The following is a 288,358-nucleotide window of genomic DNA, read 5'->3' as shown; positions in this document are numbered from 1 at the left end:
TATTTATCCAGCAACAATTATCACTTGAAGTATTTTCCAATTATTTGTCACCTTATTTTTCACCTATTTTAATGCACGCATCCTAACTACTGTTGATTCACGAATGCCTAATTCATTTTTAATGAGAATTCTACTACTTAAAAAGTTCAGAGTTATAAGAAACAAAAATTATAAACTTTCTTTGTAAATTATTAACCTAAAATGTAAATCAAGTATGCAAACACAAAGTATTTATACAGTATATTTTTAACCTTAGAGAGTTTCACAAGGTGTCATATACAAGCTTGCAATTTATTCTTAAAATCCTGAGTCAAGTTATCAATTATATTCATCTTATATTTGAGTTAACTCTAATTTAGAATATTATTTTTGTTATTTTAAAATCAACTGTGCATTTGCACGAAAAAGTCTATTTAATGCTCCATAATTTAGAATAAAAATGAAAACTCACAGATGCATGTGGTTTAATAAATGTGGTGCACATACAATTCTGGATTAAGGTATATCCTGAGGTTCACACTAACAATAATGGTTTAAACTGCAGGTTTTAATCCAGAAGTTCTCATAGACTTCTCAGACTTTGATGCTTAATTTCCCCCCTCCTCCTTCCATAAGGTAGGTTTAATATGTATGAACAATTCATTTTTATATTTTTAATTTTCACTTTTTATTACTTACTTTGATAATCTACTCAATTTAGTGATTTACTCTTTCCTCTTAAAATACAAAATATGTACAACCAAACCAGTTAAATACAACACTTAACAGTGTTCACTTAACTAAAAGCAAAACGAATAAAAAAACCAGCTAAGTTATCACTACTATGTAGTCTTTAAATCACATTAACTTTGAACATTACATTTCAAAAATAAGTCTATTTTCATAATCAACAATGTGAAAGCACTTTAACTTCTTCTAGAGGATATCTTTACTTCTTTAAAGTATCTAGGATTACTTTCACCAAATAGAAGAATTATTCACTGTGTGTGTCTAGCTGTACCTTTACTTGATCAATACTAACAAAATCTACCTCCGGCTACACATAACTTAGTTTTAACATACACATATATGTGAAATACACTTTATATGTTTTACATAAATATATATATTTAATTAAATTAGGAATGGTATCCATTGTAAAAACTATATTGATTTGAATAATTTATATCCTTCTGTAACTGTAAATATTTGTGCTTACAATCACGTGATAAATTGTATCACTTGTTGACCTAGTGCTGTTAATATTTCGTCCCTCCATTCATAAAGGACGTTTCACTACAATATATGACCATCTCATTGGTTGTTTGAAACATATGGAACTACTCATTACACAATGCATCATGTATAGCTACATTATTAACATTTTGAAAAGGTCTTGGGGTCTTTGTTTACTTCAAATACTTGGGAAAAAAACAGAAATAACAGTGATAAAAATGATACTTTTTCTAAAGGTAAAAGCTGCTCCAGGTGCCTTTAAATCACAACCACAATGGTTAAAGGAAATAAGCTTCATATTCTTTATTTAGCTTAAATAAAGGTAAACGTCAAGATTAGGAGAGAAACTTGTTGATAGAAGAAGGTAGGGAAAACAATATCTTCATAATCACTATTTCACAGAAACTTTAAAATTTTCTTTTAAAAACTGTATAGCAACGTTTGAAATAGTATGTGCTAAGCTAAAAATACTATACAGCTTTTCATCTGTTTTTTAAATTATTTTAGTGACTACAAATTATCTATAACTTGAATCCAGCATTTGCTAGGTTCAAACTTGAAGTGGCATATATTTATAAAGGCATCAATTAAACAACAGAAAGCAAAAATACTACATGGGTCCTTTTGTACATTTGGAAAATAGATAAAATCATGATTCCACTATTTACTAAGTAAAACCTCACTGAAAATTTTGGTAGGAAAACTTTCAACCTTTCTTTTGAAATTTTTGATGAAAAAATATTTTCTAAGTGAGAAATTATTTATTTTGGTGGATTAAGAATATACTCAAATTTTCCTAAAGCTATCATATTTATTTGGTTATCCTAATTTAAAGAAGAAAGTGTATTTAACTAAATTTGTTCTTTCCCTGGGATCCTCAAATAGTAAATTTACTCACAGAATGTATTGATTCAAATACTACAACAAAAAGGGGCATTCAAACCACTTAGCTACTTCTCTACTACAGAAAAAAAATAAATGAATAATGACTAATAGCTATTATAGAATCGTGACTATTTATTGAGCCCTCATTATGTACTAGGAAATACTTGGCATAAACTATTTCAATTCTCACAAATAACATATGAACGTCTATCACCATTTTATAAATGAAGAGAAATGTTCCTAGCGGTTAATTTATTTGCCAAAGGTCTAAAAATCTATTAAGTGGCAGAGCCAGGATTTGAACCCCTAACTACCTGATTGTGAAGCCCGGAGGCATACATTAACCCATGGCCCACCCCAAATCCCAGGATTTAGCTCCATGGACTATTTAGAAATCATTTTAATCCTCTCCATAACAGAAAAAGTATCATTAACATCTTTATCTACACTAAGACCACCAACTCCAGTACCAACTGTACCTCAATTTTACAAACAAAGAATCAAGATTAAGGAAGTCCAGAGACTTTTTCAAAGTCACCCAGCTAGTAAATGATCAAGTTAATGTAAGCTTAATCTGAACTAAACCTAATGGCGCAAAATGAGCACTTCTTCTAAGAATGAAGGCTAGCTATAATCTTTCGCTCAGTCATGTCTGACTCCTTCCAAGCCCATGGACTATAGTCCATGGAATGGTCTAGGCCAGAATACTGGAGTGGGTAGCCTTTCCCTTCTCAAGGGGATCTTCCTAACCCTGGGATCGAACCCAAGTCTCCAGCATTGAAGGCAAATTCTTTACCAGCTGAGCCACAGGAGAAGTCCATAATCTTTCTAGAAAATGTGTATAACTTAACAAAAAATATTTTATTCACCAAAAATAATTATTTTAAAGATGCTTTGGTTTTAATAAATTAGAAACACATTAGAATCTAATGTTGATAGATACTTGCTTGGTTCTTAAACTCAAGGACAAAATTATGTCAGTCTCTTTTGGTGTGCTTGATATATAGTCTGCATCAAGAAATGTTTGCAGAATTTGTAATATCTACTTTGCAATCTGTCTAGAAAGCAGGAGATTTTGTCTGGATCATTTGTATAACCTCTGTGCCTAAAACAAGATCGAGCATATATCTGTTTGATAAAATGCAAAACTATAAAATGATAAAACTCTGGATGAAAATGCATTAAGCTGAAAGGGGTCTGCAAAATCTTTCTAGTCTATTCCTTTCAAAGAGGAAAAGTTAGCTGCTTAAGACCACAGAGCTGGTTGAGAGCAGAGATTCAGAAACCATCTGTTTTATAAAAAATAGACTAATTTTGTTTTATAATGTACTCCTGAAAACTGAAGTAGAACGAAACTTTTTTCACGTCTATTCGGTGTATATATAATCTGCTTAATCCTGTGATGATACACGCGTGAGTAAGAACTGAATCATCTTTTAAATACTTTACATCCTAAATGGTGTGGCAGGCATTTTTACACAATCCACCACAAGGTCGGTGAGAAAGTGAAGGCATTGACTGAGGGAAAATTGAGAGGCTTCCTGGTTTAGGTGAGGGAAAGGGAATTCAAGATAGAGGGAAACAGATTTAGCACAAGCAATGACTCTTTTCTAAAATATCATGTAATGGAGAACATCAAATAATTTAATTCAGCTACACTGTATTGACAAATGGAAACTAACACTGTGACCCAAAACAGAGCTTTAAAAAAATAACACTGTGATTTTCACTACATCAAAATATACGACCTTTAGTTACTACTGACATCACAGTACTCACTTTTTTGTTTGCTTTCAAACATGAGCAAGTTTTAAAAAAAGAGTATCTTAGTCCGAAGAAGTATCTACATTTTTTTTTAATTTTTTTAATTTTTTTATTATTATTATTATTATTTTTTTTTTGTCATACATTGACATGAATCGGCCATAGATTTACACGTATTCCCCATCCCGATCCCCCCTCCCACCTCCCTCTCCACCCGATTCCTCTGGGTCTTCCCAGTGCACCAAGCCCGAGCACTTGTCTCATGCATCCCACCTGGGCTGGTGATCTGTTTCACCATAGATAGTATACATGCTGTTCTTTTGAAACATCCCACCCTCACCTTCTCCCACAGAGTTCAAAAGTCTGTTCTGTATTTCTGTGTCTCTTTTTCTGTTTTGCATATAGGGTTATCATTACCATCTTTCTAAATTCCATATATATGTGTTAGTATGCTGTAATGTATCTACATTTTTAAAATGTTTTATTATTTAGGCATTTTTTCCTTTCCAAAGTAAGGCGATGTTTCAGCGTCAAAATTGAACTATTTCAATACTCAGTGTTGGTTTAAGGAGAAAATGCTGCATAAGAAGCCCGGGACTCCTGAACTCAAAACACTTGGGCTCCAATTCAATGAGTTAATTGCTATAAGGAGGGAAGACTGGCTTAAAACAAGCCCTCAACTGGTAGTTACTATTTTTACTGTTACAGCTGTTGTTGCTAGTGTAATGAAGACCAGTGAAAACAAAGTATTTAGAACATTTTAGAAAGTATTAATTACTATTCATAAATAAACATTGTATGTTATATATAGATACTTTATGCTAGGTAAGATTATGATACAAAGGCTTACTATTATAAGCAGGCTGAAGGAGAACATTTTCTAAACCATTTCTGGTTTTGATGTATTTCTGTGTATGCTTTTGCTTCCCTGCCAAATTGCTAATTCTTTATTTCTGTCCTGCAGCCAACTTTTTCTAGTTCCAGCTTTTTTGTAATTAATAATTTTTTTCTGTAATTAGTAACAGTAACCACATTCAATGTCTTATTGCACTGAGTTGGTTAGACTCTTTCAATTCCTATTTTTCCCATTATAAACTATTTTCAAGCCACATGATTTTTTTTTTTTTTTTTTTTTCTTTTTAAAAGAAGTTTCCTTAGGCTGAGTCTTGAGAGACATGACTTTGGCATAGCTATTTTTTCAAACAAACTAAAATAAAGTCAACCACATATTTTTAAATGAAACAGACTTTCCCCCTGACTTTCTTCAATACCTAGAGTGGGGAGTGGTAGACACTTGATTTTAGAATTTTTGGTAACCAAACATTAAATGACTTAGCAATACAGAAAAGTACTGTGGATTTGACAGCACTGATTTTTATCAATGTTAATGAACTGCATTGTCAAAAAAACTCCAACATATGATGTCTGTGTTCCCATATTTAAATTATGAGGTGGTATAACCAAATATACATAAAAATTATGGAGAACCCACAAAGAGAAATTAGTGCAAAATTCTATTATCTCTGAGGGGAATTTTTTTAACTAATCTTTTGTTGGCCTGAAAAAGACCATCAAATGTATAATTTGACCGTACCATTTCCTTTCCTGCTTGAGCTACTACGTGACCTCACTCTGCTAATTGCTAATATCGAAAGCTATGAGGCACAATAACATAATGGCAAGATAATTTTAGGAGGTGACTAAAATTAAGGGTGACTAGAGTGTATTGTTATATTAAGCTTTTATATAGAGCTTAATTGGTGCAAGGCCCTATTCTACACATTTTACGATATTCTAAAGAAGAAAGGGGGCTAGCAACAAGACATCTAAGAGCAAGGAGCAGAAAAGTGGAAAATAGAAATAGAACAATGAAAGGAATGAAGACTGAAATAATAAGGTGAAAAGAAGTACGCTGCAGTCAAGTGTTGTGAGATAGACTTAGCAGTAAGACTGCTTAGGGTCTATTTGAAAAGAGCTCATAATTTGTGACTTTATTGTTTCTAAAGTCATCACAATCAAGTAGTTTAAAAGTATGTAAAGTATATGCCATCTCTGTTATCGTTCTATTGTTTTTCACTGGTTGGCTGTGAACATTTTCTGCTCCCTTGAACTAAACTGCAGATCTGAATAATGCGACTTAAGTCTTATGTTACGCTCTTTTGCTATTAATCATTTAATCATACTACTTACCCTTAAGAGCCACATTGCCTCTGCTTAAATCTGAGCTTTACTACACTAGTAAAAGTGAAAAGACATCTCACTTTTATTAGAGGCAGTAAATACCTCACCCCTCTGTGCCTCAGTTTCCACATATAAAAAATGGGAACAAGTAATATCACCTACTGTGTAAGGTTATTGCAAGGATTAAATGAGTTAATAAATGTACACTGCTTAGAAGAGTGACTGACAGTGAAGGCTATAGTCTTGCTAACAACTAGGAAAACTGCAATCCTGCTCCCATGGAACTTACCACCTAGAGGAGAAACATCCTTGCAGCATTTTGCTTAGAACTCAACTAGGACACTCAAAGCGTGTTGATGTTAAGTAACCAGGAGGATACACATATTTTTAAAACAGGAGAAAATATAAAGGAACTACTTTAAGATAAACTTTTTGAAATAAGGGAAATAAGATTCTTCTTAAGGTATGGACCTTTATTCAAAAGGTACCCATATCACTGGTCTTTAAGAAAACTGCAGTGGCAAGGCTTAGCTGGAGTAGCCCTTTATAGACTGCCCTATAAGGAACCACTCGTGTGATCATGGACCAATTTTTTTTCTTAACTCATCTGGCTCTGGTTTCCTGACTTTTAAAACAAAGGAACTAGGTGATCTCTAAGGCTCTTATATTCACATATAATATTACATTAGTAAATTTCATGAATTAAAAAAAAAAAATCTCATGAATTTACCTGGAGGAGTGAAAGTCTCAAGATAGGTTTTTTAAAAATCATGAAAGGTACAAGAACACAAAGACAGCATGAAATTAAAGGACGGAATTCATGCTCACAGGGTATGAATTTACAGTTGAAGAAAATGAATATCCTTAAGTTTGGAGCTATGATGATTTGTTTACTGGACTATCAAAATATTTCATCAGTATATGTGTTACATATTCATTTTCAAAGTAGTCTCTTACAACACACATCATTAAACAATAAGGAATTAAATAACAGATGGCTTGTTTCTTATAATACACATATTTTTTATGTCGCAAATACAATTTTCAATATTATAATTCAGTAGCAGGAAAAATTAATATCTAATTACAAAGACAAAATATATTTTATTTATGTGCATTACAAAGTATGCAAAAACAACCCTCTCTAAATTAAAAGAAAAAATTAGAGGAAAAAAATTTCTAAATACTCTTAATGTGATACAATTTAAAAATTAGGTCCAGAACTAATTCTATACATGTTTTAAGTCACAAAGGGATAAATGTTTCCTTGAAACAATAAGCAGTTTCAAAGCTGAAAAGACAACATAGGAGAAAAAATAGTTTTAAGTGAACTGAAGGTTTCATCAGCCACATTTAACAGCAGGTTATGGTACAGCTCATAAAAAAAGAGCCACAGAGCCTAGCAATGTTTTATGTATTTAACAAAGGGAGTGAGTCTGAATTATTAAAATGCAGAGTAATTAAGAGACAGATTATTGAATGATGCTACTTAAGTTGTTGCAATGTATACCAAAGAAAAAACCTTGAAATATTTTAAAATAAATAAAAATAAATATTTTAGCAAAATAAAAATCTAACAAACATGGAAACAATTTTTGGAGATTAAAATTTTCATTCTTGACTATTATATTAGACGTGATAAAGTTTACACTAGCCCTTTGAAGAATATACAAACCACACTTGTGTATCTCAGTGTTCTGTGCAGTTTACCATACCTGTGGATAGCTGTCAGTTCTTGGCAAAACTGATATGTCATAGCTGGCAGCAAAATGGCTCTTAGCTTGTTGGATCTGGCCGTAACGTTCTCTTTTTCTCCACTTGGCCCTTCGATTTTGAAACCAAACCTAGTTTTTTTAAAACAGTAGAATTTCAGCTAAGGAATAGCTGGTAATGCAAATATGATGGTCAAAGACTTAAAATCAGAAAGGTAAACCAGGTCAAGAAAATTACAAAAGCAGAAATGTTTTTATATTAGAAAGGGATCCACAAGTTTTACTTTCTATTTTATTTTACCCCGATATGATAAATGCCATGTCTACTAGGCAATATAATTTAATAGAATGAGACAAGATGTTTTCAAAACTTTATTTAATAAGTCTGAGCCTCTATTTTTTTTACTTATGGAAAATAAAAAAGAATTAGATTATACGACCTTGAAGGTTCCTTATATCTCCAAATTATCATAGATAATAATCCTCTCTCAGAAAATGCAAGTCTGAAAGACACTCTTAACTTTTTAATTAATAATTATGTATAGAACACGAACTCAGCCAATCTATAACCAAATTAATATCTAAGTCTGTCAAAACAATTATCTTTAAAACATGTCACAAAGTGAAAGCTCTTCTGGGCTGTACCCAGACTTACAAAAACTTAGAAAAATGTAAACAAACACATTACATCTAAAACATATGGCACCAGCAGAAATACAATGATTATTTAGAAGCAAACTAGTAGGATTACATGTTATATTGAGTATGATAAAGATTATGGACAAAATGGTATCATCTGAAGCTGAACTATGGTTTTAAAATATACAAACTGTTTAGACATAAATTGTATCATTTATAAGATTTTCTCTTATAGAAAATGTTCATAAAATCTTAAAGATAATTTCTCCAATTTAAAATACTTATGGATAATATAAATTTTAAAATAGGACAGATATAATCAAGTGTCAAGAAAGACTGTGTATTAGTATGGCCTCCACACAGTTACTAAACTGTTTTCCAAATTTCTCTAATTAATTATATAGTAGAAACATCTATTCTATCATCTATCTCCCTCAGAGGGTTAAATATTAACCAGTTCACACTTGTAAGATCTCCAGAATCTTCATTTTAATATTTTAGGTATTAAAAGGTTATACAAAAAATTAAATTCAACATGTATAACTTGATATATAATTTACATGAGCAGCTTTCAGAAAACTGTTTAGTCTTCAGAGAACTAGCTTCAGAATACAAAATATTTAGGAAAAAAGCTGAAAATGAATTATAAAAATGCACATTGTAAAAAAGCATTTCACTAAAATTTATTTGAACTTTTTATTCTTTTTTGTATTCAATTCTACTCTCTTATCTCTTTTCCTTCACACTTATGGAGACATGTTAATATTCAGCCTGGTGTGTAAGCAAGTATTGCAAATTCAAGATGGCAGTTTGGAGAGTTCTCAGCAATCAGAAGAAGGCAGGGAGCTACCTGTTCAGATGGTTTCTCAGAGCCCTGCTGGTGAGTGTGTATTACCCACTACATTCAGGGCTTAAGACAACAGTAACAATTTAGTAATGAGGGCTTTTTCCTTTAGAAGAAAACCTTGACAATCACCTTAAAATAGGTGCCAATTACCACTCTTATGCAAAAAGCAAGGAAACTACCTGAGTAAATTAGGTTCAGGCTGACTCTCTGGGCGTATTCTTAGACCAAACTTAACCAGGACTTGGTGAAATGTTTAAGGGGAAAACAGACTTTGTGCACAGCTGATCATCTATGTGTAAACATGTTTTTCTATGGTTGTGAGTATAACTAATTTAAACACATGAACACAAGACCAAAAAACACACAGGAGGGGTTTGTGTTAAGGCTTGACAATTCTCAAATTCTTTCTTACGACTGACTTTCTCCATATTTACTTCCTGAACTAAGATAAAATAACCATTTGTCTCTATAAACTAAAGCAAAAATCTGCTGCTTGTTATTCGTGCACCACCAGATGTTGTCTTTAACAATGTATAAGAGACTTACAATGGCTTAGTCTTCAGAAGGAATACTATTACTCTACTCAGAACAAAAATTTATTTCTTTATTCTAGTGGTTTATGGAAATTGCAAAATTCAGTATTATTTTTTTTAAGAGTCATAAAAACACACGAAACGGTCATTCTCCTGAATTACTCTTACTTGGGAACTAATGAAATAGTTTAAAAATATGAAGGCTAGGAAAAATAAAATACGCTTAAGAATTTTACCCAGTATTTTTAATTTTGTTTTTTCAAATTATTAAAAAATGTAGTATACTGAATCATCTAATTTGATAATTTGAACACAATTTTAGATATAACTTAACTGAATTTATACTTTTAAAAGTTACTTTTAAGACTATTATTCCTACTGCTTCTGAAAAAATCATGTAAGTTATCCAGATTTTACAAATTACAATGGAAAGGCATGTATTGACAATTGCTGGGACTAGAAAATTGTAGATGTGTTTATACAACTTTTCTTTAATTATGTATAGTGAAAATAGTTTACGGTATACCTAACAATTGAGAGTTTGTGAGACTGTCATTTTTTTCCTTTGTTTTATTATAACTCCAACCTTGGTAAAATTATAGATGCTTATGGGCCACTATACAAATAACTTACAAATCTAAGGTATATAACCCCAAAAAGAGCTTCGACAGCTGATACAATAGAAAAATAAAATACATGAATTACTAAATTGGAGAGCTATGGTTCTGGGTTTTTGTCCTTTAAAGATCACTTTTTGAAATCAGATATTTGTTATCATATTCTGTTCTTCTAAAATAAGCATTAGCTTTTATGCCTAAGTAATAAGTCAAGTTCTTTTCTCTTAGGCTTGCGTGTGAGTTGTTAAATCGTTTCCAAGTAAAAAGTAATTTTAGTAGACTTACATGCCTCTGCTGCGTTGTTCTCTATCTTCAGCAGGAGAATTAGTTTCTGTCTTTGTGGTAAAACTTTGGAGTAAACTTTGTGGTAAAACTCTGTGGCAACCCTGGAATCGTTCTAACACTACCCCCCAACCGCCTCCCCGCTCCAAACACACACAGCCTCCAGCCTTCATTGGCTCCTACCTGGACCCTGGCCTCAGTCAGCTCTGTCCTCAGAGCAAGCTGCTCTCTGACATACACGTCCGGGTAATGGGTCTTCTGGAAGACCTTTTCCAGCTCCTCCAGCTGCAGGCTGGTAAAGGTGGTTCGGTGTCTCCGCTTCTTGCTGCTGGACACGTTGCTGTCACATTTGTCCCCAAGTTCGTCCAGTTCCCCCTTCTCTGGAATCCCTTTCACGGGAGACAACCGGAGACTGGTACAGCTGTCCATAGCTCTGTTTAGTTCAGTGTGAAGAGGCTGTCCTTCTGCTTTAGTGATCCCATAGTCCACTGCACCCAGAGGGGGGAGAAACAGTTCTCAGGATTGCAAAACACCTTGATGAATTAAGTTGAAGTGATACAGAGCATCAGGCAGGGAGTCTGTTACGATTTATCGTGCCGGCACTGATTTGATCATCATATTATCTACTATTGGGCTTCCCTGGTAGCTCAGCTGGGAAAGCATCTGCCTGCAATGTGGGAAACCTGGGTTCGATCCCTGGGTTGGGAAGATTCCCCTGGAGATGAGAACGACTACCCACTCCAGTATTCTTGCCAGGAGAATTCCACAGGCTGCATAGTCCATGCGGTCCAAAAGAGTCAAACAGGACTGAGTGACTTTCACTTTATCTACTATTACTAATTCACTTTGGGCAGGTTTAAAATCATCTAAAAATGTGTACATGGAACTTATATAATTTGCCAGCATCACATATAGCTCTGTTTTTCAGGATTAATGTAATATTTATCCACATAATTTATAATCAAATTAGTCATATTAAAAGATTCTCTGGTTTAAAAAAAAAACTAAATGACCATAATTTTTAAAAAGTGAGCTGAATTTCATATGTCTTATTTATTCACAGCAGACAAAAGTAAGCTACTAACAGGGCTCAAAAAGGACATTTCAATTTTAAATACTGTCTGTAAACCAAAATCCATACTCTTCTCAAAGTTATGTTTCTCCGTCACACAAAACCTATGGACTAGAGATTTAAGAAATGGCATTGTTTCTACTATATTTCCAATATTTCAACCCATATCATGTCCACATTTAACATTTTAATTTCAAAAAGTGACCTACTATGTTAAAAAAAGAATTTTTCATCAGTTTCTAAAAGTGTTTTTACAGAAAAGGGTAAGATTTAAGTAGACTTCTTTAGTTGCAGTTATCTAAATATGTCAAATTTATGCTTAACTCTTTTAAAACATGAAACTGTCTTAAGATAGAAAGCTTTACTCTTCCTTTCAATAAAGCACAAAAATTAAAACATCTATTAGAAGATTACAAAGGGTATCATCCTGCATTCTGTTTAGGGGTGTTTTAATTTCAGTGATTTCCTCCAGATTCGATTGTGCCCCACACACAAATGTAATGGATACACATAACGAAATAGGAAACATTTTTTTAAGTCGTCTCAGCCATAACAACGATTTCCAATGAACTGTTACACTTTTTTCGTTTTTGTCTATTTTTAAATTTTCTTACAATGTATTTTTAGAACTGCTTTACTTTAGTCATTATACAAATGTATTGAACTCTAGTACCTAGGTAAATCAAATACCCAATAGCCTTTAGGCAAAAAAAGTTGTGATGTAAAACTAAATATAAAGGAGAGCCTTGACTGATTAACAAACAATACAGTTTTGTCTCCGTGGGCAGAGTTAACGGGGAACTGCGGTAATTAGCGATGGGGGAGGGGAAACAGGCGTGAGGGTAAGGGCATCTCAGGAAAAAGGCAGGAACTTGCCTAAATTTAGCGGACTGCTTGTTGCCTACAGTCACCTTACTTAAAACTTTCCTATCAAAATCCATCCTAACAGTGTGATGCTCTTTTAAAACTTTATAAAGTATCAAAAATCACCTATTTCTCTTATTTTTGGAATCCCGACAATTTAAATAAAATATTATGATTCTTATTCAGCAGTCAACAGAGGACATTTCAGAACCATTTAAAAACAAATCCTGTCCATGTAAATAACTTTATGGATACACTTTAAAATTCCAAAATATAAATCCTGCAATCTGAAATATAGACAGAAAGTCAAAACTTTAGTATATTAAAATAAAATTATTTTTTCGCGTCTTTCTAAATAAATGAGACTTAACGGATTTTTCTGTTTGTTCCTTTATTTTTTATTTAACCGTGCAAGTCAAAAGTAACTTGCAACGTTGAACAAAATGAGGCCTTTTTAAAAAAAAAAGGCTATTGCATACTAAGTATTTAGAAGAGGAACTACTATGAGCCAGTGGCTCGCCAGATTGTGAACCTCCATTAAAATAGGGGGCGGGAGGCTTGTTGTAAATATTTCACACTTAATTCGTTTGTTATTTTAAAGCAACCCGCTCCTTACAGCTTAACTGTGGAATATATACAATGATAAGGAAAAGTCCTCTTGGAATTGTAAACGTGCTTTAGCTGTCGCTATCTGAAAAAAATACGTTTGTATTGGGTTACAAGATAGAAAAGATAGATGGTTTGTTTTGATAACATTTTGACTTTGAGATACTTGGCCATCCAAAGTTGAAGATTTCACCCAGAAGCATTCCGAAAGGCTTCTTAGAGGCAACTTCTACCGTGGAGTCAGAAAAATCAGACAATGCGGAATTCGCGAGTGAGTGATTATATTCGGGATTCTTTGCCCGAAGCTACGTAAAGTGATTTGGCGTTGAACAAACATTTATGCTGTTGTATAGCAAACCCAAAGAAGCAAAAATCACAAATCCACAGAAACTCATCTAGTAAGCTTCTAACTTCACAAAGATATCGTTCCGTCTTGAAAAATTAAAAAAAAAAAACCAAAACAAAAGGTTTTTCACCTAAGTTTTCTTGTTCGTGACGGCAGTGACGTCCTCTAACGAGCTGTGATGGATTTCAGCTCCCCCGGCCCGGGGCAGTGCGGCGGGCTCGCAGAGGAAGCGCGCTGTCTCGACTCAATTACGCTCTGCTTAGCGCCCTATCAGTTTACGCCCGGGTCCTGGGTAGCGGGACTCCACGGCCCGTCAGGGACGCGACTCGGCAGCAAAAGAAGAACCGCGAGGATGCACCCCGGGGGCGCGGGCCCCTTCCTTGGCTCCCCGCTCACCCCTTCCCCGAAAGTCTGCAGCAGCCCCAACTCCGCTTCCTAAAACCAGCACTGTTCCACCGCCTTCCTCCGCCCGCCAGCTCTCCCGCTCCCCCTTCCTTTCCTTCCTTCTTTCCTTCCTGTTTTCCTTCCTTCCCTCCCGGTCCCGACCGGTCCCCGCCCTCGGATCTGCGGGTGGGCTTCCGCGACCCCCCTGGAGCCGGGGACTCACCGCTGCTGTCCAGACTGGGCGAGGTCCTGTCGAGGCGCACGTGATGCTCGGCGCGGGGCAGGGGCCCGAAGGCCTGCACGCATTTGCCCGCCGACGCTTTGCTATAAAAGGACTCATTGTCCAGCGTCTCCATAACGTGCTCCAACGCGCCTCCTGCGCCCATGTAAAAATCACTGTTTTTACTCGGTGGGCTCTTGAGGGCAAACTTCTCGCTCAGAAACTCCATAATCCTGGAAGGCTGTCGCAGAGCTCCCCGGAGCTCGGGGGGCTGGAGCGCGCTGGGGGAGGGAGCGAGTGGGCGGGAGGAGGGAGGGCCGGAGAGGAGGGAAGGGGAAGCGAGCGCTGCGGCGACTGGCGCTTCCCGGCTCCGAGCCTTTTAAGACGTCTCGGCTGGAAAGGGGGCACCCGAAGTTGCTTTTATATCTTGAAACTCAGCTGGGCTCCTCGGGCAACCTCCCAGTTCTAATGAATATGAAAATAGGCAGGCGACTAAACTCCACCCCGGGCCCCCCTCCGCCCCCCACCCCACCCCCGTCTTCCCCCCACTTACCCGGGCAGGGCGCGTCCAGGCCTAGGTTAGACAGACAGCTCCATTTCAGACAAATGCCAGCAGGGACGAGGCCACGACACTCAGAAACATTGTCGCCGCGACAGTTGGACTGGCATTTCGGAAGAGCTTGGTGAGATCGCGAGGCAGTTAACCTTCCACTCCCCGCGCTCTGCGCCCTCCGGGGCCACCCGCCCGGCACCGGGTCCCCACCCCGCCCCCACGCCGGCCACTCACTACCAGAAAGATTTAGAGGCGTCTTAAGAACTTGAAAGGAAGTAATGCTCTAAGGGGCTTTTATTTCATCCGTAAATCGTTTATGTGGAAGATCCACATTAATCCGAAGCCCAAGAAGCCGGATACGTGGGCAGCTATTAACTGGGCTGGCCGTGGTCGAGGGGCCGCTGCTTCTTCCAATCCCGAGGAGTTCGGCGTCCGGGCGCTCTCGGCGCTTACGAACCCGTGGCCTTTCCTTTCTTTCTGGAATGCGGCGGCGTGTGGATGTGGTGGCGATGGGAGAGGGAAGCCGAGCAAGGCATTGAAACCATTATACCAATATCAACCTCATTTCTCCACCCTCTCCCACCCTCCCCTTAGTCCACGATTTTATCATTAGATCCAGATTATTTTAAGAAACCTCGATAGGAAAAGTGCCTCCTAAAGGTCCTTACTATAGTCCAGAGGGGTTACACAAAGGGGTTTATGAAAGAGGAAGGCCTTCATCGTGGTTTTTAAAAGATGATTACTTTACTTTTAAAGAGTCGTAGTGGAGTTTGGAAAAGCGCGTACGGGGAGCGACGGGCGCGCGCGGAGCTGGGCGCACTGGCGAGGCGGCGTCCCGGCGCGGGCTGGGCCGGGGCTTCGGCTCCCGCCCGAGGGGATGGGAGGAGGTCGGGGAGCTGGCGGCTCTCTGAGGGCAGAGCAGCGCTACCGGGTGGAAAGCCCCTCTGTGAGGCTTTAGAACTGCCTTTGGTATCGGAGGATCCCGCCGCGTCGGAGGGAAAAGCGTTCAGTGCCTTGGGCAAGAAAAGGCCGCCATTAGCAACAGGCCTCTTAAACTGGCAAATTTGGTGAAAACGCCCACAAGTTGGGCATTAAGGGTTGCGCCCTCCACGAGAGGCCTCCGCCCGACAGCCTTTTTCGTACAGGCCCTACCCGCGCCGATGGCGTCTCCCCAGCCCAGCAGAGCAGTAGCCCCGCAGCCTTGGGCACGCCGGGCACCCCCAACCCTGGCGTGGCGAGGCCAAGCCCAATTCTGGCGAGCCTCCGGAGGGGCTCGGGAATCTCCATGTTCTTCAAGGTCTGGGCTGACCTAGGACTCACTGGAGACCCTCTTCGAGGCCACAATGTGCCGCCGCCGGGCAAGAACAATGATGGAGCGCTCCGCATCTCAAACTTGCGCCTCAACACTGCTCTAGAAGCGCGGCGGGTGTTCAACCGAGATCGGGACGAGTGGAACCTCAGCAGGCGGCCCGGAGCCGCAGCCTCGCTCTCTCGGGACACTTCTCCGGAGCAGGGGCACGAGATCGGTTAGTTCACGTGGCGCCGCGCCCGGCCTGGCCTTGAGCGCGCACTCGGGTTCCTGCGAGTTGACACTATTCCTGAATGATATTACTTTTCCTGTATTATTATTACTATCTTCAAAGCCAGGCAGGCGGCACCAACCACTAATTGTTAATCTCCAAGGGGCGCAGTCAAAGAAAAGCTTTCAGGGACTGCGGTGAGGGAGAATACCAGATTGTACCAAGGCGCACGAACTCCTAGCCTGGCATCCAGGGATGGGAGGAGGAGAAGAATGTGGCGGGGGGGGGGGGGGGGGGGGGGAGGGGCGGGAGGGCAATGCCAGGGAAAAGCTAGCGAGAAGGTACCCTGGAACATCCTGTCCATGCTTAAGGCGGAGAAGCAGGCTATGCGCTTCCTGAGCTCCTGCGAGCGGATCCTGGACCGCCCCTGTAGGAACGTTGGATATTATCTACTCAGTCTTATGCGGGTTGAGGATTTTTTTAATTCTCTCCTAGCCCCTTCTGTACCTTACCTTCAGATGTTCTTAAAGTACTTTCTCTAATAGACACGGGGAGGGTAAGAGAAATGGTTGTCTAATAGGTTTTTCAGAAATTCACAGCAGCAAGAACAACGCCTTGCTGATTTGAGGAAATATACAAACAACTCCTAGCTATAAACTTAGTTACATTGTAGAGCTCTGTCAGCTTGTTTATAAATATGCGTCTTAAGAGCCCTAAATTCCCTGAAAAACATTCGGTGTCTCTTAAATGAAAGACATATGATGCAAGCTCTAGAGTACTTGTAAAGCAATAAAGGTCCAGCTCGCAGAGTAAACTGCAGGAGAGTCAGGGTCGACAGCTGCATAGGAGAGCTGTTTCCACCCCACACCTCAATCAACCCCACTTTTGATGGTAGTGGTAGGCGGGATGGGTGCAAGGTGTCACCAACCCCACTTAATATCCCTGAAGCCTCTTGGAAATACAAATCTATTATACAGAATCCCGTATGTTTGGGGACATGTAACCACATGTGCCCAAAACAGAGGGAACAGCTAATGACAAACTCCCATAACGAATGCTTAATCTGCAGTTTTTGGCAAGAAGCTGGGTCTCTGGTTGCCAAGAGCTGGGTTAAATGGATTCTGAGAGGTTGAGATGCAGTTTATGGTCATGTCACAGCTCTAACCATTGGAGATTAGATAATAAAATTTAAATATACTAATTAAAACAGCAATAATTAAATGATTTATGGAAATCATAAGAAGGGAGAAAAAACTGGAGGCTGATTGGGTTGGAGTCTGCCTCATCCCCCCTTAGATCTACCTGGTGCTTTGAAGATAACCTTAGAAATTGACCATAGCACTTTGATGAATACTTGGCACTACTCTATTCAGAGCAGACATTGAGCTTTCCTCTTCAACAGTCTTTAAAAACCTGCTTCTAATCCACATTCCTTATCCCAGCCCTCCCCAATTCCAACTAGTCAGCATGACTAGGGCTCCAGGGGCCAGTACTTAAGGAACCATGGCTGGCAAGAGAGACTCGGTTTATTAAACCACATTCTCACTGGGATTTTATCTCAGTACACTCAGTCATCATTCTCAGGCTACCATTCCCTTCTTTCCTCCACCTTTCTATTTTGCCTTGTGGAGAACTGTTCATCATTTTCCATACCTGGAACCTGGGTTCCAAATCCAGGATTCAGCTCCCTATCTTTCATATTAGTCAAGAAATCTACCTGGCTGAAAGCATTTGCAGGAGGTGGTGGGAATGGGGTAAAAGTGGAGTAGGAGAGGGGATGTAGGAGCAGGAGACAGAGGTGGGGAGACATCAATTGCTTTTAAATCCTAACAAAATTTATGACATTGTAGGATGCCAGGGCTTTCAGATCCCTGGATATAGCTACTGATGCTGCTGCTTCACATCTCTTTGATGAGACTGAGGCACAGTGAGTCAGGATGCAATGTGCAGAGTCTGGAAAGGAAAAGGATGAGGTTAGCATGACCTACTGCAGGTTCCATCTTTGCAACACTGTTTTCTTCTTCCTCTGGCACCAAGGATGCTAACACAGTGGGAAGGCTATTTTGTGAAGTGACTCTGATGTTCTGATTTGAAGTTACATTTAACATTTTTGCAACCAGCTTGCGGTTGTTGCTGCTGTTGTTAGGTGCCAGCTCCCCAAACACAGTGATTTGGGGTGTGTTTAAAGTCTTCTTTATTTAGCTCCTTTTAGAGCCTAAAGTAACTGAGTAAACTCAAACTAGTTAAAAAGTCTATTGAAATGACTGACCCCATCCCCCATTGCCCCACACACAAAGGTAATTCAGCTAAGTCAAGTTCAGATAAGGGATTGGCTGCCAGTTTGACTTATTACATTTTAAAAAATTCTCACGGTCTGAAAGCTTCTTTTGATGCTCCCCTCTCCCATGAGAATGTATTTTGGGAAATGAAAAATATTTTGAGTACATGCATCAAAGCAGCAGTTGAAGCAATGTGTATACCACTATGGTTCCTTTCTCAACTTCTTGAGAGAAATATCACACTTATATAGTAATAGTGGCAATGTCAAGCTAGGGTTGTAAGAATTCTCATCTTAGCCCTTTCTTTCTTCGGCAAGAGTTTGAGGCATATTCGTAAGTAAAGCTAGAAAAAATGCGTGCTGAATTAGATGAACTATGACAAATGTAGAAAAGCAGAGGGGAGGGGAAGCTGGGTAGAGGGAAAACTCTCATGAAAAAGTACAAAAATAATTGAATGTCATGTATGATGGCAAGAAGCCAGGTGGCCTCATGTTTTGTGTGTGCTCTGCTGCTTTCCTTCCCTGGCTTCATCTTCATCCTTCCCACAGCTCTACAGACATAACAGATACAGAAATGTATTTTGCATTGAAGCAGTTCAAGAAGTGTTCATCAAAATAATGTATATATACTAACCCAAAGAAACATTTAAGCTTTTCTTTAAAATATATGTTCTGATCCAGCATCAGCTACTCTGGAAAGCACTCCTACAGATTAATGTATAACTTTGTCATATTTTTGAAGCCTCTGTATTTTAATTAAAAAAAAAAAAAAACAGTGGCCTGAATTTTAATGATTCCTATCATAGTCTTTCAAGTGTGCTCTTAATGAAGCTCTCAAATAGGTTAAATTTACCTGTGATTTCAATCATAGTAAATATTTTGGCATTTTAGAAATCCATATGCCTTTTCAAAGACCTATGCTTGTTTCTGAATTTCAACTTGTTTCAGTAATAGTTACTTACAAAGTTGCCCTTTTCTTAAAGAAAGAAATGGACTTAATTTCTGCTCGCCTAAAGGATCTAATTTAAATGTGAAAGTCTAAGATGACTATTTTCCCCACTTGCAAATATTTGACTTATCTAACATGTCATCGCTTACATTTACTATAGAAATGTATTTTATTACAAATATTAAAAAATCATCATTCAACTGCGATAATCTATACTCATTATGACTTTCCTCATTGCTCCAGGAAGTTCTGAATATAATAAAATAAAAAGACAGTTAAACTTAAATCTCTGTGACAGATGTACTTTCGTATAGTGTATAATTAAACTAAACTGTATTCAATTCCTAAATCCAGATTTCATTAGCCTATTATTAATCGCTTACCTATAGCATATCTTCCACCGTTTTGAGATGTGAATTATTTAAACTTCTGTCCAATGTGTTTTCAATACATTTTTCCTGTTGATTTATTAGATATGTCCTAAAGACAACTTATTTTCAAGAAGATGCTGTGCACTTTTACGCGTTTAGTTTTCCAGTCTCTGGGAGAGACTTCTTAACAGTGCAGTATAGGTAGAAGCAAAATGACAGGACGAATGTTTCTCCTTTGGACTGGAATTATACATAAGTCCATGGTCATTAAACATATCTGGCCAGGGTAGGGCCCAAAGACATAATCAAGGCAGATCCAAACTGAGAGAAGCAGATTCTCCTTCCGTTAGACCCCTCCAGCCACTGAGCCCCTCCCTCGCCCTCGAAAACCTTTTGCCTCGCGTCAAGAAAACAGTGTGGGTGCAGAGGAGGTGCGGTTAGAACGCACCTCATCATAAGCAGCCCAAAGCCATGCGTAATCTAGTTTAACCTCTTTGCCGCTGTGCTTTATAAATTCAACAGAAAGAAGAAAAACGCGTTTATTACAACAAGGATTAGCCGGGGAGTGGGGAGGAGGTATGGGGGAGAGCGCCAACACCTTCATTCGAAAAATCATCAAAGAACTTAAGAGGAAGCTCAAGATTAATATTTATTCACTTCTTTGCAACCTCTCCTGCCCACCTCCAACAATTCTGCTGTTAATTTTTATAAGAGAGCTTTAACTTGTAAAGTGCCCTAAGCAGAGATGCGGAATGAAAATGTCTCTGTGGCTCGCGTTCGGAGAGCCGAGCTGCTGGGACACCCCTCACCGGGACGCAGGCTGGACACGCGGCTGCGGGCGGCGCCCGGCGGCGCGAACCCGCATCCGAGAGCCGGCACGCCGGTTCCGCCGCAGGCGCGGTCGACCCCACGCCGGCGCTCTCCAGTCGGGAACCGGAGAGGGCTGCGAGCCGAGCAAGCTTCCGAGGGCCGGCCGCCGCGATCCCTGGCCCCCGTGGGTCGCCACCTGGAGCGCGCCTTGGGTGGGGTGGGGGGGTAGGACCACCCTGTCGGCTCCCTGCCGGGGGAGCCGCAGGGCACCGCCCGAGCGCGCCTCTGGGGTGAAGGATGGGTCTCCAAACGCCGCCTGAGCTGACCTCAAAGCGGTATGCGAAGTCACCTACCAGGCGAGAACGACGCTGTGGTCGAGAGAGCATATGTGGAGGAATCTCTATTCTGAGCAAAGAGAATGAAGTTTCGCTTCTCCTGAAACCTTGAAAGAGCCTCCACGACTACAGACAGAAGTTCGTGGTTAACCGATTTGCTGCTAATATTTCATCAGTGGTGCTCTCCCTCCTTTAATGGCTAATGCTTGGGAAAACGACATATTTTGAGCATTCCATCCAAATATTGATATTGGCAAATAGATCATCCAACCGTCCCCTGGTCAGGACAGGGCACTTTTTGTTTCACAAGTTGGCAATCGGAATTAATCCATATCACAAACTGCTGCTGATTTGGGGGATGAAGCAGAAGACGTTTCATTCTCTTGAACAGTAACGTATGCTCGTGAGTGTGTGAAGTGGCGCGCACACTCACTCTTCTCCCTGCCTTCCACGGGGTATGAGCCCCTCTGCCATGGGGGAAAGCCAGGTTTCGTCCTGATGGCAAGAGGTTCCTAGTGGGTGCGTTCAATGCCAGGCAATGGTCTGGTCTTCTCTTAAGATCTTGCTTTGCAGTAAACATTTCTTAACCTTTACTGGATTAAAAAAAAAAAAAAAAAAAATGTCCTTTTTGTTAAACTGACTCACTACCTCTAGCAGGGTGGCGCCCGCCGCCTGGGAAGATGCCTACTAAGAAGGAATCCCCTGGACCTTAGCGGATTACGTCATTTCTTAGCTCCCCATGGCAGACGCCCCCAAGGACGTTTGCTGTAGTCAGATCTTTCCTAGGTTCCAAGTTTGCTCTTACAAAACGTCATGAACGCACAATTTATTAATGACGTTCAAATATAAGAAGCAATTAAAGTATTTACTGCTGTTCTACCAAATCCTTCGGGCGACTCTTTTTCAAGTTCCCCAAAAGAAAGGGGGGAAAATGGCTGTATTCATTTATATTAGAGTCTTTGTCAGATTTCAACCACTTGTGCAATACCAAATATATCTGTGTGTACGTATATATATACATATATATACACATATGTATATGTATATAAGCTGAGTTCTGGAGGACTTTTAGTTTTAGAAAGAACTAATGTGAGGGGAAATCTCTTTAATGCAGTCACTTACAGGGAACCCCCATATTTCCAATAAATTCAGGTTAACATTAATGAAATTATTTGTTTTACTCTGTATTTGATTCACATGTCCCACTTTTGGGGAGACGGAGATGCAGTCATTCCTTTGCTACAGTAAGAATTGCTCAATAATTCAATTGAATTAAAGAAAATCTAAGTAACTGATTATTCTGTGTTTAGTAAGAATGCCCTTTAATCTTGTATCCTTTTTCATGTTAATACAACTCTGGATGTTGTCTTAGAGTTTAAAAAGAAGTATAAACTTCGGCAAAATAAAGGAAAAATGCTTTATTAATGTAATTTTTATTTTTCATGAAATAAAATAGATCTATGGGCAATGTTTTATTTGAGTTACATGAGCTACTTAGGGCATCTTTAAATGCTGGATCACCATGGAGGCAAACCACATAGGATGTAAGAGCCTCTCTGAAGTGTCTCATGCAGCTTTTTGGCTCTAGAAGTGAACCCTGAAGAATCTTTTAAAGCATTTTTAAAAAACTGCCTTCAAGTATTATCTATTCAAGGTGGGCATTAATTCTATTCAATGTTTTCATCAACACATATATTTATTTCACTTACAAAATTTTATGAAGTATAGTTTCTTAGGAGGGCTAGTTAAAGTCTTAGACTACAAGAAAAATTGGGAGGCAGATATGTTTGAAGAAGGTAGAATAGTGAAATTAAACCAATGAAGATCAATATAAAGTTCCAAATTAAGATTTAAAAAATATATATATACAGGAGAAGGGCAGCAAAGCTTTATTACAAGGGGCCCATGGATGAAAGATCTGAAGACACTTTGAGACAACAGTGTGAGTTAGTTGCTAAGGTAGCAGCCACAAACTTAGCTTATGTTGCGTTAATAAAAGTGAAGCAGTCACATAGGAAGAAAGATCAGGTCCTCACTACACATTGTATTATGCAGAAATCTAGGGAACAGAGCATTGCTCTGGAGACTATTTTTGCTGAGAGAAAAGAACAATTTTGAGCTTTGCTACTGTACAGGGGGTGAGTCAAAGAGGATTTGGAAACCATATTATGGAAAGAATTGCTAAAGGAGTTAGTGATTTTTTAGCTAAGACCTACAAAAGAGTAATTAAATTTATTCAGTTTAGCCCCAGTGTGGAACTAAGTGGATCAAGGTCAGTTAGAAAACAGTTTTTTGTTTTGTTTTGTTTTGTTTTTATGTAAGAAGCAAACTTTTTTTCTTAAACAATGATAGTTCTCTGTGACTAAAGCAGGCTGATGGTCAAAGTTGCATGCTGATGGACAAGATATGTTACAGAAATCTGTCTTATCTAAGTATCTCCCAAATCAAAGCTTCCAAATCATGTTCTTAATGCCTACACTAGCATCACTTCACAACAGATTCCTGTACTACCAAGTTCCAAATTAGGATTACTCTTTTCAGTAAAAAAAATAACTTTGTATCATATTTTACCTTAATTATGAGCTAAAATTAAAGACTACACTTAGAAAGCAGGTGTTTTCTGTCAAATAACAATAGTATTCTTTTGGTCTGCTTGTATTTTTCTTACCTAGATAATGTTATCAACCTCTAGCATAATGTATATATAGACATATCTATTTATAACATCAAAAATTCTGCAAAGTACAAACTAGACTCACCCAAGATTTGGGTCCAGCTGTGTCCAACACCTGCTGACAGTGTGATCCTGAGAAAGGTATGTACCCATTTAAGATTCAGTATCATCTTCTGTAACATGAATTGGGTCAGAGGAGGGGAGTAAATATAGAAGGAGTTAATGTATATAAAGTATTTAGTGACACTGTCTGGCCATATTATAGGCACTGAATGTTTAATATTATTATGATTTTTAAAATTCAGAATGGGGAAGCATCTTTAATGTTTTTTTAAAAAAATATTTACAAAATTTTTATTTTATTTTTTATTATTAATAAACATTTTTAAATTAATTTTTTTATTTTTAAGCATTTTTAATAAAAATGTGTTGTTGCTTAGCTGCTCAGTTGGGTCTGACTCTTTGCCGCCCTGTGGACTGCAGCCCACCAGGCTCCTCTGTCCAGGGAAGAATCCTGGAGTGGGTTGCCATTTCCTTCTCCAGGAGATCTTCCTGACCCAGGGATCGAACCTGTGTCTCCTGCACTGGTAGACAGGTTCTTTACTACTGAGCCACCAGGGACACCAAATAAATCTTATGGACATAGGTAAAAAATAAATTAATGGTGCTAAGAAATAAAAAGTAGCTTTTAAAACAGAAAATTCAATTATTTAAATTAAGAAAATGAAATATATAATTATCATTATTTAAGAGCTAGAAAGAGGAAAAAGGGTCACATATCAGAAACAAATCTCCATGAAGATTCTATGTCCTGAGGTGTTTGTACTAGTGCAATGTAAATGTGCTTGCCGAAGACAAATATTCATTTAAGCTGTAAGCACAGATATTGCCTCTAACAAATTTTCCAAGATTTTTGTGATTTGGAAGACTTGGATCCTCCTCCCAGCTCTGTTATTAACCATCAATTTGTATAACCTAGAAGAAATAAAATTACCTGTTAAGGTCTCAACTTGTCTTGTTAAGATATTCCCATTGTAAATCATGTTTTGAAGAAAAAAAAAAGACTATATTGAAGTTGTTAGAAATATAATTCTTGTCAATTAAACTATATGGTCTCTAGGGGGCTGATATGGTCTGAACCTTTGTGTCCTCCCCAAATTCATAATGTTGAGACATTAATCCCCAATATGATGCATTTGGAGGTGGGGCCTTTGGTAGATAATTAGAGTTCTATTTGGTTATGAGAGGGACGCCTTCATGATGAGATTAATGCTCTCTTTTGAAGGGACGAAGAGCCATGGGTCTCTCTCCTGCCATAGTGTAAGCCAGGAAGAGGGCCCTCCTTTAAAGGGCAGAGAGAACAGATCTCTGAATTCAAGATTTCAGAACTGTGAGAAATATTTGTTGTTTAAGCCACCCAGTCTATGGTATTCTGTTAGAACAACTCAAGCAGACTAGGACAGACTCAGCTATACAGTCTAATATACTCCACGTAAATATTAGAAATTCTAGCTTTTTCCAGCCATTGCTAGGATTAGAGGACTCAGAATGGTGCTCCCGAGAGCCTCATGGACTCATTCCCTGGGGTAGAGCAGCTTGTTCAGGATGTCACGGAATGCAGCAGTATCCTTGTGAGGAAAATATTTACCAAGAGTTCTGCCAGTGTCTATGCTTGAAAGCAGCTTCTCTCAGATTTAAGAAGTATCAGCATATGTGAAGTCAAATCTCAACAGACTCTGAAAGACTAATACCTCTTAGTCATTCAGTTTTCTCCCACTTAACATGAATTTAAAAAATGAAAAAAAATCAGTGTACTCATAAATCAGAGACTTTGTGATAGGCAACCATGCTCTTATCATTTCGTATTTGAATAAGATTAGTATTTTGCCTGTGCTCAGTCATGTCTGACCCTTTGCAACCCTATGGACTGTAGCCCTCAGGGTCCTCTGTCCATGGGATTCTCCAGCAAGAATACTGGAGTGGGTTGCCATTTCCTTCTCCAGGGATCTTCCCGACCCAGTGATCAAACCTGCGTCTCTTACATATCCTGAGTTGGCAGATGGGTTCTTTACCACTAGCTCTACCTGGGAAGGATTTGCCTAATAATGTTTATTATTACTTTGAAATTAGCCAGTAATTTTTGGTAATAACATTATCTGACAATACCAACACCTTCCTATTTTTGAAAACTATCACATAGCAATTTTCCACCTAGAGACCACACATGAAACCTAAAATCTCTAGACTGGACAGGTCTCAAGGTACTTTATCCAAAGCTACTTTCCAATCCTTTTCTCCACTAATTCCCTGTCTCTCCCACCAGGCTCTTTCAGTTCTGTCCAGTCCCTGAATTCTTCTACTCTCCATTCCCTGTACATGTTGCTGCTGTCTCCAGGTACTTATTCAGACTGTATCCTAAAATGCTTTCCTCAAGATCAATTAATCTTTCAAGGTCAGTTAAGTAAACAGCCTTTCCCTGTCCATTCTCACTTGAGAGTTCCATGCCCCAAATATTTTTTAATCCCCTTTAGGATACAAAAGTGAAAGTTTCTTGTAGAGTTGTTTATTGGTATACTCATCTTTTAAAATTATTTTATATTTGTGAAGATAATAAAAGATACAAGTTTTTGTTCTCAATTTTAAAAATGGAATAATTAGGAAGAAATTAAATCAAGGGATGGATATCTTTTTTCTTTGTCTCCCTAAAGAGATAATGAGCCAATATTTTCCTTGGAAGAGAAGGCATAGGAAGTAGAGAATTGGGAGGAGAGGAAACTGTGAGCCAATCTAGCCAGTTACCTGGCATTCTCTTTGGGACCTGGTAGTGGAAATATTTTCTGGGTCTATTTTGGAGTATAGAGAGTTGCCTACAGAGTTGTGTGCTAACATTTCCACCTGTTTTCTAGAAATATATTTTTTATTTGTCCATGTGAATAAATAAGCTAACATGCTATTAGCAATATATGCCTTTTACATTTCCAGTGTTCTGCACGCTTTCTATGGAGGAGGCCTGATATGTATGTATGTATTTGAAGCACTAAATTCCACTTCTATTTCAAGGCAAACATTGAAAAGTTGGTTTTCAAGATCTTTTAAAAATATTTGTCATTTCATGGAAATATTTCCTAAATAAAGTATGCAGAATTGATCCAATTTGGGGTTTAACTTTGGAAGATTGGTTTGGAAAGCTTTTCTGTGTCAAGTCACCATTTCTTGAATGCTTGTGATGCCCAAGGGATTGAGCCAGGGGCTTCTGATCTACTTTGTCACTTGATCTCACTGTACCCTATGAGGTGTAGTTTTAATTTACTAGTAAGCAGACAGACTCAAGAGTCTGCTGCTTGTCCAAGGTAATGTATCAGAGTGTGGGTTAGAACACACGACAGTTGGATTACCCAAAAAACGTGTTCTCACTTTCATCCATATATGTCATATCAAAATATGTACTGAGCAGAACAAAATTGATGCACTGATTTCCTACTTTGTACTATTTGAAGTTAATAGAACCTCCACGGTTAGACCAAATCTGAATGATGCAGAGAGAGATGAAAAACAGACCCATCCTTTCTTGTAATTTTCTGTTGATACATGAATTTTGGGAGAGAAATCTTGAATAACTGTGGGAGGAAATCTCAAATCCATGTCAACAAACGAAACAGTAAAGTTAACACTTATTTATTTGACTTGGAATGTATACAGTTGAATATTACTAATTGTTATAGATATCTAATCAGGAATCATCTTGTTTTTAATACTTCTTAACTTTTTTTTATTTTTTATTTATTTATTTTTTTTCATTCATCTCTACTAGTTGGAGGCTAATCAATACTTCTTAAATTTTTTCTCCAAGATAAGAAATTTTAGAGACTGGTAGAGTCGAAGTTTTCTCTTGTAAGATAATGTTCTTATGTTCTTACAGTTCCATTTAATTTTAAAAATGTATTGCATATGAGTTAAATAAAATATATTAATTTTACCAATTTCTGTTTACATTTGTAATGTGGTTACTAGAAACATTAAAATTACATATGTGGCTCACATTATATCTGTATTGTACAATGCTGATCTAGACCAATTCTGTGAAAATTATAAAACAAGTTTGAAAGTTTCTATTATGGCCTTTGTAGGAGAAAATAACCTTTTAGAAATTCCCAAAAAATTTTTTGGAATTAAAAATTTTTTATTAAATTCTTAAATTATTATTAAAAATTATTATTATTAAATCAATTTTTACATGTACTCACCTGGTTACCACTGGTAGGTGTATTCAGGCCTTTATAAGGGAAGCATGGATTTGAAGTGGTTTCTCCCTGTTGCTCTTGTGATATAAAAGTGGCTATAACAAGACCTCCTAAAATGTAGGGATGCTATGCAAGTTACACTCATAGTAAAAACAAACTTTTGTAATGTTAATTCAGTTGGTTTGCTTTTCTCTAAAGCTTCATAGAAAGGACTTGTCTTTCTGCAGCGCCTTGGTTAGTTAGCTATTGTCCAAAAGCAAGGATGACAAACAGCAGAGAAGCCCTCGCTCTGACCTCTCAGAGCTAAAGGAGATGTATATAGGGTTATCATTACCATCTTTCTAAATTCCATATATATGTGTTAGTATGCTGTAATGATCTTTAAGTAATTAGCCTCCAACTAATAAAAATAATTGAAAAAAAAAAAAATAAAGGAGATGTAGTCAGCGCTGGCAGTCCTCCCTGCCCTTCCTGCTCCCTTCCTCACTGAGCTCCAAAGAGTCCTCGTGACCCCTTCCTGCTAGGAGCCGTTCCAGACCTACTGCAGAGGACTCTTGCCCTTAAGTGCTGGCAGGGACACAAGTTATAAATGAAAAGTCACATGAAACCTTTCACCTTGGTAAATTTTTGTCTTCGGTAAAATTCTGCATCCTAGACACAGTACATGAATTGCATGATATTTGGAGTGAAAGAAGATTGGTGGTCAGACTGTACTGCGTAAAGCATGCATTATAAACACACTACATTTGTTCTTTTCAAATCCATTCTATTCATTTATACAACCTTTATGTTTTAGGTCTTAAAACTGGACTTATAATACAATGCCAGATATAATACGGCTCCCATTAAGAGATCCCATCTCTGTCACATTTCAAATCATACCATTTGAAAAATTAACAGCTATACAGTCCTGGGTGTTCACTGGATGGACTGATGTTGAAGCTGAAACTTCCAATACTTTGGCCACCTGATGCGAAGAGCTGACTCATTTGAGAAGACCCTGATGCTGGGAAAGATTGAGGGCAGGAGGAGAAGGGGACAACAGAAGATGAGATGGTTGGATGGCATCGCAGACTCAATGGACATGAGTTTGGGTAAACTCTGGGAGTTGGTGATGGACAGGGAGGCCTGGCGTGCTGCAGTTGCTGGGGTCGCGAAGAGTCAGACACAACTGAGTGACTGAACTGAACTGAGTACATAGGAAAGCCTGATACAACATAGACTACAATGTGGACGCAAATTCTATTTCTTACCACCAGTAACATAAGACTTCAACCTGACTTTATAAGATCATCCCTTATTAAAATCAAATTAAAATAAACATACATACATACCAAATGAGAGTTAAATTAAATAAAGCAGAGCTAAATGCAATGATGCCATCTTAAAGTCTAGAACTGCAATGGAGGATTCTTCTTTTTTATTTAATAATATTCACTATGTTTAGCAGAATCAAAGTTTCCTTTTCTTATAAACTAGGATTTTTTTTTTTACTACAGTGTCCTGTAGATACTGTCTTTTATCTATTATCTTATCAATTATTTTCTGCAACAATACATTGTACCTAAGTTATCTCACAGAGGGATTTCCTGGTGGCTCCTATGGTAAAGAATCTGCCTGCATTGCAGGAGACTCTAGTTCGACCCCTGAGTCGGGAAGATCCCCTGGAGAAGGGAATGGTTACCCACTCCAGTATTTTTGCCTGGAGAATTCCATGGACAGAAGAATCTGGTGGTCTACAGTCAGTGGAGTTGCAAAGAGTCTGACACAACTGAGCAACTCACTTATCTCACAGGATAGCCTCTAGGTCAGTGGTAACTTATAGAAATGCAATGTTAAATATACATGTAACTTAACATTTTTAGTACTCCCTTTAACAGTTTTTAAAACCAAGTGATATTATTTTAATAATACATATTTAATCCAAAATACTGTTGTTTTAACATAGTCAATAGAAAATTATAGGGCAACTGTGCATTCTCTTTTCATTTTGTTTGAAATCTGTGTATTTTATATCTCAGTTTAGACTAACCATATTAAGAGGACTCTGTAGCTACATGTGGCTTAATGGCTAACATTTTGGACAGCATAGATTTGAATTATAGTTCTTTATCTGCTGGAAAGATAAAGAGGCTTTCTCTGAATCTCACAAGCTAATGTAAAAACAGCTCCATCTGGGTAGGCAAAAATATCATGATAGGTAATGGATTTCATCCTATACTATAATAGTAAGATTACACCTCCTATTACTGATTAGTTAAAACTTAGCTTTGACAGACAATATTCTACAGAAAGTTTAAGGATCTTCTTCCCCTAAATTAAAGCATACATGGCAGATAACTCACTTGCCCCCAGTATAGTCATGAGAATCATAAATCTTGATGGCGAAAATTTTTCTTGCCTCTGAAGATTACGGAAACTGCACTTGGTAGGAATGAGTGCCGTAACACTAACTAATGCATGAGCACAATAAGAAATTAGGATTTGGATTGCTTCCCACAGCACCTTGTAAGATCCATAAACCAATATCATTAACTCTCCTGTTAAGACATTCTGGAATCTCCGAACATCCTATCAGCCTTTTTGTGATGAGATTTGCTTTGTCGTTCTTATTAGAAGTGATTGGTGATGATTGTGATAGCAGTGAGGAAGGCAGCTAGGTAGGAAGGTGAGAACGGAGAATTGGGGCTGGGCATGAAACAGAGGCGTCAGCAAAGAACACAATGCCATTCTGAGACTTTCATTTGAATAGTAGCATTTCCTAAGTCCATTACTGTCAATTCAAAATTCAGTCAACTAAGTGACAATGTAAGCTTATAGTTCTACCTTCCCAAATCTTAAAGACAGATATTTGTCTTAATATCTCATCAAGAAAACAGGAGAAAGTGTATCTCTTCTTTTGATTTATTTTGAGGTTTTATTAAATTTTTTAAATTAGAAAAAATTTAATTAAAATTTATTGTTTTAAAATTTACCTTTTCTATTATCATAAGCACAAATGAATTAGTGTTAAAAAGATAATTTTTAACTTTGCAAGATTTTTCAATAACCATTTTAGGGCTGGACACAATAAATGATGCTGCAAAGAACTTCCAGTATAACTCCACAATTAGGAAACTAGTTTATTGATAAATAAATCAGTCATAACCTACAAATTTAAGGAGCATCAACACCCATCATCTTCCTCAAAATTAATATTATGAAACAATTACACAGATCACAGAATAAGGAAACTAGAGATCAAATTATTTTAGGCTCTAAAGCAGTTTAATCATAAACATCTCACTTTTCATACCAGCCTTTCCACTTTATTGATTGCACATCTGAACCATAAAACGCCATCAGTATCAGCTTTAATGTGGTTTTTCTCTTGAAGGGCTCACATTAAGCTGAGATAAAATATTTTCCATCATTACATTATGTTGGTTTGTGGATGCTATTAGTAAAAATATGACATAACATCGTTCACAAAACAACTACACATGGAGCTTACTTCCAAAGCCTCAATTTCTAGGCCACAACATATGAATTTATGTTTTCTTTATCAATTGACAGCTCAAGGCTCATTAACATTTCCATCTCAATCAAGTTAAAAGATATTTACAGGCTTGAGATGCAAAAAAGCTCCAAAAGTAGATGAGGGATGCAAACTAAATGAATGAATCTCTAAATCTGCTAATCATTTCAAAATGAAGTATTTCAATAAAGAATAAGGAAAGCAGCAAAACAAGCCAAAAGTTCACTGGATCCTATTACACAGCAACAGGCTGAAAAGTCACTGGAGAATTTAGCTTTGTGAAAAAAGCCCCAAACTCAGGAGAGTTAAGATCCTAAGGGGTATGAAAGGTAAATGCAGCATTTTGCATATTCTACTTGCTAAGATATCACAGAATATTAACCACACAATAGTAATAGTTTAATAAAACTCATCTGCAGTTTTAGAAAATATATTAACCTTTTAAAATTATAAGACCAGGGTTTAAAAAATTGGAAAGATTTTTTAACAATAATTATTTTAAGGCACTTAAAAAATTATGAAGTACTTTTGAATCAGAAGAATATTATTAGTGAACTTGAATGAGCATTTGCCCTTAATAAATGATAAGAATGAAACATTACAGATAAAATATCCAATTCATTAAATTGATATTTAAATCTATGTCATCTAAGTTTAAATGGAACATATATATTTTTACCTTAACTCTAATCTGTTTAAGATTACAAAGTAAAACAAAAAAGCTATTTTCATTTTCTATTCTGAATTATTTTATGTAACAATTTATGTTTGAAATATCCAATTATAATAGTCAAATAAAATTTATTAATGTATTAATAACCCATTAATACTATAAATGGCCAATAAAATATAGCTATATTTTCTTATGATATATTTATGGTATTACAAATTTATTATTGGTAACAACAATCATCTCTAGTACATGTGTTATAAACATTTTAAATAAAAAAGAAATTGGATATGCAAATTCCATTACAATATTTCAAGAATTCACTTCTGGAAGTCATCCCACATGAACACAGGAACAACAGCAAAACTGTGTTTTACATATGGAAAATAAGAGAAGTCCATCAAGAAATAGAATTGTGAAATATGTATATTAATAAAAATTAAATACAGTACTCTAAAACATTGTATCCGGTAGGTAACATGACCAGATAGCCACAGATCTCTTGCAGCAATGTGCCATATGTTTTGGATGCTGAGGCTTGAAGGATTAGTTTGAAGTTTTCATCTTCTTTTTGCCACTTCCCCATCCACCACTGAGCTGTACAGGATTGTCACGGAATGATATACGTTCTTTCTTAGAAGATCTTGCATTTGTTATCATTGGTGCAAGGATTCCCTTAATTGAACAACCTAGACAGTGATATTAAATGTACACATTCACTTAACTTGATCCAAGTAAGATTATATTTAAAACTAAGAAATATATTTGCCAGTCACATTCATTTTAGAACTACGTGATCTTTGAGTTAAAGAAAGTATAATGTTTCAAATCAAAATTTAGTATAAATTATATTTAGGTTAAATGAAAGAAAATGATTTTAAAAGTTAAATAGATATAACAATTCCTTCTATCTATAATCCAAATATCCCTGGTATTTCAACACTATGAGATTTATCTTCTAAGTTTCTAGTATATTTGCTTATGTTTTCATAATTTAAAATTTTATAACTTTATTTTTGTAAATAATGAGTATGTTAAAAATTACTTTTAGAAGTGGTCCTGTTGAATTAAGAACTTTTTCAGAAAAAAAATAGTGCTTGGCAAATTTTTGGGGAAAGTATATTAGATGTAGACTCTAAAGATATTCATGGGTTCTAGTCTGGCTGCATAAAACACAGTTTTGTGATTGGACAGGTCACAGCCTTTCTGAGTCTTGGTTTTGTAAATGAGGAAATTATTATGCATTACAGGGCTGTTATGAAGATGAACTTTCTGATTATACTGAGGTGGTTAGACCTGGGAGAATGCTTTGTAAACAGGTGCTATAAAAGTGGAAGAAATGACGATTTACACTCAACAAGTTAGAACTTATCCAGAGAAAAGTAACAAAAAATTGTGAGAGGTGCAAAGCACATAGTTGTTATAAGCATGGGATAGCATTTTATAAATGTTTTACTCAGCAAGAACCCGAGATACCCTATCAAGAATACTAGTAAAGAATTATGATCATCTGCTTCACGTCTCCTGAGGATTAAGCAAGTGCACAAGGCTGTCTCTGGGGGGAAATGGCCTGAAAAGCCCAGAGTGAGGCATTCCAGAGCTCCCTCAGTCCTGGTTTGGGGCGAAGGTTCAAACCACATGATTCTTCTTCATTATGATGCTTTTGTTTTTAAATAAGTTTAGAGTGGAATATATCAATTTTTTTTCAATATTAGTTCTCCAACTTAAATTTAAAATATTTAAAAATATATGTCCAAACAGATTTGAAAACATTAGACCATTTGTGGAATTTGGCCTGTGATTTCAGATTTGGTACAGCATGAGGGGTAAAATTGATTATAAAAGTCCACCTTATACTTAAAAAAAAACTTTTTAAAAACAGAGTATTGCTTTTTTATTTTTAATCTTAGAATTGTGACAAGGAAAACAAACTCAAAAGTGTTAATGAGCCTCTGTAAAAGGAGCAAATTTTATTGGTCCACAAAGAAAATCTTACTAAAAGGCAAGGGAAAAAAAGTTAAAAGCTATTGTCTTAGGAAACGATATTCTAGAAATGGAAAGGCTGATGCTTATGCCTATAGGCAGAAGTCTGTGATGGAGTTAGAAAGGACTGCAGTTTAAGAGGCCTTCACAGCTGCCCCTTGTGAAGACAACCTCAGCAGAGAGACAAAGGAGAAATGCCAAGTGAAGTTGGCCTCTATGTGCCGGCCAGGGTTTAGCCTGCGTTAAACTACCCCTGGTAAGTTAGTTAGTCAGGATCCTTTGTGAAGCTGCAAGAACTCTTTCAAGCAACAGGATGTTACTGCTGCACAAAAGCAAGAATTTCCTAATGATAAAATAGTGACCTAAAAAGTTAAGAAAGCATCCTCAAAGCTTGTCCTGTATTTGCTAGCTCCAAATTGGAAATATATGTATATATATTTTAACCAAATAACAGAATGGAACCTTCACTTTGGTTTATTTAAAACAGCAGCAGTAATGATAAGAGCAAATGACTTGCCCTAGCAGTGAAATTTCTTTGATGAATAAACTATTGGTTGAATAACAAGTATCTATTTATGAGAGCACATTAGGAAGGGAGAATGCTGGGGCTTGATGGAAGGTGTAGCATGCAGGATTGAGAAATGGGACATATTTAGAATTCAAGTATATTTATTTAAGATAAAAAATTGAGCTTGATAAAAGAGTAAGCATATTTCCACAAATGGCTTAATACAAATGTTTTGTTCCAATAGAGAAAGCTAAATAAAGTTCCTTGCCAGCTTTACTCAAGCTAATAAGTAGAAATAAGTATATATTTTAAAATACAAATTGATAACATAGGTCATTATTGGTTAAATATTTTTGACGAAAGTATCTTAATAGTATATAGATGTATTATTTAATGCCTTTATTCTTAACATAAGCTTTTCATCAAAGATGGCAGATAATGTGGAAGAATGGTGACACTTGCTTTATAAAGTATTGAAATATTTAAAAATAATTTCATATACTTCTAAAAAAACTATTTCAAAATTAAATAAAATGAATTGCATTACAATATGGCTTTTCTGTAGACCAAATCCTGATTCTGAACAGTGTTTCTTAATTCTAAAAAATTTTTCTATTGACTAAAAATTTATGTATGGTACTTTTTTTCCTAATAGTGTTCTGTTGTCTTTAGTATTTTGAAGCTGTTGATAAATCTTCAAGCCTTTTTGTACTTGTCCACAGTGTAACCCTAAATTACAAGGCAGCTTGTAATTTTTCATTGTTTAGTATAATTCCTTCAGCAATAATTATAATTTAAAAACATATTGTGTGATATTACAAAACAGATTTATAACAATTTTGAATTACATTTTCTTCAAATAGAATGGTATGAAAATTTTATAGGAAATTAGTCTTTAAAATTACATAAACACTATGTGAATATATATATTTAAAAAAATATTTTAGATGTGATTAAGCTTGCATTTCATTATTTTGCTATGTGTAAATAAGCAATTTGAGCAGTAATCAATATAGCTTATTCTCTCATTGCATTTAGTGAGACTTTTTGTTATCATATAAATTCTTGAGCCACCAGAAATACAGAAATAAATTGAGGAGAAAAGCAAGACATCTACGAAGGAATCATATACTGGCATTCATTGTAAAGCTATTACTTTGTCCTATGATTACTCTAGAAATGAAAAAAGAAAATAAAAAAGCAATTTAATAAGTCAATGTATAATCATTCTGAAATTACATACTCACATGAAAATACAATAGTTAGAGATTTTACCTCAAAAAAAATGGATATTAGAACTAGACTACTGATGGGTTCCTGGAATAAAAAAATTATAACTAAAGGATCTTTGCCAGTTTTTCTCTTTCCTGCACATCATTGTTACAAATTTCACCTTTTTTTCAACAACAGTCTGCTGCATATTTGCAGGTGACCATATAAATCAACCAACCAGTCTCTTACATATATGCTGAAAGTATGTCTTGATAAGTACGATCTATCTTCCAGTAAGTCGCTTCTTTGCCACATAATCTGTGTTCTGCTAAAGATTTGTTCTGGTCCTTTAAAAATGTTTTTGGGTTAAATCCTTGGTTCTTTAACAAATGTCAAGGTGTATATACGCTGTGTTTTGATAAGTAATTTAATATGTAAAATGCTTTGAATGACGCTCCTGGTATGTATAAGAAAAACTTCCTTAAACAGGTTAAAGTAGAAATTTCATGATGTATAGTAATACGTCATTGGATTTTCGTTGAAACACTATGTGTCTGGACATAAAAATCATTTCAAAGTCCTTCTCATATTGTACTGCTTAACAGCAGAAACAGCAGAAGGAAAGCATGAAGGGAAAAAAAATCAACATTTTAATGAAAGTGACCAGAACAAATTTTTAGCAGCAAAGCATTTACATCAATTTAAATGCTGTGAGTGAGTTACACTGGGTAAGTTTGAGGTTGAGGTAGATATTACAGTGTTCAAGTAACAGTTGCTTTTAAGGGCTATTGCTATGTCCAACCTTGAATTGTAATGATCATTTACAGGTAGTTTAAAGTCCAACACTAAGAATGAAAATAAAACAAATAAAGGGGTTGTTTATATCATATTTAGATTGCCTCCATATAACATGGTGATTTTGCTTGTTTTGAAATTGTTTTCAAGGTTTTTCAGTGAATAAAATTTTTCTCTATAACATAAAAATACTAATAACATTTTCCTGTTTCTTGAAATCCCAACTGGACAATGACATTTACAGTTATCCTTCTTACCCAATATTTAAGACACATATAAAAAAGAAAACCAGTTAGGTTTGGTACATTTGATAGCCACAGACTACCCACGGTATTTGTTATTGTTGCTAAAAATCATGATGCCTGATGTTTCTTTTTAAATCAACATGACACATATAATTTGCTTTGTCTATGTACATTTATTTTGAAAAGGCAATTCCTAATGTGCATAAAATCTAATACATATCATAGAGGGTGGGGGATCCTGATACATAGCATAGATTTTTACTTTTGTATTTTGTGCATTTCTTGATCTTTTATAATAACTACCATTCATATCTGATCTAGAATCTTTGAGGCCTCCCTATAGTATGCACTGTTGCTGGGTTTTATTATTTTTAACACACTGCTGTGTTGATTTCTTCTTAGAGATGTGTTTGCACAGACAAGGATGGCTAGAATATGGTGCTAAAATTTCTATCTAGTTTCTTTAAATTCTGTTTCTTGTACTTATATTGTTTAACGTTGTTCTCATTTTTTTTTTCATGGGAAATTTTTTTCAGTGATTTTTGGTTATAAAATCTAAATAGGTTTTATGATTTTTTTTTGAGAATTAGATTAGCTTTCTGTCATGTGACCATTAAATAACTCTTCTTTCCTGGTGTTTCTGGCTTCCCACCAAACTAGTAGATGCTTATTGAGTATTTGAACTCCTAGTAATAAATTGACTAGGTAATAAGTATAACTTAATAAGGAATTAAGAATGAAATTTAACAATCTATAAATTATCTAGGCATCTGTTTCCTTCTATACACAGTTGGTTCTAAAAATCAGGTCATAGGTCCATTATTCTCATCAATTCAGAAAAAGTCTGTTCCTAGATTCTCTAATTGTTCTAAAAATATTCTCTTCGCTACTCTGTTTATTATACTTATAACTAAGTGTCCATAAGTATTTGTATTTAAAGAGTAATGGCATGACTTATGCTAATAATTGAGAGTATTTTTTACACTTAACTGATATGCATATTCTTTTGAAACAACCCAGTTCTTTGTCTTACCCCTCTTTTTCCCATGTTAATTAATTTTGCCAAAAGTAAACATTTAGCAAAAAAATATGCATTTTAAGTCAATTCCCAAATGTTTCATCACTGCACAGTTATCCTTTGGCATTTAAATATTTAAAACCTAAATTAGATTTTCAAGATCACTTGGAATCTTTGAAAGCTTGAGCTCAAACTCTTCCCTTTATTTACACATTCATTCAATATGTATTTATTTAGTGCCTATTATGTAGCAGGCCCTGTTCTATTCTGCCTTTCAATGAAGCTCCCCTGTCAATATGCTTCCATGTGCCAAGTAATATTAGTAACCATCATCTCACAGTTGCTTTCCATTTCACTCTATTCTCATAATTTCATCTTTACAATCCTCATATGGAACTTGTATAAAACAAATACTTATTTCCACATTCCCAGATAGTGAAGACTTGTGGATAGGTTTCCCAAAAACTTTTCATGGAAACTTTCATTATCCCTTTTCATGCTTATTAGTTCTTAGCAGGGAGACATTTGGCAACAATAAACATGACTCGCCTGAGAATTTATTATATTATTGTACTTAGTTTCATTCATTTGACAAATGCATTTCACATTTGACCATACCCATTTATTTTTGCACATTAAACTAGTGTAAGAAATTGGTTTGAAAGTGACAACAATAACCAAAAAAAAAAAAAAGAAAGAGTTTATTTATGAAGGAAAGGGGTAAAAACTAAAATACTACAGTTAGAAACATGATGCTTTAATATATTATCAATAGAGCATACATAGATCCTGTCCTCAAAAATGTTGAAATGTGTGTAAGTTGTTTTTTTATTACAGAGAATAAATGTAGTTGACATATGTATAACTAGCTTGCTCACAAAAGTACAGTTGAAATTTGTCTTTCTCTGGATAATATCAACTGCTGGTGAAACCACTGTTTTAGATCTGTAAATGTTATTCTGTGGTTACTAATAACTGTTATATTTAACTGTGTCTGGAATCGTTGTTGACTGTTTCATTAGACTGTCTCAGATTCTGGAAACAGGCTGTATCAGGCTGTTAAAGGACATTAAATTAATAGCTATTTATTATGTGCCTACTCTGTGCTAGACTTTTAATATATGTCTATTAGATGTTTCAGCAACCATGTAAACATGAGCGTGGTATAATAGTGATTAATTTTGACTATCCAGTTCTGGTTATGGGAATATTTTTAGGGTTGAAGTGTTAATGTTAAAGTGTTTGTTTATTCAGGGACACAATATTAAGACCTAACAAATCTGTGTTCTTAAAGGTCCTGCCAAAAAAATTGAGATTCAGAAAAATCAGGGTTAATGGTTTAAGCAATATTAAAATAAAAGCCTTAAAATAAAATTTTTATATTGTCAGAGACCAGCTCTTGCTGAACAAACTTTTTTAAAAATAATAATTCTATGATATAGCTCTAAGCTTCTTTATTGACATGTTTCTGTAAATCAAACATTTCCGATAAGAAACAAGAGGATAAACAAATCCAGATTTTATTATACATAGAAGAAAAAAGTTTAACTTGGCCACAGTTGTTTATAAAAATCTTATTTACCTTGTTTTTAATCTGTGGAAAAAATATAACATCAATGTCAGGATTAAAGTTTGAATATTTTAATTAGGAATATGACATCAATGTCAGGATTAAAGTTTGAATTTTTTTTTTAAAGTTTGAATATTTTAATTAAGAAGTTTGAGAGTTTTTACCTCTGCAATGGATTTTGATAATGGTGTTGTGGAATTATTTTATTAGAAGAATTTGTAGACAGAATGCCATCATTTACAACTATGCCAGTTAATTAAAAGTATTACTTACTAGAGTGCACATTTTAAACAATATCTTTATTATGCATTCAGCATCAACAAAAGTTTGCCCTGTACAAAATTACTCAACTTTTTTACTATCAAGTCTATTAAAAGACTATTATGTGCCATTGTCCACATTTTCTCATCACACATTTATCTTCAATTCTGCCAAAATTAGTTTACTCATGACCTGAAAATGTCATCTCTTGAACGAGTAGCAGGGATCTAGGAGTTCCTTATGTTCCAGGCCCTGGCATGGCACTTTATATTCACCATCTCATTTAATCCACAATATAGCTGTGCACAATGCATTATCACCCTCATTTTAAAAATAAGGAAACTGAGGCAATGAAATTAAAATTTTTGCCCAAAAGTAAGTGACAGTAACATATTTGAAACTTGACTTTATATGACTAAGTGTATTAAAAAGAAGACAGTATAATTTTTAATTTTAAGAAATAAAGAATACTGCTAATATAATAGTACCATAAAGAAAATCATTAGGCAGCAGATGTGAGATGCATATCTTTTTTTGCATTCCAATGGAAAAACCTGTCCATTACAAAACAATATCATCCTTAATTTCTGTAAGTTGAGGAAACACAAGAGAAAGATATTTCTTTATCTGTATCCGTATCTATATTTTGTGCTATGCAGTGCTTAGTTGCTCAGTCATGTCTGACTCTTTGAGACCCCATGAACCATACCCACCAGGCTCCTCTGTCGATGGGGATTCTCCAGGCAAGAATACTGGAGTGGGTAGCTATCCCTTCTCCAGGGATCTTCCTGACCCAGGAATCAAACCAGGGTCTCCTGCACTGTAGGCAGATTCTTTACTGGCTGATTTACCTGGGAAGCCCGTCTATATATTACCTGTATCTATATATGATATAACCCTTAACATGATTTTTCAATTTAAGAATTACTTTATCAAAATATTTTTTTCAGACAATTGTATTCTTCAGTTATGTCACTGCCTTTCTGTTTACCCATCAAGACCTTCTAGGTACTACCAGAATTTCTGAAGTTGTTCAAAGAATACTCCCATATTTCAATGATTTTGACTGAATTACATAAGCACATACAGTAATAAAACATTAATAAGTATCTTCTTTGAACTTTACAAAAATAGACATGGAATACTAGAGACTACATATTTTTTCCTTTAAGAAAATATCTGAAGAAGGACTTCCCTAGTTGTACAGTCGATGGAATCTGCCTGCCAATCTGGGGAACACGGGTTTGATTCCTGATCCGGGAAGATTCTACATGCCAAGGAGCAACTAAAGCCCATGAGCCACAGCTACTGAGTCTGCACACATAGAGCTTGTGTTCTGGAATAAGATAAGCCACCGCAAAGAGAAACCTGCACATTGCAATGAAGAGTAGTCCCTGCTTACTGCAAGCAGAGAAAGCCCAGGAAGCAACAAAGCTTCAAAGACCGAGTGCAACCAACAAATAAATAAATAAATAAAATATCTGAGGAAAATGCATTAGAATTAAAAACTATCTAGAGTTTATAAAGGCTAGGTACAAGTAAAACCAATATGCTATTTAGTGGACAGTTGAACCAAAACTCAATTTATTTCTTTATTATATATTTCAGTCTATACTGAAAAATATGCAAGGAGGGACATAAATGGGGCTTCCCAGGTGGCGCTAGTGGTAAAGAACCTGTCTGCCAACGCAGGAGACGTAAGAGGCACGGGTTCGATCTGTAGGTCGGGAAGATCCCTTAAAGGAGGGCATGGCAACCTACTCCAGATTCTCACCTGGAGAATCCCCATGGACAGAGGAGCCTGGTGGGCTACAGTCCGTGGGATCACACAGAGTTGGACATGACTGAAGCAATGCAGCAAGCACAGGGACATAATTCAGCATGACTTTCACTCATCTTTTGACCACTCTACGTGACAGAAAATTAAGTTAAAGGTAAAACATTTCTAAGCTTCCAGTGAGGAAATAATTGACTTGTAAATTTAAGTTATGGAATGCAGGGAATTAGTTGGAAGTAGCAGAGCTGCCAAAAGGGTCAAAATGCTAGTTAGAGATTGTGGATCCTTGAAAAGGGACATTTCAAAGGAGATACAGGTTAGGAGTAGGGTGGCAGAAGGGTTGGAGAGCAACAAGATGACAAAATGGGGAGGTGAATTCACCAGTGAAGCACCACTGACCAGTATTATATTCATAAAATAAAGTCATTTATATTTACAACTATATTCACCCAATCAAGTTTCCTTACTGTGGAAGTGGAGAGAGATGGCTGATGTGGGTCAGCCACATTAAAATGATGTGCGTCTTGCCACATTAAAAATTAACACTGCAATTCACTAACAAATCTTTGCATTGGATAGAACTCATTATTAATACATTCAGAGAGAAAAATCAAAGCTCCTTCACATGAGATATACTGTTCATGTTTTTCAAATACCAAAATAATTTCGAAATACCAAAATAATAAAATTTTTTATTTTTGAAAATAAATTTAAGCTGTATTTTCAAAAATATTTGTAATATTTGCTATATTATATATAATTATAAGGTACAGAAGTACTAAAAAGTTTAGAATTTTGACATTTAATTGAATTAGATATCATCTCTATTACAGACTCAGCCTAATATATAACACATATTTGTATATATGTTTACATATATATATATATATGGAAAAAATGGAGAAGCTCTGTACAGTCAGCAAAAATAAAACCTGGAGCTGACTGTGGCTCATCAGGAGCTCCTTATTGAAAAATTCAGACTTAAATTGAAGAAAATGGGGAAAATCACTAGGCAATTCAGGTATGAACTAAATAAAATCCCTTATAATTAATTATACAGTGGAGATGACAAATAGATTCAAGTGATTAGATCTGCTAGACCGAGTGCCTGAAAAATACGGACGGAGGTTCATGACACTATACAGGAGGTGGTGACCAAAACAGCCCCAAAGAAAAAGAAATGCAAGAAGGCAAAGTGGTTGTCTAAGGAGACTTTACAAAGAGTTGAGAGAAGAGAAGCAAAAGGCAAGGGAGAAAAGGAAAAATATGGTAAAGATCTAACAGAAGCAGAAGAGATTAAGAAGAAGTGGCAAGAATACACAGAACTGTACAAAAAGGTCTTAAGACCTAGAAAACGATGCTGTGGTCACTCATCTAGAGCCAGACATCCTGGAGTGTGAAGTCAAGTGGGTCATCACTATGACCAAAGTTAGTGGAGGTGATGGAATTCCAGCTGAGTTATTTCATATTGCAAAAGATTATAATGTTAAAGTGTTGCACTCAATATACCAGCGAATTTGGAAAACTCAGCAGTGGCCACAGGACAGGAAAAGGTCAGTTTTCATTCCAATCTCAAAGAAGGGCAATGCCAAAATGTTCAAACTACCAGACAACTGTACTTATTTCATATGCTAGCAAGGTAATGCTCAAAATCCTTCAAGCTAGGCCTCAGCAGCACGTGAACCAAGAACTTCCAGATGTACAAGCTGGATTTAGAAAAGGCAGAGGAACCAGAGATCAAATTGCCAACATCTGCTGGATCATAGAAAAAGAAAAAGCAAGAGAATTCCAGAAAAACATCTACCTCTGCTTCATTGACTATGATAAAACCTTTGACTGTGTGGATCTCAACAAATTGTGGAAAATTCTTAAAGAGACAGGAATATTAGATCACCTTACCTGTCTCCTGAGAAACCTGTATGCAGGTCAAGAAGCAACAGTTCAGTTCAGTCGCTCACTTGTATTCGACTCTTTGCAACCCCATGGATTGCAGCACACCAGGCCTCCCTGTCCATCACCAACTCCTGGAGCTTGCTCAATCTCATGTTCATTGAGGCGGTGATGCAATCCAACCATCTCATCCTCTGTCATCCCCTTCTCCTCCTGCCTTCAGTCTTTCCCAGCATCAGGGTCTTTTCCAATGAGTCAGTTCTTCACATCAGGTGGCCAAAGTATTGGAGTTTCAGCTTCAGCATCAGTCCTTCCAGTGAATATTCAGGACTGATTTCCTTTAGGATGGACTGGTTGGATCTCCTTGCAGTCCAAGGGACTCTCAAGAGTCTTCTCCAACACCACAGTTCAAAAGAATCAATTCTTCGGCACTCATCTTTCTTTATAGTCCAACTCTCACAACTATACATGACTACTGGAAAAACCAGAACTTTGACTAGATAGACTTTTGTCAGCAAGGTGATGTCTCGCTTTTTAATATGCTGTCTAGGTTGATCATAGCTTTTCTTCCGAGGAACAAGCGTCTTTTAATATGATGGCTGCAATCATCATCTTCAGTGCTTTCTAAGCAACAGTTAGAACTGGACATTCAACTATGGACTGGTTCCAAATTAGGAAAGAAGTACGTCACAGCTGTATTTTGTCACCCTGCTAATTTAAGTTATATGCAGAATCCATCATGCAAAATGCTGGGCTGGATGAATCACAAGCTGGAGTCAAGACTGCTGAGAGAAATATTAACAGCCATAGATATATAGATGATACCACTCTAATAGCAGAAAGTAAAAAGAAACTAAAAAGCCTCTTGATGAGGGTGAAAGAGTGTGAAAAAGCTGGCCTTGAAACTCAACATCCAAAAACTAAGATCATTGCATACGGTGTCATCAATTCCTGGCAAACTGGGAAAAAGGTGGAAGCAGTGACAGATTTTATTGTCTTAGGCTCCAAAATGACTGCAGATGTTGACTGCAGGCACGAAATTAAAAGACGCTTGCTCCTTGGAAGGAAACCTATGACAAACTTAGGAAGTATATTTAAAAGCAGAGATATAACTTTGTTGACAAAGGTCTGTGTAGTAAAGCTATAGTTTTTTCCAGTAGTCATGGAGGGATGTGAAAGTTGGACCATAAAGAAGGCTGAGCGCCAAAGAATTGATGCTTTCAAACTGTGGTTCTGGAGAAGACTCTTGAGAGAGTCCCTCGGAGAGCAAGGAGATCAGTCAATACTAAAGAAAATCAACCCTAAATATTCATTGGTAGGACAGAAGCTGAAGCTGAAGCTCCAATACTCTGGCCACCTGATGTGAAATGCTGACTCATTGGAAAAGACCTTGGTGCTGAGAAAGATTGAAGGCAGGAGAAGAAGGGAGTGACAGAGGATGAGATGGTTGGATAACATCATCAACTCAATGTACATGAGTTTGAACAAACTCTGGGAGATAGTAAAGGACAGGGAAGCCTGGTGTGCTGTAGTCCATGGGGTTCAAAGAGCTGGACATGACTGAGTGACTAAAGAGCAGCAATAACTAGGATAAATCTCATACCAACAATTTAGAGAGAAGGCCATAAAATGCTAATGGAAATGGTTTCCCTTGTTCTGGAGAAGATAATATCCACTTAAAACTAAGGTTATATGAATATATGATATAGGAGAAAAGCAACAATGGTTGAAAAATTCATTTGTTCTCTGAAGTGCTAATCATATACAGTCATTTTTGTACTTTTCAAAAACTAAATTATAATTCATGATAGTGTCTGTAATGTTCCATCTGTACACTAAGATAGACAGAAGCAAAACATTTATGATGTCAAGAAGCTGGATGGGAAGCAATTGATATCCTTACACTAGGAATCACAAGACCCAGATTTGAGTCTCAGCCCTACAACTTTCAGCCTCCTTAGCTCTGGGCAATTTATTTATAAAATTAAAAGCTAAATCCCACCTGTTCTGAAGTTAATCTCAGGCAATAGGTGGTGAGGAACAGCCTTCTGAGCTTCTTATTTTTTTCCATTTCTTTTTTTCCCATTCACTTTTTATTAAGACTATTTTTCTAAAAGAGTAATTTCCATTCACAGAAAAATTGAGAGGAGGGTACACAGATTTCCTATATATCTTCTGTCCCACATATGCATAGTCTCCTTCATTATCAACATCCCCATCAGTAAGGTACCTTTGTTACAAATGATGAAATTAAATTGACAATATATAATCACCCAAATTACAAAGCTTACATTATAGTTCATTCTCAGGCTTTGCTTTTGTACATTGTATAGGTCTGGGAAAATGTATAATGAATGGCAGTATGCATATAGTATCATATAGATTATTTCCACTGTCCTAGAGTACATCATGAGAAACACTGGCCTGGAAGAAGCACAAGCTGGAATCAAGATTGCCCAGAGAAATATCAATCACCTCAGATATACAGATGACACCACCCTTATGGCAGAAAGTGAAGAGGAACTAAAAAGCCTCTTGATGAAAGTGAAAGAGGAGAATGAAAAAGTTGGCTTAAAGCTCCACATTCAGAAAATTAAGATCATGGCATCTGGTCCCATCACCTCATGGGAAATAGATGGGGAGACAGTGGAAACAGTGTCAGAGTTTACTTTTGGGGGCTCCAAAATCACTGCAGGTGGGGACTGCAACCATGAAATTAAAAGACGCTTACTCCTTGGAAGGAAAGTTATGACCAACCTAGACAGCATATTAAAAAGCAGAGACATTACTTTGCCAACTAAGGTCCGTTTAGTCAAGGCTATGGTTTTTCCAGTGGTCATGTATGGATGTGAGAGTTGGACTGTGAAGAAAGCTGAGCACTGAAAAATTGATGCTTTTGAACTGTGGTGTTGGAGAAGACTCTTGAGAGTCCCTTGGACTGCAAGGAGATCCAACCAGTCCATCCTGAAGGAGATCAGTCCTGGGTGTTCATTGGAAGGACTGATGCTGAAGCTGAAGCTCCAATACTTTGGCCACCTCATGTGAAGAGTTGACTCATTGGAAAAGACCCTGATGCTGGGAGGGATTGGGGGCAGGAGGAGAAGGGGGCGACAGAGGATGAGATGGCTGGATGGCATCACTGACTCGATGGACATGAGTTTGAGTAAACTCTGGGAGTTGGTAATGGACAGGGAGGCCTGGCGTGCTGTGATTTATGAGGTCGCAAAGAGTCAGACACGTCTGAGTGACTGAACTGAACTGAACTGAAAAAATCCCCCATGCTCAACCTATTCATCTTCCATCCAACCCCCTACTACCTTTGATGTTTTTACTGTTTCCATAATTTTACCTTTTTAAGAATGTTACATAGTTGAAATCATATAGTATGTAGTCTTTTCAGGTTGACTTTTTTCACTTATTAATATGCATTTAAGTTTCCATCATGTCTTTTCAAGGGCTAGTAGCTCCTTTTTTTTTTTTTTTTTTAATCACTGAGCAATATTTCATTATCTGGATGTACCACAGTTTATATAGCCATTCACCCACTAAAGGACATCTTGGTTGCTTCCAAATTTTGGCAATTATGAATAATGCTGCCATAAACATCCATGCACAGGCTTTTGTTTGGTTGTAAGTTTTCAACTTCTTTGAATAAATACCAAGAAGCATAACTGCTGGATCATATGGTGAGGGTATGCTTACTTTTGTAAGAAAGTGTCAAACTGTATTCCTAAGTGGTTGTACCATTTTGCATTTCCACCAGCAAAGAATGAGATCCTGTTGCTACACATTTTTGCTGGCAGTTGGTTTTGCCAGTGTTCTAGATTTTGGCAATTCTATTGATAATAGGTGTACAGTGGTATCTCATTTTAATTTGCTTTTCCCATGGATGTTTTGGTCTTCCAACTTTGTTCTTCAACACTGTGTTGGCTATTCTAAGTCTTGTACCTATCCATCTTTGTACTTGCTTAATGATTCTGTACCTTGCTTTACCTATTGCAGGCATGCGACTGCTTGCACTCACCATGTTGCAGTTCATTTGCTAAATCATGTCCAACTCTTGCGACCCCCATGGACTGCAGCACACCAGGCTTCCCTGTCCTTCACTGTTTCCTGGAGTTTGCCCAAACTCATGTCCATTGAGTCGGTGATGCCATCCAACCATCTCATCCTCTGTCGTCCCCTTCTCCTCCCACCTTCAATCTTTCCCAGCATCAGGGTCTTTTCCCATGAGTTGGTTCTTCACCTCAGGTGGCCAAAGTATTGGGGTTTCAGCTTCAGCATCAGTCCTTCCAATGAATATTCAGGATTGATTTCCTTTAGGATTGGCTGGTTTAATCTCCTTGCTGTCCAAGGGACTCTCAAGAGTCTTCTCTAGCACCACAATTCAAAGGCATCAATTCTTTGGCATGTGCCCATGATGAGGTTTATATAATGACCCACAGATATATGCAATACTATTTAAATCTTAAGTTTACTCAGTGAGGGATTAAAAATGCATATTATATGTATATACTACAGCTATGTACAAATTATATATATATATATATATATATATATATATATATATACACACACACACAGAAATACATGAATATATAACATGTTAATAATTCTTTTCTTGCAAACTTTAAATTATGTTAATGGAATGTACTTAGTAAATTTGAAATAAATGTTAATGGTCCTCTTTGAAATTTTTTACTTTAGCTACCACCTTTACTCTTTCAATCCCCATATTGGGCACTGTCATCTAGTAAACCATGTATTTCACTTTGTACTTTTGATAGTCAGATTAATCTGTTTAGATAAGAGCTGTAAAATTATTTTGTCAATATACTGGAGGCATTGTAAAATGTTATGATTGACTCAGAATGTCTTTCTTCAACTGATTTTAGGCTTTCTAATATAATAGGGTATTTTCAGAAATATTTGTTAGTTTCTCATTAGCAGTAGAAAAGCCCCATTCCTCCATTATATTTTCAAACTTATTTTGAAACTAGGCTTCATTTTTAATGCAACTTTATTTTATATCACTTCAGTGTGTGGGACCTCTGGTCCAGACAGGCTTCTCAGCGTTTCACAAAAACATATTCATATTTTACCATTTGCCTTTGTTTAGATGGTTTATTTCCACTTTGTTCCCCCTTACTTAAATCCCAAATGTCAGTCTAGGTACAGATCAAGTATACTGCCTCCAAGAAGCCTTCTTCATTTCAACAACATTAGCAACTTTACTTTTGAAAAATATTTTTTTCCATATTCAGTAAATTCAGTACCATATTATAAGGGCTTACATTTCATGAGAGTTTAGACATGCTCAGAGAAGAAGCTGATATGGGGTTGATTATACACTATTACAGAGTAATTTTGGATTCTCAGTATCTGGCTAACTTTGAAAATGGAATATGTCCGGGAAAGTGCAGAGATAATATGAAGAAGGCAACTGGTAACCAAAATTAGGTGTATAGCGAGCAATGATCCATCAATAAATGGCTCCAGAAAGAATGAATGGATAAGAGGAACTATATTCTTACTAAGCTACATGTTTTAGCCCAAGGAAGAACAGAAGACAGTATAGCACTGAGTTTGGAATGAGAAAAGATGGATTCAAGTTGTTGCTTTCCTTTGCTAAGTTTTTGGTGCCAACGTTCAAATAAATAAACACTCTAAGTCTCATTTATATTATCTATCAAAGAAAAATAATCATATAAGTCAGAAAAGACAATTAAAAGAAATTGGATAAACTCTAAATTGCTAGAGCAATAGAGTTATTGTTATTGTAATGCATCCTTTATTTTAAGTATTAAGTGGGAAATGAATTGAGAAAACCAAAATCATTTAAGGATATCAAATATTTTTAACTAAATATAGTTTAAATCAGGAATTTTTTTGCCTAGTCATTTCATAATGGCACATTTAAAAATATGAATGTGACCTATTTCATCTATTTTCAAATCATAATATAGATTAGAAAACTTGGTAGCAGATTTCGTTGGCCTCATGTAAGAGGGCAGGAAGACCTAAAAGGAAAAGAACAAAAACCTTAGGAAATTCTCTAAGACATTGTTACTTTATATGGATGGCATAGTTCTGCTATTATTTGATACACAGAAAAGGAAGACAACTCTACTTTGAAATTGTTTAAAAATAATACAATAGTAACATAACACATACAACAATAACCAACAATATAAACAACAAGAACAATACTTTAAGTCTTTACTTATTACTAGGCAATGCATCACCATACTTTACGTATATTTTTACTTATTTATTCCTTACTAAAATTCCATGAGATAGACATTATACTTCCATTTTATAGAGAGTAAACTCATTCTTAGAGGTTAAATAATTTACCCAAGGTCACACAACTTATCTGTGATAGTGGAGTGGGAATTTTAAACCTGAATGTATCTATTTCTAAAGAATATGTGTTCCAAATATTATAGCAGTATTGAAAGAGAAATAACTAGAAAAGTTCAAAGGCTGAAAAAGTTTTATAGCTGTAACCCATAAACTACTCTCTAGATTTGGCTTGCGAAGCTGAAAGAAATATTTTAGTTTTAATAAGGTGACAAGATTTTGAGAGAGAAAGCTGGAGGAAAAGAGCTTTCAAAATACTGAGACTTTAAGTGGTTGGCCCAGTGCCATGGGGGCCTAGGACACAAAGACTCTGACAGTTAAAAGATTTCTATGTATAATAAGCTATGCCATTTTTTTTTCCTGTTAAAGAACTATTAAGACATTTCTTTTAAGCCAAGCTAGTTAGCCATGTGACTAGATACTACAGACTTCAATATCTTACCTCAACTGATTTTTCTTTTTTACAACAATTACAAAGAACATTTACTAAGCACTTATTTTGAGACAGATACCATTCTGAATGCTCTCTCAGTTCAGTTCAGTTCAGTTGCTCAGTCGTGTCCGACTCTTTGCGCCCCCATTGACTGCAGCATGCCAGGTCTCCCTGTCCATCATCAACACCCGGAGCTTGCGCAAACTCATGTCCATCGAGTAGGTGAGGCCACCATCTCATCCTCTGTCATCCCCTTCTCCTCCTGCCTTCAATTTTTCCCAGCATCAGGGTCTTTTCCAATGAGTCAGTTCTTCGCGTCAGGTGGCCAAAGTATTGGAGTTTCAGCTTCAGCATCAGTCCTTCCAATGAATATTTAGGGTTGATTTCCTTTAGTATTGACTGGTTTGATCTCCTTGCTCTCCAAGGAACTCTCAAGAGTCTTCTCCAACACCAAAGTTCAAAAGCATCAATTCTTTGGTGCTCAGCTTTCTTTATAGTCCAACTTTCACATCCATACATGACTACTAGAAGTGAATGCACTATTTTTGATCCTAAAATAATTCTATAAGGTAGGTATCATTCCTATTTTAAGGATGAGAAAATTAACTTATGATACAAATCTAGGCAAACTGGTGTCAGAGGTCATATCCTTCACCATTATATTACATAGATGTTACAGTAAACTTGTATGACAAGAATTTGGCAAATAGTATTTATTCATATTCATTCTGTTATTTAATAAAAAATATTTTCTAAAGTGGCTTGTCTTAAATTGTCACCTAATGAACACTTAGTCATTAGTAGTGTTTGCAATAATGTCACTTATTGACGACTAATGGAAACTACAGTGTGAATGGCCTTATTACAGTTTCTGAGAGAAAGTGTTAAGAAATGAACTCTCAATAAAGATCTTATATACTCTATAATCTATAACTCAGTTTTATGTAAGTGAAAGATGAAGCTTGTGCATTTCAGGATAGTTGCTGACTTACTGAGTTATTTATGTTTTAACATTCATATAGTACATTTCAAACAGAAGCTTTGATATTATGTAAAGTGAAAAGGTAATTTGTGTAAAAATTTTATTAGGTTTGTTTATTTTTACCCACACTACTTCAAAACAGTATCATATGAGTTTGTAATATACAATGCTTAGAATGGATATGGCATTATTCACTATTACATGTAGCACAGGTTGATTCCTTATGAAATGTTTTATATATGTATATAAAACATCTGATGTTATTACCACATTTTGTTGCTGTAGAAAATTTGTATTAAAAGAATAATTTTACATAGGTGAATTAACCTAAAATGTTTCTCAACCATATTGACCAGAGCAACCTTTCATGACCAGATTCTGGGAAATATTTGTAAGTTAGATATATTAAAATTATTTAAAAACAAAATTAAAATTCATTAAAATAAATTTACACATATAAATGGATTTAAATGACTGGAATCTAATAATGCCAAGCATCTGGAGGAAAAGTCAGAGAATCATTTTGAAGTTTTCATTTATCTGAAGCGCACTATCTGGATTGTTGAATTGTTCATATTCAAATAAATATTGACTTTGTGTGTATATAATCATAAAATCAATGAGTAATAAATCTTTTTATAGAATAACTATTACTTAAAATGAAGTGTAAGTTAATATGTGGTCTTCTGAGGTTTACTATACTTTGGCAAAATTAACAAAATATGATATTAAATAAACCATCTTTTGTGTTAATATACCATAATACTCTAGAAAATGTTTTGCTATCTTTACAGTGTAAGTTAAATGAAGAGTTTGAAAAACTTAGGCTTTCTTACTCTCAAATACCCTAAGATACAGATAATTTTTAAATGTTTACATTCTTTTCAGAGTTAAGAATTGCTTTGTAATTCTTGTTGAAACCATGATATATATATATAGTTATATTACCAAATTAATAAATGGGTGACAAGTTTTCAAATGTAGAAAGTCATCATTAGTAAATACAAACTGTCATCTATTCAGTGGAAATAGCTTTTAAGTGCATGGCTTTGACAGTATAAGGTTATTATCTAAAGTCTGCTATTTAAAAAAAATTTCCTTCAAAACAAACTTTACTTACAATATATATTAAATTAATGAAAAAAGGCCAAAACACATAACTTTGATATATAAATCCAACTTTTTACAATTAACCTAAACAAATTCTTTTAGAACTAAATGATCAAAGAATTCAATATGATCCATGGGGGGTAGAGGAGTAAATCACTGAGTCACAGAATAGAATTAAAATAAAAACTGATGCTGTTAATTTTAGAAATAATTTAATTCTGTTTATATCAAAAGAAGACATTCAGAGAAGGAAAAAATTCAAATGGATAGTTTTGGGCAGTTCTGGTTGCTGGCATCCTACCCCTTATCTGTAAAAGAATGCTTGCTGGCATTAGTTTCCATCAATTCATTTGTGATTTTGAAATTAATTCTGAAGGAAACCACAACTTACTTGAAGATCCTGCTGAGTGTCTGTGTGCCTGAATTTTTTTTTCTGTCTTCACAGACAAAGCACTTCCACTGGTCATGGAAAAAAGGTCTAAATCCGTGTCTTCTCTGCTTACAAGTCTTGCCTGGGAGCAATGGGAGAGAATGTATACAATCATGAAACAAAATATGGCATTTTCTGAATGCAGCTCACATTACCCCAAATAAACAAACAGGCTCTGTCAAACAACCTTCTTCAAAATGATACCACAATCCTTTATTGCTGCCCAGGCAGAACAAATGCACTATGTCAAAGCATTTTTTGCAAATAAGAGCCGATTTTAAAATTGAGGTTTGCTATTTGAGTCTGTACAACAAAAGAAAACATTTCAGCACAGTAATTTTGATGAAAATCAATCTGAAAGGCAACTGATGAAACTTTAAATAGCTTAACATCACTTATTTACCAAGGATATTATTTAATTTTTAATTGAATGTTAGAAATGTCACATTGGATTATTTTCTGCCATATTCATGTTTTACCACTTATAAAATTCCCTGAAATGCCTTTCATCCCATATTTGTATACTACAAAGCCACGAAAGATCTCTACTTTCTCACTACAGTCATTATTAATGTAAAATACTATATGTTCAGTTTAATTTGGGAGTAAGGGTAGACATATAGAAATTTCAAGATATTTTAAGGACATATATATTAAGTAATTTATTTCATCTCAAATTGCTCTCTGAAGTTTTATTACTATCTTGGATTGAACTGAAGAGTTAAAAGAATCACCTCTTGGCTATAAATATTGTTTTACATAATGTCTAATATCATTAAGTAAGGATTTATCAGGATTCGGCCCCTAAATGGGAGAAAATGTCATGATAGAAAGCAAAGTGGCCTCAGAGTAGCTGGAACTTTACCCAAACCACAGGATGCTTGAAATCCTGTGAGAAAGCATTGTCCTTAATATCTGATGTGAGAAAAATTTAGAGTAAAATAAAACCATCAAACCGTCACTGTGGTTACAAAGCTATCCCTATATGATGCGCTACAAAAACTCATGAAACCAGAACCTAAAGATCATCTTCCTTCAAATTCAGATGTCTGCATCCCCCCCCCTTCCACCTTCTCTCATTGTTAAATAAGCAAGTTTGCTATTGGTGAACTCAGAGAAGAAGCCATTCTAGGGCATTAGTCACTTTTTAAAATGCACCTGGCTAAGTGATACCATTGTTTTGTCAAAAAAACCTCCGTAGAAAACTGTTTCAAGTGAAATGACAACTGGCTCACAATTTATACTTACAATTTTTATGATGAAAAATGTTATACATTCTTTCTGGATTTTATTTCATTAGTGCACAAGGGTATGTATTTAATGGTCCCATTACTATAGCTCCATCAATTCTGAGACATCACAAGAACCAATCAGGAATAAGGGGGGACTATCAAAGCAATACCAAGATTTTGGTGACATCAGTTACAAAATAAGGAAAAACATGCTAACCACATAAGGGACCCTCCTGCTGACTAAAGAGGCTTTAACTATAAGCCTTGGGAATTTTAAAATCAGGTTTTATTTGCTTCAATTTAAGGATAATTTCACTATGCCTACTTAAAAAGCAGAAATCTCACCCTCCTCCAGACAAGATGATACCTACATGTCAAGAAAATATTTGTGAACATGTCTTCCAAAAATCGTTATCATCTAAGCCATTAACATCCAAAAGATTGTTTATTCCAAAACAGAAAACAGTATCAGTTATTAACTAAACCAGATTATAACAGAATCAAATTTAGAAGTGAAATTTAACAATAACACACACTTTCACAATGGTGCCACCTCACAGCTTAAATGCAAACCTAGAAATTTCATAGAGGCTAGTTACATGTCTAGGAGCATATTTGACTCAGCAACATATGTATTTATGTTCAAATTCTATCTGTGAAAACACTGGTTTCAAATTGAACATCATCCTTCCTCTTACTGTTAAGGAGTAGAGAAATCATAAAGAAAATATATCTTTTCTCCTATGTCATGTAAAATGGATATACTATACATGCAAAATAGAATAAAATTGACCTTGCTTTTAATACTTATTCTACAAAACTGTATGTTTAATCCCAAAACATTGTAATATTAAACATTCTTCACAGTTATAACATGATAAACAGTTTTTAGTTTGTGTCAGATCAGGATTTTCTTATGTGCAATGCAATAGCAAATATTTAAATAGTGACTTTGCAAAACTCTTGGTCTTTGTCTTCTGATCAGGTCATGTTTGTAGCCTCATCTACAAAGTTTGTAATATTCTTTTTTCCCATATTTGCACAATGAAATGAGTGGTATGAATTCTGGAACATGACTTCTAAGCAAGTGGATCCTGCTTCACCTCCAAACCAAGAGACTTAATTTAAAGTAGAGAATCTCTTCCATTTAATAAAGAACAGTCAGTTCTTTCTTATGATTTTTTCACAAACAGGATTTTATTAAACATTTATTTTAAAATTTTGTATTTTTAGAAGACAAGCAGCACACATAAAATAAATACCTATTTACTTATTATGCAGATTTTTTTAAAAAGAGAAATAAAATATTATAAGGTGAAATTCACTTGTAAGCTACTTTTCAGTATTTCTACATATGTTTTGAATAAGCATATTCAAAAGTTTTTAGAATGTTATTTCAAAATTAACCTAACTTCTTTTTGCATTTTGCTTCTTTCACTGTACATTACATCTGTGAAATACAGATCTAGTTCATTTAACTGTTTGAATAATATGCTAATTATTGCAAAATTACTGTAGATGCTATGAACATACCACATCATTGTACTATTTCTAGACGTAATACAAGTGCTTTAAAAATATCTTTCTCTTTGATTGCAGAAAGCTGAAGTATGCATACCCCTCCATTCATAATACATTGTCATCATTGTGCAAACCCCTCTCTTATATAATAAGACAGAGGCCTTGTTGTGTAACATATGTGGGCATGGAAGGCACTTTACATGCTTTATAGAGCTATAATTTACATGTAATAAAATGCACAGAACTTGAACATGAAGTTCAATCATTTTCAAAAATTTTCTTTTTGATTTACAACTCCCATAGAAGCTGCAAAATTGGTACTAAGAGTTACTTATATAGCCTCCACACAGCTTGTCCAAATGATATCTTGTATAATTCAAGTTCAATTAATAAAAACAGGAAATTGACATTGGTGCCATACTATTACTAAACCATAGACCTCATTCACCAGTTTTCACACGCACTATTTGTTGTTGGTTTATTTATACTTCTATGACATTTTATCACATGTATGAATTCATGTAACTACCACCACAATTAGAATAGACAATTATTCCATCTCTCCAAACAACCTCTTTGTTTTCCCTTTAGAGTAATACCTGCCCCTAATCTAATAACTGGCAACCACTAATATATTCCCCATCACTATAATTACATAGTTTTGATAATGTTATGTAAATGAAATCATACAGTATACAACATTTTGAAATTGTCTTCTTTCACTTAGCAAAATGCTCTTGAGATCCATGAACATCTTTGTGTATACCATGAGTTTATTCTTGTTTGTTGTTTTGTGTTCCATTTTGTGTATCTGTTGTATGTATGTACTACCATTTGTTTACCATTCACCCAGTGAATGAGATTTGGGTCATTTCCAATCTTTTCAGCTATCACAAATAAAACTATTATGAACATTTATGTATAAGTTTTTGATTGAACATAAGTTCATCTCTCTAGAAAAAGTGCTTAGGAGCACAACTGCTGAGTCAAATAAGTATATATTTAACTTTATGAGAAATTGACCCCCTTTTATTTTATTTTATTTTATTTTTTTACAGTGGCTGTACTCTTCTTTAGGACTTCTCTCTGGCTCAGTGGTAAAGAATCTGCCCATCAATGCATGATATCGGGTTCAATCTCTGGGTTGGGAAAATGCCTGGAGTAGGAAGTGGCAACCCACTCAAGGATCTTGCCTGAAGAATTCTATGGACAGAGAAGCCTGGTGGACTACAGTGCATGGGATCACAAAGAACTGAACATAATTTATTGACTAAAAAATAACAATTCATGCATATGGTATATGTCTTTGAATTTTTATAAGCACTGTTTGATAGGTTATAATTGTAAGGGCCTTGCACATGTTAATGTTAACATCTGTGATTTAACTCTACTACAGTACACCTTCTCCTTCTGTTTAATCCTGTTTTTTTCTTCTCTCACAGGAATTGTTCCTGAGAGCTTTCCCCAATAAACACCCTACATTCAAATATCAGAATCCCAGAGTATATTTTCTGGAGAAATTGAACTATGAGTGTCTCCTGCAGGAAAATGCTAGCATTTTGGGAGGATAAGTTTAATAAGCAATGCAATTGTCTTATCTATGACATAGATCTATCTACATCTATGACATGCCTTCTGATATATATTTGGAAGTATTGTTTGCCTTTTTTCTCATTCTTGTCTATCATACAATAACTTTAATCTTATTTGGAAGACAGAGATATTATTTATTAGCTTCCTCAAAACCCAGCATTTGAATGTTTGACTATGTCTAATTCTGTCCTCACTTTTGAAGCTCAGTGACAAAGTATTCTAGATGAGATTTATATTTATCCCTATATTAAGAAATAACTCCATCTCTTGGTATGCCTTGTTCTGATATGATGTTAACTGTCAATCTATTGTTCCTTTGTAGATAAACTTTCCCTAATTCTTTTATGCTGTCTAATCCAGGGTTCATTTCAAAGATATTATTTTTTATTTTCAGAATGCATAATAGCCTCATTTGCATATCCATCTCCAATTAAAATTTGATCATTTTTTTGTTTGATTATTTTCTGTCATTTTATTATGCATGGTATTTTTATGTCTTTGAGTATCTTATAGTAGCAGCTGTTGCAGCCTTTTAACATTTCAAGATTTTCCTTAGTTATGGCCTGGTCCCAGTTGTACAATTATCTGCACAAGTTTCCTACAAGTAGGGTGTTTTCATTCCCCAACACCTTGCAAGATTTCCACACAACGTGGCCTTCAATTAGCCCAGGATCCTTTTAGCATAAATCCTTGATCCATTCCCCTGTCTTGACTAAAAAAAAAAAGTCTGTTCTACTACTACCACTTACCTTGTTTTGTGTTCAGCTGTTCTTCAATATATTTTTTTAAAGTATTTATCATTGCTATATAGTCATCATACATTTGTGGGTAGTGTGATATAATGGGATATGTAGGAAGATTAATGTCAAAGGGTTAATCTCATAGAACCACTTTGATTAGTAATCTACCCAATCAGTTTTCTTTCATTTTTAGAAGTATAATAATTAAATGTAATATCCCTTCCTTTATTGTGGCATTCCTTGGCACTTTATATTCCTGATTTTTGCTCCAAAGTGGCTACTCAAAAATCTGTGTGAGAGTGTTAGTCAATAATATGTAGGGTGCTAATAGCCTGAGGTACCACTTTTCCTAGGGTAATCTCTATGTCATTCTGCCAGAGGGATTTCTATTAAAATGCCAGAAAATATTTGCTTAGTGATTATTTCAAATATGTGCATCCTTCTGTAAATATTTCCATAAGCACATTAATTTTAACTATTGTCCTAATTTTTCTCCTCTTTTATGAAAACTCCTTGAATGAGTTATTCATGAGAATGATGAATATAACTGCTCTGGATATGATAATATTATTTCCCATTAGAGAATACATTATTTTTTTTATACTAAATTCTACATCGTAAGTTAACTTATAATCAGTTTTCTCAGTGAATGTAAAGTTTGAGCAAGGAATATTCACTGGTTGATATAAATGGAAGGTGTCATAAAGTGAGGGTTATTTGATGCCCTTCATTTTCACATGCCAAGGAGGCCACACACTTCCGTCATTGGTCAGGGTACCCTCTTTTCTGGAAATTTCTGTAAACACTAACATTTCTTGTTTGGGGACTCTATTTCTCCAGATTCCATATTGGCCATTCTCCTTCTGTTAACATAGGCTTACTCTGATAGCATACATTTCAGCTGATGCTTGAAATGCACATGAGTTATACTGTCAAGAGTATACACACACTCTGGTCACCATGTTAGAATTTGGTTGCTCCTAACACTCCAACCATTTACACTTTACTACTTAGAATGGTTGAATACACAACTACTTTTTAATTTTTATCTGGTTTGATTTTTTGAGTCATGAGGGTGCTTTGCTGTTTCCCTCAAGTATCCTCCTTTTAAAATAGTCTAGACAATAATATTGTTATATAATTTCTTGCCCAGAGTATCTTTTTTTTTATTTACATTAGTTGGAGGCTAATTACTTTACAATATTGTAGTGGTTTTTGCCATACATTGACATGAATCAGCCATGGATTTACATGTGTTCCCATCCTGAACCCCCCTCCCACCTCCCTCCCCATCCCATCCCTCTGGGTCATCCCAGTGCACCAGCCCCTAGCACTTGTCTCATGCATCCAACCTGGACAAAGAGTAGCATCTTGTTATTTTAAAATCTACCAGATAAACTATGTATTTTAAGGTGACATCATATTTTAAAGTCATATTATAAGCCAAGAAAACATGGTACTATTTTAATATTTAATATTTTGAGACTATCCCCAAAAGACACAGCTGTGTGGTATTTTCATAATTTGTACTACTTATTGACACATCTTAAAGTCCCATCTGTTGAATGCTGTTGTCCACAACATTTTTTCTGAACTTTAAACACATTTCTTACCACAAGCTGGACTCTTCCACCATTAAGTACGTCTGGATCTAACTCAGGCAAGAAGTGATTGCTGCATAGTGACAGAAACAGAAATCATATTATTATCCCAATGTAGAGGAAGACTATGAAAAACATGCCCAGTGAAAAGTCTGGGAAAAATCAATAATACACAAAATGGAAATAATTGTTTTCTTAAATTAGGTGAATGCAAAGATATACACAAATTTATGTCTTTTCATAGTTACTTTAAAATTCAATTTGACATAAATTTTAAATTTGCCAAACATAAACACATACACAGAGAAAAAATCTGAAAGTACCAATAGTCTTAGCTAATAAATTATAGAAAGGATAAGTATTGTACCACATCTACTTATATATCTTACTTAGAAAGGCAAAACTTCTTATTTTTAAAATAGCTCTGGTATGTTTAATGTATTATACTAATGCTCACAATTAACTTCTGTTTAAGGCTAGAGCATTGGTATTTGGCTTTTCAAGAACTTCTGTTTTTGAAAAAAAATTTTCTTAAAATATTATTACTTATATATTCCTTTATATGTTATGTTTTCAAAAGAGAAAGTCCATCAATAATCACCTGTTGCATTATATGTTTAAATATAACTAATTAAGGAGTAACTGGTGTTGTTAAATGTTTAAGTATCTTAAAAATACATCCTGAAATGTTTTGTTTGTATTTTTCACATTATCTGCACAGATGTTTTTAAATCTCTAAAGAAGACCTCTTTCATCTGGTTAATATAGATGGTAAGCTATGAGTTATGCTACATTTGGTTATAGTCCTAAAAATATCTTGTTATCAATTATGCTAAATCAATTAATACCAGCATAAAGCAAACTGTACTTGCATCAATAGGAACACTTAGCAAAATTAAAAAAAAACCTCAACTATTGATTGCTTTATTCCTACTTTCTTTACTCACAATGAAATAGGATATAACCACCCAGGTTTTGAAACGTTTTAATTTCACTTTTATTTTTCACTTTTCCCCATATTATTGAAGAAATTATATGGATAGAATTGACTACATATGAAGGTTTTTTCATTTGTATATATTATAAAAACGGTTTAATTTTTATACCTTATAACATTCTGCTATATTAAGTGTTAGACCTCATAACTGTAGGATTTCTTTCTTTGTTACTCATTTAAATAGTTAATACCCACAACTCCTGGAAATGTTTCCAAAGTGTCATGTATATTTAGATTCATATTGGTTTATCTATTTGAAAATGCTTAAATAGCACTTTTAAAAATTGTTTTGTGGATATATGTAGCTACAGTGAAAGTCATAAAAATTTATGACAACTGTATAGTATGGGAAACTAAATAAAACTCAGTGTTCTGTAATAACCTATAAAAGAAAAGGGTTTCCCAGGTGGTTCAGTAGGTAAAGAATCTGCCTTCAGTGCAGGAGACCCAAGAGACCTGGGTTTGATCCCTGGGTTGGGAAGAGGTGATCTCTGGGTGAGGGCATGGCAACCCACTCCAGTATTCTTGTCTGGAGAATCCCAGGGGCAGAGGAGCCTGGCAGGCTACAGTCCATGGGGTCACAAAGAGTCAGCCACGACTGAAGCGATTGAGCACATAAGTGAAAAGAATGTGAAAAAGAATATATATGTGTTCTACACCTGAAGCTAACATGACATTGTAAATCAACTGTACTTTAATTAAACAAAATATATTTCAAAAATATTATCTCCAGACTTTTATTCCTTTAAAATTTTGGTTTAGTAGTTACGTACATAAGTGTTTTATGTTTTGTTTGGACTGAATCTTGTTCCCTCAAAATTTATATGTTCAAATCTTGTTCCCTCAAAATTTATATGTTCAAATTCTAATCTGTAATACCTCAGAAAATTACTCTATGAAGACAAGGCCTTGAAAGAGACAATTAAAGTAAAATGAGTTCAAAGATGTAAGCCCTAATCCCATATAACTGGTGCCCTTGTTCAAAGAGGAGATTAGGACACAGGTAACACAGGTGGAAGGATGGTCATGTGAGGAGCCAGTGAGAAGAGAGCCATCTGCAAGCCAAGGAGAGAGACCTCCAAAAAAGCAAACTTGCTGACTCCTTGATCTTGGACTTTCAGCTTCCAACACCGTGAAAAATAGATCTCTGCTCTTTAAGCCATGCAATCTAGTATTTTGTTACGGTAGCCCTAGAAAACTAATACATACATTAATATAACAAAAATTAATTGACTACTTATTAGGTTAAAGGCACCTTTTTTTGCTGCTAAGGGACATCAACATTTGATAACCTCAATTTGAGAGCTCACCTCGCTCTTGTGAGAAAGAGCGATATCATCTCACTATAAAGAGGAGGGAACTGAAATATTGAGACATCACTGAAAATCAGTTACATGACTGGTAAAGTGGCAGGATCAGGGTTGAGTTTAATATTAACTGCCAAACATAAATGATAATAAAAATAACACAAAATAAAATACTACAATCATCAATACAGATGATATTTATAAACAGTTAATAGACACCATGCTTTTTACTTTATAAAGTAGAATCATTTGTGTGGTTCATCATCACCATCAAACATTTGTGTTGATTTTTAAGCATTACAGAAACTAAGTTCTTGAATATTTTATTGTGAAAAACATAGTGATCAAATCTATTCTATATAAGAGGCCATTTATAGTCTGGTAATGTAGTATATTGGCCTTTGGCTATATAAAGTCATGTTTGTTTTAGCATAATTAACCTAGGTTTCACTTTTCAAGATGTGTTTGCAATACAAAAATCTAATTTAAGGGAGATGACCTCACCATTTCATATTTCTGGAACCAGTCGTTTCAAGAACCCCAACCTGTGTATGAAGCCACTGGTATGTATATTCTTTACTCCTTTCTAATTTTTCATTTGCAGTGGTATCCTTATATATAATGTCTTCTTCCTTATCTAGGGAAAAATGTGAAAATATTATTTGTTTTTTAAAGAAATCAAATTTTGGCCACACAGTTTAATCTAGGCTAACAATTTTATCACAAGATAGAGAAAAACAAGACAGGTCATGGGAGCTAAATCATCTGCAAGAAAAATACGGTCAGTCACTTATAGATTAAGTACTTTTCCTGTTTGAGTTTCAAACCCACCTATTTTGAAAAGCAGAGTTGTTTTAATGAAACCAACACTCTAGAGGGCTTTTTAGTGTTTTAGTTAGAAAATAGAAATAATTATTTTTGTTAGGCAGAATTTAAAATCTGACTGTTCTCATACAATCTTATCCATATGAAGAATTTATAATTTATATTGAGGATACTCAAAACAGATTTGTAATTTTGTATAAAACAAAACTTGGTTTATATAAGCTAGTACAACATGTAAGTTAGGAAAATCATTTATATTAGGTTTAGGAAACCTGTGCTAATGCCATTGCAATGATTTCAAAGATGGAGAGGGGAAAGGGTAACAATGAAGACAAGTATGGAAACTATGCAAAACAAGATATTACGCCAGGTGAGAATACAAGGTAACAAATATAAAGGAAAATAGAGTAGTTAGAAAAATAAAAAGAAAAATCCAACCCTTATAGCTACACTTAAATATAGTATATGTATTCATATTATTAAAAAAAAAAAAAGGATCTGCAGACATTGCTGCCACATCAATGCCACACACTTGAGTTACAATGAAGACCTGTTGTTCTAGAGCACTTCTCCATAGACTTGATTTTTTAGATGACTTCTTTTTTGGTGCCATCACAATTTTTAGGGACATGTTAGTTTTGTAGGGTTCACTGACAGTACACCAGAGAGGGGGTACCTACTGAAACTAACTCATGGTAATTAAACTCACAAGAACTCTACAATTTAAAATCTGGTATTTAAAATGTCAGTTTATTAATTTGAACTATTCTTTCAATTGGCTTCACCTAGCTTAAAACTCAACATTCAGAAAACCAAGATCATGGCATTCAGTCCCATCACTTCATGGCAAATAGATGGGGGAAAAGTGGAAACAGTGACAGATTTTATTTTCTTGGGCTCCAAAAGCATTGCAGATGGTGACTGCAGCCATAAAATTAAAAGACGCTGACTCCTTGAAAGGAAAGCTATGACAAACCTAGACAGCATATTAAAAAGCAGAGACATCACTTTGCTGACAAAGGTCTGTATTTAAAACTATGGTTTTTCCAGTAGTCATGTATGGATGTGAACACTGGACCATAAAGAAGGCTGAGCACCAAAATATTGATGTTTTCAAATTGTGGTGCTGGCGAAGACGCTTGAGAGTCCCTTGACAGCAAGAAGATCAAACCAGTCAATCATAAAGGAAATCAACCCTGAATATTCATTGGAAGGACTGATGGTGAAGCTCCAACACTTTAGCCACCTGATAAGAAGAGCCGACTCATTGGAAAAGACTCCTGATTCTGGGAAAGACTGAGGGCAGGAGGGCAAGGGGATGACAGAGGATGAGATGGTTGGATGGCATCACTGAATCGATGAACATGAGTCTGACTAAACTCTGAGAGACAGTCACGGACAGGGAAGCCTGGCGTGCAGCCGTCCATGGGGTTGCAAAGAGTCAGGCACGTCTTAACAGATGAACGATTCTTTCACTATAGATATTCAAACATAGAAAGTCATCTTTTATCTGCAGGTTGTTTGGAGGACAAATGAGGCATGCTGTGAAGCTTATTTTGAATGCTAGGTACATGGGCAGTGACACATTCACACATGTATACACACTCAGCATCTATTGTTTTGACTATGTTAAGGCGATACATTTATCATGTCTTTTTTTTTCCCTTAAGATTTGCTGTGGTACTAGTGAAATGACTAGTTTTCAGTCCAAAGAGATACAAGGTCCAGTTCTCAGAAAAGCTACAAGTCAAGATGTTTATTTCTCTAAATTACATTACTTAACTTCCTGTTAACTTCTCATGACATCTTGCCTTTCTAAAATGGTCATATCCCTTGTTTCCTGTGTGCATGCTAAGTTCCTTCGGTTATGTCCAACTCTTTGTGACCTTATGGACTGCAGCCAGGCTCCTTTGTCCATGGCCTAATCCAGGCGTGCATACTGGAGCGGGTTGCCATTTCCTCCTCCAGGGGATCTTCCCGACCCAGGGATCAAACCGTGTACCTGTTGGCAGATTCTTTAGCACGAGCACCACCGGGGCTTCCTGAATTTAAGCCACTGCCTCCATAGTTGCAGGGCTTCCCCGACAGTTCAGTTGGTAAAGAATCCGCCTGCAAGGCAGGGGGCCCCGGTTCAATTCCTGGGTTGGGAAGATTCGCTGGAGAAGAAGGGACAGGCTACCCACTCCAGTATTCTTGGGCTTCCCTTGTGGCTCAGCTGGTAAAGAATCCATCTGCAACGCGGGAGACCTGGGTTCGATCCCTGGCTTGGGATGATCCCCTGGAGAAGGGAAAGGCTACCCACTTCAGTATTCTGGCCTGGAGAATTCCATGGACTATACAGTCCATGGGGTCGCAGAGTCTGACACGACTGAGTGACTTTCATTTTCACTTTCTCCATAGTTGCTGTACTGAAGGAACAATTACTCTGCATTCAAAGGCTGACCACTGAATTCATGAGCAGAAACCATTTTAATAAATGGCCTTCTTTATACAGAAACTAAAAAAGAGACTCAAACAAAGGGAAGATTTGGGCTTGCCACCCCAATTACTGCATTAAGTACTTTTCTTTTCCATCAGAGTCCCAGTGTTTTATCTGCCTTTCTTGGTTGATCAGACCAAATGGTAAACCCATGAGTGCAATGACAGAAAGGAATGACAGAGAGGAATCAGTGACCCTGATAATCAACTGAACCCACAATTGGAACTTTACCTACTCTTGATATGTAGCAAGTGTACTTTTAGCTAAAAATAATCTTTGCGTCTTTCTGCTTTTGAAAATAGAGACATATACTTGCTATAGCCCCTTTTTAAAGTGCTCATTCTGAAAAGTTTTCCTTAATTCTGCAATAACACTCCATAAACCCTAAGTGGTTTTACATCAGACTCAGTCCAGTTTCTCAACAACCATCCCCGAGTAAAGATTACAGATTTCACTGTAAGAGTCCAACTCATATTCTTTTAACCTGAAAGCATGGATTGGTAGATTGGCATGAATTCAGTGTAAAAAGAGAACTAGCATAGTGGTGACATTGGCTGGATAGATCCAATCATACTGCCATTCAAATGCTGCAGGAAATGATTCTGCAAATGACTTTTGCTATACCATTTCAGGATTACCCCTGTCACTGAGGAGAAAGTAGGATTTACTTCTTGAAACTTGATTTTAGCATTTTATTTAGGAAGAATAATGGTGACCAGGTTTACTTACAGACCTTTATCATTTTCTAGTTCAGTTCAGTTGCTCAGTCGTGTCTGACTCTTTACAACCCCATGGACTGCAGCACGCCAGGCTTTCCTGTCCATCACCAACTCCCAGAGCTTGCTCAAACTCATGTCCATCAAGTCAGTGATACCATCCAACCATCTTATCCTCTGTTGTCTCCTTCTCCTCCCACCTTCAATCTTTCCCAGCATCAGGGTCTTTTCAAATGAGTCAGTTTGAGTTGGAGTACTGGAGTTTCAACTTTAGCAATCAGTCCCTTCCAATGAGTATTTAGGACTGATTTCCTTTAGGATGGACTGGTTGGATCTCCTTGCAGTCCAAGGGACTCTCAAGAATCTTCTCCAACACCACAGTTCAAAAGCATAAATTCTTCAGCGCTCAGCTTCCTTTATAGTTCAACTCTCACACCCATACATGACTACTGGAAAAACCATAGCTTTGACTGGATGAACCTTTGTTGGCAAAATAATGTCTCTGCTTTTTAATATACTATCTAGGTTGGTCATAGCTTTTCTTCCAAGGAGCAAGTGTCTTTTAATTTCATGGCTACAGCCACTATCTGCAGTGATTTTCAAGCCCCCCAAAAATAAAGTGTCACTGTTTCCACTGTTTCCCTATCTATCTGCCATGAAGTGATGGGACCAGATGCCATGATCTTAGTTTTCTGAATGTTGAGTTTTAAGCCAACTTTTTCACTCTCCTCTTTCACTTTCACCAAGAGGCTCTTTAGTTCTTCACTTACTGCCATAAGGGTGGTGTCATCTGCATATCTGAGGTTATTGATATATCTCCTGGCAATCTTGATTCCAGCTTGTGCTTCATGCAGCCTGGCATTTCTCATGATGTACTCTGTATATAACTTAAATAAGCAGGGTGACAATATACAGCCTTGATCTATTCCTTTCCTGATTTGGAACCAGTCTGCTCCTCCATATCCGGTTCTAACTGTTGCTTCTTGTCCTGCATACCTCCTGAGGTTTCTCAGGAGGCAGGTCAGGTGGTCTGGTATTCCCATCTCTTTAAGAATTGTCCACAGTTTGTTGACAAACTATGACTATGTTGGCATAGTCAGTAAAGCAGAAGTAGATGTTTTTATGGAATTTTTCTGGTTAGACTTCACAATAAATCCTTTTGATTTTAGAAGAAACACCTTTCTGCCTTCAAAATGCAATCTACTACCTACCTACTGTTCTTTCCTATTTTTCTAGGTCTTTGTCAATTTCTTGTACCATCCTCCTAAGACAAAAGTTCTCTTTTTGATCCATGTTCTCCCCTAGTTACTACAGTCTATATATGCTGTTTTTACTTCAGGACACACATTCTATTAATTTTATTTAAAATTGTTAAACTTTTTATTTATAAATTGTTAAACTCTTTTACTATATAAATAACACATTTTCACAACAGTTAACCTTAAAAATACTGAAAAGTAAAAAGTCAAAGAAAAGAAAATCTACAAAAAGCCCACTATTCAAAGCTAACCACTGAATAACATTTTTAAGGCATTTCTTTGTAGTTCATTTTTTCATAGATTTGTTTTATAGCATTTTTTCCATTAGTACTATAACAAATGAATTCTATGTAATGGAAATTAAACCTGAAAGTGCTTTTAGGGGTTATACCCTATGATGTACCAATTTGTTACATGAAGGTTTTTAATTATTCTATTTAATCCATTTTTAAGGTGGAATTAAAGATAACATGTCTGAATTTATGAATATTTTGAGGAACGTGGTATAATCTATATTGTCAAATAGTTTACAAAACCTTTACCAATTTACCACAAGCTATATAAGCACCAAAGAATTGATACTTTTGAACTGTGGTGTTGGAGAAGACTCTTGAGAGTCCCTTAGACTGCAAGCAGATCCAACCAGTCCATCCTAAAGGAGATCAGTCCTGGGTGTTCATTGGATGGACTGATGTTGCAGCTGAAACTCCAATACTTTGGCCACCTCATGCGAAGAGCTGACTCATCTGAGAAGACCCTGATGCTGGGAAAGATTGAGGGCAGGGGGAGAAGGGGACGACAGAGGATAAGATGGCTGGATGGCATCACCGACTCGATGGACATGGGTTTGGGTGGACTCTGGTATTTGGTGATGGACAGGGAGGCCTGGCGTGCTGTGCTTCATGGGGTCTCAAAGAGTCAGACTCAACTGAGCGACTGAACTGAACTGAACTGATATGAGGTTAATCATTTCACTAAGTACCTAGTCAGCATTGGGATATTAAGTATTTTAAAGCTGTTGATACTTTGAGAAAAATATTGTCTAATACAGTCTTAATTTATCTATTTCTACTGCTAGCAAAATTTAAAGTGGTTCCATATGATTTCTTATCAATAATATATAAAGTATAAAGTATCTCTCTTGTTCTTCCCAATTATCTGCTGGATTCTAGTATTTCCATTTTTGCTTTCAACTGACCATTCAAATTCCTTTATCTGTTACCACTGGTGCAAATATTTTCTCCTGCCCATTGTTTGATTTTAATTTCTACTCTATTTTCAAAAGGGGCAAATTTTTCTCTAGGCATACAAATTTATCTACTTGCTAAATATCTTCTAAACTATGAACTTTTTTCCTCTCATAATTTATAGGTTGTATCTTCCAATTTGATAAATATAAAATGATAACTAAGATTTCAGGGACAAATTCTACACTCTTCTAATATTTTGTCTTTCACACTAAAATACATTGGTTAACAAAATTCCATTAAGAGAACTCTAACTCTCTCAGTCTGCTTTGTCTTCCCTTTTCATTCCCTCCTTAATTTACTGCAATCCAATTTAGTCAAATTGAGATTATCCTTACAATGAGGACCTTAAACCATCTTATCTACCAAGCACATTTATTCCTTATCTTCATTGGCCCTTCTGAATTCAACTACACAGAACACTTTGCCTTAAAACTCTCTTCTCTGTGAGACTTTGGAACATCAGACTTCAAGGGTTTCCTTTCTGGCTCCTTTACATATACTTCCTCAGATGTTGATGCTTGTCATTCTATAGAATTTAGGAGCACCCCACCCTCACCACCTCATTCCATGCCTAATGTTGTGCTGGCCTTTGATGCCAGTCAACTGGATAACTAGATGGTATGGTGATGGTTTAGATGCTAAGTCAAGTCTGACTCTTGCCACCCCATGGACTGTAGCCTGCCAAGCTCCTCTGTCCATGATATTCTCCAGGCAAGAATATTGGAGTGGGTTGCCATTCCCTTCTCCAGAGGATATTCCTGACCCAGGGATCGAACCCAGGTCTCCTGAATTGGAGGCAGATTCTTTATCAACTGAGCTACAAGGGAAGCCCAGATAACTAGATACACAGTGTTTACTGCTTCAAGGGGGTGGCAGCTTAGAGGACTGGATATCACCAACCTCTATTTTATTCCTGTTCTCAGATCCAGCTGAACTTCAGAATCACAGCATGTTTTTATCATCATCCTAGTGAGTCTGCTTTTTATTCTGACTCCCCAGGTCATTCAGACCAGATATTCTGGAGTTTTCCTTGGCTGCTCACTCCTTATGTAATGACATCTAATCCAGAACTAGGTCTAGTCTCCCTGCCAGTTATCTCACTAATACCCGGCTCCTTCCCTCTCTCCACTGCTCCATTTTGACAAGGAGTGAGTCTCTGCTGACTGACTGACGTGTGTGCCTCAGCTCACTGCAATATGTCTTCCTACCTATACCATTTCAGTGACACTGTTCACGCCAAGATCATTAATACAACACTGCTAAATCTTTTGCACTTTTTGAAATTCTTACTGACTCCTCTAATATTATACATTGTCCACTTCTTCCTTCTCAGAAGGCTTATTTCCTCTGACTCTTGCTTGGTCACACTTGTCCTGTTTCTCTCTGCCCTACCGTCTAAACCTCAGTTTCCTTCAAGGGTTCCTCTTCCCCTGGCATCTCTTCTAGTTTCAGCATTCTTCTCTGGCGCAGCGTCCCAGCCCCATCTTGTTCTTTGGTTATAAGTTTCCTGTCAGAGGATATTCCTTCAAGTTCTTCTCTCATGTTCTGAAATGTATTTATCCAAAGCCTCTCTACTAGGTATCCTACAGACAATTTAAACAGATTACATAAAAAGCTAAACTCAAGTTTTAGCCCACCTTTTCCAAGTTCCTATAATTCTACCATCATTGTCAGTGTAAAACTCAGAAACGTGAGTGTTGTACTGAACCAGTATTCTTCCTCACACTTTAACTGCAGATTTTACCGCCTAAATTCTCTTCATTCTGTCAAATCTCTGGTGTTTGCATTGTCACTATTGTAATTTGGCCCACTATCATCTCTTCTCAGTTACTGTAACAGCATTCTCACTGGTCTTTTTGCTTTTGACCTTGTTCCCACTTACATAGCTCCATACTGCAAATGGTCTTTCTAAAGTACCCATTTAATTTGCACTTTCATAGGTTGAATTCTTGATTCTCTACTGTGTCTGGGTAATGTTCAAAACATTTTGCATGGCATTCCTTATCCCTTCAGACACATGTAATAAGTTCCTCTCTCAACCACCCAGATGTATTATAATTACTAAAAATGATCTTGTTTGCCTATAGACATTGTGTTTGGGATTATATACTTCACCAATGGTGTTCTAACTTCAGGTCTTACTTTGGAGTTTACATTCTTCAGAGTAAGCTCCTGATCTTCCAACACTTCATTCCTTATTCAAACTAGGTTAGAGATGTCCTCCATGGATAATATAGAGACCTCACGATAGCATTTATTACATCACACTTTACTCTTCTATTCACGTGTCAGTTTTAGCTACTAGAATACACATTTTATAAGTGATACATAGTAGGATGATGTTCAATAAATATTGGTAAGATTAAGGAATGATTGTCATAGTTGATTAATGTTCTCTGAGAAATGGAATTTAGATTTTTAGCATGCAGACAAACCTGTGTATTGTGGAGAATAACACATGTCTAAATGTGATTAACTTTATTATTATAATAGAAACTTTAGCTCTGAAAGTTGCAATTAGATTGGGATAAAACTGACAATCAAGGTAGCAAAGTAAAAACAATGTGTGTGTGTATATATATATATATATGTATATATATATATATATATATTTATTTATTTATAAATGGCTACTTTATAAAATGTTGACAATGTATACAATCCTAGAGAAAAGCAGTTCAGCTTTAAAAAGTTCTCCAAAAGAAATTTGTTTTTTTTTTTAATTAATGAAAATATTTTTTCTTCATGAAAAGCAGAATAAGTGTTCATTAAACTCATATGCCTCAAATTAACCAGTTTCCTAAATTTTCAATATAGCATAGTATCCTATACAGAGGAAGATTAGGATTCAATTATCATTTGGGACACACAAAAAGAAGCTAATGATTTATATTTTTAATACCTATGGCAACTTTCCCGTGACTATTTTCTTTTCTTTTAATAGCCTTTCTCGGTAATATAATAATAAAATACTATTGGTTTCATGGGTGGAGATGAGTTCATTTCTTTACCAAAAGCTTTCGGAGGACATGGTGGCATGCTGGCATGCTGAGCAAAATGTTTCATATGACAGAAATATTTTTGGTAACTTTGATAAATGGCTGATTCTATGTATCTTATGTTAGGAAGAGTAAAAAATATGATTTACATTATAAAGTATAAGTGGTCTGCATGTGTTTGTTAAGAGCAGTTATTGCATCATACCTCACAAATAAAGGGCGAATAAAATTGGAGTTTGGCATAAACAATTTTAAATTCATTAACATCTGTATAAATACTTGTTGATAGACTGTTTATGGCTTCCTCCTTAACCAATCCAGTCTGTTGTTGGAAAGTTGACAGCACTGGCATGAAACCAATAATTCTCTAAGAGCCATTTGTGTATGACAAGCAACATTTCTATTCTTTTAAAATATATTTAAATATATATGTAATTGATCACTAAGGAAAAATGATTGTATGAACAAAGAGGAGGACTGTTAGTCTGAGAGCTTAAAAACAGAAATCTTGGGAACAGAGCCAAACTATATGTAAGGGTCAAAGGCTAATTGCAGCACTAACCACTCCTTTACATATTTCACTATATTTTATGGCAGAGAAGGCAAAAACATACTAGGATAAAAAAATACTTGCTAGTTTCTGACATTTGAATTAATTTTCAAAATTCATCTGTTTGGGAGTGTTGAATTTATAAAAGCAAAGAAAAATAAGAGTTACTAAATTATACAGTTTAAAATACATGGATTTTGTAAGATATAATTTTAATACTATGTCGCTGCTAGCTTTAAGTAAATCCCTCTAGGATAACAGAATCACTCTTCTACAAAGTGGATATAGTTGTGCTTATTAAACAATTATGCATTCTGTACTCAATTTATAGGATATGTTTTCCCATTTGTGTTGTTCAGTTGAGCTGTACCTCCTCATTAATGTCTTTATAGTAGAGTACCAAATACTATATGAAGAGTGGTTCTTTGGTTTCTTCTGTGAGAGCCACATAACTCAAGAAAATAGCAGGTTTGTTAACATATAATGTGTCTCCATGTTCGCTGTTAACCAGGGCTGAGGCTAGGATAAGGCAAGTGAGGCAAATGAGACACTTGCCTTAGGCACAAAATTTAAGGGAGTGCCGAAAAATCAGTAATCAAGATAAATAATATTTTAAAAGCAAAATTAGCACAAAAACCCATGATGAACAAAATATCACAATTTTAAATGCCAGAATCTGTTAACAGTGCTGTGCCAAGCTCTATTGGAGCCTGAGGAGAAAGGGTAAATCAGTAGTACTGATCCTTCTCTGCCACGGCATTGGCAGATGTACCCACATCTAAGTGATACTAACAAAAGTATCACAGGATATTGTTTTTAGAACGACCCCACAGCCATTGTCTAAGATTCCTTTCTACTGTTTCTCATGAATCAGGCACACCACTGATTTTTCCACTAGATGAGACCCTGGATCTACCATATATAAGAAAATAATTACAAAGTACTCCAGTTCCTAAAGCAAAGCTACACATTACCCACCTTTCCATCTACCTAACAACTAATTTGCACATAGTCAGCTGACCTTTCACTTACTATGTGTCATGTTGGGCAAATTATTTATGCTGTCTCTGCCTCAGTGTTCTCCTCTTAAAATGGATATAATAACAATATAAAATAAGAAAATATATATAAGGTCACACATTTAGTACAGATTTAATAACTGTAGCCATTTTTCTTTAAGTGAAATCAGCTCTGTTATGCACAGTTTTGATGTTCTCTCAACTGTCACAAGCTAAGACTGACCTACCCTGCAGGTGGGACTATCCGTACAAATTTCTAAATCCAGGCTAAGATCAAGGTTCCAGGGGATGGCTGTCAGGGGGGAAGATTCCAGGATTAACCACAGAACTAGACTGAACAATTTTCTGGGACAGTCTAGGAAGTCCCTCTTTCCAGAAGTCTAAGTCTGCAACAAATGTTTTTAAAATGCATTTTATGTCATAATAAATGAGGCTCTTAGTGTATCTTTAATGCAGAAGAATTAATTTCCAAAAGATAAGAAGGGTACACAGTCCTAATTGATTTGAAGTTATTTCAAATAACTTCAGCAATTGCTCAGTAATAACCATGAAGGAGGTTCCATTGACATGATTCTCTCCTGTTTCACTCTCTCAATTTAATTATCCTTGGAAAATATTCCTCTATCCAACCTAGACTCCCTCAGGGAGTGTTAATATAGTAGGTCATCCAAACCAGGGCCCACCCAATAGAATAATGATGAAACTGATGATGTAAGTAGGTTGGCTTTCAAAATAACATGGTTATAATGGCTACATAAATATTCGTGCCTACTTTTTTTTTGTTTTTTGATATAATTTAGACTTCAGTTCCCTGCTATATCTAAAAGTTCCTACTCTTTGGTAAAAAGACATCTCTAATTCATGTATATTGATTAACTGAGGGCCAAGTAGATGGTTAATTTTCTTTGTAATCATTGTTTTTGAATAGCTATAAAACGGAAGTACTCTAATGCATATGTCCTTTCCATCATAAGGGACTGGAATACAAAAGCAGGAAGTCAAGAGATAACCGGAATAACAGGCAAGCTTGGCCTTGGAGAACAAAATGAAGCAGGGCATAGGCCAACAGAGTTTTGCCAAGAGAGCACACTGCTCATAGTAAAGCCCCTCTACCAACAATACAAGAGATGATTCTACACATGGACATCACCAGACGGTCAACACTGAAATCAGATTGATTATATTCTTTGCAGGCAAAGATGGAGAAGCTGTATGCAGTGAGCAAAAGCAAGACCTGCAGCAGATTGTGACTCAGATCACTAACTCCTTATTGCAAAATTTAGGCTCAAATTGAAGAAAGTAAGGAAAACCACTAGGGCATTCAAGTATGATCTAAATCAAATCCTTTATGATGGTACATTGGAGGTGATGAATAGATTCAAGGGACTAGATCTGGTAGACAAGAGTGCCTGAAGAACTATGGACATAAGTTCGTAACATTGTACAGGAGGTGATGACCAAAACCATCCCCAAGAAAAAGAAATGCAAGAAGGCGAAGTGGTTGACTGAGGAGGCCTTACAAATAGCTGAGAATAAAAAAGAAGAGAAAGGCAAAGATAAGAATGTAGACTTCCAGAGAATAGCAAGGAGAGATAAGAAAGCCTTCTTAAGTGACCAATGCAAAGAAACAGAGGAAAACAATAGAATGGGAAAGACTAGAGATTTCTTTAAGAAAATTGGAGATACCAACAGAACATTTCATACAAAGATAGGCACAATAAAGGACAAAAACAGCAAAGACCTAACAGAAGCAGAAGAGATTAAGAAAAGGTGGCAAGAATACACATAGTAACTGAACAAAAAAGCTCTTAATGACCCTATTAACCACGATGATGTGGTCATTCATCTAGAGCCAGACATACTGGAGTGTGAAGTCAAGTAGGCCTTAGAAAGCATTACTACAAACAAAGCTAGTGGAGGTGATGGAATTCCAGTTGAGTTATTTCAAATCTTAAAAGATGATGCTGTGAAAGTGCTGCACTCAATATGCCACCAAATTTGGAAAACTCAGCAGTTGCCACAGGACTAGAAAATGTCAGTTTTCATTTCAATCTCAAAGAAAGGCAATGCCAAGGAATGTTCAAATTACCGTACAATTGCACTCATTTCATATGCCAACAAGATTATGCCCCAAATCCCTCAAGACAGGCTTCCACAGTAGATAAGCCAAAAACTTCCAGATGTACAAGCTGGATTTAGAAAAGACAGACAAATCAGAGATCAAACTGCCAACATCCGCTGGGTCATGGAAAAAGCAAGGGAATTCCAAAGAACATCTACCTCTGCTTTATTGACTATGCTAATGCCTCTTACAACAAACTGTGGAAAATTCTTAAAGAGATGGGAATACCAGACCACCTTACCTGCCTCCTGAGAAACCTGTATGCAGGACAAGAAGCAACAGTTAGAACCGGACAAGGAATAATGAACTGGTTCAAAATTGGAAAAGGAGTACGTCAAGGCTGTATATTGTCACTCTGCATATTTAACTTATATATAGAGAGCACATCATGAGAAATGCAGGGCTGGATGAATCATAAGCTGGAATCAAGACTGCCAGGAGAAATATCAACAACCTCAGATATACAGAGGATACCACTTTAACAGCAGAAAGTGAAGAAGACCTAAAGAGCCTTTTGATGAAGGTGAAAGAGGAGAGTGAAAAACCTGACTTAAAACTCAGCATTTAAAAAATGAAGATCATGACATCCGGTCCCATCAATTCCTGGCAAATAGATCGGAAAACAATGGAAACAGTGACAGACTTTATTTTCTTGGGCTCCCAAATCACTGCAGATGGTGACTGTAACCATGAAATTAAGACACGCTTGCTCCTTGGAAGAAAGCCATGACAAACCTAGAGAGTGTATTAAAAAGCAGAGAAATCACTTTGCCAACAGTGGTCCACGTAGTTAAAGCTATGGCTTCTCCAGTAGTCATGTATGGATTAAGAGTTGGACCATAAAGAAGGCTGAGCACCAAAGAATGGATGCCTTCAAACTGTGGTGTTGGAGAAGACTCTTGAGAATCCCTTGGACCGCAAGGAGATCAAACCAGTCAATCCTAAAGGAAATCAGTGCTGAATATTCATTGGAAGGACGGATGCTAAAGCTGAGGCTCCAATAGTTTGGCCAGCTGATGTGAAGAGCTGACTCACTGGAAAAGATCCTTGTGGTGGGAAAAATTGAGGGCAGAAGGAAAAGGGGGCAAGAGAGGATGAAATGGTTGTATGGCATCACTGACTCAATGGACATGAGTTTGAGCAAACTCAGGGAGATAGTGATGAACAGAGAAGTCTGGTGTGCTGCAATTCATGGGGTTGCAAATTGTCAGACACGGCTTAGTGGTTGAACAACAATAACAATACATTCCGATATGTTTCTCATTGATTAATCATTTTCTGCATCTGATGATTTCAATATTTCCCAAACTTAAGAATACAGATATACTTCTGTTAGAGGTAGAGATAACATCATATGAAATACTGAATATGTGTTAAAAAGTATTGCTTGCATTATAGAACAAATTTATAAGTAAAAATAACTTTCTTTTCCAATTTCATTGACAACATATAAAAGACTAACAAACCTGGACCCAGACTTATTGTTTTCCACTAATAATAACTTAAGCAGGTATCCCATTGCCTGGCGAAGATTTAAGAATTTTCTAAATGGATACTCATTAGTGAAAGATTTTTTTCTTTATTATATTATCCTAGAAAGACAAAACTGATTTTACGTAGCAGAACTGCATTTGTAAATGAATCACGGCCTCCATTCATGGAAAGCTTGCTGATGTACTCCTGGCATAGTGGAGATAGAAGTCAAGGTAGAGATTACAGGCCTTCCGTATAAAATTAACTTTAACTTTAAACTATTTATATACTTATTGATCTGTGGAGCTTCATGAGTTATATGAATTTTTATTATATATACATGTACTATATATACATTATATATATTAATATATATACATCAATATATATGTATATTATATATACATGTATTATATATATTATTGTATATATAATATATTAATATGTTAATATATTATGTTATATATTATATATATTTAATATATATGTTATATAATATGTTAATATATTAATATATGTATTATATATGTATTATATATATAATTTTTATTAGAATGAAATAAAAATGTTAAAAAATTAGAAAAAATACAAAAAGAAAATTTGTAAGTGTAGCAAGTGACGGCATAGGAGTTATCTCTCCAGGGTAAGGGGGGAAAGAGCTCTTTAGTAACTGGCTAAAGCAGTCAAAAATCTTTCTGAGTTGGACAGGTTAAACTCACACCTCTAAAAATTTCCCATTAATTTGGATCTAAAGAACACAAACTAATTATAACAAAAGTCATTAAACACCTTGGAAATAGTGAGAATCAGAAAAAACAGAACCACAGAATCAGTCCATTGCATTATGAAGGCAGTAGATTATCAGATACAGCATAAAAATAAACATCCTTAATTTGATAAAACACACAAAATATTATGTGTCCATATACATAAAATAGTTCAGAAAAGGCAATAAAGCAGTAAGAGGTGAGTAAAATTAGGAAGCTCTGAAAACCTGGTAGCATTCTAGAAATGAAATATGATTGATAAAATCATAACTATAATTGACATTACACACTTCACAGATGGATTAACATAAAATTAGATTGACTGAAAACACTTTGTGAACCTGGTTTACTGTCATTAAGCATTGCTTATAAAATTAGCTATTAAATTCCAGAGACAATAGACACTATTTTTGATTGTTACCTAGTGTTATAAATCTGAGATTTACTCAGAATTCACATGATCCAAAGTACTGACATTTTTCTGTAGAGACTTAAGAAATTCTTTTGTCGTCTGACTCTATAATTCAAAATAATATATTAGTGGGCATTCTTAACCCCTATGAACGTGGAAAGCACTCAACCGTGGTCTCAAACAACTCTAAACTCATCAGTTGCCTTAGCAATATAGTGGACAGGGCACAAGAATAGACTTGGCAGAAGGGTCTTGAGTGTCATTAGCTAGCTATTGCATCCTCAGAAAATCACTTAACTTTTCTGAATTTCAGTTTTCTTCCTCAAAAAATAATGTGTTTCCTTTTTCTTATGAAAGAAATACATTTTCATTTGTGAATTTATCTCTGAATGTAGTTAGAGTAAAATCATAAAGACTAATTCCCTATCCTTAGGCTAGTAAAAAATACGATAAAGAGTTCTAGTAAATGTCTATACTAAGAAATCGATATCTAAGATCTATTCTTAACATTACGCGGTAGCTGCCTAAGGAGAAAAGAGGGCAGAACGTAGTTTGTTGAGCAACCAGAGTACCCCCTAGGGACTTCGTGTATCTCATTGTGTCTTCACAACATCCTGGGAAGAAAACTATAATTATCTCCCCCCTCACTTTTCCTGGAGAATAAAACTAAAGTTTTGAGCTTATGTAAGAGTCATATAAATTTGAACCCACATTTGGCTGACTCCAAAGCCCACAGTGTTTCCACTTCATCAAGAAGCCATATTTTCCCATGAAATTTCCCTTAATGTCAGATTTCTGAATATGGAAATAAGTGACATTTAAAATGGTCTTAATATACCAGCTGTAATAAATAACACAGAATTTCTTTTTCTCCTGTGGATAGCTTTTGGAAAATAAGGAATAATTTTGAAATAAAATTTTCCATATTTTGTCTCTGAGGAATTTGTAAATTTATTCTAAACCTATTCAAATGTTAAATTACGGGGAAAAGAAGAACAATAGGCATTCTAGCCATAGGAAATTACGTATGAGTTGGCCAAAAAACACAGTAATCTATAATGCTATACTTTTCCTATCATAAATGCTTTATGAAGAATAGTTTTTTCACACACTTGAAGAAGAAATAAATTTGTGATTATTTAAAGCATAGTTTTTGTCTACACTCTCTGAAAAACTAATTTTTAGCTTCATGTGTTTCTGTGCTACAAAAGAATTATAAAACAACATATTTTGACCTAAAGGTACTGGAACTTATTGATGCCTCCTTTTTTGTCTTCTCTTTTTAAACTTAAATGTGAATAGTTTAGCTTAGTGTTTGAATTTGTTTTTCAATTAAGAAAACAATTTTGTGAAGAGAAAACATTTACAAATTGAACACTCAAAATCATAGTAACAGGACACAATATTTGGTTAGACTGACCATGTCTCTAGGGTGGCTTTAGTCTGAATTCTAGTATAAGGAAAGGAGAAGTAAATCATTGGTTTCACATTTAAAACTGACCAGGTGGTACTGTTGTGAGACAGTTCTCCACTTCTGAACATCCCTGAAGTCTGACACTAACTAATTAGCCTTTTGTTCCAGACTATTTGAAGCTGAAGTTCCAATACTTTGGTCACCTGATGCGAAGAGCCAACTTATTGAAAAAGACTCTGAGCTGGAAAAGATTGAGGGCAAGAGCAGAACAGGGTGGCAGAGGATGATATGGTTAGATAGCATCACTGACTCAAAGGACATGAATTTGGGAGATAGTGGAGGGCAGAGAATTTGGGAGACAGTGGAGGGCAAGAGACTGGCTTGCTGCAATCTGTGAGATCACAGACTCGGACATGACTTAGTGACCGAACAACCACAGCAATATTTTTTCAAAAACATTTGTATACCCAACAGCCTTAGAAGACAGTGACAGTGTCTCCTCTGAAGCAGAGGGTAGATTTGCTGGGTGTCCAGTATAAGATAATGTTTTCTCATCAGTACAAAAGGCAAGTTAATTTGCAAATCATTATAAAGTATTTGATCTTCCTAAACTTTCTCAGTTGCAACCTAAACCTAAACTGAGTTTCTCAGTTGTGACCTAAACCTACCTTGAACTCAGTATCCATCTGGACTCCTTCATTTTAGTCCCATGGAAATTGAGGGGCAAAGGGAACGAACACAAATAGTCTAGTGCTCCGGCTGCTTCTTGTGAATAATAAAGTCCTTTGCCCCTGACCTAGGAATCTTGTATCTTCCGCCAGCATTCACAAAATGATGTCAGGCTAACTTTCTGCTTGAAAGTAGGATCAAATCTCAAACTCTGAGCTACTGACATAGAGAAATTTTAATTTCACAATCTAAAAGGAATTACCAATAATGGGTATATATAACTATATAATGAACCATTGCTCCTTTATGAAATGTTGCTTAAGCTTGTGTGTACTTTTATCCCATTCTTTTGATTGACTCTTTTAGTGGAAATGCAGTTAGTAATCACAAGTGTATAGTTACTGCTTTTTAGCTGTACAGGAGTTTTAAGGAATACTTAACTTACAATACTCTAGAACTAATAATGTGTCAAGTTCACCTGGCTGAGGCTATGATTTTAAGACAACTGTTATGTGAATTAGCACAAAAAAACCTTAGGCCAAGAAGCATTTTCTAAAGCAGAGAGAGAAACAAAAAGTCTTGAAATCATGGAGACCTTGGCTCAAATGTCAAAATTGTCATTTCAAAGGTTTGTATCCACCAGAAACAAGAAATGGTAGTAATCTTTTTTATTTATAGTACTCAAAGGATTTCATAATTTAGCTTCACAGATTGGCAAGAAATATATCATTCCCATTTTATAACTGATAAGACTGAGATTTTAAAGTGCTAATGACCAAAATTTCTGCTTCTTAATTCAATTCTTGCCTTACCACACTAAGCTATATTAAATTTGAATCATTCAGAAATGATAGGCAATGTATTAGCAGTGTATTTTCCAACATAGTAAAATACATTGAAAGCCAACTCTGGTAACTATTTCTTTTCCATATATTGAAAATCTTTCAGTTGTATAAGATCCCTTGACTTTAGGAAAGATGCTTATAGTGAGTACCTAGAAGGAAAACAAAAGGTAAAATTGGTGAAACAAAGTACAGAAATAGTTCTGGGCAAAAAAAGAGCTATTGAGTTTTATATTTTTACAAGAAAATTTCAAATCAAAGATCCATGTTGCAAGAAAAAAAAATTCATAAATATGAAGTATGTTGATAAAATCAAACATAAATTGACAGTATAAAGAGCACAATAACATCTTGTAAAATTAAATTATGTCACAAGTAAAATAGAGAAATGTTAATATATAATTTAGAATTGAGCTAAGTTAAAATGTCCTATGATTTTTATATTCCCTAGAAAGACAAAAAGATGATGTTAACTTAATATGTTAAAATTTCCAGAGTAAAAACTAAAATGAATATATATGGATAATATTATTTTCACATTAGTAAAAATAAGATAATAGAAATAAAAGGAGTACTTAGTCCAAAATGAAACAAATAAAGTAAAGAAAGAGAATGCAGGGTATTCAGGCTAATAGAAAGCAGAAGATAAAATACTCCTTCAAATATATCAGTAATTACACATAAATGGTTAAATAACTCAGTTAGCATATAACAATTGTTTCTAAATTAAAACAAAATAAAATCCAAGAGCCAAACGTAAATTACAAAGGTGCAATAAGGGTGAAAGTGAAAGGATATCACACACACACACAAAACTAACCAAAAGAAAGCTAGTGTTGTCATAGTAACAAAAGACAAAATAGACTTTTGGGCAAAAACAAACAAACAAAAAAACCCTAAATTTGCTAATATTTACTGTGCTCAGTTGCTAAGTTGTGTCTGACTTTTAAACATCATTAAACATTAGTGTTGTTTCAAAATGATAAAAAGTTCATTTGACCAAGAAGATAAAATATGTTTAATTTTAAGAGTATAATATAACCTCAAAAATAATATAAGGTGTCTTCTTAGACCTCAGTGGAAATATATTAGAAATCAATACTGGAAAGATAACTGGAAAGTCCCCAAATACATGGAGATTAAACAACACTGCTAATCATACGTAGGTCAAAGAAATAATCTCAAGAGAAATTCAAAAATATTTTGAACTAAATGAAACTCTGAACTAAATGAAAATGAAATGAAAACTTATCAAATTTGTCAAGTGCAGGAAAAGAAGTACTTATAGGGAAATTCACAGTAATGAATGCATTTCTTAGGAAAGCATGCTAAGTCACTTCAGTCGTATTCGACTCTTTGCAACCCTATGGACTGTAGCCTGCCAGGCTCCTCTGTCCATGGGATTCTCCAGGCAAGAATATTGGAGTGGGCTGCCGTGTCCTTCTACAGATTTTAGGAAAGAAGAAAGATCTAAAATCAATAATCTAAGTTTCTACTTTAGGAAATGAGAAAAAATGAGAAAATTAAATTCAAAGTAAACAGAAGAAAAGAAATAGTAAGAATTAGAGAAGAAATCAGTGAAGTTGATAACAAAGAATTAATGGAGAATAGCACTGAAACCAAAAGTTAGCCCTTTGAAAAAGTCAATAAAATCAACAATAGCTAGGAAATCTAAGAAAACAAAGAAACAAAGAACACATATTACCAATGTCAGAAATATAAGAGTGGACATCACTACAAATCCCATGGACATTAAAAGAATAATAAAAATATGCCATGAGCAACTCTTCCACAAATTTGATAACCTGGAAGCAATGGACCCATTTCTGAAAGACACAAATTACCATAGCTCACACAAGAATAAATAGACAGTCTGAATAGGCCTATTTCTATCTGAAAAAATGAATCAATACAGACTGAATCATCATCTATACAGAAAATCTAAAATAACTAACAAAAAACCTTCTGAAGCTAAAGTGATTTATAGCAAGGTTGCAGGATCTAAAGTAATATATAGAAGTCAATCACTTGCCCATTCACCAGCAACAAATAAGTAGAATTTGAAGTTGAAAACCAATACCACTTATGTTGATATCCTCAAAATTAAAGGTTTTAGGGATAAATTTAACAAGATATATAAAAGATCTAGATGAGGAAAAACTACAGAACTCTTATGAAATAAAGAACTAAATAAATGGATAAAAATTCCATATTCATGGATTTGAAGATTCAACACTGGCAAGATTTCAGTTTTTCCTAACTTGATCTATAGATTCAACAAAATCCCAGCAAGTCATTTTGTGGATGTTGGCAAACGGACTCTAAAGCTTATATGGAGAGGCAAAAGATGTAGAACAGACAACACAATACTGAAGGGAGAACAAAGCTGACTGACACTACTACAAGAGTTGCTATAAATCTATAAACAAAGACAGTGTGTTATTGGCAAAAGAATAGCCAAAGAGATCAATGAAACAGAGTAAACAGTCTGGAAATAGACCCACAAGAATATGGTCAACTGATCTTTGACAAAGGAGAAAAGGCAATACAATGGAGCAAAGATAGTTTTTTCAACAAATGGTGATAGAACAAGTAGACATCCACATACAAAAAAATAAATCTAGACACGGATATTATACCATTCACTAACATTAACTTAAAATGGATTACAAACCTAAATGTAGAATGCAAAACTCTTAAAAGTCCTAGAAGATAACACAGAAGAAAACCTATGTGACCTAGGATGTGGCCAAGACTTTTTAGATTCAACACTAGAGGCAGGATGTATGAAAGAAATACTTGATAAGTTGGAATTCAATAAAATTAAAAGTTTCTGTTCTGCTAAAGATAATGTCAACAGAAAACAGACTGGGAGAAAATATTTGTAAAACACATCCAATAAAGGGCTGCTATCCAAAATATACAGAGGACTCTTAAATCTCAATAGGAAAAAAATAACCTGATTAAAAAATGAGCCAAAGACCTTAACACATACTTCACCAAGTAAAATATACAGATGGCAAATAAGCATATCAAAAGATGCTTCACATTCTATGTCATCAAGGAAATGCAAATTATAACAACAGTGAAATACCACTATACACACCTATCAGAATGCTCGAGGTCCAGAACTGTCAACGCCAGATGCTGACGAGGATGCAAAACAACAAAACTCCCATTCATTGTCTGTGGGAATGCAAAATGGTACAATCACTCTGGAAGAGGGTTTAGTTTCTTACAAAACGAAATATACTCTTAGCAAATAATCCAGGAATCATATGCTTTGGTATTTACCCAAATGCGTTGCAAATTCATGTCCACACAAAAACCTATACAAAAAGTTTATAGCAGCATTATTTATAAATGCAAAAATTTGAAAGCAACCAAGATATTCTTCAGTAGGTAAATGGATAAACTGTGGCACATCCAGACAACAGAATATTATTTGGTGAAAACAAATGGAAAAATAACCAAAAAAGAGATCAGCTATCAAGCCATAAAAGGGTATGAAGGAACTTTCAATGCATATTACTAAGTGAAAGCGGCCAATCTGATCAGATTACCTACTACATGATTCCAACTATGTGACTTTCTGGAAAAGAGAAAATTATTGATACAGTTAAAAAAACAAACAAACAAAAAATCAGAGTTTGCCAGGGTTTAAAGCAGAGGGAGGGATGAAGAGGTGGAGAACAGGATTTTTAGAGCAGTGAAACTATCCTGCATAATACCATAGTGATGTTTATGTGCCACTAAACATTTTCCCAAACCTATATAATGTACAGCACCAAGAATAAACCCTAGCAAACTATGGACTTTGGGTGATGATGTGTCAATGTAGGCCACTGATTGTTACAAACATACCACTCTGGTGGAGGATGGTTATAAGGGGGAGGCCATGCAGGTGTGAGGTGTATGGAAATCTTCTGCACTTTCTGCTCAATTTTGCCTTAAGCTTAAACTACTTTAAAATATTTATTTAAAATACTTAAAACATTGTTTTAAAATTAGTATCTTAGTTGCCTGTGTGTTCAGTCATGTCCCACTCTTTGCAACCGCATGGATTATAGCCCAGCAGACTCTTCTGTTCATGGAATTTTCCAGGCAAGAATAGTGGAAGGGGTTGCCATTTCCTCCTCCAGGGGATCTTCCCAACCCAGGGATCATACCCATGTGTCCTGCATCTCCTGCATTGGCAGGTGGATTATTTACCACTGAGCCACCTGGGAAGTCCCATCTTGGGTGAGCTGTACACAAAAGTTTTAGTTCACCACACTGCCTGAAATAGAAATCTCTCAACAATTACCATGGGAGCAGAAGCTCAACAGCCCAAGACTAATAGGTGATAAACTGTAGTGAGAAAGTACATTTCTGATATAGCTGGAGGGATATTTGGAGGTAGAGATAAGATTTTAGCAGTAGAAACAGTTATAGTTTTCTACCAAGGACTTACATGCCCAGCACAGGTCACACACTTCCAGTACATTATCTCACATTGGGCCTTCCCTGGTGGCTCAGATGGTGAAGAATCTGCCTGCAACGCGGGAGACCCAGGTTCGATTCCTGGATGGGGAAGATCCCCTGAGGAAGGGAATGGCAACCCATTTCAGTATTATTGTCTAGAGAATCCCATGGACAGAGGAGTCTGGCAGGCTACAGTCCATGGGGTTGCAAAGAATTGGACACAACTGAGTGACTAACACTATAGCACACACATATCTCACATTATCCCAGAAGTCTACAGCATTATTGCCATCTTAAAGGTAAGAATGTTTCAGCCCAGAGAGGTTACAATACACAGTAAGTGGTACAGCTAGAAAATTTAAATTAATCTGAAGTTTCTACCAGAATATTTTTTAACTAATATAATCATAATTTTTTTACATCCCCGCCAGGGAATGACAATACACAGTAAGTGGTACAGCTAGGAAATTTAAATTAATCTGAAGTTTCTACCAGAATATTTTTTGACTAATATAATCATAATTTTTTTACATCCCCGCCAGGGAATGACAATACACAGTAAGTGGTACAGCTAGGAAATTTAAATTAATCTGAAGTTTCTACCAGAATATTTTTTAACTAGTATAATCATAATTTTTTTACATCCCCACCAGGGAAAGAAAGTCCAGGTCTCAATTTTATCTACCTTCATATGTAGAATTTGGGAGTCATGAATGACTTTAAATTTCTATCAAAAACTAATTTTTGATAAAGTCACTATACATGTATTCTTTCCCTACATTTCATAGTGTCTTTCTGAAGCTAGATAGTGTTGGGAGGACACACTTCTACGTTTCTTCTTAATTTGATATCATAACCCATATATTTCTGTTGCTCTGCTTTTCAATATGTTTCTTAATTATTCAATTACTTTATACTTTGACTTTACTCATCTTCTGTTTTTCCCTACATCATTTACACTTTCCCTTCCATTCTTTTCTTGGTGCTCATATTATGGCAAGAATACAGACAACATTTTTGACAACAGTGAAAGAAGATGAAAACCAGTCTATAAAGGCACCTCTTGGAGGGATCGTGCCATTCATAGAGTAATGGCAGGGCTGGTGAGAGATTGCTGATACTCAGCGTATCTTCTGACTATGGAATCTAACCATTTGCTTTCCCATCTGTAGGCTCCAGGCTTGCCAGTTTGGACATGAGCTACTTCACTAACAGGAAGCTTACCCTGGCTTTCCCTGGCTGAGGGAATGTCTTTGAAATAGTTATGTTTATCTTTTACTTAGATTTTGCTAATTTTAGCTCAATATTTCAAACCCACAAATTTTGTGCCTGTACTTGCTTGGGATTTGAGATTCTCCACCTTGTTCTGTCTCTATGACTTAAAGCATCAGTTCAGAATGAGGTTTGCAGAAATGGAAAGGTAATGTTGCCTTGCTGAGCCTTATTTCTTCACCTGTAAAATGAAGGGATCACAATTCTTTTGCCTTACTATCTGAGTTAAATCACATTTAAAAAAATTGTCGTATACTAGTGGTAATAGAAGAAACGTTTTAAGCTTTATGACATGGGTATTCATCAATCAGAGGGACCTAGTGATGGAATTCCAGTTGAGCTATTTCAAATCCTGAAATATGATGCTGTTAAAGTGCTGCACTCAATATGCCAGCACATTTGGAAAACTCAGCAGTGGCCACAGGACTGGAAAAGGTCAGTTTTCATTCCAATCCCTAAGAAAGGCAATCCCAAACAATGCTCAAACTACTGGCACAATTGCACTCATCTCACACACTAGTAAATTAATGCTCAAAATTCTCCAAGCCAGGCTTCAGCAATATGTGAACTGAGAACTTCCAGATGTTCATGCTGGTTTTAGAAAAGGCAGAGGAACCAGAGATCAAATTGCCAATATCTGCTGGATCATCGAAAAAGCAAGAGAGTTCCAGAAAAACATCTATTTCTGCTTTATTGACTATGCCAAAGCCTTAGACTGTGTGGATCACAATAAACTGTAGAAAATTCTGAAAGAGATGGGCATACCAGACCACCTGACCTGGCTCTTGAGAAACCTGTATGCAGGTCAGGAAGCAACAGTTAGAACTGGACATGGAACAACAGACTGGTTGCAAATAGGAAAAGGAGTACGTCAAGGCTGTATATTGTCACCCTGCTTATTTAACTTATATGCAGATCACATCATGAGAAACGCTGGGCTGGTTGAAGCACAAGCTGGAATCAAGATTGCCGGGAGAAATATCAATAACCTCAGATATGCAGATGACACCACCCTTATGGCCGAAAGTGAAGAGGAACTAAAACGCCTCTTGATGAAAGTGAAAGAGGAGAGTGAAAAAGGTGGCTTAAAGCTCAACATTCAGAAAACTAAGATCATGGCATGTGGTCCCATCACTTCATGGGAAATAGATGGGGAGACAGTGGAACCAGTGTCAGACTTTATTTTTGGGGGCTCCAAAATCACTGCGGATGGTGACTGCAGCCATGAAATTAAAAGACGCTTACTCCTTGGAAGGAAAGTTATGACCAACCTAGATAGCATATTAAAAAGCAGAGATTACTTTGCCAACAAAGGTCTGTCTGGTCAAGGCTATGGTTTTCCGAGTGGTTATGTATGGATGTGAGAGTTGGACTGTGAAGAAAGCTGAGCACCGAGGAATTGATGCTTTTGAACTGCGGTGTTGGAGAAGACTCTTGAGAGTCCCTTGGACTGCAAGGAGATCCAACCAGTCCATCCTAAAGGAGATCAGTCCTGGGTGTTCATTGGAAAGACTAATGCTGAAGCTGAAGCTCCAATACTTTGGCCACCTGATGCGAAGAGCTGACTCATTGGAAAAGACCCTGATGCTGGGAGGGATTGGTGGCAGGAGGAGAAGGGGACGACAGAGGATGAGATGGCTGGATGGCATCACTGACTCGATGGCCATGAGTTTGAGTAAACTCCGGGAGTTTGTGATGGACAGAGAGGCCTGGCATGCTGCGATTCATGGGGTCGCAAAGAGTCGGACACGACTGAGCGACTGAACTGAACTGAACTGAACTGAGCTTTAAACTGGGACAGAGCTCTGGAGGGCCTCGACTGTTTAGGAATTCTTTAGTTACTGAAATCAGCAACTTGGAAGAGGATTCCCAGAGGAGCAGCTAAAGCGGCCACAGTGCCTGGAATGGCAGTAGTGAGAAGACACTCAAGGAGTAGCTATTTAAAATAAGGATGCGTTTCAGCATGTTAACTAGCTGTTCCAGCCATTTTGAATATGCCAGTCTTATACCAGCTCTATTTAAGTCCTCTCTGAAGTTTAGAGCATTATGCTACTTCATAGTGTCTATGAGGCTTTGATCTTGATCTCGCTGGAAAATGACCATTGGAGGTTTTCACATACTAGGTCAACTACCACCTGCGTGCAGGCTCTGCGTGCTAAGTCGCTTCAGTTTTGTCAGACTGTGTGACTCTATGGACTCTAGCCTTCCAGGTTCCTCTGAATATGGCATTCTCCGGGCAAGAATACTGGAGTGGGTTGCCATGTCCTTCTCTTGGGGGAATCTTCCTGACTCAGGGGTCAGACTTGGGTCTCTTACATCTCCTGCAGTGGTAGGCGGGTTACTTACCACCAGTACCACCTGGCAAGGCTATCTTCTAAGCTTCCATCTATTGCCAAAAGCATTCTGAGTTCAGAGAAGATAAAATGTAAAAAAAAGGCATATTTTGGCATCAGCAAAATAAGATGAACAAATTATTACTATTTTTATTAGCATACTATATTTCTATAATATGAAATGCAATTATCCTTAATGGTAAATCTTGGATCATTAAACTAGCCTACCCAGAACAAGAATTATGCCACATGATATTTGATTGTTACTCTGATATAAATCTGATATATTTTGCACAGCTTGCCTCATTTTTTAATTGAGTGCTGACTATCGCCAGTTATTATTATAATTGGTGAGGATCTAGTAGTGAACTGATAGAATACTGATCTTCAGCATCATACAGAATAAAGAAACATTTTAGTTATAGCTATGAAACACATACCTCTCCATGTGATAAGTACTAAAAGCAAGTAAGTCTGTCCTGGGTTCAGTGGGAATATATAAGAGGGGAATTATTCTTTGGTAAAGTCTAACCAAACTACTATTAGGTACACTATTTTTATGTTGTGCTTTGAGGAGGCCTAGGAGGCTTTGCAAATGCATCTCAGTGGCTGCTATCGGAAGTAGCCAAGAGATCAGACCCACTTCCTAAACCAGAGCAGATGTACTCAGCTATTTTACACACTATATTGCATTTGGGGTAATATTTCACTTGAAGAAAGAGGTTTTTTGCTAAAACAAAGTTTGAAAACCACTGATCTGGTGGACAAAGCATGAATTTCAGCATGAAAATGTTTAAATTAAATTTCCAACTCTACTGCCCATTTATAATTTGACTTCAAATAACCCAAACCACGTCTAAACACACGACTGACAAACAAATGATTTCAAGTGATTCTGATCCTAGCTTTCAGTTGAACTGTGAAGAAAGCTATGCAAATCATTCTAGTTGGGCTGCTGTGCCTGGAACAGCCTTCATTGCATGCTGCGATTACAAGAATTCTGGAACTCTCCTGTATCCATTATGTGTCAGAATATTCACTATCTTCCTTCTTTGTAAGGTATATAAAAAAAAGCATATCACCATAATAATAAAGATAGCAATATGTGCTAGGAGTTTTGACATGCCCTTCACATTACATTAATTTTTATTTAATTCTTACAAAAACACAGGGGTGCTCCCTATCTTTAAAGTGAGGAGGGTTCAAAGAATTAAGTAATTTTTCATGGTGATAGTGGTGAAGCTTGATTTAAAGTCAGTGGTATTCTCTAGTACTTATCTTCAGTCACGCCACCTCTCTACATCAACTTTCTATAACCTAGATATGGTTACATGAGAAAGATGGGCGTGGGAAGCTATGCACTTCTCTGAGGTAGGCAAAGGGATGTATGAAAGAAATAGCGACACGTATCACTTTAAAAATGCACTAAAACAATAAACCTGCTTGAAAACATATGAGCATTTGTTCTAAAAATTAATAGATCACAAAAACGTCTTATTTCAAAAAATTTGCATATGTCACTAGTTGTGAAATGCTACCATTAAAGTACTCAGAGAGATGCATATACACAGAATTAACATAGTTTTATACTATGACAGGATAGATAGCATATGTAGCTCAGACTAAGAGGGCTGACAAATCTATGTAGGCAGACTAACCTTCCTGGCTAAGAACCAGGAGTTACGCTTGTTACATAGAACTCTCAAGGGTACCACGCAATCAGAGGTCACAATCGAGGCAACAGAAGCAATGTCACCATATCAGAGAATGGGCCAATTCAGATCTGGTCCCTGACAGTCACTGAGGTCAAGGCTTGCGGCTAATAATTGTATTAAACAGGAATATTCCCTGCACACTTTTAGAATTGTCATCTGAACAAACAAGTCCAGGTCATCTGTGGGTTAAATCTAAGTTCTTTTTCCTAGTACTTAGAACTTACTTTCTAGTCTTAATCCCTTATAATTTTTAAACTTACAACTGTAATTTTCTTTTGATCAAGTAAATGCTTAATAATTTTATTTTTGTTTTCTGATCTTAACAACAGCAAACTTTCATTTAAATGAATGCATTTGTCACTTAACTCCATTTTATTATTTGCTGCCAAATGTAATTTTAAAACTCTGACTATATGACAACAATCACAATTTAAACTTCATATTTTAGTGTATATAGTGCATTATAATTAAAATAATAAGAATAATCTTATACTCAAATTTATGAAATCAAATTTTAATACCATTTATGTATCATTGCATATATCATTTATATAAAAGCAACTAAATTCCAAATAGCAATTTTATATAAAAGGTGTGAAATTTACAAATAGTAATTAAAATGTAACAAAAGGTATATTTATAAATAAGTAGCTGAATCATGTATTTAAATCAAATAGGGAAAATAAAATATATATGAATAGGGTCGCATTTAGGTTTATATGAGATATATGACGTGCACTATTAGTTCACATTTTCCTCAATGTAATTTGGAATTTATGAATTATACTGAAATCACACATGAATATTTATTTTTAATTTTGATCTATGTTTTCAATTTTATGATAAATGTTTAAAACATCTTTAGTTGCCCTACTCTTTTAGTTATGGTTTAATTTAAATAAAAATCCTTGAGAGTTTATTATTTTTTCTATAAAATTTTACTGCTTTGTATATATTTCACAAATCACACTTGGAAGACCATATATTCTAGAGCTCTCTTTTGTTCATTAAATTCTAAGATGTAAGAAAATCAAGAGTTTGATTCCTGGTTTTATTTTATGTTATATTTCAGTTTGAAAATGCTTATATTTAATGTTTAAATTGTACACAAATATATACACACACCACACAACCTCACAGTATAGTTCCAAGTGAAATACTCAATAAACGAAATATAAGGCTTTAAGATTAAAACTGGCAATAGTTCAATATTCAACTGCATAAGATTGAAAGTCTATTTTTTCACAGCTGCATAATTAGTATATTATCAATAGAAAATTATGGTCCTATGAGTAATAGGACACACCACATTCTAAAATAGCTTCTAAGATCATACTCTTCTCACTGTTTAATTAACTCTATAGCTTTTAGTTGCTTATTTTACAATGATTCTTAAGAATGTGTGAGATCAAAACTGAGAATGTGTAGCTTGATAAACTGCATATCCCTGTGAGAAGTGTAAATCTCAGCTTAGTTTAAACAGCTCAGATTAAGTGTCAATTTCAGAGATTTCTTTCCATATTTACTCTTTTAAAAGTATATTTTAAGTTTAGCTCTAATATATTTTTAATACATAAGTTTATTAACTGTACAAGGAGAAGAAGTATCAAACATATGTTAAACATTAAAACTGTTATTTTAAGGAAACAGTTCTTGACCTCATTAAAATAATTAACGTTTCATAACATTATATTTCACGTCCAAGTTATGAAAAAGGAAAAAAAAATTATCAAAACAAACTACAGTCAATTACATTTTCAGATCAGTAAGATGCACTTGTAAGGGTCTTTCTTCTCCTAATCCAATTGCCAAAGGCACTTTAGCAGCTCAAATAGGTGGTTAGAAACATTTCTGCCATGATTTCTGAAATATACAGGGTTTTGTTGTTGTTGTCATTTTTTTTATGATTTCCCCTTTCTATAGCTACAAATACTAATAGAGACAGAAGATTACTCATAATTATTCACACGCACATGGGCATATATAATTGGAATTAATTTTAACATCCCTATTTTCAAACTATTCTGGTGAGTCACTGAAACACTATTAGTTTTGATTATTTACTTATTTATTTTATACTCTGAATCACCCTAAAAGAGTAGAACTGAGGAACTGTACTACAGCTAATCTTTTTTTAGAGACACCTGGTGATTTTCCATCCTAATAGGCAATAAAATCAATAATTTTGATTGCTTTAAACATGATGAACAATAAGATAGCACATTTCATTTTGATTCGTTCATATTTAAGATACATGATTTCACTTTAAAAGGAAAAACTTTAGTTAAACCGTCTTCTACTTTTTAAAATCCTATGGCATTTGACTTGTTTCTAAAATTATCTGGGTTTCGCACTCTAAGACCTGGGTCACAACCTTATTTAGGGACAGGAAATAGTTATCAGGTCACTGAGTGGTCAAACGAAAAGGATTTGAAATGCTTCAGCACTTGGGACTCCACTCATCGAAATGATTGACTTCTATGTTGTTTAAAGGTTGAAGTTTCTTTACTGGAACTAGTCAGATTATGCCTATGTGATCACAGCAATTTTAAGAAAAATCTACAGGGTACAAACATACATAAGAGTATAAATGAACAGCTTTATACATTTACAAAAAAGGACCAATCTTTAGGATATGCACAGATATTTTAATTAACAATATATCTGAGTCCAAGGCTAATATAAGTTCCTTGGCATTTGAGTGCAATAAAACGGGATAAAAGCAAAGGGAACATAAATGTTATCTCTCGATGCTGTTTTTCTTCTAGAATAGACTAAAAACATGCCACACTGTTTAGTAGCACACTTTACTATCATACAGGATAAAATCATATAATTATCTCTGTATGATAATGATTAACCTAAGCCTATATTTATATTCACCTGATGTTACTTCAAGTGAATACAGTCTATCTCTGATGATGGAAATCGGCAAAATAGGGAGAAATTGGGGCAAAATGAGTATATACTTGATATGTCATTTAGCACTGGATCAGTTTCCCTAGCGTTCAGGACTATTTTTAGAAATCAAAATGATCATTTTGCACAGTTTCCAAGGCAAGCAATGTCAGGGATTTTATGTAAAAAGAAGTTTGTGGCTGGAAAAAAAGAAGTTTAATGTACGAAAGGTGATGGAAGAGAATTAAGCCGCAGTATTGCCTGCATAACTCATTTTCTAATGTTTGAAAGAATAAGAAAAGGACATTATGAAAACTGTACCAAATTGAGGTATTCCATATTTACATAACTTTTCCATATGATCACTAAAACTTCAAGAAATAGATGTTTTATTCCACAAATGTTAAAGGAAGCAATCCTATCACTGATGGACAGAAAGTTGGAAAATTAGGCACAGATTTTATTTTTAAGTTTTATTTTATAATAAGAAACTGGGCCATTAAAACTATGTAACCAAAGCTGGAGTGCGTGCACTGGAAGGCCCCTGCAGTCTTTTACAACGTTTCAGAGGCCTCGGTTGTGAACTGGGTTTGCACTCTGCCAGCAGAGCAGTTCTGACCCATGGAGAGCACTCCTTCAGATCAACACTGCCTCAGGCCTTTCTGCTTTCTCCAAGAAGTCTAACATTTCAGGCATCAAGTTGAATTTCTTCTGGAGATGATTAACCCAAACCCATGACAGATTTTTTCCAAGATATCCAACCCCTTATGTTTATTTTATCCTGGCTCTTTTTTGGATGTACTGGACACAAGTAACTTACTCATTTTACATGTTAAAGTATTGGTGGAGAGCCATTAATTCCTTTAAAAAAGGAGAAAATATGTCAGTATGCTGGGCTCTATTGTGTAAGTTCATATTAACTGTATGATTTAAAATTTTAAGAAAGATGTTTCTCCTCTGGTATAGAAGTTTTTAAAGCATTTCAACACATCTCAAGATAGGGATCTTCTACTTTTTGGGAAATGCATTCTTGTGGTGTATTAAAAAACACAATGTTAGAAGGATCAGTTACTGTTTCCATAAGCCCAGTTTGTAGGGGGTTTCAACTAACCTAAATCTTGGCATACACAGTTTAGTTAATAGTCAAATAAAAATATATAGAAGAGACTATTCTCCTTATATGCCAATCCCTGTCATTGTTTCTATATCAGTGGCATTTTCTTCTTATCATAGGGGAGATGAGCTGTAGGAAAATAATTCAGGTGTTTTTATATATTTCTCTAAGTAAAATATTTTAAACTAAGAGGTGACTGGATGACTTCTTTAGAGATGACTACTAATACTTTTTTTTTTAAAGACATTTTTTTCTTTGAAGAAACAGTGCAAAAAGGTCAAATTTTCATAGTTTTTTAATAGATTTTTTTTCTGTTAGGATGATGTAAGGTTCCAAATGAAACAGGATTTTCATTATGAACATTTGAGTTACTTTAAAAATATTAAAGAAATATTTTAAATATTAAGACACTCAAATATATAAATTAAGCATAGGAATAGAAACATTTACTAAATAACATATTTGAACATTTATTCTTCTAAAATTAATAAAAAAGTATCAAAGGAAAAAGACATAAAGTTAAATTTAGGGGACACTTAAAATGTAAAGCCTTGGTTTCAATACACTGTCTGATAATACAAGTAGTTTAAGGAAAAAATGTATAAATTCGAATGTAACATCTCATTCCAAGAATAAGAACTCATTTCATGAGACAGAAATTTGTACAGAGGTATACGTGCAATTACATGAGAATGGACACAAGCACAGCATGAGGTTGGAAAGCAGCTTCAAAGTATTAGAGCACCACAAACACAAATTCCATTTCAACATAAGCGTGTCATTCATAAGCAGCAATTCTGGGAGCTAGCTTTGAGTTTTATCTAAACTTCGAGTTTAGCATCTGGCTGATGACAAAATGTTGACTTTATGGCAAATAAGTTTTAATTTCTCAGGATTAAATCCAAATATTACTTCTGATAGTAATTCAGAAAACTAATCTACAAATAGTAATTGATATCATCTTTTAAAAAAATCTCTTATATAATTTAAGGTTACTGGTGCAAAGAACCATAGGACACATTTTAGAAAACTTCAAGGGATAATTTTACTTCTAACAAGGACAAAACACTGCAAAACTGTCAAAATGACAAATCTTAGAATCACAAGAATTAAATTCAGGCTCCATATTAGTCTTTTTATTCTTCTTGAATAAAGTTGCAAAATAAACTTTATCTTTACAAAATATATATCAATATCTGAGAATATTTTCTCTCTAAGTGGAGGATAAAACTAAGTTAATTTTTATAATTAGATTATTATTGGAATGTTTAAAGATATCAGTTTCTTCTTTAATTCATGCTTCAATGGGCTACCCAAGTTCAAGACCTTCTACAGAATGAAGAAAAGAAATGACAAGGGATAGCATATACATTGGGGGTGGTAGGTTAATGCCAGAAGTGTGACTGATTGATTGACTGACATGACTTTAAAAAGTCTGGATTAAAGCTGCCTATCAAATTTGCCCAGCTAAAATTTAGAGTAGAATGGATTACTGACCAGAATCTGTGTCTTGTCTATTCAGGTATATGCATTTACCTTCACCTGAAAAATCCCTTTCCATGGAAAAATGATCAGCTAAATAGAAAAATAAACTTCCCCAATATGCATACACCATATTTTAAAATATAATGTTTCAAAGTGTATGGAGTTACTATAATTAAATTCCAATTTGTACAGATTTCATTATAAATGACTACTGTTCCTGATAATAGCAATAGCTAACGTGTATTGAACTTACTATTCATTAGGTATTACTCCCAACATTTTATATGTACTGATTTATTTACTCAACTCTGTGAACTCTGCATTATTTACCTTATTATACCAATTTCGTAAATGAGGAAACAGACACTGAAAGACAGAGGGTGTGATAGAGCAAGACCTGTAGCAAGGGGCAGAGTTGGAATTTAAACCTAGATAGTCTGGCTCCATAGCCCATTCTCTTAACTGTTAGGTTGAGTATTGTTTTTTAACTAAAATAATGATTTGAAAAAGTCTTATGGAAGATAATGAAGCTTTGGGGAAAACACATGGGATCCCACAGTTTTATTAAGCTGCTATAAAATATCAATGGAATATAGAAATCATTTAGTTTTCTTTAAACACAAAAATAAATAGTGACTTTATTACCCATCTCTTCTAGAAAATGTTTCAAAAACTATGAAACCATAAAATGAAAGGATGCTATTTATAACGAGGATATTTTCAAAATCCAAAACTTCACAGCTGGTGGAGTTTAAGTAGGAAATGATTAAATGAATTCCGAAGTGTGCTAAGTAGATCTACAGGGTGGCTGAGACAGTGGGACCTAAAGCTTGGATGTGAACACTAAATGAGTTGTAAGTTTAACTTGGGAATAGGCCAATATGTGACTTTGAGTAATAGCAATTGGCAGGAAGAGTGTTTCTGAGACTCCAAAGATATTTCTTTTTTAGAGTCAGAACTGCTTATTAATTCAACAAATACTTATTGAATGCCTAGTATAGATGGATCTAATAATGTTGCTAGGTTCTGGAGATGAGAGGAAACAGAAATATGACTAAAACTTGATCCCTGACTTTAAAAAGATTTATAGTCAGTTCAGGAAATAGACAAAAACATATAGTTATAGGATAGTAGTAAGCAGACATGACAGAGGCCTATGGGAAGCTTGGTGTTATTAGGAGAGCCTTACAGATGAAATGACATTTATTTATCTGAGTCATGAAGGATAAGTAAAAGTCTGAAACTAGAAAGGTGAGGAAAAGCATTAAGGATAAAGAAAGCAGCATGAAAATATGAAGAGCAGGGCATTTTTTGGAAAGAACAAGCTCTTTATTATAGTTGGGGATATACTGAAGTAGTTCAATATGGTTATAGAGTATCTGGGGGAGAAATGATACAAGGTGGTAGTGGAAAGGTATGCTGGGAACAGCATGTGAAGGGTATTGTATGTTTAAGACCTTGGAATTTGTACCAGAGGAAACAGAAAGGCATTGTGAATTTTAAACAGGAGTGTGCTGTGTGAAGAATAGCAGTTTAGAAAGTCATCGCTATGCAAGTATAGAAGATAGCATTTATAACATTAAGAGATGTGTGAATATTATAAGGTGACCATGACAATATTTCAGGGCAAGAGACACTGCAGGCAATGGCTGATGCAGGGGTAGGGCCTACACTTAAATGAAAAAGTGAACAGAATTAAGAATGATTCTCATTTATCTAGGTTAAGTGAGTGAATGACTGCTGATGCTCCTAACAGAGACAGCAAAAAGGATCAAACAGGTGGGTGGAGTGGAATGTACATACACACTTCATATTAGACATACTGGGTTTCAAGTGCCTAGGAAAAAATCAAAGGGTGAAGGGTGGAGGTGGACATTTAGTTGTCACTGCCTGTAAACATAAGCTATATGAGAGAATTAGGTGTTATATTCTTGATCTTTTCATCACCCCTTGGGAATAGGTCTGATTTGTACTTCCATGATGTTTTCTTTTGCCTATTTATATGTCTCATCAACTGGACTCGAGGGTAGCTTTTTAAAGGCAAAATTATGTCTTACTCATTTTTGTATCCCTTCACCTACTATAATGTCTGTCAAAGCAAACATCTGTTGTACTTGTAAATAAATATGTGGATTGAATATAGAATAACGTCACACACACACAAAAACTCTAAGGGATACTTCTCTTTTAGGAACAGAAGTAGGCATAGAAGACAAATAAAGAGGACTGGTAAGATAGCTAGGAGAACCGGGAGAGAACTGGAATGAGGGTGTAATGGGAGAAAAATTCTAGGGAGAGAAAGTCCCAAAGAAATGGCAAGTAGAAAGAGGGCGGAAACGAGGTTCCTGAGTGCAGCAATTAAGAGGTTAACACTGATTACTGTCATGAAGGTAGTTTGAGTACAATGATGAGAATGTGACCAGAACGTATACTCTGCATAGCTTTATGAGAGGACTGTACATGAGATTATAAATTTCAGTCTATAAGTTTGTCTCTTGTTAGGCTGAGTTTCTAAATCAAGAACGATTTTTACTTCTGCTTCCAGCCTCAATTACAATAAAAGAAAGCAGAAGCTTAAAAATGTTTGTTTTTTTTTTTTTTTGGAGAGAATAAAAAATGCTCAATAAACAGAGGGTGAGAAATGAAGATACTAATTAGACTGCCTAAGAAGGTTGATAAAAAAGAGGGATGGATGGGGTAGTGGCTCGAAAAGGAGGAAGCATCACATTTTCAATAATAAAGATGCAACTTATTCATAGGCTGACTTTAAGAAATAGATATAATACAGGCTGAAATTTACAAAACAAGGCTGAAGACAACTAAAGGGGAGAACATCACGGGATCTGCAGAATAACATTCACAGCAAGGATGAAAAGTTTAGCCTTGGAAAGAAAGTGAGACCACTATTTAAGGAGAGAGTTATAGTGAAGTTTGGAATGTTAACGGGAATAGAAATGATTGCTGCCATATACTGAATACTGGGCTAGGCAATGGTTTGGCTCCGCACAACTGCTCTATGGGATGAGTATTCTTCTTTTCATTCAATAGGTGAGAAGTAACTTAAACACAGGCTTCCCAGGTAGTGCCACTGACTGCCAACACAGGAGATGCAAGAGACGTGGGTTTGGTCCCTGGGTAGGAAAGATCGCCTGAAGTAGGAAATGGCAACCCACTCCAGTATTCTTACTTGGAAAATTCCATGGCCAGAAGAGCCAGCAGGCTACAGTCCGTGGGGCTGCCAAGAGCCAGACACCACTGAGCACACAACTTAAACACATTCATGCCTTGTGATTGCTATTTCTCTCCTTTCCCCTTACATCTTCGTCTGCCGCGCTCAGCCTGCTCCAAGCTACCATCTCCGTGGTGGACTACTGCACTGACCTTCTACCTTTTCTCATCCTGTTCACTCCTGTTTCCTTTCTATCTGCTCACCATACCACCAGTTTCATAATCATTACTTGAAGAACACATCTGACCATTTCATCTTCTGCGTATAATGACTATTGTTCTTGGAATATAGAAAGCCAAATCCTTGACATGGACTAATAAGGACAAATTAAAACTATTCTGTCCTTCACAGTGACTGTGTCAATTTACACTCCCACCAACAGTGCAAGAGGGTTCTCTTTTCTCTGCCCTCTCTCCAGCATGTATTGTTTGTAGATTTTTTTGATGATGACCATTCTCATCAGTGTGAGGGTGTACTTCACTGGAGTTTTGATTTACACTGATGTTTACACTACCATGTATAAAATAGATAGCTAATGGGAACTTGCTGTTTCGCACAGAGAACTCAGCTCAGTGCTCTGTGGTGACCTAGATGGGTGAGCAGTGGGTAGGTGTGAAAGGGAGGTTCGGGAGGGAGCGGTTATAGGAATACATATATCTGATTCACTTCACTATACAGCAGTTGTTCAGTCATTAGGTTGGGTCTGACTCTTTGTGACCACACGGACTGCACAAGCTTCCCTGTCCTTCACTATCTCCCAGAGTTTGCTCAGATTCATGCCCACTGAGTCAGTGGCACTATTTCAATAAAAAAATTAATACCTCCCTTCCAAAAAATTAAGATATAAACTTGCTCTGTCCCCTGCCAACTTCTCCAGCTTCATCTGACTTCTTGTTCTCTGGCCAAACCAGCCTTCTTTCAATTCCTTTAATGGCCAAGGCTACCCTATCTTCAAAGTCTTTCATTAGGCCCACACTTTGGCCTGGAACACTCTTTATCTACAACTTCTATTTTTGCCTAGTTACTCCTACCCAATCTTCAAATTCAGTTCTAGTGTCACTTCTTCCCTAAATTCATAATGAATGTCTTTTACTTTTCCTCAAAAGAACTTCATTCTGTTGTGTCATTATACACTTCGGTTCAGTTCAGTCACTCAGTCGTGTCTTTGCAACGCACGGACTGTAGCATGGCAGGCCTCCCTGTCCATCACCAACTCCTGGAGTTTACTCAAACTCATGTCCATTGAGTTGGTGATGCCATCCAACCATTTCATCCTCTGTCATCCCCTTTTCCTCCTGCCTTCAATCTTTCCTAACATCAGGGTCCTTTCCAATGAGTCAATTCTTCGCATCAGGTGGCCAAAGTATTGGAGCTTCAGCTTCAACATCAGTCCTTCCAATGAATTCCCAGGACTGATCTCCTTTAGGATGGACTGGTTGGATCTCCTTGCAGTCCAAGGGACTCTCAAGAGTCTTCAACACCACAGTTCAAAAGCACCAATTCTTCAGCACTCAGCTTTCTTTATAGCCCAACTCTCACATCCATACACGACTACTAGAAAAACCACAGCCTTGACTAGACAGACCTCTGTTGGCACTTATACACTTATATGAATGTTAATAAATGTCAGTCACCCTCTTCCCTGCTTCTGTCAGACAGTGAATCCCATTACTTATGGCCTGTGTTTATTTCATTCACCACTCTATCCTCACCTCCTTACACAATGCCAAGCACGTGATAGATATTCAATAAAGATGTGTTGCTAGGTTAAATAGCAAAGACAAGGAAATAGGTCTGAGTTCCATTCTCAATTGACACTATAAAGGCAATTACATTCAATCACATTACTCTTTTATTCCACTGCTGGCCTGCATATATCTTGATGTTTTCACTTTTGAAATTTCTGTATATTACCTTTTGGCCTCACAAGAGAAAAGATAAAGATTTAGCCCTTTTATAACACATCTACCATAAACATATGTACTTCATTTTCCCATTTCTTAGACAAATAATAATTTTTTGGCTAGATCACAATTTAGTATTTAACTATTTATGACAATGTAAATATCATTTATACCTGAGCCATAAATATGGGCCATGGGTGCTGTGTAGGTTAGTTTCTCAGTCCTGTTTGACTCTGTGACCCTTTGTAGCCCACCAAGCTCCTCTATCAGTGGGATTTTTCAGGCAACAATACTGGAGTGGGTTGCCATCTTCCTCCTCCAGGGGATCTTCCCTACCCAGGGACTGAATCTGTGTTTCCTATGTCTTCTGCACTGTAGGCGGATTCTGGATTCTTAACCCATTGAGCCATTGGGGAAGCCCAGGAAGGGTTAAAAGTTAGCTCTATGGTTTTCCTATAGTTGCAAGGAAGTGTGATGATTTCATCCGCCAGTAAAGTAATTGTTAGAATTTAATCTCTACTGAATCCAACAAAGGAGAATTTAGCTGTACCAGACCAAGCCCTCATTACTGAAGTTGTTTACTGAGCTATAAGTAACCAATATGGATAAAATGCAACAGAACTCTAGTTATATACCCACAAGTGCACTGGGTTACTAGCTGATCATATACCTGAGAAGACTATATGACTAATTAACAGTAAAATCTGCTGGGATCATCAGAGATGATGGATTGCTTAAACTCAATTTATCTGCACACTCACAGACTTGACTCTCATGCCCACACATTTCCTAAGTGCCAAATGGAATGATTAGGACACCAGGTGTTGTGTCTAGATGTCACAATGTCGTCATTATACTCAACAGGTTTTGAGATCTCTTCTCCTTTGTCTTTCCTTAAGGTTAGGTAAATACAGTGTTGTGTGAAGCCTATTACATTTCATTTATTTAAGTTTTGATTTTAATTCAAAACACACAGCTTCTAATAGAAAAAAAAATAGCATAACAGTTACAGATTACATTTCTCCTTGTGTAACTGATTTTCTTCACATTTAGTTAACCAATTTTTTACATCTAGTTAGTTTTCTTTGTACTGTCATCAGTGTCCAAATTCTCCGTTAGAAGGGTACATCTACCAAAGATTCATGAATTAGCATTCTACACACATATCTACATGTACATGCTCAGTCACTCAGCTGTGTCCAACTCTTTGCGACCCCATGAACTGTAGCCCGCTAGGCTCCTCTATCCATGGGATTGTCCAGGCAAGAATATCAGAGTGGGCTGCTATTTCTTGTTCCAGGGGATGTTTCTGACCCAGGGATCGAACCCGAGTTTCCAGTGTCTCCTGCATTGGCAGGTTGATTCTTTACCGCTCAGCTACCAGGGAAGCCTCCACACACATATCCATAGATCATTCCCAAACTCCTTTCCTGAGGACTGTATCTCCTATTGAATATGCGTGATGAGACAATGAAAAAATTTTTTGTTCCTCAGAGATGTTATCTGTCAGCATAGAGTACCTATTCTTGAAACATGTGTGTGCTCTCATCTTGGGATCTCTCTTCACCATCCCTCTGTTTCCCTCAGTAGATCTCACGTGTTCTTTTTCATGGTTTGCCTCTCCATCTTTGCGGAGTGGTTCCTCCAGTAGCTTCCAGATCAAGGTTGCAAGGGAGATATATTAAGACTTGATATGCTTTTATACTTTTTAATTTTATTAATAATTCACCTGTTTACAGAATTATGGATTTCCCTAGTGGCTCAGATGGTAAAGAATCGGCCTGCAGTGAGGGAGAGCCAGGTCGGGAAGATCCCCTGGAGAAGGGAATGGCTACCCACTCCAGTATTCTTGCCTGGAGAATTCCATGGACAGAGGAGCCTAGTGGTCTACAGTCCATGGGGTTGCAAAGAGCCTGACATGACTTAGTGATGAATACTTTCACTTTTTTTTTTTCACTTATAGATTTCTAGGTTAAAAATAACTGCCTAAGGATGTTGAACATGCTGTTCCATCATCCTTTATGGTTCAAGATTAATGTGGGGAAGTCCAATGCCTTTTAGGTAACTGATCCATTGCATATGATCTGTTTTTCTTTCTGGAGGACTTTTAAAGTCTTTCCCTTGTCCCTGGTTTTATGACATCTTCTAAGATGTGCTACAAAGGTGATTTTAATTTTATTCATTTTCCTAACATGATCTGGAAACTGGAAATTCCCTTAGTTTGGGGAATTTGGGGGGATGATTTCTCTGACAGCTTCCTTCAATCTATTTGTTGTTGTGTTCTCTCTTTTTGGAACTTCTTTCAATTATCAAGGCTGGACCTCCTGGACTAAGTCTCTTTTCTTTGTGTTCTCTCTCATGTTTCATGTCACTTTGTATTTTTGCTCCAGTTTCTGGGAAATTTCTTTAACACTATCTTCTAACTTTGTCTTTTGTCAAGATTTTATTTCTGATACCATATTTTTATTTTCAAAGAGATTTTTTAGTTCTCTGAACTCCCTCTTTCTTATTATAGCATCTCATTCTTATTTCATGGATGCAATATTTTCTTGTCTCTAAAAATATTCATGGTATTTTTGAAATTTTTTCATGTGAAGTTGACTGTGTTTGTTACTTTTTCTTAAAAGTTTCTTTCAGATGTTCAGTTTAGTTCAGATCAGTTGCTCAGTCATGTCCGACTCTTTGCAACCCCATGGACTGCAGCACGCCAAGCCTCCCTGTCCATCACCAACTCCCAGAGATTACTCAAACTCATGTCCATTGAGTTGGTGATGCCATCCAACCATCTCACCCTCTGTTATCCCCTTCTCCTCCCACCTTCAATCTTTCCCAGAATCAGGGTCTTTTCCAATGAGTCAATTCTTCACATCAGGTGGCCAAAGTATTGGAGTTTCAGCTTCAGTATCAGTCCTTCCAATGAATACTCAGGACTGATTTCCTTTAGGATGGACTGGTTGGATCTCCTTGCTGTCCAAAGGACTCTCAAGGGTCTTCTCCAACACCACAGTTCAAAAGTTCAGATGTTTAAGAATCTTCATTTGTGTGCTTACATCTAATGGGCGCCTATAAAACTGATAAGAAATTGTAAATTAACTCATTAGGTAGGATAAAACAAGTGTGTGATGTCAATCATTTCAGGGTCACCTACATGAATCATATATTGGTGAGGGTTTTCAGATCCATCACCTTTACCTGGAAGACCTTCAGTTCAGTTCAGTTCAGTCGCTCAGTCATGTCCGACTCTTTGCGACCTCATGAACCATAGCACGCCAGGCCTCCCTGTCCATCACCAACTCCCGGAGTTCACCCAAACCCATGTCCTTCGAGTCGGTGACGCCATCCAGCCACCTTATCCTCTGTCGTCCCCTTCTCCTCCTGCCCCCAATTCCTCCCAGCATCAGGGTCTTTTCCAATGAGTCAACTCTTCGCATGAGGTGGCCAAAGTATTGGAGTTTCAGCTTCAGCATCAGTCCTTCCAATGAACACCCAGGACTGATCTCCTTTAGGATGGACTGGTTGGATCTCCTTGCAGTCCAAGGGACTCTCAAGAGTCTTCTCCAACACCATAGTTCAAAAGCATCAATTTCTCAGCGCCCAGCTTTATTCACAGTCCAACTCACACATCCATACGTGACCACTGGAAAAACCATAGCCTTGACCAGACGGACCTTTGTTGGCAAAGTAATGTCTCTGCTTTTTACTATGCTGTCTAGGTTCTTATCTTTTAATTTTTAAAACATCATGAGAAGTAATGATTGGTGTTTCCAATCTTTACAGATGAGAAAACAAAGGCATGGAGCATACGGCCAGTGAGTATTTATGCAAGATTCAAACCGAAGTCTTCTCAGCCCAAATCCATTGCTACTTCATTATCTCATGTAGCCTTCTTTAGATAGAAGACTACAGTCCTCAGTGATGAACTTTCTAAAATAGGGTAATCATTATCTGACACCTTGATAGGATTATTAGCTGTCCCAGAAATACAGGAAGTGTCCAGGGTAGGAAGTAAATAGGCAGCTGACAGGTGGACAGAGAGGTTTCTTTCAGGGAACAAGGGACAACACAGATAAAGGATGCCATGAGCTTCTCCAGAGCCACTCTCCTCTCCCATTCTGTCTGTAAAGTTTTGGCTCAGGAGTCCAGATATCCTTATTTTCCTTATGACTGCACAGAGTACCAGGTAGAGAGCTGGGTGGCATGTGTGCCCTGCTTTCTTCTTTTTTTTCATTTATTTATTTTAAATTAATTTTTATTGGAATATGGTTGCTTTACAATGATGTGTTAGTTTCTCAGTTCAGTTCAGTAGCTCAGTCGTGCCCGACACTTTGTGACCCCATGGACTGCAGCATGCCAGGCTTCCCTGTCCATCACCAATTCTTGGAGCTTGTTCAAACTCATGTCCAGTGAGTTGGTGATGTCATTCAACCATCTCATCCTCTGTTGTCCCCTTCTTTTGCCTTCAATCTTTTCCAGCTTCAGGGTCTTTTCCAGTGAGTCAGCGCCTCACATCATGTGGACAAAGTATTGGAGCTTCAGGTTCAACATCAGTCTTTCTGAGGAACACTCAGGGTTGATTTCTGTTAGGAGTGACTTGTTTTATCTCCTTGCTGTCCAAGGGACTCTCAAGAGTCTTCTCCAGCACCACGGTTCCAAAGCATTAGTTATTTATTTTATACATAGTATGTAAGTGTCAATTCGAATCTCCTACCACCCACCTTCTTTCGCCCTCAATCTCCATATACTTGTTCTCTATATCTGTGTCTCTGGCTTCTGCTTTAAGTTTTGCTGTGTATAGACTTTCATGGTGGAACTTACTTTCTTTTAGCACTTTGAAGATATCATTACACTGTATATTAGTCAGCTTGGGCTGCCATAATAAGATACCTCTGCCTGAGTACTTAAACAGAGATATATGTTCTCACAGTTTTGGAGCCTAGAAGTCCCAGATCAAGGTTGTTGGCAACTTTAGTCGTTCAGAGGCCTCTCTCCTTGACTTGCAGGTGGCCACCTTCTTGCTGTGTCCACCCATGACCTTTCCTCTGTGAGTATGTATCCACTCCTTGTGTCTTTTCCTCTTCTAATAAAATGATCAGTTTTATTGGATTAGGGCCCCAATCATCTGACCTCCTCAAATCTTAATTAACTCCTTAAAAGGCCTTATCTCCAAAGTCAGATTGAGATTTAGGGCTTCTATCCTAAATCTGTCCATCAGTTCAGTAGCTCAGTCGTGTCCAACACTTTGTGACCCCATGGACTGCAGCATGCCCCAAAGACTTTGGGTAGCATATGATATTTAACAATTGTCTTCTGACTTTCCTAACTACTATTAATAAACAAGCTTCATTATTATTGCTACTTGGAAGATAATAAATGTTTTTTTCCTTTTTAAAAATTTTTTAAAAATTAATTAATTTTAATTGGAGGCTAATTACTTTACAATATTGCAGTGGTTTTTGCCATACACTGACATGAATCAGCCATGAGTGTACATGTCTTCCCCATCCTGAACCCCCCTCCCTCCTCCCTCCCCATCCCATCCCTCTGGGTCATCCCAGTGCACCGGCCCCGAGCACCCTGTCTCATGCCTTGAACCTGGACTGGCGATCTGTTTCACACTTGATAATATACATGATTCAGTGCTGTTCTCTCAAATCATCCCACCCTCGCCTTCTCCCACAGAGTCCAAAAGTCTGTTCTGTATTTCTGTGTCTCTTTCTGTCTTGCATATAGCGTCATCGTTACCATCTTTCTAAATTCCATATACATGTGTTAGTATACTGTATTGGTGTTTTCCTTTCTGGCTTACTTCACTCTGTATAATGGGCTCCAGTTTCATCCACCTCATTAGAACTGATTCAAATACATTCTTTTTAATGGCTGAGTAATATTCCATGGTGTATATGTACCACAGCTTTCTTATCCATTCGTCTGCTGATGGGCATCTAGGTTGCTTCCATGTCCTGGCTATTATAAACAGTGCTGCGAATGAACATTCGGGTGCACGTGTCTCTTTCAGATCTGGTTTCCTCGGTGTGTATGCCCAGCAGCGGGATTGCTGGGTCATATGGCAGTTCTATTTCCAGTTTTTTAAGGAAACTCCACACTGTTCTCCATAGTGGCTATACTAGTTTGCATTCCCACCAACAGTGTAAGAGGGTTCCCTTTTCTCCACATCTTCTCCAGCATTTATTGCTTGTAGACTTCTGGATAGCAGCCATTCTGACTGGCATGTAATGGTACCTCACTGAGGTTTTGATTTGCATTTCTCTGATAATGAGGATGTTGAGCATCTTTTTTTTTTATGGATCTGAATTTTTTTTTCTCTTTGTCTTTGTTTTTTTAGTGCTTTTACTGCAGTGTGCTCAGTGTGGTTTTCCTTGTATATGTTTTCTTTGTAGTTCGTGGAATTTCTTGAATCCATAAATTGAGGTTTTACTTCACCTTAGTAAATCCTCAAAGACTAACTCTTCAGATATTATTTCTATACAATGCCATCTCACCTTTTTCTTGAACTGTAATCACATGTGTGTTAGATATATTTGCTGCATCTCACGTCTCTTCTTTTTCCTGTATTTTCCATTCTTTTTTATTTTGTGCTTCAACTTTAATATTTTTCTCATAGCTATTGTCCTTCCAGTAATTCTCTCTTCAGTTTAGACTAATCAGTAGTTAAACCCAGACACGGAGTTCTTTATTTCAGTTATGCTACTTTTAAGTTATCAACTTTCCATTCAGATATTTTTATAGGTTTAATATGTATACTGAAATACTCAATTTTTTATTCTATACCCCTAAAATTACTGTGTATTCATTTTATTTATTTATTTATTTATTTTGTGTGAGTGTGTATTCATTTTAAAGCCTTCATTATCTGAAATCTCCTTAGCTCAATTTCTGTTGTTTACTGTTTCTCATGGTGTTCAGTGATGTTTCATTCTCCTTCTATGCCTTTTTTTTTTCCTTTCAGTTCAGTTCAATTCAGTCACTCAGTTGTGTCCGACTCTTTGCGACCCCATGAATTGCAGCACACCAGGCCTCCCTGTCTATCACCAACTCCTGGAGTTTACTCAAACTCATGTCCATAGAGTCGGTGATGCCATCCAGTCATCTCATCCTCTGTCGTCCCCTTCTCCTCCTGCTCCCAATCCCTCCCAGCATCAGGGTCTTTTCCAATGAGTCAACTCTTTGCATGGGGTACCAAAGTATTGGAGTTTCAGCTTCAGCATCAGTCCTTCCAATGAACACCCAGGACTGATTTCCCTTAAGATGGACTGGTTGGATCTCCTTGCAGTCCAAGGGACTCTCAAGAGTCTTCTCCAATACCACAGTCCAAAAGCATCAACTCCAGGGCTCAGCTTTCTTCACAGTCCAACTCTCACATCCATACATGAGCACTGGAAAAACCATAGCCTTGACTAGATGGACCTTTGTTGGCAAAGTAATGTGTCTGCTTTTTAATATGTTATCTAGGTTGGTCATAACTTTCCTTCCAAGGAGTAAGTGTCTTTTAATTTCATGGCTGCAATCACCATTTGCAGTGATTTTGGAGCCCCAAAAAATAACGTCTGACACTGTTCAAACTGTTTCCCCATCTATTTGCCATAAGTGATGGGACCAGATGCCATGATCTTAATTTTCTGAATGTTGAGCTTTAAGCAAACTTTTCACTCTCCTCTTTCACTTTCATCAAGAGGCTTTTTAGTTCCTCTTCACTTTCTGCCATAAGGGTGGTGTCATTTGCATATCTGAGGTTATTGATATTTCTCCCAGCATACTTGATTCCAGCTTGTGCTTCTTCCAGCCCAGCGTTTCTCATGATGTTCTGCATATAAGTTAAATAAGCAGGGTGACAATATACAGTCTTGACATACTCCTTTTCCTATTTGGAACCAGTCTGTTGTTCCATGTCCAGTTCTAGCTGTTGCTTCCTGACCTGCATACAGATTTCTCAAGAGGCAGGTCAGGTGGTCTGGTATTCCCATCTGTTTCAGAATTTTCCACAGTTTATTGTGATCCACACAGTCGAAGGCTTTGGCCTAGTCAATAAAGCAGAAATAGGTGTTTTTTTGGAACTCTCTTGCTTTTTTGATGATCCAGCGGATGTTGGCCATTTGATCTCTTGTTCCTCTGCCTTTTCTAAAACCAGCGTGGACATCTGGAAGTTCATGGTTCACATATTGCTGAAGCCTGGCTTGGAGGATTTTGAGCATTACTTTACTAGCGTGTGAGATGAGTGCAACTGTGTGGTAGTTTGAGCATTCTTTGGGATTGCCTTTTTTTGGGATTGGGATGAAAACTGACCTTTTCCAGTCCTGTGGCCACTGTGGAGTTTTCCAAATTTGCTGGCATATTGAGTGCAGCACTTACACAGCCTCATCTTTCAGGATTTAATTCTCTCACCTCCACTAGCTTTGTTCGTAGTGATGCTTTCTAGGGCCCACTTGACTTCACATTCCAGGATGTCTGGCTCTAGGTGAGTGATCACACCATCGTGATTATCTGGGTCATGAAGATCTTTTTTGTACAGTTCTTCTGTGTATTCTTGCCACCTCTTCTTAATATCTTCTGCTTCTGTTAGGTCCCTACCATTTCTGTCTTTTATTGAGCCCATCTTTGCATGAAATGTTCCTTGGTACCTCTAATTTTCTTGAAGAGATCTCTAGTCTTTACCATTCTGTTGTTTTCCTCTATTTCTTTGCACTGATCACCGAGGAAGGCTTTCTTATCTCTCCTTGCTGGAACTCTGCATTAAAATGGGAATATTTTTCCTTTTCTCCTTTGCTTTTCACAGCTATTTGTAAGGCCTCCTCAGAAAACCATTTTTCTTTTTTTGCATTTCTTTTCCATGGGGATGGTCTTGATCCCTGTCTCCTGAACAATGTCAAGTACCTCCATCCATAGTTCATCAGGCACTCTGTCTATGAGATCCCGTCCATTAAATCTATTTCTCACTTCTACTGTATAATCATAAGGCATTTGATTTAGGTCACACCTGAATGGTCTAGTGATTTTCCCTACTTTCTTCAATTGAAGTCTGAATTTGGCAATAAGGAGTTCATGATCTGAGCCACAGTCAGCTCCCGGTCTTGTTTTTGCTGACTGTATAGAGCTTCTCTATCTTTGGCTGCAAAGAATATAATCCATCTCATTTTGGTGTTGACCATCTGGTGATGTCCATGTGTAGAGTCTTCTCTTGTGTTGTTGGAAGAGGGTGTTTGCTATGACCAGTGCGTTCTCTTGGCAAAACTCTATTACCCTTTGCCCTGCTTCATTCCATACACCAAATTTCCCTGTTATTCCTATTCCTGCCTTGAGAACCCCATGAACAGCATGAAAAGGCAAAATGACAGGATTCTGAAAGAGGAACTCCCCATGTTGGTAGGTGCCCAATATGCTACTGGAGATCAGTGGAGAAATAACTCCAGAAAGAATGAAGGGATGGAGCCAAAATAAAAACAATACCCTGTTGTGGATGTGACTAGTGACAGAAGCAAGGTCTGATGCTGTAAAGAGCAATATTGCATAGAAACCTGGAATGTTAGGACCATGAATCAAGGCAAATTGGATGTGGTCAAACAGGAGATGGTAAGAGTGAATGTCGACATTCTAGGAATCAGCAAACTAAAATGGACTAGAATGGGTGAATTTAACTCAGATGACCATTGTATCTACTACTGTGGGCAGGAATCCCTCAGAAGAAATGAAGTAGCCATCATGGTCAACAAAAGAGTCTGAAATGCAGTACTTGGATGCAATCTCAAAAATGACAGAATGATCTTTGTTCGTTTCCAAGGCAAACCATTCAATATCACGGTAATCCAAGCCTATGCCCCAACCAGTAACGCTGAAGAAGCTGAAGTTGAATGGGTCTATGAAGACCTACAAGACCTTTTTTTTTTTTCTTTAGTGTGTGCCAAAAATTATACAGGAAAAATTGTAGAGATAATTTGATGTTATCTGTTTTGGGACATGGTTTATATTTCTTTCTGGTAACAGGTTAGCAGAAAAGTCCCAGTTCACCAAGAGTAGTGACATTATCAAGAGTTTCTCAGCTCAGTTTCTCAGTTCTTGAGATGTCCTTCTTGACTTATAAGTCTTAACTTACTTGCTAGTTCTTGAATGACTTCAATTAGATTTTTTAAAACTACATTTTCCAGCTTTTAAAGTTGTTCTCAGAAGGAGAGGTGGTTTGAGTTAAACAGTCCTCTATTACCAGAAGTGGAAACCCTCTTGTATTTTTAAATAAAAAATAAACTAATAATATCCAACAGCCTATATATCAGGGTTCCTTTCAAAAAACTCTAAAAATTCTGAAATCCCTTTCCATTTTTATCCATATACACATCATATATATGAAATATATATAGTCTCTATGTCAATTATACATATATTATATACTTATATATAATATGTGTAATTAACAAATGAATTACTTAGATATATTAGTGAAAGTGAAAAAAAGTGTTAGTCCCTCAGTCATGTCCAACTGTTTGCAACCCCATGGATTATATTTAGGCCGCCGGGCTCCTCTGTCCATGGAATTCTCCAGGCCAGATTACTGGAGTGGGTGGCCATTCCCTTCTCCAGGAGATCTCAACCCAGAGATCAAACCCGAGTCTTCTGCATTGTAGGGAGATTCTTTACTGTCTGAGCCACCAGGAAAGCCTAGGAAGTTTAATCAGCCTCTCCCTGGTCATGGATTGCCATTCCTGAAAATCCCACTTATCTACAGACAAACATTTTTTTGAACTGCAGTTTGTTTTATGCTTCACTAGACTGAAATCTCTAATCACATTTTTTTTTTTTTCCTGTAGAAAGTTGAAGTGATTCCAAATCTTATACTACAAAATAGTATGATAGTGCCTAAAATATATTTAGGGAGTTTTAATGATAAGCAAGTCTATTCTTAGGAGCATACCTTCAGGTAGTGTTTGGTTACCTGCATTAATTTTGTGGCATTAATTTACCAGCTCTTAATACCTAATTGTGTTGACACTGTTAGCAAGTACTCTATACAGCTATTGTAACACAAGACCTACAAATAAAAAATATACATAATGTGACTCTGTGCTCTAAACTGGTATTAAAAGGAGGAAAGCTTGAGAAGAAAATGCTTGTAATCATACACTAAAAATACCATAAGAGAACATAGTTTGATTAGAAATGATCTGGAGTAAAAATTATAGACATTGAAGTCTTTTAATGACTTCAATACTCAAAAATTTAATACAAAAATATTTGAACTTCTATGATACCTAAAGACATATGGTATGTGTGAATCTTCAGTTTTAAAGAAAAACAGAAAGTATGTTAGTGATGACAGCACCAAACTGGGAATTATGAAAGTCTGACTTTAAAGTGAAGTGAAATTGTCCTAGGGATTGGAGGAACTAAGACTGAACCTGACGCTTTTTGAAGGCTGTTGGGCCAGATCCAATTTTTTTTTCCCTAGCTTGACTAGCTTCCTTTCTTGGCCAAAACCAGAAGCCCAAATTTGGCATTGGCTTCAGGAGTAGCAAATTTAAGTTTTAGCAGATTAGAACAGTAAAGTAATATAATGTATTCAATATGATTAAAATAAAATTAAAATGTCAGTTATGACTGGAAAAAGAGGAATAAATAAAACAAAAATATAGTGTTTCCTTTTGGTCTGTATGGAGAGGTTCTCATCTATATGAAAATTAGAATAGGTACTTGAAAATACAATCACTCCTAGAATCTAAAAGATTTGGTATTTAATAATGTTAGGTAATCATAATGAAACTAGATGAGATAGCAGCTAATTACAGGTCAAAAAACATATTTATCACCATTTTGACACTAAACTGTTCCTTAATTTATATTAATGCAAGCTATAGTGAAAGTGAAAGTCGTGCCGTCATGTCCAGCTATTTGCAACCCCATGGACTGTACAGTCCACGGAATTCAGGCCAGAATACTGGAGTGGGTAGCTGTTCCCTTAGAAAGGAATTTAAAAAAAATATTTTTTTCCCAGAGTTTTGGCTAATATAATAGTCAGTTTTAAAATTTTTTCTTAAATATATTGTTTCTAAACTTGTATACATTACAGGATAACCCAAGAACCTGCATTCCTTATTGTCTTCATTTTGTTTGATTTTTGCTAGCTTTGTTTTGACAAAGAAATTATGTCCACTTCTCTTTAGGCATATATTTTTTGGGTGAACTTGGGCAAGTTACTTATCAAACTCCCAAAACCAGTTTCTTCTGTAAAATATTGATAGTCATAATATATTTTTAAGAGCTTCTGGGAAGACTGAATCAGAGAATTTAAGTAGAACTCTTAGCACAGTACCTAGCAAGAAATGCAATAAGTATTACTAATTGCAAATAAGACAAAAGAAAACAAACGCAGCCCCACACTTATACTTTAAAAGTAACTGTTGCAAAAGATTACAAGTTTTGAGCACCCACTATGTATTTATAATGTGTGCTTCAAGCATTTCACAAGTTGAATCTCACGTAATCCTCAACAACTAGAAACTGTTAGTATTTAACTTTACAAATGAAAAATAATGCTACACAGGGAAATTAAATAATGTCCCCAGGCACACAGTCAATAAAAGGAAGAAGCGTGATTCAAACTGTGTTTGACTAACTTTAGAATCTACACCTGTGAAAGTGAAAGGGTGAATGTGTTAATCATTCAGTCATGTTCAACACTTTGTGACCCCAAGGACTGTAGCCCACCCGGCTCCTCTGTCTATGGGGTTTTCGAGGCAAGACTACTGGAGTGGGCTGCCATGCCCTCCTCCAGGGGATCCTCCCAGTCTGGGGATCGAACCTGGGTCTCCTGTATTTTCTGCATTAGCAGGTGGGTTGTTTACCATCTGAGCCACCATCAAGCTATGCCTCTTTTTACATCAGAGTGACATCAGGCTCCAAATTGAACATTTGAAACAAACAACAAGAAAAGGAAACTTGGTGGGAAATATTTAAGGCAATAATTAAGAAAGAGTTTCAAATTTTAAGGCAAGATCAGATATTGAAAACTAAGTAGAAATTATAGGTGATATAGAATAAACCAAGACAGGTACTGGACATGATATTAATATAAATAAAAATAAGCAAATAAGTCAGGCAAATCAATGTTGAATCTATAAAATGCTCAGGCTCTTAGTTTCATATCATAGGAAAAACTAACTGGTATCTGACACATAGTTATCCTCAGAACAGGTGTGGTTAAAAACTCTTCAACCTTTAGGTCTGAGTTAAGGGTCTAAATCTGGCAGCTAGACAAAAATTGCCAACGACTCATGAACAAAGCAAAATATAAGGGCACTTCATAAAACATGGTCTGTTAATAGGGTATAATTATTTACCTTATGTCATTTACTATAACTTGACATTTCATGTTAAATATTCCCTAAGTTTAAGCATATTTTAAATCCTGGACCAATGGGATATAACTACCATCCACTTTGTCTTGCTAGTGACTTCCAGATAAAGGCAACAAAAATAATCAAAGCATTTTAGTAAAATTTATAAGATGAATCATGAAAACCCCACATAGGTATTATTGAAAAGTAGATACATATTTTTACCTTTTGTTTTTTTACAAAATCAGATGTTTTATAAAATATTTTATATTAAAGAAAAAAATTCAAATAATACTATCATCTAATTCCGACAAAGCCAATGAAATTATTACAGGGCCAGCATGCAACTATTCCACTATTTAGAAACTGTTCCACATAGAATCATTCAATCTAAATCTACAGTAAAATTTAATTCTGATTGCCCTCACTTTTGGGGGGTAAGATACCCAATTAATTTTATTTGAATTTTTTAAGGGATAGCAGTTTTTCTCATGTTTTAAAATTAGATTGTTGTGATACTTATTAGATTAAAATTATATTTCTGTTGGGTAACTATAAATATATTGACATTTATCAAATCATATTCACAAAGGGTGCATCTTACACTCTGTGAACTGTATCTAAGAACACCTGGTTAAAAATGCGCCCTCCAGTGGGAAGCGGTGGTTAGTCAGGTAGCTAACTTGGAAGCTGGCTTCTAACCAGCCAGAAAATACAGGATGTGAGACTAGGAGGTGGGTGAGGCCAGAGCAGCAGTTAAAAATAACATGGTGTTCAACCTGGCCAGAAATGATTAAATCATCTTTGCCTCACTCTTTTCCCATTAAAAAAAAAGGCAGAAATAAACATTAGGGAAAATTACTTTTTGCTACTTACATTTTTGCCAAGCCCGTTCTTTAAAAAAAAAAAAAAAAAGCCTTAAAGTAACTATTAGTCACTAGAATATAAGCTGCATACACAAAGACCATTCAGTGAAATTAATAACATGCTCCCAAATGCATCTGAGGTTTATAAAGAAGCAAGTAAACTAACTAAACACATTTCATACTGAGGAAAGAAAACAAAAATGCACGTCATATCAGAAAGCATATGTGGCAATGTTCCATTTTATTTCTATCACTACTATAGTACAAAAATCAATAAATACAGTGTATACATATATGCCATTCTTGATAGTAACATGTCTTCACCTTTCATATGTCACAGAACAGGTTGAGATAGATTCCTTCTTTGTGATTCTGAAGTACATGTTAATTTAAAGGGCAAAAATGCCTTAATTATCTTTCTTCCAAGGCATATCCTTCCTAAAGTAAGATGCTACTACTTAACAGGTAAGATCTATGGAAATGTTATTTATTTTAGCAGAATTTCTACTCTCCCTTTCAAAAACAGTGAAGTTGAGACTGTTACAAAGAAATGAACCCTGATTAAAACCGGTCTTGTTTCATATCGGAAGTATATTTTAGTTCTATTAAAACACTACTCCATAAACATTTTTGAAATAATATTGATTTTTAAACATTCAATGGTTATCCCCTTTTTAATGTTTTGCTATAGGAATCTCAATTATTTAAAAAAAATTGGATGTTAAAACAAATTTCCTTATATCATCATCTACTGATCCAACAATTTCCATGATTTGCTACACTTGCTTTATCTATCTTTCTAGGTATATTTTTATTACTATATGCTTAAAGGAAATTCTAGACCCCACACCTTCTACCTCGACTTAGTAAAGTATCTCTGAATAAATATAAAATTAGTAGCTTGATATCACATTTTTCTTTAGTTGAGACAACACCGAATAGAAACATAAATTAAAGTGTATCTATTTTCACTCAAGCTATGATGATGCATAATTTTTAGGATTTATTTAAAACATACAGAAGACTGGGCTTCCCAGGTGGTGCTAGTGGTAAAACATACAGAAGACAAAGTATTAAGATTTTTGAATAGTTTACTTCCATGCAATATATTTTGACTCTATTTTTTCCTATTAGAAATTACAATCCAAAACTATAGGTGAAAATTATTACAATTTTAATATTAAAGAAAAGCAACAGAAAACTTGTTTTAAGTCATATTTAGCTGTTCTATTATATTTAAATATTCCTGCCTAATAAGTCCATAATTGTTCTGAATGTAGTAACAGGGAATACAATCTGCCACTCCACTTATATATGCAGATTCTTTATCCAAGAAGTGAGTTGGACAAGATTCAAATATAGTAAAATATTTAAAATTCCAGAGTTTAATTCATAATATTTAAATGTAATTTGCATATATTAGCAGTAAATGTATTAGAATATCATTTCAACATGTATTCACTTCAATTGATACAAGGTAACATATTCTGTCAGTGTAAAATTTAAATAAAGTTAGTAGCACTGATGATATAGCATTATAATTTTCACACATAAATACAAAGAATTTAAATTTATATATGCAACAATACAAATACTAAACTACCATGCTAATGAATCAAGATACCAAATTAGTATTTTAGCTCCAAGAGCCATATTTTGAGTTTTACTTAGTTATGTTTTATACATACTTTTTAATATATGTACTTTAGAACTAATGAATATTTTTAAAATTTTTCTTTAAAGACAATTTTCCATCTTTTAATTTTTCTCTATGTCTGTGATTAAATCATACCTTCAAAGGAACCATCTCTTTGGGGATCTGCTTTCTCTGGTCGTTTTGTAACAGAAACTTTATTTTCATTGTTTTTGAATAATGCCAGGCGTACAGTGGGATCTAGACAAAAAGAAATTAAGACAAAAGTTCAGCTCTGGTTCTTTCCTTCTCTCAAATTGCTAAACATTTTCTACATTAATATTAAAAATAATAGCCATTCTATAAAATTCTGTGAAATTGATGATTTATTAAAAATATCTCTATAATATAGTAAAGTAACCAACATCTATATACTCTTGGTTATCGGATTAAGAAATAGCTAGTACTTACTACACAGGGCAGAAATACTAATAATGAGAAAAAATTGCATTTAAATTTTCCAGTTATGCCATCAACTTTTTATTTATGGAGTTGTTTTACTGTTTATTATTTTAACTCCTTTGTTAAATTCCTGATATTTTTGTTTGAATACATTTTTTCAGAAATATACATAGATAAAAGCTATTGTCATAGGAAAAACCATATACCCTACTTTTTTCCTTCTCTGAACTATAAGAAGGTAAGATATAGGAGATGGAAGCAAGACAAATGAGATAAGAAACATAAAATATAATTTTCATTGGTTTTACAGATAAATGAATAATTTCTGGTTTGTGTCGATCTATGATATTTTACATAATGAAGATGTATAAATTCTAAGTATTTTTTATAGCCAAGAGAATTCTGAATCTATTAATTTTACAAAATAAATAATTGTAAGAGTAGGGTCCTATAACTTTTTATTGATAATAAATGGTTCTAAGGAATGTGAAATCGGGGATTTAGTGTGGTTTAATTAAGACAAAAGGTTTATGCTTGTTGAGGAACTGTAATAAAGAGTAGAAAGTTTTGCATTTAAAGTAGGTTAATATACTTTAAAAAAGATAGGTTGTATCTGACTGATATAATATTGTATGTCAGTGATACCTCAATAAAAAAATAAATGAAGTAGGCTAACATAAAACCACAATTCAGCACAGTCTACATTTTATTGATACCTTTATATCATCTTGCAAAAAGAGACTATAAGAATCTTCTATTAATATCTAGTATAATAGAAGTGAATATGCTAAATGAAAAAATGAGATTTAAAATATAAAACCCAAATTACTTATTTTAATTAAATGTTAAGATAGCATGTTTTTTCAAATGTGAATTAGAAAAGCAGAAGAGTATTTGCAGTTATTCTCAAGCATGAGTATGCTGAAGATTTCCATTAGTCTTCCAGTTATAATTTACCCTTACTAAGCATGATAGACATGTTTCAGAGAGGTTTTGTTTTTCAGATTAGGGAAAATAATAGTCAACATTTGGACACATCTCATAATTGTAAGCAACCAAGGTATCGTAAGAGTTGGGTGTTTCTATATGAATTCAAATACTGGTATGTTAAAAAGAGCATTAGTGGACGTCCCTGGAGGCTCAGTGGTAAAGAATCCACCTACCGATGCAGGAGACGTGGGTCCGATCCCTAATCCGGGAAGATCCCACATGCCACAGAGCGACTAAGTCCATGTGCCACAACTACCGAGCCTGTGCCCCAGAGCCCGCGAGCTACAACCACGGAAGCCTGCGCGCTTAGAGCCCTTGCTCCCAACAAGACAGACCACTGCAATGAGAAGCCCCCTCGCCTCAACTAGGACACCCGACAGCCAAAAACAGGTAAAATTTTAATAAAAGAGCATTAGTCACTCAGGGAAGGCAGATTTCTGTGGGTTTACATATTCTATGATACCTTATTACAACCTTCCATTTTTCTACACATTCTCCTAACTTTCTTGCCTTTTTATTTGATCTGTTTGTATTTCCTGACAAGAAATATTACAATTGTACAAAACGGGGTTAGATCCAAGCTCCAATTTTTACCAGTCGTATGATTCTGGACAAATTGGTCTCAACCTCTGCTTCCTTTTTGTCCAATAATATTAACTTTGAAATATTACTGTGCGAATTAATGAGATATTGTATGCAAAGCATCAAGACACAAGTGTAGGTAGGTACTTAATAAAGGGCAGCTACTAAACAGATAATTACAACATAAAAAACAATAACACTTCTTGGAAAAGATCTTAAATCATTACTAGAATAAGGCAGGATGTACAGGAACAGACTGTTTGATCCATAATTGACTTCATTCAATTCAATATAGCACATGAAATAAAAGCAATGGATCTTCTCTAAGTTCTTTTGTACTCCTTTGGGCAAATAATAAGCTCTCCATGACTTGATTTCTTAATATGTAAATCATGGACAATGATAGTACTTGATTCACATGACTATCATGATTAAATAATTCAACACATAAAATCTTTAGAAGGGTTGTCTAGATGTATATTCTCCAGGCAAGAATAATGGAGTGGGTAGCCATTCCCTTCTCCAGAGGATCTTCCCAATCCAGGGATCAAACTTTGGTCTTCTGCACTGCAGGCAGATTCTCTACTGTCTGAGCAAGCAGGGAAGCCCTAATTTACTCAATAAGATCATTTTATTCATCAAGAGCACATAAATAATACTACATTTTTAATATTTTTATTTTAAAGCATTCTGATTACATCACCTTAAATGGGTTTAAAATAATTCAAGTTGCAAAGGAATAGTGATAAGAAACCAAAAATGTAGTAATTCTAAATGGGAAAAAATCACCTGATTCTGTGTAAATCCATGGCTGATTCATATCAATGTATGACAAAACCCACTGAAATGTTGTGAAGTAATTAGCCTCCAACTAATAAAAAAATTAAAAAAAAAAAAAAATCGTCCCTGGAAAGACCACCATGAATGATGCTATTGCTACCTTCAAAAAATACACAATGGAGTAAGAAAGCCAGTAGATAAGGATATTGTAAAGAGCATTCCAAAGTCATTTAAATCTACACCTCAGCAATCATCAATGGCAGGTCTGTGTTGCTTTTTTTAAAATTTTTGTATCTCTCAGGATGACTTGCCCAGTATTTGAGAAATAGGTTTTAAATACATCTTTATCATTTATTTAGAGAAACCCATAAGTAAACTGCAGTTCATGGGGTCATAAAGAGTCAGATACAACTTAGCAATTGAAAAACAACAATTAGTAAGCTGAGTTTCCATTATGTATGTGGTTCTGTACTTGACACTTTATATCCATTACCTCACTTAAGTAACACTTCTCTTTAGGCATTATAATATCCTTAACATTGTTTCAATCTCTTTACAGATTTTATGAAATAAAATAATTTTATTTCAATCTGTAAAGATCCTGAGCAATCTCTTTACAGTTTCTTTAATCCTAAACTTAGCTCACTTACTAATGACATATATGAAAATCTGAAAATCTGGTTATTATCCCCATTTTCTGTATGTGCCATTTAGAGTACTATAAAATAAGTTTTATCTTACTAATGACATATATGAAAATCTGAAAATCTGGTTATTATCCCCATTTTCTGTATATGCCATTTAGAGTACTATAAAATAAGTTTTATGTTAAGGTTGAATGACTAGCTATAGTTCATTATTTAATAATGAGTATTATTTACTAATTTAAACTTGCTTTCTCACAGTAAAGAGTCTGCCTGCAGTGCAGGAGACCTGGGTTTGATCCTTGGGTTGGGAAGATCCCCTGGAGAAGGAAATGGCAACTCACTCCAGTATCCTTGCCTGGAAAATTCCATAGACAAAGGAGCCTGGCAGGCTCCAGTCAATGGGGTCACAAAGAGTCGTACATGACTGAGTGACATCACTTTCTTTTCTTTCTTTCTCAAATACAGGCTTCCCTGGTGGTTCAGATGGTAAAGAATCTGCATGCAATGCAGGAGACCTGGGTTCAACTCCTGGGTCAGGAATATCCCCTGGAGAAGGGAATGGTTGCCCACTCTAGTATTCTTGCCTGGAGAATTCCATGGACAGAGGAGCCTAGGGAGCTACGGTCTATGGGTTTGCAAAGTTGTACACAACTGAGTGACTAAGACTTTCACTTTTTCTCAAACATAAACATATACTTAAATGACTATAAACTACACACACAGTCACACACACACAGAGTTATATGTCTTTAGTGATGTTTATCTAACTTACTGCTGATCTGCTTAACAGCTATTTATTGAACAACTACTACAGTTTTTAAATGACTATAAAATACACTAAAATACTCTAAATGACTATAAAATAGGGCTTCCTGAAGCGACTTAGCAGCAGCAGCATAGCTCGACTGGTAAAGAATCTGCCTGCAATACTGGAGACCCGGATTCGATTCCTGGGTTGGGAAGATCCCCTGGAGAAGGAAATGGCAACCCACTCCAGTATTCTTACCTGGAGAATCCCATGCACAGAGGAGCCTGCATGCTACAGTCCATGGGGTCGCAATAGTCAGGCATGACTTAGCGACTAAACCGCCACTACGGTATTAGGTTCAGGGAATTTGGTGGGGAGCAAGTGGGGACTGAGTCCTCCATGATTTTAGTATTCAAATAAGTTTTGTTATTGGTTTATTTAGAGCACAATGAAGTAACATTTAATCAGAATTCTTTTAAGTTCCTTGTGGGAATCACTGAGGTGAACAAAATAAACCAGCAATACACTTCACTTTGTCAGTTTTGTCTAAGCTGTTTCCTTTTGATCCTTCCTCCTTAACATGTCTTAATTGTCTCATCATTTTGCAACCTGATCTCTTTCCTATAGCTCATGAACGGCTTAATTCATACTAAAAAGTTAACTTTTATTATTTTCTATATGGCTTAACTCTTGGCTATAACTAAATGTTACCAACAGTCTCAAGCTCTTTTCTTCATTCACATGGAATCAGCAAATATCTATTGAATACTTCCTATGTACTTGACACTGTGCTAGGTGTTATCAACAGCTGCAAGATGATTCTTGTCCCTAGTAATGTGTGTGTGTGCACACGTGTGTGTGCTCAGCTGTGTCTGACTCTTTGCCACCCCACAGACTGTAGCCCGCAAGGCTCCTCTGTCCTTAGTATTTCCCAGGCAAGAATATTGGAGTGGGTAGCCATCTCCAAGAGGATCTTCTTGACCCAGGGATCGAACCCAGGTCTTCTGCATTGCAGGCAGATTCTTCACCACTGAGCCATCTGGAAAGCCCAATATCCCTAACAGGAGTTCTATCTTTATAATGAAATTAACCTTCTTTTCTTCATCCTGGTTTATCTTTCTTCTAACTCTGAAATTTGATATGCATAAATATGATAAATGTTGGAATGAAAATGTTATGTTTTCATCCTTATATTCTTAGCCCTTAAACTTATTATTCGTTCTCCATTAAAATCCCTACACGCAGACCCCTCCTTTTTGAAGAGAGGTCCACATCAAAACCACTCACTCACTCTCTTTCTCCATCTGGCTCATCTTAGTTCTGCTACCAATTATGACATCTTTAGGATACTGACCCTTAGATTTTTCAATAAACCAGCAACTCTCACTTTACACATGTTCTTCACTGCAGTACTAACCTCCAAACTTCACTGGGTATCTGCTAAATTCCTACCCAGATCACCAAATTCTGAAATCACGTTTGTCCATGATGCGACGGTAAAAACAAAAAGACAAGAAAACCAAAAGCCCAGCAAACACAAGATCAGCCATCACCGGCTCACAGCTGGGTCCATCATGAGGGAAAGGGCAGTGACTTACTACAGATAACAATTAGAAGCCAATACCAAACTGAGTAAATCATGGTAACTCCTCACAATTTTCGATTCCATCCTGTGGCTTTCAATTAATTCCTCCTCACCCTCCTTCTCCCCATCCTCTCTCTTCTGTTTAAAGCAGATGACCTTATCTGTCCTAATGGAAGTCACCAATACTGACAGTCCTCTGAAGGCTTCCCACACAGTTTGCTTTCTCAGCCCCTTGGTTCCTCATTCAGTAACCTGAGTGATATTCCTCTCCTATCTGCAACTTTCTTCAAATAACTAACCCCCTACCTTTTGCCCTATTGTCACTCTCATCTTAATCAAATATTATTGACATATCCCTTGGTTAAATAAATATATATACAAGATACAAACAGGAAATATTATTAAGAGCAACAGCAACAACTGAGCAACTTGCTGTAAGGTTTTTCACAGTATGAAATTTGGATTCATGCTTCCATATTTTGTCTATTTATGCCCTACCGCCTTGAGGATTACTGCTTTGTTAGACTGCAGAGATTCCATTTAATTTTCTCCTCTGAGTGTCCCACTTGACACTCTCCCTACACCCAGGAGACCAGGGTTCAATCCCTGGGTCGGGAATATCCCCTGGAGAAGGCAATGGCTTCCCACTCCAGTATTGCTGCCTGGAGAATTCCATGAACAGAGGAGGCCGGAAAAAACAGATATGATTATAAATTAATGTTAATAAGCGTCAGATGAAAACTAAACAAATACTTGGAAAAAACAAAACAAGAGAAAAAAAAACAGGGTTTCTCTGGTGGCTCAGACAGTAAAGAATCTGTCTGCAATGCCAGAGACCTGGGTTCAATCCCTGGGTCGGGAATATCCCTTGAAGGAGGAAACGGCAACCCACTCCAGTACACTTGCAGGGAGAATTCCATGGACAGAGGAGCCTGACTGGCTACAGTCCACGGGATCACAAGGAGTCAGACAGGACTGAGTGACTAAACCCACAGAACTGGTTAGTCTCCCGCAGTTTCATGAACAATGTTGCCCTCTGGTGGCCTGAAATTTTCAGGTTGGCAAGTTGGACGTGTAAGAGATACACATATATAACTGTATATTTGAAAATCACTAGTAAATTTTAAAGTATTTAACAGAATTAAAATGTTTAATATATAATTTAAATTTATTAAGTAGTAAAAGTTTAAAATTATGGCCATTAGAGTCAAATTGAAAGTGAAAATGAAAGAAAGTGAAAGTCACTCAGTCATGTCCAACTCTCTACTGTACAGTACATGGAGTTCTCCAGGCCAAAAAACTGGAGTGGGCAACCTTTCCCTTCTCCAGGGGATCTTCCCAACCCAGGGATCGAACCTAGGTCTCCCACATTGCAGGCTTTACCAGCTGAGCCACAAGCAAAGCCCAAGAATATTGGAGTGGGTAGCCTATCCTTTCTCCAGCGGATCTTGCTGACCCAAGAATCGAACTGGGGTCTCTTGCATTGCAGGTGGATTCTTTACCAAGTGAGCTATGAGGGAAGCCCAAATTAGTTAATAGCATATCACAAGTCATTAATTAATTGCATATATTAATTGATCACATTAACACTAGAAAAAATTTTATTCTATAAGAAGAAAGACTGAGTTACAGAGTCTTAATATTTGCTCACATATGCAAAAAGACATAAATGCTACATCATCTAGTTACTAAAGATTAAAATATAATTGTACAGGATCCCACTGATTTTCTTTTTCATCTTTAATCTTACCTTGACTATATCTATTCTGGGTATATGTGGAGAAGGGGGAGTAGAGAAAAAGAGTAAGGATTTAAAGGTCATTTTGTTTTACACTTCAGAATGCAAATTTTAAAAAACTGGTTTCATTTCATCAATCTGATAGTATTTTATAAAATACTATTTTGAGAAACAAAACAAAATCTTAATATAAAGACACAAAACCTCACACAGTAATAAGAATGTGATTTGGCTTACGATCATGTAACTAGAGTAAATATCTCTATAAAAATTATATGATTGCCATTTTGGATCTTTACCTAAGAGGTCATGTTTAATGACCACTGTCAAAATGCTAAATTTAAGATATCCTCGTTAACTTGAATATCTGGTTATCCTTTTTCTTTTGTTACCCTATCATGCCCCCTTGTGACAGATAAAAAGAAGTTTAACTTTTGCCTCCTAATATTATGTCTAATCTTTGGCTACTGAAGCAGTGATTTTTATTTTTATGTTGAGCATATATTCCTTATTAAGATTTTTCTAAAAATATTACCTACTATGCTGATTTATTTAAAAATGTACTCAACCTAAAAAAATAAAACTCAGTTACTAGAAATAGCAAGAAAAACCTACATATTTCCAGAGACAGAGTCTAACAAGATAAAATTTTCCTTAGCTTCACCCTCACAGACTATTGCAAATACTCTAAATAATTTAAAAAATTAGATCTTGAACATAAATAATAATTATGTGTTGAACATTGGCTGAATCAGTTTGTAAGCCACTTTTGGTATTTGAACATGCTCCAGGAGTTTCAGTAACTTTTATTAATCTCAAAACATTTATTTAAATGTTGCTTTTGATACTGTTGAAAATGAGTAGAAATATCCATCAAAGCAATATAACATTATCAAACTACCCTGAACTACTGCACTGAATTCTACTTCCCTAGAACTGAAGGAGAGTCTCACTGTTTTTAAGGGCTTGGGGTTATATTTCCCTGGGTAAATACCACATAGTATTCAGTTCACAGAGCCCGGATGGACTCGGTAGGAATTTACAATATGAGTACAGGACGCACTAAACAATCTGACAACAAAGCAAATATTGACATTTTCTCTAAAAATGCCTGAAATTTTAATACTTTAAATGTAAAAAATTTTGAGTACACACACAAAAAAATCACACTTATCTTAAAAAGATAAAAGATAAAATTAAGATATCACCATACAAGGCCAAAAAAGGAAAGTTGGACATTTATGAATATAAAAATGAATCATGAGTAATTTATTAATGGCTAGTAACTGCTGTGTCAACAAATATCAGTTATTCCTCAGAAATCAACAGTATTTTGGTTATTTTTTTCTAAAAATTATATATATATGTATATATATATGCATATATTTCTTAGAATTCTAGAATTGAATTGATCAAAGAATAGAAAATTAATAAAGGTAAAAATTAATCTGAGTGTTTCTTAGTATACCGGTATAAGCTAGAACTATAGGATAAATATAGACTCCTTGCTTGTCTCAGGAATAATGGTACTTTTATGGAGACATTTCACTGACATTAAGATTTTTATAAAGGAAATTGATGAATGAGAGAAAGCAGATAAAAAAGAATGTCATGTTACTTATACTGAGCCTATGATTCCATGAGTAAACACAGTTATTTGAAATATACAAATAACTTAAATTGTCTTAATTGTAGCTATAAATTCGTTAACCACCTATTTCTTGCTCTGATATCTATAAATTACTCCACATATTAAGTAATTTTAATAAAATAACTAGAGGTGTCCAAATAAAGACAAATGACTTGAACAGCCTGGCAACTGGGACAGAAGAAAGATGCCTTTGAACATTTTGCAAGTTCAGCATAACCACAAAAGATATACACTGTGCTCCTTTCCCAAAGTGTCAAAGCTGATATTCATGGAACTGATAAATGTACGGAAATCATTTATAGAATAATCAAGCAATTTAAAAACACACAAAGGAATAAGCATGTGAAGCAGATGCTCTTTAGAATCACCATTTGCTGAGACGAACCAGCTTAGAAAGCAATTACAGCATAATTCTCACTGCACAATAGATAGAATAATCAATAGCAAAGTAGATAAGAAACAGGGACAAATAAATATAGCATTTAAGAGTATAATAAATCATTAAATGCAATGTCATAAATTTCTCTACATTTTTCTTATTCTTTTTATGGAATATTACCTTAGACAGTCTCATATCTGTGCATTTTATTTCTATGCTTATTAAATACAATTTGCTAAAAATAGTTTAAAGATTATATTTTCAATGTCAGATACACAGTTATGGAGCATTGATTACCCACCTAATTTTTTCCTTAATTTCTTTGATTTCATTTTCTGTGCTCTCTTCAGCATCTGCTGAGCAGTAGAAATATCCTTAAAACCCCTATTAAAAGATCAAATTTAATAAAGGCAAAAATCCTCAGACTATATTTATATTATGCATATAAACATACATATCTGAATTATATCATACCAAAACAAATTTGAATTCCCATTTAAGAATCTAAATTTAACAGAGGTATAGTTTCTTAACAACTAATAAAGATATTCTTGAAATCTTGAAAAATACTTGTTTTGGATATTTAAAAGTATCTAAATCTCTTAATATGTTAGTGTTAAATGAACTACATACCATTCTTCTGAAATTTTTTCTTCTTTTTCAGACTTTAGCAGACTCTTTCTGCTGGTCTTTGCTTCAGGTGGTCTGGATAAAGTTCTATTTTCTGATCTAGCAACAGGACAAAAACCACACTTGACTGAATCAGCACAAGCATATCAACACTTGTTAAAACTACAAGCTGTTTATGTTGTCTCACACTTGGAAATAAAATATATTTAAGTTACAGAAAAAACTTTATCTTGAAAAGTAATAAAAGTCAGCCATTAATTTAAAATGTTTACATTTCAATTACTTGAAGCATATTTCAATCCTATTGTCGAAAGAAACAACATTGGAATTTTTATTCTAACTCTTATTTCTACCTATACAGCAGTATTTAAAAGTCCACTTGTATACAACAGTTAATAATATTATTTCACTGACACTTTGTATGTGCTTTAATGAATGTACATCACACATTTTTCTTACACTGAAAACTCTAAAATCATTAAATTTTTAATACAAATGCTCTACCATGTTCTAAACAAGCAAATTCATACATATTTCCATAATCTTACTATTTTTGTAAGGAGTATAATATTCTTGCCATTCATTAAAGGTTGATCCTCTAAAAGAGCAATTTAGCTTACCTGCTATTAAATTGTGTGTGTTCTGATGAAAGCAAATTTTCTTTCTCATTACATAGCCATGCTTGAGCTGGATGACTTGGTAAATTAAGTGAAGTATCATCATGTTTTAAGATTCCAGAGAACTCATCAGAAAAAAAAGTACATACATATAAAATAAATTGAAAAAAATCTAACATTTATATTGTATTACTTTACATGCATATTACTGAGTAGTTTAAGAAAAACTTATATAAAAATTAAAAATTGTAATAAAATTAAATTTATAGACATACAAATGTCCTTTCCTGCAGTGGTGAGGGGTATGCTTTTTGTATAGTTTGCATATACAAAATGATTAATTGAAAAGATCATAAAAAATTTCAGAAAACAAAAACTTCAAAGATTACCAAATAAATAACAGATATTGCAGTCCATTGACCTCTGACTGAGAATCTTCAGCTGTTGCCCTTTTAATGCATATTTTTGTATTTTTAAAGTGCTGTCAACTAGTGATTTTATGCAGCTGAAGCATATCATATATATATTTTTTTTGCTACTGTGAAATAAAGTGTTGAAAGAAATCCAAAATAAAGAAAAAAAATTAGGAGCAAATGAAAGAAAAGCTACATGAAAAATTACATCTGGGGATGAGGAGGAAGTCAGAGGCTTCTAAAAGTAATTGTGTTTTTCAAGTCAATAAATTGTATTATTAATCACTGCAGCATAGCATAACCTTAAGAAATGAGCAAAGATCGAGCACTAAGAGATTTCCATGACATGTTACCTTTGGCCAGTGCAGCTGGTTTGGAAGAAGCAGTGTTTGTGAAGGGAAGCGGGCGGAATCTAAAGCAAGCCATTCCTTCTCTAAGGCAGCCTGAACAAATAATAACATTAATGTACATAATTTAGTTTGCATAACTTTTATAAAGATTCTTTTAAACTGTCTTACACACTACTAATGTTAAGAAAGTCTATCAGCATTTCTACTTAGAGGAAAATTTGCTACTTGCTCTTGTGAAATGTTATGCATCTGTTTAATGCAAACATTCTAAAAAAATGGGATAAAACTTTTCATCCTCAAGTAGAATAAAGTAAAACCTTGAGTACTCACATGTTCTAAAAAATGAGAAGTACAGATTGTTCAGTGTATTTAACTGTTTGAGAACTAGGACTGTGAGCCAATTCTAGATGTAACTGAAGGACATAACTGTTTTACTTTTTATTATGCAAATTATAATATTTTCCATCAAACCTCACTATTTAAAATTTATATTATTTTAACATATTAGTATCACTTTTTTTCTGCAAGTACTATCTGTAAGTTAGCTTTTACTTAATTTTAGCTCAAAATCTCACAAATTTTCTGAATATATGGAAAAAAAGAATTTTGTGGCAATATATGGAACATGGTTCCTGATAATATGTTCTCTAATTCAAAGGTCTGAATGATAAAAACATAAAATTTGAAATGATTTTAAGTCACTTCATTCTTCATCTTATAAGATCTTTATTCCATTTAGGTAATTTCCAAACTTTTTATCTTTCTACAGTGGAACTAGTTACACTAGTATTGTATAATGTAGGATATCATTATCTAAAATTTTATTTTATTTTGCTTGGCTTATCTAATATGGTTTAAATAATATCCTTTGGTTCTATAATTTTTAAAAAATCTTTAAGGAAAAGGGATGGTCAGAATACCAATGAACTTGATTTTTAAAAGTTTCTAAAATGATCAAACATATTTATGTTTTAAAAACTGGAATGACTATAAGCTAAGACTTAAATTCAATTTTCCATTCATAGAGCTTCAGTGGTTCCTGACTGTCTCTTGAAAGACCACTGGAAAGGCAAGACTAAGACGGCCGGACCACAGACCAGCAGGGCAATGGCAGACCATTGCTTACAGCATTCAGTCTCAGGAAATCTAATCAAATTTATGTTATCTGAATATCGATGTAAAAAGAACACAGTTGTGCACCAGTACATTGTTCATTTCTACCTGGGAAGAGATTATTAACACGTATGTTACAGTTATATACCTGTTATACCTGGTTTAAGAATATACATCTGACTTAAGAAGGGCTACTAAATGCAAAATTGCAAGCAGTATGTGTGGCTGAGATTTTTTAATTATCTCTTTTGTATGACAATTCAAGGAAAATTTAGCTCTATCCCAGGGAAGATCAAGGTCCAAGACATATCAGTTCTCATTAAATTAATATTCTTATTCTGTAAAACTGCTAAAATGAAGAGACGTGGAGACAATACTACAAAAGGCAAAATGCCAGAGGATTCTGGGAACATGGTGGAGTAGGGAGCACTGGGAACCTGTCTCCCAACCTACACAACTGAACTGGCAGAGTCTGTCTAGTGTAACCGTTTTAGAAGTCTAGAGTCTACTGAAGGCTTGTAACGCCCTGGGAAAGATGGTTAACTTTGGTCAATGTCAACTCTTGGCACAGTAACAGCCACCTATCTTCCATTCCCGAGCCCCGAGGCAGGCAGCGGTCCCTGTGTTTCAGGAGTAAGTTGCACATAGCTTGCAGTGGTCAGGGTAGACAATGAGGATGTTGTCTTCCAAATATTGGAGATCTGTGATTGACCTTTGTTTGTTGCTTCTGATCACAGAGGTACAAAGAGGTGAGTGGCCATATCATATAGATGATACCATACCACATAGAGTTTCTTCCTTGGAAAAGCTACATAAAGTCTGGGGAAATTTTTAGTTCTTTAAATTGATATCTAAAAGTGCAGAAAACTTTGAAAATAGTTTTTCTTATTTTTTTAATATAGGGTGACAGACTTTTTAAAGATTCTAGAATAATTCTTTAACTTTAATCTTTTAAAAATTTCTAGAGACATAAATAGAAGGTACAATATAAAATGCTAAAGATACTTGGCAATTATATAATCTCAACCAAAAATGTTACCAAGACTACTGATTTATATCAGTTCAGGCTTATTAATATCAAATATGTGTGGCAGTATCTAGTATGTTGAGGAAAAAAACTCAAAACATCAGGAGGAATTGGTAATAATTATAAATATGCTATTTAAAAATATATATTAATATGTCTTTCTTACTGCTGGGCATATACAAATTTCAGTTATTGCTTAAGAAAACCTTCTGCTCAGATATTCCTTAATTTACAACTGAGAATTTGGAAAGCTTTCTGTTTATTAGAAGACTAAATCAAAATTTATTTACATATTAAAAATAAAATTGTTCGTGTCTCCTGGTTTATGGGAACTTTAATAGAATTTGTATTTTGCTGTTGTGTGAAAATCGTATAATCTGAATTATGTTGAATCACTTCATAGTGCTTTTCAGGTCTAATATATCCTTCTACTTTTCTGCCTATTCGTTCTATTAATTTTTTAGAGTTTGATATTAAAACTCCAACTAAAGATCTAAATTTTTCTACTTAAAAAAATAAGTATAATATGGTAGATCAGACAGTAAAGAATCTGTCTGCAGTGCAGGAGACCCAGGTTCGATCCCCTGTTTGGGAAGATCCCCTGGAAGAAGGGAATGGTTGCCCACTCCAGTATTTTCGCCTGGAGAATCCCACGGACAGAGGAGCCTGGCGGGCCACAGTCCATGGCATCATAAAGAGTCGGACACGACTGACCCACTAAGCAAAGCCAGCACGGATGCACACAACTTGGAAGACTCTCAAGGGAATTAAGAGGAGTGAAAAAAACAACCTGCAAATGATACAAATTGCATGACTCACTTATATAACATTCTTGACAGGACAACATTATAGAAATGGAGGACAGATGAATGGTTGCCAATGGCAAGAGACTGGACTAGGGAGGTGGCTGAGGTTACAGGGGCAACAGGATGGATTCTTATAATGATGGAACTATTTTGTATCCTGATTGTGGTGTTGGATACATGAGTCTACATGTGATAAAATCACAATAAAACTGGATAGAATTAAACACATGTGAGGACAAATAAAACCAGGGAAATAGGAAAACATAAAGTTGAATTCAGATAAATTTGCAATTATGCATTCACAACATTTGAATTGGACTTTGAATGTTGAATTCACAACATACATTGGACTTTTTATCAGAGAAGAAATTTTTACCCTATAATCCAACTTTGAAAGACTAGGAAATAGGCTATCAGAAGAGCTGGGAGTAACCTTCATGCTTATTTGCATGAAAGTGAAACTGAAACTCACTCAGTTGTGTCCCACTCTTTGCAACCCCATGGACTATAGAGTCCATGGAATTCTCCAGGCCAGAATACTGGCATGGGTAGCCTTTCCCTTCTCTAGGGGATCGTCCCAACCCAGGGATCAAACCCAGGTCTCCCATATTGCAGGCAGATTTTTTTTTTTTTTAATTTATTTTTTATTATTATTATTATTTTTTTTTTTGTCATACATTGACATGAATCAGATTCTTTACCAGCTGAGCCACAAGGGAAGCCCAAGAAGACTGAAGTAGGTAGCCTATCCCTTCTGCAGTGGATCTTCCCAACCCAGGAATTGCACTGGGGTCGCCTGCATTGCTTATTTGCATATGTATATCTAAAATTTTTCACACCAACTAGTAAAATCTTTCCATTTAACTTATGAAGCTAGAATCACACTTGTTCTAAGCCACAGGTTACTTAAGAGTGGAACAAGTCCTACAGATTCTAAAGCCATGTGTTGGTCTTTTTTTCTTTCTATAACCCCTGACTCTGAGCCCCAACAGTTTGCACCTCTTCTACCCAAGTTGCCTCATGCCATTGTCAAAATAATCCTTTCTAACACTTCTTGATAACTTTTGTTGTGCCTCAGAATCCTTAAAATCCTTGGAAACTTGGCCCATTATGAAGTTCAAAACACACTTTCTAAACCCTCCCTTCCATTATCAATGTTGATACCTTTTCAGTTATCTATTAGCTAACTTCAGCCATATAGCTGTGGCCCTTGAAATTCATCTGTGTAATTTTTCAGTTTTATGAACCATTGGAGCCTGACAGTTATGTGCCTTTTATCCCAAAAGCTAACTCAACAATGAACTCGTAGACTGACTTCACTGCTCTCACTTTCTTCTGTCCACACGCCTAGATAAGGCAATTTGATCAGCTTTGTGACTGTCCTCGGAAAGGGATCACACCCTTGCAGCTCCTTCCTACATAATACTTATGCAAAAATACATGGAGGATGACACAGACCTATTTTGACAGCTCAGGATTTTCTCCTGATCATTCCTAGGTATGGAATATATTTCTTTCCCTAACAGGAAGTTCCAGGCCAGCTTGACTGACACATCCTCAGGGTGAAACCTGACAAAAAGAGGCTTAGGGTATACAAACTTAATTCTGGTTAAGTTTTATAAAAATGCACTTGTTCTTCTGAACCCTTCCAGACAAAAGGTCTAGGTGTGACTAGAGAATCATTTTAATCACCACATTAAAAATGTGTAGTTATAACTACTGAAATGGGACACACAGTCCAGTTAGAATTACTTCTTAAACTAGGTGATCTACTCATATCTTTGAAAAGAAAACCTCAGATTCTGAAAAGTATAGGAAGGGAAGGACATTAATGATCTTCTGTCATTCAGAACTGCTCTTGAAACCTTCCACCATAAGAAAAATGCCCCTGTGGGACCCTCCCAAGCTTGTGCAAACACCTTAAATTTAACTTACAGCTGGGTCTGCCATCCCCTTCCAGGAGTCTATGACTACACTGTGACAGTCATTTTCCTTAAGTCTATCACGACATTGGGTGATGGCCCCAGATCCTGCACCAGTCCCCACTTCCACCCCCTCATAAAACATCTCTGGATTTTCAGTCTTCCTATGGGGTGGATATATGCCACCTGGAGGGTGTCCTGGTCATATATAACTTTCAAATGTTTAAGAAAACACCACTATGGCCTTGAAAGCATTCAAGTCAGTCTCAATTCACTGGCCAAGGTTGTTTTAGATGGCAGGATTGTCTTAGAATTCTTCTTTGAGGGTCAAGAAAGAGTCTGTGTAATAGCTAAGACTTCCAGCTGTACCCGGAAAAGCTGATCCAATGGGAAGTTCAATACAGAAGCTTAAAGAGGAAATGCCTGGTTTAGTTCAATTCAGTCACTCAGTTGTATCCAACTCTTTGTAACCCCATGGACTGCAGCACGACAGGCCTCCCTGTCCATCACCAACTCCTGGGGCTTGCTCAAACTCATGTCCATCAAGTCAGTGATGCCATCTAGCCATCTCATCCTCTGTTGTCCCCTTCTCCTCTTGCCCTCAATCTTTCCCAGCATCAGAGTCTTTCCCAGTGACACAGCTCTTTGCATCAGGGGGCCAAGGTATTGGAGTTTGGGCTTCAGCATCAGTCCTTCCAATGAAATTCAGGACTGATTTCCTTTAGGATTGACTGGTTGGATCTCCTTGCAGTCCAAGAGACTCTCAAGAGTCTTCTCCAACACCACAGTTCAAAAGCATCAATTCTTCAGTGCTCAGCTTTCTTAATGGTCCAAATCTCACATCCATACATGACTACTGGAAAAACCATAGCTTTGACTATACAGGCCTTTGTTGGTAAAGTAATGTCTCTGTATTTAAAATACAGTCTAGGTTGGTCATAGCTGTAGTGGTTTTGGAGCCCCCAAAATAAAATCTGTCACTGTTTCCATTGTTTCCCCATCTATTTGCCATGAAGTGATGGGACCAGATGCCATGATCCTCATTTTTCAAATGTTGAGTTTTAAGCCAGCTTTTTCACTCTCCTCTTTCAACTTCATCAAGAGGTTTTTTAGTTCTTCTTCATTTTCTGCCATAAAGGTAGTGTCATCTGCATTTCTGAGGTTACTGATATTTCTCCTGGCAATCTTGATTCCAGCTTGTGATTCATCCAGTCCAGCATTTCTCATGATGTACTCTGCACATAAGTTAAATAAGCAGGGTGACAATATACAGTGTTGACGTAATCCTTTCCCGTACTGGTTCGGTTGTTCAATGCCCAGTTCTAACTGTTGCTTCTTGACCTGCATACAGATTTCTCAGGAGGCAGGTCAGGTGGTCTGGTATTTCTATCGCTTTAAGAATTTTCTGCACTTTGCTGTGATCTACACAGTCAGAGGCTTTAGCATAGTCAACAAAGCAGATGTTTTTGCTGGAACTCTCTTGCTTTTTAGATGATCCAATGGATGGGGGCAATTGGTCTCTGGTTCCTGTGCCTTTTCTAAATCGAGCTTGAAGATCTGAAAGTTCACAGTTCATGTACTGTTGAAGCCTGGCTTGGAGAATTTTGAGCATTACTTTGCTAGCATGTCAGCTGAGTACAATTGTGCAGTAGTTTGAGCATTCTTTGGGATTGCCTTTCTTTGGGATTGGAATGAAAACTGACCTTTTCCAGTCCTGTGGCCACTAGTGAGTTTTCCAAATCTGCTGGCATATTGGGTGCAGCACTTTCACAGCATCGTGTTTTAGGATTTGAAATAGCTCAAGTGGAATTCCATCACCTCCATTAGCTTTGTTCATAGTGATGCTTCCTAAGACCCACTTGACTTTTCCTTCCAGGATGTCTGGCTCTAGTTGAGTGATCACACCATCAGGATTATCTGGGTCGTGAAGATCTTTTTTGTATAGTTCTTCTGTGTATTCTTTCCACCTCTTCTTAATATTTTCTGCTTCTGTTAGGGCCATACCATTTCTGTCCTTTATTATGTCCATCTTTGCATGAAAAGTTCCCTTGGTATCTCTAATTGTCTTGAAGAGATCTCTAGTCTTTCCCATTCTATTATTTTCCTCTATTTATTTGCATTGATCACTGAGGAAGGCTTTCTTATCTCTCCTTGCTATTCTTTGGAACTCTGCATTCAAATGGGTATGTCTTTCCTTTTCTCCTTTGCTTTCCACTTCTCTTCTTTTCACAGCTATTTGTAAGGCCACCTCAGACAGCCATTTTGCCTATTTGCATTTTTTTTCCATGGGGATGGTCTTGATCCCTGTCTCCTGTACAATGTCACGAACCTCCATCCATAGTTCATCAGGCACTCTGTCTATCAGATCTAGTCCCTTAAATCTATTTGTCACTTCCACTGTATAGTCATAAGGGATTTGATTTAGGTCATACCTGATGGTCTAGTGGTTTTCCCCACTTTCTTCAATTTAAGTCTGAATTTGGCAATAAGGAGTTCATGGTCTGAGCCACAGTCAGCTTCCGGTCTTGCTTTTGCTGATTGTATAGAGCTTCTCCATCTTTGGCTGCAAAGAATATAATCAGTCTGATTTCAGTGTTGACCATCTGGTGATGTCCATGTGTAGAGTCTTCTCTTGTGTTGTTGGAAGAAGGTGTTTGCTATGACCAGTGTGTTCTCTTGGCAAAACTCTATTTGCCTCTACCCTGTTGCATTCTGTACTCCAAGGCCAAATTTGCCTGTTCCTCCAGGTGTTTCTTGACTTCCTACTTTTGCACTGTGGTCCCCTATAATGAAAAGGACATCTTTTGTGGGTGTTAGTTCTAGAAGGTCTTGTAGGTCTTCATTTAACCATTCAACTTCAGCTTCTTCAGCATTACTGGTTGGGACATAGGCTTGGATTACTGTGATATTGAATGGTTTGCCTTGGAAATGAACAGAGATCATTCTGTTGTTTTTGAAATTGCATCAGAGTATTGCATTTTGGACTCTTTTGTTGACTATGATGGCTACTCTATTTCTTCTAAGGGATTCTTTCCCACAGTAGTAGATATAAAGGTCATCTGAGTTAAATTCACCCATTCCAGTCCATTTTAGTTTACTGATTCCTAAAATGTTGATGGTCACTCTTGCCATCTCCTGTTTGACCACTTCCATTTTGCCTTGATTCATGGACCTAACATTCCAGGTTCCTATGCAATATTGCTCTTTATAGCACTGGACTTTACTTTCATCAAGAGTCATATCTACAACTAGGTAACCTTTAATGAAGCTTGGTAATCTTCATTAAATGTATCATGAGGATAGCCTAATGAATTTTGTCCTAGCCCCTGTCAGATTATTCACAGTGGCCACTGGAGTGGCTATGTGTGAGAAAATCTTCCATATACATACTAGGGGTACATATTGTTGAGAGACAGCTTTCTTTACATCTCTAACACTTCTGTGTGACTTATGACATCTTTTGTTCTGGACTATCTTTCCAATAATGTTAATATATTATAGCTAACAGACTTGGAAAATATAGTTTCTGGGTGTTTTCTTGAGGTGCAAAAGGCAAAATTTGCGTTCTGGTATAAGAAAATAATGACTTCCTCTGGAGCATAAATCGAGCAATTTTTTAGCAGTCCTTTTAAAACGTAGGGTTTCCTACGCCTTCCAATTCCCAAGGGGGAATTCTTCTCTATGGAACTTGAGGGCAAAGGGAAATAGATACGAGCATGACATTTCTGCTGCATGACAAGTAATAAATGTCTCATTTCTTCTGCCAGCATCCTTGAAAGTGTGGCAGCCTACCCTGTTAGATTGCATGCAGGATAAAATCTCAGATCCCTCACTTCTCTGCATTTAAAAATTTAAGGCAAACTATGGGCTTTATGTAAGGAGATCCAACTAGTCAATTCTAAAGGAAATCAATCTTGAATATTCATTGGCATTACTAATGATGAAACTGAAGCTCCAATACTTTGGCCACCTGACTCATTTGAAAAGACCCTGATTCTTGGAAAGATTGAAGGCGGGAGGAGAAGGGGACCACTAGAGGATGAGATGGCTGGATGGACTCGATGGATGTGAGTTTGAGCAAGCTCCGGGAGTTGGTGATGGACAGGGATGTCTGGCATGCTGCAGTCCATGGGGTCACTGAGCAACTGAACTGAACTGATGGGCTTCCCAGGTGGCACTAGTGGAAAGGACCCTCCTGCCAATGTAGGAGACATGGGTTCAATTCCTGGGTCAGGAGGATCCCCTGGAGTAGGAAATTGTAACCCACTCCAGTATTCCTGCCTGGAAAATTCCATGCACAGAGGAGCCTAGCAGGCTTCAGTCCATGGGGTCACAAAGAGTTGAACACGACTGAGCATTCACACACACATGCTTAATAAAAACCCAAATAAATTGATTCTTGGTTATCAGTGCCCCCTTGGTTAACCATTTGTTAAATACCAACACATTTCAGACAGGCAACAAACCAATATAAAAACTTCATGGCAGACTGATCCAGACTTTTGTTTGAGGCAAATTTATCAAGACAGTTTTTTTTTTTTTTTTCCAAGACAGTTTTATATTCACTTCTTTTATAGCAATTGTAATTCCCTGTAAAATTCAAATATATTTCTGATCTCTCCTAGACTAGGGACCATGTTATATCTGTCTGTGTACATACGCTGGAACCAAGCATGGTGCCCACCATACTGTAAGCGTTCAGTATTTGTTGGCTGGGAGTGAAAAATAAGTTTGAATAGATGCCTACAACTCTTTTGCAGATATCTTAAAGAGGAGTATTAAACTTAATCCAAAGGAACTACTGTTATGACCTAAATAAGATGAAAAGGAAGTACTGGTTAGATAAGCCTTGCATTTGTAAATAGGAATGTAAAAGAAAGAAAGAACACACAGAAAGCAGTGACACTTTGGTAATTTGATTATGTCATCTGAAGTTGCTAAGATTATTTGAAAATTAAGTGATGGCAATTAAAAAAAACAGTGAAAATTATCAAAGGAAAGAAAAGTAACAATGCCTTCATAATTCATATTTAGCTTTAATTCTTAGTCCCCTAAACTATAATCTCTGTATTAGAAACAAATTTATCCATTTAAAACAAATAATACATTTAACTCCTTTGCTCAAAACCCAGTAAAAATTTTCTATCACATTTGAATAAAATTCAAAATTCTTGAAATCATATCGTGGGCTTTATGTGGACTGTTCCCTGATCATTTGTATGTTTCTTCCTGGTCTCAGGTTATTCTCCACTATTCATCAGTACTGTGCTGTGTTGTGTTTAGTCACTCAGTCGTGTCCGACTCTTTGCGATCCCATGAGAGTAGCCTGCCAGGCTCCTCTGTCCATGGGGATTCTCCAAGCAAGAATACAGGAGTGGGTTGCCATGTCTTCCTCCAGGGGATCTTCCAAACCCAGGAACTGAACCCAGGTCTCCCACATTGCAAGCAGATTCTTTACCAGCTGAGCCATCAGGGAAGCTCATGAATACTGGAGTGGGTAGCCTATCCCTTCTCCAGGGGATCTTCCTGACCCAGGAATTGAACGGGGGTTTTCTGCATTGCAGGTGGATTCTTAACCAGCTGAGCTACCAAGGAAGCCCACTAATCAGTTCTACTTCTTGTGGATTTTGAGTTCCTTTAGTATACTAAAAAATCCCTGCTTTTTTCAATTCCATACCACTTAGCCATGTATAGTATTTCCTGATGGCTATCCCTTCACTTTATTTTCACGTCTCTATCGAAATATTTCACCTTATGCAGGCCTTCTCTGATCGTAAAATCAGATTCTATGCTCTCTTAATTTTTTCTTATAAAAATTTTATAACCATTTTCAATATGTAAAGAGGAAAACTAGAGTTAAAGAGTGAAATTTTATTATTTTAAAAGGGTTAGTGAAATTTTATTATTTTAAAAGGGTTAGTTATACAATGACTTAACTCTTCTAAATGCATATGCTCTAATACATATCCTCAAACTATGAGGCCAAGTTTGACAGAACTAAAAACTGATTTAGAGAAACCCACCCATGTTCGATCCCTAGATTGGGAAGACCCCCTGGAATAGGAAATGGCAAATCACTCCAGTATTCTTGCCTGGCAAGTCTCATAGACAGCGTGACCTTGCGGGCAACAGTCCATGGGGTAGCCAAGAGTAGGCTATGACTGAGCAGGAAACACACACACACAATCATAATAAGAGATTTTAGCATTCTTCTGTCAATAACTGATAGAAACCTCTCCAAATCACTAAAAATAAAGATTTTTTAAAATACAACTATCAAACGAAGTAACTGAGGTTTTAGTAGCCATAACACCTGAAAATGCACTTTCAAGTATATCTGGAACATTATCCCCAAAAGATTATGTGCTAAGACACATTTTTAAGAAATAACATCAATCTTACATCTTCCAGAAAACCAAACTCTTCCAGAAAACAGAAACATAGGAAACATTTCCTAATCAAATATAAAGGTCAACACAATGTTGACATCAAAATCTGAACAGAATTCTACAAGAAAGATTTACAGGCATAGCTTATTCTTGAATACTAAGGCAAAAATCCTAAAAAAAAATATTAGCAGAACAAATTTAGTGGTATATAAAATTATAATACATTAAAGCTAAGTCAATTTGTTCTAGGAATACATGGTTTAATGCTTGAAAATCCATGTCATAAGCATACAAAGTATTTTATAAAATCCAAATCATGTATAGAATCATCAACATCATCATCAAAAATTAACTTCTTGGAAAGGTAAGAAGATGCTAAGGAGGTTAACTCAGTCAAATATAGAGTTTCTAAAAGAAATCTATATTAAATGTCTGACTTTGTAGTGGAAGTTTTTACTCTGAGATCAGGAACTAGCAAAAGATGACTTCTAAAATCACCACTATTTAACATTGTACTGAAGGTACTAGTCAGGACAATAGAGCAAGAAAAATAAACAAAAGACATAAGAATTAGAAAAAAAAAATAAGAAAACTGGCATTATTCTCAGGTGATATGATTATGGGTACAGAATATTTAAAAGACTTGAGAGATAAGTAAGAGATTTCAGAAAGTGGCTGGATATAAGGTTGGTATACAAAAACAAAATAATATCAGAAAATGTCAAATATCTAGGAGTAAATTTAATGAAAAATGTATAAGAACACTATGAAGAAAATAGAGAGTATAGTGGGTAGAGATTTTAAGTTAAATAAGTGATGAATTATTCTGTGTTCATGAATGTAAAAATGCAATATTCTAAAAAAAATCAGTTCTTCCAAATTGACTTATAGATTTATTACAATCTCAGAGAAAATTCAAACAGTTATTGTGCAAATTAGGATCATTCCAAAATCTGTACATAAATGAAATGGATCAAAAGTATCAGAGTAGATGTTTCTTGAAGAACAACAACAAAGTTGGAGCTCTTTTAAGACTAGATAATAAAATTTATCATAAATTATGTAGTAATTAGAGTATTAATATAAGGATAAACTGTAACAGAATGACAAGAAAAATTAAGAGAACCCATGCAGAGTTTCCTAAATTTAAATAATGCAGTAATCCATTGTAATCCAACAGTAATCCATTATAAAAAGTATGGTCTATACAACCAATAGCTGTGGGTCAATGAGACAACCAAATGTGTATCTTTGGAGGAGAATTTGACCCCCTACTCACTCTGCAGGCAAAATTTAATTCAAGATGCACCACAGATTTAAATGCTGAAAGTTAAGATATTAAAGTTTCTAGAATATCTTAATGAGCTGAGTAAGCAAAGGTTTCTTATATGTCATGAAAACAAAAATCTTTTGTTTTTAATTTAAAATAGAAACATTCTGTTCATCAAAATAAACCACAAAGAGAGAAAAAAAGGGAAATCCCAGAATTTAGAGAATATTTTTGCAAGAGAAAACAGAATAGTATTCAGATTATAAAAAGCACCCCTACAAGTCAATAAGAAAAAAGATGTACAACCCAACTTAAAAATGCACACAAACACTTGATCATGTCAAAAAAGTAGATATCCAAAGGCCAATAAGCAAATGAAATGGTATTTAACATTATTAGTTATGAGAGAAATGCAAATTAAAACAACTAGATACCACTACAAACCTACTGGATTGGTAGAAAATGACATGAAAATACAAAGTTTTGGTGAGGATAAAGCTCCTCTGAAATTTTTATATTCTGCTGATAGGACTGTAAATTGATACAATCACCTTAAGATGCTGTTAGACACTAGCTACTAAACACAGGTAAATGATATGACTCAGAAATTCAGTTCTCAAAAGAAAGGTGAATATGCACATCAAAAAGCATGTACAAGAATGTTCGTAGTGTCTTTAGTCATATAGGCAACACTAGAAATAACTCAGTAACAAATAATCCATCAACAGTATATAGACTTTTAAAAATTGGTATATTCAATAATAGATTAAAAGTAGTGTATTCTAGGGACGAGCCAAGATGGCGGAGGAGTAGGACGGGGAGACCACTTTCTCTCCTACAAATTCATCAAAAGAATAACTGAACGCAGAGCAAACTTCGGAAAACAACTTCTGATCGCTAGCTGAGGTCATCAGGCGCCCAGAAAAGCAGCCCATTGTCTTCGAAAGGAGGTAGGACAAAATATAAAAGATAAAAAGTGAGACAAAAGAGCTACGGACGGAGATCCGTCCCGGGAGCTCTTAGGCGGCATTGCTTGGGGTAGGGTCCGGGCCTGAGTGCCCTGAGGACAAGCGGAGGGAGCTTCTGTGAGTTGCCAACTTGAACTGTGGGAGACCAAAAGAGGGAGAGTAAATTAACCGGCCGGAACACACTGCCGGCCGTTCCCAGAACAAAGAGACCGAGAAAATCCAGAGAGGAGCTCGCAGGCTGCGGACCGGCCCAGCCCCGCCGGAGGCAGGAGGCAGGGGGGAGGGGAAGGTCGCGGCGAGACACAGGGCGCAGGCACCCGACCGGCGCGGGCGGGGACTGGGGCTGGGGACGCGGAGGGCAGAAGGCGCGCGCACCCGACTGGCGCCAGCGGAAACTGAGACTGGGTCCGCGGAAGGGAGGGGGCGCGCCACACCTGGGGAGAGTGCGCCCACCGAGCCCCTGGCTGCCTGGACCGCTCTGACGGGGAAGGCACAGAGAGCAGGCGCAGCTTTTCCTTCCGCGCTTTTGTGGAACACCCGAGGGCTGGAGCCTCGGGCAGCGCGGGGCGCGCTCCATATAGAGCGGCCGGGAACCTGAGCAGCGCAGACTGAGAGAGCAGCGTCAGCCCCTCCGGGCAGCCCCAGTCTGTCCCCGTGGCGCCAGCCCGTCACCACAGCGCCAGCCCCGCCCCGCAGAGCGACGGAACTAGCTACCTGAATAAGAGTCCACCTCCGCCCGCCTGTGTCAGGGCGGAAATGAGGCTCTGAAGAGACCGGCAAACAGAAGCCAAATAAATAAAGGGAACCGCTTCAGAAGGGACTGGTGCAACAGATTAAAATCCCTGTAGAAAACACGGACTACACCGGAAAGGGCCTGTAGATATCGAGAAGTGTAAGCTGGAACGAGGAGCTATCTGAAACTGAGCCAAACCCACACTGACCATAACAGCTCCAGAGAAACTCCTAGATATAATTTTACTTTTTTCTCTCTTTTTTTTTTCTCTTTTTTTTATTTTTTATTTTTTCTCTTTTATTTTCCTTTAAAATCCCCTATTACTCCCCCATTACTCCTTAACTTTCATTTCCATAGATTTTTATGATTTTTTTTAATTAGGGAAAAAAAAAATTTTTTTTCTTTTTCTTTTTTTTTCTTTTTTCTTCTTTTTTTTCTTTCCTTTTTCTCTTCTATTTTCTATTTTTCTTTTTCTCTTATTTCGTTTAAAGTCCTCTAGTACTCCTCTACTACTCCTTAATTTTCATTTTCAATACACTATAATCTTACAAAAAAAAAAAGAAGAGAAGCCCTATTTTTAAATCAAAGATTATTCTCTCCCAATCTTGACTCTCCGTTTTCTACCTCAGAACACCTCTATTTCCTCCTTTCCCCTTCTCTTCCCAATCCGATTCTGTGAATCTTTGTAGGTGACTGGGCTACGGAGAACACTCTGGGAACAGACAGCTGCGTAGATCTGTCTCTCTCCTCTTGAGTCCCCCTTTTTCTCCTCCTGCTCATCTCTATCTCCCTCCTCCCTCTCCTCTTCTTCATGTAACTCTGTGAACCTCTCTGGGTGTCCCTAACGGGGGAGAATCTTTTAGCCATTAACCTAGAAGTTTTCTTATCAGGGCTGTATAGTTGGAGAAGTCCTGAGACTACAGGAAGAATAAAACTGAAATCCAGAGGCAGGAGACTTAAGCCCAAAACCTGAAAACACCAGAAAACTCCTGACTACATGGAACTTTAAGTAATAAGTGACTGTCCAAAAGCCCTCATACCTACACTGAAACCAACCACCATCCAAGAGCCAATAAGTTTTAGAGCAAGACATACCATGCAAATTCTCCAGCAACGCAGGAACATAGCCCTGAACATCAACATACAGGCAGCCCAAGGTCACACCTAACACATAGACCCATCTCAAAACTCATTACTGGGCACTCCATTGCTCTCCAAAGAGAAGAAATCAAGTTCCACGCACCAGAACACTGATTCAAGCTTCCCTAACCAGGAAACCTTGACAAGCCAATCGTCTAACCCCACCCACTGGGTTAATCCTCCACAATAAAAAGGAACCACAGACCTCCAGAATACAGAAAGCCCACTCCAGACACAGCAATCTAAACAAGATGAAAAGGCAAAGAAATACCCAACAGGTAAAAGAACATGAAAAATGCCCACCAAGTCAAACAAAAGAGGAGGAGATAGGGAATCTACCTGAAAAAGAATTTAGAATAATGATAATAAAAATGATCCAAAATCTTGAAAACAAAATGGAGTTACAGATAAATAGCCTGGAAATAAAGATTGAAAAGATTCAAGAAATGTTTAATAAAGACCTAGAAGAAATAAAAAAGAGTCAATTAAAAATGAATAATGCAATGAATGAGATCAAAAACACGTTGGAGGGAACCAAGAGTAGAATAACGGAGGCAGAAGATAGGATAAGTGAGGTAGAAGATAAAATGATGGAAATAAATGAAGCAGAGAGGAAAAAAGAAAAAAGGATCAAAAGAAATGAGGATAACCTCAGGGACCTCTGGGACACTGTGAAACGCCCCAACATTCGAATCATAGGAGTTCCAGAAGAAGAAGACAAAAAGAAAGGCCATGAGAAAATACTCGAGGAGATAATAGCTGAAAACTTCCCTAAAATGGGGAAGGAAATAGCCACCCAAGTCCAAGAAACCCAGAGAGTCCCAAACAGGATAAACCCAAGGCGAAACACCCCAAGACACATATTAATCAAATTAACAAAGATCAAACACAAAGAACAAATATTAAAAGCAGCAAGGGAAAAACAACAAATAACACACAAAGGGATTCCCATAAGGATAACAGCTGATCTATCAATAGAAACCCTCCAGGCCAGAAGGGAATGGCAGGACGTACTGAAAGGAATGAAAGAGAATAACCTACAACCTAGATTATTGTATCCAGCAAGGATCTCATTCAGATATGAGGGGAATTCAAAAGCTTTACAGATAAGCAAAAGCTGAGAGAATTCAGCACCACCAAACCAGCTCTTCAATAAATGCTAAAGGATCTTCTCTAGACAGGAAATGCAGAAAGGCTGTATAAACGTGAACCCAAAACAACAAAGTAAATGGCAACGGGACCACACTTATCAATAATTACCCTAAATGTAAATGGGTTGAATGCCCCAACCTAAAGACAAAGATTGGCTGAATGGATACAAAAACAAGACCCCTATATATGCTGTCTACAAGAGACCCACCTCAAAACAAGAGACATATACAGACTAAAAGTGAAGGGCTGGAAAAAAATATTTCATGCAAACGGAGACCAAAAGAAAGCAGGAGTCGCAATACTCATATCAGATAAAATAGACTTTCAAATAAAGGATGTGAAAAGAGACAAAGAAGGACACTACATAATGATCAAAGGATCAATCAAAGAAGAAGATATAACAATTATAAATATATATGCACCCAACATAGGAGCACCGCAATATGTGCGGCAAACACTAACGAGTATGAAAGAGGAAATTAATAGTAACACAATAATAGTGGGAGACTTTAATACCCCACTCACAACTATGGATAGATCAACTAAACAGAAAATTAACAAGGAAACACAAACCTTAAATGACACAATGGACCACCTAGACCTAATTGATATCTATAGGACATTTCACCCCAAAACAATCAACTTCACCTTGTTCTCAAGTGCACACGGAACCTTCTCCAGAATAGATCACATCCTGGGCCATAAATCTGGTCTTGGAAAATTCAAAAAAATTGAAATCATTCCAGTCATCTTTTCTGACCACAGTGCAGTAAGATTAGATCTCAATTACAGGAAAAAAATTGTTAAAACTTCAAACATATGGAGGCTAAATAACACGATTCTGAATAACCAACAAATCATAGAAGAAATCAAAAAAGAAATCAAAATATGTATAGAAATGAATGAAAATGAAAACACAACAACCCAAAACCTATGGGACACTGTAAAAGCAGTGCTAAGGGGAAGGTTCATAGCATTACAGGCTTACCTCAAGAAACAAGAAAAAAACCAAATAAATAACCTAACTCTACACCTAAAGCAATTAGAGAAGTAAGAAATGAAGAACCCCAGGGTTAGCAGAAGGAAAGAAATCTTAAAAATTAGGGCAGAAATAAATGCAAAAGAAACTAAAGAGACCATAGCAAAAATCAACAAAGCTAAAAGCTGGTTTTTTGAAAAAATAAACAAAATTGACAAACCATTAGCAAGACTCATTAAGAAACAAAGAGAGAAGAACCAAATTAACAAAATTAGAAATGAAAATGGAGAGATCACAACAGACAACACTGAAATACAAAGGATCATAAGAGACTACTACCAGCAGCTCTATGCCAATAAAATGGACAACTTGGATGAAATGGACAAATTCTTAGAAAAGTATAACTTTCCAAAACTGAACCAGGAAGAAATAGAAGATCTTAACAGAACCATCACAAGCAAGGAAATCGAAACTGTAATCAAAAATCTTCCAGCAAACAAAAGCCCAGGACCAGATGGCTTCACAGCTGAATTCTACCAAAAATTTAGAGAAGAGCTAACACCTATCTTACTCAAACTCTTCCAGAAAATTGCAGATGAAGGTAAGCTTCCAAACTCATTCTATGAGGCCACCATCACCCTAATTCCAAAACCAGACAAAGATGCCACACAAAAAGAAAACTACAGGCCAATATCACTGATGAACATAGATGCAAAAATCCTTAACAAAATTCTAGCAAACAGAATCCAACAACATATTAAAAAAATCATACACCATGACCAAGTGGGCTTTATCCCAGGAATGCAAGGATTCTTTAATATCCTCAAATCAATCAATGTAATACACCACATTAACAAATTGAAAGATAAAAACCATATGATTATCTCAATAGATGCAGAGAAAGCCTTTGACAAAATTCAACACCCATTCATGATTAAAACTCTCCAGAAAGCAGGAATAGAAGGAACATACCTCAACGTAATAAAAGCTATATATGACAAACCCACAGCAAGCATCACCCTCAATGGTGAAAAATTGAAAGCATTTCCCCTGAAATCAGGAACAAGACAAGGGTGCCCACTCTCACCACTACTATTCAACATAGTGTTGGAAGTTCTGGCCACAGCAATCAGAGCAGAAAAAGAAGTAAAAGGAATCCAGATAGGAAATGAAGAAGTGAAACTCTCACTGTTTGCAGATGACATGATCCTCTACATAGAAAACCCTAAAGACTCTACCAGAAAATTACTAGAGCTAATCAATGAATATAGTAAAGTTGCAGGATATAAAATTAACACACAGAAATCCCTTGCATTCCTATATACTAACAATGACAAAACAGACAGAGAAATTAAGGAAACAATACCATTCACCATTGCAACATAAAGAATAAAATACTTAGGAGTATATCTACCTAAAGAAACAAAAGACCTATACATAGAAAACTATAAAACACTGATGAAAGAAATCAAAGAGGACACAAACAGATGGAGAAACATACCGTGTTCATGGATTGGAAGAATCAATATTGTCAAAATGGCTATTCTACCCAAAGCTGTCTATAGATTCAATGCAATCCCTATCAAGCTACCAACGGTATTTTTCACAGAACTAGACCAAAGAATTTCACAATTTGTATGGAAATACAAAAAACCTCGAATAGCCAAAGTAATCTTGAGAAAGAAGAATGGAACTGGAGGAATCAACCTGCCTGACTTCAGACTCTACTACAAAGCCACAGTCATCAAGACAGTATGGTACTGGGACAAAGACAGAAATATAGATCAATGGAACAGAATAGAAAGCCCAGAGATAAATCCACGAACCTATGGACACCTTATCTTTGACAAAGGAGGCAAGGATATACAATGGAAAAAAGACCTCTTTAACAAGTGGTGCTGGCAAAACTGGTCAACCACTTGTAAAAGAATGAAACTAGAACACTTTCTAACACCATACACAAAAATAAACTCAAAATGGATTAAAGATCTAAATGTAAGACCAGAAACTATAAAACTCCTAGAGGAGAACATAGGCAAAACACTCTCTGACATAAACCACAGCAAGATCCTCTATGACCCACCTCCCAGAATATTGGAAATAAAAGCAAAACTAAACAAATGGGACCTAATGAAACTTAAAAGCTTTTGCACAACAAAGGAAACTATAAGTAAGGTGAAAAGACAGCCCTCAGATTGGGAGAAAATAATAGCAAATGAAGAAACAGACAAAGGATTAATCTCAAAAATATACAAGCAACTCCTGCAGCTCAATTCCAGAAAAATAAATGACCCAATCAAAAAATGGGCCAAAGAACTAAACAGACATTTCTCCAAAGAAGACATACAGATGGCTAACAAACACATGAAAAGATGCTCAACATCACTCATTATTAGAGAAATGCAAATCGAAACCACAATGAGGTACCATTACACGCCAGTCAGGATGGCTGCTATCCAAAAGTCTACAAGCAATAAATGCTGGAGAGGGTGTGGAGAAAAGGGAACCCTCTTACACTGTTGGTGGGAATGCAAACTAGTACAGCCACTATGGAAAACAGTGTGGAGATTCCTTAAAAAACTGGAAATAGAACTGCCATATGACCCAGCAATCCCACTTCTGGGCATACACACTGAGGAAACCAGATCTGAAAGAGACACATGACCCCAATGTTCATCGCAGCACTGTTTATAATAGCCAGGACATGGAAACAACCTAGATGCCCATCAGCAGATGAATGGATAAGGAAGCTGTGATACATATACACCATGGAATATTACTCAGCCGTTAAAAAGAATTCATTTGAACCAGTCCTAATGAGATGGAAGAAGCTGGAGCCCCTTATACAGAGTGAAGTAAGCCAGAAAGATAAAGAACATTACAGCATACTTTCACATATATATGGAATTTAGAAAGATGGTAACGATAACCCTATATGCAAAACAGAAAAAGAGACACAGAAATACAGAACAGACTTTTGAACTCTGTGGGAGAATGTGAGGGTGGGATATTTCAAAAGAACAGCATGTATACTATCTATGGTGAAACAGATCACCAGCCCAGGTGGGATGCATGAGACAAGTGCTCCAGCCTGGTGCACTGGGAGGACTCGGGGGAATCGGGTGGAGAGGGAGGTGGGAGCGGGGATCGGGATGGGGAATACGTGTAAATCCATGGCTGATTCATATCAATGTATGACAAAAAATGATAAAGCTTTATCAATGTTAAAAAAAAAAAAAGTAGTGTATTCTATATTCAAAAGAATGGTATATATGCAACTATACTCATCCACATAGGTGAGTTTCACAAACATAATATTATGTGAAAAAAGAGTAAATACTGGATGATTCTACTTATTGGAAGCCCAGAAATAGGCAAAACTCATCTATGATGATGGGGGTATGAATACTATGGAAGCATGAGGAAGTCTTCTGGGTATAGTCATATGTTCTGTACCTTAATCTGAGTGGTAAATATGTGAGTTTGACTGTATAGAAAAGAGGAAATGGAATGAGCAAGACTAAGGATGTAAAAGGTAAGTGCTCTGTATGGTAAGAGGGTGCTCAGTGTGATTAGAGTATGTGGACGCCATGGATGGGAAGAAGTAAATATGTCTGCAGAGTTTGCTGCCTGATTACTGAACCCTTGAAAAACAATTTAAGGAGGTTGTTCTCACTTTGCTAGGCAATAAATAACTATAGTTGTTGAACAGGGCATAAATAAGCTCAGTTATATTTAATGAAGAATAATTGATGAATTATTAAATTAATAAATGAAGAATTATTAATGAATAATAATTTAATGAAGAATATACAACCTGATTGTATAAATCAGGTTGAAGAATATATAAGAATTCTTGTAAATATTCTATGATCACATTTACACACTATACAAGCTTGTATCCTAAATGAAGATGTTAAAAAATTAGAAGCATAATTTTTCAAGTGCTATTAAAAAAAAAATCCATAACAGAGTGTTGACAGGATGAAAACCTTAGAAACTGGTTTAGCTCCAAAAGACCAATATTTTAAGACCAATATCCATATGTTGTAGCTAGCACTTACTTCATCAAATGTAAAATCTTCTAAATCTATTTCTTCATATTCTTCTTCAGATTCTTCATTCTTAATAGACTCTAGAGCTGTTGTCAGTTTCTTTCGCAAAAGAAAGCCCTTCCAAACTGCCTAAACAAAAATTTAAAGCATGTTATACAGGGTTATAGATCAAACTCTAAACCAGATTCTCTGTGTTATCCCATTAGGAAGATAAAACATCTTAGACCTTAGTTTAATGGCTCGATAATCTGTTTTTTGAACTTTATGTGACATTTAAAACTGCAAGATAAATTAAATGACTGCTTGTGTCTAAAGTTCTGAATCTCAGGGGACTTCCTCGTAGTAAGCAGAAAAGAATCTTTAAAACTCCCTCAACTGCACATGTAGGTCAACCAATCAATTATCTGACAATCCCTCCAGGACCCATTCTAAATTAAGAAGAAAGAGATACAGAGGAAAACCAATTCTGTTAATTTTCAAATGATTATGTATAAAATAAACTAACACGCATTAAAGAAAACTTCAACATTTATAAATGGCCCTATTAGAGACTTGGTATCCTGGCCCATAGCAATTAAGTAATTTCATCTTTAAATAAACCAAGCACATGATAATAGAATTAAAAACATTAAGATTCCTCAATAACCATAGAGGAATCTTGGAGCTTTCCTAAATTTAACTCCAAGAACACTAGAACTTTTAAAAAATTAGTATCTTTATACACTGCTAAGCTCCAGGACATACAGTAAGTGTAAAACACAGGTAGAAATAAGTGAGTATTGCATGCCTTCATTTATCTATGAAAACCCATATAAATATATAACAAACACATATATTATATAACTTTATATACTTAAATATGTCATTTCTAATATTTATAAAGTGAAAGCATAAAGTACTAAATTAATTTCAAAAATTATTACCTATAGATATAGAAAACAGAGGGGAAGATATAGAAATAGAAGCCAGATATCTCGGAATATACACTTTGCTTAGATTTGAATTTGGAATTGTGCACATGCTTAAGAAAATTGTAACAAATAAATATGAAATAAAAGAAACTTCTGAAAAAATATATAAAGAGATTTTATGCTATGGGCATAACCACACAGAAGTTATTTAAAGTGACTCTGAAATAGATTTATTTGGCTATACTCCTAGTGAAATGCAATCAAAAGGTAAATTTAATTACAAAAGTTACCTTAAATATATTTTAGTAATCATATTGTTAGCAATAATACTGGTGTTGCTATCCTGTGAAATATATATATTGAGAAGAGGAATATACAAACAGATAATTGCCAGAACATATGTGACAATAGAAGTAACACACAATCTCTACAACAACCAGCCTAGTAGGTCAAATCTCCGCAACAATTAGCCAAGAATGGTTAAGACTTGGTCAATGACTGCCATCTTCCCTATCTTTGTTACTATTTCTATCTCAGGACCAAGTGGACCAATAAGAGATAGCCAAACCTACTTCCCCAACCAATCATGTAAGATGCCCCATTTCTAGCTGGCCAAGGGTGTATGCATGTGGGCATGTGTGTGTATTTGTACACACACATGCACTTACATAGTAGAAACAGGACTGAATAAATGAGAAAAAAACAGACTATGGCAAGGGAGTCAGCCATCATTAGTTGCCTCTGGCAGAGACTCAATGACAAGGAAGGATGTGGGATAAATGTATATACATTTATACACAGTGATGAATACATGATTGTCACATACTAGGCTCTCACTAAATATTATTTTCCCAATTTCTTTTCCCCCTTGTTTATAAAAATTCTATTTACTTAGTTTATCAAATAAGAAAAGTGTGATATTAAACATCACATAAAGTTTAAAATGTATAATTAACTAAATTTTTATTATTTTGCCTCTAAAGATGAATTTTGGTATAGAAATAATATTCCAATACTTTTTAACTTGCTATGAGTAAACTATAACCTCTCAAGAGAGTTCAAAAGTCTTTCACGTGGAAAAGATCTCAATATGAATCAAGAACTTGAACAACACTGAATGGTAGAAACAGAAGAGGATATCTTTGTGTGATGAGGAACATGCTTAAAAGTACTGCCTAAGAAAGTGGACCTGCTCACTTTAATTTACCATATGGAGAGTACCATCAGCTCTCTGCCCTCGTTTTTAGTCTCATGCAGCTGGGTTGTTATTATAGACCTGGGTATGTCATGTACTGTGGGTGACTGACATAGGCAATCTAGCTACCTTAAAGGAAAACAAACTGTTTTTCCTTTCTCCCCCTTGTTTAAGTCTGTCTGAGCTTCAGTAAGGAAAGTGCCATAGACTTGGTGACTTATGCAACAAATGTGTATTTCTCCTAATTCTAGAGGAGGCTAGGAGTCTAAGGCACTGACAGATTTATTGTCTGGTGAGACCAAGTTTCTTAGTTCACACTGTGTCCTCACATGGTAGTAGCTGCTAGACAGCTCTCTGGGCTGTCTAATTCCCATTCATGGGGGCTCCACCATTACGACATATTCACTTCCAAAAGACCCCATCTCCAAATATCAACACAATGGAGATAAAGTTTCAACTTAGGAATATCGTGGAGAACATAAACATTCAGGCAACAGAACCCTTCATTTGGGGATTTTTAAAACTCCTCTTTTATGATTCTTTTATCTGGCATTTATGCTCTCTTGGTTGCTAGCTACTTTTCAAAATGCTTTGCCTCAACATGGCAAATGGGCCTGTGATTTCTTTCTGCTAGGGAGGTATCCCAGTAGGGAGGTACCCTTCATATCCCTTCTTCTGATCTTGTGCTAGCAAAGTAAAGAGCATTAGGGAAACATGCCTTCTTTCCCTGGATTCTCTTTTTTTGTTGTTACATCATCTTCTCTTCTTCAGTTATCTCTCCTCAACATCCCCTTTTCCCTATACCATTAAGATACCAAGATTAGGTGCAGTTTTAGGGAAAAGAGACTATAACAGGAATTCTTTAATACAGATCTTCAGTGACAAGAGTGAAAGGACTGGTTCATCATGTTTCACAGTGGATCCAGCCTAACTTATCAGGGATAGGACTTCTGCAGAGCTCTAAACTGTATTATACACACTGTATTTTTCTGGGGTGACACAGAGAGATACCTCCCTCCTGCATCAGTGGAGGGTCAGAAATTCAAGTCCAAGCCATGGGAAATAAAGGTAATATAAATGTGTAATCAGTGTTCAGATTCTTCTTCTAACTTATTTATTCATGTCAAGGTTTCCACTTTTTTCCCCTAGTCATTCAATTATGATAAGTTAAACTTTCTTTCTCACACATTCAAATCAATTCCCTGGCCAGAGTCCTATCTATATTAGATATATCTGACACCTTTTTCTTCTCTGTGAGTGATAGTCGCTCAGTCATGTCCAACTCTTTGAGACCCCATGGATGGGGCCCACGAGGCTCCTCTGTCCATGGGATTCTCTAGGCAAGAATACTGGAGTGGGTAGCCATTCCCTTCTCCTGGGGATCTTTTCGACCCAGGGATCTAACCCGGGTCTCCTTCATGGCAGGCAGACTCTTTACAGTCTGAGCTACAGAAAAAAAGGACCATACTAAAAAGTACAAGGGAAGCTAGAATACCTAGGCTGGCTGTATGCTAGGAAGAAGAGGAGAACTTGGGTTCTGGTGAGCAGAGAGCAGTCTCCACAACATCCTTCATGAATCTTCATTTTGCATTCTACTATATCATATTCTGCTCTGCAGGATGGCTAGACAGTCTAGAATTCATATTTTTAAGATGAATAGTTTAAGAAACTAGATGATTGTACTGAGGAGAAAAGAAAATGAAGCTGAGTTGACTTCAATGATTTTAAGTGCCATGATATAAATCAGGAGAGACTTATTCTAAGTTGCAAAGAAAGACTGAATTACGCTTACTTTTGTTACAGACACAAACTTAACACAAGGATATTCAACAGATATAATCACTGAGCTAGACTGTTTCATCAAATAATGAACTTTACTTTATTGAAGAGAATGAAGCAAACATTCACCATCAATGTTGAAAAATGTATTGCTCATCCACTGATGAGAGGAGGAAGTTTGAACTGCATGACATTTTCATTCCTCATGCAACAGAACAATATTCTGAGACCATAACTGAGGTTGGTTTCTTCCCCTCAGAGTTTTCTTGAATCCATTGCACTCCCTCCCCTCCCAAGCCATTCAGGCATCAGCAAGAGCTTTGTCTATGCATTGCCCTGAGGAATGCAGCCCAGAAAAATTAAGTCAACCAAAATACTAAATGTATTCATTAGTACTATAGCAAAGACAATTCTCTTGAAAAACTATGCCTTTAATAATGAAAACCAGCAACTTAGTTATAAGGCTATTTTTTCCAGTTGCTTATGCCAATACCTTGTAGGCATCTCTTAACTCCTCCCTGTCTTCCAAAATCACATCTCCACATACTAATATCACTAAGTCTACCTTCAAAGTATATATATATATATATATATATATATATATATATATATATATATACCCTCAATATAAATCAACATATATTCTGGAATGCGACTTTCTCACTACTTCTGCACTGCTCTGGTCCATGCCGCCATTATCTACTATTTGGATTACTGCAATAGCTTCCTGATTTCACTGCTTCTACCATAGCCTTCCTACAGTATTATCACAACCTAAGTAACTTTGGTCATGTGAGTCCTCTGCTTAGATTCCTGTAATACCTTCCCATGTCATACAGAGTAAAAGCCAAAGTCTTTACAATGATTTACAATTTATAAGTCCTGCTCTTCTCCCTTCACCCCGCTGCAGTCACAGTGCTTCCTCCTGCTCTATAAACACTGTGAGTATGCTCCTAAAACAATGCCTTTGAATCTGATGTTTCTCTGCCTGAAATATTCTTCCCCAACATACCTAATGGTTTATCTCTTGCTGCACTGTCCCCTTTTCTGGTCTTCCACATCTATTCTGTCTAAAATGATTAATTTTCCTTAGAAACTCCTATCTTGCTTCCCTGGTTTATTTTCCCCTTAGTACTTGTCACTGTCTAATACACTTACCTTACTTATCTGCACATCTTAGCAGGATATAAGCTAGTAAAATTTTTGTGCCAAATAATATTTACTAAATGAGTGAATAAAGGGAAACATTATATTTTTTAGTTACTAGAATTCAATTTAGGTGCAGTACCACATTTCCAGCCTTTATTTTATATATTTAATTTGTTGTCCTTTTCCACCAGGACACAAACTCTAAGAGGAAAGAGATCTTGTATGCCTTGTTCCTAGTTGTATTTCTTAAACCGAAAACAATGCTTGACAACCATATGTTCTAAAAATTATTTGATGAGTGAATAAATAAAGGATGAAAGTGAACAGATTGAACTTCATTTTGAAATCTGGTCTTGGTGAATTCTGACTTTTTAACTTAAACGAGTGTTTAAAAGACTTTACCAATTAAGATGGGCTTCCCAGGTGGCTCAGTGGTAAAGAATCCACCTACCAATGTAAGAGATGCAGGAGACGCAGATTCTATCCCTGGGTCGGGAAGATCCCCTGGAGAAGGAAATGGCAACCCACTCCAGTATTTTTGCCTGCAGAATCCCATGGATAGAGGAGCCTAGTGGACCACAGTCTATGGGGTCGCAAAGAGTCAGACACAACTTAGTGACTGAGCACACACACAACAATTATTTTAGCAGATTTTCACATTCTTCTGTTGTTCCATGTCCAGTTCTAACTGTTGCTTCCTGACCTGCATACAGGTTTCTCAGGAGGCACGTCAGGTGGTCTGGTATTCCCATCTCTTTCAGAATATTCCACGGTTTGTTGTGATTCACACAGTCAAAGGCTTTGGCATAGTCAATAAAGCAGAACTAGATGTTTTTCTGGAACTCTCTTGCTTTTTTGATGATCCAGCAGATGTTGGCAATTTGATCTCTGGTTCCTCTGCCTTTTCTAAAACCAGCTTGAACATCTGGAAGTTCATGGTTCATGTATTGCTGTAGCCTTGTTTGGAGAATTTTGAGCATTACTTCACTAGCATGTGAGATGAGTGTAACTGTGCAGTAGTTTGAACATTTTTTGGCATTGCCTTTCTTTGGGATTGGAATGAAAACTGACCTTTTCCAGTCTTGTGCCCACTAGTAGGTTTTCCAAATTTGCTGGCATATTGAGTACAGCACTGTAACAGCATCATCTTTCAGGATTTGAAATAGCTCAAGTGTAATTCCATCACCTCCATTAGCTTTGTTCATAGTGATGCTTCCTAAGGCCCACTTGACTTCACATTCCAGGATGTCTGGCTCTAGGTGAGTGATCACACCATTGTGATTATCTGGATCATGAAGATCTTTTTTGTACAGATCTTCTGTGTATTCTTGCCACCTCTTCTTAATATCTTCTGCTTCTGTTAGGGCCACACCATTTCTGTCCTTTACTGAGCTCATCTCTGCATGGAATGTCCCCTTGGTATCTCTAATTTTCTTGAAGAGATCTTTAGTCTTTCCCATCCTATTGTTTTCCTCTTTCTTTGCACTGGTCACTGAGGAAGGCTTTCTTATCTCTCCTTGCTATTCTTTGGAACTCTGCATCCAAATGGGTATATCTTTCCTTTTCTCCTTTGCTTTTCTCTTCTCTTCTTTTCACAGCTATTTGTAAGGCCTCCTCAGACAACCATTTTGCCTTTTTGCATTTCTTTTCCGTGGGGATGGTCTTGATCCCTGTCTCCTGTACAATGTCACAAACCTCCATCCATAGTTCTTCAGGGTCTCTGTCTATCAGATCTAGTCTGTTAAATCTATTTCTCACTTCCACTGTATAGTCATAAGGGATTTGATTTAGGTCATATCTGATGGTCTAGTGGTTTTCCCCCACTTTCTTCAATTTAAGTCTGAATTTGGCAATAAGGAGTTCATGGTCTGAGCCACAGTCAGCTTCTGGTCTTGTTTCTGCTGATTGTATACAGCTTCTCCATCTTTGGCTGCAAAGAATATAATCAGTCTGATTTTGGTATTGACCATCTGGTGATGTCCATGTGTACAGTCTTGTGTTGTTGGAAGAGGGTGTTTGCTATGACCAGTGCGTTCTCTTGGCAAAACTCTATTAGCCTTTTCCCTGCTTCATTCTGTACTCCAAGGCCAAATTTGCCTGTTACTCCAGGTGTTTCTTGACTTCCTACTTTTGCATTCCAGTCCCCTATAATGAAAAGGACATCTTTTTGGGGTATTAACTCTAGAAGGTCTTGTAGGTCTTCATAGAACCGTTCAACTTCAGCTTCTTCAGCATTACTGGTTGGAGCATAGATTTGGATTACTGTGATATTGAATGGTTTGCCTTGTAGACAGAGAGAGATCATTCTGTCATTTTTGAGACTGCATCCAACTGGACATAGAAAAACAGACTGGTTCCAAATAGGGAAAGGAGTCCATCAAGGCTGTATACTGTCACCATACTTATTTAACTTATATGCAGAGTACATCATGAGAAATGCTGGGCTGGATGAAACAAGCTGGAATCAAGATTGCCCGGAGAAATATCGATAACCTCAGATATGCAGATGACACTACCTTTATGGCAGAAAGTGAAGAAGAACTAAAGAGCCTCTTGATCAAAGTGGAAGAGGACAGTGAAAAAGTTGACCTAAAGCTCAACATTCAGAAAACAAAGATCATGGCATCCAGTCCCATTACTTCATGGCAAATAGATGGAGAAACAGTGGAAACAGTTGCAGACTTTATTTTTTGGGGGGCTCCAAAATAATTGCAGATAGTGACTGCAGCCATGAAATAAAGAGACATTTACTCCTTGGAAGAAAAGTTATGACCAACCTAGACAATATCAAAAAGCAGAGATATTACTTTACCAACAGAGGTCCATCTAGTCAAGGCTATGGTTTTTCCAGTGGTCATGTAGAGATGTAAGAGTTGGACTAAATAGAAAGCTGAGTGCTGAGGAATTGATGCTTCTGAACTGTGGTGTTGGAGAAGGCACTTGAGAGTCCCTTGGACTGCAAGAACATCCAACCAGTCCATCCTAAAGGAGATCAGTCCTGGGTGTTCATTGGAAGGACTGATGCTGAAGCTGAAGCTCCAATACTTTGGCCACCTCATGCGAAGAGTCGACTCATTGGAAAAGACCCTGATGCTGGGAGGGATTGGGGGCAGAGAGGAGGAGAAGGGGACAACAGAGGATGAAATGACTGGATGGCATCACTGACTCGACGGATATGAGTTTGAGTAAACTCTGGGAGTTGGTGATGGACAGGGAGGCCTGGCGTGCTGCAATTCATGGGGTCGCAAAGAGCCAGACATGACTGAGCGACTGAACTGAACTGAAACATGTTTCTAGATATAGCTCTAGATGAGGCCAAGAAAGACTTGCCTCGACTAATCAAATGTTAGCCTATGTGACAAATACCACATTGGAGCATAAGTTTTAATACGATTTTCTGGTTCAGTTTGACCATAAGAATTTACAAATTACAGACTTACTCCTTCAGCCTAGATCCCAAATAGAAGCACAGTCCACCTGCAGACACCTGCAGCCTATATGTCACACGAGTAAGAAATAAATCAAGGTATCTGTAAATTGCTATGATTCAGGGACTGCCTGTTATACAGAATAACCCAGTGAAAGAAAACTAACACGTCTCTCAAGATTAATTGTTTCACTCAAAGGCTAAAACTAACCTGAATAAGAATAGCAGCCTTCTCCTTCTGTTCTTGGATATTCACGGTATGTTTAATTTTTTCTTTCTTTAAAATAGTTTGGTTTTCGATGCAAGAATTTGGCTGGGGTGTCCGGGGTCCTATTGCAGCAGGGTGTAGCTCTGCAGAGAGATGAATCTGCCTGCGCATGGTGTAACCGCGCCAGTATGCCTGGATCACCGTAGCTGCCACACTATTAAGAGGAGAAAAAATTATTTTTAGTATCCATAATATACAGCTGAAGATAGGAGATCCTCATAAGCTATATTTATTTGTAAATTAGACTATATAAAGTATTATTTTAAAATTAATACCTGCTCTTTTATTTAACTGTAGTCATAGAAGTAAAAATAATATGGACACCTTCAAATCTGAAGGAGAGAAATGGGCCAGTAACTTAGTGATATGAATCTTAGGGATTTTTGTTTCTTTTAAGGAGGAAGATATTACTGAGACTTTGTATGACAGTGGGAATTTGAGCCAGTATTAAGGGGGAAAAAGTGATGATGTGAAGAGGGGGACAAAGTTGGAGTCAGTGTTGAGTTGGCAAGAGAGGATGGGATCTTGTTCACAGTGGGGAGGTTAGGTTTTGAGAGGAAGAAGGGCCCTCCTTCATTTTCAGAGAAGGACTCATCAGGGCTTTGTGAGCTTCATTTTCCTCCCTACCCATGGACAAATACATAAATCATTCTCTTACAAGCCCAGTGGTAAATTCTAACATTTTTCCAGTCTACGTCTATTGGCTATTATCTGGCATCCCATTAATCAGCATTGTGTTTCCCCATATCCCCATAAGCTGCCCAGCAACAATAGCAAAAATTTAACAGCAATGTATGTTGACTGTAATTGGGTTCTCAGTTTGCTTAATCATTTAATGCTTCATCATTGGATATGCTTTCCTTTTCCCACATAGATTACTGCAGAAATATTATCAAGGTACACGGTATAATCAAAGTGCTAACTATTGTCTTAATTGCTTTTCAGAACCTTGAGTTCAGTTTTAAAAGACATATAAAGGAGAAGTGACTGATGCACATTCACTTTCCCAGGCTCCCTTGAAAAAGTTTCAACAATTTTATAACTGCCAAGCCCAAAGAAATTTTTTCTTTCTTTTTTTTTTTTTTTTTCAAACAAAGTGAGTTTAAGGCAAAGTGGAATTAAGCAATAAACTGCCAGAAATGATGGCTTCCAAGATGGTGCTTGTGGTAAAAAACCCACCTGCCAATGCAGGAAACTTAAGAAATGTGGATTTGATCCCTGGGTCAGGAAGATCCGCTGGAGGAGGACATGGCGACCCACTCAAGTATTCTTGACTGGAGAATCCCCATGAACAGAGGATCCTGGTGGGCTACGGTCCATAGGGTCACAAAGAGTCTGGAACTAATGAAGGCACTTAGCAGGTATGCAAAATGGAATGAGGTAATCATTTTCTGTTGTTATGAATATTGTTATCAGCATCACCACCATTTTATGTAAAGCCTGTGGAAGTCTTCAATCTATTTTGCTATGAATTTAAATTAGTGGGTAAAACTTTCTGTGAAGAAAAATCATGTTTCAACAAAACATTTCCTCCTTCTAGGGTAAATGGTGCTCTTGTGTACTCAGTCATGTCTGACTCTTTGTGACCCCATGGATGATAGCCTGCAGGCTCTGCTGTCCGTGGAATTTTCCAGGCAACAATACCAGGGTAAATAGAACTTAGTACATTTTGCTATGGAATTAATTCACATTTGATCATTCAATCGTTAATTCATTCCTTCTTCTGTTGGACAAAAATGAGTTAACGAATTTGAAAAAGAGTAGATATGTGTATACGTATAACTGAATCACTTTGCTATACACCTTAACTAACACAACACTGTTAATTAAATATGCTCCAACATCAAATAATTTTTAAAAAGATTAAAAAATGAGTTAAGGAATTTTAAAGCACAATAATACCCTTGCATATTTGGGTGATAAAGAAAATCTGAAAACATATTTGCAATGTATAACTGGCAAAGAATGAAAAGTTGTTTAAACCAAAAGATTGAAAGATTAGTAAGAAAATACATTTAACCTGAGACAGTGCCTTATATTTCTCTACAGATACATACAAGTTTCACGGACTGTAATCCTGAGTTTCTTAGAAAGCTGACCAGTCATTTAGCACTTGAATTCCTCAGCCCACTGTCTTTAAAGTTTCTCAAGGAAGAAAATAGAAAGGTATATGAGGAATATTTTCCTCAGTGACACTAACAGTGGGACTGCTTTTCACCACACAGAAAGCAGTAAAAGGTAAAGAAGCTGACCTAGGGCTTCCTGAATGTCAGGAGCTTTCCGTGTTGGGAAAAGCAGCTCATATTATTACTATCATCAGCATCATATATATTTTTTAAGTAAAAAACAATGATGCTAACAATGCCCTTAGCACAGGAACATATGAAAATTATGCTGAGGAAACCACAGCACAACTGATGATGAATCTTCCTGAAACGCTGAATGGCAAGGTTCAGCAAGTGGGCATACATTTTCTTTTCCCTTTATTCTTTGGGTCTTTGGTTTGTCTATATCTTCAGTTCCTCATCCTTTCTTATTATTATTTGGCAATTTTATTTACCATGAATTAAAACAGCTCAATGTTGTTTATCTGAAATTTCAACAGACAATGTCTGGAGTGTTTAGAGCTAAAAGGATTCAAACAGGTAATGTCTAGAGTATCCTGGCTAAAACTATCCTAAAACACACCAATATACTTGGCATGCTGAATATTTTAGTGTAAGTGAAAATCGTTCAGTTATTTTCCGACCCTTTGTGACCCCATGGACTATACAGTCCATAGAATTCTCCAGGACAAAATACTGGAGTGGGTAGCCTTTCCTTTCTCCAGGGAGTCTTCCCAACCCAGGGATCAAACCCAGGTCTCCCGCAAAGTAGGTGGATTCTTTACCAGCTGAGCCACAAGGGAAGCCCAAGAATACTGGAGTGGGTAGCCTATCCCTTCTCCAGTGGATCTTCCTGACCCAGGAATTGAACTGTGGTCTCTTGCATTGTACGTGGATTCTTTATCAACTGAGCTACCAGGGACTATTTTAAACTCAAGGGATTTGAGAAAAGGCATGTGCAGAAGGGATTTTCTGACCTTCCCTGGAAGCATGTCCTAAGATCCTCATGTGAGAGGTCTTTATAGTATTTTAAGAATAATGGGATTGTTTTATTCCTCATTAAAAGTTCATTTCAATTATTTAGAGATTAGAAGGCAGAAAAAATAATTTCACAGTTACTCAAATTAAATAATACTAGTTGATTAAATAAGAACCTGCCAAAATTCAACCAAATTAATCTGTACTGTAGTTAATAATCTGTGCCTATCATAAAACATAAGGAAATAGACATGAAATATGATAGGATTTAAAGCCTTTACCAAGTTGTCATTATCCATAAAAACAATAAAACAGAACTGTAAAAGAAAAATGATCTATAAAACTTACATTTTTTCATGATGTTCAGTATTCTGGCAGTTCTCCAGTGGAAACCTTTTCCTTACTGTTTCAATGAACGGTATTCTTTTGCTGGGGAATCTGCTTGTCTTGCTGTCTTCTCTTTTCTGTTCTACTATTTCTTCCTGGTTTCTTTCTTTAGTATCTTCACATAAGGAGGGGTTGGTTGATGAGGAATGACTAGGGCCAGAGTCCATCCATTTCTCAGAAATATCTGGTGAGTTCAGTTTATATTCATTTGCAAAAGAGTAAAGAACTCTATTTTGCTGTATGCTATCACTGTGTGTAGGAGGCAAATGATTTTGCTGGGCTTCTGATTCACCTCTCCTGGTGATACTTACATCCCCATGTTCATGAACACATCGACATTCATTACTAAGTGTCATCAATTTCTTAAAATAACAGCAGAGATTTTGTGCAACATCCAAGGTGAAAATATTTCTGAGCAAATAAATAATGAGGACATTTAATAAAAAGAATTATATCAGCAAATAGTAACACCTGTACAGACTTTGAAAACAACCCTGTGGTGACCTGACATGAATATTAAATTTTACTACAAAATTCATTAAAACTTGATTTCTGATTGTTTTTATAAAAACTGATCTCATTACTCACAAAAAGTGAAAATATTTCTGTAGTTAATCTCAATCCATTAATCTAAACAAAATATCTGAAAGTTTTAGAATCACTTTTATCCTAGGTATTTTTGGTACAAGTGAATGAGAAAAATCCATGCTTTTACTGCCATAAACACAAGAAATCATGGCTACCTAAATTTGGAGAAGTTATTTATGAAACAAGATTAAAAGTACTTTGTACACTGACTTTTGCCATGCAAAATATTTGTATTGGACATTTAAACAAATAACTTACATTATGGGAAAGTTTTTATTTCCATTTTTCTCTGGAAAAAAAAATCTGTTGCAAAGATAATTCAAATACTTTTAAGACATAAATGTTTGTGATTCTCCTGAATAATTGTTGGATTTAAGTATTCCAAGCAAAATGAAAGTTATATTTCCTAAAATGTAGAAATAGACACTTTCTATGTTTACAAATGGAGACATTAGCATAGATTCCTCTAATATATGTTAATATATCCTTTTTGTTGGTGAATAATGCAGAAAAAGTTCCCTTCAATATTGGATGTCAACTGTTTATGGCTAAGTGTTGAATTCACCACCATTTATGATGTAACATAAAAATGGTCAATTTCCAATACTAAAGTGATACTTAATTGCAATAGCAATAAATTCTTACAAATAACTGTAAATATAAATTTCAACATGAGGGTTAAGAGTCATCTTTACATAAAAATCATAGGTTACCATACATACACAAGGAGATATCAATTTAGATTTACAAAAATATAAATGTAAAATAAGCTATTTATTAAAAGTAAACATTATCCATAACAATTGGAATTACTTTTAAAGCTGTGAGATTTGTTTATAATCTGAATAGACTATATTAAAAAAACCCATTTAAATAGAAAACCCAACTCTTACATAGCATGAACATATACAAAAGTACAAATAGCAAAAATTTAATACGTAATTTAGCAATTAATTTTAGACATTGGGAAGCACATCTCATTGTTCCATTTATAATGTAGACATCATATGAAAATATAAAATAACTTTTATTTTTCACATGTTTTTTGGAGTGGTATAAATCATAAAATAGAGTTTTAATATATCAATTATAATTCATTTATAGTAATACATTGAATTCATGTATCATGAATTTGGTCCCATCCCTTCATGGCAAATAGATGGGGAAACAATGGAAACAGTGACAGACTTTATTTTGGGGGTCTCCAAAATCACTGCAAATGGTGACTGCAGCCATGAAATTAAAAGATGCTTGCTCCTTGGAAGAAAGTTATGACCAACATAGACAGCCTATTAAAAAGCAGAGACATAACTTTGCCAACAAAGGTCTGTCTAGTCAAAGATATGGTTTTTCCAGGAGTCACATATGGATGTGAGAGTTGTACTATAAAGAAAGCTGAGTGCCAAAGAACTGATGCTTTTGAACTGTGGTGTTGGAGAAGACTCTTGAGAGTCCCTTAGGCTGCAAGGAGATCAAACTAGTCCATCCTAAAGGAAATCATTCCTGAATATTCATTGGAAGGACTGATGCTGAAGCTGAAACTCTAACACTTTGGCCACCTGATGTGAAGAACTGACTCATTGGAAAAGACCCTGATGCTGGGAAAGATTGAAGGCAGGAGGAAAAGGGGATGACAGAGGATGAGATGGTTGGATGACATCACTGACTCTATTCACATGAGTTTGAGTAAGCTCCAGAATTTGGTGATGGACAGAGAAGCCTGGCATGCTGCAGTCCACGGGGTCATGAAGAGTCAGACACGACTGAGCGACTGAACTGAACTGAATTCAGAATTCAGAATTCGGGGGGGGGGGTATGAAGTTCTCTTTCTTTGATATATTTTTAGGACTCTGTTCTCAGCCTCTGTCCTCTGAATATGTGCATGTCTTGACTGCTTTTCTCCACTATACATCCATAATAACTTAATATACAATAATATGTGTAATATTATTCTTTATATAATAGATATATAATAAGTATGTTTTGTAAAACTTGACTTGCTCCATTGTGATTACTTATTTAGCTAATTGTCTCTTAATGAAATCATGAATTCTTTCAGGTCAAAATGTAATACTTAGCTTCTTATGTGTCTTGTCCATCAATAATTGATGAATAATGTATGACTGAATAATTGAATGAATGAATGTTTGTATATTGTTGTGAAGCTATTTCATGCTTTCATTTATTTTAATCTAATTTTAGCCTTTAAAATATGCTCAAAATACAGATTAATACATTTCAAATAATAAAAGATGATGCTCATAAATTTCTTTTTTAAAGAGAAAATATTCCTAAAACATACTGTACAAGTCCAAAAAAGTAGCAGTATATTGATCAGAAAATTTTTAAATGCTCTGTATAAATTGCACTGTATCTTTTAATTACAAGAAGAAGATAACAGTCTTACCTGTCTCCAGTAATATATTTTTCACTTAGTAAGTTAAATTCTCTAATTTGGGACTGACAGTGTTCCAGGAAATGGTCTAATTCTAGTTTATAGTGTTCTTCAGTGTGACTTTCTGAATAAGAGGTTAACCTTTCACCATTCAGGATTCTTAGAGCAGGTAATATCTTAAGTAGAGAATGCCTATTAAAAATAGGAAAAAAATGAATAATCTTGAAAAGGAGAGTTTATATACAACATGATTTTATGCATCTATTATTTAAATAATATAAGCAGAGAATATATCTCTGAAACTTATTGATTTTATAGAGAAAATCCTATTTTTTTAAAATTATGGTATCATGTCATGTATCAAGTAAGTTTTAGAGTTCTTGACACACATTTAATCATTTTCTTCTAAAACACAAATGGTAAATTCAAGCAGTTGGAAACGGGCTGGGAGTAGTAAATAAAAGTCTGCATTATGAGAAAGATAGTATCAGGTATACTCTTTCCAAAATAAGATACTGTAACTCAAAGCTACTGTCTGTTTCAGAAGTAGGTGTAAATTCTGATCATTTCTCAGTGAAATAGGGTTAAAACAAAAACGGTGGTGATTACTCAATATTTCATGATCTGGAAAATCCAAAATTATGATATTTCTCCTTGAATCTTGGTAAGGATTATAATAAATAATCTCCAAAATATGAGCAAAAGTATTTATCAATTTAAAAGATTAATGCTATGAAAAAACAGGTCAGAAAGCAAAAGTGGTCTACCAAGCCCAGTCACTTTGAAGTACTTCCCAAGCTTTACACAAGAAAGCATGTAGGCTTCTTTTCACAAGGCTATTTATGGTCACAGAGGCAAACTAAACTTATTGAATGAGCAAAAGTTCTAACAAACTGAGCAAAATGAGCAAAAGAAACTAACAGTTCCTATGAGGAAGATTATAAGTCACTGACAAAAGATATCAAAGAAGACTACATAAATGGAAAGATGTCCCATGGGGGAAAAAATCTGCGGATAAGAAGATTCAATACTGTCAAAAGTTAGTTCTTCCCAACTTGATCCAGAGATATTACATATTTAATTAAAATATCAGCAAGATATTTTGTGGATATAAACAAATTGATTTGAAAGTTATATAAACATGCAAAAGAGGCAGATAGTCTGCTTAATTTTGAAGAAAATTTGAAAGACTAACACTACCTGACTTCAAAATAATCTATGAAGCTACAGTAATCAAAATAATTAAGTAATGGCAAAAGAATAATCAAACAGATTGATGGAACAGAATAGAAAATGCAGAAATAGACCAATAAAGTCAGTACAATGGAGAAAAGAACACTTTTCAAATATTAGTGCTAGAGAGTAAGTGAGCATCCCTGTACAGAAAAATAAAAGAATCTAAACATCCAGATGCAGACTTCTTAAGATTCACAGAAATTAACTCAAAATGGATCACAGACTTCAAAGCAAAATGCAAAACCCTAAAACTCCTATAAGAAAAAATGTAATAAAATCCAAATGACCTTGGGTATGGTGATGACTTTTTAGATACAATACCAAAGACATATCTATGAAAAAATTATTTATAAGTTGAACTTCATTAAAATTAAAAATTCCCATACCCAGGGACACTGTCAATTCAATGACAAGTCATACACTGGGAGAAAATATTTGCAAAAGGCACATCTGATAAATCACTGTTATCCAAAATATACCAAAAAAAATGCTTAGAACTCAATGATAAGAAAATGAATGTCTTGGTTTAAAAGTAAGCCAAACATATTAAAAGACATCTTACCAAAATATATAAATATGACAAACAAGCATTAATTAATGGATTGCAAATTACAACAATGAGATACTACTACCTACCTAGTAAAATGTCCACAATCCAAAACACTGATAACACCAAATGCTGGTGAGGATATGGAGAAACAGGAATTCTCATTAAGTGTTGGTGGTAATGAAAAATGGAAGACGTTTTGGAAGATAGTTTGGTGATTTCTTACCAAATTAAACATCTTTACTTTTGATCTAGCAATCAGTCTCCTTGGTATCTATCCAGATGAACTGAAAATATATGTTCATATAAAAACCTGCCCACATACGTTTACAGCAGTTTTATTTGTTTCAGCCAAAAGTTGAAAACAACCAAGATGTCCTCCAGTAAGTGAAGTGAAAGATAAACTGTGATACATCCATACAGTATAAAATTATTTAGCATTAAAAAGAAATGAGCTATCCATCCATGAACAAACATAGAGGAAATGCAAATGTATATTACTGAGTGAAAAAAGCCAATCTGAAAAGGGCATATGTTGTATAATTCCAATTGTGCTACATTCTGGAAAAAAAAGCAAAACTATGTAGACAACAAGATTAATGGTTGCCTTAAGGGGTTGAAGCAAGCAAAGAAATGCTCAAAATTCTCCAAGCTAGGCTTTGACAGTATGTGAACTTCCAGATGTTCAAGCTAGGTTTAGAAAAGGCAGAGGAACCAGAGATCAAATTGCCAACATCCACTGGATCACAGAAAAGGCAAGAGAATTTCAGAAAAAACATCTGCTTCATTGACTATGCTAAAGCTTTTGACTGTGTAGATCACAACAAATTGTGGAACATTCTTAAAGAGATGGAAACACCAGACTACCTTACCTGCCTCCTGAGCAACCTGTATGCAGGTCAAGAAGCAACAATGGACTGGTTGGGAAAGGAGTGCATCATGGCACTGTACTGTCACCCTGCTTATTAAATTTAAATGTAGAGTACATCATGCAAAATGCCAGGCTGGGTGAAGCACAAGCTGGAATCAAGATTGCCAGGAGAAAAATCTGTAACCTCAGATATCCCAATGACAACACACTTATGGCAGAAAGCAGAGAGGAACTAAAGAACCTCTAGATGAAGGTAAAAGAGAAGAGTGAAAAAGCTGGCTTAAAACTCAACATCCAAAAAATGAAGATCATGGCATCTGATCCTATTGTTTCATGGCAAATAGATGGGAAACAATGGAAACAGTGACAGACTTTTATTTTCTTGGGCTTCAAAATCACTAGAAATGGTGACCGCAGCCATGGAATTAAAAGACGCTTGCTCCTTGGAAGAAAAGCTATGACTAAGTTAGACAGTATGTTAAAAAGCAGAGACATTACTTTGCCGACAAAGGTCCATCTAGTCAAACTATGGTTTTTCCAGTAGTCATGTATGGATATGAGAGTTGGACCATAAAGAAGGCTGAGTGCAAAGAATTGATGTTTTTGAACTGTGGTGCTGGAGAAGACTCTTGAGAGTCCCTCGGACTGCAAGGAGATCCAACCAGTCCATCCTAAAGGAAATCAGTCCTGACTGTTCATTGGAAAGACTGATGCTAAAGCTGAAACTCCAATACTTTGGCCACCTGATGCGAACAGCTGACTCAATAGAAAAGACCTTGATGCTGGGAAAGATTGAAGGCAGAAGGAGAAGGGGATGACAGAGGACGAGATGGTTGGATGGCATCACCGACTCAATGGACATAAGTTTGAGCAAGCTCTAGGAGATGGTGACGGACATGGAGGCCTGGTGTGCTACAGTCCATGGGGTCACAACAAGTCGGACACGACTGAGCACTGAGAAACAACAAGGGGTTAAAGTAGAGGAAGGGATGAAAGGGCAAGGCACAGAGAATTGTCGGGACAGTAAAATGATCCCACACATCACCACATGGTGGATGCATGTCATGGCACATTCAAAACCCATAGAAAGTAAAGCACCGAGAGTGAACTCTAATATAACACTGTGGAGTTTGGGTGATAAATATGTGTCAGTGCAGGTTCATTGACTGTAAAAAGTATACTGCTTTGGGACCTCCCTGGCAGTCCAGTGGTTAAGATTCCACGATTCCAATGCAGGGGACACAGGTTTGATCTCTGGTCAGGTAACTAAGATTCCACTTGCCCTGCACCACGGCCAAAAAACAAAAGTATACTGCTTTGGTGTGGGATATTTACAGTGAGGGATATTGTACATGTGTGGGGACTGGGGGTGTGTGTGAACTTTCTCTACTTTCTGCTCAGCTTTGTTGTTAACCTAAAATTGCTCTAAAATAAATTTTGGTAATTAAAAAATGAAACAAGCAGTTCCTAAACACTAAATGAAGGATGGCAGGGTAAGAGTACTAAAATGCTAAGAGTTATGAATGCAAAGCCCTAATAACCACTATTCCTTCTACCTAGGTTGTATAGTCAGGATTGATATAGCTATTTGTCCAAACACAGTTGTAAAATATAATTTTAATTATTTTTTAGTGGAGGAAGTGGTCCATTAAGGCAAAAATGCATAAGGCTAACCAAAGTCATAATGCATCCTGTGTATAGTTTATGATCTTGGTAGCCTTGGTAGTAAATAAAAGTCATCATAAGTGAGGTACAAATACATCTTTTTCAATGAAACAAAATAGAAGAATACCACAGTTTTCCATTTCCTGGGGACACAGTTGACTAGCTCCCTACACTCCTCCAACCACTCCAGAAATATTGCCTTACTTACAGATAACAAATAAGAGAAAAAAAATTAGATTTAGATTTGGTTCTTCAGGGTAATTATTAAATGTTTTACAATGTTAAGAAGCAGATAAAAGCTTTGCTAATAATAAGGAGTGTAAGCTGTTAAAAATTTGAGCCCATACCTTTTGAGCTTTTAAAAATTATTTATTTTTAATTGAAGGATAATTACAATATTCTGTTAGTTTTTGCCATACATCAACATGGATCAGCCAGAGCTATACATACATCCTCTCCCCCTTGAGTCTCCCACTCAACTCCCAACCCATTCCCCGCACCCCCCCGGCCCAGGTTGTCACAGAGCCCCAGTTTTCAGTTCCCTGAGTCATATAGCAAACCCTCCCTGGCTATCTATTTTACATATGTTAAAAAACATGGATTGGCTTATGAATTAATGTGTCATCCTTGCACAGGGGCCATGCTAATCTTCTCTGTACCATTCCAATTTTAGTATATGTGCTGCCGAAGCTAGCACTATTTTGAACTTTTTTAGGTGGCTTGAAGTTAGAAATGCTTATCAATTCAAAAACTACCTACAATGCTTACCACAAAGGGTTAAGTATCTGGCATATATTGTGTTTCTGCTTAGAGTCGTATTAAGACATGATTCAAATGCAGAACATTACCTTAAGATGATAGCTATTCATCACAAGTGATAAGGTAAGCAGAGGCATTCACCTCAGAGGTACAATATTAAATATAACAGGAAATCTTTAACTAAGGCTTCCCTTGTGGCTCAGTGGGTATAGGATCTGCCTGCAATGCGGGAGACCTGGGTTCAATCCCTGGGTTGGAAAGATCACATGGAGAAGGGAAAGGCTACCCACTCCAGTATTCTGGTCTGGAGAAACTCCATGGACTCTACAGTCCATGGGGTCCCAAAGAGTTGGACACAACTGAGTGACTTTCAATTTTACTTTTTCATCAAAGCAAGGAAATATTCAATCCTACCAAATAATTTATTACAGTACTAAGAAAGCAACATTGTATTCTAACTATTCATAAGAATACCAAGTCAAATTTCTTTAAGATATGACTGTGATGTCAAAATAACTTATTTAATTATAATTATAAAATGTTAAGTGTGAAAAAAATGATTTTTGAGAGGTGATAATACAGAGTATTGAAAGTTAAGACTATATTGGTGTTCATAATGCTTTAAAATGCTCCATTTCTATTACTGGTAAATTTTTTAAAAAATTAAATCTCCTAAATTATAGAAGAGCAAATAAAAGGCTTTTTGTAACTTGGTGGGCCCAGCAATCCCACTCCTGGGCATACACACTGAGGAAACCAGATCTGAAAGAGACATGTGCACCCCAATGTTCATTGCAGCACTGTTTATAATAGCCAGGACATGGAAGAAACCTAGATGCCCATCAGCAGATGAATGGATAAGGAAGCTGTGGTACATATACACCATGGAATATTACTCAGCCATTAAAAAGTATTCATTTGAATCAGTTCTAATGAGACGGATGAAACTGGAGCCCATTATACAGAGTGAAGTAAGCCAGAAAGATAAAGACCAATACAGTATACTGATGCATATAAATGGAATTTAGAAAGATGGTAACGATAACCCTATATGCAAGACAGAAAAAGAGACACAGAAATACAGAACAGACTTTTGGACTCTATGGGAGAAGGCGAGGGTGGGATGATTTGAGAGAACAGCATCGAAACATGTATATTATCAAGTGTGAAACAGATCGCCAGCCCAGGTTGGATGCATGAGACAAGTGCTCGGGGCTGGTGCACTGGGAAGACCCAGAGGGATGGGATGGGGAGGGAGGCGGGAGGGGGGATCAGGATGGGGAACACATGTAAATCCATGGCTGATTCATGTCAGTGTATGGCAAAAACCACTACAATACTGTAAAGTAATTAGCCTCCAACTAATAAAAATAAATGAAAAAAAAATTAAAAAAAAAACTTGGTGGAAATAGTTTTTGAGAATAGCAACATTTCTAATTCTTTGGGTACCAAGCAAATATCAATCTGATACCTTGATTTCCAGAATGAACCTGATTAGCTGATGAAATGAGTTATGCCAGTGACAGGCTCCAGTCCTTGAAATAGGTTCCCAGGAGGCGCTAGTGGTAAAGAAGCTGCCTACCACTGCAGGAGACTTAAGAGACATGGGTTTGATCCCTGGGTCAGGAAGATCCCGGGAAGAAGGGAATGACTATCCTTGGACAGAGGAGCCTGGACAGAGGAGCCTGGCAGGCTATGGTCCCTGGGGTCTCAAAGAGTCGGACATGACCGAAGCAATTGTGCACACATGCATACCTTGGAAGGGAAATTAATAAAGCATATTATCTTAACATAAGTTGCATTCTTAGGGGTTGCTGCTGCTACTGCTAAGTCACTTCAGTCGTGTCCGACTCTGTGTGACCCCATAGACGGCAGACCACCACGCTCCCCCATCCTTGGGATTCTCCAGGCAAGAACACTGGAGTGGGTTTTTGCATTTTCCTTCTCCAATGCATGAAAGTGAAAAGTGAAAGTGAAGTCGCTCAGTCTTGTCCGACTCCTAGCGACCCCATGGACTGCAGCCTACCAGGCACCTCTGTCCATGGGATTTTCCAGGCAAGGGTACTGGAGTGGGGTGCCATTGCCTTCTCCGTCTTAAGGGTTAGGTAAAGCTAATTATCTTTTCCTTGAGGGTATAATCATTTCAGTAAGCGGTTGTATATACAAAACTTTTCACCAGGATGGTGGCCCCATGGTGACAGTGCAGATGCAGTAATCCTCGTGAGACACTCGTGAGCAGACATCTTTCAGGTCTCAATATGGCTAAGTGAGGAGTCTGTAAAAAGAAGGCAATGCTCATGCTGCTCGCATGAGAACCGCAGGGTCTAACACTTCTGTCTTTGCCTTAGTCACTCCCTAAATTCATTGAGATGAGAAATAACCCCCAGGGTAGTGTTTCTGAAAAGCTTGTCCTTGAACTACTGCTTCAGTCATGCTTGGGATGTTTTTTGAAATGAAGAGTCTTCAGCTACACATAGCCCTCTACTGGCAGGTTTGGGGAAATCTCTCTCTCTCTCTCTCTATATATATATATACTTTTTCTTTTTTTAATTCAGTCTTTCCTGAGCACTTTAAAGAATAAAACCACTACATTGGGAAGGAAATAGACTATAGCATGTTATGCTAAAATCAGAGACAGTCAAGTTTGAAGTAAAAAAAAACAAAAAACAAATTCAAATCATTTATAAATTATCTTAAATTAAAAAAATAGCTTTCATTTTTCTTAAGGAAATTTATACTCTATATATCAATGATATCAGAAGAATTTGCTAAAATAAGAGACACTGTGGTCTCTGGGTGGTTACATTCCAATGATATGTCACTGGTTAACATTGCCATTGGTTTTATATAAATGGTGTGAAGGTGTTTTTAGAAAACTATCCCTGTAACTCTAAAACTCAACAGTACATACCAAATACATAAATAATTCAGACATATGTCTGAAGATTTCTGAACAATTATTTCTATTCAGAAATAATTGATGGTTGGAATGAAGAGCCATTTTAACCAAATAAACCAATACCATCCAAGAGGCAAAAAAATAAGAATTTGTTTTATCTGATTAAGGATCAGATTAATATTTTACCACAAATATCTTATTTAATAAAATAAATGTTTATGTTTCAGACAACCAAAGTAATGAAAAAGACATTCAGAGATAACACAGGACGGTAGAGTTTTTTCTAGGTGGTGCAACTGTCATCATGCGGAGGCTGTTGAGATGTTAACTGACACCAGATGAGTGTGGGGAAAAGTGATAGCTTTATCACCAAATGCTATATTTTGGACATATTAATAGTTACTGATATAGACTCATTAAGTATAATATTTTAGCTACACATAATAAGCCTAGAGAATGTGGGACAACAGACCTTGAATTTTTATGTTTGGAATATTTTGATGTTATACTCATCACCTTTGTATAAAATAGTTCCCAGTCCATTTTAGTTAGACTGTTTTGAACCTTTGGATATAAATATGTAGTTTGGTGGGATCTTGAAGAGTGTGACAGTGTCTTGAAATTTGTGAATTACATAATAAATATCCAGATTGGACTAATGTTTTATTTGAACAATTTTTTTTCTTGAATCTTTTTTTGAGGAACAGTAGTCAGATTTGTATAAATTAGTAGTGCATGGACTGGCTTTAAATTCAAATGCAGTCTTATAAAGACTCTGATAAATATATTAGAAAGTGCTGTAACAAGTTGATTCATGTGTGAAATGAAGTATAAAGACACTGTGAGATCTCAGCCTTAGTTTTTCCAGCTGGGCTCCTCCTAGTCAAGGGCTGAATCAATATTTCATTTAGTGAAAACTTCCTGGTGAATATTCTGTCACTTAAGAAGCTCTATTAATCATTCATGAATGAAACACATTCCCAAAGGAAATTCCAAACTGAGTCTGTGGATTAAGTTTTAAAAAGAGATTTTTTAGTACATCAGTTTTGTTCGTGTTATCACTGGCTGGACATGAAAGTAAGAAACCAATTGGGAAAATCTATAACTAATCCCTTTGTTGGTATCAAGGGGTTATGTAAAGTTCAGCAGAACAACACTAGTAAAAGTTTGAGTTGATCTTTTCATTAACAAATCCATATTTTATAGATCACCAGATTTTAACCTCTTTAGATAAGTGAATCTCTTCTTAAAATTATGAAAACTGTATTAGGGCAACTGGATCTATATTGGTTTTGTCCTAGTTGGTATTGTCCTAGTTCAGAAAGACTAATTTAAACATAGATAATATCATAGCTAAATAATTGTACATATAAATACTAATCTATTTTCTCTCAGTATTACTTCTAATTAAATAGTTTCTTTAAAACTATAAAGTGTATATACTAAGTGCAGTAAAATGTGAATATTATCTTTATATACTTCTTACAATAGGTTATATCAGTAGGTTTTACAACAAGCATATTTTATTCAATTAAATAAGTGATATTTTCTACAAACAAAATAACAAAAAATAAAAGATTATTCAGGACATAGGTTTGCTTTTAGCTGCTACAACTTGCAACATGGCAGCCGTTTAGATGGTAACTGATCCCAGATCAACAACAGAATTCATGCCCTGTTTGCCCAACACCTAATAGTAAAACCATTATCCCCTTGCTCTGAATAATGTACATAACTGCCATTTGATTTGTCATTGTATGCCAATTCTATAACTTATTCTCTATAGTTACTTGGGAAAATAAAAATATCTCTCTAGAAACAACCCATTAGACATCTTTATAATAAATAATAACACCTGTCAAACAGTCCTTCAGACATAACTGCACTCTCTATATGGGTTCCGAGAGTGAGGACCCAAACGTGGGGATTAGTGCTCTAAGTCTCAATGTAAGAGAAGCAGTCCTAGATTGTGAGTTAGGGCACCTGTATGGGGATCTTGACTGCTTCTATTCCAGAAGATGAAGTCCTTCACCAAGCTGGCAAAAGGTCTAGAAACATATCACATCTACACACACATTCTTTAAATACTTGTAATTTCTGATCACCATCTAATTTGTTGTTAACTAACAGTTGACATTTCCTATGATAACTTGTCCTAAGATCAGTTTCTCAGGAAACTTGGAGAATTTTACAAATACTATGGTCCCCAAGGAGTCTGAGGACTCCAATTTTAGAACTCCAGATATTGATAATTACTGAAAATCAAGACTAATATAAATTGTCAATTGGGAAAATGACATTTTCAGTCACAAAAGTAAAACTGAGTAAGTTCAATAGAAAAAGTAGTGGCTGAAACATGTATTTTTTACATGTTTACACATTATAATATAATTAAATTTAGTAATGTATACCTTCAACAAATAACTTGGGTGTCATACAAGGACGCTATAAGAATCTGTACAATAACTGGGGCCACTTCTACTACTTAATTTTAGCCATTTTTAATGCTAGCATTTTCATTTAATTTGGCTATTTCTCCTTAACTTCTTGCCAGTTTTCTGCTGAAAACAAGCTTCCCCAAACACTATTGTCATTTTCACATAACTGTTGAAAATCTCTCTGTAACTCCTTAAAAATAAAGGCTAGCATTATCAAGTGTGTTTCTGTTAGGGATGGCTATAAAGTGCTGCTGCTGCTAAGTCACTTCAGTCGTGTCCGACTCTGTGCGACCCCATAGACGGCAGCCCACCAGGCTCCCCCGTCCCTGGGATTCTCCAGGCAAGAACACTGGAGTGGGTTGCCATTTCCCCTCCATAAAAAGTGCTACCATGTGGTAACACATATATTTGCTCCTCATAGAGACTGCTCTGCTCTGATACTCATGTTCTTCCCTAGGTTTCCCGGGTTTCTTTGCAGTTAGTTTGGCCATGGGATTAGTTATAGGCCATACAATATGAGAGAAGTGATACCTGCCACTTTTGAGGGCAGAGTGGTTAAATGTCAGTTGTTTTTCTGGTGGTCATTTTCCCCCACCACAATCTACTGCCTATAAAAATGAAGTTATGTTCAAGTTTTGTGACACAGAGTCACAAAATGGAAGCAGCCTGAGTTTCTGAATCTGCTTAGAAGAGACAGGCCAACCTAACATCAGACATAATGCAAACAAACAAAAAATTTCTACTGATGGAACCACATAGATTTCTGAGTTCCTTGTTGTGTGGTATAACCTATATTACCCTAATGAATCTATCTTACGAGATAGGTACTATTATCATACCCATTTTACGGATGAAGAAAGAGACATAGCAAAATGAAGTAACTTGAGCAAGGCAAACATCTAGGAAGTGGTAGAACTAGATATGCACATGAGCAGTTTACTCTCCAGGCTTGAAAAATACATGTTTGGTGTATGTTTTCAGGATAAAAGAGGCTTTTTATCCTAGACATGAAAGTTACTATCTGGCCATAATATAACACATGAAAAAGCAGAACACAATGTTGAAATTCTGGCTTCAGAACTCAAATAACACCCCTGACAATGACTTCCTAACTGAGCAAATCACAAGGTATCTAAGCTTCAGGAAATACTCTGTAAAATGAGAACGATAATTACAGAACCCAATCAGTTGCTGTGAAGTGAAGGAACATGTACAGGTACTTAGCCCACTTTGACACGCTATAAGCCTAAGTACTTGATTTCTTCCTTCTTTCCAGTGGTATTTCTCACTATACCCACTTTACCTGAACACACTGGTCTTCTACAGACCTCAACTTTATCTTTCACATTCCCTCCTCTTTTGAATATTTCCTCTATCAGAAGTGCTTTTTGCTTTTAGTTTGAGCCTTTAATTAAATTAAATATACTTATTTTTCTGATGCTGGCAAAGTGCTGCACTCAATATGCCAGCAAATCTGGAAAACTCAGCACTCGGCAGTGGCCACAGGATTGGAAAAGGTCAGTTTTCATTCCAATCCCAAAGAAAGGCAATGCCAAAGAATGTTCAAACTACGGCACAATGACACTCATCTCACAGGCAAGCAAAGCAATGCTCAAAATTCTCCAATCCAGCCTTCAACAGTATGTGAACCATGAACTTTTAGATGTTCAAGCTGGCTTTTAAAAAAGCAGAGGAACCAGAGATCAAACTGCCAACATCCACTGGATCATCAAAAAAACAAGAGCGTTCCAGAAAAACATCTACTTTTGCTTTGTTGACTACACCAAAGCCTTTTACTGTGTGGATCACAACAAACTGGAAAATTCTGAAAGAGATGGGAATACCAGACCAGCTGACCTGTCTCCTGAGAAACCTGTATGCAGGTCAAGAAGCAACAGTTAGAATTGGACATGGAACAGCAGACTGGTTGCAAATTGGGAAAGGAATATGTCAAGGCTGTATATTGTCACCCTGCTTATTTCACTTATATGAGAGTACATCATGCAAAATGCTGGGTTGGATGAAGCACAAGCTGGAACCAAGATTGCCAGGAGAAAATCAGTAACCTCAGATATGCAGATGATACCACCCTTATGGTAGAAAGTGAAGAGGAACTAAAGAGACTCTTGATGAAAGTGAAAGAGAAGAGTGAAAAAGTTGGCTTAAAACTCAACATTCAGAAAACTAAGATCATGGCATCTGGTCCCATCACTTCATGGCAAATAGATCGGGAAACAATGCAAATAGTGAGAGACTATTTTTGGGGGCTTCCAAAATCACTGCAGATGGTGACTGCAGCCATGAAGTTAAAAGACACTTGCTCCTTGGAAGAAAAGCTATGATCAACCTAGATAGCAAATTAAAAAGCAGAGACATTATTTTACCATCAAAGGTCCATCTAGTCAAAGTTACGGTTTTTCCAGTAGTCATGTATGGTACAGATGTGAGAGTTGGACTATAAAGAAAGCTGAGTGCTGAAAGAATTGATGCTTTAGAACTGTGGTGTTGGGGAAGACTCTTGAGAGTTCTTTGGACAGCAAGGAGATCCAACCACCCAACCCTAAAGTAAATCAGTGTTGAATATTCATTGGAAGGACTGATGCTTCTTGAAGCTGAAACTCCAATACTTTGGCCACCTGATGTGGAGAATCGACTCATTGGAAAAGCCCCTGATGCTGGAAAAGATTGAGGGCAGGATGAGAAGAGGATGACGGAGGATGAGATGGTTGGATGGTATCACCAACGTGATGGACATGAGTTTATGCAGGGTCTGGGAGTTGGTGATGGACAGGGAAGCCTGGCGTGTTTCAGTCCATGGGGTCGCAGTCGGACACGACTGAGTGACTGAACTGAACTGACTGTGAGGCATGCTGGATCTTAGTTCCCCAACCGGAGACTGAATCCATTCACCCTGCAGTGGAATCTTGGAGTCTTAACCACAATACTACCAGGCAACTCTCTGATTTTCAATATTACCAAACTATTGGAAGATTAACTCAAAGTTTGCCTCATAGGTGCAGGCAGTTTCCCCTGGTCACACTAAATTAAGATATTTCCAAATTTATAAGGCATAGCTGCTGTCTACAATAATCATATGACACTTGTATTTTATTGCTTTTATGATTATTTTATTAGGTACTAAAACTTGAGTTAAGAGTAGATTTTGGAGTTAGACTGCATAAATTTGAATCCTGGGTCTTCGACTTGCTAGCTGTGTGAAATTGGGTAGGTGACTTAGCCCTTTCTGCTGATATAAAGTCGGGATATTAGGTAGCTATTTCATTATCATAGTGTGAGGATTAATCGAAAACAGCACTGGGCACAAAGTAAATGCTATATCAGTATTTGTTATCGTTAGCATTCATGGTTATCATTTTTTGCATACATTTTCTATCTCTAACAAGATTATAGAAATGAATTGAAATCATGGGTTACATTGAATTTCCCTTATAATGTCCAACATGTTAGGACACTGACTACATGTAGTAGGCATACACTAAATACTTGGTGATTAAATAAGCACCCACATACAGTCTGGTTGGCCTAGTAATAGTAATTAACAGATTTTTGTGCGCTTACCACATTCCAGGGATTATTGTCAACAGAATATGTGTATTATCCCATTCAAATCTAGTGGTTATGCCATAAGAATAGGTACAATTATTATCCTTATTTTACCAGTGAAGATTCACAGACATAGAAAAGCTAAGTTACTTTTCCAGGATCACAAAGCATGGGGCAGGAAGATGTCCTTGTTTAAAAACACAATTATTTCCAAACTTCAGTGCACCCTGAATCACCCAAAAGGCTTGAGAAAGATTACTGGGAATCATGTGCTACCTTCTGGTTTGGTGGACCTGGGTAGAGTGTAAGATTTTGCACATCTAACAGGCTCGCAGGTGATGATGAAGGGGCACACAGCTTTAAGAACCACTGCACTGGGTTACACTCTTTCCTCCAAGCTACACAACTTAAATTGCACTTGGAAACAGATGTTTCTAAGCCAGAGGTTGACAGGTTCTATTCTAAAACATGTGGAACATACCAGGTTTGCCTATCAAACAGTGTAACATGAGAAATTTATGTGGAAACTGAGCTTTAAAGCAAAAAGAAAGAAAAATAGATTTTCTAGCAAAACAATAATAACTCTTCTGTGATAATCAAGTTATCAGTAAACAGCAAATCATACAGGTCTTTGACTTGGTATAAAAAGCTGCTATTTTCTTAAATAAAGGTCAATGAACAAATTTAAGAACCCAATACATCTAGAAAGAAAATGTCATAGGTTTGCAGTGATCTTAAACAAGGGAGAGAACAGTGACTACTCCCTAGACTCTTATCTTGTTCTACAAGTGGCTTAAGTCAGGTACAGGGATTTTAAACATAATCAGATCCTTGGTTTTTTGGTAAGATATCTTATATTCCTCTGAAATACTCAGAAAAACAAGGACCTTTTTGGCTGTGGTCATATATCACAAGGAAACTAAATCAGGGCAAAAAGTCAACTGCTTCCACCCTAGGATTGGATGTACACAACCTTTTTTTCAGTTATTCATTTCTCTCTGTCTGTATTTTGTTCATAAATGTATTTCGCTATCTGATCAAACTGATAAGACTTGCTAACTTGATTCAAAATTAGGATTTTTGAAATAGATTTTCCTACCTGAATTTTAGTAAGTGTTTGCCTTTCCCTACACTTAGCAAGTTGCCAAATCCACCTTCCTAAATTAGGCTACAAGCCCAGTCCACTTTGGCTTGTTTTGCCTTGATAAATCCATGTCCTGATATGACACAAATGTCAAATTTATAATAATTCATGGTAAATCATTTAACAAATGCATGCTGCTGGACATAAAAAGAGACAGGAGTTCAGGCTATAAACATCATCAGTCCTAGAAAATTCCAAATTGCATATGCAAAGTTTTTCAGTAGACTAGGATGTAATTCACCTAGAACTGGTAAATGAGCCAGGATATGTGAGAGAAAAACCACTTAGAGCCAAGAGAAATAACAAGTGGGAAGCAAATGGCAAATATCAGAGGAACCCACAGGAGGATAAGAATAATTCTCATCAGCCAAAGTTGAAAGGATACATAGAAGAGACATTAGGCAGAATACTAAGAAAGTTGGAGTCACAGTAGTTGGGCTAAATTAGTACTAGTCTAAATAAAGATTTCTTTGAGATTTCTCTAACAGAACTTAAAAGGAAGTTTTGAAATCATCTCACTAATTCCAAGTAACATATTAAACAGACGGTGCATGTCAGAAGCAAAATATCAACATATATTAGGTAAAGGAAAAGATGAAAATTAAGGAATTAACAAGTAGAAAAATTTAAATGTCCAGAATATAACCAAAATTGTCTGGGCATGCAAGAAGTAGGAAAATCAGAATCAGAAAAAAAAAAAAGAATAAAAATAGACCTCAAAATGAGGGAGATGATGAAATTAACATATAAGAATGTTAAGACAGCTATTATAAATATAATCCATATGTTCAAGATGATTCAGAAATATATGAACATGACTAAGAGAGAAACTGTAAATGTTAAAAAAATAAAGAAAACTTGTAGAAATGAAAATCATAACATCTAATCTGAACTGAAAAACAGTTTAGGTGGGATTAACTGCAGAGCAGTTACACAAGAAGAAAATATCAGAGGATTTGAAGCCACAAATAACTAGTAATAGTTATATACGAAATAACTAGTAAGACTGAAATAGAGGCAGAAAACAAAAACAATAAATATAAGAACAAAGCAATAGTGACTTCAAGGATATATCAAGTGTCTAATATTAGTGAAGCTGGAGTTCTAATAGGAGAAGATAGAAGGAAGCAGAAAAAAATACTTAAAAATAATGGCCAAAATTTTTCACAATTTTATGGAAACTATAAATCCACTATATCCAAGAGGTTCAATAAATTCTAAGCAGAGTTGCAGCAACACGGATGGACTAAAAATTATCATGTTAAGTGAGGTGTGTCAGACAAAGACAAATATCATATTATATCACTTATATGTAGAATCAAAAAAGTGATACAAATGCACGTATTTACAATACAGAAATAGACTCACAGACTTGGAATAAAGACAGACTTATGGTTACCAAAGAATAAAGGCAGGGAAGAGGGATACCCTGGTGGCTCAGTGGTAAAGAATCTGCCCCCAGTGCAGGAGACGAAAGAGACGCAGGTTTGATCCTGGGTCGGGAAGATCCCCTGGAGAAGGAAATGGCAACCCACTCCAGTATTTCTGCCTGGGAAATCCCATGGAGAGAGGAGCCTGGCAGGCTATAGTTCATGAGGTTGCAAAAAAAGTCAGACATGACTTAGTGACTGAATAACAACAAAATTAACAGATATATATACTACTATATATAAAATAAACAATAAGGACCTACTGTATAACATAGGAAACTATATTCAATATCTTATAATAACCTATAATAGAAAAATTCTGAAAAGAATATACACACACAAATAACTGAATCATGTTGCTATTCTGAATCTGAAACTAACACAACATGGTAAAACAAATCTACAGCAGTTAGAAAAACGCTAAGCAAATAAACAAGGGAAAAATTCTAAGGAGAGTAAATCTATCTAAAACTACATCAAAACACGTTATAATCAAATTGCTAAAAACCACTGATAAAATCTTAAAAGTACCCAGAGAAAGAGAAATGAAGACAAGAATGTCCACAGACTTCTTAGAAACAGTGAAAGCCATAAGACAGTGGAGAGACATTTTTTTTTTAAATAAAAAGATAACAATATTTTATTTTGGGCCCTTACTCAGTATTTCACAGATTCTCAACAAGTTTTAGGTAGGTTAATATTAGTATTTATTTTACAAACTAAAACTCAGGCAGAGATTTACATCGCAAACCATAACAGCAGTCCTATCATAACCAAGAATAACATGGTTTTCCAGATTAATCTAATATGTGTGAATTTAACAGTGATGGCTTGCAAATAGTCATTAAAAACAAAACAAAACCCAAACCCCACTAGATATTACAGAAATTCTACAATCACAAAGTATATTTTTTCATTTACATCTAGGTACTTAACTGCAGTATTCCAAACAGAGGCCTGAATTCACACATGCTTATAATACATACTTTAACAGACACCAACTTTCTCTTTTCAGAAGATAAAACAAAATCAAATTACTACCAGAAAGGAAAAAATTTTAAATGGCAAGCTATGGGATGTAGATGACTCAAAAAATAATTCCCCAAAAATGTCTTTTCTATAAACACAAACCTAAGTCAACATCAAACTAAAATTGTCATATAGTCAGTGGTATAGATCAAAATTATCATTTCAAATTTGCATTAGTTCTTACATGTACAAAAGATTATTTTAGGCAGAAGGTATTTTTTAAACAACTTTTATAAAACTGTTCTATTTAGAATAACTTTTAAATTATTCTTTATTCATTTTTCCCAAGAAATTACTAATAATATACACAGAACAATTTTCATCAAATTGTGTTCTCTGCAATTATAATAAAGTACATACATAGGGTGCAATGATATTTATTTACCTCCAGTTTACTTCTTGAAGAAGTGGGTTACCAGTGAGAGACAATTCATGGAGAGAAAAGCATGCATCAAACCACTTTATGACACTTGTAAGATCTATAGAAAATAAACAACAACAACAAAATTATGAGGCATTACAGATAAAGAAAAATAGTTATACATCAATGACCATTTTGTTTGACTATTAAAGAAAAGCACAAAAATTATTTATTCTGCAGAATATGTTTTTAAAAGACCATTTTAAGAAGACTCTGCTATCACAATACATATTTCTACCATTTAGCAGCTATGTGAATTTATGCAAATCATACAATTGCTTGATAATTCAGGTTTATATCTGTCTCATAGGGTGAGAATTGAATGAGTATGTAAATGACTTAGAGCAAGCGTTGCTAGATCATTAACACAACATATAAAAAAGTAAAGTCAAAAGTAATGGGATAGTGGTAAAATGGAACATTTGCCTAAACAGAATTACATTTATACTTTCAAAAGTAAAAACAGTAGGTCAATCCAGCAATCCAGGGTACATTAAGAGCAATTTATACTGGAATTGCTCTCCCACAGAAAACAATCATAAAACTGGACAATAAACAGGAAGCACCTGTTTTTAAGCCTGACTTGCGAGAAAAAGCAAACACACATGCTGAGCTGACTATCACAATTTTGGGGTTTTTTTTTTTTTTGCCTAAAAGTATGTAACCACTTTAGAGCAAGAAAGTGGAAATCAGGCAAAGAGACTGTTTTGCTGAGTGATGAGGCAAAGTTTAGACATGAGGCTGGAATTTATGGTGAAAAGTACTGAGAAGAAGCTGAGTGTGTATATGTTGGTGGGAAGAGAACTGGGGAAAAAGTATATGTAAGGGTTTACCACAGCTCCTTGGACAAGTGCTAGACAGGGCAACATTCCGAAAAACCTAGCAAAGATGACCTGCTATTAGGCTAAGAGCTGAGTGATGACACAATAGTTCATGCAGCAGTGAAAGACACTGGAATTTTAGCCCAGTCAGATGAGACTTAACCAAATATAGCATCTCAGACTCAGCTAATATCCAGAAAGACCATGTATTAGGAGTGAAGACAATGCCCAGGGGTAGAGGAATGTATTGAGAGTCGAAAATTAAAATGATTTTCTCTCCCTAGGAGAGAATGAAATTAAGGTTGACAGAAACATAATTATCCATTAATACCTTAACTGCCTGCTAGAATCACATTTACTACACGTTAAAAGAAAGATAACAATAGCCGAACTCAGTAAACTGTAGTATGAACAATGTTCAGCATACAGTTCCAAAGTATTGGACAATGAAAAGAAACAGGAAAATATGAACTATCATTAAGAGAAAATCAGTTAAAAGGTAGATCAAGGTAGACCAAATGGAAGTCAATTTTTTGACAAACACACCAAAGTCAATCAATGATGAAAACAGTTTGTTCAACAAATGTTTCTGGAAAAACTAACTGTTGTTTAGTTGTTCAACAACAACTCATCTTTGACTCCACACCATTTGTAAAAATTAATTTGAAGTAGGTCATATATCTAAAAGTAAAAACTTAAAGTACAAGACCTTTATAAGAAAGTTAAAAAGCATAGAAAATCATCTCATTCTGGATGTAGAAAAATATTACAAAGGACACAGAGAGAAAAAATTATTAAAAATAAAATAGTAAACCAAAATTTAAATTTCTGATTATCATGAGGAACGCTGGGCTGGAAGAAGCGCAAGATTGCCAGGAGAAATATCAATAACCTCAGATATAGATGACATCACCCTTAAAGCAAAGAGTGAAAAGGAACTAAAAAGCCTCTTGATGAAAGTGAAAGAGGAGAGTGAAAAAGTTGGCTTAAAGCTTAACATTCAGAAAACTAAGATCATGGCATCTGGTCCCATCACCTCATGGGAAATAGATGGGGAGACAGTGGAAACAGTGTCAGACTTTATTTTTTTGGGCTCCAAATCACTGCAGATGGTAACTGCAGTCATGAAATTAAAAGACGCTTACTCCTTGGAAGGAAAGTTATGACCAACCTAGACAGCATATTAAAAAGCAGAGACATTACTTTGCCAACAAAGGTCCGTCTGGTCAAGGCTATGGTTTTTCCAGTGCTCATGTATGGATGTGAGAGTTGGACTGTGAAGAAAGCTGAGCACTGAAAAATTGATGCTTTTAAACTGTAGTGTTGGAGAAGACTCTTGAGAATCCCTTGGACTGCAAGGAGATTCAACCAGTCCATCCTGAAGGAGATCAGTCCTGGGTGTTCATTGGAAGGACTGATGCTGAAGTTGAAACTCCAGTACTTTGGCCACCTGATGCGAAGAGTTGACTCATTGGAAAAGACCTTGATGCTGGGAGGGACTGGGGGCAGGAGGAGAAGGGGACGACAGAGGATGAGATGGTTGGATGGCATCACTGACTGAATGGACATAAGTTTGAGCAAACCTTGGGAGTTGGTGATGGACAGGGAGGCCTGGCGTGCTGCGATTCATAGGGTCGCAAAGAGCTGGACATGACTGAGTGACTGAACTGAACTGAAAGATACACTTAACAAAATTAATAGGTGAAAGAGAGACTGGGAGAGAAAACCCCCAAAACATATATCTGACAAAGAGTTTCATCCAGAATAAAGAATTTATTCAAACCAATAAAAGCAAATAGCCAAAATTTTTAAATGGTAATGAAAAGACACAAAACAATATACAGAAACCATCAATAAAGGTATGCAAAGATGCTCAATATCATTATCCATCAGGGAAGTGCAAACTAAAACCATAATGAGATAACACAATAATATACCAAAACCCTATAGAATGGAGTGATTGGAACTCTAATGTGGGGAAGTAAAATGTTACAACTATTTGGGAAAACAGTTTCATTAGTTTCTTATAAAGTTAAGCAGGCATTAACAGGGGCTTCCCTGGTGGTTCAGATGGTAAAGAAACTGCCGGCAATGCAGCAGACCTAGGTTCAATCCCTGGGTTGGGAAGATCCCCCGTAGAAGGGAATGGCAACCCACTCCAGGACTCTTGCCTGGAAAATTCCATGGATGGAGGAGCCTGGTGAGCTAGAGTCCACCGGGTCAAAAGAGTCGGACACAACTGAGTGATTTCACTTCACTTCTAGAATTCTTGCCTGGAGAATTCCATGGACAGAGGAACCTGGAGGGCTACAGTGCATGGGGCCACAAAGAGTTGGACATGACTGAGTGACTAACATTCTTCACTTTGACTGTCATGCATCTACTTTATTATCCAGTAATTTCATCCTTAAACATTTATCCAAGAAAACTGAAAACTTATGTTACAAAAGTATTTGTACAAGAATTTCCATAGGAACTTTATAATCAGTGTACCCCAGATGGTCAATACTGAAATCGGATTGATTATATTCTTCGCAGATAAAGATGGAGAAGCTCTATATCAGCAAAAACAAGACCAGGAACTGACATGGCTCAGATCATGAATTCCTTATTGCAAACTTAGGACTTAAATTGAAGAAAGTAGGGAAAACTACTAGACCATTGAGGTATGACCTAAATCAAATCCCTTACTACTATACAGTAGATTCAAGGGATTAGATATGATAGACAGAGTGCCTGAAGAACCTTGGACAGAAGTTCGTGATACTGCACAGGAATCAGTGATCAAAACCATCCCCAAGAAAAAGAAAAGCAAAAGGGCAAAATGGTATACTGAGGAGGCCTTACAAAGAGCTGAGAAAAAAAGAGAAGCTAAAGACAAAGGAGTAAAGGAAAGATATATCCATCTGAATACAGAGCTCCAAAGAATAGCAAGGACGGATAAGAAAGCCTTCCTCAGTGATCAATGAAAAGAAACAGAGGAAAACAATAGAATGGAAAAGACTAGAGATCTCTTCAAGAAAATTAGAGATACCAAGGGAACATTTCAAGCAAAGATGGGCACAATAAATGAAAGAAATGGTATGGACCTAACAGAAGCAGAAGAGATTAAGAAGAGGTGGCAAAAACACACTGAAGAACTATACAAAAAAAAAAAAGTCTTAATGACTGAGATAACCAGATGGTGTGTGATCATTCACCTAAAGCCAGACATCCTAGAGTGTGAAGTCAAGTGGACCTTAGGAAGCATCTCTATGAACAAAGATAGTGGAGGTGATGGAATTCCAGCTGAGCTATTTCAAATCCTAAAAGATGATGATGTGAAAGTGCTGCACTCAATATGCCAGCAAATTTGGAAAACTCAACAGTGGCCACAAGCCTGGAAAAGGTCAGTTTTCATTCCAATCCCAAAGAAAGGCCATGCCAAAGAATGCTCAAACTACTTCACAGTTGCACTCATCTCACACACTCAAAATTCTCCAACTTCGGCTTCAATAGTATGTGAACCAAGATGTTTAAGCTGGATTTAGAAAAGGCAGAGGAACCAGAGATCAAATTGCCAACATCCATTGAATCATTGAAAAGCAAGAGAGTTCCAGAAAACATCTACTTCTGCTTTATTGACTATGCCAAAGCCTTCGACTGTGTGGATCACAGCAAACTATGGAGAATTCTGAAAGAGATGGGAATACCAGACCACCTTACCTGCCTCCTGAGCAACCTGTATGCAGGTCAGGAAGCAACATTTAGAACTGGATGCAGAACAAGAAACTGGTTCCAAATTGGGAAAGGAGTACATCAAGGCTGTGTATTTTCACCCTGCTTATTTAACTTATATGCAGAGTACATTCCGTGAAATACAGGGCTGGATGAAGCACAAGCTGGAATCAAGTTTACTGGAAGAAATACCAGTAACTTCAGATATGCAGATGACACCACCTGCAGAAAGCAAAGAGGAACTAAAGAACCTCTTGATGAAAGTGAAAGAGGAGAGTGAAAAGGCTGGCTTAAAACTCAACATTCAAAAAAAAAGAAAATCATGGCATCTGGTCCCATCACTTCATGGCAAACAGATGGGAAAACAGTGACAGACTTTATTTTCTTGGGTTCTAAAATCACTGCAGATGGTGACTGGAGCCATGAAATGAAAAGACACTAATTCCTTGGAAGAAAAACTATGACCAACCTAGACAGCATATTAAAAAGCAGAGACATTAGTTTGCCATCAAAGGTCCATCTAGTCAAAGCTATGGTTTTTCCAGTAGTCATGTATTGATGTGAGAGTTGGACCATAAAGAAAGCTGAGCATCAAAGAATTGATGCTTTTGAACTGTGGTGTTGGAGAGGACTCTTGAGAGACCCTTGGACTGCAAGGAGATCCAACCAGTCAATTCTAACAGAAATCAGTCCTGAATATTCATTGGAAGGACTGATGCTGAAGTTGAAGTTCTAGTACTTTGGCCACCGGATGCAAAGAACTGACTCTTGAGAAAAGCCCTGATGCTGGGAAAGAGTGAAGGCAGGAGAAGGCGACGACAGAAGATGAGATGGTTGGAAGGCATCACTGACTGGATGGACATGAGTCTGAGCAAACCTCGGGAGTTGGTGATGGACAGGGAAGTCTGGAGTGCTGCAGTCCATGGGGTTGCAGAGTCGAACACCACTAAACAACTGAACTGAACTGACCCCAAACAGCAAACAAAATATCAATCAACAGGAAAATGGACAAACTGTGATGTATTCATGCAATGGACCACATATCAGAAAAAAAAAAAAAAAAACATTGCTGATACAAACAACTGAACAACTGATGTGGTGGAATATCACAAGAATGCCAGGCAAAAATCTAGAGTCAACAAAGAACATACTGTTTGATTCCATTAATATAAAGATGTAGGAAAGTCAGATTTAACCTATGGTGACAAATTTAGAACTGTGATTATCTCTAAAAGGGGACTGACTAAAATTGGGGATGGGGAAGTTTGAGGGTGAGGGATTGTTTAGCCAAATCAGCACATCATTCTTTAAATTAAAAAACTTTTGATGGATGTCTCCTCTGTACTGGTTAGGTGTCAACAAGTTAGACAAATGTGTTTACTTATCTTCATTAGACTAAATTTTTTCATAGGTGTAGGATATATGAATTTTAAATAAGAATATAATTCTCACATTTTCCAAGGTTTACCAGAAAGATATGGAAGTAATATGAATTTAAAAGTAGAAAGAAAATGTTAATTAAATTATTTCACCACACATTCAAAGGAGTTTAGAATAAATGGCACCCTAATAAGCCATTCTGGCATTTTCACTATTTTAAGTTAAGTGCACTTTAAAAAAAAGAGAAAATGCAAGAGCCCTTTAATCTTCCTTCTTTTTCTTAAAAGCAAGAGATTAAATTCCCTTGCGAAAGGTATTTTCCTATAACAGAAGCAAAGAGACATTCTTGTCTTAAGGATGGGAAGTTAACGCTAAGAGATATGTATGCAAACAAGCTTGTTAACCTAGCCTTTATTTCCTAGTCACTTTTCCATCCAATTAACTACCTTAGCGTCCAAGCCCCTCTGCCTCCTCTCATTTTCATGACTTACTACTCTTTGTCCAACTCACTATATAAGTTCAACCTTAACTGCTTCTTGGGGTCTTAATTTTCTTGTGAGAACTCTCACATACATGTGAAAAAAAAATTAAAACTTGTATTTTTTTTCTTCTATTTATCTGACTTACATCAGTTTAATTCTCAGGCCCAGTTTGAGAAAAGAGAAAATTTTCCTCCTCTACAGTATTTTGTATAGGTATGTTATATACATCTCCCCAGAACATTTCCTTACCATATTTGGAACAGAAACTCAAAAGCCTATTATTTGAAAAACAACTATATATTATAAACTTACCAGAAAGACAATTGTCGCTGACATCCAGTTTTTCCAAAGAAACAAAATGAAAAAGTGGTACAATTTTTGTCAAGCTGAAAACCAAAACGGAATTTAAATAAAATTTAAATTGAAGTGTTCTTAATATTATTGATGTAATTATACAATAATATATTTATTTAACACAATAACATAATGTTATAAATTATAACTCTGGAAGAAATACATAACAGCTGCATTTTCACAACAGAATAAATTTGTAACATTAACTAAAGGTACTTTTTAAAAATACAGTAGTTACAAGATTCTAAATATTTATTCTATAATAGAGGATTTATATTTATTTCTAAACAGAAATGATCATGGAATTGCTAATATCAATCATAAATATCAGAAAGCTTAATGTGTACTTGGTATTAAAATAAGAATTAATGGGCTTATTGTTATTGTTTTGTTTTGTCTTTGCAGATGGCTAACTTTACAAAGAATTCATAATCTCTATGTATTTTTTTCTGGCTCAAACATATAACAAACCATTAAGAGTCAAAAACATAAAATTATTTATTTTTACTTATTAACAATATAACTTTAATTAGAGTCAATAACTTTGTTTTTAATTTTAAAAAGTTTCATTTACTAGATTCAAAGTATTCTAAGTCCTGTAAGTATAAAAGTTACACTGGGGTTATTTTTAAATTGGAAATATGCATTTAAGGAACACAATAATAGAAAATGTTTTCTATTGATAAAATACTTAAATTTAGCAAACATATACTAATATTTAAAATTCATACTCATTAATAGAAGCATGTTCAAATTCTAATAATAGTAAACTTTTCTCTCATTTTTAAAAGTTTCTATCATTTTTTAAGATACAACTGTCATTAATACCCCACATTCAAACAAGGAACATAAGTGATACTGAAAATATTCACAATATTAGCAACAAAAAGCTATAAAGGGAAAACTAATTTTAGTTTGATTTGCATTTCAAACTAAGACAAGATTACACTTTCTTTGTTACATAGCATCACATTACCCTAGCTACTTGGCAAAAAAAATTAAGCTAGTTCATCTAAATCTTTAAATAAGATGAAAATTTCTTTGTATAAAATATATTCTCATCACAAATAAAAAAGTCTTCTGGATTAATACCCACTATAAATGCTGAAGATTCATATATGTTCATAATAAGCTTTTACTAAAGGAGTACTTCTGGTACAAAACAGAAAAAAATTATGTATTAACTTCTATTTTTACTTTCTTGGTGTTGACACTGTCACCCTAGTTGTCCTGGCAGAGATTTTTATATCTTTATTCCTACCAACAGCTTGCCACGGTAAAAACAACAACAGCCAAAAAAACACAAAACACCAAGTACTATTATTCTAAGATGAGAAGTTTACAGGATAATGCTGTGACTGGAAGCCTCATGTCACAAAGCCAACTCTTGGGCTGACGTTAACTCCTCTCTTGTATTATCCTGTTCTACATTAGAAGAGAGACAAAAGATGCTACTGATGCTAAAATAGACTAAATAAGGAGACTGAACGATCTCTCTGATTATATTCAATCCTAAGTACAATAATACTATTTATACTACCTATACAACACTAATTTCAGGGGAAAATATCCAAGGTAATAAAAGAAAAAGTGATCAAATATTGGTCATTACATTTGTATATACAGTTCATTATTTGCATATACATTCCTTAATAGCAAAATTTACTGAAATGTCACATGTATTCTAAAAAAGAAAGAAAGAGATATAAAACTTTTCCAATACATAATCAATGGATTTGAGTACTAATTTTATGACATTTCCTACTTAGGCATTCTAGATCATTATATTATTATATTTAGATCATTAAGAAATTTAAAATACAGTTCTAATAAATGCACTTATTAAAAGAAAATTCTTACTTTTTTTTTTACCTTTAGTACATTTCTAATACTAAATCTTTGCCCTTATGCTAAAAGGATTTTGAAAGATTAATAGATACTGAGTTTTTCTCTTTTTTCAGAATATCTCATGTTTTTAACCATAAGTTATATGTAGCAACATTTGGTAACATATAGGTTATAAGAGACATTAACTAAAAATAACCAAAAAGTTTTAAAATTGAAAATAAAATTCTCTTCATAAAAATAAAGTATTTCTTCAGATAAAGAAATATTTGGTTTAACCAGATATTTTTTATAATATCAGAATTTTATCTTTTCAGAGAATCATGCTTTTAGAACCATATTCTTTTTTTTTTGGAAATTTTCATCAAGAAAACTGGCTATTCATTCACCTTTATGACTATTCATTAGGATGGCAGAAACCTAATAGTAGAATCATTTTTTTTAACCTCTATAACTTTCCTTTTACTGACATTCTGTGTATATTTTTTTCCAAGAAAATTCAAACCAGAAAGACAAAGGACATTAGTGAAAACCTAATACCATTTGACCTTGTCACATTAGCCCTGGGCATAAAAAAGATATAAATTTCAAAGACGACAAAAAGCAAAAGATTTGTACAATGAGGAGCCAATGGGTAATAGCTTCCACTTTCTGCTCCTACTTAGAGTCTCAGTGGAAGAGGAGAGACTTATGAAGCTGGAGAGTCTTCCAGTTAGAACTCCACTGAGAAAAACTTAAAACAGTCACATGTCCTAATGAAAATTCAAAACAGAAGTTAGGATGAAACAAGTATTTCAAACAATAAGCACTAAACATCATTCCTTATATGTATTTGATTTGTTGGAAAAAAGCATATGGACACATAATTTCTTCCTTGTGATGAAAATATTTATCAAAAATTTTTTTTTAAAAATGTACCTTTTAAAAGACATGCCAACCACAAATCCAAATATCACATTTATAAAATTCTCCTCAGGTTTGCAACATGCACTGACATACATTATTGTTTTGAATAATCATCAAAATCCCGTAAAATAGGTAAGGTAGGTATTGCCACACCTTTTATATGTGAAAAAACTGAGGATCAGGTAGTGAGAAAAGATTTGCTCAGTGTCAACTGACAGGTAAGCTGTTAATTCAGAATTCAAACCCAGCCAGATCTGTTGACCCTGAGTTTTACCAAACCTAAAGAAGTTCTGAAAAAGTCAACACACATGGTAAAAGCTTACCATAAAATGGGTAATTTCTACAGTTAATGGTATTAGCTTCTGGTGAAAAATACCTAGTAAGAAAATTATTTTTTCACTGATTTTAGGAAATAATTTCACTAATTTATATGTTTATTTCTATCAATCATATTTCCCTGGTGCCCTCAGGACTTATTCACTTATCCTTTCAGAAATGGTAGGTTATTTATGCAAAAAGCTTTCATAAACCCACAAAAAAAAACCTTTCAAATATAAATGATATTGTTTAAAAATGCAAAATAGCCTATATTATACAATTTTACCACCTTTCTATATAGCTAAGTGCACCAGATTGTTATTTTATTTCTAAGAGATTTTGAGGGTAAGGACATATGTTACTCAGTTGTGCATTACCCAATACAGCAAACACCACCTGAATATCCAAATGTTATGAAGCTAATTACTGCAAACAAAATTATAAATAAGGATTATTTGGTTTAAGTATCCCAGTTATTGTTATCAACTCTAAAATTTTTTAAATAGTTCATTTTATAAAATTCCTGGTCATCTATAATTGATATGAGAAATAAGACACATCATATTGATAAGGCAAAAGCCTATTAGCTAGTGTTAACTTCAATTTTTAAAAGCAAAATATTCCTTTGATGATTTAAATTGTCCAAAGAAATAATGGAATTATTTCTCAAAAATGCTGATGCTTTACATATTTTCTAAATTCTTTAAGATTACCATGCTCACCAATGTGGCATGGAATCTAGTTCTATAAAATGTTAGATATGTCAGTAACTGAGTGATTTACTGCATATGTCCAAAGCATAACTGAGTATGTCTACTGAAATCGTATTTCTTACCTGAAAAATATTGTGAAAAGATCCAATAAATATGTGATGGTCTAAATTACTTAAATAGCATTATCTGACATGCTGCTCAGGAATAAATATCTTTTTAAAGGCAAATCAACTTTCATATTTTAGAAATGATTAGAACAACTAGAAGGAATTTTAAAATACAAATTCAGTTTTTGACATGTCAAATTCTGGAATAGTTTAATGGGCAGAAGTCAAATCATTTAGGACTCAAAGGATAAGCACTACAGTGACAGAAATTGAAAGAAAATTATGTTTGGGAGGTGATATATATAAATATAAAAATATATATATGTATATATATGAAACAATGAGTTGTCTTTGTTCACTTGTTTTGCAAGAATTATACCACTCACAGAAGCAACTTCTTGTAAAAGATAACTCCTATCCCTTACTTCTTGTGCCTTTGATGACCAAATTAATCATATTAGAGTTAATAGGCCTCAATGAAATATTAAACAGAGGGAGACATATACATCTTGTACTCCTGTTTCAGTTTCAGTTTTAGACAGCTATTCTCTGCAAAGATCCAGATGTTTGGTGGTTTTAAATGGATCTTCTATGGCAGGTACACATCTCGATTTAATATTAAGGTATTTTTTTAAGTGTTACTTTATATCCTTAGGGAAATCAAATTTAAATCTGTCTTAACAGTTTCAAAAAGACATGCAAGTTGAGAGCAGATTAAAAATCATTCTTCCAGGACTTAATAAGTACCATTTGAGAGAATGAGACATCCTTCTGAATTAAATTAACTACCTCCTATATTTTCCAAGGAGGGTATCTTTACAAATATAAACAAATCTGCCCTGAGAAATTTCCATAAGTACATTTTTGAGAAGGAACAAAATGAGTAAGATCAGTACAATTAAAATCCCACTAAAATTTGAGGATATGTCAATACATGAAGTTAGATTTATAATTTATGCACCAAGTTATTGTAATGTACATTCCTTGAATTATTGGGAAAACCTAACAGCTTTTCTACTTGTTATGAAGATCACACATTTACATTAATCATTCACTGCCTTTAAGCTTAATAAAGCAAATTATACTTGTACCTGTTTTGAGAGATAGTCAGGATTTGCAGTAAAGGCAGCCAGTATGAAGAAAATGTTTCCACAGTTGAAATGCTGTTATCATTCAAGTGCAATTCTCTGAGAAGAACGTGATTCCCCAAGAATGGAAGCTATATTTAAATTTGACTTATTAGCTTATATTAAGCAAAACACTTTTGTCATTTAACCAAATTAAAAAATATAAAGCCTACCAAAACTGACAGATATATTCTTATAAACAGCATATCATAAATCAGTTATTATAAATAAAATTCCAATAATTATTTTCATAATTTGCATATTTTAAATTAGAAGTCCTCATGACAAATCTTAATTACAATTGCGGATAAATTTGGTCCCACTTATACACTGAATCATAACTGAAAAATTATTATCTATATTTTAGTATTATAAAAAACTAATGAATTAACTTGTTTATAAGATATTATAGTAATGTTGAACAGTTTTTAAATAGTGAAAAGTACATAATAGCTTAAAATGGAAATCAAATTCAGCTGATAAGCAAAAAGAATAAAAATTAAACAAACTGCTTTTAAAATGTGTGGTTGATACTTGCAGCTAAAGAAAAATGTTGTGTTAATCAAATTAATTCAAGTCAATTACCTCACTTAGATAATTTCCCTGTAACTTCAGTATTTGCAGCAATCCACAGTTTTCAATGCCCTCCACTTCAGTAAGATGATTATATGAACAATCCAGGTATATAAGGGTAGGTGCATCACAAAGACCTGTTGTACTAATTAACTGATTATGGTCCACGACTAGTTGCTGAAGATTTTTCAATGATTCTAAGCCACCTGGAAGAAAACAAACATTTCCAGGATCACTTTATCATACATTCTTCCAAACTCTAGAGTTGCAATTTTCTTCTAAATAACTGCATGTTTTTATTTTTGAATATTCCTAATTATAAGACTTAGCCCAATTTTCTGAGGAAAAAATATGTGTAAGTGTAAAATTTATTATTATTTGAACTTATACTAAAGAGACATATTTTTGAATGACAATTATGTTCCACTTCAAAATTTAACAAAATACTAGAAGCCATATGTTGGGTATTGATGTTGTTTTTTCAACTGAAAATATAACAAGGGAGGGGGTAGAATCATTGGGGAAAAAAACAGTTTTCAATTCAGTTTCAAAGTCTTTGACTTTTGAGTGCTTGGTTAAGCTGGTTACATATTAACAGAATGTAATTTTCATACCATTGAAATATCTAGCTTAGATTCACTAATGAAGTAGGTATAACTTATTAATATCAATAAAGTATTAGTATTTTTTCTGCTATTATAAGATTGTGACAAGTGGCCTCCTTTTTATACAAATAAACTTAAAATCAATGATTTCTTCTAAAAAATATCACAGGAGCCTTAGATTAGACTATAGCTCAGTGACTATAAAGAAAAAACTGAGATGGTTGTTTAAATGAGTCATCACTGGAAAGAGATGCTAAGGAAGTCTATAAAAATTTCATGGAAGATATTAAAAATATAAAAAATTTTATGTAAATTGAATATTCGACTATATAAGTTCTCCGTAGTTACTACCCTGCTATATGAAATAAGCATTTCCAGAAACTGGAAACATCATTTAAGGTTTAGAGTAAGTACTAGTAAGAAGAATGTCTTCTGTGAGTATCGTGCAGATGGGAGTCATTGAACTAGATGTTAGAGAATTGAACCTTATTCGGATTTCTTGTAGAGCCCTCACAAAATATCTTCTTCAATTAAATGATGAAATAGAGTTTTTCTACCAAAAATGTTATATGATAATAAATTAAAAGATCATCTTAAAAGAAACATAATTATGAATACAAATTAAAATCGGGAATATATGTAATTAATTTTTCCTGAAGGAATTTAAAGCATTTAATCCAAGATATATTCTTTTTATTATACACTGTGATTTACAGAAAGGGCATATAGTCTGTTTATATCCACAATGGAGAAATAAAATGAAGAATCAAGTAATATTACCAAGATTTCACAAGAAAACTTAATACTCTGTATCATCTTTTAAAAATTCAGATAGTGTAATAACTTGAATTCTGAGTATATTGTAAAAATACTTCACAAAGATACATTAATTAAGAAAAAAATTTTTTAAAATACAGTATATCTAATAGTTGGAGTAAAATAAAGCAATTTAATGTTACGGATGATTATTTCTCATAAAAATTTTATACGAAAATGTAAATTTTCATATAATGACAAATGTTGCATACCTAAGAGAAGCAGGAAAAGGCATAGAAGATCCAAAGAAACAAAAGAAAGACTCAAATTTAAATTCAGACAACAATATTACTTTTTAAAATTCTTATTTAGAATTAATGTAATGATATTTTCCTGTAATATAAAATAGCAATTATGACCAAGAGAAAATTATTATCTGATGTTATCAAGGAGTGAATTATTCTCCCCTATAAGATATTTGACTAAAATGAACCAACTATAAGTTATAACTTCCAAGGTATTAGATAATATATATTACATACAATAATAAATATATATTAGCTTCAATATAATTTAAAATCTGCTGAAACAGAAAATACTTCAGTTTAGAATTCCTTGTAATCATATGTACTAATAGAAGCAGAAAATATTAGGAAGAGGTGGCAAGAATACACAGAAGAATTGTACAAAAAAGATCTTCACAACCCAGATAATCATGATGGTCACCTAGAGACAGACATCCTGGAATGTGAAGTCAAGTTGGCCTTAGGAAGCATCACTATGAACAAAGATAGTGGAGGTGATGGAATTCTAACTGAGCTATTCCAAATCCTAAAAGATGATGCTGTGAAAGTGCTGCACTCAATATGCCAGCAAATTTGGAAAACTCAACAGTGACCACAGGACTGGAAAAGGTCAATTTTCATTCCAATCCCTAAGAAAGGCAATGCCAAGGAATGCTCAAACTACTGCACAATTGCACTCATCTCACATGCTAGTAAAGTAATGCTCAAAATTCTCCAAGCCAGGCTTCAGCAATACGTGAACTGAGAACTTCCAGATGTTCAAGCTCATTTTAGAAAAGGCAGAGGATCCAGAGATAAAATTGCCAACATTCACTGGATCACTGAAAAAGCAAGAGAGTTCCAGAAAAACATCTACTTCTGCTTTATTGACTATGCCAAAGCCTTTGACTGTGTGGATCACAATAAACTATGGAAAATTCTTCAAGAGATAGAAATACTAGACTACCTGACCTGCCTGTTGAGAAACCTGTATGCAGGTCAAGAAGCAACAGTTAGAACTGGACATGGAACAACAGACTGGTTCCAAATAGGAAAAGGAGTATGTCAAGGCTGTATATTGTCACCCTGCTTATTTCACTTATATGCAAAGTACATCATGAGAAATGCTGGGCTGGAAGAAGCACAAGCTGGAATCAAGATTGCCGGGAGAAATATCAATAATCTCAGATATGCAGATGACACCACCCTTATGGCAGAAAGTGAAGAAGAACTAAAGAGTCTCTTGATGAAAGTGAAAGAGGAGAGTGGAAAAGTTGGCTTAAAGCTCAATGTTCAGAAAACTGAGATCATGGCATCTGCCCCATCACTTCATGGCTAACAGATGGGGAAACAGTGGCTGATTTTGTTTTTTGGGGCTCCCAAATTACTGCAGATGGTAACTGCAGCCATGAAATTAAAGACACTTACTCCTTGGAAGGAAAGTTATGACCAACCTAGATAGCATATTAAAAAGCAGAGACATTACTTTGCCAACAAAAGTTTGTCTAGTTAAGGCTATGGTTTTTCCAGTGGTCATGTATGGATGTGAGAGTTGGACTATAAAGAAAGCTGAGTGCCAGAGAACTGATGCTTTTGAACTGTGGTGTTGGAGAAGACTCTTGAGAGTCCCTTGGACTGCAAGTAGATCCAACCAGTCCATCCCCAAGGAAATCAGTCCTGGGTTCATTGGAAGGACTGATGTTGAAGCTGAAACTCCAGTACTTTGGCCGCCTCATGCGAAGAGCTGACTCATTTGAAAAGACTCTGATGCTGGGAAAGATTGAGGGCAGGAGGAGAAGGGGGCAACAGAGGATGAGATGGTTGGATGGCATCACCGACTCAATGGACATGTGTTTGGGTAAACTCCGGGAATTGGTGATGGACAGGGAGGCCTGGCGTGCTGTGGTTTATGGGATCGCAAAGAGTCGGACATGACTGAGCAACTGAACTGAACTGAACATCAATTAACCTGCTGAAGCAAGTAAGTCATTTCAATCAAAAGGAAATACTAATTAATATTAATTTGTAGTTGTAGAAAATAAAATGTCCTTTATCAAATATTTAAATACCTTAAGCAATCTACTTCCATAAGCTTAATATTTTTAAAAGCCACGCACATTGCTTTTAAGTTTTTCAGAGCTAATCAAGAGCAGGATTTTCTATTAGCTCATTTACATCAGGGAATGAACTTGTGAAACTTTTCAACAATCACCTAAGAGGAGAACCAAGAATGAAACATTAGGTTACACACTGAAGAAAGGCCAATAATCTGGCACAAAAGCTAAAAGTAAAAGGAAACAGCACATAAAGCAGGAGAATAATTGGAAGAAAAAAAGCAAATGAGATTCTGTGCTGATGACAGTGATGAATAAATATACATTTTTCAATTATCAAAGGTATTTCTATTTACACTAAATTATATACAGTCGACAGTGTGAGCCAGAGTGGGCAAAGAAGGAGAAAAGGCCACTGCTTTGGCAAATAATGATGTAGCAGAAGAATTTTGCTAGAGGTTCCCATGAAGTAATAGAAGGAAAGCCACAGTGCAGTGGAAGGGAGACAGTGAGTGTCACCTACTTTTTAGATATTTGATAATGGTGAGAAGACCCTTCAAAGTCCTTAAAACGGCCCACAATACCCCATCTCTGAACTAATCCTCCTCTATCCCCTTCTCTTGGTTCATTCTAACAAGCTGACCTCCTGGCTGTTCCTTGAACATACCACTCAGGGCTGCCTGAACATGTGAGAGACAACAATCAGGGTGTGATATGTTAGGCTAGGAAGAGTTAAAGCTCATCAGCTAATTAGACTGATCTGACACTGAAGCTCCAATACTTTGGCCACCTGATGGGAAGAGCTGACTCACTGGAAAAGACCCTGATGCTGAGAAAGACTGAAGGCAGGAAGAGAAGAGGATGACAGAGGATGAGATTTTTGGATCTCATGGTTGGCATCACGGACTCAATGGACATGAGTTTGAGCAAACTCTGGCAGATGGTGAAGGACTGGGAAGCCTGTGTGCTGCATTCCATGGGGTTGTAGAGAGTCAGACACAACTGAGTGACTGAACAACAACAAATCAGCCAATTTCAGATATTAAGACATCACGATTCTCTATCAATATACAGAGAAGATACACTTATCCATAGAGATTCCATCAGAGATTCCAATCTGGTGAAACTAGCATGACTTCAAGCCTCAGATACTAAGGAATATTGGACTGAGCATGCCTACTTCTAGGAATCAATTATATAGTAACACACACACACAACTATGAAGTAACATACAGAGCAATTCCTTGCCATATTATTTAAAAAGCAAAGAAATGGATAAAAGTTAAATGTCTATCAGTAAGGGGATAGTAAAATAAATTATGAAGAGAAGTGAAAGTCGCTCTGTCATGTCCAACTCTTTGTGACACAATGGACTACGCAGTCCATGGAATTTTCCAGGCCAGAATACTGGAGTGCATAGCCTTTCCCCTCTCCAGGGAATTTTCCTAACCCAGGGATCAAACCCAGGTTTCCCACATTGCAGGTGGATTCTTTACCAGCTGAGCCACAAGGGAAGCCCAAATAAATCATGGAGCATCTATAAAATGAATATGTATAATCTTCAATATGAACTAGTCTAACACAGAAGAATGCCCACGATGTATTTTTGCATGTAAAATCCAAGTTGCCTACATAGGATTTTAGCTGTTGAGTATACCTTATATTAAATATACACCCCTATGACTGTATTTCATAGAACAAGACCTAGATTGGTTTGTGGTGGTGGTGGTGGTGGAGTTGCTCAGTCGTGTCCGACTCTTTGCAACCCCATGGACTGTAGCCCGCCAGGCTCCTCCGTCCATGGGATTTTCCAGGCAAGAGTACTGGAGTAGGCTGCCATTTCCTTCTCCAGGGGATCTTCCCACCCAGGGATCGAACCCGGGTCTCCCGCATTGTAGACAGACGCTTTACAGTCTGAGCCACCAGGGAAGTCCCAGACTGATTCGTAAGCAACTGTAAATAGTGGTTATACCTCAAAATAAGAAAGAATGGAGTAAGCAGACAGAGAGCTTATACTGTATACAGTGTATACTTAACTGTATACAGTGTATACTTCTCTATCTTGTAATTCTTAAATGAGAAACTGGTATTCACTCAGCTGTGTCTGACTCTGTGTGACCCCACGGAATGTAACCCACCAGGCTCCTCTCCATGGGATTCTCCAGGCAAGAATACTGGAGTGGGTTGCTATTTCCTTCTCCTCTTAAATAAGAATGTACTTATTGTATAATAATTTTAAAAACAATGTTTTTTTTTTTTTTTAAATCAGAGCAAGTACTGAATAGAAGTGTTATTCCATATTTAATAGTGACTACCACTATCACCAAATGGTAGTTGGACTGGACAAAAATGAGAAAGAAACTGACGCTATCAATCATCAGAAGGGTTTGCTAAACAGCCCAATTGTGGGAACACTGTTCATAGACAGGAGGGCATATCTGTTGGATTTTAAGATCAAAGTTTAAAGGAAATTTAGTGAAATGGCAAAAGAGATTTGGCAGGATGCACAGAACACTGGCCTAACTATTAACAATGGGGGAGGATGGGGAAGATGTGCATTTGTGCATGCGTGTGTATGCCTAATGAGAAAAAGAGAAGGAAATCACCTAAAAAATATATACTGAGGTCTGCCAACAACCATGTGAATGTGAGATGGAAAGTAGATCTTTCAGCCTCACTGAGCCTTGAGATGATGGCAGCCCGGTGACACTGCTTCACTGCAGCCTCAAGAGAAACCCTGGGCCAGAGCCATCCAGCCAAGCCAATTCCAGATACCTGAGCCACAGAAAACAGGAGATAATAAATGTCTGTGGTTTTAAACTGCTAAATTTGGGGATACTTTGCTTCAGAACAATATATAGCTAATATAGTAAGGATCCTACTCTGAAAAAAAACATGAGAAAGAATAAAATATGTTGAAAATGTTTTGGGCTAGGAAAGAGCATTTAAAGGAATTTAATGTAATGAGAATTCAAATATACTAAAATAACAGAAGTAGGTAAACAAATGGACCAAAATAGCACCATAACAGAAGTGATAAATAATTTGGAAAAACCAGCGTACAGGACAGAGAACTAAAGATTGGATGGCTCACAAAGAAGAGATAGCCACACTGAGAATAAAATATTTAGAAGCAGAAGATAAAATGACAGAGATTACATTAATTAGATAAAAACAGACATGACAATGTCAACCAAAATATGGATCATGTATGAGTGAGAAATAGAATCAAGCCAAAAAAGCTTTCAAATATATTAAAAAAAACACAAAAATTTTCCAGAAATGAAGGAAGAAAAATCTATAGTTTAAAAACAACATTATATTCTAAGAAAAACTTATGTGGGTTTACTGACAATAAGATGTCTTGCTGAATTTATTAATCAAGGACAAAGGATATGTTATTCAGGTATTTGAGCAGAAACCAGTTATGATAGGGTAAAATCAAGTTAGCCTCTAGTTTAACCGCAGAAACAAACATATCAAAATGCAATGGAGCAATGTCCACGAGGGCTTCCCAGGTCGTTCAGTGGCGAAGTATCCACCTGCTAGTGCAGGAGACGCAGATTTGATCCCTAGGTCAGGAAGTTCCCCTGAAGAAGGAAAGAACAACCCACTCCAGGATTCTTGCCTGGGAAATCCCATGGACAGAGAAGCCTGGTGGGCTACAATCCATGGGCTTGTAGAAGAGTCGGACACAACTTGGGGACTAAAAAAAATAAACTGTTACTTCACTATTAGAATAAAAAATATATGCCTAGAACACATCTCTTTACATATACTTGAGTAATCACAGGTTTTATTAAACTTTTTAAAATATTTAATTAAACTTAATTATCTAAACCTTCTTTAACTAATCTTTATCCTAAGTAGATTTATTTACATAAAAAAAGTAGGCATCATTGCCTGAATTGTTACAGATAGTGTTCAAGCAAGTGATTTCATATTTTGACTGCATTTTTTCATGTAACATATCCTCTTCATAACACAGGTCATTTTGTTTACCATTTTACATTTGCTATTCCTCAAAGAGTTTTTTTTTTTTTTCCTCAAAGAGTTTTGAACCTCTATTCAGGTATTAGCTATGCTTATTACAGTTGTTATTTTCTTATTAGTTATCTGTGAAAATTTTTTTCTAATTTCCTGAAATAATAGGCATGAAATATATTTTGTTAACACATATAAATTATTTATAGTTTTCACATTTCTATTAGAAATATAAAAATCTTTTTCTAAAAATAGCTTTACTTTAATATAAAACTCATAACTTGTTGTACAGTCCTAAGACTGTGTTGTGTCCTCATGGAAATAGAAAATGGATATAGACAGAATATCTGCTCAAGTATCATTTACTTGATAAATTCAACTAGAATTTTTAAAAAATATGACATGGACAATTATTCACAATTTATTGTTAAGTGAATAAAGTTAATTTCAAAACAGTATTTCAATACTGATTTTTAAAGTAAATAGAAAACAATCTAGAAAGTTCATCAGTACTGGCTATATCTGGATGGTGGGAATATGGATTGCTATTTTACCATTTTACATTACAATTTATAGACAATAAGATGGTGTAGATTAAAAGTTAGAAAAAGATACAAAATTCCATTTCCATAAATTTCTGTTCAGATAGTGAGATCTTTACCCTTGAAAGCAACTAAAAACAGTAACTACATTTTTTTAAAGTGTTTCCAAATGAGCTGTTAAGGAAGAATTCTTAGTCCAAAATCTGAATAGGTATGGCAGGCAAAGAGAAGTAAGCAGAATGGCAAAGCCAGTTTTCAGAGTGAGAAAACTTGTTAAATCAGATGAATATGAAGATCAATTTCTATAGCTTCACAGTTTGAGTAAACAAAACTTAAAATTCACCAATAGTAAGCAAGTATGACAGACAACCCCAAGTAAACTGGGACCCCAATCAGCTATACTCAACCGGAAGACAGGAAATTTATCTATCTATCTATCTCAAAACCTCAGTATTCAGTGAAAAAGGGAAACAGTCCTCCCTTTAAAATAATAAACACAAGCTGACTCTCCCATAGGTTTGCAACTCAAATTCACAACAATGCTGAGCAGAAAACTTCCACCAAAGATGCAGCACAAATGATTCTATATTGCTTCTGTCCTTTGGAATCTGAAAAAGTCTCTAACGAACAAACTTTAATCTCACAACTAGGAAAAATCACAAAGTTTAAGTCCTAAGGGAAATAAACAGGTAACAAAAAAACACATGAAATACACAAAGAAATAAGATGCCTTAAGAGTTAGAAGAGATGCAAGACAGCAAGAAGAGATGGAAGTAATACACAGAAGAGTTGTACAAAAAAAGATCTTTATGATGAGGACAACCACAAGGGTGTAGTCTCCCCTCAGAGCCAGACACTGTGGCGTGTGAAGGCAAGTGGGCCTTAGGAAGCACTGCTGCCAATAAAGCTGATGGAGGTGATAGAATTCCAGCAGAGCTATTTAAATTCCTAAATGATGATGCTATTAAAGTGCTGCACTCAACATGTCAGCAAATTTGGAAAATCCAAATGATACTGACATTACAAAATAATGTTGTCTTAAGGCATTCAAAACACACATATATAGACAGATATATATGCACACAGAGTTAATAACTCACTGATAGTACATTAAGTTGGGAGGGAATAAATTAGATTTTCTAAGATCCTAGAATTGCCTTGGAATAAAGAGGAAGGTGGTAAATAAACTTAGATTTGGCAAAGAAAGAAGGAATGATATAACACCTATGGTAAGCCAAAAGAATAGTAAAATAAGATAAAACTGAAAATATAAAAGAAAAATAGAATAATTTAAATCCTCAGCAAAAGCAAAAGAAGGCAAGAAAAGAGGAAAAAAAAAAAAAAAAACAGAACAGGAAGAACAAATAGAATCAAACAGTAAGAGAGTAATTTAAATTCAAATATCTCAATAATTGTACTTAATTATTGATTACACTATCAGGGACTTACAGGCTACGAATCAAACTGAATTTGTCAGGCATTCTAGACAAAACAATAACAAAACAACACATTTTTCTGTTATAATACAAAAATTCCAAAAAGAGAACTTGTAGAAATACCGTAAGTGAAAGGTTAGAGAAAGATGTGTTATGTAAACAGCAGTTCTCAAACTGTGGTCCAGTGTCCCATCCAGAGATACTTTTTAAAGATTTCATGGAGTTAAACCTGTTTTCATAATAATTCTAAGAGGCCATTTGTCTTTTCTACTCCCATTTTCTCAAGAATGTATAGTGGAGCTTTCCAGAGGCTATATGAGGTGTGATACTGTAGCAAATTGAATGCAGAGGACACAGGGAAATCCAGCTGTCTTCTGTTAAGTGAGACATTAAAGAGATTTGCAAATATGTGTAACAATGACCCTCTTCTCACTGTATTTTTTTGTTTAAAAATACAGTTATTATTCTAAAACTGTTACAAATGCAAAGACTTTATTAAACGGTGAATTAACAAATAAAAACAAACATCTCAGTTTTTTCTTATACAGCAATAGTGATATATATGACTCACATTAATGAAAGCTAACTGAGGTTCTCAATAATTTTTAAGAATGTCAGAAAAATCCTGAGTTCAAAAGAAAGCTGGTGAGATTTTGTCAGACACACAAGAAAGACTAAGGAAGAAAGCGCTGATACAGTTGAAAAGGGACATTAAAAAAGGATAAAATGGGTCAATTTAACAGAAACCTATAACAGTTATAAATTTGTGTGCACCAGATAGCATGGCCTCAAAAATGGATTGTCCAAAAAAATTCATTTGTGTTTTTCCAGTGTTACGGTAAAAATATTTAAAGCAAAAAAAAAAAAAAAAAAGCTATGACAATAAAGATCTGCAATCAACAATCATCACAGGAGTCATGTAAATCATGTTTCTCTGGGACTATGCTAACAGGATCAGCGCCCCATTTAATCAACAAGCAGTATGGTATATATCACTAGGCTTCCCTGATAGCTCAATTGGTAAAGAATCCACCTGCAATGCAGGAGACTCTGGTTCAATTCCTGGGTTGGGAAGATCCACTGGAGAAAGGACAGGCTACCCACTCCAGTATTCTTGGGCTTCCCTTGGGGCTCAGCCGGTAAAGAAGCCGCCCACAATGCGGGAGACTCAGGTTCGATTCCTGGGTTGGGAAGATCCCCTGGAGAAGGGAAAGGCTCCCCACTCCAGTATTCTGGCCTGGAGAACTCCATGGACTGGATAGTCCATGGGGTCGCAAAGAGTCGACACAACTGAGCGACTTTCACTTCACTTCACTTCAGGGTATATCACTAATGAACAGGCCCTGAGACAGGAAGTCCTGAATTTCAATAACACATGCCTATTTGAAAAATAGCTATATATATGAATAAGTTACTTAACTTCTCTAATCCTTTGTTCCTCTTCTTGTGGAATGGGAATGATTTCATACTATTGGGAGGATTAAGAAAAATACTTTCAAGTAGTATGTATAACACTTTCACATGTTTGTACTAAAAGTAATAATTACTGTTTTCTAACAATCATCCTCATAAAAACAATGAGTTAGAAAACTGTAACTGCAGTGACCAAATAAGGTTTCAAAGAGATATGTTTGAGCTAAAACTTGAAGAAAGAATAGGATATTAATACACACTCAGAAATGTCTATATACAACTGATTAAACAGTAATTTGATCCAGTCAACGCACTGGATCAAAAGGCAGAATCTAGATGGGAAGGAAGTTAGAATAAATTGCCCCCCTTCCTCTTTTAATCTTAGAAATTCTTTGTTGTCAAGTAAAGGATGAGAATTGAGCAAAATAGACCTACAGCAAGACTTATGTTAGAGTATCATTACTTTCTCAACATCCCTAAGAAAATTATTCTCTCCCAGTCAAAATTTCTGACATTTCTTCCACAATGCATCCAAAACAAAACAAATAAAACCCCCCAAAATTCAATAGTCTCTTTCAAAGGACTTTCATATAATACAGAATTGTTTAAATCTTCTTGAGTCTACAGCTTCAATATATTCCTTAGTAGCCCTTTAAAAGTTTCCTAGGTCCCACAAAATAAAACTGAAGTCAAGTATGTTTATTCCTCAAAAAGCCATTGCCTGCGGCAAAATTAGCATTTGGCTATACTTGTTATAAATATCTATTTCAAAGAATTCCTCCCATAGAAATGAGCCAATGGTCTAATAAAACATTCCTGCCACAGGAGAAAAAAAAAAAAAAAAAAAACTTTCCTGTAAGGAACAGCAAAAGTAAAGATGTTGAATGAGGCAGAAGGTTTCCGCTAAATAAGTGTTTGGTAAGGTCTACCTCCTTTAGTTGGTCCATGACTGCTATGTTTGACAGTTACGTACAAATGTGCTGAGTTACACATGAGATTTTCAATTTCCATCAGAAGTCCTTCAGGATCATACAGGTTGTGCAGAGAAAAAAAAAATACTGAAACAGGAATCAGGAAATGTGGATTCTAGTCCCACCTATGCCAGAAGTTAGATGAAAACTATGTAGGTCTGTTTTTCCATCTGTAAACTAAGAAGCCTGGACTGGCAGATCTGCAAAATCCCTTTCAGCTTTGTACTAGGCATTGTGTAGCCTTTAGTAAGCTAGCACCATCTAGTGGATTCCAAAGAACTCACAAAATGGATAATGAAAAACATTTCTACAAGCAAAATATCTACAGCTTTCTCTTATTTTACTTCATTATTTTTTCCTAATGTTCCAGTGACAACATTTGGCAGCAAGAATTAATTCAGGCACATTTCTCTATAAGCCACAATATAGCAATCAAACCTGTGTGAAAATGCTGAATTAGGTCAGTATCTTTCAAACTTAGAATACTAATTTCATTTTTTTCAGAAGGCAGTATTAACTGAAAATAAAGCAGCAGCAAACAGCAACAACAACAAAAACCTCTTGGTATCTATCTACTTAAAATAATATTTTCTATGAATGTGTTACCTGAAATTTATAAATTAATGATTTATAAATTATTGGCCTCAAAGAAACCATTTTTTCAGATTAAAGTTTTACTAAAATACCAGAGATAGAAGCTGCATGAATAAGGAAACAAAAACACTTATATGCTTTTACACATTAACAACACACTTATTTTCATTTTTACCCAATAGTCAACAAAGAAAATATGTCAATTTATACCTATTCTCTTTCTTTCTGTTCTAATGCCTGGAAAAACATTTACACATAGTCAGTGCTCAATATATTTGCTGATTAATAAAGTTATTAATAAATAAATCTTAAAATTATATGTTCAGCATAAGAGTTTATAATATGGCATAATAAAACAGTAATAACCTTAAATTATACTTAAATGCATATTTATGAGAGAGGCAGTAGAATGAAACAATTAATCAGGTATCAGCATAGACAAGTGATTTTCAAATCCTGGCTCTATCACTAAATAATGCTGTGATTTTAGACAACCTACTTAAACTTTGTATTTCAATTTTCTTATCTGTAAAAAAAAGGGTTAAACAGTACCCAACTCATACCACTTATGTGAAAATCAAATGAGTTAATATGTATGTACATAAAATAAATGCCTGGTGGTAAAAAAAAGTTATCTATTACCATATTTATTATACTAAGTTCTACAAAACACCTTGGTCATGAATCATGAATTTTAAAAATTAATTCAGTTTAAAAATGTTTCTGCTAGAAAGTCAATAAAATACAACATATTTTAGAAACACAAAAGAAAACTAATTACAATTTACAAATCACCTGTTTTTCATTTGTGTTGGCTATTCATTTTTTAAAAACTCAAAAATATAACTCAAAACATGAAAGATTCCCCACAGATGAGTTTTATCATCTTTAATGATCACTGTGGCAACATTTAAGAAAAGTCTCTGTCATTTTTTTCTCAACATTACTTATAGAAACAAAATCTTACCAATTTGCCTGAAATTTTCTTACAGGAAATTTCGGGCAAAAGAAAGCATAAAATACAATGATGATAACAAACCTTAAAATTTAAACTGAATCCACCTAAATTAAAGTGAGTTATAAAAGATAAAGTTTCATGTAACTTTAAGGAAAAAACATAAAACTTTATTCAGAATTAAAAAGTATAAAATCTCTTTTCCAATTAAAATATATCTGTCTTTAAAATCATCAATCTAAAGCTAATTTAAAGAGCTTAAAGCCATTATTTTGTGCATTCAAGACATGCAAAATAATCCAGATCAAAAAAGTAATCATTAAATTACTATGAAATTTATATGACCATGTATACCCAACATAGTAGCTTATTTTTTTGCTACATTTGACCAGAAAATAATCTGTACCTCAATATGTAATATATCTTAAGGATATAATTTTGAATTATATTTGAAATTAATATTTTAGTTATGATTAATAATTAGAAACTTTTCTTTCCATAATCACAGCAACAACATGCTTAAAACAAAGTGTTAACTTCATTACTTTCTATTTATAGAATTATATTTTAAACTTTTACTTTGAAAAAGTATAGTTCACATTATGTTTCTATTTCTACAATTAACTAGTTCAACTAGAATGGAAAATATTTAGCAACCAATGATTTCAAATGAAGCCTTAAAGAGAATAACAGAGTTACTATTTTGATTCACTAAATGTAAATAAAGTAAAATAAAACTGTACAATATTTTCCAATAAAAAGAGTAATTAGAACTTACATCACATATTAACTAGTGTAATAATTACAGCCTAGTTAGAATTAGGAACAAACTAAACTCAAAATTACAAGTGTAGAATATGTGGTATTGCTTCCAATTTTATTTCACCTCCTTAAGAAATATTATAGTATGGAATAGTGACTTATTAACTTATAAACACAAATCTATCTTTGTGCCCCTTCATAAGAGTTCTTGGCATCAATATATCATTGAAAGACAAAATCTATGCTTTTCACTTAGCTCAACCAGAATCTCTATAAGCAGTTCCTGAAGATGAAAAACAGACTCCAACTGGTTTAGAAAATCTACTTTCTCCTGTATACTCTGCTCACACTCCATAAATACAGCGTTTCATGCTACCCAACAGACAGCAAAGATGTCTTTTACCTTGTTTGCTTAAGTGTACTACATAGAGATACCTCAGGTACATCAATTAATACTATGGCAGTTTTCACATAAATCTTGCAGATATCCTATCCCAGGAAATTCACTGACTACAAGAAATCCCATACAGCACTGCTGGCAATGAAAATGAAGTGAAAGGAAGTTCAAGCATTTCTTCTTACAAACAACCTTTTTCTTTCTCTCAAACTTGCTTTAGTGCGTGCCAATAAAGTAACATACATTATCAGTGCACTTGCCTTCATTCCAACAACAACAAAATTATTTCTGTATGCATTTTTAACTAAAATTTTAATATAAAAGTTGTATCAAAAGTATCAGTATTTCCATATGGGAGAAGTCATGAATGGTCCCAAAGTGGGCAGCATGGACACATAGGCAAATAAACATATTAAAGAGCAATATACACTACATTTTAAAAATTGTCTTGAAATGTTTGCAAAACAAAAGCTTGCCTTGTGAAAACAACTATATGTTTCCCTTATTAAACAAAAAAAGGGGGAGTTGATGGTGACTGATTAGATTCAATTCTCCCCAGATCTCTGCCAGAAACTCATAAAGTGCACCAAAGAAATCAAAATACTCACAATCTATCCTTCCATTGCAAATGGGAGACAAAGAAGTCACAAGCTAAATTTTTTTCTAAATAGGGTAATAAGTATCTGGGATCAACACAATCCAGGCTGAATTCACACTTTACAAAGGAAATCCTACAGAAACTGAACAGATAAGTAAGAAATAAAGGTGTCCCGGGGTGGAAGAACCCATTTATTACCAGCAAAGCCTCCTTCGAGAAAGAGAGATTCATCCTAAGTGGGGTCAGTAATGAAACAAATAAATCCAAACAGCCATGGTCTATATGAGAGAAAAACATTTAAGCTTGGATCAGTAAATAAAACCCCAATCCATGCTGAATACAAGTACATACCTAAAACAAAGTGACTTGGAAAGGTAAAACTTTTTTTTTTTTTTTTTTAGATTAGGCAAATACAAACAAAATGAAACCTATCAGACAAGGTAGAATTCAATCACAAAAGTATTAGAGAGACAAAGAAGGGAACTTATAATTTTCAAGGCTAAAACCCACAATAAAGATAACACAATTAAGAGTATGTGTGTAACTGCATGGAGCAACATACATCAAGCAGAAACCAAAGGATGTAAACAAAGAAGTAGGCTGATTAAGAATAGATACACTTAGGGCTTCCCTGGGGGCTCAGTGACAGAATCCGCCTGACAAGGAAGGATGTATGGGCTCCATCCCTGATCCACCTGCAAGTTCCCACATGTCACGGAGCAACTCAGCCCAGCACCACGACTGCCGAGCCTGTGCTTTAGAGGCCAGGAGCCGCAACTGCAGAAACCCGCACGCAACAAGGTGCTCTTTGCATCTAGAGAAAGCCCACGCACAGCAACGAAGACCCGGCACAGGCAAAAATAAAGAAATACATAAATAATTTTTTTAAAAGATACATTTAAACTAGCTCAGCTCCTTCAGTCCAAGGTGAATCAGGTAGACATAGAAAACCAAAAATAAAAGATCACTAACATAGAGCTAAAGGATGAAAATATATACTCTATTATTCCAACAACAAAAAACCCTTCTTTTCAAGTACACGTGAAACATTCCTGAAAATTAACCACATACTAGAAAACCACAAGTATCAAAAAGCAGATATAGCACAAAAATAATTCTTTGACTATAACTTTTAGAATGCTTGTTCCAGAAGAAGGGGAGAGTTGCTAAGCAGCTGGCCCCAGCGTTCTGCTTCAATTGTTAATTCAGATTTTGAGCTGTGAATTAATAAAGTCTTCTGTTGTAGGGAACTTCTCTGGTGGCTCAGATAGTAAAGTGTCTGCCTGCAATGTGGGAGACCTGGTTTTGGTCTCTGGGTCGGAAGGATCCCCTGGAGAAGGAGATGGCAACCCACTCCACTACTCTTGCCTGGAAAATCCCATGGATGCAGGAGCCTGGTAGGCTACAGTCCATGGCATTGCAAAGAGTCGGACACAACTGAGTGACTTCACTCACTCATAATGCAATAAAACTAGAAAAAAAATGACAACAAAAATGGCCTTTCCATATGGAAATTTAAATTTTTAGGTAAAAGATAAAACACTTCATTATAGAACAAATGAAAATATCCATATATCAGAAACTACAGAATAACTACTGCTCCAAGGAAAATTTATAGATTTAAGTACTTATGTCAACAAGAGTAAAAAATAAAAAGAATAATTGAATTGTATAGTTAACTTAAAAACTGAAAAGAAAAATGTAATAAACAGAAGAAAAACAAAACCCCCGCCAAAACCCCAGTATTAACATATATTAATGGTAGGAGGGCAAAATGGTACAACCTATAACCCATATAAAGTGTGTCTGGTACTGTGTTCCTAGATTAAAGATGTCCTTTGTCCCAAAAAGTATCTACATCAAGGAATTAACCTAAAGATATATCTGATAAAGTTTTAGAAAAGGCAGAGGAACCAGAGATCAAACTGCCAACATCCACTGGATCATAGAAAAAGCAATATTGTTCCAGAAAAACATCTGCTTCTGCTTGACTATGCTAAAGCCTTTGACTGTGTGGGTCACAACAAACTGCGGAAAATTCTTAAAGAGATGGGAATACCAGACCACCTTTCCTTCCTATGAAACATGTACACAAGTCAAGAATCAATAGTTAGAACTGGACATGGAAAAATGGACTGGTTCCAAATTGGGAAAGGAATACGTCAAGGTGACATTCTGTCACCCTGCTTATTTAACTTATATGCGGAGTGAAAGTGAAAGTCGCTGTCGAGTCCAACTCTTTGTGACCCCATGGACTATATACACTTCATGCAATTCTCCAGGCCAGAATACTGGAATGGGTAGCCTTTCCCTTCTCCAGGGGATCTTCCCAACCCAGGTACTGAACCCAGGTATCCCTCACTGCAGGCGGATTCTGAGCTAAGCCACAAGGGAAACCCAACAAAACCCAACAATAGATTCCCTTCACCAGGGGATCTTCCCAACCCAGGTATCAAACCGAGGTCTCCTGCATTGCAGGCAAATTCTTTACCAACTGAGCTATCAGGGAAGCCTATATGCAGAGTACATCATGTGAAATGTCAGGCTGAATGAAGCACAAGCTGTAATCAACATTGCTGGGAAAAATATAAATAACCTCAGATATGCAGATGATACCACCCTTTCGGCAGAAAGTGAAGAGGAACTAAAGAGCCTCTTGATGAAGGTGAAACAGGAGAGTGAAAAAGCTGACTTGAAACTCAACGTTAAAAAAACAAAGATCACTGCATCCAGTCCCATCACTTCATGGCAAATAGATGGGGAAACAATGGAAACAGTAACAGACATTATTTTCTTGGACTCCAAAATCACTGCAGCTAGTGACTGCAGCCATGAAATTAAACAACGCTGGCTCCTTGGAAGAAAAACTATGGCAAACCTAGACAGTGTATTAAAAAGCAGAGACATTACTTTGCCAACAAAAAGATCCATATAGCCAAAGCTATGTGTTTTTCAAGTAGTCATGTACAGATGTGAGAAATGGACCAAAAAGAAGGCTGAACGCCAAGAAATGATGCTTTCCAACTGCGGCACTGAAGATTCGTGAGAGTCCCTTGAACTGCAAGGGGATCCAACCAGTCCATCCTAAAGGAGATCAACACTGAACATTCACTGGAAGGACTGAAGCTGAAGCTGAAGCTCCACTGATGCACAATGCCAACTCACTGGAAAAGACGGTGATGCTGGGAAAGACTGAGGGCAGGAAGAGATGTGGGTGACAGAGGGCGAGATAGTTGGATGGCATCACCAACTCATGACATGAGTTTGAGGAAACTGCAGGAGGTGTTGAAGGACAGGGAAGCCTGGCGGATTGTAGTCCACGGGATCGCAAAGAGTCAGACATGACTGAGTGACTGAACAACAACCAGCCCTCATCAAGTCCCTTGAGAATCTCAAAGTTACAACAATAGAAAATAAAAATAAAACACAACAACAACAAAAACCCAGAGAATTTTAAGCCAGGTAGTGAAAAACTTGAGATTTTTACTTTAGACTTACCCCACTGAAAATGTATAGACATGAGTGGAAGCTGAATTTCAGGGGGCAGAAGATGGAGGTTGAGCAGTAAGACATGAGAAGTGACAGCAAGAACAGAACACTCTTTCACAAGACTTGACAACAAGGGGAAAGAGAGATGAGGCAGTGGCAGAAATGAATGGCAACAGGAAGAATCTGACATGAGGAAGGTGATAAACGATGGAGGAATATACCAGAGGAGAATGACAGGTACACTTACAGAAAACAGAAGGGCTGATCTTAAATACGAAAAGGCATTTCCAGATAGCCAACAAGAACCTACTGTCTAGCACATGGAACTCTGCCCAGCATTGTGTGGGGTCCTGGATGGGAGGGGAGTCTGGGGGGAGAATGGATACATGTGCATGTGTATGGCTGGGTCCCTTCTCTCTTCATGTGAAACTGTCACAACATTATTAATCGGCAAAATACCCCAATATAAAATTTAAAAAAAAATTTTACAAAATTTTAAACTTTATAAAAAATATCCCACATAGATCCCAAAACAATAAAAACACCTAAAAATAGAAGACATTTCCATCACTGAATTTTATGGATTACAAAGAATAAGGGTGGAAATAGCTATTGATACAGAGGTATATAGATACTGGAAAAACACATAGCTTTGACTATACAGACCTTTGTTGGCAAAGTAATGTCTCATAATGACAGATGGAGGGACAAAGACGATGAGGGAGATTCAAAGAGATAAGTTCTTTCTTTTTATGTGGTATTAGTAGCCTTATCTAAAAAAGGAAGGGCTTCTAGGTGGCTCAATGGTAAATAATCTGCCTGTTGTTGCAGGAGACATGAGTTCATGCAGGAGACATGCTTGGGAAGATCCCCTGAAGAAGGAAATGGCAACCCACTCCAGTCTTCTTGCCTGGGAAATCTCACGGACAGAGGAGCCTGGCAGGCTACAGTCCAAGGAGTTGCAAAGGGTCAGACATGATTTAGCAACTCAGCATGCAAGCACAAAGAAGGAAAGGTTAGTACAAGTGATGTATGTAGGTAAAGAGAGAAATATCCTATCAAGAAACAGTAATGACAGTTGCTGAAAAGTATAGTAAGCATGTACGTGCTGTTACTTCAGTGGTGTCCAACTCTGTGCGACCCTATGGACTGCAGCCTACCAGGCTCCTCTGTCCATAGAATCCCCCAGGCAAGAATTCTGGGGGGCTGTGGTGCCCTCCTCCAGGGGATCTTCCTGACCCAGGGATCGAACTTGCGTCTCTTCCATCTCCTGCTTTGGCAGGTGGATTCTTTACCACTAGCACCACCTGGGAAGCCCGTAGTAAGCATAATCTATAAAAATATGATGGCAACAAACAAGGGTATATTATATATATAATAATATATATCAATATATTCCCCAGTAGAGTTCAGATCACTATTAGTTATAAGAAAAGGAACAGGGAGGTAAATATACTAATTTAAGGAGCTACTAATGACAATCCATTTGCCAGTGGTGGGAGCATATTCGTTTTATATATATTAAAAATATAGTTTTGTTTCCTTCTGGGTAAAAGATAAAATAAGTATGGCTTGGATAAAATTAGCAAATTAGAGATTGTGTCCTATTCTTAAAGAAAAGTAAATGAAACAATATATAATCATGAAAAATAAATGTTAATATATTCAAATTCCATTGTTCTCACCAATTCGAGTGATTTTATTATGTGAAAGCTCGAGACTTTGGATATTGGTGCAGCCATCCAAACCGTGAAGAGAAGTCAACTGATTTTTATTAAGAAGAACAATGCAGAGATTTTCCAAATTTTCACAGTTGATAGTCTCAATATGGTTTTCCTAAAACAAAGAACAAATGTAATTAGTTTTATTTCAATGGCTTACTAATGAAACATTTAAAGCTTGCAGAAGAGAAGAAAGGTGATATACTTGAATTTAAATGATTATCTGAGTCCCTAACTTTTAAGATAACTATGTGGAATATTATACTATCTGAATGAAAATATCAGGCAATCAAATAAATAATTAACTGATTTAAACTTATTAATAATCTTTTAAAATAGAGAAAATATAGAGGATCAATAACAAAACATTTCAAACTATCTGAACAAGAGTGAACGATTTGGTCACAGTTGCTAACAAATTTACTTTAAAGAAATCAAACATTGAAAAATTTGAAATCTACCCATTTCCCTTCCTCAGTTCCTTTTGCGATGTCAATACCATGAATTAGGTATATATCTTATATGCAAATTTATACTTTTACTAAATATACATATCTCTACAATACAGAATATTGGTCTCAAGGTCAAGATCATATGTCAGGGATGCAACAGCATTCTCTTTTTTAAGACTTCAGAAAGATAAAGTGAAAGTTGCTCAGTCATGTCCGACTCTTTGTGACCCCATTGACTATATAGTTCACGGAATTCTCCAGGCTAGAATACTGGAGTGGGTAGTCTTTCCCTTCTCCAGGGGATCTTCCCAACCCAGTAATCAAACCCAGGTCTCCCGCATTGCAGGGGGATTCTTTACCAACTGAGCCACAAGGGCTTTTAAGAATCTTAATGGTATAGCCCCAGAACACTCTCTCAAAAACATCTATGAGTACAGTCTTTATTAACTGGAGTAAACTTAATAAGCATAGGAAACACAAAGAAAAGAAAATCATATTGGTGGAAGCACTGTCAGTCTGAACTGAAAAGAATCAAAAATAAAATGAAACTCTAGCATCCTGCCTTCAATCTTATATGAGAAAGAAACATTGAAAAAAATTCTCAGCTGCAATGAAAAAGAAGGTATGCCTTGAGAATGGACTTAGAAGACTATTGGGCAGAACCAAGAGTCAGAGAGAACCAGTCCCATGGAGCAGAACCAAGTCCTTACTAAGAACAAATGGTATGTTCTTAGCTTTGGACCAAGGGCTACCATGAGCTTCCTGTTCTCTCCCAGACTGAATGATAAGGACTCTTGTAATTAACTAAGTCCTGTCTGTCTCACCACCATACGTAGGTGTGGGACAGTGGGAGAAGACTACTTTTCCTTTAACTTTACAGATCTCTGAGTTGAAAGAACTCTCTCTGAGCAGATCATCTCCACTTGGATCTGATTTAGATGAGAAGATTCTGTGCTTCAAGTTCAAGTCTGATGTCATAAATTCATAAGACTCTGGGGTCTTTGGGGCATGGGTCCTTTCGCATGTGGGAAAGATATGACTCATTAGGAACCAGGAAGCAGATTGCAGTAGATTATTATTTTGTACGCAGTTTCCTATAAACCTCACAACCCAATATTCACACATACACACAGTCCCCTCCCACTTGAACTGAAAGTTTAGTGAATAGAACAGAAGCTAGTATGATGTAGGCAGACGCTTAATAAGCCCTAGTATTGAAAACTGTCTTTTTGGAAAGCTCACCCTGTAAAGATGCCCGAGGTGGGGGCGGGGGGGTGGGTGGGCAGAGACAGACATAGAGAGGGAGGGAAACTTCAACCTCCCAAGGCACCAGACATATAAAAGAGTGTATTTGGACATTCCAGCCCCAACTGCAAATTACATCAGACATCCAGGCAACACAGCATGAAACAGATGGAATGCCCAGAATAAGTCTGGCCTCATTCATGGCCCACAGAAGTAGAGTAAAATAAAATGGAAGCTTTTTTTTTAAACTTACTAAATAATGCAGTCATTTGTTAGGCAGCAAAAAGTAACGAAACAATAACCCTATCACCTATGAATGAAGATAATTTCCCAGGTCATACCACCTAATCATCTTTCCTGTATGGCTCTCACAAATTTTGGCCCTTGATCTCTCTAGACCCTGAGTTACAGGCTATTTTATTAAATGTTCCTTCAAAATTGTCATTTCTTAAATGTACACCTGAATCTGTTTTATATTTTATTATAACATAAATAACGACAACATAGGACTCACCTGTGCATCAATGTACTTCAATTTTTTGCAGTTACTCAAACTGTGCAAGGAAGTTAATCCACAGCGTCGAAGAGACAGAAACTGCAGATTTGGACACTCTGCCAGTGTGGAGAGACTGCAGCCTGACAAATCTTGAAATGTTATTGTTGCAACCTAGAGAATTCAAAAAAATCAGAGAGCGTATCATTATCTAAATATAGTGGAGACAAACTATATTAACCTTGAAAAATTGTTTTAAATTTTTCATCTGAAAGAAAGTTATGCTATATATTGAAACTCACTTTTATTAACAACTCAATTTCATTTAAGCTGACGATTTTGCTACATGTCTTTCCCTCATAGAAAGGCAAAATAATGTAATCATTCATGACCAACTCAAGTTCAAAGGTAATATACATAGAAGCAATAATAATATAATCATTTTACTCCTTGACTTTTCACCAAATTCATTTTCCTGTTCTTCATGTCTCTTGGCATTCTTTTCAGGATTGCACTATATAAACATTGAAGATATGTGTTTGACAGTATCTTCAGGATACCTGGATAGTATCAGAAGCCGTAACAGATCAGGAACAGATTTTATAACCAACCTGCCATGCTTCAACTAGAATAGCTTAGCTCTCTTCTAAAAATGAAACAAGTTTAACTGAGAAGAGATATTATAGAACTTGTAATAAGTAGAAACATGCAAAAATAACTGAAGCATGCAATAAAAACAACATTCTATTATACTTCTGTATTATAAAAGTATGAATCATCCTTTACTACTGAATAATGTATATACCCAGATCATATAGAATCTGCCGTATAACAAATCATGAAACTTATTATCATACATTTATAACATTTCCTATTATTGAGACATTACCGTGTATTCACTACTTCATAAAGCCTTTTTCCTAAGGAATTTTTCTCTTTTTAACTCTTTTCAACTAAAGAAAATTCAACATCAAAGAGTGTATTGAACTTTATGGTAGGTATATTAAGGACTACACTTATAGTTCTATAAGAATATGTCAGATATAAATATTTTGAGATTACTGAAAAGCACTCCATGTATTAAACCCAAGATCTCTCACCTACGTAAACTTGGCACAGTAATAATGTAACGATGTGCTGCTTCTTCACTATAATTGAGTCTATGCCCTGAAATAAGTATATAAACTAAACTGCTTTATAGTAAGAATACTTTCACATTGCCACATTGGAAGTCCTAAGGCCAGATTTCCTATGTACTGAACAACAATTTAAAAATTATTAGCTTTATAGTGTATACTAGCATATATACTAGGGTATAACACATGCAAAAGAAATTTTAAGTGTTTTACTGAAACTGAAAGCATTGTTACTTCAAAAACAAAAGCTGGGGAAAGCATAAATTCTTAAGTGTGCAACTCCTCTTCTTGTGGAATATTTCCTGTGCAATAAAGTTTTACATTTACATATTTGTGTCAGTGAATGGGAAGATCGTACATTCATGGAAACAGAAAGAAAGGATTAGTCTACCCCTTGCTTTAAGTAGCAAAAGCAATAGCTGGTATTTTATAAACTTTTGGTGAATGAATTTTCTAGTTTCAAAATGATTTTAGGAATTTCTCAATTACTAATAATCTAAAACAACTTTTGACACAAATTTCTTTTTTACAATTTTTCAGAAAGAAACATATTTACCTACATGTGTCAGGATACCTGCTGGGTAATACCCCTATAATTTGTCCAAAGGAGATACTATAAATTCTGTACTTAGAAAACTGATTCTACACTAAAAAACTAAAGACACTAGAATCGAACAGTTAAAAACTGAAAACCCTACCGCTGCAGCTTTGCAGTAATAAATGCTACTCTCCAGTGTACATTCTCCTGCCAGTGTAACAATACATTGCCTTGTTGCTGTCGCTTGGTCGTGTCCAACTCTTTGCAAGCCCCTGGACCGCAGCACACCAGGCCTTCCCGTCCTTCAGTATCTCCCAGAGCTTGTTCAAACTCACGTCCATTAAGTCAGTGATGCTATCCAACCATCTCATCCTCTGTTGTCCCCTTCTCCTCCTGCCTTCAATCTTTCCCAGCATCAGGGTCTTTTCCAATAAGTAGGCTCATCAGGTGGCCAAAGTATTGGAGTTTCAGCTTCAGCATCAGTCCTTCCAATGATCAGGACTGATTTCCTTTAGGATGGACTGGTTTGATCTCCTTGTAGTTCAAGTATCTTCAACACCACAGCTCAAAAGCATCAATTCTTCAGTGCTCAGCTTTCTTTATGGTCCAACTCTCACATCCATACATGACTACTGGAAAAAGCAGAGCTTTGACTAGACAGACCTTTGTCAGCAGAGTGGTGAGTCTGCTTTTTAAAATTCTGTCTAGATTTGTCATAGCTTCTCTTCCAAGGAACAAGAGTCTTTTAATTTCATGGCTGCAGTCACCATCAGCAGTGACTTTGAAGCCCAAGAAAATAAAGTCTGTCACTGTTTCCATTGTTTCCCCATCTATTTGCCATGAAGTGATGGGACCAGATGGCAATATCTTAGTTTTTTGAATGTTGAGTTTTAAGCTAGCTTTTTCACTCTCCTCTTCCACCTTCATCAAGAGGCTCTCTAGTTCCTCTTCACTTTCTGCTATAAGGGTGGTGTCATCTGTATACCTGAGGTTATTAGTATTTCTCCCAGCAATTTGATTCCAGCTTGTGCTTCATCCAGCTTGGCATTTCGCATGATGTGCTCTGTATAGAAGTTAAATAAGCAGGGTGACAATATACAGCCTTGACGTATTCCTTTCCCAATTTTAAACCAGTCTGTTGTTCCATGTCCAGTTCTAACTGTTGCTTCTTGACCTGCATACAGGTTTCTCAGCAGGCAGGTAAGGGGGCCTGGTATTCCCATCTCTTGAAGAATTTTTCATAGTTTGTTGTGGTCCACACAGTCAAAGGCTTTAGCATAGTCAATGAAACAGAAGCAGATGTTTTCCTGGAACCCTCTTGCTTCTTCGATGATCCAATGGATTTAGGCAATTTGATCTCTGGTCCCTCTGCCTTTTCTGAACCCAGCTTGAACATCTGGAAGTTCTCGGTTCACGTACTGTTGAAGCCTAGCTTGAAGGATTTTAAACATTACTTTACAAGCACATAAACATAATTAAGTTCTAGTTATAATGTTGGAGTATAGGAGTGATTCTGCTGCAGTGTACTTGTTGATAGTGTCTACTTCTGAATATGAAGTATTTCTTGGTATTTCCTCTTCTCTTGTACTGAACATTTAAAAATTTTCTGTGACTTCCCTGGTGGTCCAGTGGTCAGAATCCACTCTGCAGTGCAGGGGATACTGGTTCAATCCCTGGTCCAGAAAGATCCCACATGCCACGGGGCAACTAAGCCCCACAAGTGGCAACTACTGAGCCTACACACCACAACTACTTCAGCATGTGCACCTAGAGACCAAGCTCCAAAGCAAGAGAAGCCACCGCAACGAGAGGCCTGCGCACAACCAGAGAGCAGCCCCTTCTCGCCGCAACAGAGAAGAGCCCGTGTGCAGCAACGAAGACCCAGTGCCAAAAATAAGTTAAATTTTAAAAATTTCCACTTGATACAGCAATTTATTTCCTGTTGCACTCTAGATTTTCCCAAACATATGAGATCAAATAAACTTTTACACTCATCATTTTGATTGTTGTTTAGCTGCTAAGTCATGTCCGACTCTTTTGTGACCCCATGGGCTATAGCCCCCCAGGCTTCTCTGTCCATGGGATTTCCCCAGGCAAGAAAACTGAAGTGGGTTGCCAATTCCTCCTCCTGGCGATCTTCCTGACCCAGGGACTGAAACCACATCTCCTGCATTGGCAGGCAGATTCTTTACCACTGAGCCACATGGAGAGTCCCATCATTTTGATACAAGCATGAAAATAATCACAGAAATAAAACTGCTTTATGCTCTAAAAATTAAGGTCAATACAGAATTAATATTCATAGGTGTTTATCAGTGTATGATCAGCGTGATAAAAGAGCAACTAGGGCATAGTGAATGGTCACTAAATGCTTCTCAAATAACTGAACAAATGCATTATCTTAGCCCTGTGGCAAAACCAAAATATTTATAACATTCATAGTTGTGCTCCCATATTACCAAAGGGTAATACAAAAATATTTGGAAAACTAATATTTTCAGTCTCTCATGACTTAAAAATGAACTGACTCATAGAACCTAAGACTCATTCATTACATCTTAACAAAATATCACAAATTAGTTTTCTACTTAATCATCTATATTTCCCCCAAATCCTGGGCAGTTTTGATAAATAAAATGACCTAAAAGAGCCATGTATTTTTTATAGAGTTCACTCTCAATTACTCTTGAGAAATCCAACCTAAGCAGCGTCACTCACCTATGGTAAACTATAATTCCCAAAATAACAGAAGCAATGACTGTTACGCTTTGTGTTAACAAATTTGTGATTGTGCCACAACCTCAAATCTATTCAACCTAGACAAATAACATCGTGTAAAAAATCAGCTGCAAAGAGACTAAATCTGAGGTATGATTGGTGGCTTAGATGAATGAGAATAAAACTTCATCTAAGTCATGCATCATCACAACACCACTTAATTACAGTCTTCCTTGAATGAAGTGAGACCTTCCGACCTAAAAGTTAATCAGCCCCTAAAATGTTATCATCATCCATGCCATATTGTGAAGCCATAGAAAAAAATCCTTAAGCTATACCCTTTTTTTGCGGTTGTTATTTAAGGCTAGTTACCATTAGTAGCAAAATACTCAACAGAAAAATGAATCAGTTAAAGCATTCTGCTAGGGGAAAAAAAAATGTTAGTTGTCAATAATCACTGCTCTTCAGTCATATCCTTCTGGAATACTATTCCATATAGTAGATGATTCAGCATTTTCAATGTTCTAACTTATTTGATGAAATAGGCTAATCATAAGTCCATTGCCTTTCTCTTCAGATGTTTGAGACCCACATTTGACAAAGACTATTATATACGTTACAAGCCCAAGACCAAATTCTTCACAAACAGTATTTAAAAACTCAACAATCCTATAAAGTAGGTATTTCTCGTCCCAGTTTAGAGAAGACAAAACTTGAGGCTCAGGAAGAGCAAGGTGAGATAGCCAGTAAATGGCAGAAAGAAAATGAGAACCCTGATCTCATTTGATACATTAAAAATAAAAATCCACAGTAATATGTTATTTATTTATTGCCTTTTTGCCTACCAAATCAGAATCATAAGGGCAAAGACGGGTTTGTTTCTGTCCCTTTAATCTAACAATAAATATGGACTGATCATGTGGGATAGATGAATCTTTGCTGAATGAATGAATAAAACAATGTATACATATTAACATTAATGTTTCCTTTTCTAGGTATCTTGCCTATATCAAGAAATCAAATAAACTTTATAAATATGTTTTGAGCTTAAGGCCTAAACATGTGTATTTTAACCTTAAATCTTTCATCTTAAATCCCTTTTTGAATTTAATCTTTCCTGTTTTCCTACACATCTGTTAGTTTCTGTCTTATTTTCGATTGAAACTATGTTTCATAAGCATAGAAAACTAGTAGCATTTGGTAACAACTACTTTAAATTTCATGTACATATGTACCATGTTTATATAGCACGTGACTCAATTACGAAGGGAGCCACTAGGCGGTGCTGTGGTCCAGGACTAAAGCAAATGAGCTCCAAGCTGAGTAACAAGCTGCAATTTTTCTACTCTACCAACTCTACTTTCCCAGATGACTCCATTCTTAGTAGCCTAATAATGGCTATAGGCCCCTTGAAAATAGGTTTCAAGATATAAATCAAAGCTCTTCATAGTGCCTCACTGAAGAAGAGGCACTGAATAATTTTAATTGAGGATTTCTTTTAAGTACAACTCCTCTCAAATAGGATAAGTATTTCATTAGTAACTTCATTGACTAAGAAAATTCTTGGATTTCAAAAAAAGCAGAGTCCGAGAAACAACAAATTAGTGGTTACCAGTGGGGAGAGGGAAGGGGAAAGTAAGTAAGTAATTAAGTAAGCTACAAGGATATGTTGTACAATACAGAGAATATAGACAACATCTTATAATAACCATAAATGGAGTATAACTTTTAAAAATTATGAGTTACTATATTGTACACCTGTAACCTTTCGTACATCAACTATACTTCGATTAAAAATAAAATTTGTCTTATATAAAGATTTTTGAAGTTACATTTTAGAGAACCAATTAAAATTCAGTATGTAAAAAGTATTATAAAATACCTGCTGTAAAGTATCCCAAGGACCACACTGAAGAATTTCTAGTGTATTCAAAGGGGGCATCGTGTTGACTGGGCATTTTATAAGTCTCCTCCTTCTAACAATTTTCTTCTGTTGATTTTGCCTGAAAATTTCAAACCAGGGTTTAAATGATGTTATCCACGCTAGCCTCTTTTCTTCAATAGAAGACAGAAGTGTTGGCTCTGGCACAGAGCAGGCCACTTTATTTTCACATTCAGCTGTATTTTCATGACATTCTTCTGGAATTTCTTGAATCTGAGACTTAAGAGAGTTTACTTCTTTAAAAATCAAATTGTTTTTTGCATTATAGCCACCCAAATCTTCACAAGGAGCATCTACAATATAATTTTGCTTGCTTATTTTGCCTTCTACATTTATCACAGCATCATTAGTGTTAAAAACCAAGTCACTATTCAGAGCACTGCCTTTTGGGTTCTCCTCTGCCTCTTTAGATTTTAAATCAATTTCTTCTTCTTGTAGTAATGTATTTTCCCCTATATCTTCAGATTTTTCTAATTTCAGTGGTACTGGGTTTTGTTTCATTGAAATCACTGAAATTTCCTTTATATTATTTTCTTCATACAATGTTCCAAACTGTCCTGATATTTCTTTTTCTACTTTTTGCATCTTATTGTCTTGGTTATCATCAATTATTTTCTGTGATTCATTGTCTTTTACTTCATCGATTTCTTGATTATTTCCTAATATTATTTGGGTTTCTTGTCTCATAGTCTCATTTATGGAAGGTTTCAAGACTTCCTCTTTTTGTACTTGAAACTGTAATTCTTGCAGTTGAAACTGTTCTTTGACATTTTCTTTTAGATGCAGGTTTTCCAATTTATTTTTTTGATCTATGTTTTCATAATTCTTTTTTTGCTTGACCAATTCTTGTGAACATTGTGCTGCTGGGTTTTCATTTTTTTCTTCCACTTTAAATACTGCCAAAATTGCCTGGCTTGACATAGATTCTTTTAATTGCACTTGTACTGATTCTTTCAACACAAGCTGTCTATCTACATTCTTCCTCTTATCTGACTCTTCAGCTAACCAAGGGGAAGCATCTTCCCACATTTTTAACTTTCCACCCCCTCGCCTTTTGGCTCCATCATCCTTATTCTTTGATGTATCCTCAATGGTCACATGTTTGGCATTATATTCTCCCTTCTTTAATGCTCTACTTATTATTAGCTGTTTTTTTGCCGCTTCTCTCAGTATCAATTTTTCCATCTTTAGTAGTTGTTCCCTTTCTTGTCTCAGGATGTTCTTTTTCCCCATATATTCTTTTTCTCTCCTTTTCCTTCCCTCTTGCATCTGCTTTTCTATCTCTTCTTCTATTCTTTGTTCCTCCTCTAATCGTTTCCGTTTTTCTTCTTCTATCTGTCGTATTTTTGCTTCCTTTTCCTTCCACTCTTGTGCTTTCTTTTTCTTACTTTCTATTTGTCCCTTTATGATTGGGCCATATTTTTGGTAGGCCACAAATGCTTTATATTTAGCTTGAATTTTTACAGCTGCATTATGCTGCAGTTTTAACAAGCGCATTTTTTCTTTTTCCTGTAGGTCTTTAAATTTTGTTCTTTCTTCTTCCATTTGTAAATGTAAGTTTCTAATAAATTCCTAAAATAAAGTAAGATATTTAGTAGTCAGCATAAGCTAAATGTGAAATATTACTAAAGTATCATTTGAAATATAGATTAAAACAAATACTGAAACTGAAATCATAATAAAGTCAATAGAAAATTTACTTAGAGGAACTAAAGTAATTTATTGAAAAGGGCATATTGATTTTTTTAAATATTTAGGAGCTTCTATCAGTTTAGTAAGCTGATACTCTAATATTATGACTGTACTTGAAATTGGGGAATTGAGGAATTCTTTGATGATAGAAAGCATATGCAGTCAGAATGACACAGAGAAAAGGCAAGAAAAGCCAAAAGCTAAAATTTGTGTAGGAGAAAAGGACTTCAAACTTTATGAGACGGGTGTTCTTTCTGATAAAAGAGACCCCTAGAGCTAGCAGCATGGGGAATGCAGAAACAGGGAACGGTTTTGTAAGTCATAGTATAAGGAAGGTGAGGTAGTAGGTACATATAAGCCTAGTTACATTTCTTTTCCTGTCCAGCAGGAGAGCTGATAAGTCCATAAAGCACTAAGTGAGGTAATCCAGAGTTGGGTGAAAATATCATTGTCACTAACGTCCTAAAATAAAAGTAAACAGATCAACAAAATCGGGCAAATATTTAGAAAAACTAGCACAAATGATGTGAAGTGACAAAAATCCTTCAATAAGCAAAAGGAAGGTCCAATTTCTGGGAAAACTAAGTAAAAGTTAAAGATATTTTTAAGAAAGAAATGTTTAAATAAGAATCTCATCTAAAAAATGAAATGCAAGTGCCCAAATAAAAATATATGACTCACTCAAACAAAGAAAAAAAAAAATCAAGATAAAATGGTTGAACAGCTAAATGCCTAAACAAAACTTCAAAACTAGGTGCTTCCCAAAATAATATACAAAACACAAAGTTATGAAATATATGAAGTTCGGGAGTAAAGGCAATCAACACAGAAACTTCAACATATGACTAACAGGAGTTTCAAAATAAAAAACCGAGAAAAACTGAAGAGAAGAGAATCATAGAAAAATGTTTTCTAAACCAAAAACAAAGGCCTTGAGATGAGTCAATTTCACACACACACACACACACACACACACAATGATGACTCATATAGTAAACACTAACAATATTTCAGAACACTAAGGAATATAAGCTCTATGAAGGCAAGGATTATTTCTGTTTTATTCATTGCTGTATCCTGCGTACTCACAGAGAGGTACCTACCTGGCACACAGTAGAAAACCAGCAAATATGTGCAGATGAATGCAAAAAGTGAAAAATCTTAAAGCTTCAAAAGAACTGAATAAATGAGCATCAGATTTGCCATCAAAGACGGCATGAGCTTTGTGCGTGCTCAGTCACTCAGTCATGTCTGACTCTTGAGATGCCATGGGCTATAGCCCGCCAGGTTCCTCTGTGCTTGGGGATTCTCCAGGTAAGAATACTGGAGTGGGTTGCCAAGGCCTCCTCCAGGGGATCTGCCCAACCCAGGATTGAACCCAGGTCTCCCACATTGCAGGTGGAGTCTTTACCAGCTGAGCCACAGGGGAAGCCCAGAGATGGCATGTGCAAAAATAAACATGCAATGGAGTTATATCTTTAAATCGCTAAAACTAAATTGTAATAAACCTCCATTCTGCATCCAAGAAAACTAATCATTCAGTTTTAAAAGCAAAATAAAAACATTTTCAATTGTGCAAACACAGAAAATTTCCTGTCCAAAAGTAAACTTTTGACAAGTGTTTAGCTGTATACTCCAAGAAAGGAAAACTGAGCCCAGAAAGCAGAGAAAGACAGGATTCAAAGAACACTAATCAAAGAGAGCAAGCAGATCAATCCAGTCCATCCCAAAGGAAATCAACCCTAAATAAGGACTGATGTTGAAGCTGAAGCTCCAAGACTTTGGCCACCTGACATGAAGAGCCGACTCACTGGAAAAGACCGTGATGATGGGAAAGATTGAGGGCAGGAGGAGAAGGGGACGACAGAGGATGAGATGGTCAGATGGCATCATCGACCCAATGGACATTAGGTTGAGCAAGCTCAGAGAGATAGTAAAGGAGAGGGAAGTCTTGCGCGCTGCAGTCCAGGGGATCGCAAAGAGTTGGATACAACTGAACGACTGTACAACAACAATGATCAAAGAAACCTTACCACCTAGCACTTAGGTTTTTTATTCTGTCGTCTTTCCGTCATGTCATGTAAGGACGAATATCAGCTGTCCGTTTACTGTTGCTCCTTTTTGGGTAATAAGCTTTTTCCTTGGCTGATTTTAAGATTTTCCCTCCTTATCTCGAATTGTAATAGCTATATTATTCAATCCCCAGGTGTGATTTTCTTTGGATTGATTCAACTTGGGGATCTTTACTCATCCTTAAATGTTCAAGTTGAATTTTCTGAAACAGTTTGAAACCTTTCCAACTATTATCTCTTTACCCACAGGTTCTGCCCCATTCTCTCCTTTCCTTCCAAATTACTATTAATGATATTTTATAATATTTTCATATTTTCATTATGTATCACGTATTTCTTGTTCTCTTTTCTGTTTTTCCCATTTTTGTCCTCTCTGCACTTACATTTGGGCATTTCCTATTGACTTCCCTTTAGCGTCAATAATGTTCTCACCTGTTTTGCCAAATCTAATGTTAAATTTATCCACTGAAATTTTACTTTTTTACACTGAACTGTTCAACTCTAGAATATGTAGTGCTGCTGTGTTGTGCTAAGTTGCTTCCGTCGTTTCCAACCCTTTATGACCCTGTAGACTGTAGCCCCGGAGTAGGCAACAGCAGCCCACCCCAGTGTTCTTGCCTGGAGAATCCCAGGGACGGGGGAGCCTGGTGGGCTGCCGTCTATGGGGTCGCACAGAGTCGGACACGACTGAAGTGACTTAGCAGCAGCAGCAGCAGCAGACTGTAGCCCGCCAGGCTCCTTGGTCCATGGAATTCTCCAGAAAAGAATACTGGAGAGAGCTGCCAAGCCCTCCTCCAGGGGAAGAATATATACTTGGTATTACATTATAGATTCTAATTTTCTTTTCCTATCTCCTGTTTATTTTGCTACTGTATAATAATTATGGGAATTTAATGACTCTCCTAACTCCAACATTTGGATTATCTGTGACTCACTATTGTCTTTTTTTTTCTTGTCATTCATATTGAATCTGTGTCTTCACATGCCTAACCAACTTTTTTATTTAGAGATGGAGAGGATACTTTTTCAGGAATGTGTTTATATAAACTTCAAAAAGACTTGGAAAAATACAAAGAAAGGAAATATTTTTGTCTATTTTTTACTTGCAATTACTTAAAATAATCTTATATAAAAACTGCAGTGTAAATTAGTTAAAATTTAATAAACGTGTCATCCTAAACCTAAAGGGATACTTAATACATTCAGTTAGTTGCATTAAAGAAATGCAGTAACCTTTCATAACAATCCTCAATCATAATGAAATAATAGTATGTTTCCTCAAACGTAATAGTATGTTTCCTCAAACCTTGGAAGAAATTTTACATTTACAGTTTAACACAGGCATGCTCACTAATTGAACCAGTTTAGCTTCCTTGTCAGGATATTTCATTTCAAGGGGAGTTTCTAGTGACTAAGTATTGGTAAAACTTGAGTAAATTAAATACTATACCAACTAGGCAATACTATTTTAAAATACTCACTCCAAGCATAGTAATTTATTTCAAATGAGAATGACTACTCTGCTGCTTACAAACAATACACACATACCGCGTGCTGTTGAAATCTCTCCTTCCATATTTTCTCCTCTTTATGAAGTTCATCATTCATCTTGTCCTGTTCTTGCTGAACATATGATAATATTGAAATATGATACTCAAATATCAAAAATATTATGTTTATTCTGTATGACTCTTACAACATATATTAGTAAACAATGGTTAAAGATAAAAACTCACCCAATGGCCCCCAGTTATTAGCACTGGAATAACAACTTTAATCCCAACTTAAAATATCATAAAACGATACCTAGGTTTCCCATTAGCACATGAAGATATCTGTAATCTTGGAAAGCTGTCTTATTAATTTGAGTATATTTACTCACATAATAAGAGGCACTAGCTAGAAATACTCCTGGATAATAAAAAAAGTTACAAATGATAATGTATGTTAAGATGGGTTTTGCATTACAGGGTTTTTTTTCTCTCCACACTATTTCATTTAATTCACATAAAAAATCATCTCAGAGGGTAATTGTTTTCTTTCATTAACTCATTATTAGCATCTATTTTGTTAAGGCTCTGAAAAATCAACAAAGATCAGTAAAATATAACCCCCTTCCTCAAAAACTTTACCTTTAGTAATTCTAAAATGCTATCATATGTTCACACATTATCCCAAGTTTAGCAGAATAAGGATTACAGTAGGAAGCGCTGTAATAATTAGAGGATTATCAAAGTTTCATACAAAAGATGTTTTTGAAATGACTCGGCTTTTAAGAGATTATATAAACATTTGAGGCATTTATTAAAAAGTTTTTGAACTAGGAAAATGATTACAACTCAGTTTTAGGCAAATTATAAGTTTACATTTGATAGCTGTCAGTAAAGAATATGCCTGCAATGCAGGAGACCTTGGTTCGATCCCTGGGAGGGAAGATCCCCTGGAGAAGGAAATGGCAACTCACTCCAGTACTCTTGCCTGGATGATCCCATGGACAGAGGAGCCTGGCAGGCTATAGTCTACGGCGACACAAGAGGTGGACATGACATAGCAACTAAACCACCGCATTTAATAAGAGAGTAAGGCAAGGAAACAGTAAGGAGATCAGTGAAGTAGGTATTAGAGAAATCCATGAGAGAATCAGTGAGGGCCTTCTACAGATGCGGTCACAGGAGTCAGAAGAGATGCAAACACAATGCAAATGTGAGACTGCCACCAACTGTCAACTGACTGAATCAGAGGAAGTGGGAAACGTTCTTTGGAAACCATCTCATATGAGCTGTGGGAAATTTTGATGGCATTTAAGCATGGAAATAACATTTTTTGGAAAATAATTATCCTTCTGACTGCACTACCGTGCATGAATTTCCAGAACACAAGACCAAAAGTAGGAAGGTCAATTAGAGAGTACAGTAAATATTCCAAGCTACACATTAGGACATCCTGAACGATGGGGAAGTAGTAGACATATGGATGAGACAGTGGATAATGTAACTATTAGAAGAATAGGATCATAAAAGAGAGAGAAGAGTCAAAAATGGTACTCAGCTTTTTAGCTTAGTCTATGATGAGCGCATAGCTCATCAAAATAACAACTAACGAATACCAGAGGCGGAGCATGACTCAGAAAGACAATGTATTCAGTTTTAGATCCATTAAGTTCTGAGTATGGAATAGTTATATAGTTCACTTTATTTTTATAACTATAGATTTGGTTCTGAACAGCCATTGCTGTGTTTGAGACTATCAAGAGAGAAAGTACATGGAATGAGAAAAGAAAGAACAGAAGATGGAATCCGGGGTAGGACACATTCAGGGAGAAGGAGAAAAAAATTAACCTAAAAACAGATACCAAGGAAAAATGGCCAAACATGTAAGAAGACAATCAAGGTAGTATGGTCCCACAGAAGTAAAGGGGAAATGAAATGGTCAACTGATTTTTACTGGCATAAAAAGGAAAAGAGGCAAAAATAAATACTGCCTGGTGGCTCAGACAGTAGAGCATCTGCCTGCAATGTGGGAGACCTGGATTCAATCCCTGGGTTGGGAAGATCCTTTGGAGAAGGAAATGGCAACCCACTCCAGTACTCTTGCCTGGAAAATCCCATGGATGGAGGAGCCCTGATAGGCTACAGTCCACGTGGTCGCAAAGAGCTGGACATGACTAGTGACTTCACTAGGATGTGTGAGTGTGGTTCTAGAAGTCATTGTATTTTTGTCAAAGTCAGTTTAGAAGCCAACTTTTTTTTTTTTTTTTTTTTTGTCAAAAGCAGTTTAATTCACTGGGATGGATGTAGAAGACACCTAGAAGGTTTAGGTTTGAATGAAAGATGAGGAAATGGATTGAGCACAAACAATTACTTCTTAAGAAGCCTGTCCATGATAAGTAAAGCTAAAGAGCAGCTAAAGAAAGATATTTAAACAACAGTGATCTCATGAGTTTTCTGTTTTCTTTTGTTTCCAGGACAGGAGAAAACTGAACATGAGTATAAGCAATAAGAAAGGAGAAAGTTGCATATGACTATTTTAACATATAGGAAAAAAGTGAGAGTGATAGAGCAAAGAATGAAAAGCTGGCCTTTGGTAGAAAAAGCCTCTCTTACTGAGATAAGAACAAGGGCAAAAAATAAAGCTAAAAAGGTGACCACAAAGATTAACGCTAACTAGATGTGGGATTAGAAAGAAAAAGAAGTTCGTAATTGATGCAAAAATGTGATCATTTACTAATAACAAGGAAGAAGGAGCTGGGTAGAACTCTTAAGGAAAGAAATTTATAACAGCAGCTTTAGAAAATGGAAGAAGCTAACAAAGACACAGGTGAGAATTACTGAATATATAAATTACCTATTTAGAAGCCATCATTATAAGATTATGGAATGGTCCCAGTGGAAAACTTTGAAGCTCCAAGGTAAAACGAAGCACACATTTAGAAACTCATTAAATCTACTAATGTCATATATATTTTTAAAACATAAATTTATGATTAAGTACAAATTGCTTTCAAAAACTAAGTTATAATTCTTTAAGGGTAAGGCCCTGGAGTTAAATTTCTTTTGTAACATCAAGCATATAGCTGAAAGTTTTGCCCTTGAAGTAGTCAGTAAATTGTTACAAAACAAAATAAAAATGGCAATGAAAAAAGAATTTAAAAATCAGCCGTTTTTTAGAAAATATCACTAACAATCAATATCAGTGATACATTTTACCACAAGCTAGGAAACACTACTCCAATAATCTACATTATATTAACTTCTATTCAGGAATGGGAGAAAAAAAAAAAAAGCTTCTGACTTTTGAAAATAACTAATCTAGTCTGTGGAAAGGAAAATATGGACTAAAAAGAAGCTAAAGATTTGTAGCTTAAATATTAGTAAAAGTCATGGACAAGCTGGTTCTGCAATATTATCATTGTTTTTAATGTATTTACTTTCTACATAATTCAGAAATGCAATGTACTCAGCATGGGAGGCTAGGATACCCTGAACTGCCTATGTGACAACATGCTAACAGAAGACTCAAGACTAGTAAGTTGGGAGTAATACGTAAGTTAACTTTAGTAATGCAAGACGGATGTAAGTCCTGCCTGTTATCCATACAGTCTAAGGATTCTGATGGTCCACAAGTGAGTCCCAGAAATCCACCTGTTTCTCAAGATGCCACTGCTGTGGCCTGAGGATGTGGACCACCTGAGGAGCAGCTGGGAGAAAACAGAAAGGAAAACAACACAGAACTCCCTTATACCAAAAATGTTCCAGTCCCAGAAATCAGCTCATTTATGGGAATGCAGCACAACTATGACCTGCATGCCTGAACCACTGAAACCAAATATGTTTTACATAATTGCTAGATATCAGACTACACAGTAAGGACATTCTGTGATGGAGAAAATTCTGTTGCCTTTTTCTATGATTAGAAGGGCATAGAAAAGCAACAATTTATGTTGTAAATGTCAGCTTTTTTAGGACAGTCTTTGAAACTTTATAGACTCTGGGGGATCTCAAAATCCAAAGCAGTACCTGAAATTACAACGAATTTCACGGAAAATAAGCAAGGGGTCCATATTAATACTGTTAATCCCCAGTGAACTGCTTTGATTATTAGGGCTAATTAAAACCCATAGAATGGAGCTCGAGCCACACCATAATCCAAAACATCAGTACTGTTCAGAAGGAGTTATTGATTCAAAAAAACGTATGAAAAACAAAAATAAAAATAAGAAAACTTACCTTCTGAATACTCTCTAATTTCTTCTTTTCAACTTCAAATTGTTTCATCCAACAGTGTCTTTTTTCTTCTTCTTCTTGAAACTGCTTTTCTTCTCTATCCCTCTGAACTTTGAGAGTTTCTTTCTCTTGGTCTTCTAGTTCTTTCTGTTTGTCTTGCCAAGCCTCAAAGGACTGCCGACATCTTTCTTCCACTTCACAGTATCCAAAGTTTATATCAGCATCATCTGTATTCATGAAGAGAAAAAAATTAAAACAAACTAGTCAAAGCTGATCCAATATAAAATTTAAAAGCAATTTCAAAATAAAGAAATAATGTCCATATATTAGCTAAAGTGAAATCGACAATGTGCTAATGTGCAAAATACATGTAAACTCCATTGCAGTCAATAAAGAAATCATATAACTTGTCAAACTATCCCAGAAAACTATGCATGTGTATCTGTGTGTGTGTGCACATGCACGCATTCATGTGTGTAGTTAAGAGATGTATAGGAACATAGCTAAGAGACACTTAAAAAATGCAGGTCTGGGTACATCTATTACAGTCAGCTCTACATGTAGAAAATTTTCAAATATACTTACATAAAGTTAAATTGAAAGTGAAAGTCGCTCAGTCATGTTGGACTCTTTGTGACCCCATGGACTATATAGTCCATGGAATTCTCTAGGCCAGAATACTGGAGTGGGTAGCCTTTCCCTTCTCCAGGGGATCTTCCCAACCCAGGAACTGAACCCAGGTCTCCCACATTGCAGACAGATTCTTTACTAGCTGAGCCACAATAAAGTTAATTTAGGAGTCATAAAAAAAAACTATGAAACATGTAATTAAATAACCATAGTAAGTGTACAGCATTTTTCAAATACCATGACTATTTTCTTCTAAATGGCAAAAGAAAACTGTTTAAGGTTTTTAGATAATTAAAGCGAATCACAATAAAATGATCAAAAGTATCATCAAGCAAAACATGTTCATCCACCTGGCAAAACATGTTCATCCACTGGCAAATCACAAAGGTCAGGCTCCAGAACCAAACCGGGACTGCCACAACGAGTTTTACTTCTTAGAAATTCTTCTTTTTCTATTTCAGATAACATCTAAGAGGTTAAAGAAAGTACTAATGATTAAAGAAAAACAAAACAGAGAGTAAAGTTGTCATTTCAATAAAGCATTAAGTATTTACACACACATATCTAGAAAATTATTTACTTCAAATTGCTCTCAAATACAATTACATAGCACATTGATAATTATTCTTTTATGGTGGAGAAAAATGCTTTTCCCAGGGAAGCAAATTGTATTTTACCCTCCTTATGTATTTCAGAATTCTAATTACTTTCTAATATTTACTTACAATATTCAGAATTAACCTGCTTGACACTCATGTCCAAATGTTTCTATTAATATGTGCTTTCCTCCTAACACCTTTTTATTTTTTTTCTGCAGGAACTGCACATATTCACAAATTGCTAATATATTCAATGTTTTAAAAACAGAATTTTTTCTAATTTACCTTGAATATATACAAGTTATAATTTTGATTCATACTTTTCCATAATTAGACTTCCACCAGCTTGAAAGGTACAGGATATCTATCTCAATGTAGTAGCTATATAATTCAAAATTAATGTATCAGGACTGAGTGTTACCAAAAAAATAGAGTAAGAAACATACACACAAGTAACTTTCAAATTCTGCCAACCTCATAAAGAGCAAGAATACAGTTAGGTAAAATTAGAGTTATGTAAAATGAGTAATAAAAATGAACAAGATGCTGAGTCAGTGGAAGAGACTTGCTCTGAAATACATCTCCAGGAGTTTTACCCCCAAATTCTAGGCTTTCCTTTACTCTCACTTCTTTACAGATGTTTTTATTTTATCTTAAAAAAAAAAAAAAGAAGAAGACATTCTACATTTAAAGCTTCTACAGGGTATTTAAAAACTCCACTGAATCATACTACATTCTTAAGCAAGGTAACAATATTAGAGTATACGTCATTGTTTTCTTTGGATTTTTTTAGGTAAAAAATACCATCCAATATAGTTACGCTGGTCTTATTTACATTATATTTCCAAGTACTGCTGGTTCAAATCACCATTTCTAATATTTTAAAGACTGTAATTTGCATTGTTTCATATTCTATGTCAGAAGAGAAAATAAAACCAAAAATTATTTGCTTAAAAATTTAATTTTTAAGACAGTGAACTTTAAATCCTATGTGAGATGAAAAGGAAAATTTCTAACTATAATACTGAGCACTTTCAGACAACATATACCTTTATTAGCTGTTCTGGATTTCCTTTACATTCGGTTGGTAATTCTGTCCTTAAATGCATATGATTATTAGAAACTCCTCCATAACCACAGCCTATAAAGAGAAAAAAGTTATAACATTTTTAAATATTAAAGCAAGACACAACATGTTAAAATCCCAAACTATTTTATCATCCTTTAATCCTAAATTCCTTATCATAGAATAGTCTTGAACAAAGCAATAGAAAAATACTGAAGAACCAAGAACAGAGGAAATCTGTAATCTTTATTCAAAAATAAAAGCAACAGATTTTTAGAGCACTCTTATCACCTTTCATATTTTAGAACTGAAATTCACTTTTCATGTATACAGAATAATGCTGTGTTTAAGATCACAATAACACCTTGACTAGAAATCAACAAAGGTTCAAGTCTATCTGCCACAAACAACATAATCTTGCACAAGATACTGAAAATGCTTTAATAAAAGTCTTAATTTAAAACATTATAATGACTAACATGTCCATGAAAGAAACTTTCATTCCCAATTTTGTGAGGTTTTGTTGAATTTTAGCGTCTTTTTATCATCTGTGGAGAGGTAGTTATGTTTCTTTTTCTTGTTCAATTAGCTTGTTTTATTCCTTGGTTGTAAAGTATTTTTTACAGATGACCATTCTGCGAATTAACTGACCATTCACAAGTATTTTGACCAGTATTACAGATTTTCTTTTTCAACACCCATTCACAGTCTCTCTGGCATGTTTTCCTATGTGAGAAGCTGAAAAGCAAAAAACAGCATTCTCCAGATTCCTTTGAAGGTATGTTTCTGAGGATGATTTAGATTCTGCCAATTGATATATTTGTGCAAGTCTTTATTTTCATAAAAATATTATGTGTGAAGAAAGGCAGAGAGAGATACTTTCATTTTTCTGGCTCAGACTATGATAGAGGGAGCTTTGGGTTGGAGATAGGAGTGTATAGAAGAGGATTAATATCTCTGATTTTCATCTTTTTATCAGCAGCTCCTGCTACAGCACAGTTCCACAGTACACATGTGTGTATTTTTCCCTACACTTTAGATATTCAACATAGAATCTGATCTTTTCAGTTCTATTAACAATTCTGTTATTTATTGTAATAACTATTAATAGCCTCCAAAGATGTTACTTCTACACTTCCTGGTATGCATACCCTGTGTTGTCTGTCCCCTCCGGCACAGAATCTGTGCTGACCCTGTGTAACCATCAGGATGTAGTAAAGATGTTGCATGACTTTGGAGAATGTCATATGAAGCTTTACAAGGTACCACCTTAGTCTCTTAACAATTTATTCATGAGACAATTTCTCAAAATCCAGGTGCCATGCAAGCTACAGAGAGAGACAGCATGTAGGTGCCTCCTCCAGCTGACGGCCCCAAATGAATTCCCAGCCAACAAACTGCATCAATTGCAAGCCATGTCAGTGAGCCATCTTGGAATTCCAGTCCAGTAAAGACTTCAGATGACTGTGACCCTAAACAACATCTGATTGTAAATGTGTAAGAAATCCAAGCAAGAACTACCTGGCAAAAAGCCCTGTGAACCTGTAGAACTATACAAAGATAACAACACACTGTTTTACACAAACACCCCCCAAACCTTACTGCTTAAAGTAGCTAAAATAGTTTTTGCATACAACTGACAGCCTTCATCAATACATCCATATTTACAAATAAAATTAGCCTCGAGCTTCTCTTATGTATGTGTATGCTATGCTTGCACCGTTTTGTATCTAAAATGTGCAGTTTTTAATAAATGAAATATAATCTGCAGATTTTCTGCTCCTCGATGAATTGGAACAATTCAATTACAAAATTATCCCTAGTTCCTACTACATTTGAGAAGAAATCTCTTTCTATCTTCCTGCCAAATTGCTGATTTAAGCGTGTTTTCTGATTTTTCAAGCAGTTTTGATAATTTGAATTTTCTTGGAAAATTAGTCTATTCATTGAGACTATCAAACCTATTTGTTAGAGCTATACACATGAGACCTTATAACTTTCTAAAACACTGCTATGACTTTAGTTCCTATAATCTTTCATGAAACTAATTTTTCTATATTTCTGTTGATTTTTACATAATCAAGCTCTATACTTGCCAATATATTTAAAATAAATTTTCATTTTAAAAACCTTAGTAAACATAAATAAGCAAACTTCTACAATCTATGATAACTTGACAATGATCACTGCTAAAATCTAAAGGGTCCACATTGAAGAAGTCTTTACGTATTCTTTCACACAGGTACTCGGAACAAAAATCTCGGAGCCAGTTTCCTCTTTTCCTTTCGCATCAATCCATCAATAAATATTTTTGGTTCTTCCTACTTAAAAATGTTTCCTAGAATATGACCATTTTTCACCATTTGTGTTTAAACTATCATCTCTAACCATACTACTGTAATAGTCTTTAGACTCTTGCCACCTCAAGGCATCTTCACTGCACAGCTCCCAGAGTGACCGCCTCAAAATACATCACACTGTCACTCCCTTCTGAAAAACCTGAATATACTCAGAGCAGAGTCCAACGTCCACACTTTGGATTTATAAGAGCCCTGCACATCTGACTCATTCTTTGCCTGACTGTAACCACAAAGGCTGACTATTCTCTGAACACATTAAGCCCACTGAGTGAGCCGTGGCCTTTGCAATTCCCTCCTTCTAGAACACCAGCTCTCTAGACAGCTACGTGACTCACTTCTTCACCAGCATATCCCATGTGGCTTACTATCTCATTTCAGTCACTACTTAAATACCACTTCCTCAGAGATGCCTCCCCTGACTTCACATATCTAAAATAGCAAAATTCAATCTCTACCCCCTTATCTTTTTTTTTAATCCCCTTATCTTGAAATCCTCCCTTCACAGGATGATCATTATTGAAATATTATGTGTTTACTTACTATCTGTCTCCCAACATGGGAACATTAGAATAACAGAGCAAGATCTTTGCCTGTTTTGTTCTCTGCTGTATCCTCAATGGCTACAACAGTACCTTTCACACACTAATATTTTTGGTATAAACATCTGTGAATATCCACATAATTTATACCAATATAAGCATAAATGACACTGAATTTCATAATAACTTTTACAGTATACCATAAAACTTACGTTATTAAAATTGTCCTTCATTTTTTTAAAAGAGTATATTGTTAGACACATTTGAACATTTTAATTGTTGCCATTTTTCATTATAATCTAAGCTAGGATTACACTTCTAGTTAAATCTTTGTTCATTCTATTATTCTTACAATAATTGCAAGATGTAAATTTGCTCAGTTGAGGCAAATAAAGGTTGTGAGGCTTTTATATAAACTATATTTTTCTCCAAAAATACATATAAACTGATAATTCTAAAACAGTCCCACACTCGGGTTCCTTTGACATAAAGTAACAGAATGTCTGGCTTTAATTAGGACTAGTAAAACAAATTATTAGTGACTAGTATTTATTGGAGATATAAGGAAGGTAGTAATTAAAACAGATGTGTGAACTAACTTGAACAGACCAATATAATATAGAGATTTTATTAGAGATAAATGCACACACCTGTATATGAGAAGAAATAACTTCAAGCAGTTTAATTTTCTAAATTATAAATTATTCATACTTACAGAAAACTTATCTACCAAGCAGATGAAAACTGTACTTACTTAAAACATCAGTATCCTCCAAGTCCTGAAGAATGAGCTCTTCAGCAGTTTTACTCTTATTCTTTATGATGTTAATACAGTGAAGAACAGACTCAGGAAGCTCATCTGAATCCTAAAAATGTGAAGAATAAAAGGAACTGTAAAATTATTTACTAAAACTACGCATCAAAATTTGTTCTGAAATGCCAAAATTTTGACTAAAACGGGTGAATGAGGTAAAAGAGCTTCATATAAAAAGCATAGTCCAAACAAACTTGGTTAAAATTTGCTTTTCATTTTCAGATGGCTATAAATTGCATCCATGATTCTGTTGGAACTCATCCCCAGATGAATAATTTCAGAACTTCTGTCTTACTTAAGTTATCTATGGATAAAAAGACATAATAAAATATTATTTTTTCCTGAAATATTATATAGATTATTGCAATCCTAATTAAAAATCAAAGTATAATTATTTCAAGAAACTTGACAAATGTGTTTTCTTGGGAAAAAAAGCTTAGTTGAAAAGATTTGATGCAGCAAAGCTACTGAAGGAATTTTACATTTAAAAAATATAAAACCAAAATAGGGCAAAAATTAACAGAATAATGGAAAAGAATAGATAACTCTGGATAGATATGTATATAACAACTAAGTATATACAGCAGACATGACAAGTCAATTGAGAAAAGGTGGATTATTCCACAAGTGACACCAGGGATATTTGCTAAATATTGAAGGGAAATTTTAATTAGACTTACTTTTTATAATACAGCTGAAAATAAGTTTCCATTGGATTAAGAATTTTGATATAAAACAATGAATCCATGAATAAATTTTCTAGGTATATAAACACTGGAGGAAATACACAAATGAATATACATTTGTTTTAAAAAAAAATGTAACTATTTCTTTGGTTGAAAGATTTCACATACATTTTGATTTTTATGCATATCTAAACATATAACAATATACTCATGATTAAGTAAAAAAAGCAGGATACTAATATATATGTGTGTCTTCCCAGGCTCAGCTGGTAGAGAATCTGCCTGGAGTGCAGAAGACCTGGGTTCAGTCCCCGGGTTGCAAAGATCCCCTGGAGAAGGGAATGGCTACCCACTCCAGTACTCTGGCCTGGAGAATTTCATGGATTGTATAGTCCATGGAGTCACAAAGAGTCTGACACGACTGACTGACTTTCACTTCCACTTTCCCTTAGCTGGGCGGTAAAGAATCCACCTGCCAATGCAGGAGACATGGGTTCAGTCCCTGGGTTGGGAAGATCCCCTGGAGAGGGAAATGGCAACCCACTCTAGTATTTTTGCCTGGGAAATCCCATGGAAAGAACAATCTGCAGTCCATGGCATCACAAAATAGTTGGACATGACTTATAGCTAAACAACAACATATATGTATATATACATATGCATAATTATATGAATAGTAAAATCTCAATTTTGTGAAAAAATGCACATGTACACACATGAAATTATAGGTAATTTCTCAATATAGTTTTTATATTTAAATATCTACTAATATGCATTGTTTAAAGGTCACCCTAAGGGGAAAAAATTGAGAGGAGTATACAAAACACGCTGAGAAAAGTAGTATTTCTCCTAACAGAGCTTCCTTCAGTTGAAAGTCTCAAAAGCACAGCACAAAACTTACTGGATCACTGTTATCACTCTGGGTTTCTGATTTTGAATCACTATCAAAATCATATTTTTCCAAGGAAGAAATGCTGATTTTATCCAATTCAGCCTCTATTTCTTCTCTGAGCTTTATATCATCATCATCATTGCCTTCCATCATCCTTCATAATAAAACATAAAACCATTTAGAGAAAACTGAAGAGGCTAAATGCTAGTAAAAACTACAGGTTCTTTAATATCCCACACCAATCCACATGTTCTATGTAAAAATGCTTTAGTTTAGCAAAGTTTTATCACATCTTATTATGCCTATACTATATCTTAAAGATAATTGCTTTCTCCCTATTTTCATCCATTATTTCTTTAGTGTTTGACTACAAAATGATCAAATCTAATGATAATTCTCTTTAAATTTGCTAAAGGAAAAGTTATGTGGAACGGGTTTGGCTTACCTTCATCAAGAAATTTCACACTAAAACTCATTTTCATGGTAATAATTAATGGCAAAATAACTGTGAACAGCTTAAGTATTCAGAGATAAAAATACTTAGAACATCCTAGGTCTATATATGGGGACACATTCGGCTAGTTTGCACTCATTAAATCAGAGTTGCCAATTCTACCAGATAGCCACAACAATGAAATAATTAATAATATATGATGTATAAATTGAACATTCATTTCACTTAAATCTTTAGGCTTGTAATGGATATGGGTCAAGCAGTATATTGCAGAATATCTTCACATCATCATTGTTAACTACTGTCATTAGCTTCCGTGTATATTAAGTACCTGTGACAAGCCAGGCACTAGTAGACACTTGTGTGCTTGATAATCTCTGGACTAACTTCACAGATTAAAGGTCATTACAGTCATTGTATAGATGAGAAACCTAAGGCTGGAAGAGGTTAGTTAATTCCCCATAGCATTCTGCTAAAAAGTAATGGGAGTAGGATCCTAATTCAGAGACTCTGAATCCAAAGTCAGTGCTTTTCCCACAATCCAAAGGTATCCAAATTTAGGCAAGCTCATTATCTGCCCAGCAATTTTTCCGAACAACCAGTAGACTTCAAACTGCAGATGGTAATCCATTCATGGATTAAGAAATTAATTTAGCTGTTTTTGGTCATCTAGATTAAATGATGGGATAGGATAGGAAAAGCTATGGTAGGTCAGAAAAGAAACTATAAGTGTACTATATAAACTAAAAGTAAAAATTGTTTAAAAAACTTCGCTTCAATTATAAGTACATGTATATGTGTGCACATGTACATGAAATGCAATGCAAATTTTTGTTTTAATGTGGGTCTAAGTAAAAAGAAAGTTTGAACAATGCTGTACTAATCAGTTTTTATTTTCCAATTTTACTCATAACCTCCTTCATCCAAAACAAAACGAGAACCAATGCAAAATGCTACCCCACAATCTAACTTACTTAAAATGCAATTCAAAAGCTTTGAATGAATAGAGGGAGAAAAACCTTTGCTAGGTGGAAAATTAGATTTTAAAAATGGTTATAAGGCAGAAGGCAGAGATACACAAAACTTTATGTAGAAAAAAAGGCAGAAAAATAGGGTAAAGGAAAGGGACATTTCCATCATATGCCCATCTCAGCGCATCTACTGGCTCTTTAGATCAGTCCTATCCAATTACATATTTGAGCAACATATTTGATTTAAATTTTCTAGTGGCAATTTTTTAAAATGTAAAGAGTTGAATTTTTTATCATATATATTAATTCAATCCATTATATCCAAAATATTATTTCAACATAGACTCAGCAGAAAAGCATTTATTACATAGCTAAAAAGTTTACACTTTGTTTTGTACATTAATAATTCTTCAAAATCTGATGTGTATTTTACATTTTGGGGGGCTTCCCTGGTGGCTCAGAAGGTAAAGCGTCTGCCTGCAGTGCGGGAGACCGGGGTTCGATCCCTGGGTTGGGAAGATCCCTGGAGCAGGAAATGGCTACATTTACAGCACGTTTCAATTCGGACTTGTTGCATTTAAACTCTCTATGGTCACCTCTAGCCAGTGGTTACAAAATTGGATACAGCAGCCTTAGATCGATCCTACTGCAAAGAGGCTAGGTAAACTACTTCAAGTTGATAGTAAATCAATTGGAGTTGGCTAAAGGTGCCAAGCGAGCTTAGTGGGGTGTCTTAGTGGCTTAAGTGGGGAGTCTTCGTGGCTCAGCGGGTAAAGAACCCGCCTGCCAATGCAGGAGACATAAGAGATGCGGGTTCCATCTCTGGGTCTGGAAGATCCCCTAGAGGAGGAAATGGCAACCCATTCCAATATTCTTGCCTGGGAAATCCCATGGACAGATGAGCCGGGAGGGTTAGAGTCCCTGGGGTCGCAGAGAGTCGGACACGACTGAGCACGCACACAAAGCAGCCAAAAATGATAAATTTTAAGGAACCCCACCCTTCAATTATAGTTCTTCAAGTTCTGAGTGAACTACCAAAATTTTTCAAAACTGAAAGGAGCCTCGCGCTCTACAGACTGGCTCAGCGCTCCCTGGGCGCGCGGTCCCCCTTCGCCCTCAAGCCTGGCCTTGGCGGAGAAGGGCCCGGCTCCACTTGCGCCCCCGCAGTTTTGCGGCGCCTCCCGCTCCATCAACCCGGGTCTTGAGGGGTGCTCGCTCACCCAGCAGCGGCTGAATCCTCCAGCTGTGTTGGAAAACAGCGCCCGCCCTCCAAACAAAGAGTAACCACGGCAACCGCCAATCCCAAGGAAGATGGGCTTTACAGGTGCCCCAGCAGGACAAACTACCTCTATTCCAAACGAGAACGAACGCTTCATCTCAGAAGCTCGGTGCGGAACTTACATTTTATTCCAGGTAGATTTTAATATTTCATTAATTTTGGAAAGTATTTAATAAAGAAAGAACACTATCTTACAGCTACACAGTTAGAGGTAGCCTGACTTTTAAATTGTCTCTTACTTATCTGTTTTTATTATATCCATCTAGTGAATGTTGAGTTGCTCATGTATAAATCGTACATTCCACAAAACCTTACTCCTGAATAGTGATTTGTGGGGCCTGGAAGTATGGAAGAAAAGCCAATAAATTGTTTGCCTTCCGTGACACCAGTTTCTTTTAAAATAGAAAAAAATCAATCAGCAATGACTATCAAAATTTTCTAAGTGAATGGATGTGTGGGGTGAGAAATTAAAAAATTATATTCTGGAATATGTTTTACTGTAAAATATTGACAGTGACACATAGTTTTAATATTAAATTTGAATTTTAAGCTTATATCATAACATTTGACTTAAAAATTCATAAAGTTCCTATTATTGGTTAAGCAAATATATTGTATGCAACTGATTTTTCATTTGTTTAAAGTTTGCAAATGAAGCATTAAATTCCAAGAGGAAGTAGTTAAGCTAATTGTAGAAGCTGTCTGATATACACTAAGCCAAAAGCAAACAATATCATCGAGTCTTTGAAAGAAAATAGACCATGTTTCCTGGTGACAATTGAATAATAAAATGTATTGTGTCAACTTAAGAATTAACAATACAGAGTGAGAAATCAGTAGACTTTTGATATTTAAAAAAACACATTACCTGTTCGTTCAAGAAAGAAAATGATTTTCAAAATAAACTGCTCCTGGTTTTAGAATTAAATTTTGGATATTTTCATTATTAAAGACCATACTCAAGTAACAGTTTTCCTTTTTTTAGCTTTGTTGCTGATTTACAAACTTTCAAACTCTTTATTTAAAATGTTCTAACTAACATATTTTGTTGCAATTCACATTAAACTTAAAATTTTATTTGTAATTATGAAACTATTCATGCTTTTCTTAAAGAATATCAAATCCATTAGTAATCAATTAATTTCTAAAACTGACTTTAAACAACTAATTTGAAGATGTTGTTTGAATTTCTTTCCTTCTTAATGCTTACCTTGTCAAACAAATTAATAGCAAAAAAGAATCCTGGAAGTTCTTCTGAAGATTAATTTGTGGTGCATGTTTCTACAACTCATACTTTCAAGTTACTTATTAAAAACAAACCCCCCCCCCCAAAAAAAAAACCTATTCAGGTTAAAGGGTTATGGAAAAATAAAATAATGCACTTAGGGTATAATTTCTAGGAAGAGTGCAATTAAATAGATTTTTGCCAAATGCTGCATAGTTAAACAATAGTTTCAACTTGATTTATAGTCAATGGCTGTTTGCACATTGTCAGCAAAGCACTCATGATCCCTCACAATCTTTACTGGGTCTACTTCTCCAGCCTTATCTGTCATCTCACGCCACTCTACTCAAGCCCTCACGCACTTGACTCCAAAGCCTGTGAACAGTGTTCCATCTGTATTGAAAACTTCCTCTTCTAACCTGTTTTTATCTATGTGTCTTTGCCCTCAGTGGTGTATATTACTCTTTGTGACTCTATGGACTGTATAGCCTTCCAGGTTCCTCTGCCCATGGGATTTTCCCAACAAGATGTGGTACATATTTAGTTATGAAGTGTTGTTGTTGTTTAGTCACTAAGTCTTGTCCAACTCTATTGCAATCCCATGGACAGAGCCTGCCAAGCTCCTCTGTCCGTGGGATTCTCCAGACCAGAAAAATACTGGAGCAGGTTGCTATTCTCTTTTCCAGGGGACCTTCCTGACCCAGGGATTCAACCCTCTTCTCATATGTCTCCTATGTTGCAACCAGATTCTTTACCACTGAGCCACCGGGGAAGCCCCTTTTGTCTAACTGGAACCCTCTTAATTATTCTTCAAAGATTACCTCAAATTCACTTCCTTTCTGAAACTTCCCAGTTCCATTTATTCCCAGACTCTGAACCCGCAACGCACAATTCAGAGTTGGCCACGGGTTTGGTTCCCTAATGGTTTGTCTTATTTATTCATTGTTTGTGTGTGTGGGTGGGTGGGTGGGTGTGGGTGGGTGTGGGTGTGTGTTCCTGTCTTCTGGCACTTAGAAGGAACTTAAAAATAGTTATTAGAGTATTATTTAACTAATGAAAAATGACACGAATAGGTGAGTTGCTGTAAATTCTCCTTCCCTATAGCATTTGTACTATTAAAAAATATCTCTGCTGTTAGATCATTTATTAAGGAATCAGGAAATGAACCAAAGAAATACCATACTAGGACTTTATTTAAGTCAAAAAGAAATTCTTTGTCTATAACAAAATAAAATATGTCTACCACGTTACAAATATTTACATAGGAACTGCACTAAGTTGTGTACCTTTGTGTAAGCAAATCATTTTCACTGACAACCTCTTTAGTATGCGAGGCTTATAACTGAAAAGATCAGCACGTGATCATCTCTTACCATTCTGTGCAAACATGGCTTAGGGCTTCCTTGGCTGGTTGCTAAGACACCTAGTTTGATGTGTTCTCTTTAACTTGAACCGTTTGCTGTGGTCTGAATGTTTGTGTCCCCTCAAAACTCACATGTTGAAATCCTTACACCCAATGTGATGGTGTTGGACGATGGGACCTTTCAGATTAGGTGATTAGTTTATGAGGGTGGGGCCCTCATGAATGGGATTAGTGATCTTATGGAAGAGATCCCACAGAGCTCCCTATGCCATATGAGGATAAAAGAAGTCTGAAACTTTGCACCTTTAATCTCAGACTTCCAGTTTCTACAGTTGTGAGAAATAAATTTCTGTTGACTACCTGGTCTTTGCTATTTTGTTATAGCAGCCCAGATGGACTAACGTAAAGTGAAGTCACTCAGTTGTGTCCTACTCTTAGTGACCCCATCGACTGTAGCCTGCCAGGCTCCTCTGTCCATGGGGTTTTCCCAGGCAAGAATACTGGAGTGGGTTGCCATTTCCTTCTGCAGGGGCTCTTCCGGACCTAGGGATCAAACTCGAGTCTCCCACACAGCAGGCAGACTCTTAACCATCTGTAAAAGCAAAACTAAAACACAACAAAAAAATCTCTACCACACTAAAACAAAACCACCAACTTATTTATGTCATGTAAAGCAAAGGGCTGACATTAAGATGCACATACGCAGCATGTCTTGTATGAGTGGTTTCAGCAGCAATGGGAAATATGGCACGATTCAGTTCCAGCTTTTGAAACACAACAGCAAAAAACTCCCTGCCTCCCTACAAGGTGCAGGGCCGGGACAGTTCTGGGTTGCTGTTGGTGAAACATTCATTTTGCTACTTTGCGTCACACTTCTCATTCTTTCATTCACAGTTAGTTACTATCTGCATATAAGTCTGCTAGACCATAAATTAGCAGCTTTCAGGACAGATACCTTGAAGAGTTCTTAGGGAGGTTAAACAAATATTGTAGCTTAGCACCCTGCCCTCTAACAAACATGCACACAATGGAAGTGAAGTCTCAAGTGATGGTTGGGACAGGCAGGGGGTGGGGCTTAGTCTCAACTGTAAAAGCAACAAATCTAAATGATAACTTAGTGTGATCATGGGCTTTTGTCCATTCTGGAAACAAAGAAAAAAATAACTATCAAATGCCATAATCTCTTTTCTCACTTTTTAAATATCAACAGGATTCACTATCTTACCACAATGGTTTCTCTGTCTTCATGTGGTATCTACATAATTTTTTTCCCTAAAATGAAGAAAACAAAGAACCGGCTGGTCTGAGTAATTAATCATCTTCCCCTCTATACTATCAAACCTCTGTGAACAAAAGCTTTCCAAACTTTGCGATTACTTTTAGAAGTGGTTCATTTATTATTGAGAAAGAACTACCAAAAGAAAAACAATCTAAATTTTTATCACATCCCCAAACCAATATTTTATTTTTCTAATTTAGAATTGAACAAAAAAAATTGTTCTGCAAAGAGAACTTTCAAACCTTCATCAGTCAACAGTATAACTCTGCAACTGATCAAATTGACTTACTGTCTAAAAGGGGGGAATTTTAAAAAAATTTCTGATCCAATCTTGTGATTTACCATCACTCCCAACCACATTCTTTTCTATCTATTCTCTTTAAAGAGAGAGAAAACTTTCAGAGTCCAAAATTATTCAACAAGCTCTTTACTTCAGTATAAGCGAAGGGAAAAAAAATAGTTTAACTGACATAGGTGGTGAAACATACACTATTAACAGAAAATAGTCTAAATGGACTAAAGCTCTACTGTTTTGAAGTTACCATGAGCATCCTCCTTAACCAAGTCAGCTGACTTTGAGAGTTCAGAAGTCTCTCCCTCTTTGACATCTGTCTCATTCAACAGTATTTTGGAAATGATTGTTTTCTCATTTCATAAAGTCTGATTTTTAAAAAATCCAGGGATTTCCCTGGCCGTCCAGTGGTTGAGATTGTATCCTCCCAATGTACACAGCATGGGTTTGATCCCTGGTTGGGGAAATAAGATCCCGCATGCTACACAGGTGTGGCCATAAAATAAAATTAAATAAGTAAATACATACATACATAAAAATATAAAATCCAAATTCCTAATTATGTAATATTCTATAATCAAACCTCTGCTTATTATAATCTATGGTTAGTCCCTTATCTCCTTCATTTACTCCCAAGATATCAGTTCTCTATGGATGACCCCAATTCTATATTGTCTATGCTCTCCACTTGCCTGCCCTAAATTTCCAGTGCTTAACCACAAGATGTTTTTTTATCAATTCAACTTGAATTTTTAAATATTAAATTAATAGAATTTATGAATTTTTTCAAACAATCCCGGTGATTATCATTATTCTTTTATTTTCCCATTGTAAAAAAACCTTTCTGATCATCTTTGATTCTTTTTTTATTCATAGTAAAGCATAATGAAATATGTTAAAGCCATCTTTTTCTTTCTCTGATTATCTTTCATATCACAATTTCCTGTTGGGAATTTTGTTTGGCTTTTCCCACCCTAATTCACTTCTCTCCTTCATCGTGGGCATATAGTTACCTCCACTTCCAGCTGAGAATTGCCATGTGACTAACTGCTGTGTGCCAGTGCAAGATAAACAGAAACGTATGCAACTTCCATTTTGCGTGTTTAAAAGATGTTCACCTGAGTTTACTCATCCTCTTCCTTTCTGCTGACTATAGAGGACTGCACCTCAAACAAATTTGGGAGCCATATATTTTAACAGGCTGGAGCAACACCCCACGTGTCTAGGATGATTTCCCAGTAGAGAACCAATTACACATCTTGGACTGAGAGAGAATAAACACCAGTTTATTTTTGTAATTGGGTCCTTTGATAAAACATTTTAACCTTGACTCTAACCTGCTAACTATTATCAGATCAACAGTCAAGCCTCTTGTTCAACATTCCACACCAGAGTCCCTGTAGAGAGTTATCATTTATTAGTCTTCTTTCTCTTTCTCATTTGTAGAGAAACTGAAGTGAGGATTTAGGGCTTAAGTAGCTTCCCTCATAGCTCAGCTGGTAAAGAATCCGCCTGCAATGCAGGTAGACCCTGGTTCAATTCCTGAGTCTGGAAGATCCACTGGAGAAGGGATAGGCTACCCACTCCAGGATTCTTGCGCTTCCCTTGTGGCTCAGCTGGTAAAGAATCCGCCTGCAATGTGGGAGACCTGGGTTTGATTCCTGGGCTGGGAAGATCCCCTGGAGAAAGGAAAGGCTACCCACTCCAGTATTCTGACCTGGAGAATTCCATGGACTAAGTCGATGGGGTTGCAGAATCAGACAAGACAGCAACTTTCACTTTCTTGTTCAGACTGTAGAAGAGGATCACAGCTTTCTCATGTACTGCAGTAAGTAAAACTGAAGCCAAAAAGTAGATCTAAAGCATCTTGGAAATCAACAACAACAACAAAAAATCGGGCGGTCTTTCCCACTGAGTGTCCCATCCAGAAAGTCCAGGCACTGGAGGAATCCACGAATAAGACTAGAGGATAGAAAGTGGAGAAACCAAACAGCAGCAGAAGAGTTCGAGGCAGAGGGTGGAAGATAAAGCCTGGAGACACTCTGAAGCTGGGAAGAAATAGCTTGGGGATTTTTAGGAGGAATGTGGCCTTAGGATGAAGTAAAGAGGAAAGTGCTTGGGTGCTGTCCTACACATCGCTTACATTCCACTTTCTAAGGCATCTTTCAGTTCAACAGATGGATTGGTTTCTTCCTAACTAGGGACAGACAGATTCAAATTCGTCTTACTAAACCTGCTTTTGTTACTGAATCAAACTTGGGTCCACTCGCTCACATGCAGTAAAGCCAATCCTCTGAGCCAGAGGAAAGCACAGTGTCTATTGCAGGGCATCCAGCAAGGAGAACAGGCTGCTCGTGCTCAAAAGGTCCAAGCGGCGGTGTGAGGGAGGCGGCTTCAGGGGTATGTGATCGGCTGGTACACAATTCTTGGATTGGCTGGCATCAAGGTGAAGTCTTCAGCATCATCAATCCCTGGGTTTCAACCACTCTAGGATCTGTGTTCTTATGGTCAGCAGTTTTCATCTGGCTGGGGCCTGTTTCTTATAAAAATAACTTAGGAATGTGTCAGGCCTTTGTTTGTATCTTTCAGGGAACTATGAGTTCAGTGGTTCTGCTGTGTGGCAGATTTCTAATCTAAATTGTTACCAGCTCCCTAGCCCAACAGCTATTCTTTGTTTCTACCTCTTCACATTTCCTAATCATTAACTCTTGAGTCAGCCTTTTGAGACTGGAGGGAGGCCTGGGAGACTAAAGCAAAAGCCTTTTCCTTCAAAGGACAGGGGCACAGGGGCTTATATGCTATTTCACTTTCACGCTTGGCACTGTGTCAATTATCCGCTGCATGTGTTGAAACATTGTAAACCACAGTACTTTTTAAAATATGGAGCTAGCTAGAATCGAAAAAGTGAAAGAAAAAAGGAAACCCAGGAACATACCCAAGAAAACGTAAAACCTACATATCTAATAAACCAAGCACTCAAAACCAGTAGGATAAATGTTGACTTTTCCATAAATATTTTAGGAAAATAGGGTATCTGGAAAACCATTTTTTTTTAAAACCACGTTGTTCTTTTCACTGTACTGTATACCAAAGTAAGTTGTAAACTAGTTAAATAATATAATTCACTATTTATGAATAATATATTCATTATTTATATAAATAATTATTATTTATATAAATAAAAATATAATTTGTTGATTGATTTATTCAACAAATCTGTATTTGTAACACATGGTTCCCACTATATGTTAGACTTGAGGTTATGATATACAAGATCTGTTCTCTCTGCTTAAGGACCTGAAAGTCTACATAGGAAGGGAGAAAGTAAAGATGAACACAGGCAACAAAGCGAGATTAGGGAAAGGCTTCTGAGATAACATTCTTCTGGGAAACAGGAAGGCAGTCAGATGTAAAGGAAAGATTTCTGGCAAGGAGAACAAGGTGTGTTATGACTGCAAACAAAATAACTTTACTTTCTGAAAACTGCAGGAAATTCAGTAAGGCAGCTCTTGACATGTTACACAAATGCCCTTTGATCTCAACTGCCTGGACAAAAAAAGTGCAGATAAAGACAGACACAGTTTCAAGACACTCTTCAATATTTTGTTATATTCAGGAGAACAGAGGAATGTGATACTGACTGCTGGTGTGAGGGAAAATATGTAAATAAAAGATATGAGTAGGCAGAATTATTTCAAGTTATTACTGTGGTGTTTCTAGTGAAAGTTGTGCTTATCTTTTCAGAATCATCAGTATATGCGGAGAAAAATAATGTTAAGGAATAACAAGAGGTTGATTTTTAAATACTTTCTTAATCTCATTAATGGAGCTTTCTTGGTAAGTTTCTTCATAATTATTTAGTAAAGAAAATGTACATTTTTATTAGCAGATAGTTAAAAAATAAGTATTGGCTATTTTTTTGTAGGTTCTGGGACTTTTACTCATGGGATTTGGTACATGGCTTTTATTAGATGGAAATAATTTTTTCACAGCTTTGGGTATGTATCTATTTTGCTTTCTCTAAATCAAATAAGGCATTCAATGTTAAGCAACTGAGTAGGTGACTTAGTCAGCAGGTGGCAGTGTTTCCCTAAAATTCATTAAGTACTGTTCAATTTTTCCTCAAAAGGTCTTTGTCAATTGGTTTTAGAAACACCTTATTAAATAAGACGACTTAAATCCAAGACCATAGAGGAGAGAGACTTTTAAGAGAAAAAGCTAGAAACTCTGGGCAAGAGAGATGAGAGAAATAAAGGATTGCGGTTCTGCTAACTCGAGACTTTTACAGATTTATAAATATTAAAAGATAATGGAGATCAATATAGTTTCACTGCCCAAGTTAAATAATCTCTTTTGAATCTCAGTTACCGGACTTCCCTGGTGGTGCAGTGGATCAGAACCTGCCTGCCAAGGCAGGAGACCCGGGTTCGATTCCTGATCGGGGAAGATCCCACATACTGCAGGGGAACTGATCGCATTCACAACTGCGGAGCCTGTACCCTAGATCCCGGAACCACAGCCTCCGAGCCCCTGGGTCCTAGAGTCAGCCAGTTGCAACTGCTGAAGCTCAAGCCTCAAGCCTGTGCTAGGCAACAAGGGAAGTCATCACAGCGAGAGTCCCGCACGCCGCAGCGGGGAGTGGTCCCCGCTCTCCACAGCTAGAGAAAGCTCGAGCAAGGCGGCAAAGACCCAACACAACCAAAAAAAAAAACCAAACCAACTCAGTTACCATATCCTATCACCATCACATGGTTAGAAATATAATATTCCCTATGGGGAAACAACTGTACATGAATACATGAATGGATAAAGAAGGATATGTATATATACATATATATATATATGGAGAGAGAGAGAATGGATATATATATATCATTAGGCACTATCCCATGAGCTAAGGATACAGCAGTGTACAAGAAATATAAAGGGCATGTCCTCACGGAGCTTAATTCCAGTGAGGAAGACTCAAAAACAACACATAATTTCACTCCTGCAAACCTTCCCAGTCTCACCTGCCTGAAACTGTTAATTGCCAGCAAGGCTAAGTTTCTATACACATTGCACCGTCCTGTGTCTCAGAATGCTTCCACCATTCCAAGGTAGAGATTTCCAATTATCATTCAGAGCCTAAACTCAAGTGTTACCTTCTCCAGTAATCTTGCCTACCTTCACCTTCTCCCCCTACTGGATCAGGTGCTTTTCTACCCAGTACCCTGCCAGTAAGTATTCTGCAATGGAGGATATTTTTTTTTTTTTAATGCGCTGATTTCTGTGGTTTAAAGAATCCCAGGATGGCCAGTTTTAAGGTGCCAGTGTGGACTGAGGTAGCTTACAGATCTTGTGAAAATGTAACCCTTGGCTTTATGTGCCAGAACAATCTTGTTCCAGCACACCACTGTGCACTGCCTCTGGTCTTCTCCCATAAAACCTAGGGCATATTTAATGTATTCATTCTCCCTTTAAAAAATTATTTGTTAAGCACTACATCTGCCATAGCACTAACCATTTAACAGTTAGTCTGTTGACTATATGAGTGTATATATAGTCTCTAGCCCAGAGAGCTCAGTCTAGATGGGGAGAGAATAAAATACACTTTTAATGGGGCCATATTAGCAATAAACTCAGGGTCTCATACAAGGGAAACTTAACCCACATGTTAGGCTGTTGGTTAGTTGCTTAAGTCATATCCGACTTGTTTGTGACCCCATAGACTGTAGCCCGCCAGCCTCTTTCTGTCCATAGGATTTCCCAGGCAAGAGTACTCAGGTGGGTTGCCATTTTCTTCTCCAGGGTATCTTCCCAGTCCAGGGATCAAACCCGCATCTCCTGCATTGGCAGGCGGATTCTTTATCACTGAGCCACCAAAGAAGCCCACATATGTTAGGTACTCAAACTATTTTTGATGAATGAATGAATGAATACATAAATGTTTGGACAGATGTTATACACAGAAGAATTCATGCAAGAAAAAGTTGTCTTCTTTCATAGAAGACATTAAAAACAAGGTTAACTTAAAGAGATCTTCTGAGATTGAAGAAATTCTCTATCATGTCATTAAAGGAAGAAAAGTCCATAAGAATAGGTAAGAGGTGCTAGAATGATATTAAAAAGAGAGAAAGAAAGAGAATCCTAGTGATTTGGCAACAGCTGCTTAGGGAAACCTTGGGTTGCTGCATTTATTATTAAATAGAAAACATATCACTTAATAATAGCTATTTTGTGGTTTCCACAGATGAAAATAATCACTTGACAATGTATATTTTTCGAATTTTGATTGGAACTGGATCTGCTATTCTTCTTCTTTGTCTCTTGGGTTATTTGGGAATTCATAATGAGATCAGGTGGCTCCTAATTCTGGTACGTATTTCATTTCAATAGTCTGAATTTGTAGCTTTGATTTTCAGTGTTCAAATTACACAACTGAGAAAAAAAATGACTTATGTCACTGAAACATTGCACTATAATGGGCTCTTGGGAGCAAGGCAATGAAGTATCCCCTCCCAGGAATCTTTGCTTAGACAGAATTTTCTTGCTGAGTTTTCAGTGGACAAAATCTGAACCTCAACACCTTAACACATTAGATATTAATTTTCAACACAGGGTCAATATGTATCCATTGCCTAAGGTGAGCTACAACTAACTAAACTTAAACATGAAGACTAAAATCAGAATAAAATGTGTTAAAGTCAATGAACATTGAAGCTTAGGAGGGAAAAGGAAACAGTGGCCTGTAGTTGGCACATTTTCTCCCTGTGGGTGTACTATGTGGGATGCTAACTTATAATTGAGACCACAATATATAATTTAACCAAGAGAAATATAACTGCTGAGGGGGCCAGCCTCTGGCATCAGGTTAGAACACTATCTCTCCCCAGGCATATACATGAAAATATAACTCATAATGAGGAATACAGATCTGAACTTGAGTCATTTACCATACACGAGAATGGTGTGGATCACATACCAATCCACAGATTCAGGTGAACTATGTTGTTGTTCAGTCACTCGATTGTGTCCAACTCTTCTCGACCCCAGGCACTGCAGCACACCAGGCTTCCCTGTCCTTCACCATCTCCCAGATCTTGCTCAAACTCATGTCCATTGAGTCAGTGATGCCATTCAACCGTCTCATCTTCTTCTTGTCCCCTTCTCCTCCTGCCTTCAATCTTTCCCAGCATCAGGGTCTTTTCTAATGAGTAGGCTGTCTTCTCATCTGGTGACTAAAGTATTGGAGTTCAGCTTCAGCATCATTCCTTCCAATGAATATTCAAGACTGATTTGATTAACTGGTTTGATCTTGCAATCCAAGGGACTCTCAAGAGTCTTATACAACACCACAGTTCAAAAGCATCAATTCTTTGGCACTCAGTCTTCTTTATGGTCCAATTTTCACATTCATACATGACTACTGGAAAAATCATAGCTTTGACTAGACCAACCTTTGTTGGCAAAGTAATGTCTCTGCTTTTTAATATGATGTATAGGTTGGTCATAACTTTTCTTCCAAGGAGCAAGCGTCTTTTAATTTCATGACTGCAGTCACCATCTGCAGTGATTTTGGAGCTCCCCAAAATAAAGTCTGTCACTGTTTCCATTGTTTCCACATCTATTTGGCATGAAGTGATGGGACCAGATGCCATGATCTTAGTTTTTTGAATGTTGAGTTTTAAACCAGCCTTTTCACTCTCCTCTTTCACTTTCATCAAGGGGCTCTTTAGTTACACTTTGCTTTCTGCCATAAGGGTGGTGCCATCTACATATCTGAGGTTATTGATATTTCTCCCAGCAATCTTGATTCCAGCTTGTGCTTTATCCAGTCCAGCATTTTGCATGATGTACTCTGCATAGAAGTTAAATAAACAGAATGACAATATACAGCCTTAATGTACTCCTTTCCCAATTTGGAGCCAGTCTGTTGTTCCATGTCTGGTTCTAACTATTGCTTCTTGACCTGCATGCAGGATTCTCAGGAGGCAGGTAAGGTGGTCTGGTATTCCCATCTGTTTAAGAATTTTCCACAGTTTGTTGTGATCCACACAGTCAAGGACTTTAGAGTAATCAATGAAGCAGATTTTTTCCTAAAACGTCTTGTTTTTATGTTTTTTCTTGTTTTTTCTATGATCCAACGGATGTTGGCAATTTGTTTCCTATGCCTTTTCTAAATCCAGCTTGAACATCTGGAAGTTCTCAGTTTACGTACTCTTGAAGCATGGTTTGGAGAATTTTGAGCATTACTTTACTAACATGTGAGATGAGTGCAAATGTGCGGTAGTTTGAACATTCTTTGGCATTGCCTTTCTTTGGGATTGGAATGAAAACTGACCTTTTCCAGTCCTGTGGCCACTGCTGAGTTTTCCATATTTGCTGGCATATTGAGTGCAGCAGCTTTAACAGCATTATCTTTTAGGATTTGAAATAGCTCAACTGGAATTCCATTACCCCCACTAGCTTTGTTCATAGTGATGCTTCCTAAGGCCCACTTGAACGCACTCCAAGATGTCTGGCTCTAGGTGAGTGATCACACCATTGTGGTTATCTGGGACATTAAGATCTTTTTTGTATAGTTTTTATGTATGTTCTTTCCACCTCTTCTTAATATCTTCTTCATAATATCTTCAGGTGAAATATAGCTTTTAACATTTTCTTTAAATCAAATTGGAGAAGGACATGGCAACCGACTCCAGTATTCTTGCCCTGGGAAATCACATGGACAGAGGAGCCTGGTGGGCCACAGCCCATGGGGTCGCAAAAGAGTCCGACGTGACTTAGCGACTATGTGACTGCATCAGGCCTTAGTTGCAGCCTATGGGCTCTTCAGTTGTTTCATGTGGGATCTAGTTCACTGACCAGGGATCGAACCCAGGACCCCTGCATTGGGACCTCGAAGTCTTAGCCATTGGACCGCCAGGAAGTCCTCAAATCAGTTTTAATTCACAGGCACTTTACTGTGGTAGGAAATTCAAATCTAGCCAACGCTGCCTCTTGCCAAGAATACCTAACTCTTATGTCGCATAGAAAGTCCTGGTGATCACTCTGGGTTCTGTTATCAGTCTACACCATTACCATGAAAGCGCTCCCTGTCCCGGCTGATGTGGTTCCTTCAGGACTGTGCATTTGCTGTTTGAATGGCCTGGAGCAGCAAAACCAGGGTTGCTCTTCATCAGGATATACAGTACCGGCATATCGGTGAAATTCTCTTGTGAAGGACTGGTAAGGGACCATTACCTCAGGTCCTTTCCTGCAGTTTACCTTCCCTGAAACCTGAGACAGTCAACCCTGCCAATGACACAGCAATTGAAGGAGTCCTGCCTGGCAGAGGAATTAGTTGCTGCCTATTGTCAGTAATTGCTACTTGTTGTTATTTGAATATTACCCCGGGCAGAAGCATTTTAGGCAGATTTGGAAACCACGCCTTCATTTCCCTCTGGGGTCTTGCCACCTTATCCTGGCAATACCTGGAAAAAAAGACCTCACTCTCTTCTTATTCTCCTCAAAGGCACACCTTTAACTCTCAAATTTTATCTTTCTTTTATTCTGGGGGCTTTAGCATAATTTTCTCATGGGACTTCTGATTTTGCATATGGAAACTGGGACAGAAATGGCTTGCAGGAGAATTTTAGTCTTATTTCTGTAGACATCTAACTGAGGTTAAAAGACAATAATTTTCAAGGATAAAATCATGACTTACCTGTATGAAAATGAACATGTGTCAGAGACTTTATTTAAATAATTAATTATAGGGGAACCAGTAAGAAGTCACAACTGGTTTAAATGAGAATTAGACTTGTGGGGATTTATATTCTCTATAAACTGTATTCATTTGTATTTTCATGAATAGTAATCATTTGCATTATGATGGGACTTTTGTGTTATTGATACTATCAGAGTTCTGTAAATTAACTCTCTACAGAGTTGAATAATAGCTTAGGCAAATGTAACATTTCATATTGTCATTGAATCAGAAACCTGCAAGGGTCCAGTAGACCTCAACCAGCTTGCCATTGAAAAGAAACCCAGTAACTTAAAAAACAAAAAATTGTTTTGCACATTTTCTCTGTCTCTACCTGTCTTCACCACTATTTCTTGATAGTGAAGATTAAGTGAGGTATTGTGTTTAGAAGTATTAAAAACCTAAAATTCTAAACAGATCTGAAGGCAAAACCTATTTTTGTCCCTGAAAATAGGAAACACAATTTATGTCGAGTAAGCAATGCTAATGGACTGTTTTAAAGTATTAAATGTTTAAAATATGTAAAATGAATAATACTAACTAAATCATTCTAGTATTTTATTTAGTAAAATATTCAGACACATCACTTTATAGAAGTTATTTTGAATTCTAGATAATATGTAACACTGTGCTGCTATAATGAAGATTGCAGTGGCCATAAGTTTTAAAACAAGAAAAGAGTCAAATAATGCAAAAATCATTTTGTTTGGCTTTGAAGTAGTTTTAGTTTTCAAAGCAATAGTCCAAATGTGCATATAGACTCCACTATTGCCGTTGCCTTTGTTACTTTCTCATTATTTTCTTGTTGTTAAGGCTGTCATTACTTTGTGCATGATGGAATAGTTTATATCTGGTCACAGTTTAGTGAGTTCTGTAGTGTTAGAGGAGTGGTGTTAAGTAGAAGTCAAGATATTTAAATTCCCCTCCATGAGTTTTAGATCTGAATGAAGAGGGTATTATTATCAACTCCATTAGACCAAATAGTCTGTTAGAGTTCTCATGAAATATTATCACTTCTTTCTATCTTACTCTTATCCAAATGTTCATTGATTTTTTTGCCTTTTGATGTAATGATTTCACTCATGTATATGAGAACAGGAAACCTCAGTAATACCTATGTATATTTTAAGACTGCATATTTCATATGATGTGCATTTTCCATCACTGTAGTATAAAAAAATATGTTAGGAGCATAGTTCTCATCTCTGTTTCTTTTCTCGTAGTATGCAGTATTGTTAATGTGGGCTGTTGGTGTCCAGGTTGTACTTTCAACACTCATCTTTGCAAAGAAAGAAGAGGTATGGAAACATCATCCTTTTATTTGAAAGACAGGAAAATCAGATGTTGTAGATTATTGAGACCTAAATCTATATTAAACCTATATTAAAAGCTAAAGGTAAGTAAATGTCTTTAGGGGAAAAAGGATGAAATGGAAGTACTAGAATTGTATAATAGAAAGGAGACAAGGGTCAGATTGGAATGGAGGACAGAGTTCATGTCTTAACTCTGTCTGCAGAAGACTGAGAATGTTGTTGTAAATGACAAAAAATGCAGGGGGGGGAAAGGAGATAATACTTAGAGTGGGGAATCCAAAACTGGCCCCCTCAGCCAACCCTGGCTGTCACTAATAACCACATTACTGTACTATATTCTGTTCTTGTAAAGAAATATCTTTAGACTTTCTAAAGATACTAATTAGTACTAATTTTAAATTTAGCAATTTCATTAAATAAGATGTACTGAATAATTCATATATTTGTATAGTTATGGCCGTAAGTGACACAATTAAATTAACAGGTGATTTATATTTTTTAAGTTCAAAAAAGCACATAATAAATTGCCTGAAAACTTTTTGGTAATACAACTTACCTCTTTACAGCCTATAGTTACTTTCAATTCTTTAAGAAACTTCAGTATTTCAGTGCCGTCAAGGTCTGTTTTTGTATCCTGGGGGACTGTCTTATAACACTAAGACCATGGACTTGAAGTCGGTCCTTAAACCTACGTCTTCATCTACTACCTTATAGAGTTATCATTAACTGACAGTTATAAAGTCCCTGTAACAGAGTAGCTATTTAAAAGCTCTCTACCTGCCCTTATTTGACTTTTAAAAAATAATTTTTATTTATTTATTTCTGGATGTGCTGGGTCTTTGTTGCTGCCTGCAGGCCTTCTCTAGTTGCGGTGAGCACAGGCGACTCTTCACTGTGTTGCCCAGGTTTCTTATTGCGATGGGTTCTGTTGTTGTAGCGCACGTGCTCCTGGCGTGCAGGCTTCAGTAGTCACAGAGCACAGGCTTGGTTTCCCCGAAGCGTGTGCGATTTTCCCGGACCAGGGACTGAACCCGTGTGCCCCGCACTGGCACCGGATTCTTAACCACTGGGCCACCAGGAAAGGCCTTCCCTCATTGAATTTTGAAGGCAACCCTGATCAATTCCTATGGTTCCTAGCCTTCAAACTCTCTCTCACTTGCACTTGCCTTCTCTCTCTCTCTCTCTCTATATATATATATGTATATATATATATATCATATCTCTCTCTCTCTATATATATATATATCATATATATGATATATATGAGCAAAGCAAATTATATATATATATATATATATATCAACGCGTAATTAATAGCCAAACCTCAACAAAAGGTTTTCTATATAACACCATTGCTTTCCAACTTCATTTGCTCTCTTCTGCTTGGCATCTGTCCTGGGTATCTAATTACTTAGGGCCTATTGTTAATGACTTGGCATTTAGATCTAAAATTTAACCTCTTTAACAAGTGGTGCTGGGAAAACTGGTCAACCACTTGTAAAAGAATGAAACTAGAACACTTTCTAACACCATACACAAAAATAAACTCAAAATGGATTAAAGATCTAAATGTAAGACCAGAAACTATAAAACTCCTAGAGGAGAACATAGGCAAAACACTCTCCGACATAAATCACAGCAAGATCCTCTATGACCCACCTCCCAGAATATTGGAAATAAAAGCAAAAATAAACAAATGGGACCTAATGAAACTTAAAAGCTTTTGCACTACAAAGGAAACTATAAGTAAGGTGAAAAGACAGCCCTCAGATTGGGAGAAAATAATAGCAAATGAAGAAACAGACAAAGGATTAATCTCAAAAATATACAAGCAACTCCTGCAGCTCAATTCCAGAAAAATAAATGACCCAATCAAAAAATGGGCCAAAGAACTAAACAGACATTTCTCCAAAGAAGACATACAGATGGCTAACAAACACATGAAAAGATGCTCAACATCACTCATTATTAGAGAAATGCAAATCAAAACCACAATGAGGTACCATTACACGCCAGTCAGGATGGCTGCTATCCAAAAGTCTACAAGCAATAAATGCTGGAGAGGGTGTGGAGAAAAGGGAACCCTCTTACACTGTTGGTGGGAATGCAAACTAGTACAGCCGCTATGGAAAACAGTGTGGAGATTTCTTAAAAAACTGGAAATAGAACTGCCATATGACCCAGCAATCCCACTTCTGGGCATACACACTGAGGAAACCAGATCTGAAAGAGACACGTGCACCCCAATGTTCATCGCAGCACTGTTTATAATAGCCAGGACATGGAAGCAACCTAGATGCCCATCAGCAGATGAATGGATAAGGAAGCTGTGGTACATATACACCATGGAATATTACTCAGCCATTAAAAAGAATTCATTTGAACCAGTCCTAATGAGATGGATGAAGCTGGAGCCCCTTATACAGAGTGAAGTAAGCCAGAAAGATAAAGAACATTACAGCATACTAACACATATATATGGAATTTAGAAAGATGGTAACGATAACCCTATATGCAAAACAGAAAAAGAGACACAGAAATACAGAACAGACTTTTGAACTCTGTGGGAGAAGGCGAGGGTGGGATGTTTCGAGAGGAATCGGGTGGAGAGGGAGGTGGGAGCGGGGATTGGGATGGGGAAGACGTGTAAATCCATGGCTGATTCATATCAATGTATGACAAAACCCACTGAAATGTTGTGAAGTAATTAGCCTCCAACTAATAAAAAAATTAAAAAAATAAATAAATGAATAAATAAAATTTCTTCTCTCCACATGAAAAAAATGTGTATGCATGTGTGTGTGTGCATGCACACACAGTCAAGTGAGTCCTGTAATGCTGTCTTGATCCCAACACATCATCCTCTAACTTTTGGACCTGGTGATAGAACCTGAATATTAGACTTAAGGACTTTTAACACATGGATACAGTTAATCAATGTCACCCATATTTATTTAAGCATTATTCACATATTCCTCTCCACCTATTTTAGGAATAATAAAATCTCTCATTTAATAATAATTACCATGTGCCAAAGACTGTGATAGGCACTTTATTGGCACTATATTATTGATCCTCATAACAAATCCCAGAGATGCATTGTAAGTCCTGCTTTCTAGAACAGAAAACTGGTTTTGAGCCCAGAAATACATGTGAAATATATCATGGCCAAATGACAAAGTCTGAACTCTAACATTTGTTAACCAGTCTTAGAGATAGCAGCTTAGTTTATATCACCTTGACTTCTACAGTTCAAACTGGATTAAGCTCTCACGAGCTTTTAAATATTTTATGTCATTTATAATGCTGACTCAGTGTTGGAGATGCACTAGGGCTTCACAGGATATTTTTCACGTTGAATATGTGTGAGGGAATTTTATTTATATAGTAGTAACCTAGATTATATATGAAAATCATTTTGACTCTTATATACTAAAGTGTGATTCGTGGGCACTCTCAGTCTCCCAAGTTAAGCTTTAAAAGGTAAATGAGGATATGTCTCCATGTCATCACAACAGTATAAAATAGAAAAGCATCATTTTCTATTCTAAATAAAAATTAACTCAGAGAATATGTGAAATAGATTATATGAATAACACATTATATCATTCTAAGCTTCTTAGATGTAAGTGTGTAAGAGTTTAACATGTACAGATGTCTTAATTATTGTAGTATTACAACCAGTTATTTAGTTTTCATCATTCAAAGATAGCATATTACAATGAGAAAGTATTAGACTAGATTTCAAATGAATTAGGTTTAGAAGTCACACTCTTCTTCATTCATGTAAACAAAACAAATATCATATTCTCTGAGTATCTATTTCATGGTTCATAAAATGAAAATAACATCTGGAATTTCTACCTTTTGCTATTTTTTAGGACCAAATTAGGACTTATTTATGAAAGCCATATAAATTTTTAAATGCTTGTATAAGTTCCTATTGAAAATTACCCATGCAATATCTAGATTTCAAAATAACAATTTTCCCCCAAACTTTCAGATATGATTATTTTTGCTTTAGCATTATGAAAAGATAATTTTTAAATCAAAAAGTGTAATTCTTGTAAAATATACAGTAGATTCAGGTCAGTAATTTTATTTAACACCTTGATTAATGTGGGAACTAGTTTAGATATAAAAACTAATTAGAAGGAGAGTCCAAAGAGAAAACATTTATATAGATACAAAAAATGACATAAAAACTGACTTTGAAAGGAAAGGGATCAATTTCATCCCCACCAGGAAAAATTCATCTGCAATTCCCTCCAACAAAGAATCATTTGAATTGGGATATTGAGACCAACAAATACACAACTTACAAAGTTGTAAAATAAATTAAAGGCTGTCAAAGGTACAGACTCATAGAATCAGAGAACCCTGAAGGTACACTAAAGAAAACGTAGTTTCCATTGAAAAGATCCTCAGTCATCTTTTCCATTTATAAGTCTTTCATAATTTTTCCTGACATTATGAGAAGAAATGTTAGGACCCTTCAACATTGAGGATAGCAGCACATAATATTCTTCTTAATCATAAAAGAAGTCTAATGTAGTCTTCCTGTAGATCACAGTGTAAAATACCAAAGGTATTCACACTTACTCATTGCTAAAAATAATGATAGGAAGAAAAAAAAAAACACTTAGAAATAAGTTGAAAATAACAAACTGAGTTTGAATACTTCTTATGAGAAACCATAAGGGAAGTTTCTACCAAATTTTCATTTTTAATAAAATTTTCAACAGGTTCACCAAGCATGGCATAATAAAATTGATTCCATCATTTCTGAGTATGGATCTGAGGATTTTCCTCAAGATATACCCAAGTGGATGATTCTGAATGCTCTGCAGAAAACAGTAAGATGAAATTATCATAAAACTAAAAAAATTAGACACCAAAGGTGACAGCTGAGAAGTGGGAAGACAAGGAAGGACAGGGGATGGGCACAGGAATGAGAGGTTCTTGTATTTCTTCTAAACAAATGAGGTGCAATAGGATTGTCTAAATTTACAGATCTTGAGTTTTACCCTTCTTTTGTAAGGTGTATCTACTTTTCTGGGTCAATTGATGTCTGGTCATTTTATTTTTTTTTTATTTAATTTTTAAATTTTTATTTATTTATTTATTTTTATTTTTTTTATTAGTTGGAGGCTAATTACTTCACAACATTTCAGTGGGTTTTGTCATGCATTGATATGAATCAGCCATAGAGTTACACGTATTCCCCATCCCGATCCCCCCTCCCTCCTCCCTCTTCATCCGACTCCTCTGGGTCTTCCCAGTGCACCAGGCCCGAGTACTTGTCTCATGCATCCCACCTGGGCTGGTGATCTGTTTCACCATAGATAATATACATGCTGTTCTTTTGAAACATCCCACCCTCACCTTCTCCCACAGAGTTCAAAAGTCTGTTCTGTACTTCTGTGTCTCTTTTTCTGTTTTGCATATAGTGTTGTCATTACCATCTTTCTAAATTCCATATATATGTGTTAGTATGCTGTAATGATCTTTATCTTTCTGGCTTACTTCACTTTGTATAATGGGCTCCAGTTTCATCCATCTCATTAGAACTGATTCAAATGAATTCTTTTTAATGGCTGAATAATATTCCATGGTGTATATGTACCACAGCTTCCTTATCCATTCATCTGCTGATGGGCATCTAGGTTGCTTCCATGTCCTGGCTATTATAAACAGTGCTGCGATGAACATTGGGGTGCACGTGTCTCTTTCAGATCTGGTTTCCTCAGTGTGTATGCCCAGAAGTGGGATTGCTGGGTCATATGGCAGTTCTATTTCCAGTTTTTTAAGAAATCTCAACACTGTTTTCCATAGTGGCTGTACTAGTTTGCATTCCCACCAACAGTGTAAGAGGGTTCCCTTTTCTCCACACCCTCTCCAGCATTTATTGCTTGTAGACTTTTGGATAGCAGCCATCCTGACTGGCGTGTAATGGTACCTCATTGTGGTTTTGATTTGCATTTCTCTAATAATGAGTGATGTTGAGCATCTTTTCATGTGTTTGTTAGCCATCTGTATGTCTTCTTTGGAGAAATGTCTGTTTAGTTCTTTGGCCCATTTTTTGATTGGGTCATTTATTTTTCTGGAATTGAGCTGCAGGAGTTGCTTGTATATTTTTGAGATTAATCCTTTGTTTCTTCATTTGCTATTATTTTTTCTGAGGGCTGTCTTTTCACCTTACTTATAGTTTCCTTTGTAGTGCAAAAGCTTTTAAGTTTCATTAGGTCCCATTTGTTTATTTTTGCTTTTATTTCCAATATTCTGGGAGGTGGGTCATAGAGGATCTTGCTGTGATTTATGTCAGAGAGTGTTTTGCCTATGTTCTCCTCTAGGAGTTTTATAGTTTCTGGTCTTACATTTAGATCTTTAATCCATTTTGAGTTTATTTTTGTGTATGGTGTTAGAAAGTGTTCTAGTTTCATTCTTTTACAAGTGGTTGACCAGTTTTCCCAGCACCACTTGTTAAAGAGGTTGTCTTTTTTCCCATTGTATATCCTTGCCTCCTTTATCAAAGATAAGGTGTCCATAGGTTCATGGATTTATCTCTGGGCTTTCTATTCTGTTCCATTGATCTATATTTCTGTCTTTGTGCCAGTACCGTACTGTCTTGATGACTGTGGCTTTGTAGTAGAGTCTGAAGTCAGGCAGGTTGATTCCTCCAGTTCCATTCTTCTTTCTCAAGATTACTTTGGCTATTCGAGGTTTTTTGTATTTCCATACAAATTGTGAAATTATTTGTTCTAGTTCTGTGAAAAATACCGTTGGTAGCTTGATAGGGATTGCATTGAATCTATAGATTGCTTTGGGTAGAATAGCCATTTTGACAATATTGATTCTTCCAATCCATGAACACGGTATGTTTCTCCATCTGTTTGTGTCCTCTTTGATTTCTTTCATCAGTGTTTTATAGTTTTCTATGTATAGGTCTTTTGTTTCTTTAGGTAGATATACTCCTAAGTATTTTATTCTTTTCGTTGCAATGGTGAATAGTATTGTTTCCTTAATTTCTCTTTCTGATTTTTCATTGTTAGTATATAGGAATGCAAGGGATTTCTCTGTGTTAATTTTATATCCTGCAACTTTACTATATTCATTGATTAGCTCTAGTAATTTTCTGGAAGAGTCTTTAGGGTTTTCTATGTAGAGGATCATGTCATCTGCAAACAGCACGAGTTTCACTTCTTCTTTTCCTATCTGGATTCCTTTTACTTCTTTTTCTGCTCTGATTGCTGTGGCCAAAACTTCCAACACTATGTTGAATAGTAGTGGTGAGAGTGGGCACCCTTGTCTTGTTCCTGATTTCAGGGGAAATGCTTTCAATTTTTCACCATTGAGGGTGATGCTTGCTGTGGGTTTGTCATATATAGCTTTTATTACGTTGAGGTATGTTCCTTCTATTCCTGCTTTCTGGAGAGTTTTAATCATAAATGAGTGTTGAATTTTGTCAAAGGCTTTCTCTGCATCTATTGAGATAATCATATGGTTTTTATCTTTCAATTTGTTAATGTGGTGTATTACATTGATTGATTTGCAGATATTAAAGAATCCTTGCATTCCTGGGATAAAGCCCACTTGGTCATGGTGTATGATTTTTTTAATATGTTGTTGGATTCTGTTTGCTAGAATTTTGTTAAGGATTTTTGCATCTATGTTCATCAGTGATATTGGCCTGTAGTTTTCTTTTTGTGTGGCATCTTTGTCTGGTTTTGGAATTAGGGTGATGGTGGTCTCATAGAATGAGTTTGGAAGCTTACCTTCATCTGCAATTTTCTGGAAGAGTTTGAGTAAGATAGGTGTTAGCTCTTCTCTAAATTTTTGGTAGAATTCAGCTGTGAAGCCATCTGGTCCTGGGCTTTTGTTTGCTGGAAGATTTTTGATTACAGTTTTGATTTCCTTGCTTGTGATGGGTCTGTTAAGATCTTCTATTTCTTCCTGGTTCAGTTTTGGAAAGTTATACGTTTCTAAGAATTTGTCCATTTCATCCAAGTTGTCCATTTTATTGGCATAGAGCTGCTGGTAGTAGTCTCTTATGATCCTTTGTATTTCAGTGTTGTCTGTTGTGATCTCTCCATTTTCATTTCTAATTTTGTTAATTTGGTTCTTCTCTCTTTGCTTCTTAATGAGTCTTGCTAATGGTTTGTCAATTTTGTTTATTTTTTCAAAAAACCAGCTTTTAGCTTTGTTGATTTTTGCTATGGTCTCTTTAGTTTCTTTTGCATTTATTTCTGCCCTAATTTTTAAGATTTCTTTCCTTCTGCTAACCCTGGGGTTCTTCATTTCTTCCTTCTCTAATTGCTTTAGGTGTAGAGTTAGGTTATTTATTTGGCTTTTTTCTTGTTTCTTGAGGTAAGCCTGTAATGCTATCAACCTTCCCCTTAGCACTGCTTTTACAGTGTCCCATAGGTTTTGGGTTGTTGTGTTTTCATTTTCATTCATTTCTATGCATATTTTGATTTCTTTTTTGATTTCTTCTATGATTTGTTGGTTATTCAGAATCATGTTATTTAGCCTCCATATGTTTGAATTTTTAACAATTTTTTTTCCCTGTAATTGAGATCTAATCTTACTGCACTGTGGTCAGAAAAGATGACTGGAATGATTTCAATTTTTTTGAATTTTCCAAGACCAGGTTTATGGCCCAGGATGTGATTTATTCTGGAGAAGGTTCCGTGTGCACTTGAGAACAAGGTGAAGTTGATTGTTTTGGGGTGAAATGTCCTATAGATATCAATTAGGTCTAGCTGGTCCATTGTGTCATTTAAGGTTTGTGTTTCCTTGTTAATTTTCTGTTTAGTTGATCTATCCATAGTTGTGAGTGGGGTATTAAAGTCTCCCACTATTATTGTGTTACTATTAATTTCCTCTTTCATACTCGTTAGTGTTTGCCGTACATATTGCGGTGCTCCTATGTTGGGTGCATATATATTTATAATTGTTATATCTTCTTCTTGGATTGATCCTTTGATCATTATGTAGTGTCCTTCTTTGTCTCTTTTCACATCCTTTATTTATATGAGTATTGCGACTCCTGCTTTCTTTTGGTCTCCGTTTGCGTGAAATATTTTTTTCTAGCCCTTCACTTTTAGTCTGTATATGTCTCTTGTTTTGAGGTGGGTCTCTTGTAGACAGCATATATAGGGGTCTTGTTTTTGTATCCATTCAGCCAATCTTTGTCTTTTGGTTGGGGCATTCAACCCATTTACATTTAAGGTAATTATTGATAGGTGTGGTCCCGTTGCCATTTACTTTGTTGTTTTGGGTTCACCTTTATACAACCTTTCTGCATTTCCTGTCTAGAGAAGATCCTTTAGCATTTGTTGAAGAGCTGGTTTGGTGGTGCTGAATTCTCTCAGCTTTTGCTTGTCTGTAAAGCTTTTGAATTCACCTTCATATCTGAATGAGATCCTTACTGGATACAGTAATCTAGGTTGTAGGTTATTCTCTTTCATTACTTTCAGTATGTCCTGCCATTCCCTTCTGGCCTGGAGGGTTTCTATTGATAGATCAGCTGTTATCCTTATGGGAATCCCTTTGTGTGTTATTTGTTGTTTCTCCCTTGCTGCTTTTAGTATTTGTTCTTTGTGTTTGATCTTTGTTAATTTGATTAATATGTGTCTTGGGGTGTTTCGCCTTGGGTTTATCCTGTTTGGGACTCTCTGGGTTTCTTGGACTTGGGTGGCTATTTCCTTCCCCATTTTAGGGAAGTTTTCAGCTATTATCTTCTCGAGTATTTTCTCATGGCCTTTCTTTTTGTCTTCTTCTTCGATGTCTGGTCATTTTAACCTGGATTCAGCTGTAAAAGTGTTGGGAGTCTTCTGCCAAGTGTAACAATAACCTACTCTGTTGCATCCAGGGGGAGATAAATTCTAAGCCCAGTCCCTGCTGGCAACAGAGTATCCTGATGGTTCCCATTTGAGCCTGAACATCAGGTTTGCCATGTGATAACTTTATGATCCTGGATAAGAAATCTTCTTAATTTCAGGTACCATATTAACAAAATAGGCAGAATAACCCCTACCTCTGGTTGTCAAGAACAAAGAAAGTAATATATTTAATACATAGAAAACCTTGGATCTCGGACACAGTAAGCAACCTAATACTTGTTAGTTAATGTTGTTAGGGTTATTATTTCACTGTTCAGATGTTTCCTGGCAAGGTAAGGGAATGTGTGTAGTCAGCTAAATGGTTATAAGAAAAGATCGACACAGGAACATAGTAAATACTTGATAAAAAAAAAAATAGCAAACATTTACATAGCCCCAGTTCCTTTTTTAGGTGCTTTGCATATATTAACTATTTAGTCCTCTCAGTCCAATGAGGTAGGAACTATTATCTTCATTTTGTTGATGATGGTAGAGAAATTCATAACTTAGCCAGTGCCACATGGCTAATAGATGGCATAGCCAAAATTCAATCCCTGACAAACTACACTAGATTTTGTGCTCAAGTGCTATACCAGAGTTTCACATAAACAGTTATTATTTTTAGTATATTTAATAACAGAAATGCTTCTTAGGAGAAATTAAATGTATTATAAATGATTTTATTCACCTTATTTTTTCTTTGGTGTATGTGATCTGAAAAGGTATTGCATTTTCAGATAGCATTATGACTAATAGTATATCAAACCTTCCTATGGTCATTAACTGATAATCAGGAAAACACTTCTATATGTATGATATCACTGTCATTAATGAGACTCCAACTTATATTTTCTAGCCATGAATATCACTGAGCATTGAGATGGTATATGTAGATTTTATTAACTTTCAATACCCAGTCTCTAAAGTACTATATTAGTCATTCAATGTTTCCAAGACTATTGGCATATATTGTTGGCACATACTGCAACATAGGTGCTACTGATGCTATAACTTTCAATAACAAGCTTAGAAAATAATGATCTACTCACTTGCAGTTCAGTTCAGTTCAGTCGCTCAGTCATGTCCGACTCTTTGCGACCCCATGGACCGCAGCACGCCAGGCATCTCTGTCCATCACCAACTCCCAGAGTCTACCCAAACCCGTGTCCATTGAGTCGGTGATGCCATCCAGCCATCTCATCCTGTGTCGTCCCCTTCTTCTCCTGCCCTCAATCTTTCCCAGCATCAGGGTCTTTTCCAACAAGTCAGCTCTTTGCATCAGGTGGCCAAAGTATTGGAGTTTCAGCTTCAGCATCAGTCCTTCCAATGAACACCCAGGACTGATCTCCTTTAGGATGGACTGGTTGGATCTCCTTGCAGTCCAAGGGACTCTCAAGAGTCTTTTCCAACACCACAGTCCAAAAGCATCAATTCTTTGCTTTCTTTATAGACCAACTCTCACATCCATACATGACTACTGGAAAAAGCATAGCCTTGACTAGACCGACCTTTGTTGGCAAAGTAATGTCTCTGCTTTTTAATATGCTGTCTAGGTTGGTCATGACTTTCCTTCCAAGGAATAAGTGTCTTTTAATTTCATGGCTATAGTCACCATCTGCAGTGATTTTGGAGCCCAGAAAAATAAAGTCTTCCACTGTTTCCACTGTTCCCCATCTATCTACCATGAAGTGATGGGACTGGATGCCATGATTTTAGTTTTCTGAATGTTGAGCTTTAAGACAACTTTTTCACTCTTCTCTTTCACTTTCAACAAGAGGCTCTTTTGTTCTTCTTCACTTTCTGCCATAAGGGTGGTGTCATCTGCATACCTGAGGTTATTGATATTTCTCCTGGCAATCTTGATTCCAGCTTGTGCTTCCTCCAGCCCAATGTTTCTCATGGTGTACTCTGAATATAAGTTAAATAAGCAGGGTGACAATATACAGCCTTGACATACTCCTTTTCCTATTTGGAACCAGTCTGTTGTTCCATGTCCAGTTCTAACTGTTGCTTCCTGACCTGCATACAGGTTTCTCAAGAGGCAGGTCAGGTGGTCTGGTATTCCCATCTCTTTCAGAATTTTCCACAGTTTATTGTGACCTACACAGTCAAAGGCTTTGGCATAGTCAATAAAGCAGAAATAGATGTTTTTCTGGAACTCTTGCTTTTTCGATGACCCAGCGGATGTTGGCAAATCAATCTCTGGTTCCTCTGCCTTTTCTTTTTCTTTTTTTTTTTTCTCTGCCTTTTCTAAAACCAGCTTGAACATCTGGAAGTTCACGGTTCACCTATTGCTGAAGCCTGGCTTGGAGAATTTTGAGCATTACTTTACTAGCGTGAGAGATGAGTGCAATTGTGCAGTAGTTTGAGCATTTTTGGGATTGCCTTTCTTTGGGATTGGAGTGAAAACTGACCTTTTCCAGTCTTGTGGCCACTGCTGAGTTTTCCAAATTTGCTGGCATATTGAGTGCAGCACTTTCAAAGCATCGTCTTTCAGGATTTGAAATAGCTCAACTGGAATTCCATCACCTCCACTAGCGTTGTTCATAGTGATGCTTCCTAAGGCCCACTTGACTTCACATTCCAGGTTGTCTGGCTCTAGGTGAGTATCACACCATCGTGATTATCTGGGTCATGAAGATCTTTTTTTGTACAGTTTTTCTGTGTATTCTTGCCACCTCTTCTTAATATCTTCTGCTTCTGTTAGGTCCATACCATTTCTGTCCTTTATTGAGCCCATCTTTGCATGAAATGTTCCCTTGGTATCTCTAATTTTCTTGAAGAGATCTCTAGTCTTTCCCATTCTGTTGTTTTCCTCTATTTCTTTGCACTGATGGCTGAGGAAGGCTTTCTTATCTCTCCTGGCTATTCTTTAGAACTCTGATTTCAAATGGGTATATCTTTCCTTTTCTCCTTTGCTTTAGGCTTCCCTTCTTGTCACAGCTATTTCCAAGGCCTCCTCAGACACTTTAAAAACTACTCACTTTAACTTTCTCTTATTTCCTGGGTGACAAATACATAAACTGATTCTTTCACACCTTTCAACTCAGTTTGATAGGATTGGAGATGAGACATTTCATAAATGCTTGATCATTCCTATGACTCTTTTCCTTTTTACCTTTTTGGGTTTTTTTTTTGTGGCAGCTTTTCACACAATACAAAATATAAGGTTAACATCTTACATTAACCCTAAGAATGTAGAAATAACCCTGAGTCTCTATGTATATTAAATACATATGGCAGCATATTTTAGAGAAATCATAAAGAAAACTGTTATAGTTAGGAGAAGGTATGGCTCAAGGGATTCACCCGCCTATGTTCTGGCTCTAAACATGATTTAGTAAATCAAGTATATCTTTCATCCTGAACTCAATAAGGTAAATTTAGAAATAACAATTTCATTCAAACATAGCCCACTTATATGAGTAGAGATCTTTAATTCTGGTTAATATCAACCATAGCAGCAACAGGCTAATGGTTTAAATAAACAAAAAATATACTTGTATAATCTGTTATATTTCAATGTAGAATAAATTAATAAATTTATCATAAAACCATTTGAGACACATAGGAGTCATATAATTAACTGTACTTTGAATATTCTATAGTAAAACTTATAGAATCATTTTTCTAGTTTCAGTGTTGTGGCCAAAAAAATTACACAGATTGGACCAAGAATAAGAATAAAGAAAATTCAGAACAGGTGCCATGTTCTTGCACAAATTCTACATTAAGAAAGTGGTTTTGTAATGAGCCACTGAATGCAACATACCTACAGGTAAATATAAGCCAAGGCTTCTCCAAGTGTTTACAGTAACCCTCCCCCCTTTTTTTCTGCAAGTCATTTTAGAATCCTGAGCAAATTGTTGTATTAAAAACAATGCCATTCATGGTTATTAGGTTCTTAAGCACCTTGCTAATGAAACCACAGCGAAGTGGATTATATCACTTACCTAAGAAATTCATTAAACTTTATGGAATATGTGATCTAAGTGTGCCTAGAACTTGGGATTCCATTAACTCTCTCCTCAGCCATCTTTTGACAGAGGAGATCCTTTTGGCGAATCTCAGTTGTATAGGACTGGTAAAGGAACTGCAGCAGCAGAAATAAAGAGGCATGAGGTTTGGCAAAAACTAAGGGAGGAAATCCGAGATGTGTCAAGGGTGGTGTTCACATTAAGACGGCAGAAACCATAGTAGAGGTTCATCTGTAGCAACTGCTATTTACAGATATAGGACATGATAAACTGGGGATTTCCATCCCAATAACTTCTAATACTTTGTGTTATTCTAATGTTAATAAAATTGACATTTTTGTTAACCTAATATTTTGTGTTATACTAATACATTTTTGTTAATCTAATACTTTGTGTTATACTAATACTTTGTGTTAATCTAATACTTTGATGTTATTCTAATTTTAAGATGTTATCTTTCAATAAGATAATTCATTCATAGATAAATGGAGGAGTCTCCATTTAAGGATTCTATTTAATCTCCACTTAAGGACTTTCCATTAAGGAATCTCCCTTTAAGGAATCTCCATTTGAAGGATTCTCCAAAAAAGGTTCTCTTTGGGAAATATCACGTTAGGCAATAGTATACACCCTGCTGAATTTCAGTAGTATTCAGAAAATCAAATCCCTCTCAAAACTTAGTAAATTTCTGATTTCAACTACCTGACAACATCTTAGCAACTTAAAAAGTAGCAACTGGGGCATCCTGCTATTATATGAAGCTTTCTGGGCTAAAAAGTCCAGTCTCCAGTTAGATATTGACTTGCTTTTTAGACTTTGATAAATTACTAATCTCTTTGTCTCTTCTCTGTAATGGAATTATGTATAAAACCATTTATATCTCCAAGCCAATCTAAGTAAGTTCTTTTCCTTAGGGTTGTGAAAATAAAATCAACACATGGTATCATGCTAATGCTTTGACATTAATTGGAATTAACTTTGGACTTTTGGTTTCAGAGGTAAGTTTTTGTTTATATTTTTAAATATAAAACAAAATTAAGTATAAAGTATATGGGATACACTGTAGAACAACCAGATGAAGACCTAAGCAGATTAATTAATCCAATAGGAGCCAGGACCTTGAAACTGTTCACACACAGGAGGTCCCAACTGGAGGCAATATCCTTAGATCAGCCTGGGTGGAGCCTGGAAATCGTTGTCATCCAGGACTTCCATGGCAGTCCAGTTGGTTAAGACACCCCACTTCCAATGCAGGGGGCTTGGGTTCAATTCCTGGTTGGGGAACTAAAATCCCACATGGTGTGTGGCATGTTCAAAAAAATAGAAACATATATTTTTTTAATGGCTTTATAAAAAAAAAAAGTTGTTTTCCTGGGAGGTAATGATTTCATTTCTTTGTGATTAAAAAAAAATACTTCATATCTTGGCAGTGAGTTGACCATGATTGGCAGTCTGTACACTGGCAAATTTCTTAAATATAGGCAGATGTTTGACATTAGTAAATCTAGTCAATCATACACTCTTCCATTCATTGCTTCATTCATTCATTCAATAAATTTGGAAGGGAAAAGAACATCTACCATGTGTCAGCGGCTGTACTAGATGCTAGATGGAGATACAATGGGAAGTAAAATCTACATATTCCTTGACTTCCAGCGCGCCAACTGCAAAATCGAGGTTCAGAAATAGTACTTCATTCTCTAGTCCCAGTTGAAGACCTATAAAAGCTAGTGAAGTGTATGAATTCAAAGAAATTGTAAGACTGTATAGATTGTTATTGTGTAGAGTATAACAGAATAAATATATAACATGTGATTTGGCCAAAATAAGATAGCAAATTTAATTTATGTTGATCCACAAAGAAGTATCAACAACCTCAGATATGCAGATGATACCACTCTAATGGCAGAAAGTGAAGAGGAAATAAAGAGCCTCTTGAAGAGGGTGAAAGAAGAGAGTGAAAAAGCTGGCTTAAAACTCAACATTCAAAAAACTAAGACCAGGGTAGCCAGTCCCATCACTTCATGGCAAACAGATGGGGAAAAAGTGGAAGCAGTGACATATTTTCTTACCTTGGGCTCCAAAGTCACTACAGACAGTCACTGTAGCCATGAAATTTAAAAATGCTTGCTCCCTGGAAGGAAAGCTATGACAAATCTAGACAGAGTATTAAAAGCAGAGACATCACTTAGCCAACAAAGTTTTGTATAGTCAAAGGTATGGTTTTTCCAGTAGTTATATACAGATGTGAGAATTGGACCATAAAGAAGGCTGAATGCTGAAGAATTGATGTGTTTGAATTGTGATGCTGGAGAAGACTCTTGAGAATCCCTTGGACAGCAAGGAGATCAAACCAGTCAATTTTAAGGAAATAAGTCCTGAATATTCATTGGAAGGACTGATGCTGAAGCTCCAATACTTTGGCCACTGGATGTGAAGAGCCAACTTATTGGAAAAGACCCTGATGCTGAAAAAGATTGAGGGCAGGTGGAGAAGAGGGTGACAGAGAATGAGATGGCTGGACAGCATCACCAAGTCAATGGACATGAGTTTGAGGAAGCTCTGGGAGATAGTGAAGGGCAGGGAAACCTGGCATGCAAAGACCAGGACACAACTTAGCAACTGAACAACAACCAGGGCGCTCACCTAAAGTTCCATAAATGCTTTTCAACTGGTAAGTGTTTAGTCTCAGGATGGTGGTAAACCAGACAGTCTTATAAGCATTGACACTCTTTTTAAATGTTTATTCTCTATTGTATTCATCCTGAGGCAATTAAGACTGAATGGGGGATACTGTTGTGTTCCAGTTTATCATCTACCCTTTGCAGACCTTCTTTCAGGATCCTGTAACAAAAAGAGGCAGTTTTTTGGAAGTGATGATGTTAGAAAAATGATGAACGCCAAACATCAGCAATTTATCACAGCATCTAGCCCAGTGATAGCCCATGTAATTAAAATTGAGCAGTCTATTCCTTCTCCCTCTCTGTAAATGAACTTGGTGACAGCTGGGTTACCCTAGAAGACTTACTCTGACTTCCTATTCACAATGATATATATGTACCTTGCTTGGAAATGGTCTCACCCTCCTTCCTCCCTTTTCCCTTTGCAGAATACATTTTGGTGATTACACGGTGTTAACTTTACAAATTATTCTTATTGATTACATTTTGATCTCTTATTGTTTCCCTTTTTTCCAGGTTTTGCAATTCTCATTAACTATTTCTTTCTTCAGACACATCAAGAATAGAATATATGCAGAAAAGTGACCACTGGATTTTAATTTGTCTGGAAGAAACCAGTTAACTCTTAAAATAATCATATTGAATTTTTCTAGTCCAGAAGAAAAGTTTTTTTTTTTTTTTTTTAGTAAGGATATCACTGTATTTATTCTCAGGAAATTTTTCTATAACAAGAAGAAAACTTTTGAATTACATTCATTGTTTAAGATTTAATTAAGTCATTGGTTATATGTGACACAGAATTATTGGATATAATATCATTTGATGAAATTTTTATTAATATCAAATTCTACAATTCACTACTTTGTCATTTTCTGAATTCAGAGGATATCATCGAATATACTAATTTCAATATATGGTAAATTATCACGTATGGTTTGAGTGTCATATGTAGAAAAAGATACCTATCTGATGTTCAGAAAATACTGCATAAGCAATTATAACATATACTTTAAATTTATAAATTTTAGGTAAATAACAGTGATTTATAGATTTCAAAGAAAGAATGAAAATCTCCATAACACTGATCTCTACACTGAATTAATATTTTATTTCTCTCTTCTTTTCAATGCTTAGAAGTGGATAATAAATTTACAATTTTACAAGTTTGGATATACTTGAGTGGCAATAAGAAAATATTTTAAAAAACGTGAATTTTTAAATATAGTAAAACTAATCTACTCTAAATACTCACTGAAGTCTCATATTCATTACCTTCTCATTTTCCCCTTTTTTGTAAGTTATGCTCAGTGAATGCATATACAATTTTCTGAAGGATATAAAAATAACCTACCTGTTCTATTTTCCTAACAATGATACTGTGAGAACAGAAAAAAACTTCTTTGAAAAAATAAAAGCTGCTGTACAGACATGAGGTGTTATCATATCATTGTTGTTCTTTATGAGAAAAGGCTGCCTTGATCTTGAGGAAATGAAGAAAGAATAGATTAACTGAAGATCCTGCATTGCTCCTGCTGTTATAGAAGGCTCACTCTTATTTATATTTATTAATTCAATCATATGTATTTTCATCTGTCTGTTCAGTACATTGCAAATTTCACAGACTTACAGGCTTTTTTTTTTTTTTCAGTCCGTAAACAAGAAAATAGAATAAACTTTTTCTCTAGTGATCTGTAAATAGACATGGCTTCTAAATTTAAGGGAAATTCTCTTGGGATTTAAAGCTCATTTTCAAATTCCTGTTTTCTCTAAAATATGCCACAGGACCACACTGATATAAAAAATCTCTGTCCTACTTGGGAGTTGAGCACCAAGTTATTTGTAATCAAATAAATATTATAGAAATATATTCTGATATATAGAGATTATTTGTATCAAGCAAATGAAAAAGATGTCTAGATGGTAGATTGACTATTTTCAGTTACTACAGTTAAATCACAAGATATATGCACCACTGATCAAATCTATCACCTTTATGATTTAAGGAAGTATTTTCTTAAAGGATGTTGCTTTACATGCTGAATAAAATAAAGATTTATTTGGAAAGACAAAGTAGATCAGGATCATATCTCTGACTTGTTGGGGTTTTTTATTTTGATTTCTGAAATAGAAAACTTAGAAAGTTCTGAAAATTAATCTGAATCAGAAAGTGAAACAGTGAATTCAAATTAAGGGTAACACACAATCTTGATTTCCCCTTGAAGTTGTCCTGTCACTTGCAAAACACATTTAGCTTACTTCAGGCTCCCCATTTTAATTGTTTTCCAAACTATTTTGTGATGGTACTATATAAGCGAACTACTTTTAAATTCCTTTTATCTTCTTTTCTTCTTTCAGATAGATACATGCATTCAGTCAACAAGCATTTATGAAGACCCTACTATGTGCTAGGGGCATTGCTCTGTTTTGTGATATGAAGATGAATGGAAACATGCATAGTTCGTCTTCAGTGCTGGCTTCAGGGGCGTACAAACCTATCTTTAGAAGAGGCCCACACTTGGCTTAATACTTGGCAGTTGCCATCTTCAAATTCTTAATTTCTGAACAAGGAACTTATATTTACATTTTGCCCTGGGCTCTCTAAATTAGGGAGCCAGCTCTGCCTCTGTAGTTAGAGTCAGTCATACATCCTGACATGTGAACAAATAAATTGCATGTTTGTTGTAATTATTATGACTACCCAGAAAGAAAATGCCTGAGTTTGCTTTAGGAAACAGACGGCACTTCAAAAAAGAGTCACTCATTCAACAGTTACTTACTGAGCAACTGCTATCTGTTGGGCATTCTTCTAAGTGCTAGAGAAAGAGGATCAAGTAAAACAAAACAAACAAAAAAGTCATGAAGGTTACATTCAATTCAATAGACCCAAATAACACATAAACAAAATTATGATGTCAGATGGTGGGAAGTGCTATAGAGAAAAAATAAATCAGGAAGTAGAATAAGGAGTGTTGGGGAATTAGGATAATTGTAATTTGAGATAGGCTGTGCTAAGGTGGCCTCATGGAGAAAATGACTTCTGAGTGAAGAACCAAAGGAGGTGAAAAGATAAGGGGAAAGAGTACTACAAGCAAGAGGAAACAAAATAGGAAGGGAGAGAGGACCTGAGGTGCAAGTGAGCATGTTAAGCTCAAGGAAGGGCAAGGAAGCCAGTACGGGGAGAGTGGAGTGAGCGGGGAGACTTGAAGTCTGGGAGGGATGCAGGGAGTGAAATGGGAAGTGTATTGAGTGAAATGGGAAGCAAATGGCAGGTTTTGTACAAGTTAAACCATCAGACATATTTTAATTGGAGCAGTCTTGTTGCCATATTGAAAATACACTTACAAGGCCCAAAAATGGAAGTGGGGAGAACAGATTGGATTTTATTTAATAATCCAAATAAGAGATGATAGTGGGTTTGGCCAGAGAGTGGAGTTGGTGAGAGATGGTCAGATTCTGAACATGTTTTGTGGTAGAGTCATCAGAATTTGCCTGCAGCTTCAATGCAGAGATATGAGAAAAAAGAGGAGTCAAAGATGACTTAGCTGGAAGAATGGAGAAATCATATATAGAAATGGGGAAGACTGTGGTAAAAGCAAGTTTATTTTAACACTTAACACTTGAAAGCCCTACTAAAGTGATGTGTCTGCAGTCCACACTAATCTGCAAGAAACTCAAGGCTAGGGATATTTGGAGTCTTTGCAACTCCAAAACCTTGCTCATTACTTCACAATGTAGATGGTCAACAAAGGTTAATGATTTTTGGGGGGTCAGATTACTTAGTATGCCACCAGTTAAAACCCCACTACTGGGAACTCCCTGGCGGTCCAGAGGTTAGGACTCCACGCTTCCATTGCAGGGGGCATGGGTTCCATCCCTGGTGTGGGGAACTAAGATCCTGCAGGTTGCATGGAGTGGCCAAAAACAATAAACAAAACAAGCAAACAAAAACTCTACTTCCCTCTTAGATTGTCTGACTCTGTAGTCAGTGGTTTTGATTCCTTCCAGGAGGCTATCACAAGTATAATCTGTCCAAGTTTGTTTGGACAAATAAATAATAGTTGCTCATTTGGTTAGTCTCTGCCACCCGCACCTCCTATCTCCAAGGCACCTGAATGAGAGATGCTGGCAGAACAAAAACTTCTTTAACAGGATTCCACTGAAAGGAAATTTTAAAAGAACACAGACAGTTCTGTTTACTTAATGTTTGCAGTATTTGTTTAAATGCGAGTATGTCTTTATTTTCTCTCTCTGATTTTAAGGGAGTAATTCTTCAGGGACATGAGAGCCCAGGGCAAGAAGAAAACACAAAAGTCTAACATTTTCACTGACATGATATAAGACTACAAAAGAAAAAAAAACACTCTAAATCTTTACACTACCTGTTACATTTCATTGTTTAACCTCCTTTATTTATTTTTCTTGTCTAGTCCTTTTTCTTTTGAAGTCACCCATTAAATGAAAGAGGATAATGGCATATTTCCAGTAAATCTGTTAATATTCATTGAATTTAAATAGGCTTTAGTACCATATAAATGATAAAACCAGAAGCAGCAGAAGCTATTCCTTGACAAATCAAATTATCTGAAGATGAAGCTTTTGCTAGTATTCTGAATATTTGGAGCAAAAGTAAAAGGAAACATTTTTTGACAAGAACATTTGTAATTTGAAAACAAAAGTGTGTAATAATCATTGTGGAAAATTACTAAAGCTTATTACTAATTGCATTCAAGTACAGCAGACATCCTCCTGAATGTCTGAAAAGGTTTATGAAATTAAACATTCAGAACTGCTAAATTCATTAATTAATAAAGTTTCACATTGTATTTCAGAGAAAAAGTATGAAAGATACTAGATCAGAGAATATGTAAGAATCTCTATAGTTTTTTTAAATTAGAAAATTGGTTTACTATGTCTGTAAATGTATGTGTATAAATAGCATTTAAATTATATGCAGTAGAATTAGAAAGAAGATACTATATGAAAAAAAATCAGTCATTTCATGATAATATTCTACAGTATAGAAAATTTACCCACCCATAGTGTGGATAAATCAGATTTTATAACTGATATTCTAGTGTAAGTTGTTAACTATTGATTCATTTATTGTATTTCACTCCAGAGGATATGCTATTTTTTTTCATTTTGAAATGTATTTCATTATTATGGAAAAATCAAACACAAAGTATTGGGAAAGAGTTAAACAACAACATCAAATTTAACAACCAAATCAGCAACTTTCACATTGTAGTAAGTATATCACTGGGCTTCCCTGGTGGCTCAGATGGTAAAGAATCTACCTGCAATGAGGGAGACCTGGGTTTGATCCCCAGGTTGGGAAGATCCCTGGAGGAGGAAATGGCTACCCACTCCCGTATTCTTGCCTGGAGAATCCCCAGGGGCGGAGGAGCCTGGTGGGCTACGGTCACAAAGAGTCGGATGCGACCGAGCAATTCAGCGCACAGCATATCACTATCTGTTGTTCTTGTTTAGTTGCTGAGTCATGTCCAGCTCTTCTTCGACTCATGGGCTGTAGCCCACCAGGCTCCTCTGTCCATGGGATTTCCCAGGCAAAAATACTAGGGTAGGTTGCCATTTCCTTCTCCAGGGGATCTTCCCAACCCAGGGATCACACTCGTGACTCCTGAATTGGCAGGTGGATTCTTTATCACTGAAGCCCCAGGGACACCCATATCACTATCTAATGTGTCTAAATACCACTGAATGAAAAATGGCCGGCATGTCATGGGGCCACAAATTTAAATCTATTGAGATTATAATAATTTCTTCTCTCTTAAAAAATACATGTTTTGAAAGGTCTGGGGAGTACTTATACAAAAAAATTTGGTAAACATTACCAACAACCTCAAAATGAGTTACAAACAAAATAGTCCCAACATTGAGAGTATTATTTTCAAGAGTCTATGATATAAAGATACTGAGTTTTAGTGTATACGTTTATGTCTATTGATGTTTGAGTTTCTGGTATAGACATTTTCTTTCAAATCCAACCTGCCTGGACTATTCCTGGATATAACTGTGCATTAGTAATACTTACTAAACAAAAGAAACAGATAACCTTGCATCCCATCATACCAATTTATTACAAATATTATTATATGATATTTATCATATCACATATTCATCCATATTCATTGAAATATTGTCCACATCATTTTTCCATCTTTCAGTTTTGGTCTGTTTTAAAGCCAATCATACCTTTTTTCTATACTATTTCTGATTTTTCCATTTAGTTTATAGACACTGTGTCAGAAGTGAACTTTTCATCAGAAAATTCAGCTCTTTCAGAAATATTACCTATCTTTATTTTCTCTAAATTAAAATCTACAAGCCCCAGCATTACAACCATAGCTGGTGGGCCTTCTCTTTCCCTAGGTTTCTATATGGAAATTCATGTGTTACCATGAGGATGAAACCAAGAGTCCTCTCATTTTTCTGAGCATATGGGTTTCCTTAAGTTCTCCACCATCACCACCCTGTAAACCCTTAAAGTAGGGTGTAGGCTAAGGTTTACCCAACTTACTGGCACTACCTCTCTGCAAGACATGCAAAATGGCTTACTTTATACTTTTGAACGTGAAGGTGTTTTGCAGCTATTTATTCTCAGCCCGAGGCCTCAACAACTGTCTACAGATAGACCACTTTGAGTACTATGATTTAGTGTCTCCATCATATCACAAGTATATATGAAATAAATTAATTTATTAATGAGAACATGGATGCATCCTTCACTTGGGATTCCATACTTGGAATAAAAGGCAATATCCTTTATCTTATAAATTCTCTGGAGACCTTCTGTGCAGGAAAGGGTGTAGTAGGCCTGAGACTGTCTAGTTACAGAAAATTCTGCTTGCAAGGTTGACTCTAGCTTGCACCTGGGAACTTGGCTGATAAACAGTTCCCAACAGTGATGTGAAACTTCCTTACGTGACAAGAATGTCTCATTGTACCCTAACAGTTTGTACAAACAATGTGGTTCATGCTGAAGCCCTACTGTCCTTTGAAGATTCTAGAATTTGGAAATGTGCTAGACAGGGTTCCTATATAACTAGTCCTTAGTAAGACTCTTGGACACTGAACCTCTGCTAGAACCATGGGCTTTCCAGGTATTGTGTGACTCCACAGGCAAAAGATTCTCCAAACTTGGTTCCTGGTTTCCCCTACATTTTGTATATTTTCCCTTTCTGATTTTGCTTTGTATCCTTTCACTGTAAAAAACTCTTAGCCTGGAGTAAAATTACATCCTGAGTCACGGGAGTCCTTCTAGTGAATCGCTGAACTTGGACTGGTCTTGGAGACCCTCAACACACTCCCTGGAAAGGGGAATTTCATATCTAGCCAAGGGCTTGAGTTTCAGGAAGGATGCTGTCAATACACAGAAATTTCTCACCTTCACCCAAAATATTTGTTTTGCATTTTATTAGAGTAATTTATATCATTACTCATAACTATTTTCAATTTCTACTCTTATTCCATTCCATCATCAAATAAGCCTGAGCACACTGAAATTTTCAAATGATAGCTATTCCTCTCCATATGTTTGCCCATTTTGTTCTCATTTCCTTGAGTGCCTCTTCCAACTCTCCCACTGGCAGAAGCCTAATTTTTTTTAAGGGCCACTGAGAGACAGAAAAGGGTTAGTGCATGGTTTTGGAGCCAGATGTTCTGGGCTTAAATCATGCCACTTACTAGCTATAACCTTGAGCAAGGCTCAGTTCTATAGTAAATTCTATAGTTCAATTTACTTGAAAAAATGCATGTAATGAAAAGTGAACCTACAGAGTAGGTACTACTAATCTAGAATTAAGTGATTCAATATTTAAAACTGTATGTAGCACACTGTAAAATAACATTATTCATAGATTTATGAAACAAACTATACTGGCTTCATAATAGATCTAAAGAATATACTATACTGGCTTCCTATTTGCTCTTTGGAATGTACATGGTGTGCCCTTTGGCTGAGACCATCAAGTGGGGGTGACAGAACAGACTGACAGAGGAAAGGGTTTGCATGTCTTGCTAAGTGACTGAACTGACCTCCAATCTCCTGGAGCAACAGGTGGAATGGGGTAAGTTGTTTTGTGTCTGATTTCAGGAATGCCTTGGGGAGCACTGTTTTAAAAGGTCTAGTATACTGTTACATGGCCTTTCCAGGTGGCTCAGTGGTAAAGAAACCGCCTGCCAATGTAGAAGACTCAGTAGACACGGGTTCAGTCCCTGGGTCTGGAATATCATCTGGAGGAGGAAATGGCAACCCACTCCAGTATTCTTGTCTGGAAAATTCCATGGACCGAGGAACCCTGCAGGCTGCAGTCTATGGGGTTGCAAAGAGTCTGACATGACAGTGTACAGCATATATTGTTACATGAAAATTTGTCTAATACTACCAATAACTTCAAAATAAATCATGAACAAAATAGTCACAGCAGTAAGAAGTTTACCCATTTCAGTCTGTAGGATTTTAAAATATACTGAGTTTTAGTGTTTACTTCTGGGTCTATCCAGGTGGCTCAGACAGTAAAGCATCTGCCTAAAATGCGGGAGACCCAGGTTCGATCCCTGGGTCGGGAAGGTCCTCTGGAGAGGGAAATGGCAACCCATTCCAGTACTCTTGCCTGGAAAATCCCATGGACGGAGGAGACTGATAGGCTACAGTCCATGGGGTCACAAAGAGTCGGACACGACTGAGCCACTTCACTTTCACTTTCTGAGTCTACCAGTGTTTGAGCTATAAATCTTTTCTTGTAAATCCAACCAACTAAGCTGTCTGAGCTTCTTGGCCTTCGGGATTCAGAACACTTAAGATGAGACCAGAACAATATCTTGGCATCTGCCCACACTTCCTGCCACTTTGCCCTTATAAGTGCCCCATAAAAACATTTCTTTTACTCTTGTAGTCCTTCTGTCCACTGACCTCTCCACACCCTCACTATTCACACCTACCACCTTTCTTCTTTTTAAAACTTAATTAGGTTCATGATTCATAAGTAAGTTTTTACAACCACACTTATCTCTCACTCACTCTCAGCATCCAAATCTGTGCTGGCTCTGGTGTGGCTGAAGTTTGCTGGAGAAAATATTAACGACTGTGCAGGACACTATACATCACAATCAATGACATGAAATCAGCACTCTCTACTTCCTGGCAATGCTATTGGTTTTCTGGTAAAGTCCTTTTCTCATGGGGAATGAGATCGTTTGCAAAATATTATAGACTGGAGGAAAACTGAGGAAGTACTCTTTCAGGCGCCATAAAAATAATCATAAATAATGAATATGTAAATAAATGTTCCCTGTTTATGGATTTAGCAAAAGCTCATGTTAGACCAGTATACTATGGCACAAAAAATAAGAAGTGGCAATTAAATAACCTGAAGATAAACTCTGGATCCACTTCTTACAGACTCTGGAGCCACATAATCCCTTGAGCCTCAGAAGCTCCCTCCTGTCACTTACCTCAGCTGATTGTGACAGCAAGCAAAATATCTGGAAAGCACTCTTCCCTATTACAAAACCAGGAGCAGAAGCAAAGTCGTATCTGGCTGCCTCGTGTGAAGCCAAATTTCATGTTTGTTTTCATCCTCAAATCATGAGCTGTGAACAAAGTAGCTCTAATTTAGAAGCTGTAGAAAACCCTTTTCCTAAGTCTCTCATCAAACTGTTCCCTAAAAGTTCCAGCCACTCCCTAAAACTCTTCAGGTATGCCTTATTGGAGAAAAAGCCAAGGAGACATTTATATTTTTCCTTAAATACCATTGTGTATGTGCATGCTAACTTGCTTCAGTCATTTCCGAATTTTTGTGACCCTATGGACCCTAGCCTGCCAGGCTCTTCTGTCCCTGGGATTCTCCAGGCAAGAATACTGGAGTGGGTTGCCATGCCTCCTCCAGGGGATCTTCCTGACCCAGGAGTTGAACAGGACTATTACATCTCCTGCATTGGCAGGCAGATTCTTTACAACTAGCAGCACCTTGGAAGCCCTACTACTGTATTTCCTTAAAGACCCCTTGGATTTGAGGTACAGTGTTTTTTCTTAGCTTTAGTAAAGGCCCAGAAGTTTCATTACAGTATTATGTTATTGTTTCATTTCAAACCCAAACCCAAATTGCAGTACTGGGTGTACTGCAATTCAGTTCTAGCACAAACTACCTCAAGTTAGTTAGTCTTTACTCCATAAGTTAAAGGGCATAGTCCCAAGAAGATTAATCTTACTTCAGATGCCAGCCACACTGAAGCAGTCATCAGAGCCGTGTGCATTTCTGATTGACTGGCTATAAATTTGGAGGTTCTCACGATCTTCTCAAGCTTAATAATTTTCAAGAATAACTCAGAGAACTCAGAAAATGCTGTTCATATGATTATGGTATTATTATGAAGATTACAAAGAAAGAGGACCACTCAAGTGAAGAGGCATAGAGGGTGAGTTCTGGGAAGGAACAGTGAGCGTTTAGGTCCTCTCCTCGTGGAATCAGGGGATCTTAACCTCCCATCATATCAGTGTATTCATGAACCAGGAAGCTTCACTGAGCTTCCAGTCCCAGAACTTTCACTGCAGTTTCCTTACACAGATGCAATTGACCGGCTACCTGAATGAAGTCATTCTCTAACTTTGGCTGGTAGCTTGTGACTCAAAGCTCCAACCCTTTAATCACATGATTGGTCTTTCTACAGTGGCTTACACCATCCTAAATCATCTTTTAGTATAAGCTCACTAGGGCTCTACCGTTAAGTCATTAGTATAAACTATCAGGGCCCACCATCAGTAACAAGAAACTTCTATCACTGAGGAAAACCAAGGGATTTCGTTTCCTAGGAAACAGAGACAGAACATAATCTAATATTTTCTTTAATTGGAGTATAACTACTTCACAATGTTGTGTTAGTTTTCGTTATAGAACATGAATCAGCTATATGTACACATTTATCCCCTCCCTCTAAGACCTCCACCCACCCCACACCCCATCCCACCTCCTAGGTCATCACAGAGCACTGAGCTGAGATCTGCGTGCTATAAGCAGCTTCCCATTATGTATTTTATACATGGTAGTGTGTAACATATATGTCAATCCTAATCTCTCAGTTCATCACACTTTACTCTTCCCCCATGTGTCCACATGTCATCCTCTATGTCTGCATCTCTATTCTTTAATGGTAACAACAGTTACACTGTTTGTATTGCTAATAGACAAAACAATTAACAGATGGCATATATGGGAGATGAATGTAATACATACAACACATAGTACTTAACACTAATTGTTGGGATTCCTGCTCCTTCCTGCGTCTTGCTTCACAGCTCTATCCCACATCCCTTCTGGCACCTCTTGAGGCAATTTCCTAGATTCAGTGCCTCAGTTTTCTCATTGGTAAATCGTGAAAATATCTAACTCATTGCTAATCATCTGTTAACTATCCTAGTCTCCTGCTCATTTCTGTGCATTTAACGTGACAGACTCATCTTGTTCATGTTCTTATCCTTTCTAGTGCCTTGCATATGGGGGGCTGCAAAAGCACGTTTCAGGGATTTTCATGGATTCTGAACCCAAGGATACAATCATTATTTTGTGCTTCACTTACTTCAGTTCCTTCCTTTGGCTTCGTAGAGGGGGGAGGTTTGAGAAGTAAGTGGAATTTTATCAGGATCTTTCCCAAATCAAGAAATGGAAGACTCAACTCAAAATGTGTTAGGAAAATCAAGAATATGATTGTCCCTGCAACTAAATAGTCCATGGGCAGCTCTGCCTTCTGCTGTGATTTGCTCCAAGGCTGAAATGTCACAATTCATGTCTTGGTTCATCTTTCTCTGGGGTATCTCTATCCCCAGTCTCAACTGATGGCTTCTACTACCTTCAAGCTTTTGCCTAGTGGTCCTAATATGGCTGGAGAGACCTCATGTCTTTATACTGCCACTCCAGGAGACTATTGAAAGAGTTCTTCTTTCTTAGAAATTCCAAAGAACACATAAGTACTGACTCAGATTGGATCATCTGCCTATCTCTTAATCACTTTGTTCAGTGAAGAATGAGATCTATTACTAGTTTAAGCCTACTAGATACTGCCTTTAGTTAACCTCATCCAAAACAAAGTTAATAAAACTACAAAGTGTGAATTCCCCAGATAAGAAAAGTTAGATTTGTCTGATGGCTTGGGAATTGATGGATGTGGTGAAGGCAAACTACAAATTTTCATTTCATCCTCTGTCTTGAAAATGCCACCTTCATTCTTCACTGGGGAGACTATTACTTCCTGATATCTTTTTTTTCTCCCTCCCTCCCTTCCTTACTTCCCTTTTTTTCTTTTCCCTTCCATCTTTCCTTCCTTTCTTCTTTCACACTTTTGTTATTTCTTCCTTTCATTCTTTCTAAATCTGGGATTTGA

The 288,358-nt window shown here is 36.1% G+C and overlaps 3 protein-coding genes and 1 non-coding gene across 4 annotated transcripts in view; 1 reads left to right on the top strand and 3 right to left on the bottom strand.

Annotated features, from left to right (window-relative positions):
• The window catches only part of ALX1 (ALX homeobox 1), a 21,843-nt gene extending 7,384 nt beyond the window's left edge, over positions 1–14,459 (bottom strand). The window contains exons 1-3 of the mRNA XM_061125419.1: positions 14,171–14,459; positions 10,859–11,163; positions 7,761–7,889 (exon numbers count right to left, since the gene is read on the bottom strand). Of these exons, the coding sequence (XP_060981402.1) occupies positions 7,761–7,889; positions 10,859–11,163; positions 14,171–14,396 (660 nt within the window). The 5' untranslated portion in view covers positions 14,397–14,459. The remainder of the gene's footprint in view (positions 1–7,760; positions 7,890–10,858; positions 11,164–14,170) is intronic.
• Positions 14,460–52,573: 38,114 nt separating this feature from the next.
• LRRIQ1 (leucine rich repeats and IQ motif containing 1) lies at positions 52,574–241,664 on the bottom strand. Its single transcript, XM_061125407.1, has 25 exons — positions 241,521–241,664; positions 239,874–239,985; positions 236,204–236,295; positions 234,906–235,023; positions 233,929–234,152; positions 229,751–229,825; positions 224,379–226,010; positions 218,126–218,278; positions 215,879–216,029; positions 195,366–195,559; positions 194,745–194,872; positions 189,723–189,796; positions 182,975–183,068; positions 165,020–165,199; positions 161,986–162,435; positions 158,498–158,708; positions 149,835–149,954; positions 128,275–128,364; positions 127,512–127,633; positions 126,895–126,990; positions 126,563–126,645; positions 116,859–116,960; positions 62,158–62,290; positions 59,362–59,422; positions 52,574–52,744 (listed from the first exon to the last, which is right to left on the bottom strand). The coding sequence occupies exons 1-25, from the start codon at positions 241,662–241,664 to the stop codon at positions 52,574–52,576; spliced, it is 5,010 nt and encodes a 1,669-aa protein (XP_060981390.1).
• On the bottom strand, positions 169,917–170,023 carry LOC133049562 (U6 spliceosomal RNA). The gene has a single exon (XR_009691366.1). It is a non-coding gene; the product is annotated as a U6 spliceosomal RNA (small nuclear RNA).
• A 10,481-nt stretch (positions 241,665–252,145) lies between the features above and the next one.
• TSPAN19 (tetraspanin 19) lies at positions 252,146–276,544 on the top strand. Its single transcript, XM_061133075.1, has 8 exons — positions 252,146–252,211; positions 252,300–252,372; positions 254,607–254,731; positions 259,328–259,402; positions 264,163–264,273; positions 272,936–273,079; positions 274,193–274,276; positions 276,476–276,544. The coding sequence occupies exons 1-8, from the start codon at positions 252,146–252,148 to the stop codon at positions 276,542–276,544; spliced, it is 747 nt and encodes a 248-aa protein (XP_060989058.1).
• The last annotated feature ends 11,814 nt before the right edge of the window (positions 276,545–288,358 follow it).

The sequence above is a fragment of the Dama dama genome, chromosome 3, assembly GCF_033118175.1.
Source record: "Dama dama isolate Ldn47 chromosome 3, ASM3311817v1, whole genome shotgun sequence".
NCBI classification, from domain to species: Eukaryota; Metazoa; Chordata; class Mammalia; order Artiodactyla; family Cervidae; genus Dama; species Dama dama.
This window is presented reverse-complemented; position numbering and strand designations above follow the sequence as displayed.

Bases quoted from the DNA above. Each gene is read 5' to 3' on its own strand.
- LRRIQ1 (XM_061125407.1), bottom strand. From the start codon at position 241,664: ATGATGGAAGGCAATGATGATGATGATATAAAGCTCAGAGAAGAAATA. The intron at 195,560-215,878 runs GTGAGAACAATG...GTTTTCTTCCAG, and splicing joins TAATAAAATCACTCGAATTG to GTGGCTTAGAATCATTGAAA. The intron at 194,873-195,365 runs GTAATTGACTTG...ATTTAAATATAG, and splicing joins AGGGAAATTATCTAAGTGAG to CTTCCATTCTTGGGGAATCA.
- TSPAN19 (XM_061133075.1), top strand. From the start codon at position 252,146: ATGTTAAGGAATAACAAGAGGTTGATTTTTAAATACTTTCTTAATCTC. The intron at 252,373-254,606 runs GTATGTATCTAT...TGGTTTCCACAG, and splicing joins TAATTTTTTCACAGCTTTGG to ATGAAAATAATCACTTGACA. The intron at 259,403-264,162 runs GTATGGAAACAT...AATTTTCAACAG, and splicing joins TCTTTGCAAAGAAAGAAGAG to GTTCACCAAGCATGGCATAA.